The following is a 261,339-nucleotide window of genomic DNA, read 5'->3' as shown; positions in this document are numbered from 1 at the left end:
CCACTCATTACAAATAAGTTATGTGAAGTACCATCTCTGAATGCAAAACAAATAAAAATTTGAAGCTGGTATGCCATAGTAGAAGACCACACCAGACGCCACTTCTATCAGCGCATGTAATTGAGGCTACGACTTGCACAGGCTTATCAAATCTGGACAATACCCGGTAAAAAAATGTTGCTTGGTTCATAGAGTTTTGGTTTCAGCTGCCACATTCATGTGGTGGAGTCAGGATTTTGAGTGAACAGCTTGAAAGAATGGATCCATCCTGCCTTTTAGCCACAGTTCAGACTAGTAGCGATGTGGTGTGAGGGATATTTCCTTGGCCCACCACAACCTACCTAAGTATTGTTGCTATATCCATCTCTAATGACTAGTGTTCCTTTCTTGACATGGCTACTTCTAGCAGGATAAAGCACCATCTCATTAAGCTCAAATAACCAGAAACTGATTTTGTGAACATGGCAGTGAGTTCACTGTACTCCAACATCTTTCACAATCATCAGATGGGGAGAACTGCATCATGGAGCAGCCGTTAATTCTGCACCAACTTTGTGATGTTATCTTATCAATATTGACCAAAACTGTTGACACTTGTTAAATCTATTATAAGGAGTGTTCTGTCTCTTATTTTTTCTGAAAAAAACAACAACACTGTGTCCACAAACTCTGATATGATAATGTCTTACGCACTATTAAGGCACAGCTTTACGTTTATGTTATACATTGATTCCCAGTCAAATAAAAATATATTATTAAAGATGTTGTCATGCCAAAATTTTTTTCAACAAGGTTTTTCACTACAAAATTGATAAAAATGAACAATACATTTGACAAACAAATAAATGAACACATTTCATAAATATTAAGCAATTTAAAAAAATGTTCTGCTGCATTTAAACAGCTTCGAGGACTGAATGTCAAAAACAAAGGGTTGACGACCCTGCAATAACAGCCAATAAAAGTGATAGGTATGCATAGGTGAGTAAATCTTCATCACTGCAGACAGAGGGTCTGCGTAGTGTAGTGCGAGGTTGAATAATGTTAGTATCATTGCCCCAACATTTCATTGTATTTATGTAAATTCCGCCGCAGTATATATTGTGTCAAAAAGTCCCAGCCCTCATGCTTCAATTTTTTTTTAATAGCTGGATATTATATTGCAGATGGTACAGTATCAGAATCAAAGAAATGAAAAACTCCACCTAGAAAATCCTCAACAAAAATTTGTTGTGTGAAATCTGTACTGTAAAGCAGCAATGGTAACCCCTGCTCCTTCAAACAGCTCCATAATGTAACATTAAAAAATAATACATTAAACATTGAAAGGGGCATCAGTGTTGTTTAGTGGGAATTTTCCCATTCTAGGAATATGAAATTTTTCTGACAAAGCTGACATAAATCCAGACAGGTTTCTAAAATGTGTTAGATAAGAACACATTAGATACAAGGGTTTAAAAATGTTTTAGATATAACTAGCCTCACAGAAAAACTACTGTCCATGATGCTATCTTTGGATATGATGAGCTGCATCTCAGTTACTGGTGGTGATTCTCCAAAGCTAGAATAAATCCCCTTTCTTGTGTGCAAACACATTTACGATAACAATTCATCCAACTCTTGCAAACAGAAGCAAAGCCAGAAATAAACAAGCAGAGCTTTGACAAAATGAGCAAGCATTATTCAGAGCTGATATTATTTGCCAGCATCCTGCTGCTTGCTCCAGATTGCTTGAAAAGATGCAGTTCTAATCACACACTGGCACAGAATCCTTTGGGATGTGTGTGTGTTCATATTCACATTCACATTTTCCTATGTATAAGAATGTCTGGGATTAAAATCAGTTCTGTTATCTTCTGCTTAACAGTTTCAATTGCTTGCTGATGTCAAACTGACATTGACAATGTTAGCACAGACCTGGGAAAGTCACCGATGGTAGATCATAGGAAAGCTCAGGGAATTTTTTGCCTGCTGAAACACACTGTGAGTGCGCTGGTGCATATTTGTTCAGTGGCTGTGTTTGTCCTGCTTTAATGGGCAGCTTTGTGAAGACATTACAGTTCCAAAAATCCTCAATTTGACTTGTGTTTTCAGTTTCCAGCTCATAGATGACCTCAGATGGAAGAGATGATTCGATTTGTATTTGCATTCTTAAAGCTTTGTTCAGAAACAACTCGACGTGTTGCTTGGTTTCTGCAGGTCTGAGATGGACACATGCATAAAGGCTGTGACAGCAGAGAAAACATTTCAGTCTGGTGGGATACTCAGACACACAGCTTCCCACTGAACTAGTGGAACTTTCATACTTGCTTCTCTAGTTTGTTGCCACCACGCCTTGCCCACCTTGACAGAGGGTACATTGCTATGTAAAATTCCAGCATTTGTCAGACTTAATGTGACATTTGCCAGCTGTTACTCCATGTATTCTTAGTTTGCCTATTACGTCAGAATGTTAATACAGAAATCAACTGTGTAATAATAGTTACCATGGTAGCTCACAGGAAGAAACTGCCCCCAATTAACAGTAACCTATATGTTAATGCAACATAGAGTGTAGCAATTTATCATCCGATAAAAGGTAATTAAAGTTCCTATAATTTTTCCTTTGTGGACTTGATAGTTTGATAAAATAGGTGTAAAACATGTCAGCTTAATAAACCAAAATAAAAACATCAAATAGGCCTTTTTAATAGATCAATTACATAAAAAATACCCAAACAGTTATTGGCACCCCTGGTAAGATGTATAACAGGCCTTGGGTTAAGCTCATTTTAATTATAGTAACTTACTATCACACTGAAAAATGTAGAGACATCCAACTTTGAATTTCAGTATATTAACAAATATATATATATTTTAGATTGAACTGTCTGTTCTACAATTATTGGCAGCCGTGCTGGTAATAATTTGCACATTCCCTTTTTGCCAATAAAACAGTGCTTTGTCTTCTCCTAGTCTTCTCCCAATATTTTATTAAGATGGAGCATACAGAGAGGGGGTATCTTGACCATTCACCTTCGTCTAGATAACCTTCTGTTCATCTCACTCACAGGTTTTCTGTTGATTTAGTTTAGTGAACTAAACATTTTCATTTTAAAAAGGTTTATTTTGGCTGAGGTGGACCATTTCTGTATTTTTTAGCCATGTGTTTTGGATAATTATTCCACTAAAAGACCTAATAACTCTTTTTGTTTGTTTATAATGCCATACACTTTATCAAGGCTCCCAGGGAGCTTTGGAGAAACTGGCCCAGAGTGTAACAGATCCTTCACCATGTGAAACAGTGGGCATATGGGGCTTTTCAGATTTTCCTGCTTTTCACGCAAGACCTATCCAGAGGGTTTATTTCTTGAAAATTCTTGGTCTTATCTTACCAAACCACAGTGTCCCAGCTAAAACTTCCAGTAGAGTTTTGAAGAGTCCTTGTTTACATTCATGATATTGGTACTGAAAAGGCTCTCTTTGCAGCCTCAAAAACATCCAGATTGTTCGTGACTGGTGGAAAGATAAACTTGTTTGCCACAGTTCTAGTTTATTTCAACTTTATATTTATTGCTCTGGCTCTTTTCCTGCTCTTTTAATGAGAAGCTAATATCAGGAGCCATTTCAACACACATCTTACTTGCCTGAATAGGATGTTCTCTTGTCTGTTCCTTGTTGTGGCTAAGAGAAATGGTTTCACATTATATTTATAACTTAGGGGACAGAATGTTTTGAATTACTAATTAAAGTTCACAGACACACTGGTATACTTAAAAAGAAGCATAAATACAGAAAAATTATTTAGTTGCATTTATTTTATACATGAATTGTTATGAGCTAGTTTAAATGATAAATACAACTTATGGCCCAACGTGTTACACAAAACGAGACGAGATTTTAGCAGTGTTTTAGGAAAACATAAAAGTTTTTTTTTTATTCACAAAAACAGCATAAACGGTTTAGAAATCACACACTGTCTGGTAAAGAATCTGTAATATGTGTATAATAATTCACTGTAAGTCTGACTTGTCCAAATAATGGAGTTATTATGTCACATCCACTGACAGAGCTGTGTGCAGGTTGTGCATTTCTTCTCACCTTTTCTGACCACAGAATGTGACTGGCAGGTACGCTTCCATAGCCCAATCAGGAGGAGCATAAAGAGGAGCAGACTCCCTAAGGCAGATACCCAATTATTTGGTCTCATGGGTGGTAATCTGGCCTACCTTCTTTGCACTACTGCTCTCCTTGAAGTCCTGGCTATTACCCTTGCTGTTTTTGCCTTATAGAAATCAGTTCCCTTATTCATGCTCCGTTCCTGGCTTCCTGTGCTCTGCTTCGTCATTCCTTGTGGTTCTTGGAGAAATCCTTTCAAGACTCACCCCGCGAAGCTCCTCATTGCTCCTCTGGTTGACCTTGTGACAAAGTGGTTCAGTTTGTGTTTACCACTTTTCCCTTATTCTTATTTCTGATTTATTTACTTTCAGTAGCTGGTCATAAAGCTTAAATTTAAACATTAGTTTGCAACTTTGCTTCACTTACTATCCCGGGTTTGTTTGTGTTAGCATTATGTTGCAGTTTCCATCTATTTATATGTTTGGGTTAAAGCTATTACTTCTGGACTATTGGTTGAATTTGTTTATTTTGTTTCAAAGTATATTCATGGTATTTGTTTTCCTTTTTATTCCCCACTGTTTGTCATAGTGTTTCCTGCTTGATTGGCTGGATGATGTCATTGATTACCTTGCTGGGTTCTACCAATTAGAGGGTTTTCTTTGGAGTATTGCTTTGTTTGTTTTTCTTTAAAGTAACTTTTGAGTTAACTTCTATTACATGGTATATTTTGCAGATCTCATTATGAAAATGAGTTTGTGAATTAGATTAGTAATTTTGTTTTTCTAGTTTCTCTGTTTAGATTTTGTTTTTGTTTTTCCTGTCTAATTGTGGCTTGGTCCACTCAAGCACAGGTGTGTTGCCAACTGGCTATACAAACCAGTGAGTGCTTGGAAGCTGGAGAAGAGAGTGGTCTGAGTCAAAAGGGACTAATTAAAAGTCAACAGAAGAATCTGAAACCGGTGGCGTATGCTGTTTTCTTGTTCACCTTGCTGCTCCTTGACAACACTACTTCACAGACCTCCTGTTACAAAATGTTTGATTCCTTCGATGCCAGCGCTCACTCACCTGCCAGTCCACTTTCCAACGTTCATCCGTTCCTCGATCTCCTACTCTGGATAGAAACAACAAACAAAAACAATAACCTGCTGCTATTTCCAATTTTCCTAATGAGTGCCAAAACTACTGCCACACTGACAATTTAAAACAGATGAATGCTTTTTAAGTGCTTTAGTAAAAAATTATTTCAGGCAGCTCAACAAGCCACAAACAAACTATGTGAATACAGGGCAATAAAGCAGGAAGTTATTCGCTTAGCTTAAAAATATTAACCTCAACTATAGAGTTACAAGCTAAAATAAATCATATTCAGGGCTCACAATTAAACACACTCACCAGGCAATTTATTAGGTACACCTGTCCAACTACTCGCTAACGCAAATTTCTAATCAGCCAATCACATGGCAGCAACTCAATGCATTTAGGGATGTAGACATGGTTAAGATGATCTGCTGCAGTTCAAAGAAAGCATCAAAATGGGGAAGAAATGTGATTTAAGTGACTTTGAACGTAGCGTGGTTGTTGGTGCCAGAGGGGCTGGTCTGAGTATTTCAGAAACTGCTGATCTACTGGGATTTTCACGCATTACCATCTCTAGGGTTTACAGAGAATGGTCCGAAAAAGAGAAAATATTCAGTGAGTGGCAGTTCTGTGGGTGCAAATGCCTTGTTGATGCCAGAGGTCAGAGGAGAATGGCCAGACTGGTTCGAGCTGATAGAAAGGCAACAGTAACTCAAATTACCACTCGTTGCAACCAAGGCATGTTGAAGAGCATCTCTGAACGCACAACATGTAGAACCTTGAGGCAGATGGGCTACAGCAGCAGAAGACCACACCGGGTGCCAGTCCTGTCAGCTAAGAACAGGAAACTGAGGCTACAATTCACACAGGCTCACCAAAATTGGACAATAGAAGTTTGGAAAAACGTTGCCTGGTCCGATGAGTCTCAATTTCTCCTGCGACATTCGGATGGTTGGGTCAGAATTTGGTGTCAACAACATGAAAGCATGGATCCATCCTGCCTTGTATCAACGGTTCAGGCTGGTGGTGGTGGTGTAATGGTGTGGGGGATATTTTCTTGGCACACTTAGTACCAAATGAACATCGTGTCAACGCCACAGCCTAACTGAGTATTGTTGCTGACCATGTCCATCCCTTTATGACCCCAGTGTACCCATCGTCTGATGGTTACTTCCAGCAGGATAATGCACCATGTCATAAAGCACAAATCATCTCAGACTGGTTTCTTGAACATGACAATGAGTTCACTGTACTCAAATGGACTCCACAGTCACCAGATCTCAATCCAATAGAGCAGCTTTGGGATGTGGAGGAACGGGAGATTCGCATCATGGATGTGCTGCCAACAAATCTGCAGCATCTGTGTGATGCTATCATGTCAATATGGACCAAACTCTCTGAGGAATGTTTCCAGCACCTTGCTGAATCTATGCCACAAAGGATTAAGGCAGTTCTGAAGGCAAAAGGTACTAATCCGGTACTAGCAAGGTGTACATAATAAAGTGGCCAGTGAGTGTACTTTAACACATGAAGTCAAATGGCAAACTGACATTTTCCTTGAGAAATATTTTCAAGTATTCAGTTGGAAATACAGCAAGAATAGCCACTGAAATTAGAAACTTGTGGGGCACATGGGGTCATCAGTACATATTTGTAAACATGTTCCTTTTGTGTTTTAGTGAAATACATTATCGGGTTGTATTGCTGGTAGCAATTAGCATAGGACCAATTGGCAAATACCAAATGTAACTGCTAAACTACAATCCTCCAAACTCGGGTTGGGATCATTGGCTTCAGTGGCATCATTCCCCCGAGAATGTCAAGATTCGATATTTGAGACGACTCAAAGCCACATTAAACTGGTGTTTAAACAATGGTACACAAGATTTCTTCACACCCCTGTTAAGGGGTGTAAATAATAATTTCCTCCATGTTTAAACAATCATAGGATTTTCTTTTCTAAAGTATAAACATATTCAAATTAAAGACTGGATTTCTCTAAATTCTCTAAATTCTCTAAATGAGATTGTTGCACTGCAATAAAGGCTAATTTTATTTTAAGGTTTTTGACACGAGTATGAGTGCAAATAATCAGGAAAAGTCCATCAAGGATGAACAAATTGTTCACCTTAATTACAGCAACAAGCATTGCTCCCACAATCCATACAGAAGTTGTAAAATATTTTGTAATTATTGTCATTGCATTTCCCTGTGTTTGTAGGAGCCTATTTTTTTTGTGTTTTGGAATATTGTCAGGACATGCTGTACAGTGGTTTGACAGAACACCAGCTGTGGTGGCTAGTTTCTAATTATTTGGGTGTTTATACTTGTTTACAAGACAGTCAGAACTGTATACTCTGCAGCATCCTAAGTGAGATGGGAAAGGTCCTTGGGTCTTGGTTCGGAGACGAATTTCAGCTAATGTAAGCAAGACCAAAGAAAAATGCTAGGTTATGACATCTAAACTCTCATCATGGCTGTACATATGCATTCCTTTTCATACTGAAAAACGAATGAAAGAAAATGCTTTGGCGTTACATCTCATTCTGGTTATTCAGTGTGTCTAAATCTGCCATTCAGCAGAAAAATAATAACTTTGCCGCAGCCTTAATTTATCATAATGATCCATAGCACTCTTCACACACACATGCCCGCCCGCACGCACGCACGCACGCACGCACGCACGCACGCACGCACGCACGCACGCACACACACTCACACACACATCACACAGATATTGTATTTTTCGCTGTACAATTTCATGAAATATTTATTTCAGCAAAACATTCATGGTTTCTGACCCACTCCAGAACTGACAGCTTCTATTTGAAGCCTGTGCTGTGAAATGTTGAAGACGGCGATACCGACCCAGCCATGGAAAGCAAAAAAAAGGGCTAAAGAAAACACTATTACTGCAGTTTCTCTCCTCCTAACTTGCAGTTAGGAGGAGGTTGCTGGGGTGTAATTAAACACTTTGACAAGTTTGTTTTTGGTCCATGTGGTTTGAAATTGTTAATTAAACCACATCCTGCTCCAGCTTCCCTCAGTAGTCTAAAAGAATAAATGTATTGTGATAATATTTATAGCTTTGCATGCATGTATGTGTGTAAGAGGGAAAGTACCATCCATGAATGCTGACCTGGCTCCGTTTATAGTAAAAATAAATAAATAAAGCAAGTTTTCTTGAAGTGCACAGTCAAAATTATCATTTGCATCTGAGATCTGAACACTGGAACAACATTATTAATGTTATACACCATCAGTTTCTGCTTCGGTATCACACATTACTTTGACAAGGGAGTCTAATATTTTCACTCATGCATGCAGTGTTTCCTGTCTCCAAGCCATCTGGGCTTTTTGCCACAGCAAACACGCTCCTCCTATTGACTTAACCACAAGTTGAGAATCTCTGTAACACACAAAGATACAGAGATTCTGTTTGAGGAATACAGTGAAAGAGATCTCGTTCCCTGACAACATGACAGGAAATTAAAAATGTGAAACTAAAAGCAAAAATGTTTGAACATGGAAACTTTGGCAGCAAATAAACATAGCCTTTAAATGCCTCCATACTTTTTGGACATTAATGACAAACAATCAACCTCAGTGAGTCAAATTTGTCAGTGAGTTCATGTTTGTAAGCTTCTGCTGCACATCATCTGTCTTTTCCAACCGCATACAGAATTATTTTGTACCTTATCCTTTTGTGTTTTTTTCAATAGTCAGTCCAGAATCTAAGTTGACTTTCATTTTAGTGCCAGCGGATGTCCTCATATCTGATTTCAGTGCTGGCTAGTTCAGTGCTGCATACCAGCAGGGATGGTGGTTCAGAGTGCATGGGAAATCTGTCAGACTCATCGGTATGCATACATCATTGATAGAGACAAAAACTCTAAGATGAAATTAAAGAAGACTGCTTACATTTAACAATTTACCAGGAAGAATTAAAAAAAGAAAAATAATAATTTGAGCAGAACTGACAATACACAGGAACATAAAGTTATGTCCAGGTGTGAAATCTGTTTGTGCATAAATATAATTCAGATACTAGACACAAAAACAGATCTGCTCTTAAATTGGCTTAATCGAGCTATTAGTCTCTCTGCAAGGGCATATTATGCACTGGCATATAGCAATAAACATGCATTTAGGTGAAAGCTCATGTGTTTTGGGAATTACAGCAACCACAAACTACTTGACATTCTTGAAGACCGAAGCTGTGTGCATTATGCAGATTTTGTGGGAGAACAATACCGCCTGCTGAAAGCTGATAGTACATTTTGGCAGAGGAGAAAAAAAAAAAGCTGTAGAGCAAATTTTCAAAAAATAATTGTCAGGAATGTAATAAAAATTGGGAATCATTCTCTCTTCCAGTAAATTATGCTTAGTATTTTTGCAAATTTTTCTAATAAAAGAAATTAAACTTTAGCTAAATTTTGTTCAAAATCATGATGCGGTTTTAAAATACAGAATTCAACCCCTATGATTGTGGAAGATTCCAATGTAATTCCATTTTGAGATGACTCCTTTGCTCATATGTTATTCTAAAACTTTTTGGGAATGCCTCATTATGTCACATCCCCTGGTTGGTCTAGGAGATAAATGGGATAGCTTCACAGACATTAAATAGGGCACTGCTAATTGATGATTGGCTCAAGACCTGTGAAGCAGCGCCCAATTACCAAGGAAAAGGCAGAGCTTAGAACATAACACAAGGCATTACTTCATTTACAAAAGACAAAACAAATATTCACCCTCTTGTGGATGTAACATGGAACCTATACTTATTTTACTTACTTTACAGATAAAAACAAACATCTCTGATCTCTTCATTGCATCTGTTGTGGTTGTGGCTGAAAAACTGCGACCTGACACAGAAATAGGTGCAAATCATTCCCAGCCGTTAGACCCCCCACCCCCACAGTCTATTTGCAGATAAAAGAGAGAATTGATCTGTGTTTCAGGTGGTTGGTATCTAGGTTTTTGATTAACAATCAGATTGAATTAAGATGTATAAAAATTGTCATGAAGTTCACTGACTCATGGGCTTGAGAACGATGTTTATTAAAGTCCACAGAACATTCCCTGCACATACACCGAGCTTTCAATCTATATCTTCCTATATCGATCTTCTTCTTGAGTATTCCCATACATACATACACCGCCTAGTCAACACCGAACCCTTGTAACTACAACAGAACTGGAAGTAAACCATATCATCGCATCTCCATTCTTTAGCTATACACCCCCCTTCCCCCAGAGGCTCTCTACTGACTACTAGAAACATGCCAACACTACTACAACTTGTGTTCCACAAAACAAGATATTAACCATTATACGGTAAACATCAAAACAATATATTGCTCAATTAGTTAAGAACACACTTGAGATATAACTCTACATGTATCATCCCCTTTCTTTTCTTTACATTTTCTCATCTAAACACTCATTATTGTGGAACATAGTCTCTGAATCTGACAGGAAGTTTAATTTCTCTGCCTGCCTGAGTCCTCAATGGAGCAGGTCTCAGGCTGTGAAGTGAAATAGCCATCGGACTACCCGGAGCCTCTGCTGGGAGGTGAGAGACACCTGTGTCGCTAAGTGGATCGGTGTTTGAATCACAGGTCCCTCCAGGCATGTCCCTAGATGCACTGGAACGACCCAGATGTGTCTCCTATTTCTTCATGTAATCGTCCCCTGTGCTGTTTACACATAGTAAGATGCAGGCTCTGGTGCTTTAGCAACAACTTTAGCAGGAATAGTCCAACCCGTTTCTCCATCCAGCTTTATCTTAACACTCTGACCTGACTGAAGAACTGGCAAATGTCTTGCAGAATAACGTTTGTTGTAAAATAAATGGTAAGAGTCCTTAGCTTGAATGTCCTTTATCCTGACAATCTCGTAATTCACTGGTCCAGGGCACAACTGTTTTGGCAAAACCGGAACATTTGATTTGACAACCTGTCATAAGCTGTGCTGGGTTCACCCCCGTGGCAGTATGTGGAGTGGCTCGGTAGCTCAGAAGAGCCTGCTGAGGGTCTGGTTGAAGCAGAATGTGCTTAGCTATAGCAACACTCCTTTCTCCTTCACCACTAGCTTGCAGATAGTGGGGACTAGTTGTTGTATGTCTGAATTCAGCTGAGGTGAACTGGGTACCATTATCAGTTACTAACTCTAACGGGATCCCCCACCTGACCAATAGCCCTTTCAAACATGAGATTACTCTTTGACTGGTTGTGGTAGATATTTGTGCAATCTCAATGTCACGTAATAATAATCCACCACCACTAGGTATTGTTTACCACTTTGTTCACAAATATCAGCTGCATTTTCTGCCCATTTGGCAAAGGAGTAGACATCAGTGGTTCTCTCCTCTGGGCTGGCTTATTCCTCAGGCAGAAGTCACATGATTTGGCCATTTCTGGGAGGTCTCACCCAATCCCAGGCCACCATACTGTCATGTTGGCCCTGCTACGGCTTTTAATGAGGCACTGGTGACCTTCGTGTATCTGTAGGAGTACGTGTTTCCGTAACTCAGGTGGGACAACAATCCTGTCATAAAGAAGTAACCCATCAGCCACTGTTAGATGCGCTCTGGCAGCATGAAAATCATGCTGTGAGGAATCTGTGACAATTCTGCAGGCCAGCCTAAACTGACATAATTAACAACTCTCTGAAAATCCTCATCCTGACCAGTAGCCTGTCTGATGGAGTTTAACCTCTCCCGATATAGGCATCGTGTATAGGCCTCTAACACTGCCTGTACACCGCTTTCACACAGTTTTCAGTGTTTGACTCCCCGCTGTCCTGGAGGGGGTTCAGTGACAGGGCGTCTACCACAATGAGCTGTTTCCCTGGCACATGGACTGCTACCGCGTTGAACCGCATCAGTCGCAAGACATCTCAAGGGTGCTTTGTCCAGGTCATAAGACTTTATCAATAGGACCAGAGATTTATGATCTGTTTGTAAACAGAACTTATCTATGCCTTGTAAGTACCTTGCAAACCTCTCACAAGCCCCTACACTGGCAAGGCATTCCTTTTCAATTTGGGAATACCTCTGCTCTGTCTTAGTCAGTGTTCGTGAACAGAAGGCCATAGGACAAAGCCTGCTCCCTGCTCTTGGTACACTACAGCCCCCAACCCATAGCTACCTGCATTTGCGCTAACTACAGTTGGCTTAGTCACATCATAATATGCCAGGACTGGTGCAGTGGTCAGCATAGCTTTCACTTGCTGAAAGGCTTGCTCCTGAGTGTCACACCAAGTCCACATGCATCGTTTTTAAGCAGGCTGTTAATGGGGTGCATGACAGAAGTATGATCGGGAGGAAACTTTCCCAGATAATTAATCATTCCGATCACCTGTCGCAGCTCCGTAATGTTGGAGGGGCTGGGCATATCAGTGATGGCTCTGATTTTTTCTGGGTTCGGCTTAATACCATCTTTCTCAGTTATGTGTCCCTAGTACCAAAGCTCAGTTTTCCCGAACTGACAATTGTCCTTGTTTAGCTTCAAACCTGAAGCTCTTATAATCTGCCTTACTGCAGATTTTCATTGTGATCCTCCTTGGTTTTGCCAAAAACAAAGAGATCCTCCTTAACTACCACTACACTAGCATGATCTTTTAACAAGGTTCTCATTTTTTCCTGAAATATTTCTGGGGCTGAAGTGATGCCAAAGGGCAACCTTCTAAAACAGAACTGACCAATGGTGTTATAAAGGTTGTAAGCTTCCTGCTGCTGGCTTCAAGTGGTATCTGCCAGAAACCATTTGAGGCATCCATAGTGGAAAACACTGCCGCCCCCGACAATTGTGGTGCTATGTCTTCCAATATGGGCAATATAAATCTCTCACATTTCACAGCTTTGTTGTGTTAAGTTCACACAGATCCTAGCCTTCTTATTCTTTTTCAACATAGGCAGCATAGGAGCACACCAGTCTGTTGCTTCTTTGACCTGCTCGATGATGCCCAAACATTCTATCCACTTCAATTCCTTTTCCACTTGTGGCAAAATAGGAAAAGGGATTCTGCGTGGAGTAGCAACGCTGTATGCCTCAACACCTGGCTGGAGTTCTATTTTAACTGGGGTCAGTTCAACAGTCCTTTGTCCCCAAAACATCCTCAAATGACTCCAGTCTATCAACCCTGCGACCACTTGTCTTCGCCAGGATATATGTCAGCGGCTATGGATCCTAGAAACTATACATCATTTTTGTTGGCATCCACATCTGTAGTTTTAACAGCTCTGACGACCTTGGTTTTGCATGCCACTGCAAAATGTCCAGCTTTATTGCACTTACGGCAATGTTTTCCTCTTGTGGGGGACATCCCCTGCTCGTGTGTCCTCCCACATCTTGAACAGTTTTTGTCATGTGTAGATGTTGCTGTCCCACTAAAATGATGTGGTCCGTTACATTTAGCTTGCCTCCTTTCAAATGGCCTACACTGTTTAAACTTGTTGACTATAGCACCTACTTCGCTGTGTGTTGCTCTGGCATCAGGGTTTTGCAGTTTAATGAGTTCAGACTGACACGCAATGGTGATAGCTTTTTCCAATGTTAACTCTGACTCTAGCTGTAGCTTCTGGGAAACATTATTATCCAGTATTCCAATGACAATGTGATCCCAAATATGCTCATCGTTAGCAGCTCTAAAGTCAGTGTTCAGCTAACTCAAAAAGATGTCTGACGAAAGCCTTAATGCTCTCCCCGTGTTGCTGGGTGCGTCGGTGGAAACATGCCCGCTCGTGTATTATGTTCCGTTTGGGCACAAAATGTTCGTCGAACTGTTTTATTACAGCTCCATAGTAATCGTCGTCCTCCTCTGCAAATGTGAAGGTACTAAATATAGGTTCAGCCTCTTTGCCCATGGCATACAGAAGAGTGTTAATTTGTACATCACCATGGTCGAGCTTAGTAGCGATACAATAGCGGGAGAAGCGCTGCCTCCAGGCAGGCTACGCTGACGGTTGGGTGAAGTCAAACGATTCCAGTGGGTGAAACTTTGCCATTTCGCCGCATCTGTCTTCCTACTTCCCGTAAGCAAAATGATCGGCCACTTCTGACACCATGTCATGAAGTTCACTGACTCATGCGCTTGAGTACGATGCTTATTAAATCCACAGAACATTCCCTGAACATGCACCAAGCTTTCAATCTATATCTTCCTATATCGCTCTTCTTCTTGAGTATTCCCATACATACATACACCGCTTATTCAACAGCAACCTTCTTGTGACTACAGCAGAACTGGAAGTAAACCATATCATCACAGAGATGAATGAACTAAAGAAGCTACAGCTTGGGGCAAAATACAATCAGAAAAAATGTAGCATTTTCTTTCTTAAAATAGATAAATTATACTGACTAGGAGTGATACCGATCAAGAAGCTGATTTAATGACTCTTCTCCAAATGTCATGCATGAAAACTACCAGATATGTGATGAGTTACATATTTTAAAACAATATGTCTAAGCCGCACTTAAAATATGAAATTGCCATTGAATAGATATTACGGTTTGGAGAATGATGCGCCAGAGGAAATAAAAATAATCCTCCCATAATTTTCAGATCAAGGGAGGATATTAGGAAGATTCCTATGTGGAATCAAGGCTGTTTTTATAAAGGAGGGAAGACAGAGCAGAGGGGAAAAACTGAGAATGTTTTTTGTGCAACTGCCATCTCTAGTGTCCTAAAATGTAGTTAGTAATAAGAAAGGAAGACATTAAAAGTTCTATATTGATTGAGGTGGTGCATGACTCCACTGGGATCTAATGTTATGCAAATTCTATGAATATGAAGTAGAAAATAAGCTGAAATAACAATTTTAAAAATGCTTATTTTAGCTGGGCCCATCATTATTTGTTTCATGGCCAAAGATTAGCTATGGTCAAGACACATATCTTGTCCTCAGATTAAAATGCCCCCAACAGTACTGGATTCCCATTAAGTGTGCTTTCCAGTTTTTTTTTTTGCCATCTTACAGTATAGTAGAAATATTCTACCTCTATATTGTGGTGACAACTGTGGTCCCTCAGTATGACTGCTGCCAGAGGGAGGGGGATGAGAGAAATGAGGTGAGCCAAGGGATTCCTGCTTGTATCTCTCATACACACTCTGCTACACTACCATATAAAGACACATTGAGATTGGCTCATAAGGAAAGACAGAGAGAAGCAGTCCTTTCCTGAAGAAAAACACTGTCACAGCGTTAACACAAATGTCTTAACACATAGTTCCTCTGTACTTGTGACTGCCCTGCTTTAATCAGGAGCTTTGTTTAGAAGATCCTAAATCCCCCTCAGACTGTTTTGTCTTTTCAATTTCCAGTTAAATAATTACTTGAGACTTCAGAGGCAATTCCTTTTACACAGTTTTCACACAGCTAGTCATGTCTCTTTGTTTCCAGAGGTTTGAAATGGACATGTGGAGAAGTTTTCTGCTGCAGAGAAAACATCTCAGTCTGCTGAGACACACATAAATTTCTACTAGTGGGACTCTCGGACGTATGTGTCATTTGTTGCCATGGTTTCCCTCACCTTAGTGCCTGCTAGAAGTCCCTAAAATAAAACTTAAAGAGGATCGAGGGTATCTTTCTTTTTAAGAATGCCGAATATAGATATTTATGAATAATCAATCCGCACACAGTTCGTGTATAACACAGAGGAGAGGTTCAAAACAGGGTTAGTTTATAAAACAATACGGTAAGCTTTGAACATCTCACAGAGCACAGTTCAATCACAAGTTCACAATTTTGCATTACTTTGTTTTCATTTATAACACACTTGCTGCAGTGTGACAAAAGTTCAAGACGTCTGGATACTCTTGGCAGACACTGTAAAACGAAGGTTTTACTTCTGTAAAGATACCAATAACTGAATAGGCTTTCTATTTATGGAGATGGGTACTATGAGGAGGTTGTTGTATCAAGATCAGTCAGTTTAGTTTTAAAATTTGAAAATTCTTCCTTGGTCAAATAACCAGAATTATAAATAGGTGCATTCAAAATACAGAATAAAAGGGAGACGACCTCTTAAGTGTAGGTTTAGTGGATCAAACCGTCTCACTCAGCTCAGAAACATAACAAGAGTGCATCACTTTCATCTTCTCAACCATGGTATATGGTGTGTCCTGGTCCTCTCCAGCAGCCCTTTTAAGATGTGCTTTATACATTAAATATATAAGCTTCTCCCTTCATGGGATAACAACCCGAACATACAGTCACAACTACAATGGGATGTCATGTTGGTTTGATCTGAGAACCAGGAATCAATTACAGACACCAAACAGAAGTTTGAAAAGTTTAACACAAAAAATTAATAAATGGTTTGTCCAGGTTTGTTGGGGAAATTCAGGAAAGCACTGAGGAGGAGAGGCAAATTCTTGTTATAAGAAGTTCAATATGATTTAGATATATACATAAATTGTTGATGAGATGGTTTGCTTACTGTTGCAGGGATGGTGGATTCTAAGTGGGAAGGTGAATATATTCACAGAAGCTGAGATCGACCGGTGGTGGTGAATTGTACCTGCTGGTAATAATTTATTCTGTCTTCCAGGAGGAAATCTCGTGAAGCCATGGAGCTTTGAAAGGTGGACAGGCAGGTGAGTAACGACGAGTTGTTGTTGGGAGGTCCTGACAGCATAAACCTGAGGATTTAGATGGCCTCCGTACACACAACAACTTTCAGACTTTTATTTGTAAAATGTTTTGAAGACCATGTGTCTTTTCATTCCACTCACAATCACACACTGCTTTGTGTTGTTCTGTCACATAAAATCTTATTAAAATACATTAATGTTTGTGGATATAATGTGACAAAATGTGAAAACATTTAAGCAATAATGCACTGGACAGAATGTCTAAGCTTTTATTAATACAGGCAGCAACAACATGAAAGCTGTTGGACTCAGCCCTTGAGAGAGCTCTTTGTAACATATCAAAATGTAATACCACCACCAACAGTCTTGCCACTGAGGCAGAGAAACAAGCCTCTCAGCTGAAGAAAAAAAAAAAGACATGAAAAAATCCTTCCCTCAAAATTGTGATGTGAAGTTTTGGCTGTCTGTTTTACAGCCAAGAGTCTGCACAGATTAAAAACCACTCATTCCATAAATGCGCAGGAGAGCAACTTGCAATCTATTGGGCTACTGTTCGTTCACAAGGTGCATGGATTTAAGGAATGATAAGAGCAGAGCTGTGCCGATACACTGATGCTGTTGCGTGCATACAAGAAACACCAGGTAGGCTTTGCTGTTGCAATATGGTTTTTTAAATGTCCTCAAATTAGTCAGAATTAATCAGATTCCCCTCTAACAGAGAAATGCTCTTGTCCTAAATTTAGCCCAGCTGAAACATTATTTCCAGTCTTGACTCTAATCAGAAATGAAAGGGAGGTTTTAGGCTTTATGCCAAGCAAGCCCTGTTGTTGCCTACAGTGAGAGCAGAATTTCAGGCTGTTGGAAGCTTATTCCATGCTGCGGCTGAAGCACAAAACAGACTGGTGGAGTCCACAGCAGAAGGTAAGATGAATAAGCCTCTTTCCTGCCTTCAGATGACAGAGCAGATGGCAGGATCCCGAGGGCCAGTACTACAGTACATTCCGTTAATCAACTGTATTGGCTGCCGTATCTTCATTAAAGCTGAACGTTGTCACTGCACGTTTACAAAGAGACACAAACTTTTCTGACTTGAAGTTTAATAAAACTTCACACGAAAATGAACATAGGCAGTTATGAGGTCCATTTTTGTTCCAAATTGGGGTCACAGGCTGGGTTAGCAATGGGACAGCTCACTCCACTGTCCACTGCCCCCTCTAGTGGACAAAAACTCAGAAATGAGGGGCAGAGATGACACTATGTTAGACAAAGGTGACAAGATAAAATGTCTATTGGTTTGTCCAAAGTCAATGTATGTTCATTGTTTGAGAATATTTAAATAAATAATCTTAAATAGAGATTACATAATATTTAACATATGTGAAAATTTAAAAACAAATGTGAAAAACCAAAAGACTTGGAGAAAGACTTGGGGGCAGAAAAATAGATAAAGGAATCATATATATTCAGTAAGTTTCTTTTGACTTGTTTTTAACAACACCACCTGCTCCACCACCAACATTAACATTTTATTTTATTAATGTGAGTCTAAAAGATAGATCACCTTCCTCTGAAATTAATTTTAGATGATGTCCGATCATTCTGACTGTTGTTTTGTTGCACATCTGTGTGGAGATCCAATACCCAGTCTTTAGGAGATGCTTCACCTTAAAATGCATTGTGCTATATTTCCTCCCCATTCCTACATCTTCGTCCAGTCCTTTCTCCTTCAAAGTTTCATTCTATGTTATGCCTCTCCTCTATCTCCCTGGTCATCTTGCTGTCTTTGGTGATCTTCAGGGAGCTATCCTGTTCTGTGTCCATGCACTGAATGAAAAAGGACTAACACAGATATGCTGCTAATTACATCTAAGTGCATACAGTATGTCTATCTGTGTGAGAAGTTGTAGGGGTGAATCATTATTATCTTTCATATACTTGCCTTTTTCTATTTCCATCCACTGCACTTTGGTTTTTCTTGGCATAATCTGACAATCAAGCTGTGCAGTAGCCTGTAAGCTTCTTGGCTCAGATAAGTTTAATCAACCCGTCATTTTTCAAACAGTATGAGTGGGCGCAAGTCATATAGGCACTTGAGGGTTTTAGATTCCGGAAATTACACCTTCTCCAGTTTTCTAACCTAAAGGTACATGAGCTTTATCTATCAACCAAATGCCTGAGATGGAGATACAGTATACAAGTGAAATGACATCTATAAAAAGTTAAATGGAAAGACCTACTCCAAAGAGTCAGTTTTAGACATTATTTTGAAGGGGGACTCATGAAATAGTCGGATAATTTGACTGTGTGTTTAAACATTGAGGTTATTTGATTTGGAAGCATATAGACACATACGAAGACTTGAATAGATTTGTTTTGGATTTTCCAGTGCAGAGACAAGGTTACTGAATGCTGTTATGTTGCTAACGATATGCGTTAACTGAAAGTATGTTTGAAAGTATGCATCTCTCTTTAACTTGCAAGGCCAAATTTCTGTGTAGTTTATTGCAATTTTGTGTGACTCTCCATAGGACAACTATTAGTCGTGCACTTCCCAATCAGCGTTTATGGATGAGTGAAGAACTCCTGTTTGTAGTTTGTCAAAAGCCAACTAAATGACATGGCAAACATGTGGAAGAAGGGGCTTTGGTTGATTGAGACCAAGCGTGAACTGTTTACTGTTCATGCCATATATATTTATCTCTCATCAGATCCTAATCATACAACTAGAACCTCAATGGAGAAGTTTAGATTAAACCATCTTTATGTATTATTATGGCCCAGTCAAAGTATAGACCTAAATCCAATTGAGAATCTGTGAATATTAAAAAGTGTTGTTCATAGATGCACTTTGTCAACTACAATTCAATTTGAGCTACTTTGCAAAGAGATAATAAGAGGAATAATTTTTTGCCTCTACCCGAAAATTCAGAGAAAGGTAATTCTACACATTATTAGCTATAGAGAGCTAAATATAAATGCAATCCACACATTTCAGATTCTTTTTATTTTTTGTGAAAAATCCTAACTACAATGTATTATTTTCCATCCACTTCACAATTATGCACTACTGTGTGTTGGTCAGTCAGATTTAAAAGTGGTTGTGGCATACTTTCTGTAAATACTTTCTTCATGAAATATTGTTCCAGTCTGTTTTCTAAATCAAAACAAGTTTTACAACTGAAAATTAAACAAAATCTGCAGAGAACCCACATTGAATGTTATGACTGGTACAGTTGCACTCAGTAATCCCCCCGTTCAGTTTCTAAGACTGGCCAAAATCACTGCTACATTAAAGTGTGATGTACTACATCTTATGGAAACAACTGGTGCCATGAAGAAAAGGATGCTTACAAGATGACACCAGGGTAATGGAGACAACAAGGATGAATTACACCTGTCTCCACAAACTATGACCAGACAATTATAACCAGAATAACACATGCCAATGAGCATAAACATCGAGTTCATCACGGAAGGATGGGGCCACTGACGAGAGTGAGGAAGATCTGGACTGCTCTTCATCCAAAAGAAACAAGAGCAGTTGTCCTGTGGTTTGAATATTGAAAGAGGAGATGGCTTGTTCTCATATGGGAGCATTTTTATTAGTTACAAAATTTAGCCTATGGAATAACTTAATGCTGAAAGAATAAAAGAGAAAAATCACATTTTCAGAAGTTTGTCTCTCACAAGCCAAAAGTGCCATAATAAAACTGTAACTCTTTTCCAGCCACTTAAGATTGCTTTACATGCTTTCTTATGTCTGCTAATTCAGTTAAGGAAACAAAAACTGCTCAAGATGTTTTCTTGTCTCAATCAGACATCTCTGTCTGTTTAGGATTTCTGGTGCCTGCAGATCCTTTTCTACTTTCAAACACTTTATATAGATTTACTGCAGTGAGTGTCTTTACACACAGTGACAAAGTAGTGTACAGTCACCATCACATTAGACCACCTATCATCCAAATACAGTCCAAGTATGTAGAAACATTCATAAATATAAACATGAACAAAATCATGTGAAGCTAAACAATTTCCATCATTTTAAGTGCTTCATGGTGTGGTTTATACTAAAAAGCATGGAGGAATAAAAAATGATAGGTGTTGATTATTTATAGTAAATAAATGAACCTACTAATGAAAGGAGGCAATCTGAGTCAAAGGACACTACTTGTTTTTTTTCTATAATACTTGAAATAACCCTCAACAGTGTTTGCTATATTTAATGATAGTGATGTTTTTTTGCAGCTTTTTGCAAGATGGTTTTTTGCTGATCCCATCTATTCAAAATGAGAGATATTTAACTTGTCTCAAATCAAGTGATCATTTTGGTTAACATCATAATCTTTACTTTTTATTATTTTGAAACTTTAGTGTGAATTCAGAAAATGTTCTTTGAATAATATTCATACTGAAATTCTGATTTTGAGGTTTTGAGGACTAGCAATTAACCTAAGGAAGTGTTTTATACATATCAATGATTTTTCACAAGGTAGAATAATTCATATAACTTTCTCAAGACCTGCAAACACTAAGCTGACCAATAGGTTAATAGAGCTAATTTTCTTCCTCTTCAACAAAGTTTTAAAAGTAAGCTGACAATATTTGATTTTCACTCTGCTCTATTTATTACACGAAAAAACATAATTTGCCCCACAACCCAAAGGTGCAGGTGCAGTTTAATTAAATTACAGTTTTTTTTTGAAAATGTGAAAACTTTGCACAGCCATGATGCATTACTGCAAGTATTTTTAGTACAGAAAAGAAAGAATCCATCCATTCCTTTTCTATACAGCCAATATCCTTGCAGGATCATGATTGATGCTGGTGCCTTTCTTAAGCTGACAAGTGACCAGGCCATCAATGGACAATACAAGGAGAATCAGAACCAACAATTATACATTTTCACATGTACACACAATTTGGAGATGTTATTAAAGGCCATCACACACTCTAGGATTTCAAAGATGTTTCAGGACTTAAATATTTTACTTTGTGTGAGGACAATATGACAGTAACGCCTGTCATGCTGTATGATGGATTATTTCAGACTATTTTCAGACTACATGACTTGTTGCTGAAGTACAAATGCATCAGAAAGATTCCATACACATATGAGCCCATTAATAAAAGGATATTAAGCTACATTGTTTATGTGTTTATTATAGGAGTGTGATGCTTAAAGGAGGGAGAGGAGGTACCTGGAATGAAGACAGCAATATAACTACTCAAGGCTGAGCAAAAGAGGAAAAAAAATCAGATGTTGATGATTATCCCAGAAAATATCTGACTCTACTTAATATTTGTTGCAGGTTATCTGTTGTCATGGGAGCTGGTGTGTCTGTCACACTGAATCACCTGAGAACAGTATTTCAAGTCCCAAAGAGAGGTTTTCTTTCACGACAAAAAACTTTTGGCCAAGATTGCAAATAATTACACAGTGTAATCCTGGCTTAACACTACATCCAGGTTTTGTCTGGAGAATGAAGTAAGAGCACCCTGAAAGAACACATGCATGCCAGCTACACAAAAATAGTCCCAGCTAGAATATTTTTGCTGCAACGCACCAGTGCAAAGAACTGCATCACAATGAGGCCTTACATGGAAGTGAATCTGAACATTTTGAAAACAATAATTCTGACAAAATCCAAATTAATGGTTTTACCAAGCACATTAGATCTCTGTTGTGTTTTAAAATATCATCTGTTCGTTTGTTTTAATCTTATATCAGTGCACATTACACTAAGAACACACAGTCTGAAAACTGAAAACTGAGATGCACACATTCAGTTGACATATGCTGTCCTTATAAGAGTTTTCTTGTAGAACAACTGTATTCATGGTTTTCCTGTTGGTTTTCATGCTCCCCCAGAGGTTTACAGGTCATGTTCACCCTACAGTTAGATTGAGTAGAAATAACATGCCCTGTATATTGTTTTAGTGCCTACATGTGTCAGCTAATTTAAGTGAATAATTAGAAATTTAAGTAAAAGCAAACAAGGCTGCACTTGTGTTGGAAGCAATATATAAATATGGTGCTCATTCATAAATCCTGTTTCATACTTGATACAACAGCTTTTAGGCTTGAAAATTGATTTTCTTTAACTGCTCATTTCACACATGGATCATCTGAGCTGTGCAATAATGTTTCAAGTTCTCCTCGTTCCACATTTTTGCACCTGCAAAATTAGTTGGTCTGGGGTAGATTGCCTTGAATGAGACTTTAGACAGTACAGCAGCGGGCCTTGCCCTGCCCTGGAACTGGCCCAGTACATGCCTGTCTAATGGCAGTGATATGTGAGTGGGACAGAGCACGCTCTGCACACTGCACCCTATTGATGAAGACAGGATGATTTTCCTCTAACCAGCCAGGTGGTCTGCCCTTGAGATTTTTCATCTGTGCATATTGGTATGTGTGGGGTAATTCTTATGGCAGACATACGCACACTAAACCAGTGAGCAAGAAAAAGGGGAAAATTATGCACTCCTTGTTGCAAAATCTATGTTGTCCAAAACTAGCATAGGTGTATGGTTAGAAGACTGCAAATGGACAGATGAAGTGGTTTGGAACAGCAGCTCCAATCCCTGCCAAAGAGAAACTGCTGTTCTTCCATTAACACAGTTCAGCAGCATGTCTGCCTTCCAGATCGCTGAAAAGCCCCATTGTGCTTAACAATTAACTAGTTTGTTCTTGCCTTCATTTATCTGGGCAGGAGTTGTTCTGGACACATGTTCTTATGCAATGTGTTACATTCTTTAGCTATGCACACTTCTCTAGTTCCTCCCATTTGTCTAAGCTTCTGACAATTCTGAACTTCAATTATGTGCTTAACCCAATGCCAGTTTAAGCTACAATGGTTGCTATGAATAAACATTAACAATAGATAAACGTCAGTCTAGATTGCCCTTAGAGTACAAATATGTGAATTTTTCTTATTTTTCTTTTAAACTGTTGAATTTCAGCAAAACTACAAAAAGACTTGTGGTGCTTATGATGACTAATATATTACCTTGTTTCTGTTTTTTCCAACATATGATGTCATTTTAACATAATACATTATAACTGTGTAAAAATCCACTACACTACTTTAGCATTTTGATTTCCCATCTATACATTCTGAGTAGGTAAAGCTATACTTGTTCACATTTGTAGATGTTTTTTTTTATCTAACAACCACACTTTCAGCTCATGTTTTGTCAGTTCTTATGAACTTACCAAAAGCTGACTAAAGCAAAAGGTACTATTTTATACATGCACAATTAATGGATAGATGAGAAGGCTATGAGCTATAGAAGCAGCTAAGTGTATGTCAAAAGGTGAAAAACTAAAAATGTTAATCAGAAATCATGACAATTCACACATTGTCAGACGAAGGGAAAATTATTAAAGTAATTGGAAAGAAAGGAGCTTAAAGCCAAACAAATTAAAAAGGCAGACACAAAAAATATGTAACAAATCCAACAAATATTGCATGATGTTGATGATACATGTGATTGATGTTGCACACAATAAAAGACAGTAGAAAGGACCAAAGCTCGTTCGTTCGTTTGTTCGTCGTCTTCCGCTTATCCGGGACCGGGTCGCGGGGGCAGCAGACTCAGCAGAGACGTCCCTCTCCCCAGACACCTCCTCCAGCTCCTCCGGGTGGAGCCCAAGGCGTTCCCAGGCCAGCCGAGTGACATAGTCCCTCCAGCGTGTCCTGGGCCGTCCCCTGGGCCTCCTCCCGGTGGGGCGTGCCTGGAACACCTCCCGAGGTGCTCTACTCCGAGCTCCTCCCGGATGGCCGAGCTCCTCACCCTATCTCTAAGGGAGTGCCCGGCCACCCTACGGATGAAGCTCATTTCAGCCGCTTGTATCCGGGATCTCGTTCTTTTGGTCATGACCCAAAGTTCATGGCCATTGGTGAGGGTAGGAACGTAGACCGACCAGTAAATTGAGAGCTTTGCTTTTTGGCTCAGCTCTCTCTTCACCACAACGGACCGGCACGGTGCCTCCATTACTGCGGCAGCCGCACCGATCCGTCTGTCGATCTCCCGCTCCATTTTTCCCTCACTTGTGAACAAGACCCCGAGATAGTTAAACTCCTCCACTTGAGGCAGGAACTCCCCTCCAACCTGAAGAGGACAAGCCACCCTTTGCGGTCGAGTACCATGGCCTCTGACTTGGAGGAGCTGATCTTCATCCCAGCCGCTTCACACTCGGCTACGAACCGCCACAGCGCATGCTGTAGGTCTTGGCTAGAGGGGGCCAGCAGGACCACGTCATCTGCAAAAAGAAGAGACGAAATCCACTGGTCCCCAAACCAGACCCCCTCTGGCCCTTGGCTGCGTCTAGAAATCCTGTCCCCGACAGGGCATCACGAGGGACACAGTCGAATGCTTTCTCCAGGTCCACAAAACACATGTGAACCGGTTGGGCAAATTCCCATGAACCCTCGAGCACCCAGTAGAGGGTATAGAGCTGGTCCAGTGTTCCACGGCCGGGATGAAAACCACACTGCTCCTCCTGAAGCCGAGGTTCGACTATCGGCCGGACTCTCCTCTCCAATACCCTGGCGTAGGCCTTACCAGGGAGGCTGAGGAGTGTGATCCCCCTGTAGTTGGAACACCCCAGTTTGCCAGTCCAGAGGCACTGTCCCCGACCGCCACGCAATGTTGAAGAGGCGTATCAACCATGACAGCCCAACAACATCCAGAGATTTGAGGTACTCAGGGCAGATCTCATCCACCCCCGAAGCCTTGCCACCGCGGAGCTTTTTAATCACCTCGGTGACTTCAGCCTGGGTGATGAAAGAGTCCAACCCCGAGTCCCCAGCCTCTGTTTCTACGGGCAGCAGCATCGACAATAGATGCGGAGAACATGGTCCAATATGTTTTGGACTTCAGTATTTTATATGTTTTTAAATTCTGCCCCCTAGTTCCCTGTTTATTCTATGAGCCATTTCTCCCAATACCTCAGTTCAACTTCAATTGATTACTGTCGCTCACAGCTGCACCCTGTTTCTAACCAACCACCTGCTCCTGGTTCAGTAATGAACTCTCTAGCTTAAATATCTGTCTTTGTTTTTATTTTTCTTGGCATCTGTGTTCTGAGATTGCGTGGGTGGCCAAGTTCCCATTGTTTCCAACAAAGATCAGCTGCTAGCTCTGTGTAGCTCTGCCGTGCAGCCTCCCACCGAGTGACCCAATATTCTCCGCAAGCTAAGGAGGAAAAGATGCAAGACCCGCGTCGACATAGGGCGTCGCAGCAGGAGGAGAAGGTACAGACCCGTCATCCTGTCCATCTTCATGGGAAATCTGAGATCCCTTCCTAACAAAGTGGATGAATTGGCAGCACCAACCTGCCTTTAGAGAGGCTACAGAGAGAGAAGTTTAATCATGCTGTGATGTGGCTATCTGTGCTTACTCTGGACACATAAACAGTATTAATTTAATCCAGGCCAACAGAAGCAAGGAAAGCTATAATAAAAGAGGAGGGAATCTGGCAATGTTTGTGAATGATAGATGGTGCAACTCTGGGCATATAACTATCAAAGAGACGCTCTGCAGTAAGGACATTGAGCTGCTAGCTGTTAGCATAAGGCCATATTATATGCTACGGGAGTTTGCAAATGCTATTGCAATAATGGCCTATGCTCATCTTCTTGCCAATGCTTCACCAGCCTGTGATGTCATCCACACTGTTACCAGCGGACTGCAAACACAGCTTCCCCAGGCCCTTTTCCTGATATCCAGGGATTTTAATCCTGTCTCCTTGTCCTCCAGTCTGCCTACCTTCAACCAGTATGTAACCTGCTGCACCAGAGAGAATAAAATACTGGACTTGTTGTATGCCAACACCAAGGAGGCATACAGCTCACAACCTCTCCCTCCCATGGAGACTCAGTTCACAACCTGGTTCATCTCCAGCCTGTGTATTAAACTCCCTTGTATTCTGAGAACTAGCTATGACACACACAGTAAAGAGATGATCTGAGGAAACTGATGAAGCTCTGAGAGACTGTTTCAGCTCCACTGCGTGGATAGATCTCACTGCTGCTCATGGGAAGGACACTGAAAGCAGCACAAACTGCACCACGAAAAACATTAACTCCTGCGTGGACAACACTGTGCCCCACATGAAGGTACGGTGGTTCTCGCATAACAAGGAACGGATCAACCCTAAAATAAAGGCTGTCCTCAAGGAGAAGAAAATAGCCTTTAGACCAGAAAACAAAGAAGAGCTGAGAACAGTGCAGAAGGAACTGAGAAATAAGATCAAGGAGGAAAAAAACATCTACAAGAAGATGGAGGACCAGCTGCAGCAGAACAACATTAGTGGGGTTTGGAAGAGCCTGAAAACAATTTCAAGGCAAGGGAAGGCAAGTTTATTTATATAGCACATTTCAGTAGCAATACAATTCAAAGTGCTGCACACGAAAAAAAGAGAAAGAGACAAAGAAAAAGTACATTACAGTAGCAGAAAGGTAATTAAATAATTAATAAACGCAAATTATAAAAGATAATAAAAATTAATAATTACACAAAAAGATGATAATAAAAAAGATAAAAATTTATGATGAAATAATTGATAAGAAAATGAAAGAAAACCTGGACTGAAAACTTAACTAATAATGTTTAGATAGCACAGTCAAAGGTCACTCTAAACAAATAACTTCTTAATCTTGATTTAAAGCAACTTAAGGGTTTTAGCACTTTTACAGTTTTCTGGTAGTTTATTCCAGATTAGTGGAGCATAAGAACTAAAAGCTGCTTCTCCATGTTTAGTTCTGGTTCTGGGTATGCAGAGCAGACCAGAAGACCTGAGAGGTCTGGGTGCTTTATACACTGACAACAAGTCTGTAATGTATTTTGGTGCTAAGCCATTCAGTTATTTATAGACTAAGCATTTTAAAGTCTATTCTTTGAAATACGGTGAACCATTGTAAGTTTTAGTGAGGATGCGGGCAGCAGTGTTGTCAATCAACTGCAGCTGTCTGATCAACTTTTTAGGCAGACCTGTGAAGACAATGTTACAGTAATCAATTCTACTAAAGATGAACGCATGAATTAGTTTTTAAAGTCCTGCTGAGAGATTAGTCCTTTAATCCTGGAGATGTTTTTTGGGTGATAGAAGGTCGGGCTTGTTACTGTCAGTATGTGCCTCTAAAGGTTCAAGTCTGAGTCCATCACTACACCCAGATTTTGAGCCTGATTGGTCGTTTCTAACTGTATTAACTAAAGCTGTGTGCTAACTTTTAAACGCTTTTCCTTTGGTCCAAAAACAAATTACTTCAGTTTTGTTTTGATTCAGCTAAAGAAAATTTTGGCACAATCATGCATTGATTCCTTCTAAGCATTTACCAATTACTTCAATGGGTTTACAGTCACCTGGTGACATCGTGATGTATAGCTGTGTGCCGTCTGCATAGTTATGATAACTTATATTGTTGTTTGTCCTTCAAGTAGGATTTAAACCAATTGAGTGCTGTTTCAGAAAAGCTGGCCCAGTTTTCCAGGCACTCTAATAAAATGGAGTGATCAACAGTGTCGAATGCTGCACTAAGGTTGTTGGAGGTTGTTGGAACATTACCTTATCTACAGCTGAGAGAAAGCGGTTAGATAAGCTCATCAGGATGGTCAGATCTGTCCTAGGATGACCTCTGCACACAGTGCAGGTGGTGGGAGTCAGAAGGACTAGCAAAAATAACATCACTGTTGTTGGACAATGTCTCCCATCCTATGCATGTAGCTGTTGTAGAACTAGAGAGCACCTTCAGTCTAAGACTGCTGCACGCTACGTGCACAAAGGAGGGTTATCACATCCTTCTTCATAGCATCTGTTAGACTTTAAAACAATCACTGCTCCCAACAGGATCAAAAAGTATTTGCATCCCTGCTGTTATTTGAACAGTTTTGTTTTTCCATTTTTTGTAAATAGTTTTTATGCTCAATGTACATTTTCAAAATCATACTATTCAGTTGCACATTTCTTTTAATCTGAGTATGTTATTTTTAATAACTATACAGTATATTTATTATGTTGTAACCTTTCCCCTTACTGCACAGTCAAGTCTTATTTTTTTGTTTTTTACCTTTGTGTGTACCTGTATGCTTCAGTGTGCCTTTTACTGTGCTGCTGATATACTTGAATTTCCACACTGGAACAATATAGGATATTTCTATTCTGTTCTTATTTTTACCTGCCTGCCTACTCCTGCATTTAAGTATCTCTCTTGACTGTTTCATTACACTGACAACTCTTTTTCAGTTCATATACACTTTTTTTCCATTTAATTTTTGGTTTTTGCTTCACTATAGCTTCTTTGCTGATGTAATGAATAAAATGAGGATTATGTGAGATACCTTTTAATCTTTTACACACTATAAAACTGCTATTAGGCAAATATTTATCTTGCCATATATGTATATGTGTGGAACAAAACACAATTTACATGGATCTGAAGGTAACAAAATGAAATAGTCATTCTTTTCGTCTCTGAGGTTTGTGTATTGCATATTATTCTCACTGAATTTTTATATTATGTGTTTACTAGACTGAAGGGCTATTGCATAAGAATTGAGTCACTTAATTTTCAATGGGGTGTCACTTTTTTCTTTTTTCATACTTATTGATGGCCTTTCACTATTCAGGGCATAAAATTCTGTGCTCTGTACACAATTTATGAGTGGCCTCAAAAAAAGATAGAGTCAAGTCCCTCCAAGTCATGCATACCAGGTGAGGGAATTTTCATTAGTGTAGACAGAGCATCAACATAGACTAGCATAACACTAATGTTATTGGCTCATTGTGACAACACTTGCTCAGCATTTATGCTAATTCCTAAGCAGAGGAAGATATCTGCATTATATGTATAACATCCCTGACTTGTAGCTCACATGTCACATTGTGCATGGTACAGTTTAAGTGGCATAGAAAGTCATTGCTGGAAACTTATAAAAGTTGTATGTTCTATATTTGCACAATATTAAAATTCAAGGGAAATATACAATAATGGAGTAAAGTGAGGTGTAAAGCCCACATCAATCTGCAAAAGCAATAGTTGTAAAATAAGGTGTGATGCTCATTACTGTTTTCTCCACACGGAAACAAAAAGACAAACTGAACTGAACCTGAGACCTTCTTATTGAAAAATTAACTGGTTAAATTCTGAGTGTAGTGTGGTCAAAAAAATAAGATCTACTACTTTTGAAATACAATAGCAATGGTAATATAACAATTTTTCCCAACTATGAAAAAGAAGGGTCCAAGAAATGATTTTCCTATCATCATACTTCACTGGAATAACTGCGATCTGTCAAAGTCTCCATTAAATTGATAACTGGAGGACATCCAGAATTTCCATCATCCTGGAACTAATAAAACAGCCCTATACTCTCTCGCTTTGACTTTGTGTCAGAAATGTTTAGCTTGATAAATCTTGAAGGCTGAGAAAATAAAGGCTTGTGAGAGCTGCTAAGAATAAGGTTCAAACTTCCAATAACAAACTGCTCATAAAGCAGTGAAAGGAAAAGCAGAAACATGGCTGTTCAGCATCTCTGGCCTGGGTAATGTTCCAGACAATTCCCAAGAAAGATATGTTTCACAGACCTCTACAACAATAAGTGCAAGTTAAAATGACACTGATGTCTTATTTGAGCCAATGTTGATGAATGAAATGAAACACATTTCAAATAGCAGCTTTGCGAAGTATTTGCATGATGTCTATCATTTGTTTAAGCTCATTAAAGAAAGCGACAGTCATAAACATTCTTCTTGTTGTAAAGCAGTCTCTATCAGAACAAAGAAAATAAATCTCCACATAACCAGCATATCTATTTGTATTAAACTGTAATAGAGGGTTTCAGAGGGGCTGCCAATGGGAAATCTTCTTAAAGATTAAAATAGACTGCTGAAGGCTGACATAAATGACAAGACTTTTCCCTAATCAACTAAAATGTTATTGTGCGATCTTTACAGAGATATGGGAAATGCTTTTCCTGGTTGATAAAATTCCAAATTCTCTGTTTCTCAATACAAATGTGTTTTCAGCCTTAACTGATGACTCCTACTATACAAATAAGAGAGGGCAAGTGGACACAAACACACATACATACACACACACGTGCACACACACACCAACATGCACACACATGAAAAACTACAAAGATGAAAAGATAAAGTAAAGAGGAAAATCAGTTCTTGTTCTTGTTAACATGTTTGGGATGCATGTTGAAAGACAAGTAGACAGACAATCACATATATCGGCAAACAGCTCTAGTGATGGGAAAGTTTGGAACTATAGAGTCTACAGCTCATACATCACTGCAGGTCATGCAGTCACTGACTATACATGCAACTCTGAGCTAAATTAACATCACCAATGGTAAAACTAATGTTCAAGCTATACAGTAGCTCACATATGGACGGGGTTAAAGAGAAATCTGGTCATGTTTAGAACATCATTAGTTTGAATTAACTCTCTTCTTTGTCATTCCCAACATTATATATTCTCTGTAATTTTGGATGTTTCTGATAGTGCAGAACTTTGACCTGTGGTTTCTTAAGGTTAAGTTTACTCACTGCCTTAAGAAAACTCCATTACAGGAGGGTCCGGTTTCAGTACCTGGACGCTTCTGTTAATTTTTCAATGCAAATTAGATCTCTGTGTTGAACTCTAGTCTTATTTCTTTGAAACACAATAAATCAAGAGGCAAAAAAGGCGGAGGTGATGTTCAGGGAAGGAAGAGGATGAGTTGCTGTTTAATTTGTCCAACATATAATGAAGGTAGTTATACCAGTCTAAATAAATTTCCAAGTTAAGTCAAACAAATGTGTTTTTAATTTGACTTGTAAAGAGCTCTGTGATGAGATGTCTTGAGGACATTTTTTCTTACTTTTTCACCTTCTTTTTTGCTCTTTACTCTTATTTAATTTACAGTGACTTCAAAAAGTATTCAAAGCACTGAACCTTTCCACATTCTGCCATAAAGTTTATTGGCATTTTCTGGAGCAAAGTAGTTCTTAATTGTGAAAAGAAAGACACATTATGCATGATTGAAAAACCTTTTTTACAAAAATAAATCTGATAAGAGTGGCTTGAATTTGTATTTAGGCCCACAAAGTAAATACTTGGTGGAACCCCATGTTGAAACGGTAGTCCCGGTGGTGGTCCTCCCAGGTTTCCGTGCTCTGGGGGGCCTTTGGATGTCTATGGCTCAGATCTTCTCCGTGTCTGTCTCGGGTCCAGGGGGGCAAGTCTTTGGCTCCTGACACTATTGCATATTTTTACCGAGAAACCTTATATACACACCCACAGGTGTTTAGGTTCAGGTGTTAATAGATACACATATGTTATATATTGAGCCACAGTTACAACTAAATACATCCTGCATTCATTAGTACTGTGCAGTTTTTGATAATAACGCTGTTATATATGTTATATATGTTTCCTTAAAGTAGCCGCACTTTCCTGTGATGACTGAAATATTTACCTTTGGCTGTCTCTCAATGCTCCTCTGGGAAGTTCTTTCAAGACTCTTTGGAAAACCATTTCAGGTGACCACCTTATGAAGCTCATGGAGAGAATGCCAAGAGAGCAAAGCAGTAATCAGAGCAAAGGGTGGCTATTTTGAAGAATCTAAAATGTAAAAATGTTTATAGTTATTTCACAGTTTTTGTCATTCACGGTTTTGTTGCATTGGTGAGAATCTAGAATGTAGTCACAAAATTAAAGAGACCCATTAAGTGAAAAAGTGTATCTAAAACTTCCGACCAGCACTGCAGATAGATAGATAGATAGATAGATAGATAGATAGATAGATAGATAGATAGATAGATAGATAGATAGATAGATAGATAGATAGATAGATAGATAGATAGATAGATAGATAGATAGATAGATAGATAGATAGATAGATAGATAGATAGATAGATAGATAGATAGATAGATAGATAGATAGATAGATAGATAGATAGATAGATAGATAGATAGATAGATAGATAGATAGATAGATAGATATAGATAAAAAAAGTATGATTTTTCTTTCATTTCACAATTATGCACTACCCTGTGTTGATCACATAAGGAAATACATTGAAGTTTGTGGTTGCAATGTAACAAAATGTGAAAAGGTTCAAGTGGTATAAATATTTTTGTAAAGCACTGTAAAATTGCATAAGGTGTTAATTTATCCAAGACTGTCACAATCCAGAGGGGTTTGAGTTTTGATTTTTTCGCGTTTGTATTTTGATTGTCTACTTATGTTTATATTCTGTTCTTTTATCTGTATTCTTTATTGTTGGTAGGTGTCTCTATATTAATTATTCTTTTTATTTCGCTTCCTAGTTTATTACTGTGTTCTTTTTACTTTGAGTTATTCTTTTGTTATATCTCTGTTAAATATTTTCCCCGGGTTTCTATCTATGTTCAGCTTTATCTATATTTGTCTCTCTTCCTCAGCCTTCCTGCTTACCCTCTACCATAGCTACTCCTCATTTCATCAGATCAGCTCTTCTGGATTGCTTGTCATTGCTCCAACCCCGCCTCAGTATAAAAGCTCTGTGATTTCCATTGTTCCCCACTGGATTCTTCTTATATGTTGCTCATTTCTTCTACACGGGTCCAGTGTCCCTTCATGTCAACTCTGTAAGTTTTGACATTTTTTTTTATTTTTTAAGACACTTTATTTAAATTCCCTGCCTCTGCTTCTACCTGCATTTGAGTCTATCTAAAAACTAAAAATCATGGGAGATTGTGGACAAAGCTCCTATGATCAAAATAAAACAATCAAGTTTATGTATGTATTTCCCAGCTGAGGAAGCACCATGTTTCCATGTACAAATGCAAAGTAAAAATGACAGCAAATTTGTGGTAACACACATGTAACAATTATGTGAATTTTAGCACACTGATAACAAATCTCACCCAGAACACTGAGGACAGCCATCTGTTACATTCAAATCCTGTCAAAGAAATGCTGCTGCTGGTGTTTTTTCTTCATGTATATGTGTCTCAACATTCAGAGGATGTCTCCTGTCACTCCAAGATTTTACTGGAAGTTGATATGCAGACAAAAAAAAAATACCTTGGCCCTAGTTTAGATCAGCCTTTCTTCAGTCTGTCTCTTTACATCGGATTCCATGACAGAAAGCTAGTCAAAGCTGCCTCACAAAGAATAAGACAAAGGGAGGCTGAAAGCTCTTAAGCTGACCATTGAGGGAAGTGTGTATATTTTTTAGACTGATAGTGTACCTGAATGTTATCCTGACCATACTGTCATATCTTACGTTGAAAGGGGAACCTGTAACTTGTATAGAGATAGAATGTAGATACATAACAGAAACAAAATGGACCAACATATGAATTTATGCACAAGATGGTCAAAAGGAAGAGCTACAGCCGCATTTCCTCCCTCACTGCCCAGATTGACTGACATCTGCATGTTTTAGCACTATGTGACCGAGTAGTGTTACAATCTTTCAGCATAATTTCATCACATTTTAGCAGCTATGTGCCATAGCCCCTTGTTCCTGGACTGAGGCAGTGCAAGTGAAAGGTGAAATGAGGCAGAAGTAATTTCACATAAGCCTGATGTTTCCTGGTGACACTGACACTGCCAGATTTCAGCAAATGTCTGACAGTTATGGGGAAATATATCTCTGTGCTCATGTCTTATTTTCTTCTCTCTGCGCTCCTAAATATTTATTTATCTTGCAGTCATGCGATTGACACTATTAATGTTATGTATTTACATTAAAGAGAGATGTAATAATAATGTGGAAATCATTAAATGTGTGGAGATGTCATTTTTTCTTGTTCCAGTCAGAACTGGTTAATGCCCAAATATAGAGTATGACAATTGTCTAAACTTGAGGTGATCAAAGCAGAGATAACTGGCTTCAAAGTCATAAAGATTATGGCAGGCTTACTGAAATAAATTACTGTCTGCTTACTATCATTTGACTGTAGCATTTCACCAATACCACTAAGATCTATTCTCTAGAATAGCCATATTTTCAACATATGACTTAGAGGCAATTCTGCAGCCGTATAGAATACAAATAAATCCCTCTGAAGAACAAACGTGTATTAAAAACGCTGACAAAAGGTTTAGTAAACGTACTTTGAGCATATTAGCCATAGTTTGAAATACTCTTCTGTGGAGACTCGCACCTACTATTATTTCTGCAAGTCATGTGCATGGAATGTGAAAATTGTTTGTTGTAAGAACCATACATGTTACCACATGGTATTGGCACAAATATTTCATTGCAATGTTATGCTTTTAACTGGCTAGAGAAATTATCTACATCTAAGAAGTCATCTTTATACTTATTATTTGTATGGAACTTCAGTCAGAAAAAAGACATGCAACATGTTCATGCATCCTTTGTTGTTTACATCCTGTCTACCATCGTCTTGTGTGGTTTTGAATTCAAACTCTTCATAGAGGGCATATCTGTGTAGCTGGCCACCTCGGCTGTCCTCTTCACAATCACCCTGACACACACAGAACCGCTATCTCCAAACGCACCCACACTTGCTCGTACAATTGCTGAGACACTCTTTTTAAACCATGCTAAACCTTTAGGCACAACAATACAGGCTGAACCTAATCTTATAACTCCCTGTCCAATCAGAGGACTGGAAACTTAAGAGTGGAGTTGATTGGCTGGTGGCCAGAGGGGCCAGTAATGGGGAAGGAGAACAAGAGGAGACAACCATTGTTGATTGATTACCATGAAAGACACTTTTGTTGCTGACTTGAAGGCAGGACACTGGGCTTGTATCTGTAGGAAATGCTGGCTGTCTTAAAATGGGTCACTGCTGCACTAACTTGCATACAAGTTACACCACAAAGATAGCGATGTGTGCACAGATAAACCAGCCCTCCAAGCAGGAATAAGGTTCACAAATTATTAGCTGTGAGTAATATCGATTGACTGCAGTTCAAAGGTTAACAGAGTAATGCCTTCTTTGAACAACACTCATTGATGAACAAAGGCAGGAGAAAAATAATGAAAGAGAAGATGTCAAGAAAAACAGCCAACAAGGCTCAAAAGCAAACCAAAACGTTTTTAAGATCTACTCAATGGGTCATGATGTCTGTATTTCTGATGGGAAACCAGTAGAAGACTGATCTCCTCTTTCCACTACAGTGTATGAAACACAAGTAAAGGGGGGTAAGTGCTCGTTTGCTCTGTTGACAGCTTTTTGATCCTGTAGAAAATCAATCAGCAGTGTTGGTGCACACACCAATAAGTCAACAGCTGCTTTAGCTGTACCCCGAGAAGATAAAATTGTAAGATGTCCAACTTCAACTAAAGAAAGGTATGAATAGACGTCGCAGGAATCTTTCTTACCATCCCCATTATTTGAATAGTGAAATGAAATGAAAGTGTGGTCATGTTACAGTAAAACATAGGCACTCAGATTTGATCTGTTTAATTTGATCTTATTGAATTAGACTTTAAAGACTGTCTCCTTTTTCTGGAATTTTATCTTGCACATGACAGGAAAAGAAAAAATACAATCCTTGATTTTTATCTGAGTACACCTCCATCTGTGAAACACTTATGTGCCTGTTTTCTAATTTCTCTCATTTATCTGTGAACTGAACTGTATGGCCGTTTGATAAAACTTCCATCTCTTCTTCAAGGACTATGGCACCTTTGTCAGTGTTGACAGTCTAATTCTTTGCACACATGATCATACTTAAATATTGGCACCCTCACGAGTCCACCATGCCCCTGCAAAATCTTTGCTTATGTGTGTTGCTTTCCCATGCTCCTTATTTCTACCTAAATGTGGATTTCATTTCTTCATTTCTTCTCCTTTTCATAGATTTTTAGATTTACCAGTGAAAGGAAAATAATATTACTCTCTTAAAAATTTGAACAAAAGCTGTTTTTACACCAGTGACTCAGCTTCCTTAGTTAGAACTCAGTGATTGCTTAGTTAAATTTCAATGAATGCAAATGACTGTTATTAATGTTTAGATTTCTCAGAAGGATTCATAGATTTTTAGATTTCTTAGAAGGATTGTAGTATCATTTGATTTGTTTTTCTGTATCTGTATCTGTGTTTATTTTCTTTGTGATTGTATTCTAATTGTATGTACAGCGCTTTGAGTGTCTCATTACTGAAAAGCGCTATATAAATAAACTTACCTTACCTTGCCTACCTATACTGCCACTAGCTCATAACAACAATCCAAAAATCACATGTCTCTTTTCTTCAAATTAAAGTCAGCAGTGTCCAGCTATAAGGTGAGCAATTGTGGGATTTGACAATCCTTGTATGTTTTTAGTAAAATGTCAGCCTGCAAAACCCTTCATTTACAATTCATTCAGAAGAGAAAAAGCTTGAATTGTGTGACACATTAAATGCAGGATGCAAGAACACACTGAGATCCCACATCCTGTTCACAATGCTCCAACATTTGCTACAAAGATGAAGGTCCTCACTGTATCAGCAGCATGAACAGAATGAGACAGGGGCAGCATGCCTGAGTTTACAGCAAACATACACATTAGCATTAACTCTCATAGTGCCACCTAGCCACCTGTAACTGCACAACCATCTCTCTGTAAGCTCTCCTATGCTGCAGCTCCTTCCCTCCCACCTCAATCATGCATTCCCCTGAAGCCTTTGCACGAGAGCTGTGCCTGAGAATTTATGTTTCTCTGTGCCAGCAAAAGCTTGCTGAAAAACTGTTAAGCTAATGAAGAGAACAGATTTAAATGCCAAGCAGACAACCTTTGTTGTGTGTGAAGTAAGCGTCTTTGGTATGCAATGAGTTAATCAAAGTTGGGTGCCCTCTGCAACATCATTCACAGAGTATTCAGCTAACAAAAACAGACATCTGTGTATTTTTGAACAAACAACTGCAGCAGGAAATATTTGCAAAATATTTCTCTCTTATTCTTTTTTTTATCTTGCTCCAGAGGAGGGATTTTGTTGAGAATAAGTAGCAGAGGGAGTGTCCTTGAAGGCCAGTGGCAGCCTCCCTGCATTGCTACGATTGGCTGAGGCTGTTCTGAGTGAGTCCAGGGGAGGCCAGTAGGAAGATGAATGGTCTGGGAGCCTGTTGGGGGGGCAGGCAGCTGAGGAGAGCAGCTACCACCGGCTCTTAAAATCTAGGTACTCCTCTTCACAGCCACACACTGATAGAAAGCAGGGGTGGGCTTTATACAGCACGAAGAGGGAAGGCAGGAGAGTAACAAACTGGGAAAATAAGAAGTCCTACCTGCATGCCCACCTACCTCTGGCTGCTGCGCCCCCTTCAACTAGATGAGGCTCTCACACAAAGACAAGCTTTAAGGGCCGACTCTCCTGGGAAGAAGAGATTTTAAAGTTGGGTTTTTTTCAGTTTGCAGCATCCATACTCAGAAGAACAAAAAAGGAATACAGTTTATACGTCTGCCCACTTGTTGCAATCTTCTCTGAGCATTGTGTCATCACTCAGTTACTTTGGAGACTTCTGGATACATCCTTCTTGAATACTAAGTCTAAACTCAGAAAGGGATGGCATATGGACAAAAGATCCCGAGGTCGGCAATAACCCAGGGTTTATTCAGCCTGGCACTGGGCCTGTTGCTCTTTTCTCTCCTCCCCAACATCGTAACGGCAGATGAGTATGACTACTACAGCTGGCAGTCAGACAACTTTCACAACGGCCGCTTCTACACCAAGCAACCTCAGTGTGTGGACATACCCGCCGACCTGCGCCTCTGCCACAACGTGGGCTACAAGAAGATGAGGTTGCCCAACCTCCTGGACCACGAGACCATGCCAGAAGTCAAGCAGCAGGCAGGCAGCTGGGTGCCCCTCCTGGCCAAAAGATGCCACCCTAACACCCAGGTCTTTCTGTGCTCGTTGTTCGCGCCGGTATGTCTGGACAGACCTATCTACCCCTGCCGCTCGTTGTGCGAGGCTGTCAGGGACAGCTGCGCTCCGGTGATGGAGACCTATGGCTTCCCCTGGCCAGAGATGTTGTCCTGCGACAAATTCCCCATTGATAATGACCTCTGCATCCCCATGCAGTTTACCGAGAACCCCGCCACTCAGCCACCAGGTAGGACCAGTCTGTGCATCCTTACACATAAGATAAAATGTTATTACAGTATGACAAAGTTACTGGTCAGATTCATGGCCTAAATAGTTGGTAAACCTGTCGAGTCCGATTTTGACGGAATACAATTTTCTATTCTAAGGACTCTTACACTTAAAGAGACAAAAATGTGGTGCAAGTTATTTGACAGAGGAATTTGTAACAAAATCCAACAGGGATTACAAGATGATTCCCATTAATGCATGAAAAAAATGTCCCAAACCTTTGCCTGATTTTTATTAAAATAAATGTGCAATAAAGTACATGAAGTTGGATGAAATGTTTATTAGCCAAAAATTGTGTTTTTAGCCTTAATGCATTTAATGAATAGGAAAAATAAAAATTCCAATCATTGTAGTATTTGACCAACTGAAGACTGATCATAGTGTATTACACTTCAGGATGATTCCAATCTCTGGATGGTTGATTGGTGCATCTCTAAGAGCAAACTTGATAACAGTTCCTAGGATATGGTCATTAAGCCTATTGTAGTTGAAAGTTTTGGTAAAACATATTTAACTGGTTTAAAAATTCTAAATTCAACAAACACTAAAAATTAAACACATCTTTACCAAAATGACGTAAATGCAAAGTATGCAGGCACCACTGTTGAAATTTCACTTTAAAAAAGATTTAAAAAACAAAAAAAGTTGCTTGTTCAAAATCTATTTGCCACCAGTGTCACTGCTCTAAAAATGGTTTAGACCTGTACCAGTTTTAAAACTGTCACAACATATGGCTACATCATTATATCCTGCACTGCAGTAATGACATGAAAGTTTAAGGAAGAGACTATCCAGAGGAGGTCAGGGAGGAGAGACAGGAGCAGGGTTGGTGTGTGTGTGTGCCTTTTTATCTGTTTGTGTGTGTGCGTGCGTGTGTGTGTATGTGTGTGTGATTTTGTGTGTGTGCATGTGTGTGTGAGTTGGTGGTGGCTGAAGGGGAAATTTCCCGAGTGGACAGTTCATAGCTCATATGCCTTTAGGGGAGGCAAGGATGGGAGACTCAGAGTCTCCAGTTACTAGATTCTTTACCGAGTTAAGATAAATGTCCTGCGATGACGTTTCCATCTCCATGAAAAAAGGGACAGCACACACTTACGTATGAGCACACTCATTTTTATCAGCAGACATCCAGCTGCACCTAATCAATCAGTCTAACAAATGAGTTGATGGGGAATGTTTAATGTCAATGTGAGTGACTCAGAAGCTGGTCTACTATGAGTTACTGAATGAGCAGATGTACAATAAAATAAATTTCCAACATTTAAAAATAATAGATAGAAGCCCACAACGGCTCTGACACAGGGTCCTGAGAAACTGAAATGTGTAGGTCTATCAGAGTGTGTGTGTGTGTGTCTGTGCTAAGACTACCCATGCAGCGTCTTCACAAAGCAGTGAGAGCTAAGAGAGACTCAAATAGAAGAGACCAGTCCCCACTATGTCCTGGTCTGCTCGACCTTTTGTTGGTTCTGGCAGACAGTGTGCCAATTAACTAGAAGGCCAATTACTGAGCTCTGATAATTAGTTGATGTGACAGAAAAAGTAGGGTGGGCAGAAACTGGTAATCACCAAGTATAATTGTTCCTGAGAGAGCCAAATGGAGAGGAGTGAAAGGAGGGGGGAAGGAGAAGAGTGAAGAGAGGCAGATGGAGCATAAAGGAGAGAAAAGCTGCGTCCTGCTGCAGAAGAATTGTCCAGCACTCTGCTTTCTTTAAAGAGTTTGAAGAAGGTTCTTTATTCATTACTCAGTCCTCCTGTCACTGCTTATTGATTTTTCAGTCCATAAACATTCACTTTATTTCCTTTAGTGTTTTCTTTTTTTTCAAACAATCCTTCTAATTTCCTAGACCACTAAAGAAAATGTGTAAAGTATTTTAGTCCGGCAGCTTTAGGACACAAATGTGCTTTTATCACAAATGTTCACAACACTCTGTAACTGCCAGCACTTTCTTTATTAAAAAGTGAGAAAATATGACTGGATGACCCTCGAGTGAATAAATGCACCACTGAGTTGTTCCATTTGGGGAAAAAAATGGCTGTTCTGGTTTTATAGGATTGGTATCAACTATGTGACTTTTTGGGTGTAGAGAGTCATAATTCATTTTTAGGCATAGTCTCCAGAAAAAGGGAGGCTGCGTAAACCTCTGCCATCTTTTTAAAAAGAGACAACCATTTGTTTATTTTATCTAATCAAATAATGATTAGAAGATCAGTGCAAATATACAGATAGATTATTTCTGTTTTTAATAATAGAAATAAAATAATAAACCAGATAAAAAATAACCAGATACTCAATTAAATTAAAGTGGAGCAACATTTAACTATTCTGTTTGTGTGTGCATTTTTGTGGCCATGCATGTCTGCATCTGTCTTTGAAATTGAGAATGAACCCATATCACTTCTAGCCTTAAGGCTCAGTGACATTTTGTTAAGATCCAAAGTTTCTCAGATGTGCCAATGAGGCCATCCCGAGGACAAGATTGTGGTTCCAAAACACACACATATACAAACACACACTTGCCCACACACACAAAGCCGGCCAGCAATAATAAAACAGGAATTTCAGAACTCTGAGAAGAGGGTTTTCTGAGAACCGGCAGACACTGACGATTCAATTCAGTCAGAGAGAGAACCTCGAGGGAACCAGCCAAATGTCAGGAACTTGGGTAAATCAGGGGAATTATGCACTGCACTAGCTAGTGCTCTCCCCAGCTGGGAGGCCTAGATACTGTCTGAGCTATTATGCAATTACTCGATACAGCACGGTTGGAGGGTTCCTGTGCAAACTCACAGCAGAGTCAGATTCACTTTCCACCTCAGTGCCACAGAAAAAAAGAAAAATAGTTAGAAGAACTCCAGGACCACCTGAGCTCAGGTTCTCTGTGAGTATGATTTGGTTTTGGCACGTCTGTGCATCATGTTTGTGTGTCTGTTTAAGGAGCCCATGAGTTGTGATTATGTGAAATACAAGTACACATTGTATCAAGGACAAACAGCAGACTGCTAACAAAAAAGGGCCCACAGTAGAAAACCCCATCTCAGTCTTTCAGGCAGAAAACAGCTAATGCTGGCCCATCAACTACACTTGAGTAGCGTAGTTCATTTAAAAAAAAAAATCAGCTTCTGTTCAAATATTATAAGCATTTAATAACTCTCTTGACGTCTTCGTTTGGAGTAAATCTAAATTAGATGGACCTGGAGAGTACCACCTGGTTCATATTTGACGTTTCTGTTGTGAGACATCAAAAACAGCAGAGCGCACCTTATCGGGAGAGTGTTTTCTGTAGTTTCAGAAAGTTGTGCACATTCACGTTTTGTAACTTTTCAAAAACAACACAAGCGGCACTTGTTAGACAGGGATAGCAGAGTCGGAGACTGCATGATATCAAAAAAACATGTAATAGCGACGCTATTGCTTAATATTGCAATATCAGTTATAATTAACCCAAATTTTTCATCCCCTTAATATAAACCAGAAGAGAATATTTATTGCAAAAGATTACATACACTAAAAAAACGCCTAAAAGTAACAGCTCGCAGATCAAACTGTGTAGTTAGCCAGTCCAAGACGTGGCAAGACTGAAAACAGAATTTTACAAATCGTTAGCCTCATAGCACATTTGCCTAAGTCATATTTGCCCAAATGGTTATATAGCATAATGCCCCCTGTGTTTTTTGAGAACATCGCACCAATGTCAGTGTCAAGTATAAATAGCTACAGCACTTGTTCAGGCTCACAGTGCCGTTAGCGGAATCCTGCACGACACCCTGAAGTGCGACTATAACATAGCTTTAACTATGGGGTAAGAACACCGTCAAAAACAATGTGTATGTAAAGACGGAAATGTGTGCATATTAGTCAATAGTTGTGCTTAAGTAAAATCCAAAAGAGATATTGTATATTTTCTCTGTAAATATACAAAATAAAATGTTACAGCTTCAAGAAATTACAAACACAAAGTTCAAGATTACAGTTGTGGTTTATTCTTTATGAATACAATATGCTATAACAGTTTGTAAATACGATTTCTTTTCTATGAGAATACGAATTTACATCAGCGACTTGATGTCACGTGATCTCAGGCTGGTTAGTGGAGTACAGAGGTAGTCGATTCGCTGCACATGCGCTGTCACACTCCTCACCGCCAGTAAACGTAGTGCCGGAATGGGAGATAATTCAGTCTAAAAGGAATATTAGGAACAGAGGGGAGATAGGGGGGGAAATCAAGAGTATTATAAATAAAACGTTGTTCTTATTTTCATGAACTACAAAACTAAAACATAGAATATAGTGGGTGGAGTTATACAATGATGTACAGTAGGTGGCGGTATGCACCTCTGAATTTGTTGCGAACCGCCAGCAGAAGAAGAAGAAGAAGAAGCAGCAGCACTAGGGCCAAGATGACGGACCAAGAGCATATATTAACGACATTAAGACATGTACAAACTTTTTAAAATTACCTGGCTTTGTACCGTATTTTTTTGGTCCGTCATCTTGGCGCTAGTGCTGCTTCTTCTTCTAATTTCCCCTCGGGGATCAATAAAGTATCTTTGAATTGAATATTGTATTCATAAAGAATAAACCACAACTGTAAACTTGAACTTTGTGTTTGTAATTTCTTGAAGCTGTAACATTTTATTTTGTATTCTTATAGAGAAAATATACAATACCTCTTTTGGATTTTACTTATGCACAACTATTGACTAATATGCACACATTTCCGTCTTTACATACACATTGTTTTTGACAGCGTTCTTACCCCATATTTAATTCACCCAATCCCTCCTGATTGGTCAAGATAAAATAGTACACTGTATCTGCTCCTGTCCGGTCCGCTGCGAAGCCCTGAGGATCTCCAAGAACCATACGCAGATTGCGCAATAAAAGCCAGTGATAAATGCGGTAGCAAGTCCTAAACAACTCAGGAAGTTAAACTAGTTAAACTGCTTCAGTTTTTGTTCTATGCATCCAGATATTTTCATGTGTTTTGTTCTACAATGGGTGAGTACACTGAGTGCAGCGTAGCTACATTTGTTGCTTAATTTGGTGCATTTGATGTTTAATTACTCGGTTTATAATGCCCAGTAAATGATTTAACTGATCTAATGTTAACAACTGCTAATACGTACACGTGTTTATAGAAATATATGTGTGTATTTATTAATATAACGAGATCTAGTCCATCTTTAGTGAATTATTGTGAAAATCCGGATGTTGTGCTCGTTCTGTTTCCAATTGGTGCGGTATGATTCATGCATACTGACTCCGGCTGTGCTCCGGCAATAATAGACTCTGATCGAATTAGTTGGCCGTCAGCACGTCGCAGCCATTATGCTCTGCCATCTGATGAAAGCTGACTTTGTTCTCCTGACTCTGCTGTGTCTCTCTGTGATAGTGACTGAAATATGTCTTAAGAAATATCAGATTGTTTGCTGCTGTCTGTGTTGCTGGCCATTGTAGCAGCAATCAGTTTATAATCATATATCTCAACAACTGTTCATTTCAGTGGCATGAATTTACTTTTTAAAATATTTTATCAATGTTTCCTTTCCATAAATGTAATTGGATTTATCACAAAAATTCGATGTCACAGGCACTTTAAGCCTCCCAAAACCAACTACCCTGGATCTTTTATAAATAAGGATGCAAAGAGATTTATCTACTGCAGGTAAGATGTGAAGTTATTCAAACGTTCTAACAGAACTTCACTTCAAAAATTTTGAACCATTCCTTTAAAAATGCTACCCTTAGCTATTGTCTGTGTCCGAATATTAATCGGCAGATAAAAGAAGAAAAGATTCCTCAATAATAATAATAATAATAATAATAACAATCTAGTGCCTCATGTGGTCTCCTTAGCCATAGTTTACAGAATTTTGTTTTGGGCTGTCACTTAAATATGCCAGCTAAAGTTAATGAATAGTATGAAAGTTATTATCTGTACTCGGTGTTCTCTCTTTGATGTGGCCAGTTTAGGTTGCAGCGATATTAAAGGAGATAGACAAAACTGTCAGGTCTCCAGCAGCACAATGGGCTCTACTCATGTGGCCCTGGCTGCTATATAAAAAGGAAAATGTGATCCAATGATCTGTGCATGGAAGACCGCTGAGGCCATTGAGAACATATTTTCTGTTTTGTATAGGATTTCTTCAGATGCAAGGAGTGTGCTTTGTTTTAGGGCCCTCAGGGGAGTTGCCTCTGGGCCATGCTTAAGCTCTTTTCTGTCTGTCTGCATGCCATATTTAAACAGATGTGAGGCCCTTGGACGTAAATCACATCTTGCAATTCATCTCCTGCACACTACCATTTTATGTCATAAGTGTTGCTGTTCATAACTTAAAGGGCCAAACTGAGTCATAAGACAGTGACCTGAGCATACTTTAAATGGAACAGTCTTCTATAAAAGAAGTCACTGTGGAGCTCAAGGCTGCAAGAGAAAAGGTTTAAGACCTGTGAGAGAATAAGACCACCATATTGTCAGATCAGGTTGCCCTTTTTTTGAGATGACATGTGCGTGTTTGCGCCTAGAGGAGAGACAGAGAACAGAAGCATGCAACTTTGCACACACTCCATCTAAAATGCATTCAGCTGCAAAACTGACTGTGAAGGAAGCCTGTCAAGAGTTACAAACAGAAACTGTGGTTTAGAGTGTTTTTGCTAAATGTCACGCAAAGACAAAAAGGAGAAGGGATTTATTTTTTGTTTTTTGGAGACTTTATGATGTTCAGGATTTATGGTGTTTTTTTAATAAAAAAAACTGAGGTCGTTCTCTTAAGTTATTTTTATTGCATCATATATTGACCTGAAAGTGACTTCAGTGTGTTTTTTTAGAGTGAATACAATTATTTTCACGCTGATACACAGAAGCACTTTGTTTGCAGGATTCTGCCCAAAAAAAACCAGAAATTTGAATGTGATCTTTCAACATTTTTGCACTTAGCACTTAACAAATTCATTGTCTTTGCTGGAGATTTCTTTGAAGATATGACAGACAGCAGGAATGAGAGACTGTATCGGAGAAAGTGATATTAACCTTGGAGCTCTGACTAAGTGCAGTTAAATTCTTGGACTCTTGCCTCTCACCATTTCCACTCTGGCTTTCTGTTTGAAGATTAACAGCAGTGCTTTCAAACAGACCACCTCCTTTCTCATACAGCTCCCATGAACCTTTTCCTCTTATGCTTAATCATTGACCTGGAGTCCTCTCATCCTCCACAACAGCAATTCTATGAGGGGTAAAGCAGATTTGTCAGAACCCCTGATAACCTTAAATGATTGCACAGCAAAAGCTGTCAACTCCAAAGCCAAATTTTATTATTTACTTTTTTTGTACTTACAAATATTCATAGCCGTTTTCTAACTTTGCCAATTGTATTAATACAGAAAAACAAGCAATACACACAAAACCACTCACACACACACACACACACACACACACACACACACACAGACTAACCAATGAGGCATCGATTTCCCACAGAACATCCCTGTAATTCCTCTGATATAAGGTGGTATCCAAATGGTTTTCAGTCCAAACTCAGTGAGTTTCTCGGAGGTGGTTCTTTCTCCTGACACATGCCCTTGCATCACCAAAGCTGGGCGTTCGGCCAGCATACCACCCCAGTAAAATGATTAGCCAGAAGCTAAATAAGATGCAATTTCAAGGGATTTGTAAAAAAATTACATTGCTTTGCAAAAGTCTTAACATCCCTTTAACTTTTTCACATTTTGTCACATTTCAACCAGAAATTTCAATGTATTTTGATGAGGTTTCATGTGTTAGAAGCTCAAGAGTGAAAACCACAACACTGAAAAGTGGAAGGGAAAGGATGCATAATTTTAATATATATATTTTTTACAAACAGAAATGTTAAGTGTGTCATACATTTGTAATCAAACCCCATTTACTCGAGTACTAATACACAAAATCCAGTGATACCAATTGCCTTCAGAAGACACGTAATTAGTAAGTAGTGACAGTGTAAATAGAGCTGTTTTGTAAAGGCAACAGAGATATATTAGTGAACATAAGTAAACAAACAAAGCATAATGAAAACCAAGGAACTCAAAAGAAAGGTTAGAAAAAGTTATAGAGAAGATTAGAGCAACGCTGGGTTATAACACAAATGTTCCAGGCTTCATGGGAAAGTGGCAGGAAAAAAGTCATTGTTGAAAGAAAGGCATAAGATGTCCCATTCGTAGTGTGCCACAAGTCATGTTGGGGACACAGCAAACGTGGAAGGAAATTATCTGGTGAGATGACACCAAAATGTAACTTTTCACCTAAATGCAGGTTTGGAAAAATAAATAGCAGATTAACCTGAAGATACCATATTCACCAAGAAGGTGGGAGCATCATGCTTTCTTTGAGCAAGAAAAACGAAGCAGATCCAAATTCAAGGAAAGAGGGATGGCGAAAAATACTGGGGGATACTTAAAAAAAAACCTTTTAAAGTGTGGAAAAGACTTTAAAATGGAATGGAGGTTCACCTTCCAGCAAGACAAAACAATACAGTAAGAATATAACAAGAACTAAACTGAAAGGTTCATATTAAAGTATTTTTAAGATTTGTATTATCCAAAAATAAAAAAAAAGTAAGGTATATTCTTTTTCCTCTTCTTCACTATTACATATTACTTTGTGGCAAAATTCCGAGAAACTTGAAAACATTTAAGAGAAACCGTACAAATACAGAAAAAGTTTGTTTTTGTCTCGATCTGTGCATGTTGGTGTGTGGGGAGTTTTCACGCCACTGTCCCGGTCCTCAAGTAAGCAGCAGACAATTAGAAGCTGAACCTGAAGGGACTCACAGGTCTCCTGTCAAAGAAAACATGGGAACACTAAAGAAAAAAAACTGTCAATTACTCTACAAGAACATGGTTCAGCTTCCCTGGACATACACTCAAAGATGATTAGGGGGTTCACCTCCCCATGACCCAACCAGCAAAGCATGCAAAACTTTGACCTTTCTCATTATCTGTCCAGACACTGAGGTCTGGATCGGGGTGATAACCTCTGAACTCTGACTTCTAACCCAGAGCCTGAACTGCGCAGCAACTCTCCCATGTGCAATTTGAATGAATGTGTTTGTAGGCAGCAGTCATGGTAGAACAGAGAGAAAACAGTGAGATCTTAAAGGAAAGCATATTTTAGATATCGTGGTCTGCAACAGAAAAATGTAGCTCTTGTTTAAGCAGCCCTGTTAAAAAAAGGCTTCCCACTCAGGGAAAGGTCAGTCCTGTTTTCCCTTTAGACAAGCTGACTCAGATCAGATCTGTCTAGCCTGTAGCTGCATACTGTAAATGTGGTGAGGGAAACATTTCTATAACACATCCTTCACTCCCTTTCTAAAATTAGAACTTGGCTCAAGTGTTTGTTTTTTGGGTTTCGTGGCTGATATTAGCTGCAACCAACAACTTTGGGCTCATAAGTAAAAATGGCTACAAAACATTTTAGACCCTTTGGGAAAAGGGTAATCATAATTATGGATGTGTGTGCAGAAAGGTCAAATTAAAGATTACAGCACCAGTGAGAATCTCTGTTTTTTTTTTTTTACTCTAATCTGCCAATACTAATTTTAACTGACTCTAATTTCTCTACAGGAACTATAATATGCAAAGATGCAGGAATGTTTACATGTTTATTTTCACACATTTCTCATGTGAGCATTGGTCATTTATAATAGTTGCAGGGAGGACGTCACATCATGTGTGTAAGAGAGCAGACACTGTAAAACAAAGACAACAGAATTGAAATATTTAACTGTGTTCAGCATTTTATTTTAGCTGTTAGCATTGTTACCGCGGCTAGGATTCCTGAAACAGCAGTCTATGAAGTATCATCAGTTTTAGACCGTGGCTGTATCTCAAAAGCTTAAAAAAATTATTTTGCTGTATACAGTTTAATTCTTCCTGTTATCTGTTATCTCTCTTACTCTCTTGCAACCTTAATGAAGTGCAGACATGTCTTTATGTGTCAAAGGGTGTTTTCACGCATGAGGTCTTTAGTCTGTTTAAAACAAACTTTGGTTCATTTCCCTCCTTGGTGTAGTTAGCTTGTGTAGATATGAACACAGCAATCACTCTAGGGTGTGGACCAAAACAACCACACTGACATTGTTTGTAGGAGGTGTGATTCCAAACAAACTCTAGAGCGCTTCATTTATGGATTGAATGTGATCCCACCTTGATCCGAAACAGCTATCGGGGGATAATGCCACCGGATAGCCAAACGCCTTCCAGTAGCCACATTTGGTTTGCAATATGGGATGCAGTACACCAAATACACTAATAAACAATGGCATGTTGTTTTTGTAAAGCATAAATGCAGATTCAACTTTCAAGGCATCTTCTCAAAATTATTAACTGTCTCGCTACCACGTTTCCCCGCACGTTGTGTAACATCCACTGTTGATGACTCATGCTTGGTTCCCAAAAGTGTCGAAAACACACGTTGGTGCTCAACAAAACACCGAAGTTTGTGATAAGGAACCAAACTACTGAAAAAGTTACAGGTTAACAAATCCATTAACTGATTTGGGGCAAAGTAAACAAACTATGGGTGTGTTTAAAAAACAGACGTTTCCTTTAAATAGCTTCTTAAACAGGGCTTATGGGCCTTGGGGTCTTAAGCACAATTTTATTTGGGGCCCCTCTTCGTGTTAAGAACATCACCACCTCTAACAGTTTTCAACACAGATTTCATGGAATACCGGAGAGGGGTGGTGAGTTTAATTGGATGAGCTTAAAGCAATCATGGATAATTGGTTATTATTTGCTGAGATGTATTTGTGAACAAACTGAGCTCAAAAACAAATAAATGATTAATATGGTGGCATCAGATTGCATCTATGTTAAACAACAAACGATGAAGATCGATCTTTGCACGTTTTCAAAGAAAACTTGACAAAACTAAATTTGAAAAAACAAATCTTCTAATTTATCTATGCTAAGCCATTAAATAAAATTTAACAGTCTTGTCATTGTTCATAGACAGTTATAACGGTTTTAGGGTGTATTCACACTTGCCACTTTTGGTCCGCTTTAAACGGACCAGAGTATGTTTCCCCCCTTGGTCCGGACCTTTTGTGCAGGTGTGAATACACTCAAGGGAACCCTGATCCGGACCAAACAACTGGACCGAGACCCACTTTTTGAGGTGGTCTCGGTCCGCTTCCAAACCGACTCTGGTGCGGTTCGTTTATGGTCTAAATACAAACCTGCCCCGATCCGAACCAAGTACAAAAAGCGGACGTCTCTTTGGACCTACAAAGCCACCGTAGCCGGTAGCAAAGGTGTGTGTGTGTAAAGTAATCATACCTGATAAACTGTGTGTTGCTTAGCAACGCTACTGGCTTGTTGCACGTAGAGAACGTCTGCGTTCAGCACGTATTCTCCGACGGGGTTCCAAAATTATAAATGGAGCGTCTCAAAATTTGTGTTGAATGAGCTGCTCTTGACTCTCACAATAATATTGCTGCTTTAATAACGCCACAAATATGCAGAACAGAGGAGCTGCACGCAGCACGTCTACAGTTGTTTTCCTACATTTCCGGGTCTGCGCTTTGTCCCGCCCCCGTCATTTCTGTCCACTGGGAACAATGATCGTCACCCGCGTGGCTTTGTTTACAAGTAATAGTTCACTTGCAAAAAGTACAATGTGAAAACAAACCACACCAAATGGAAAAAATAAAGTTCGGTTTTGGTCCGGAACAAAGGACTTTTCTGGTGTGAATACACCCTTAGATCTATATTCTGTGTTAAAATTCAAGCATTTATGGGAGGCCCCTAATGGTTTAGTTGACCTAAACAGCAGTTTAGTTTGCTCATGTCTTTGTTCTTATGTCTCTGACCTTCTATGGCTTCATTTTTGAACAGCTCACTGATAATAAAGTAGCTAGCTTTAAGTCTTCATTCCTCAGTAACACCATCAATACAGAAAAGTGTTGTGGTTAATGAGAGCTAGTTAAGTGGCCCTCATGCAAAGTATTCTATCATTTATTTGTACGGATAATAAAATAGGATTTTGATAGTGATAGAACCTATTTGAGAAAACCAAAAAAAGCATGAAAAAAAAGGAATTCTTATTTTCTCAGAAATGTAGTTAAAATTAAACTACTTGATAATCCAATATTGTGTAAATTGATTTCATGAGTCTAGTTTACTAAGTTGAATTCAGATAATGGATGCAGACAACAAAATCACAATCACGCAAGAACTGTCACGGTTTAGAAGTGTTGAAACAAGTGAGCAGTTGTACTCCACTTTTGAGGTTTCCTTTATGTCCTTTGCTTCTTCTACGTTGTGTTGTGTCTTCACTGTAATAATAGTCACAAAGCTCTAAATCAAAATAAGCAAGGCCAAACATGTTCTTGAGCATAATGTGCGTGACCATACATTTTGAGTTCCAGATAAACAGCACTCATTGGTTTTGGTCTGCTTGCTGTTTCACAATGTGTGGCTGCTGTGTGGCTTAAGTGCTGCCTGTGGACTGAATCACTTTTCGCCATGTTCAGCAGCTCTTTGCACACGTTTACCTTACTGCACAGCCAGACCACGCCTGTACCATCAAAATATACAAGTGGGCAGAATAAAAACATTTTCTCCAGTGTAATTACAAGGCAAACATCAGTCAGTCTGCTGGACTAAGTATTTGCTGCACAGCAAATATCCTCTGACAAGATTACCCAGTGGGGTCTGCAAAATTTGTGACTCAAAAGTTCTCAAGGTTTCATCCTGCTGCTTTGGTTTTGCTGACTGCACTTGATTAACAATGTTCAGATGTTTGATATTAGCTAATCTGGTCTTAAAAACATCAAATGAAACTGAATCTGTTGCAGCTAATGAAAAATTATTTTCTTGTCCTCTTAGTGTCGAAGGTGTGCCCTCCGTGTGACAACGAGCTGAAAGCAGACAACATCATGGAGCATTACTGTGCGAGTGACTTTGGTAAGTAGAAGATTTTAAAATAGACAAACAAATTAATACATACAGAGGGATGTGAAAACAGATTTCTTCTGTTTTGCTTTATCAAATGTTTCAGGTCATCAAGATAATTTTATTACCAACCAGATGTAACCTAAGTAAAGAGAAAAAGCTATCCAAACCATCCTTGGCTTGTGTGAAATAGAGACTAAAGCTATTTTAGAAGGTGTGAATCTGGTAACATCTGGGGTAAACCAACAAAGGATTTTAGAAAAAGAACATCACACCCACAGTGGTTGTGGTAATATAATTGTCAGGGACTGCTTTTCTGCTTTAGAACCTTAACAGCCTACTGTAATTTATTGAACCATGATTTATGCTCTCTACCAGAAAAACGTGGAAGAGAAGGTCCATCCATTGATTTGTGACCTTAAGCCCAAGTGCACCTGGGTTATTCAGCATGACTGACCCGAAGCACTCAAGCAAGTCCACCTGAGTGGCTCAAAAACACAAAATGAAGGTTTTGAAATGTGCTAGGAAAAGCCTGGATTTAAATTTGATAAAGATGCTGTGGCATAACTTTAAACAGTTGTCCATGCTCAAAAACACTGAGGCTCAAATTTAAACAATTCTTAAAAAAAAAAACTGGACAAAAATTATTCACAACGTAAAATACTCATTGCAAGTCATTGCTTTTTGGCAGACGCAGCCGCCAAGTCTGGCACAAGTCGTTAGGGTTAGGTTCTTTTTTAATATAGGGCCTGTTGGTTGCTAATAAATGAACAAATCTTTTTTTTACTAAGGTTTTCTTTGTCTGATTTTATATATTTCATACATTATATTTCACAGGTGACTCATGTAAAAACAAATGAGAAAAAACAGTTAAGCCAAATGTTTGAAGAAACATTCCAAACACTTCTTTCAAAATTATTCAATAGCTATTTTCCGTGGTGTAATTTTCCAACACGTCCTTTTAAAGAATACTTTTTTCATTGTGTTGCAGCATTCCTGTTTCTCTTCTTTTGTGACAGAGCATGAAGCCTACATATTATTATTCCATCTTGTTTGTCTTAACTGTTGACGCATTTAGCACATCAAAGTCCACAGCAATTTAATTTCTGTTTTCATAGACTGTTGTACGCATCATTTTGATTTAAAGGTTTAGTTTTCATGCAACAAACCCGAATGTCGGAAAAAGAACAAATCTTAGGAGGCTTCATGAGCCTAAAAGAAACAACGTCTGGGACATAATTAACCACACCTAAAAAATGGCCTGAATAAAATGATCATGACCCATTATAAATATTTGATCAAGCAAATCCAGTAACAACGTTGATGTCTTTACACTGCGCTGAGGCCAAAATACAGGCTCATCTTTAACAATCAATCATATAATTAATCATGCCATTTATTAATGGCTGAACTAAGGGATTGCACGTACTGGTATTTTATGCAGTTTCAGGGATCATAGAAATATTTTTTAGATTATTAGAATAAAGAATGGTTGCATTTAAATGTGTATAGACAACCATACAGTACAGACCAAAAGTTTGGACACACCTTCTAATTCAAAGAGTGTTCTTTATTTTCATGACTATGAATATTGTAGCTTCACACTGAAGGCATCAAAACTATGAATTAACACATGTGGAATTATATACTGAACAAAAAAGTGTGAAACATCTGAAAATATGTCTTATATTCTAGGTTCTTTAAAGTAGCCACCTTTTGCTTTAATTACTGCTCCACACACTCTTGGCATTCTGTTGATGAGCTTCAAGAGGTAGTCACCTGAAATGGTTTTCCAACAGTCTTGAAGGAGTTCCCAGAGATGCTTAGCACTTGTTGGCCCTTTTGCGTTCACTCTGCGGTCCAGTTCACCCCAAACCATCTCAATTGGGTTCAGGTCCGGTGACGGTGGAGGTCAGGTCATCTGGCGCAGCACCCCATCACTCTCCTTCTTGGTCAAATAGCCCTTGAACAGCCTGGAGGTGTGTTTGGAGTCATTGTCCTGTTGAAAAATAAATGATGATCCAACTAAACGCAAACCGGATGGAATAGCATGCTGCTGCAAGATGCTGTGGTAGCCATGCTGGTTCAGTATGCCTTCAATTTTGAATAAATCCCCAACAGTGTCACCAGCAAAGCACCCCACACCATCACACCTCCTCCTCCATGCTTCACAGTGGGAACCAGGCATGTAGAGTCCATCCGTTCACCTCTTCTGCGCCACACAAAGACACGGTGGTTGGAACCAAAGATCTCAAACTTGGACTCATCAGACCAAAGCACAGATTTCCACTGGTCTAATGTTCATTCCTTGTGTTCTTTAGCCTAAACAAGTCTCTTCTGCTTGTTGCCTGTCCTCAGCAGTGGTTTCCTAGCAGCTATTTTACCATGAAGGCCTGATTCACACAGTCTCTTCTTAACAGTTGTTCTAGAGATGTGTCTGCTGCTAGAACTCTGTGTGGCATTGACCTGTTCTCTAATCTGAGCTGCTGTTAACCTGCGATTTCTGAGGCTGGTGACTCGGATGAACTTATCGTCCGCAGCAGAGGTGACTCTTGGTCTTCCTTTCCTGGGGCGGTCCTCATGTGTGCCAGTTTCTTTGTAGATGTTTTTTGCGACTGCACTTGGGGACACTTTTTCAAAGTTCAAAGTTTTCCCAATTGTGCGGGCTGACTGACCTTAATTTCTTAAAGTAATGATGGCCACTCGTTTTTCTTTACTGAGCTGCTTTTTTCTTGCCATAATACAAATTCTAACAGTCTATTCAGTAGGACTATAAGCTGTGTACTGTATCCACCTCCTGCACCTCACAACTGATGGTCCCAACCCCATTTTTAAGGCTTGAAATCCCACTTATTAAACCTGACAGGGCACAACTGTGAAGTGAAAACCATTTCAGGTGACTACCTCTTGAAGCTCATCAACAGAATGCCAAGAGTGTGCAGAGCAGAAATCAAAGCAAAAGGTGGCTACTTTGAAGAACCTAGAATATAAGACATATTTTCAGTTGTTTCACACTTTTTTGTTCAGTATATAATTCCACATGTGTTAATTCATAGTTTTGATGCCTTCAGTGTGAAGCTACAATATTCATAGTCATGAAAATTAAGAAGACTCTTTGAATGAGGTGTGTCCAAACTTTTGGTCTGTACTGTATGGACATATTTTTATTAGTTGAGGCTTTGTGTGACTGATGACAGGTCATAACAAGATAAGAAGATAAAATAACAGTGATACACATTTGAGATCAAGGGAAGAATAGCTACAATGTTGTTCAAGTGGGCCACAGTTGATTGCAGCTTGATCTCATGACCCCAAAATCTTTTCAAAGTTTATTAGAGTTTGCTTTTGATGCTTAATCCTTAAACTTTCTTCTCTTTAAGATCCAGAAAGAGGGTATACATTACATAAAACCAGGGTTGGCATCTTACCCTGGGCAAGGAGTTTTTTATTTGTTTTTGCTTTAAAAATCTGCTTCTCCTCACAACGACAGCACACTTCTCTATGCTCACAGTAAAGAGACCGAGTTTGTATAAAGAGGCAGGCATGGCTTGTCACATAGATGCTGGCCAGGTTGTGGAGTGGGGCCCACTGCATTACTTAGTACTAAGTATGACTGAACACGGGTGGGCATTTACAATGAAATGAAGAAGGAAAGGTGGCAGTTTAATGCTTCAGGCCTTTACTGAATACATGCATGCACATGAATGCAGCCATTCATAAAAAGACACATATGCTCAGGCATGGAGTCACGTACACTGAGCACCATGAAAACATGAGGAGCTGGATACGAGTCACAATGAGTATGGGGAGCAATTTAGTGCACATTCCTTTTGGAGTATTACTTCACATGCTCAGTACACGTATTAGAGTGTGCTCAGGGTTGTTTATGCAACCATAGACAAGCAGACGAAAAGCGACATGGCGATCTTCCAGCAGGCTTAGACGAATGGAGATGTCTCACTTCAGCACTGTGCTTTTGCCCAACTTATGATTAATTTCCCCTGTCAAAGGAGGTTACCCTGCAAATTCTCCTTGGAAATAGTTGCCACTTTAATTTTAATCTTCTACATGAGAAAATATGAACATATAAACACAAACACTCAGTGAAACCTAAAACTCAGCATTTTATCACACTGACAAACTTGGCTTTGTCACATGTAATCAAAACTATGTGCAGAATTTTTCAACTCTATTTTTGTACAGAGGATTTGCTTCAAAACATAACTCATAACATGACTCGAATGAGAGACAAAACTTAAATCTAATTACATTTCTGAAAAGAGTGACGGCAAATTATGTAAATAGTGTCACAACAAATGTCGACAGATAGCAATTTGGTTTTGCAGCAATATTCCACATGTTCTTCACTTTTATCTAAGTAATCAAACAATTTCCAGCATTTAGTAACTTGACACACCTATCAGTTTGACTTGCATGCGCCCAAATTTGGGATATTGACTAAGAATCACGTGAATTTGTAGGAAAGAGAGGCACAGGTCATAGCTTTTGTGGCCCATTTCCCTGAAATTGCCCTTATCTGCCAATACCAATTTGATCCAATAATAACAAAATAAGTTTTTCATACTTTGTGCGTAAATTGAAAGTTTAACTGTTTTAAAATACCAGGCACCTTTCATTTTAGTGGAGTAGAACAACATGATGTCAAAAGAAAATAAGGTTCCTGCTTCATCTTACAACACATCTAAAACAATTGCTACATTGCTGTTTTCTGAGATGTTGAAAAATACCACCACACAGCTTTCACCTACCATGAAAATGGTAATTTGTATTGTATTGCACCGACTACGCCAAAACAAATTCCTTGTTTGTCCAAAAACGTACTTGGCAATAAAGCTTTTCTGATTCTGATTCTGAAAGCTACACATGTGAGCCACTACTACACACCCTAAACTGCTCAGTAAAGACCCAGTAATAACATAGCCTAATGTCATGCTATGCAGAAGTTTCACTCTCCTCAGTATGGTGGAGGCTTGAAATTGAAAGTGAAAGCACAGTGAAAGCATTACTTACTGTCATAATTACCACAGCTCTTACACCGTTGAAGTTTCATTACCAAGTGGTCATTTAAACATTTAATATAAAAAAAAATTATTTAACACAACACATTGTTGTCTCAGGAAAGTAAAGTACCCAGTCATGGTAAGAAGAATTCTGAATTACACAATGCATCAAAAATGACACACATACTTCAAAGGTTAAACAGGAATTGATGTCCCACAAAATCGTTTTTACAGTGAAAAAAACAATAACATTTTTATTTCAAACTCCTGTCAATTGATTTTGTCAGTCAGCCTAACCAATCAGAGGCAGTCGGGTGGGCTAACAGGGTTGTTGACTAGGCTATTGATTTGCAGTTAAACGGCTTTAGTTGTATATTGATATATTAAGAATAAATTCAAACAAGTACAGATAGAGTACATTTTTTTATTCAAAGTATTGAAATATAAAAAATATTTTTTGCACTGGATATTTATTTGTTGTGTTGTGAAACTTTTAGCACTTGATATGTTACAAGATATTTCTTATCTACATGATTCTTTCAAAATAAAAAAACAGCTGCTTACAGTTTACTATTTGAGAAAATAAAGTTAGATTGCGAAACAATTTATCCATTTGTTCTAACTATAAAGGAACTTCGAAAAAGCACAAAATAATCACAGTTTATATTTGCAACAGTTTTTTACAATCCACATTTAGCATTTAGCATTTAGCATTATTAGCACAATTAGCATAGTTAGCATTATTAACAGTGAATATCAGTCTCTGTGTTTATTCCTTGTAGAGCTAGTACACCCCTACCTTAACTGTGAGATTTGCAAAAGACTTACATGTTCTAATCCAGCATGTTTCAAGGCATAAAATTGTCTCTCACATGGATTTGGAGGAGCTAAATGCATTGCTGCAATACATTTGGGTTCCTGTTTTTTCACTCCCTGTATAGATGTTGCAGCTTGAATGAATGGCTGAAGCACCAGAGTGAATGCACATAGTTGCCTCTCTAGAAGCTGCTAACAGCTTTTGCATTTTCTCTGATTTTATTTTAAACACCTCACTTATATTGAAAAAAGCTAACACAGTAACAACTTACACACTGAAGAATGTTATTATCAGCTCAACATGTAAATGCTTATGTACAGTGCGTTCACTGTTCAGAATAATGGTCAGATTTTTAGTTTCCAAGCTAGAATGACAGTAAATTTAGATTTTATTTTTTTTTAAATCTAATACGAGTTTTAATGTCTCCTTTTCTTTTCCTTCAGTCCTGAAGATGAAAATCAAGGAGGTGAAAAAGGAAAAGAGTGACCGAAAGCTAATTGCAGCTCAGAAGAAAAAGAAGGTTTTGAAACAAGGTATGCTGAAGAAGAAGGACCTGAAGAAGCTGACCCTCTACATAAAGAACGGCGCAAACTGCCCATGCTCCCAACTGGAGAACCTGGGTTCCAACTTCCTCATCATGGGCCGCAAAGTGGACCAGCAGCTGCTGCTCATGTCCATTCACAAGTGGGACAAGAAGAGCAAGGAGCTCAAGTTTGCCATCAAGTACATGAAATCCCATCAGTGCCCTTCCTACCACACCGTCTTCCAGTAACACTGCTCACCCCAGTTTTTACAGAATTTACAGTTTTGCCTCTATTTCACCTTGTTTAACAATAAATTGAATCCTGTTTCTGTTACTTAAGAAAAATACAGTCCTTATTACTGCTAGCTGTATATGCAGAGATGAGTATGGTCCTCAAACATTAATCAGTTCAAAGACAAATCAGGTTGTTAGGGGCTTAATTTTTTTGATTTAGCTGCAGCTCCTTCACACAACCTTGACTAATCTTAAAGTAGCAAAATATTTTCAACTTAAAAACATAAATTGCTCAAAACTCTGGCATCTCTTACTGTTGCTAAACTAGTAAACTGCATCATGTAGCAGCACTATACATTAAACAATTAATACATAAAATCAAGATGAAAAGTGAAAAATTTAGTTGTGAATGTTGAATGAAATTTGAGGTGAAGGGAAGGTTTGTTTGTGTGTAAAAAAAAAAAAAAAGGACCAGATAAAAATGTTAATGTATACATGGGCTGTGCAATGTGAGAATACACACAGCTCCTGGGGAAAAACTTCAAAGCAGAGAAAAAATATGATTCACATAACTGTATGTAATAATCGTGTAAAAAGTAGGTTATCATGAAAAATAGAGAATTAGAAAACTGTTGTTATTTTCTATTGGTTTTTTATCTCTAATAGGAAAGATAGCCGATGGAACAAGAAAGGCATATGGACTGGATGATGTTTCTGCTGACCTTTTGCTGCATCGTTTTGGTGCTAAAACATGGAAACATTATGAGCTTTGTTTTCTGGCTTCTGAACTGTTCAAAGAAGAAAAAGAAGTAAGGTTCCAGCAAACAAGTGGAGAGTACAACAGAAAGAAACAGAGAGACAGAGACTCTTCACAGAAAAAACATTGGATGTTGGGTACAGAAGCTTCTGGCATTCGCTATTTTTCATTTTCAACATTTTAATATTTCTCTCTTTTGTACTTCAATATTAAAAATTCACATCAGTTTTACTGCTAAGGTATGAAAGAAGAAATCATAAATACAGACATAGCATTTAAGTACACTTGCTGTAGCAATGAAAGAGAAAACTTGTATGTCACCAATAATGTCTAAGCTATTGATCTGTATGTAGTTCTTTTACTGAAATAAATACTGGTTTTCAAAAAAGTGAACAAATCAAATATATTTGACATTTTTAGAAAGGGTACTCCCTGTGATAGATTTCTTTGACATTTTTGATGCACCACAAAGTACATGCTTGATTAAAAATAAATCTCACATTAAAATTTAGCTTTTCCTTTGATTCCACAAGGCACAAAATACTATTTTGTTTTAACTGTGACAAGGGGAAAACTCAGTGGTGTATACATACTATTTTTCATAATTGCACAGCTAGCCTTTCTTGCCTGGGTGGACTTGCGGGACCTTCTCAACACTTGTATAGCAGCAATCATACGTCAATCCTTACTCTTTCTATCAAAGGTTTTTAATGGAGTTTGGTCAAGTCACTTGACTGGCTAGTCAAGCCCAGTGATACTATGGTCACTTAAGCAGGTATTAGTGCTGACTTTAGACTTTTTAAAACACAATGAACCAACACCAGTGACTGACATGGCTCCCTAAATCATCTCTAACTTTGGCAAACTCACACTTGACCTCAACCACTTTGGATTTTGTGTCTCCCCACCATTTCACCAGACTTTGATGGCCAAAAATGTACTTTAATCTCAAAGGAAACATGTGGACCATGCAATAATTCAGTCCTTTATCTCCTTGGCACAGGTAAGTGTCTTACCTGTGCCAAGGAGGTGTTGTTGTCTCTGGTTTAGAAGTGGCTTACACCACAAATGCAACAGTTGTTGTGCATGTTCTTGAAACGTTTGTGTGCAGTGGCTCTTGAAGCATAGACTCCAGCTGCATTCCATACCTTGTGAATCTCTCCCAAGCTCTTGAATGAGATTAGCTTTACAGGCATGCCAAGGCCATGGTTATCCCTGTTGATTGTGCGCCTTTTCTTACAGCACTTTTGTTTTTTCTGCCACTTCACTTTACATTATTAATATGCTTGGATGCAGCACTATGTGTCTTTAGGCAGGACCTTTTGTGGATTACTGTTCTTGTGAAGGGTGTAACTGCCCGTCAAGTCAGCAGTTTTCCAGATGATTGTGTAAGGCATAACATAACAGTAACATAACATTGCTGTATTTCTGTATTTCATGTTTATTGGTCTTATGTAATATTTTAAATTACTGGGAAACTGACGTTTGCGTTTTTATTAGCTGTAAACCCCTGACAACAAAATCAATAGAAATAAATGCTTGAAACACATAACCTTGTGTAATAATCTATGTAACACATAGGTTATCTTTTTTTCATTTGAATTGCTAAAAATTACTTCATGATATTCTAAACTTTACTGAGATGCATCTATTATCGGTAGCTGATAAATGAAAGCAGCTTTTGTAAACCCATGTATTGGAGCAGAAACTCTTCTCAGAACAGAATACCATTCGCTGACCTAAAAAATAGGAAGAGTCTTAGTGACGTCTGAACATCATTGGTAAATAAGTGTAGAGCACAGCAAGCTCAACGAAGCTCATTGACAAAGCTATATCATCAAAATACCAATAGAAAAATACAAGGATTTATATCATTCTCACTGGTTATTGAGAATCTGCCAGGGGTGTGAATAAATTTGGTCATAACAGTATTTGTGGGCCCAAACAGGCTTCCAAACATGCAGCAACAGATCTAAACCCTTGCAGCTACAAACTACAGTTGGATCCATCATCCTACACTTATTAATTGCTCACTGTAAAACAAAACAGTGGATTAAAACTTGAAAACACAAGCTGTATGCAAACACTTACTATGTAGGTCGACTTTAGATTACAAGAAAACACAAAGGCCTACTGCCTGGAGCAGAACTACCTGAAGAAATAATCAGATGTAAACTCAGCTTAACACCAGGATACATAAAAGTAACTACAGTAATCTACAACATTATTTGAAACTTGTTGAATGTAGAAATCTACTATTATAACATTCTAGTAATTACATAAAATGATTAAAGGCTTAATAGGCCATGTTTCATGAAACAAGTAGGACATGAGGAGAGACAGCAGGCTACAACGTAGCTAATCAACTTAAAAACCATTGACAACCTGACCGAACAAGACACATTTACATAACATATCCGCAGAAAACAGAAAGACTTGGCATCTTAGTTTCAAAAATTAATAAACTGTAAAGCTTTAAAATGTTTACTGTCCTCCACTCACATTTCCTTCAATAGTGCAGGCGTTCGGAAGCTGCTTGAAGTGTGAATGCCAGTGCAGCAGTGATGTGTTTCCAAGTGATTGTAAAGATAAAGCCTTGAGCACCAGACGGAGGCTTGACAGAAACACAAGGGAACAGGCGTACTGCTTTTACACATGTTAGACAGAGCCGCTTTTACTGGAAACTTAAAATTCTGTATTAAATACAAGAGGGCAAGAGAGCACTGTGCAAAAGTTTTCTTCCCACCTTTATAAGGAGATCAACACACATGAAAAAAACTCCTTTTTAGACTCAAATTTCAAGATTTCTAGTCTTCATAACTTTCTGCATATTTTGAGTAGGACATAAACTATTTAAATAGGGGTCTTATTTGTATGTGTAAAAAAATCTCAAACAACACAATGCTGTAACCTGGCTTCCAATTCTCTTATAGCCCCATTTTACTGGTTTCTTGTTACCTGGACTAAAATAGTTCTTATTTAAAAATTTGTAACTCTTGTAATTGCCAAATAAGTTATGGGACATCATATAATAAAACACAATTCTTTACAACTAACAGCTTTACAAAAAACTTTGATATCTCTATTTTGTCGGTAAAATTTCCAAAATATTGCAGCTTTAGTGTATGATTTGGCATTTTATCAATGTTGACCATAGTTTGAAGTTGTCTAAACTCCAAAAAGTAGTGTAATGTCCTTTTGTGATTTTTTAATTAGTGTGCAATCAGTCAGTAAATCAAAAAACATAATACTGATTGGTACAATCAACATGTTATGGGGCAAATCAATGCTAAACAATTCAAGTTAAATACAAATCAAAGCAAAAAAAACATTGCATTTAATAAGCATTATGAAATTGTTGTCCTTCAGAAACCTGAGAATGAAAAAAAGTCTGTAAAATAAAACATTTTTTCATGCTTGATATTATTTATCCCATACTTTTCCACACCTGAAAAATGGTCAAAGAAACTTCCAAACATTCCCATACTCTTCAAAACTATGTAGGAACCCTAAATATGGAGAAAAACGAAAGGTGAAAATAAAAGAGTTGAGGAAGTTTGGCACAGTCCCAAAAACACCAATCAACACTTCCTCAAAGGTCACTTGTGTAGTTAAGTAGTTAATAAGGGCCCGATGATCGATCTGCAAAACTCATGAAAACACACACACACACACACACACACACACACACACCAAGACACTCAAAAGCATCACCATCTCCTGTTTATTCACTATCTTCCAGAGAAATCTTAACCGAACATCGGCTGCATCAAAAATACCACATGCTTTATAACACTGTGGAACTGTATTAAAGGATTTAGATAAAAAATAAATACAAAAACATCCCCTTCACACACATACACAAAGGATCTCGAATAAAGGCCACATTGTCTGTTTTCATTGCAGTGTGCTGATAAGCAGTACGTTTTTCACAGCTGAATAGTGGCCCCCTGTCACCTGCCTGCAGACACACACACACCTTTCACACGGTTAGACACACACCTTATTACAGTGGACATTCCAGGACTTGCTTGAAAGTTTGAAAAAAACAGAGAGATGGGTGTGATCTGCCTAAAAGTGCTTTCTTCAATATTTGGGAAAATATTTTGCGTGTATGATAAAGTTCTTTTGGGAATTGATCTAATAAAGCTTAAAAGTATGTCCAGTAAATTAGATTTATGGTGTGGTTTCAGTACTCTCACCAACCCTGAAAGCAATGGCAATAAAATGTTGATCTTTTCAAAGTAATCTGTAGTCTTTTTATCACTTTAATGTAATTATCTTTATTAACGTATAGCATATGAAAGCACAAATATTAAATATTCAAAAATTGGACTTTGTAACTCTGCTTAGGATGAAAGTAGTACATTTCAGGACCTATTTTAGGTCCCTGACAAAATACTAAATTAAACATGTCTAGTATTTCTTATGGAGAAATTGCATTACTCTGACAAAAGATATGTTTAGCTGACATTGCTCAGAGTTTACATAAACAAGTCACATATAATTAAGCTAAACGCAGAACCTATTAGGATTTGGAATCATATCTTAAACAATGCTGCAATTTAATGCAATTTAATGCAAATGAGCGCTTTTGCACACACACACATTTTAACATGTCATAATAAGGTGTGGTAAAGGACCCAAGGGTAGGCAGGAGCATAGGATGAACAGAGTAGTGGTTTCTAAAAAAAACGAAAAGGCAAAAGGACAAAAGGCAAAAACTCAGAGCACGGCATGAGGAGAGCAAGACATGGAGGATGTACAAAGGAACAGGCATTAATACGGTGAAGTAACGAACATGGAAAAGGAACAGAAACAACAGAATCCAGCGCAGATCAATGACCAACTTATATGGATGATGGAATAGGTGCAGGCTATGGAGTAAACGAGGCAGCACAGGTGAGAATAATCTACTTGATTGCACAGTGGTTGTGGCTGAGGGTGGGAGACTAATTTACACGAATGGAGCTGAGCAGAGATTTAAAGATACCAGGACGCTACAAAACACGAGGAAAAGACAAACAGAGAAATAAACTAAATCACACAAGACCATAAGAACTTAATAAACAACAAGAAAAAGATCAAAACAAAAACAGCAGAAAACCCAAACCCAAGTGGGTTGTAACATAACATCCAAAAAAACATTCATGTATGACAATTAGGTTTGCCCAGTCTAACTCACCGGCAAAAGACCGTTATATAACCCTCTGGGGTGGCATAAGAATTTCAACAAAGTTGGAACTGGACAAAAATAAATAAATCCAAATATACCATTTATACAGGCAAAAAACCAAATAATCTGATCATGACATTTACATTCACCACGCTAATTACTGAATAGGAGCAGTTTCAGATGCGAAGAATTGTCAAAGGTCCCTAAAACTACTGCAGAAAAAGAAGTTGTAATGTACTCATATGTGCAGAAAATAATTAAATAAACTATTTCGTTTTGCATACTGAAAAACTTACAAAGCTATAGTCAGCTGCAAGTGGGTAATATAATATCTTGGAAGAAATTGTTCTGAATTAATCTTTTGGCTACAATGAACAGCAAAAAAATTGTGTTTTGTTTTCTTTAAATACATGTCTGTAAAATTTAAATAAAATGTTAGATTTATTTTTTTTTACAAAAAAAAAAAAGCAAGACAGGCAGTTTTTAACTGTCAAAGCCTATTTTCATGTGTAAGGCTTGCAGAAACTGTTTTATAGTTAGTACGCATAATTTTTTTTTTGTTAGAACTGTGTTTTCTGCTTGGCCTTTTTTTATCCTATGACCTTAAAGTAAGCAGCAGGATGAGCAAGACATGAGGTTATTGTATGTATCTTTGCAAGCAATTGATCAACATATGCACATTTTAGGTGGCACATTGCCAAAACATTACAGCAGTTTTATTAACCAAGTCAACTTATGTTGGAACAGCATATGAGATGGTTGCAAACATACTCCGTGTCAATTTTAAAGGTCATTCATTCATCATAAAAAATGGCAACACATGCAGGAATAATGAAGAAAGCAAGTATCGAAAACACTTAATAAAGCCTTTTGGCTTAGGCTACTGAACCTTCCATACCCTAATATGGAGAACTACTTGGTGTTGTTGTTGACAACCTGTTTATGTAGAGTTGAGTTAAAAATGTGCAAATGTCTTACACAAGGAAAACCAGGGCTGGTATCACTAGCAAAAGAAGTTTTCTTTTGCTTTATTAAACTATTGGCAAGGATTTACGGCCTTGACACTTTATTTGGAAATCGTATAAACTGTCTGTAAGCTACACAGCAGTACGCCTGAATTCAACATGTACCCAGCCTACAATTATACAGTTGTTAGTTACTGTCCAGATGTTTTTTTAATTAATGTGCATGGACTAAGACAATATTTTCAAGAAGTTTATCCATCTTTTGAAAAAAGACCAACAGCTCACAAGCGTAACATATAAAAAAAACATGTCTATCATTTTTTTCCAGTTGCAGTTTCTGTCCTTTCTATCCTCAAGATGGGTGGACATAAAAACTAATACTACCACCTATTAAGGTTGACCTGCAGAAACTCCAGCTGATAGAAATACATGTTGCTGTGAAGAAAAACAAAACAGGCTTCAGTGTCTGAATTGTCACTGGTTTAAGGTAGAAAATTGATTAAATGTAGTATGTTATTTTACTGCACTATCTATGCATATCCATGACATTGATTTTATTCCTTTTAGTGCAGTATCGCACTTTGACTTGGTATCAGTCAAATGACTGAGTGAATTTGATATTGGGACAGAAAATCCTAATTGTGACAACAGTTTTTCTATATGAACACTCAAGTGTTCATTTTCTGTTGCAACCCAAAAAATTGATCACACTTTAAAAACCAAATTTAAGGCTCTTGTAAATCAAGTATTTCTTGTTTTTGCTAGTTTTTGTTTTAAATACAGGTGCATCTCAAAAAATCTGAATATTGTAAAAAAAAAGCTCAATATTTTTGTCTCATTTTAGAAAGTTAAACTCATATATTATTTATATTCATTACACCTAGAGTGAAATATTTCAAGCCTTTATTTCCTATAATTTTCATCATTATAGCTTACAGATAATGAAAACCCAAAATTCAATGTCTTAGAAAATTTGAATATTACATAAGATGAATAAAAAATTTATAAATGTTATGTAATGACCATATTATGGCATACACAATCATGGGGTAGACTGCTGACTTGACAAATGTCCAGAAGACAGTTTTTGACAGCCTCCACAAGGGGGTACGCCACAAAAGGTAATTGCTAAAAAAGCTAGTTGTTCTGTGTGCTGCATTCAAACATATTCACAAAACGTTGAGTGGAAAGAAAAAGCGCAGTAGGAAAAGGTGCTCAAGCAACAGGTATAACTGCAGCCTTGAGAGGATTGTCAAGCAACATCCATCCAAGAATTGGGTGAAGCCTTACAAGGAGTGGAATGAGACTGTAGTAAAACACATCAAAAGCCACTACACACAAACAAATGTTACAAACTGGATACAAATGTTGTATTCCTTGTGTCAAGCCACTCCTGAACCAGAGAGAACTTCAGAAATGTCTTCTGAGCAAAGGAGATAAAGAACCAGACTGTTGCTCAGTGGTCCTCTTCTCAAATGAAAGTAAAGTTTGGATTTCATCTGGAAATCAAGGTCCCAGTGTTTGGAGGAAGAGTGAAGGAATACAGAATCCACATTGCTTGAAGTCTAGTGTGACGTTTCCAGAGTCGGTGATGATTTGAGGAGTCATGTCATCTGCTGGTGTTGGTCCACTGTGTTTTCTGAAGTCCACAATCAATGCAGCCATCTACCTGAACATGTTAGAGCACATCATGCTTCCTTCTGCTGACAAACTTTATGGAGATGCTGATTTCCAGCTTGATTTGGCACCTGTCCACACTGCTAGAAGTACCAAAAGCTGACCATGGTGTTACTGTGCTTGATTGGTCAGCAGACTGGCCTGATGTGAACCCCATAGAGAATTTATGAAGTATTGTGAAGAAGATGAGACACCAGACCCAACAATGTAGATGACCCGAAGACCGCTATCAAACCAACCTGTGCTTCAATTACACCTCAGCAGAATCACAGGCTGATCACCCCCATGTCATGCCACATTAATGCAGTAATTCATGCAAAAGGAGGTCCAACCAAGTATTGAATGGATAGAAATTAACATCATCAAGCGTGATATTTCTGCTTAAAATATCCTTTTTTATTTATCTTTTGTAATAATCTAATTTTCTTAGACACTGAATTTTGGGTTTTCATTATCAGTAAGCCATAATGATCAAGATTACAAGAAAAAAATGTCTTGAAATATTTCATGTTACATTTAACAGGATATATCATAATACAGTGCCTCAGTTCTTTCTTGTGCTTTTACAGAAACTATTGAACGCTCACTTAACTAAAATTATAATTCAAATTATATTAAACTTCTGTGCCTCAGGATAACTATTCTCTCTTCTTGTAGAAGCAGACATCACAGCTCATTTTTAAAAATGTGTCAAGTATATGTGTTAAGTACTTTGAAAAATTTAATTAAAATAAATAATTATAGCAATTTCAAAAGCTATTCCCATCCTTTAAGGATTTCATGGTGTTTATTCAACTATATTTACAACAAAGGTGAAAATGATCCCAAAGGTTAGGACAATTGTGCTTAAGCCATGATAAGACAAGACAGAAGACATGTTTTACTGTATTTAAAGAACCCTAAGAATCCTGCTGCTCATTTTTCTTCTTCTTCATATAGAGAAATACTCCTGTGTGACAACCAAAACTACAAAAATACAACAGAAATACAAACTATCCATTCACATAAAGTCAAGGTGGTCTCTCACTTCCAGACAAATGATTAAGCAGCGGCATAAATCACAGATTCAGGTAGGATCCACAGGACAAAGAAATGTACAACAACATAAACCTGGTGAAAAGAGGGCAGGTCACAGGGGTGTCTGGGAAAGTATGAGGCAGCAGAATGTACTGGAGAAGCAAATAACCGAGTATCTCTCAACGGCAATTAGGGTTAGGAAACAATCACAATTGGCCACAGTGTCTCTTCTGCATTGGAAAATTAATAATTTAATAGGTGGAGTAAAAGGCCTTGTTTGGGCAGCGTTCTTCAGCCATCTGTGAAGGATATCAGGGTGTCCCAAACCTGCTATCTCTCTACTGAACCAACAAGTCAGTCTGGAGATTTACAGCTACTTCTTGGAAAGCAAACCAACACACACAAACACATGTCCATACACATTAAAACTTTCACTCTAGGTGCAGCCAAATCAGCATCCACACGTGTTAAGACAGAACAGAGTCTGGATATAATAGCAAAGACAAAAACAAAAACTTGAAAAAACACATTACACACACTGAAACTTAATACTCTTAACACATTCGCTTTCATGCTCAATCACTTTGATGGAAAGGAGATTTACACTTGTTGGGAAAGACAAGCATCGGCCGATAAATAATTCCTCCTGTCCTGGAGACCTGTTGCCCTTCCCCTCTCTTCTTTATTTTCACACACACAACAGCAGGAGGTCAAGGGCAGGCAGGGATGAGCGGAAGGTCAGAGGGAGGTGAAAGTGTGTTGGTGTGTGCTTGTGTGTAGCGGCTCACAAGTTGATAAAACTGGGCATAAAGTCACTGTGGCAAAACATTTACAACCTCAGTGTTTGGCAGTGAGGTCGCAAACTCTGACCCTTCAGGCCCTGAGAGATGAGGCAGTCTAGTCAGATGGGACCACGGCCACTAATTGGCATAATCTCCCATGTTCAACTTGTCAGTCTCCTTTCAATTAAACATAATAAGTTTGTCTCGAAAAAAAGAGTGTGTGGGTGGCATTCTGCTATTGTTAAATGGAAATATTCCTGGTGCTGTTGTTAGCTAAGCCTTCGAGAGTTCCTCTTTTTCCACCCTAAAGAAGGGAACACACTGGGTTTGGAACAATAACGGACTCCTTGGCACAGGGTTTTGAAATGTCCACACTTTAAGTATGAAGTGCCAAGACACAAAAAATAACCACAAAGCAACTTATTGGTTAATCTTATAGCTTACCGGTAGATACTTTTAGTTTTAACTCTCATTTTGAACAAGGAAATATCTGAAATAACCGTAATCGTAAACCTTTTACTTTGATTGTAAGTAGGTTGGTGATACTTTTTTGATGTGTTTGCTACGGTCTTGCCAATTGAGTCATTACTTGTTGTAGTGAAAATATTTATCAAGATTCAAATGAAGCTTGACAAAATGAGTGTTCTGCTGAAAGCCAAAGTTGCTTTTACAGCAAAACTTAAGGAAATATTTATGGGAAGAAAAGACACTAAATCTGATTGTTTTTTTTGGATTGAGATGCAGTGTTTCAGTAATTATCGCAGCTTTGTTATAGTGCTTCACTTAAAATAACAGAGAGGTATTGGGAAAATGTGTACTAAAGACTGTCTTCAGGTAGAATGAATGTCCCTTTAAGCTCAGCAGAGAAGCCTTAGTTGGTGTGTACAGTAGGTTTCGGGAATACCACTTAGATATAGTTCAATTCAATTCAATTGAATTCAAATTCAAAAATACTTTATTAATCCCAAAGGGAAATTAAATGTTGTTGTAGCTCATTATGAAGGTTTCCTCAAAGAGCCGTTGTAGATGCTGATGGCTGTGGGCAGGAAGGATCTCCTGTAGCGCTCCGTCTTACAGCAGATCTGAAGAAGCCTCTGACTGAAGACACTCTGTTGTTGTAGAACAGTCTCATGAAGAGGATGCTCAGGGTTCTCCATAATGTTCTTCATTTTATGAAGAATCTGTCTTTCCACAATGATCTCCAGAGGTTCCAGGGGAGTCCCCAGAACAGAGGCGGCCTTTTTTATCAGCTTGTTGAGCTTTTTTAAGTCCCTGGCTCTGATGCTGGTTCCCCAGCAGATGATGGTAGAAGAGATCACACTCTCCACAACAGACTTATAGAAGATATGTAGCACCTTGCTGTAAACACCAAAGGACCTAAGCTTCCTCAAGAAGTACAGTCTGCTCTGTCCCTTCTTGTAGATGGCTTCACAGTTGCATCTCCACTCTAGTCTGTTGTCCAGGTGAACACCGAGGTATTTATACTCCTCCACCACCTCCACTTCTTCTCCCATGATAGAAGGTTTTTGACTTATTCCTGTTTCTCTTAAAATCTACAATCATCTCTTTTGTTTTAGTCACGTTCAAAATGAGATGATTGTTTCCACACCATGCCACAAAGCGGTCCACCACCTTCCTTTACTCAGCTTCTTGTCCATCTCTGATCCACCCCACAACTGCAGAATCATCCGAGTATTTCTGCAGATGACAGAAGTCTGTCTTGTACTGGAAGTCTGAGGTGTACAGAGTGAAAAGGAATGGTGAGAGTACAGTCCCCTGTGGTGCTCCTGTGCTGCTGACTACCTGGTTAGACTCACAACCCTTCAGTCTCACAAACTGTGGTCTGTTTGTCAGGTAGTCTTTGATCCAGGAGATTGTTGAGGCCTCCACCTGAGTCTTCTGGAGTTTCTGACAAAGCAAATCAGGTTGGATTGTGTTAAATGCACTGGAGAAATCAAAGAACATGATCATCTGCATCCTGCCCACACACTAGTGGGCTACACAGTGGTGCAGATATTACTGTTACTTTTGCAGCAAGAGGTTTCCGGGTATGAATCCTGGTCTGGTTCTTTTTTTGCATTGAGTTTTCATGTTCTCCTCATGCATGTGTGGGTTCTCACTGGGTATAATGGCTTTCTCTCACTATCCAACATGTATGTTAGGCAGAGTGATCACTCTAAATTACCTGCCATATAACTTTATTAACAGTCATATTATATTACCGCCTACATGCACGTCAAAGTGTCTGTTGTATGACGTACACTTGTTGGTCTAATTGGGGTGTTACATCCAGTATATATTCAGCACTCAATATTCCTCCAGATTGCAGGAGCGAAGAAGATATAGGAACAGATACATGAGCAACAACCAAGCATCATTTAAGACCTATTTTTGGAGTCTAAAATCTGATTACCACTGTCCTCAAATGCAGAAGGATTGTTTCAATGCATTGAGCTGTTAAGAATTTTGTGATTATTTTAAATTTTTGATGGAGGTTGTACAATTAAAATGTATTCAAAGGTTTACCTACTGCAGGTAATGCATTAATTATATTAGATATGAGATGCCAACTTGTATAAAAAAATACTGAACTCTTTTTGACCGCAGTATAAAATTTATAATTGTAATTTTGTAACTTTGTCATTTTTAGTCTGTTTGTGTCCCCTTGTGTCTTTCTGTGCAGGAACCTCAGAATTGTAGCCAGGAGAAATAGCTGTAATCAAGCTATTGTGAAAGGAAATGAAAATAGTTTTTATAACAGCTGGCATGTGGTGCTTTCAAAAATGTTTTATTTGACAAGATGAGCACCATGACAAGTTCAACTTCCCAGTTTTTTTTATGTTGTGTATGAACATGTTCCCATGTTGATTTTTCTTTAATTTATGTCAATGAAACGTTTAGCTTCAATAATTTTTTTTTTGTTGCTTTAGTTATTTTATTATTGCTATACTTTTTCCACCTTTAAATACAACATAAAACGTAAACATTTCCAAAGACTGGAAATAGTTTATCAAAGCAACAGAACTTTCAACTAAGTGCAGACAAAATACCGTCTATATTTGTGCAGTAAATTTCTCTAAGGGAGAAAAGAGCCTTGCTCTCAGCTGGACCACAATGCTTATTTGTGCCTTTCCAAAGGATTTAAAGGATATTATTAGCCAATGGCATTAATGGATCAACACAACCAAAAGACATAAAAAAAAAAAAAACAGTGTCACAAACTATTAAATCACTCCACTTGCATAACATGTATGTAGAGTGTGCAGCTTCTGATTGCTCTTTACAGTGGGTTGCTTAATCAACCTTTTAGGAACAGTTTAAAATTAAACTTTTAAAAGAAAAGTCATGAAAAATCTCAGAAGCCAAATTTCAAACAATGACTGTTTTTCTCAACTAAAGCAGCTTATAAACCTTAATGGACATGCAAATATTGCAGGGTCAAATTATTTTCAACTTTGTAAGTCTTAAGCAACAGCAGCATAGGCAATACTGGGCTTGTTTCACTGTGGATAATGACACTCATGCTCTCAAAGTCTTTTGTTTTGTTTTTGTTTTTTTCTGTGGTTGAAACTCACATTTCGCACCAAAACATGTTATTCCCTGAGAGACATAACCTGTTTCCTTCCAGAGCTGTATGACAGCTGGATATTTCCATGGTGTTTATTCTTGCATATAATTGAAACATATAAACATGACATCTTCAGCCATATGGAAATTGTGCCCAAAAATGAACCAGACTTGTAGAGGTCCACAGTTTTCTTTCAAATTTTGATTTACTGTTCCATGATGTGTTTGAGATCTTGCCTTAAAATACAACCACAGATGGGCCTCCAACCCAAAAGCTTAGAAAGCAACTGCATTATTCTCCAGATTTCCCCACCTGAATTATTTGATAGTAATCTCACTGTATGCAAACATCTGATTTTGGAGAAAGACATACAATTATTTGAACTTTTCTGTATCTCATTACTCTGACATTTAGCAAATAGGAAACATTCTAGCAATCCTAACATATCTAAAACTCAAAACATTTAATTTGATTTACGTAGGACAGTGAAAAAAGTTTTATTTTTTTACACAGTGTATATAAATAGATGCTTTCAGTTGAATATATAAAAAGACTAAGGGCCATAACTGTTATGTAAATGCATGCCTAATGGCAAAAAAGAATAACGATGAGTCAATTTAACTTGTGTAAATGATGAACCACTTGGTTGTTTTGACCTTCACCCATGCGAAGAGCTTTCTCTGCTCCTTCATCACACTGACTATACAGAACCTCTATCTCTGTCTGTCAGCACCAGCTTATAAAGAAAAAGGGAGCCATCACAGGAAGACAGCGCTCACAAGCGAGCACTCATTTACAGAAGCAGACAGTAACAGCTAGTAGACAAGGGCCGTTAACTCGGCAGTCACGCAGAAAGTAGTTTAGATGCACAGGAATTCTCCTATTTATATAAGTGGCACGTTTCCTGATATGCAATGATGGTAAGAAACAAAGGCAAGATTTTTAGTCTGTGTGTCATTAATGTAAGAGTGAGAGAGTACTTATCTTCATTGCACTTCTAAAACTGCCACATCACCTACTCGCTCCTTCCCTTTTTTTATTGTCTCTTTAATAATCTTTACTGTAAGTAGGCCTCTTTACTAAGTATTCATCTGTGCCTTCCATCGATTTCACGTGACCCACTCTGGTGACAGGGCACTGATCGGGAAGGCATGGTTTACTCACTGCCCATGGCACCGGATGAGCTGTCCTTTTGGTTGTGTCTTTGGTGCAACCCAGTGAACAAAGACTTTGCCTGAAAGGGACAGTGCAAGATTTTGATCGAACTGAACACCCAAATATTTATGTGGTTTACAACATCTTTTACCACAAAATATTCTTTCTTACACTATCAAAATATCTAATTATTAAGTTGATCAAAATTGTTAAATCCTTCTAAAAATTAGTAACAAAGAACACAGCACACAACATTTACATCATACAGATGCAAATGCTGTGAATTTGGTGCTTTATCCCCATTTAATGTGACATAACATTATACAAGTCAAGTGAGTCTTATCAATGTCAAACTACTTGTTCCTGTCAGAAACCATGTGTTGTTTTTCAATAGATGTTTAATTCTTCAATTACTTGCATTCATGTACATCATTTTCTGGCTCTATCATCAAGTTTTGATTTTTAGATATATGTTTCAAACCTTGCAATTTTCAGTCGAGATCTTGGAAGCTCCAGCACACCCCAATGAATGATAAATGTGTATGTTGACAGTATAACTGCTGTCCTGTGGGAGTCCGTTTGTGTAAGTTGCTCTGTTGATCTAGAGGGAGACGTCAGCAAATCAACAGCTTCTTTTGCCAAACCAATCACACAACGCTCAAACTGTGCTGCCAAGTCTCTTCTACATAAATACAGATTTGCACGGGGGCTCTTGAATGTGCATGATCTACACAAACCTGCACCATTACAGCTACATGTGAAAAGCACTGCTGTGTTTACAAGCTGATAAGATTACATAAATATCCATGTCATTAACAATTGCATGGATAATGCCTAAACGTATTCTTTAAAGGCTAAAAATAGACTTTTACAGCTATCATCAATGCCAAGGAAAATATTCCAAAAAGGGGCAACAAGGGGTTATGTGACAGAAACTGGCCCAGGAAAGGTAGGAGCTAGATGAGTTTGGCCATAATTAGAATATCCTATAAAGTAACTAATTACGTTTGTAGTATGTATGTTTAACAGCTATACAGTTGACTGATGCACTAACTCAGTGAGCAGCACATGTTAGTGCTCACTCTCAATTAAGTTCATCTCAGTTTTTTTCCTGGATTATAAGTAAGGTTGTGCTGAGCTGGTGACTATCCTTGCCATCAACTGGTGAGAAATGGGATACAATGGGTTTACCATAGTAGGGTTGTCAAAATAATTTATATAATCAATACAAGAAAAAATTGTTAATCAAAGATACTCATTTGCATCAAAATCGATACAAATTGACCAAAACATATACAGGTCCTTCTCAAAATATTAGCATATTGTGATAAAGTTAATTATTTTCCATAATGTCATGATGAAAATTTAACATTCATATATTTTAGATTCATTGCCCACTAATTGAAATATTTCAGGTCTTTTATTGTCTTAATACAGATGATTTTGGCATACAGCTCATGAAAACCCAAAATTCCTATCTCACAAAATTAGCATATTTCATCCGACCAATAAAAGAAAAGTGTTTTTAATACAAAAAACGTCAACCTTCAAATAATCATGTACAGTTATGCACTCAATACTTGGTCGGGAATCCTTTTGCAGAAATGACTGCTTCAATGCGGCGTGGCATGGAGGCAATCAGCCTGTGGCACTGCTGAGGTCTTATGGAGGCCCAGGATGCTTCGATAGCGGCCTTTAGCTCATCCAGAGTGTTGGGTCTTGAGTCTCTCAACGTTCTCTTCACAATATCCCACAGATTCTCTATGGGGTTCAGGTCAGGAGAGTTGGCAGGCCAATTGAGCACAGTGATACCATGGTCAGTAAACCATTTACCAGTGGTTTTGGCACTGTGAGCAGGTGCCAGGTCGTGCTGAAAAATGAAATCTTCATCTCCATAAAGCTTTTCAGCAGATGGAAGAATGAAGTGCTCCAAAATCTCCTGATAGCTAGCTGCATTGACCCTGCCCTTGATAAAACACAGTGGACCAACACCAGCAGCTGACACGGCACCCCAGACCATCACTGACTGTGGGTACTTGATACTGGACTTCTGGCATTTTGGCATTTCCTTCTCCCCAGTCTTCCTCCAGACTCTGGCACCTTGATTTCCGAATGACATGCAGAATTTGCTTTCATCCGAAAAAAGTACTTTGGACCACTGAGCAACAGTCCAGTGCTGCTTCTCTGTAGCCCAGGTCAGGCGCTTCGGCCGCTGTTTCTGGTTCAAAAGTGGCTTGACCTGGGGAATGCGGCACCTGTAGCCCATTTCCTGCACATGCCTGTGCACGGTGGCTCTGGATGTTTCTACTCCAGACTCAGTCCACTGCTTCCGCAGGTCCCCAAAGGTCTGGAATCGGCCCTTCTCCACAATCTTCCTCAGGGTCCGGTCACCTCTTCTCGTTGTGCACCGTTTTCTGCCACACTTTTTCCTTCCCACAGACTTCCCACTGAGGTGCCTTGATACAGCACTCTGGGAACAGCCTATTCGTTCAGAAATTTCTTTCTGTGTCTTACCCTCTTGCTTGAGGGTGTCAATAGTGGCCTTCTGGACAGCAGTCAGGTCGGCAGTCTTACCCATGATTGGGGTTTTGAGTGATGAACCAGGCTGGGAGTTTTAAAGGCCTCAGGAATCTTTTGCAGGTGTTTAGAGTTAACTCGTTGATTCAGATGATTAGATTCATAGCTCGTTTAGAGACCCTTTTAATGATATGCTAATTTTGTGAGATAGGAATTTTGGGTTTTCATGAGCTGTATGCCACAATCAGCCGTATTAAGACAATAAAAGACCTGAAATATTTCAGTTAGTGTGCAATGAATCTAAAATATATGAATGTTAAATTTTCATCATGACATTATGGAAAATAATTAACTTTATCACAATATGCTAATATTTTGAGAAGGACCTGTATGTCCAAATTGTCTCATTTCTTGCATCAGCAGAAATGGTGGAATAGACACACTCAGCCCCTCGCCTTCCTGCAGCCTCTCACATGACCAGAGCAATAAGCTGCTGCTGGGAGTTTAAAACTTTGCTAACATGTCAACTACAGCCAGAAAAACATATGCCAACAAGGCAAACACAAAAGCCGTATTCAAAGGAGCGTTCCCAATAAGGCAAAATGGCAGGGGAAAAAAAAGTCAAATGATGCCACATGCTAGCTACGCTAATGCTACAACACTGATGTTTAAGAGCAACTTCAAAAGGTCAGTAAAGCTCTAATACCTGCAATGATAAAGTATTAAACCTCCCGGACAACATAAGCTTTTGCTATTTGTTTAAATATTACCTAAATGGACATGGACAGTCCAATCGCGGTGTTCTGTCGGTCTGAGCCCGCCTATTTGCCCCATTCTACTGCGGTATGAATTAACACAGGAAAATGTTAATAAGCTGCCGGCTAAGTTGGTTACTAAATAATGAAGCAATGAAACAGTGAGCCTCCCTCCATTACTCCTTCAGTTAGTTGTAAAGCTAAAGAAAAGTAGGAACCCATAACAAACTACCCTCCTGCTGTAGTTAATTGCTTAAGAAAATATTTCACAAAATTACAAGTATTTAAGTATATATATTAATATTATATATAAAATTTTATATTCAACAACAAGCAAGTAGGAGCACGCAGTGGCACATTAAAGATAAGCAGTTATTATAAAATAAAATAATTGCACAACTGTATCAAAGGTACAGACTTCCATAAAGCATATTTTAGTAAGTTTTATCTTCTGTACTGTTTTGCCAAACAGGGGAGTGACATGAGGCCTGAATTGTCATGTTTGGGTTGTAAATGACTCAAATGCAGCGCAATTAAAGTTTAAAATTTTGTTTATAGAAAAAAAAACACAAATGAAAATAACTTACAGAACTAGCATGAAAAACTGGAAACATTTAGAAACAGGCATGGAGCAAAGAAATGGGAGGAACCAGTGCGGAACAACGAGAACTGGTAAGTGTATATTACTGTGGCAGGGGTAGAGAAATGAAAGGCAAACCAGAAGAGCTAATCAGATGGAATGAATGGAGCTGAGGCAGAGAAGGCAGAGCAATCAGAGAAAATGTGGAGCAGCTGAAGGAAAGAGCAGAGCAGATAAGGTGAGAAAGGGTAAATAAATATGAATGGAACTAAACAAGAAGCCCTAGGGAAAATGACAAACAGGAAACAATCTAAATGTAAAAGCATCACAAGAAAAACACAAAGAATGAACTGAATAAATACACTCAAGAATACTGGGCACAAGGAAATGAACCATATGGCAAAACCTAAGTGTCAAAAATAATAGAATTTGGCAAGGCCTACAGTACATAGCAAGGAACATGCTGAAAAATATGAATACAAATTAAAACCATGACCGAACACCTCAGGATCTTGACATGAATTGTTCCCTACTTATTGCTTTTGCCCCAATTACGAAAGTTAAAATATTGTTATACTATAATTTTTTTTTTCATTTACCTAGTAGGAACCCTGCGCCTTCACAAGACTTTGCTGTATTGAGAATCGAGTAATTTTCTTAGTTTCAGTATTAAGTTTAAGAACTTAGTATCATGGCAGCCCAACTACAGATACAAACATCCATGCACATACAGCCAAGTTGCCAGTTTACCTCAAGTGCTTGTTTTTACACTGTGGTGGAAAGTTGGAGTGCCCACACATCCACAGGATGAACAGGAACTCCACAAGGAAAGATCCCAGACAAGATCTGATTTGGTGACATACTAGATGTGAAGCAGCAGTGCTAACCACAAGAGCCACCCTGCAACCACAAATAAATTCAATTCACTTAAATTTATTTTAGGTTAAACATTTTACTTCATATTAATTTGTGCCACTTTCTAAAGTATATCTAATGCAACTTATTTTTTGTCTAAAGTGTATAGATTCCATTAAATCTGTATTTTTCAGTTCCCTGCCCTAAGCATGTATGGGCTAATGGCAGAGAGTAAAATAATTAACTTTTATCAGAATCAGAATTTATTTTAGTGAATTGCTACAAAACTGAAAATCTATTTGGTAATCATTGCAAAACAAAAAAAAAACAAAAAAAGAGAAAACACACAGAGATGATGGACATAACATATGGATAAATACAAACATAAAGAGATACACAAGGAATATAAAAACGGATTACGTATGACACCTGAGTGTATAGGGTCCAAAGTATTGTGCAAAAGATTACAGTGAAGAAACCTCAAGTGAAACATGACACATATAGTTTTAATCGAGCAAAATGTCAATGACTAAAAATGCTTGCATACAATTATGTCCCAAGCTGAAAAGAAACGTAAGAAGCCCTTCAGAAAAGGTGATAAAAGACTTTCTCGGACTAAAGACGGCAGAGTGGGACATGTCTTTGTCAAAAAAACTAAAAAACGTACAGTGTCTTGCGAAAGTACTCGGCCCCCTTGAACTGGTCAACCTCTTGTCACATTTGAGACTTCAAACATAAAGATATAAAATTCAAATTTTTTGTGAAGAATCAACAACTTGTTGTTGATAGGACACAATCGTGAAGTGGAATGAAATTTATAGGATGTGTCAACATTTTTTAACAAATAAAAAACTGAAAAGTGGGGTGTGCAATATTATTCGGCCTCCTTGCGTTAATACTTTGTAGCGCCACCTTTTGCTGCAATTACAGCTGCAAGTCGCTTGGGGTATGTCTCTATCAGTTTTGCACATTGAGAGACTGAAATTCTTGCCCATTCTTCCTTGCAAAACAGCTCGAGCTCAGTGAGGTTGGATGGAGAGCATTCGTGAACAGCAGTCTTCAGCTCTTTCCACAGATTCTTGATTGTATTCAGGTCTGGACTTTGACTCGGCCATTCCAACACCTTGGATCATTGTCTTGTTGGAAGATAAATCTCCGTCCCAGTCTCAGGTCTCTTGCAGACTCCAACAGGTTTTCTTCCAGAATGGTCCTGTATTTGGCCCCATCCATCTTCCCATCAATTTTGACCATCTTCCCTGTCCCTGCTGATGAAAAGCAGGCCCAAACCATGATGCTGCCACCACCATGTTTGACAGTGGGGAGGGTGTGTTCAGGGTGATAGAGCTGTGTTGCTTTTACACCAAACATATCGTTTTGCATTGTGGCCAAACAGTTCGATTTTGTTTTCATCTAACCAGAGCACCTTCTTCCACATGTTTGGTGTGTCTCCCAGGTGGCTTGTGGCAAACTTTAAACGAGACTTTTTATGGATATCTTTGAGAAATAGCTTTCTTCTTGCCAATCTTCCATAAAGGCCAGATTTGTGCAGTGTACGACTGATTGTTGTCCTATGGACAGACTCTCCCACCTCAGCTGTAGATCTCTGCAGTTCATCCAGAGTGATCATGGGCCTCTTGGCTGCATCTCTGATCAGTCTTCTCCTTGTTCGAGATGAAAGTTTAGAGGGATGACCGGGTCTTGGTAGATTTGCAGTGGTCTGATACTCCTTCCATTTCAATATGATTGCTTGCACAGTACACCTTGGGATGTTTAAAGCTTGGGAAATCTTTTTGTATCCAAATCTGGCTTTAAACTTCTCCACAACAGTATCTCGGACCTGCCTGGTGTGTTCCTTGGTCTTCATGATGCTCTCTGCGCTTTGAACAGAACCCTGAGACTATCACAGAGCAGGTGCATTTATACAGAGACTTGATTACACACAGGTGGATTCTATTTATCATCATCAGTCATTTTGGACAACATTGGATCATTCAGAGATCCTCACTGAACTTCTGGAGCGAGTTTGCTGCACTGAAAGTAATATTGAACGCCCCACTTTTCAGTTTTTTATTTGTTAAAAACATTTGACACATCCAATAAATTTCATTCCACTTCACGATTGTGTCCCACTTGTTGTTGATTCTTCACAAAAAAATTGAATTTTATATCTTTATGTTTGAAGCCTGAAATGTGGCAAGAGGTTGACCAGTTCAAGGGGGGAGAGTACTTTCGCAAGGCACTGTACAGATTGATTTAAACAGGGAGGCCAAGTTGTAGCTATAATTTACCTTGACCCTTCTAAAAACGAGGGTGTTATCGACAAACAGTCATCAACTATTGACTTTGGAGAGGTTACTCCATAAGAAAGGGACCTTTGTTCTTGTGTGCCCACCTTCCTGTGTGTTTGTGTGTTGCGAAGGCTTAAAGTTGATGATAAATGGCAATCAATTAAGGTGTGTGCTGACTTTTTCAGATAAGTTCTAGACAAGATAATATCTCAGGACAAACATGAGACAGGTGTCAAAAAGCTGCAGAGAATAAAGTAAATGTCCATTAAATAGTGGCAAAAAACATTATGTTGCCTAAGATTTGTTGTTAGTTCTCATCAAAGATAATCATTTATTAAAGGAATAAGTCCCAACCCTTGAAGAATAGTGAGTAAATTGTCACCTGTCTGTGTACATGTGAGTGACAATACCAAATGGACCTCTCAGGGTCCTAATGACGGCTTATGCTGATATTAGGCTGAGAAGAAAAGCTTTGTCAAGCACAAAGAAGAGGACAGAGCTTATAGGGTAAACCAAAAAAAACAAAAAACAAACTAAAAACATAACTAATTACATATTTTTCAACATTTAGCACTTTCTTTGTAAAAAGAATTTGTGGAAATGGATCAGTTAAATATTTCCTTAACATAATAAGTAACAGATTAAAGAGATTTCTGCATTTGTGCCTATTACAATTTTGTTCACAGATAAAGTAACAGTTGCTAACAGTTAAGTAAAAATACTAAAGTGTATTGTAGTACTAGCCAATCGCCTTTGAGTACAGTTGGTTGTTTATATGTTACATTTTAAGTCTTTAAGCAAATCAGTCCTTTAACCAAATAAATTATGGTTTAACCTAACAAAATACAAAAGTAGAAATTGGAAAATCATTAAAGTTCTTAGTTCATGGTAATGTTTTTACTGTTGTGGTAGTGTTATAGGAATGTGTGATTTGTGGAAAGAAAATCAAAAAGCAAAACACAGAGAAAAAGAAAATTGTGAAAAGAAAGTTGTTTTTCTATTTTAATTAAAGTGTCAGGGAGATTTAAAGACAGCCAAACCCAATGTGTTTAGGAGGCCAAAATACACTTATTTCGGCTAACAATGAGGAGTGATGGTTTTAGATGAAGAGGACTACCACATTAAATAAAAAGCTGACAGTGAAGCATGATGTTGGCATCATGATGATATGGAATAGAGTGATAACAGATGTCCTTACACTGATGGTACACCAGAAAAAGGTAACAAAATAGTTTTTTAATGATAAAAACTATATATAAAGTTAAACGTAGGGCAGAGGAACACAACTACTCCAGCAAAGACCCTACATCTTAAGAGCCCCTTAGGAATAACAAGATACCTCCCCAGATATTTGGGCAGCAATGCTGAAAAGGATTGAGGCAAAAGACATAATAACTAAGAAGTACTGCGGCTATTGTCAAATTCTTCTTTTGAGTTTACATTTAAATAGTTCACATCAATGTATTTCTGTTTGATGCTAAATTATTATTTAACGTTTGTTAATGTGGCTGTTTTAATGTTTGTTCATGAAGTGGGAAAAAAATACAATAAGGTACAGATTTCCAAACTTTGCTCCAGTAAAACCATCAAAGAGGAGTTGTCAGGGTCTTTGTGGACACTTTCAATAATGTGTAATCTCAGTGGTAGTAAAGATCTCATGGAAAAATGCTGTCTTAATCTTCCAGATTTATAGCATCAGACGTCAGAGTTTAAACTGTTTTGAGGGCTCTGAACAGGTACCTGCAGTAATATAACATAATATTTGATCTAATGTTTTTTCTAGGTGCAGAATTGTAGCTTTAGAAAACCTAGATTACAGCCAGATTTGTTTAATCTACAATGTAAACTAAAAAAAAAAAATACTCAAAATCTCAAAGTGTTTTGCAGGAAAGAGGAAATAAGGCTGTAAGTGATGACGCATTACTTCATCAACAAATAACTTCAAAGATAAGCTGAGTCTCTAATGCATGGCCTAAGGGAGATTACTTAACAATCCGGAGACAGTGCAGAGGCAGCGCTGTACATTCAGTAGATAATATTGTACATCAAACAAACTGTGGAAATACTATGCTGCTTTTTGTCAACAGAAGAAAGTGATCTGGGTTTAGACCACATAAGGCTTATATGGAACTGTAGTTACATGTGGAATGCCTTAATACAATCGGTTTTCTGTGTATTTTTAAGATATGCATAGTGAATATTGGTTTGAAGTTGATATTACAAGGATACATCACAGAGAAAGATCTGATTGCTGATCACCTACATTCAAGGGTCAAATGTGCAAGACTGTGGGTAATCTGTAAAAAATCCAATGCTCCACTGAATCCATGCATATTTATCCTCTCTTTTTTCAGAGGGTGTATATTTGTAATCACTTTTACAACTTTGCTATTTCAACTTTGTTTTGGCTTGTAGCTCCTAAAGATTATATACATTGTCATACACCTAATCAATAAATATGTCAGAAAGCCTTAAAAAAGCTAGCATAAGGCAGTTAGAAAGACAGCCAAACGTTGCTAGGAAAGATTTCACGTCCATAATATGATTGCGGGCATCACACGTTTTTATTGTGGTAATGCCACAATGAAAAATGTTTCTGTTTCTATTTTCAGAAACCAGAAATAGTCTTAAATTTTGACAGAAAAGTGTTGCATTTAAATCACAGGCACTTTCAAAACAAAACTACATTATTCTTTGATTTTAGTAAAATCCAGATTTACAACGTATGACAGATCTTCTGTCAGGTTCTGTGTTCGGATCAGACCAAAGCGCAGACAAGAGGTTGGGAGCAGCATGTTTGTAAGAGTCTTCAGATTTTATTTCCAGAGGTATTTACAAACACGTAGCGAGTAACTGCAGGTACTACAAAGAATCCAGACAAAAACTTACATGAGAGTACTCTGCAGGAAATTGTAGAGAAAACAGAACCAGAGATAGTGACGGAGGAACCAGCAGGAAACAAAGAACACAGACCAACTAATATACTGAGAGACATGAGAGGGAAACAAAGGGCAGACAATCAAAGAAACAGGGAACAGGTGTGACATGGACACAGGGAGACAGAGGGAGCAGGTGAACCTAATAAGACTGAATACACAAACCAAAATAAAAACATCTAGACAAAATAAACCACAAGAGACCATAAAATAAAAACCAACATATCACACTGTGACATCTTCTAGTTGCCCATTACAGTGTAAATTTAAATGCGTGAGAATGAGAGAGGAAAACAATAAATACAACAAAGTCTCAAAGTTTGTGTTCAGGCTGCAACAGTTTTTTTCTCTCATTTCCACCTCCCTGCATGCTTAGATATGTCTATAGGTTTTCATATAGACATTTTTTTTAAAGATGTTGTGCCACTGGTGGCCTTTTCTCACAGTGTTTTAGACAGGAAAAGGGCATCTAGCTCAGTATGAAGACCCTCGAGAGGTTGGTCCTCAACCCCTCGTAAGGTCTTTATTGGATACGCTGCAGTTCGCCTACCAGCCTGGCATTGGATGATGCCATCATCTGCCTACTGCACTCATCCACCTGGGAAAGCCTAAAGCACTGTGAGGATCATGTTCTTTGATTTCTCCAGGTCTTTTAATACCATCCAGCTGGGACTTCTGGGAGACAAGCTGGAGCTGTCAGGAGTGGACCGCCACATGTCTCAGTGGATAGTGGACTACATCACTGGCCGCCTGCAATATGTCAAGATGCAGGGCAATGTCTCTGACAGGGAACTACAACTCAGATTACAGGGGACACATGACTTTGTGGACTGGTGCCAGCAGGACAACCTCCTGATCAATGCGGGGAAATCCAAAGAGATGGTGGTGGATTTCCGCAGGTGCAGACCCACCACACCGAAACCGGTGAACATCCATCCAGGGAACTGATGTTGAAATAGTGGACTCCTATAAGTACCTGTATGTTCACTTGAACAATAAAAATATTGTATTCTTTTGAATTCAATTCAATTCTATTCTATTCTATTCTATTCTTTGTTTCATGCAGCAAATGCCCCGAGGTCAGTATTCAACTCAGATGGCTGTGTCAAGGCCGAACAATCTCCAAATATGGGGCACACAGTCGAGCACTACACCTTGTGCCGCACCTTTCATGCAGAAATGTATATTATGTATAATCTAAGTATTTAGTTTTCTTAGCTTAACAGTTTAAGTGTGAGCCTTTAGTTTTTTGGGCAATAAGGAGAGACAAGTAAAGAAAAACCAGGTTCTCACAAAGTTTACTTAAATTCAGTTCAATTCGATTCAATTCAAAAATATGCTATTAATCCCAAAATGTGTGCTATGTTCCACATTTTGGCTTCACAGCACACACATTGACTTTTCTGCAAGAAAATGCATAGGTTAACCAAAAATATATATATATTAGCAGCAGCAGACTACTATTAGATAATGATAAACATTTCTCAACTCATGTTAAACAGCACATTTGATTACCTAGAAACTTTACACTTCCATGGGTTCTGACAAGTGCGGTTCTCTTGATGGCCCAACTGTTAATCTTCTGCTCAAAAATTCTGTGCGGCCTGTGTATGAACTGTGAAGTATGTTGTGTTTTGAGAGTATGCTTCTTTAGTCCGTCTTATGTTGCTGCTTTGAAGTTGTTGCTTCCATTGTGATTTCAAGAATTTCATCCATTGTCATTGGACAGCTAGGTCCTTTGCAAAAGCTCCCTCCTTCCCTTGAAATCTGGGTGCAATTAGCAATCTATTTGGCATATTCTTGTTAAAAAAAGTATTTTTTATTCATGAAAACAGTCTGTTACTTTGGTATAACAATACAGATACTGTATATTGATATACCATCATATTTACTAATTAAAATATGTGTTCTGAAGAGTCTTGTCTGTCAAATTAAAACCAAAACAACCTGTCAAAACAACCTTTAAGCATACACATAGTATTTGTTAAGCCCACACTTCTGTATAAAAAAGGTTTTTATTGGTCTGATGTAATATTCTAATCCTAAATGTGGTGTTATTTTATTATCTGCAAATGGAAAACAGTCATAATTAACAGAAAGAAAGGCTTTAAAAACAGTCAGTGTGTGATGAATTTATGTTAAGTGTTCCACTTTGTCAATTGAGTTACTGCAATAAATAAACTTTTCAATAATATTCTAATTTTCAACAATGTAATTTATTGAATCTGTCTGTATGTGCTCATACTTATAATATTTACATATTGTTGGAATTATGATTATCAATTAATTAATATTTATCAAGAATTATAATTAACAATCATAATTTGACAAAATTAATTTCTTAACCAAAATCCTCATTTATGGATCGAAGACCAGGGATGTCTTCTGGTGTTGTAACTGTGGCTCAACGCCTTTGATAATTACAACCGTTAAATACTCGGTAATAATTGATAACTATTACCAGAGATGTCACTGTTTAATCAACCGTTTCTATCGAAACGTGGGGAACTTTTAACCTTATTTTGACTGACGAATCACTCTTGCACAAAATAAATACAAAACGCCTTCTCTTTATCTATGTGACTATTTATTAAATCACAGCCTGATACAATCCGCTCTTCCGATTTAATAATCTTCACCTAGCCAAACATGCAAAGTTCTACACAAAAAGGGGGTAAAATATCTAACTAAACAAAATAAAGCAAAACAGCAGTGAGTGTGTATGGAATCAACCAGCAGTTATGGCCAAAGTGAGAATATGACAAGGGAATATGGTGTTGAACGAAGCTTTGGGAGCGCAGCCCGCCAGAAAGTGTAGCTCAGTGAAATGCACAGTCATAAAACATCCCCCAACTCTGGGTGGGGGTGAGCACACAAAGAGTTATAAAACTTTTGGCGGCAAGCTAGTAAGCAGTAAAGTTGAAGACAAAGAAAATGGTGAATTTCCCCATGAGGTTATTATAACAGTTCAGTTTCACAACGCACCTGCGCGCAGGTGTTTGCACGGTAAAGACACACTTGCGAGACACGGCGGTCTCCGAAAGTACCAGCAAGTTTCAAAACAATGGCATGCACATACAATTCAGAACACATTAGACTCTAAATGGCAACTCTAATCACACTAAAAATCTTCTCTACCCGGCCCAGACTATTTCTAAGAAATAAAAATAAAAGGGTGGATTTTACTTGTACATGTCTTCCTTCTGGGGCGGCGAGTGAGAGAAAAAAAAAGGGGGGGTTTGAAGAGATCCACGCGTCCGTGGGTAACTCAGCAAAACAGTCCATTTTCTTCCTTGGTGGCCTCCGTGGCAAGAAGGTAGAAAAATAATGACCAACCGTCACTAGTCGACTGGTACAAAACAAGAAGGGAAAGTTGCGTCTCCTTGAAACTCCGTCTTATCAGCCGCAGGGGCCGCTGGGTTTTGTAGGACAGACTATCCTGCGGTACAAAATGGCCGATGACGTTGGAAAGGCATAGTCGTTCTAAAAACATATGCTAAGATAAAAAAGGTTCATCAATATAAAGACAAAAACAGTAGAATCTTTCCCAACAACATGCAAATGGTCCAATATTCAGCAAACAAGTGGTCCAACATTCCCCCCTAGGTTCAAAGGGTGAGATGAATCGCAGTCTTTGAAGCTACTGGGACCATTCTGTCCTTTGCTGACCAATCAGTCATCCGTGGCGAAGCAGAAAAAAACAAAACTGTCTCTGTGTTCCTCAAAACCTATGACTGGGCAGGATAGAGGTTAGCCTGGGCAGGACTAAACTCTGACTAACTCATACCTTTCTAGGTTGTTCAATGAGAAAATACAGGACAATACATTCATATCATCATTACATTCCTTTGGTCATCAGCTTTTGGTAACCCTGAGACAAATGAAACAACAACAAAAAATACAGTACACATATGTAAATATATAAAAGCCAAAAACAAAATCATGGTTCATGGCTTATTCGTCCAACTTCCATTAGGCACTGGAACCTGGCTGTGTCATTGGCAATGAACCGTGCTATGAACCGTGGGGGAATGAATGTGAGGGAATCAATCTTGGCCTGTAATGTGCACATATAGATGGGGTGCACCAGAGTCATGTCTCTGAGTGTGATGTCCAGTTCCACCCAATTAGTGATGCATGATCGGTTTTGGTGCGGCTGGTGATGCTTACATCACAAGCTCTGGCCTGGAATGGTTCATTGAAGGGGAGCATGGCTCTACTCACCTCCCCAAACATGACTGAGCACATCAGGTTGATCTCTGATCCTATTTTAAAATAGAAACTCAGTTGGAAACGTCCTCCTATCATGATCAGACAGTATAGATGACATGCATATCCATTTTGGTTCAGTTTACCTGAGAACCTTGGAAAGATGGTTTGTGGTGTTTGTCCTGGAGAGGTCCCAAAGGGTACTTGGAGTTTCCCAGGTTTGTCTCCCCATCCGATCAGGTAGACTCTGATGGCTGTGGAGACTGGGTCCACGCCTAGTCATGCTGATGGGAAGTTTGGGTCCGGTTTAACTGGAGGGTCGGCTTCCTGTTTCAAGGGTTGTGGTGGTGTGGTTGCCTGAGGCACCGCTTCTGTCACCATCTTACGTAAGGCATCCTCCATCTCTTTCCCCATAATCCCTTCTGTGAATTGGTTCCACCCTTTTCCATCAGTTTTACCTGTAGGCCTCAAGTGATGGTCAGGTCGTCTGTTCGACCGGAAATGGTCCGGCAACTTTGACTGTGGTTGGTATTCAGTACCACGCCCCCGGTCCAGCTGACCAAACCTACGTTGTTCCCTGAACCTGTTCTTAGCATGGGTTCCTGCTGAAGGCATTTCCTGACCTTCTATCGCAAGGCTGGTTCTTTCAATCTGGACCTGTAAAATCCTAGCCGCGCTCTCTGATCCCTTGGTCGGGCGAGCACGTGTTTCCCACGCCATCTGAGCATATTTGCGGATCTCTTGCATGCTCATGGTCTTTGTTCTGCAATACATGGTAACATCGTATCGCACACTTTCATGAAGGTTGTGGAGGAACAGGGATTTAAAAGCATGTTCCTCCTCAATGCTGGGAGCATTGCGTCCTTGGAAGTAAACAGCTCTCAAGCGCCGGTAATACTCCCTGGGTGCTTCGCTTTTCTTTTGCTGGATAGTGAAAGCACCAAGTGTGGCGGAAGCCCGGTCCATGTACACAGAATATTCTTCCCTCAAAGCTTCGCAAAGGGTGGAATAACGGTCTCGGACTGCAGGGGTCAGGCTCTCCATGAAAACATGGACGCTCCTGGATGTTGTCTTCCAGGTGAGCTTCAATTTTTCCCTTGCTGATGGGCAATACAAATCTAGAAGACAGTGTTCAACTTCCCTAAGATAATCATCAATGTTTGATTCTGCATTATTAGGGTCGAAACGCTCTATGTCTTTGGCCAGAGACTCAAGCTGGCGGGTGCGCAATCCACTCTCAGGGATTGGTGCCGGCCCATCTGAGTCATCATCGGAGAGTTCACTCCGGCTGCACTCAGGGTGTGTCAGTGCATCACGGCTCATCCTAGGAGGAGGCAGTGGAGGCTGCTCATGGTACTACGGTGGGCCCTGTGCTTCCCGGACCCGGGTCCTGGGCAACGGTTGAGGGCGGTAGGAACCACCTGAATCCCAGGGGCGGGATCCTATCGCCTTGGCGGAGGTGAGGGATTGTAGAGGACCGTACTGCGAGTCATGTTTGAAGGCTGCTCGCCTCTAAGCCTTGAACTATTTACTCCTGCTGGATCCCCAGCCAGGTACCGTTCATGGCTGCTGATTACAGTGGGGTGGGGCACTGCGCCACTGTACCTATTCTGACTACTTACACTTGTTCTTGCCTCGGTGGATGTATGGGGAACCCCATGAGCCTGGAAAGGTAATCTCTGGAGAGCAGCTTCTACATCCTCCAGATCTGACCTGCAGGTTCTCTCAGGGTATCGCAGGTGTGGCTCACCTTCAAAGGTTTCAACCTGTGAGGTAGGTTTCTGTTCGCCCCCCCCCATTCTTCCAGGGATGGGGGAGTGGCCTGGCTACCCTCAATTGTCTCCAACCTATTTCCAACTTCTGTTAGTTCACCTCTAAGGACATCCACCGTCTGCAAAGTATCAGTCAGCTCGAACTGCAGTTTAACACGCTGGTCAATTTCCAACATTAACCTTCACTGATACGACAGAGTGAGCTGTCCTAACACATCTGCGACCCGTCTGTCTTTTGGTGGGTTTTTAATGACTTGGAGCAACTCCTGAATCCTGGCTTCACAATGCTCAATGCCATAATCATTGAGACCTTTACGCTCCTCTGGGGATAACAGAATCAATGACCCAATCGCCTCTTGTGCCTGCATTCCTATGGGATCCTCTAACCTACACGCATCTCCAGCTGCAGTCTGGGATGTTCCCTCCATCTTTGGCCCAAAATGCACAATGCAAACACACAAAACTGTTTAGGTATGAACCACCACTAAAGAAATTAGCAGCAACGCAAACAGACTAAGTTGTTCAGTGACCAATGATTGCTGAATTAATTAGCAGCAACGCAGACAAGCTATGCTGTTCTGTGATTAAATGATTGCTAAATTAATTACCAGCAACCCAAACCGTCTAAGCTGTTCAGCTAGCTGTCTGATTCATATATATATATCTTCCAGGTGTATGGGTTTGCTTAAAATAGGCACACAGGTTTGACCGTTCAAACTGTGGCTTACCCAAGTCTATGCTTTAATGGGAGTAATCAGGCTAACACACACACAAAAAGGGAACGAGGGAAAAAGAGAAACAATTTTGAAATAACCCAAAACCAAATTCAAAATAAAATTTTTAAAATGGGAAAACAAAGCTAAAACATTCAATGCTGTTCTTCACACAATAAAACCCAGCAAAAACGCTTAAATTTTATCCAAAAGTGGTAATGAATGATCTGTAACTTCAACTTTCAACTTTAAGTTATGCCCTTTTGATCATAGGTGATGGAATTATCTGCCTGTGTTAATGAATTGAGTGATTCAAATCAAAGTAGGAAATGCAATTCTCACTAGTGACCAACAGATGGTACCGAGTGCAGGTCTGCGGTTTGGGAAATCCAGCTGCAACTGCAATTTTATTAAATGGCCCAGATGTAGGTGTTGTTCTCTACCTGACTGGGAGAATGTTGGTCACAACTGTAATTACGCCCAGCGGACACTGGAGGCAGGTCTGCTGCTTATCAGCGCTGGTTTTCTGCAGCTGATGCAGCAGGCTGGCCGGCTGGAAATTAACTTTAAATTTTCCACAAGTTAAACCAACTTTCACCTTGCATCCACAACAAAGACCTCTGAAAGATTATTTTATACTCTGCAGCAGAACTTAGCAAACTCTAGTCAAGATATCCCCTACTCACGAACGCTTTCTGCAAAACTCAAAAATCTCACAATAAAACGTCTAGTTAACGGAGATCACAATTGTTTATTCTGTGCAACAGTGATGTGATGTCTGTCTTTTTAAGGCCCATCAAGGAACGCCACAAAAAGGGGGTAAAATACCTAACTAAACAAAATAAAGCAAAACAGCAGTGAGTGCATATGGAATCAACCAGCAGTTATGGCCAAAGTGAGAATATGACAAGGGAATATGGTGTTGAACGAAGCTTTGGGAGCGCAGCCCGCCAGAAAGTGTAGCTCAGTGAAATGCACAGTCATAAAACATCCCCCAACTCTGGGCGGGGGTGAGCACACAAAGAGTTATAAAACTTTTGGCGGCAAGCTAGTAAGCAGTAAAGTTGAAGACAAAGAAAATGGTGAATTTTTTTGGTTACGTGTTAACTCACGTCTTCGATCGGCAAAGTGAAATCTCTGGCCTTCTTATTCCAGAAACCTCTCTCATGAATTTTCCGTTGGCCAACGAAAGAGAATAAATGAAATCCACTTGGGACTCTTCTCCAGAAGTGATGCGCTTGAGTTGCTGGTCCGGTCTCCAGCTGAAAAGCAAATGGTGGGTCGTCTCATCCTCTGTTATATAGTTGACAGTGGCCTCAGGGCTGCGACGTCCCCGTCTTATCAGCCGCAGGGGCCGCTGGGTTTTGTAGGACAGACTATCCTGCAGTACAAAATGGCCGATGACGTTGGAAAAGCATACAATATGCAAATGGTCCAATATTCAGCAAACAAGTGGTCCAACAATATTTTTAATTAACTATTAATATAGGTTAAATGGCTCTAAAATGTTATATATTTGCTCATTACTTGAAGTATATAAAATTTTGTTAATAGGGAGTAGAAGATAAAAGTGAGGCCCATGGTAGAAATCTTCTTGCACAACGATGATGATAAGAGTTGCATCTGATGTTCTACAAAGAGCCATCAGTGGTTTGTGGTAGCAGAAAACGGATAAACAACACTTGAAAACATTTAGAAAGATGAGACATGGATGTGTAAACCCAACCAAATTTATCTCTCTTCAGGACCATTACTTTGTGAAATACAGCCTAACTATTAATATCCATAAAGAAGGCACTGTATCCACTAGAGTGTCAACATACAGATGATATGTAGTATACACAGACTGCAGACCATTCCTGTTTGTATTAGAGGGGACGTGGCAACAGCAAGCCCACATGCCACACACAGTGTTCATAATTCACATTTAGAGTAAGAGAAGCCTCTCTGGTGAAATACTGTAATTGTTGCTTGATGGTCTCACTTAAACATGTGCAATTTGGTTTAAATTCTGCACAGCTAAACACAAATAATCCAAGAAGATGCAAATAGAACAAAATAAACATAAAATATCTGTCATTGTTATAACTATTGCTCTCATTTGATAGAAATTTGCTAGGGCCTATTAGGCCTATCGGGCCACTTATAAAAAGAGCAGGTAAGAAAAGTGACATGCAAAGGAACGAGAGAGGGCAAAATACATGTGGAGAAATACAGAAGAACGAGAGAGAGAGAGAGAGAGGAGAAGAGAGAGTGTTAAAGACCAAATTGGGGGTTGGGGGGTAGGTAGAAGGGCAAGGTCTGAGTGTAGGAGACCTAGGAATGTTAATCCTCTTTGTATGTCTCCCAGCAATGATTAAACTTTTCTAATATCAGGCATGACAAGTAAAAACGGGTCAGAAATGGGTCAACTGTGGAATAAAAGAAAGAAAATTGAGCCAAAGCCAGTGGTTATGATCACAGCAGTAGAGCTTTAAAAATCACACAGTACAAAGCCGCAAGAAGTAAAGGCTACTGCCAGCAGGCATTCTTGTACAGCAAAACATCCAGGCTCTGTTGCTAGTTACAGTGTCTCAGCCACCCTGAGTTCCTTAGTGGGGAAGTGAATGAAAGATGTCATTAATAAAGCCAAGGTTCATTACATGTAAACTATATTGGTCTAGCAAACAGTTCACCACAAAAGTGGGCACCATGTGTCAAATCAAATGTGTCATGTCCACCGCTACGGTGTGAGAAACTTGAAAGCTGAGTGGAGGAGTCACAGAAAACCACTTAGCAGCTACGCTAGGCTAATCAGAAGTGAGAGGTCAGCACCAAACTGTGTGTGCTTAACCCCTGCGCTTCCTGGAACACCACACTCTCTGGAGGAGGATAAGGACAAGGCAAGTACACTTTTTCCATAGTTTGGGAATTCCTAAATCCCTGGGCTCTCTTTCTTTTCCCCTCTCAGTCATTCTTTCTCTTCCTCTCTCCAGTTTGAATGGGCCGCATCATTAGTAGCAGATTTAATGGCAGGGCAGACAAAAAGCGAAAGCGATGGACGCGAGCAGGGTCAAGGAGGTCACGTATGTGTTAGTTCTGCAGAGGGTGTCGGCGAGGAGACACTGAAGAACTATTTTCTTGCTTCTCAGAGGAAAGGAGCTCTCACCACAGAGCTCAGACATCATAAATCCTCTGTGATTCTTTCCATGCTCCTCCTGCTTGGTCCTTCTCCCGCTGAGCCCAAATTCTAGTCAAAGTGTCGAAAATGACCTGATTCATAATTTCCCCCAGGTGGCTCTGTGAATCAGCCCCTCACACATCAGGCCTTGCTTTCACACCGTCTCTATTCATCACTGTCTGCTGTAAAACAATCCAAACCTGCATTAACATTCTCCCAAGCTTGATCAGAACAGACTATAACCACCACCGCTGGACTTTAACAGTACCATTTATCTTTGTTATTCTGTCATGTCTCACCTTATTTTTTATTATGCACAAATTCTATTTCATGCTGCCTTTACTGTGAAATACAACAGACACCCACTTGGACACTTTCACACGCTCTCACTTGACTCTCTATATATATTCTTACATCTAAACTAACATAGCCCTAATCATTAACATTCTTATGCTGACTGGCAGTTTTATCACTCCAGCTGCATAAAGTGGACACTCCCTTTGAAGTTGAGTTATAGTCAGCATCAGATGAGCAGAAATAGTTGAATTTGGTTGCCTAAAAAGAGAGGCAGGCTCTGTCTATCCTCTTCAATATGTGACAGAGGGATTTACACCATCACCTCTGGACCAGTTCTATCATCAGTCCATTTACGTTCCTCAGATTCCGCGCAGAACAGACATGACAGGCTTAGCCTGCAGAACAAAAATAAAATACTAGTTCCTTACATTAAAAAGATACTAAATATAGAAGAATTCTTTGGAGAGATTCATGAGCGGGCATGTATCAGAATCAGAATCAGAATCAGCTTTATTGCCAAGATCGTACATACAAACAAGGACTTTGACTCCGGTACACTTTGCTCTTTGGTTTTGTTTTTGTATTACAGAATATACATATTTACAATGTACAATATTCACATGTATAATAAAAAGGTGCATTTGCAACATCTGTATGCTGTTGTTTTGTACTCTATTGAATGTTCTGTACTGCACACATCTGACCTCTTCTGGTAAAGGTTTAAGTGCTTGGTTACATTTGTTAGAGAAAGTTTGAATTGCTGCAGTTTTTTAGAGTTTTGTAGTATTTATGATAATCCAAACCCTCATGATTACAGGTTAGGAAAATATAATGATAAATATAGCAGCAACATTATTCAAATAGGATCTAGATATGGTGGACATGAGAGCTGAAGACCACTACATTTACAATGCCTTGAACCTCCTTTTTATATTTTTTCTCCATCCTTTTTTAAAGAGCTTGAGCTTTTTAAAAAAGAAGAATGAAGAACAAATTTCAGCCTCTACATATTTACAGCTAATAGGAATATACCCCCCCAAAAAAACAAAAATCCCAGCAAACAAAAGCATTTGTAACAACGCTGGTTTTACAAAAAACTGATAACGCTGTGAGAACAGATGACATTTTTTTTTACAAGTACTAAAACTATTTGAAGATATTTATCCTTTAATTATTACCTTAAAAGATCCACAAATATAATAACAAACACTAACCGGAAGAAGCTACAAAGCCCATTTTAAAAAAATTATTAACTGATATGTTTTTATTACATAGCTTAGTTAAAGACCCTCATCCAATCTATCTTGTATAGATTATTACATAGGCCTTTGGCTACCAGGGTTACAAATTGTTTATATTGCATAATTGTTTAACAGAAATGCAATGCATACACATCAGGAATCAGAGTGAATAAACAAGATGGAAAACTGATATTAAATGAGAAGACCCTAAGAAAGATGTCAGTTAAAATGGGACTTGAATTGACACCCATAAGCAGAAACACAATTGACACAGACAGAGCTTGTCAAATGGCTCCAGTGGCTCAAATGACAGCAGAAGACATGAAAGAGTCCTGCAAAACCCAAAAAAGTTTTAATAGAACTGCACAATGCATGGATGCATTAAGCGATGGTATTTGAGTTCATCAGACATAACTGAATTTGCAGGTATACACAAAGGAAAACATGATGCAACAAATGTCTGGTCTTAGGATTGCTGACTTACTGTCCAGTTGCTTCCCCCTTAGCCTCTGCAATTAACTTCTTTCTCCCTCAGGTCCCGACAGAAGCAAAGAGAGCGCTCTCTAAACTATGCCGTTACACATATTACCTAAACAAGCACTCTCCAAAACCTTGCCGGTTACCATGACAGTGCTACTAGCCTGAGAAAATAACAAAGATGAAGAAACCTGCCTTCATACAAGTGGAGTCAGACAAACAGTAAAGCAAAAAAAGTTGCCTTCTAAGAGATTTCTTTGATTTTGTTTTTTGTTATGTTACATGTGTAACAGTAGTTAAGTTGTACAATTCCACTTGCTTTATGTATAAGTGCAATGGGGAAATAGTGTCCCCCTCTCGGTGTGGTTGGTTATATGCTGCTGGCTACGGTATTCGGTGCCAGTCTGTGAAAGTTGCACCAGAGGTGAGTTGCGTTTTTCAGCACAGAGCATAGAAAAACATTAGCAATCCATAAAACATGTCTTTATGAATTTATACACATTGAGAGTGGTGGGTGCAAACTGGATGTGTACTAGACACCAGTTTTTGCACTTTCAGTTTGTTTAATATAGAAAGACACTCGGCATGCTAAAGCTAAATGCTAACATGAAGCTCTGTTGTAGTGTGCTGTACGAAGCTGAAGCCGATTGCACTGATACGAACCCGTTATGTTCTCACGCAGGTAAACAATTTGGTATTATATTCTTTATTGTACATTGTAATTTTTGTTTTAATAATCTGGCCAGTCTGTGAAAGTTGCACCAGAGTGTGCTGTACGAAGCTGAAGCCGATTGCACTGATGCGAACCCGTTATGTTCTCACGCAGGAAATAAAATGTCTGATCGACCAGAAACTCCTTGTCTTCCTTCATAAAAAAAATCACACAACGCAGAGTCGAGGGGTTATTTGGTCTGCTCTGAGACTTTGGAGTGCAGCAAGAATCGGTTACATTGGTGCCGTGACCCGAGCTTCTGTGATCCTGTTCAGCGGTGGGGCCGTCTATTTCCTGGACAGTGGTGGGAGTCGCCACGTGGACTGTGTGGGAAACCTTGGGGGGGGACTTCCCTCCTTCCCGCCATTTGCTGTTTCCCTTGGGACATTGAGGTGGGATTCTGTACTAAAAAAAAAAAAGGGAAGAATGGAAAAGAAACCCTACCTTGTTTAACAGAGGCAGTAGCAGCACTCCAAAGGAGAATGAAATAGAAGAGCTGCTCAATCATGGCAGATTTTCCCAGTTTTGGCAAAGGGAGGGGGAAGGTTAGTTTTTCCCCGCTGCATTCAGCTGGCAGGGGTAGGGCAGGTGGGCTGATAGCTCCAATTTCATCCACGCCCGGGGCCATCTTTGTTGAGTCACATGAGGAATCTGCTGATGGAGCCTGTGATAATTTACATCATCCCAAATCAGACACCGAACCCACTACAACGAGCCTTTATGCAGAGATAGCAACACAAATTGGGTTTTCTATTGGGGATAGCATTGCATCTTGTATTGAGTCTCGTTTAGGCTGTGGAATGGGAAACAGTGGGATTGGGTCTGCCAGTAATGTGCTCTCAGAACCTTCACTATTGAATGTGATTGTGACATCTGATGTTAAAGAGCCTGTTTGTTTTAGAGGGGATGGGAGTGAAGCATGCAATGTTCAAGAATGGGAAGAAATGATGATTACCTATTTGAAAAGAAAGGGGGTACCAGTAGCTGAGCAAGTTGACGAAGTGCTTAGTAAATTGTCGGGGAGGGCACGAGAGATAGTCAGGGTAGGCATACGTAGTAAGCCATCCTTAAACCTTAAGGTGGGCCCAGAGCCCATTTTTGAGATCCTAAAACAACACTTTAGTGACACTGTTTGTTCAAACATGCCTTTAGCTGACTTTTACGCAACATTACCTAACTTAGGTGAGACCCCTTTCGATTACTGGCTGCGGTTGAACAGAGCCATGGACCTAACAGAAGACTGCCTCAAAAGACAGAATAAGTCCTTTGCATACCTGACGAAAGAACTGACTGCAATGTTCATTCGTCACTGTCCAGATTCGGAACTGTCTCTTATTTTCAAGTGCAAGCCTCTGCAGCAGTGGACAGCTGCTGACGTGCATGAGAAGTTGCTGGAACATAGCAAAGATCAGAAGTACGGCCCTCAGCTTAGTGCATCCAGTGCCTTAAGTTCTCAGCAACAAGAGGTGAGTCCTCATATGCAACAAGTGACATCCAGTAGTAAATATACAGCACCATCACCAGCCTCTACCTCAGTACCCTCTGTTGGACTTAATGCACAAGCGCCTGCTGATCGTCTTGATCATGTGATAGCCCTGTTAGAGAAAGTTCTGGAGGGGCAGCTTCGACAAGCAAAGCTACCTGCTAAAGATGATGTCAGAGGTCATCGGAACCAAACACAAAAAGTAATGCCTTGTGCAATCTGCAGTGACACTGAACACTATCTATTACCACTGTAGAGTCAATCAGCTGTGCTTCCTCTGCTATGCTGCTGACCACACACGGGCTCGGTGCCCCAGGGCCCTACCTACCAAAGTGAGGGGTTGTGAATCAGCTGCTCAGCAGCTGGGAAACTAGTTGGCCTACATGTGGAGGGGGCAAGTGTTAGGCCTGAAGTTGCCCCTGAACAGACTGATTTAGCTGATTTGGAGTCTATATACCACACCGTTTGTGAGGAACAACAGCTAGGACATCGACCAGTACTTCAGAATACCCAAAGATTAAAACAGCATGACGAACTGTTCTATGAAAATGTGACTCTGGGTGGCAAAGTCTCTGTTAAAGCAATGTTTGATAGTGGTTCCATGGCCTGCACCCTCAGCAGCGATCTGATGTCACAGCTGTTACATCATGCAGTATTGCAGACCTCCACCTTGCAATCCACTGATGTTCTGATTGGTTGTGGCGGTTCAAGAACAGTTCCAACAGGTGTGTGTGATGTTGCAGTGGAGATGTATGGCTGCAAAGTTGTGGTGCCTATGCTGGTGGTTGCAGGACAAAGTGAGGACCTTATTGTAGGCAGCAACCTTATGAGGTATTTGGTTAATCACCTGAAGGGAAAAGGAGATTTAGGGGAGACATGCAGCAAGACTTTGAATGTTGAGGATACGTCTGCTAAAAATGTGTTGAGCTTAATGTCGGAAGTGGTGGTTCCAGAGAGTGTTGGTGATAAGATTGGAACTGTCAAGATAAAGAGAGCCATCACCTTGGAGCCTTTGACTGAGCACCTGGTTTGGGGCCGGCTGCAGCTAATAAATAGTGAGGAGGTGGGCAGTATTGTAGTGATAGAACCCACAGCAGCAAGGTCAAGGCCAAGATCAGTTATGGTTGGGAGAACAGTGGCATATCTGACCAGTGATGGGTGGCTCCCGGTAAAAGTGTTAAACCCCTTTGATAAGCCAATGACTCTAAAACAAAACCTGAAGTTGGCTGATGTGTTTACCTGTGCTTGAGTGGAGAACTTCAACCTCACTGGCTGCTACTTACAGCAGAATATACAACTGCCGACTGACTCGGCACAATGCAATGATGAGCAGAGTCTAGTCACTGATGTCTCTACCCTGCCAGATCATCCGTCTTCACAGCAAGTGACAGGTGGTAGTAGTCCTTTGCATGCTGTGCTGCAAAATCTGGGGCTGTCTGATATTGATATCGACTCATGTGAAGTGTCAACAGCTAGCAAAGAGCATCTGGTCAACCTCATAGCCCAGTTTGAGTCCATCTTCTCACGAGACAAGCTAGATTGCGGCAAAGCTAAAGGCTGTCTCCATCGGATTCGAGTGGTGGATGACGAACCGTTCCGGTTGCCATGCCGACGTGTGCCACCAACTCATTATGAAAAACTAAGACAGGCTCTGAATGAAATGGAAGAACGTGAAATAATTCGGAAGTCTTGCAGTGAGTTTGCATCACCATTGGTCTTAGTTTGGAAAAAGACTGGTGATTTATGAATTTGTAATGACTTTCGCTGGCTTAATGCTAGAACTATCAAAGATGCCCACCCACTTCCGCATGCAGCTGATGCGCTGGCTGCTTTAGGAGGGAACGGATTTTTCTCTACAATGGATCTGACTTCAGGTTATTATAATGTGGAGATGCATGAGCAAGATCGTAAGTACACAGCATTTACGTCGCCATTTGGGTTATACGAATATAATCGTATGCCACAAGGATTATGCAACAGTCCGGCAACCTTTATGAGGATGATGTTGGGCAATTTCGGAGATCAGAACTTCCTCAGTGTGCTGTGTTATCTTGACGATGTCCTGGTTTTTGCCCCCACAGAAGAAGTGGCACTGCAGCGCTTACATATGGTTTTCCAGAGGCTGCAGGCTCACAATCTCAAGTTGGCACCAAAGAAGTGCCATTTCCTGAGGCAGTCCGTGAAATTCCTGGGACACATTGTTAATGCTGAAGGGATAAGGTCAGACCCTGACAAAATAGCATCCATTACATCCCTTACGGAATCAGACCTCATGGAAGAAGGTTCAAGTGTTCCATCCCAACAGAAGGTTCGCTCGTTCCTGGGAATGGTAATGTTCTATCAACAATTCATTCAGAACTGCTCATCTATTGCCAAACCTTTGTTCCGGCTGACATCTGGGGATAAAGGTCCTCGGGGTCCGAGAAAAAGGCGCCGGCTGGCACGTGCAAAGCTTCGTGAGGAGGATTGGACGGATGAATGCAGGACAGCTTTCTGTGAGTTGAAGCAGGCATTGTTGGATCGAGTACTCCTGTCCCATCCAAACTTTGAGGTGCCCTTCCTTCTATCTGTTGATGCTTCCAGCAGTGGTCTTGGTGCAGTGCTGTCTCAGGTTCCTGCTGGGGCTTCTACATCCAGGCCCTTTGCCAGTAAGACACTCAGTCACGCACAGTCCAAGTATCCTGCACATAGGCTGGAGTTCTTTGCGTTGAAGTGGGCGGTGTGTGATAAGTTTCATCATTGGTTGAGGGGTCATCCGTTTACAGTATGGACAGATAATAACCCTCTGACTTACATACTGTCTAAGCCAAGATTGGATGCATGTGAGCAGAGGTGGATTGCAAAACTAGCACCCTTCCAGTTTGACATAAAATACATTCCTGGTCCTAAAAATGTGGTTGCTGATGCACTGAGTAGGGAACCCTTTGTGCAGCCCAGTACCTCCCATCGCTTAATAACAGTGCCATATCATAATCTTCTGGCTGAGGCAGAAGCAGTTGTCACGGGTGGAGTACAGGAGGCCTTCAGATGGACTGTTCACTCAGCCGAAAAGACCCCAGGCGATGGCCAGCCTATTTTTTCTCAGTGCACAGCTGTTGTGCAGGCTGGGGGAATGACATCTTCTGAGGTGGGAGCTGTTTTCCAAGTTTTTAGAGACCATGACTCCAAGGTGTGGAAGCATGCTCTTCTCCTGCCTCAGTTCTCCCAGACTGTGGTCACACCAGATCTATCTGATTCTGCAATCTTATCACAAGAAGAATTAGGGAGGCGACAGCGGTCTAACGATGCATTGTGTAGGGTGATCTTCTATGTGGAAAGGAGCCTGGCATGATGAAGGGGTCTGGCCATCTTCTTCTTGTGCTGATTCTTTTGAGAATAGTCCTCTGACTGGAATTGTTTTTGTAACCGTACTGTCTGGGATTGCTGAGCTGATTTATCACATTTTAATAGCTGTGTATGAGCTATTAGGAACTGTCTGTGTTTGTGTTTTTGTTCTCTGTTCTTTTCTGGGTTGCTGTGATGTACCTGGTTTTGTTTTTGTTTTTGTGGGTGCAAGTGGAATTCAGCAGGGGGGAATGTAACAGTAGTTAAGTTGTACAATTCCACTTGCTTTATGTATAAGTGCAATGGGGACTGTCAAGGAGGGAACGAGCTAATGAAACGGTTGATACAAAAAGACTTCTGAAAACATGGACCAAGTTGACTGTGAAAAATGGTGTACTGTATAGAGTCTCTAGGAATCCTGTAACAAAGGCTAAAACCTACCTGTATGTTGTTCCACCGTCCCTGCGCTCTACTGTTCTGAAGGGGGTCCATGATGAAGCGGGTCACCAAGGTCAACGAAGAACCCTTTATCTTGCCCGGCAAAGATTTCACTGGCCATCTTCTTCTTGTGCTGATTCTTTTGAGAATAGTCCTCTGACTGGATTTTTTTTTTTGTAACCGTACTGTCTGGGATTGCTGAGCTGATTTATCACATTTTAATAGCTGTGTATGAGCTATTAGGAACTGTCTGTGTTTGTGTTTTTGTTCTCTGTTCTTTTCTGGGTTGCTGTGATGTACCTGGTTTTGTTTTTGTTTTTGTGGGTGCAAGTGGAATTCAGCAGGGGTGAATGTAACAGTAGTTAAGTTGTACAATTCCACTTGCTTTATGTATAAGTGCAATGGGGACCGTCAAGGAGGGAACGAGCTAATGAAACGGTTGATACAAAAAGACTTCTGAAAACATGGACCAAGTTGACTGTGAAAAATGGTGTACTGTATAGAGTCTCTAGGAATCCTGTAACAAAGGCTAAAACCTACCTGTATGTTGTTCCACCGTCCCTGCGCTCTACTGTTCTGAAGGGGGTCCATGATGAAGCGGGTCACCAAGGTCAACGAAGAACCCTTTATCTTGCCCGGCAAAGATTTCACTGGCCATCTTCTTCTTGTGCTGATTCTTTTAAGAATAGTCCTCTGACTGGATTTTTGTTTTTGTAACAGTACTGTCTGGGATTGCTGAGCTGATTTATCACATTTTAATAGCTGTGTATGAGCTATTAGGAACTGTCTGTGTTTGTGTTTTTGTTCTCTGTTCTTTTCTGGGTTGCTGTGGTGTACCTGGTTTTGTTTTTGTTTTTGTGGTGCAAGTGGAATTCAGCAGGGGGGAATGTAACAGTAGTTAAGTTGTACAATTCCACTTGCTTTATGTATAAGTGCAATGGGGACCGTCAAGGAGGGAACGAGCTAATGAAACGGTTGATACAAAAAGACTTCTGAAAACATGGACCAAGTTGACTGTGAAAAATGGTGTACTGTATAGAGTCTCTAGGAATCCTGTAACAAAGGCTAAAACCTACTTGTATGTTGTTCCACCATCCCTGCGCTCTACTGTTCTGAAGGGGGTCCATGATGAAGCGGGTCACCAAGGTCGACGAAGAACCCTTTATCTTGCCCGGCAAAGATTTCACTGGCCTGGCATGGCTAAACAGGTGGCAGAGTATGTGCAGTGCTGCAAACGATGCGTTATTAGCAAGTCACCTGAGCCGGAGTCTAGAGCACCATTGGAGAACATCAGGACATCAGAGCCACTTGAACTGGTTTGCATAGACTTTTGGTCAGCAGAGGACTCTGCAAACAAATCAGTGGATGTGCTTGTGGTCACTGACCACTTCACAAAGATGGCGCATGCCTTTTTATGCCCCAACCAGTCTGCTAAAGCAGTGGCGCACCAACTGTGGCATAACTACTTTTGCATCTACGGCTTTCCTAAACGATTGCACTCTGATCAGGGAGCGAATTTTGAGAGTGCGCTAATCTCAGAATTGTTAAGTGTTGCTGGTGTCCAGAAGTCCCACACAACTCCATATCACCCAATGGGGAATGGTTCCTGTGAGCGGATGAACCGCACTTTGGGCAATATGATTCGTGCTTTACCCCCAAGAGCTAAGCAGAGGTGGCCTGATGCGCTGAAAGCCCTCACGTTTGCATACAACTGCACCGTCCACGAGATGACTGGCTATGCGCCATTTCTGTTAATGTTTGGCAGGGTGCCGAGACTCCTAATTGATGTAATCTTTGGTTCGGTCATTGACCATCATGACATCGCGGATTATGATCGATATGTTCTGACATTAAGGAAAGACCTCAAGGAGGCTGTGGACATTGCACAAGAGGTGGCATGTAGACAGTTGCAGCGCCACACAGATCTCTACAACCGGAAAGTTAGGGGATCCCCTCGGAGGTTGGCGACCGCGTCCTTTTGGCCAACAAAAAGGGGCGTGGCAAAAGAAAATTTGCAGATCGCTGGGAGAGTGTTGTCTATACAGTTGTTGACAAGAATGACACCAGTCACACATTTAAGCTGCAGAATGATGCCACAGGGCAGTGGAAGGTTGTGCACCGCAACCTGATTATGCCAGTGAACTTTCTCCCTCATGGGGATGACTCTTTTCAGGATGAAGGGGGTGTGTCTTCTGACTCTGGCTCGCTGATGGTTGATGGTGATGGAGAAGCTGTCTGCGACGTGTCTGTGGCATCTGTTGGGTACAGGACAAAAGCTTGGGTTTCTGATTTACCATCTGAGGTGTCTGACGAGTTGCTGATGAATGAGGATGCTCAACTGGAAAGCGCTGTTATGGAGGTGCCATCCACTGCTGAATGTGACACAGAATGTTTGCCTTTGGTTCAGGTCTATGGCTCACCTGAAACCGTCACTCCCACTAGAGACCAAACTGTTGTTGACGGGGTGGGACGGACTCATGCTAGGTCAAGGGTGGGAAGGTTACTTAAACCTGTTTCTAGATTGATTGAGATGATGCATCAGAAGACTGAAAAGGTTTCTGTTCTGTAGGGTGCTAGTTCCTGTTGTTGTGTCTGAAATGGGAATTGGGGTTTCATAACTGTGGGGATGTTTTTACGTTGATTTATCTGTGTCAGGATGACATGGTTGCAATACAGTAAAATATGTAATGGGCATATTATTATTTTTTGCTTCCCTCATGCATGATGAAGGGGTCTGGCCATCTTCTTGTGCTGATTCTTTTGAGAATAGTCCTGACTGGATTTTGTTTTGTAACCGTACTGTCTGGGATTGCTGAGCTGATTTATCACATTTTAATAGCTGTGTATGAGCTATTAGGAACTGTCTGTGTTTTTGTTCTCTGTTCTCTGTTCTTTTCTGGGTTGCTGTGGTGTACCTGGTTTTGTTTTTGTTTTTGTGGGTGCAAGTGGAATTCAGCAGGGGGGAATGTAACAGTAGTTAAGTTGTACAATTCCACTTGCTTTATGTATAAGTGCAATGGGGAAATAGCGCTCCCCTCTCGGTGTGGCTGGTTATATGCTGCTGGCTACGGTATTCGGTGCCAGTCTGTGAAAGTTGCACCAGAGGCGAGTTGCGTTTTTCAGCACAGAGCATAGAAAAACATTAGCAATCCATAAAACATGTCTTTATGAATTTATACACATTGAGAGTGGTGGGTGCAAACTGGATGTGTACTTGACACCAGTTTTTGCACTTTCAGTTTGTTTAATATAGAAAGACACTCTGCATGCTAAAGCTAAATGCTAACATGAAGCTCTGTTGTAGTGTGCTGTACGAAGCTGAAGCCGATTGCACTGATACGAACCCGTTATGTTCTCACGCAGGTACACAATTTTGTATTATATTCTTTATTATACATTGTAATTTTTGTTTTAATAATCTGGCCAGTCTGTGAAAGTTGCACCAGAGTGTGCTGTACGAAGCTGAAGCCGATTGCACTGATACGAACCCATTATGTTCTCACGCAGGTACACAATTTTGTATTATATTCTTTATTGTATATTGTAATTTTTGTTTTAATAATCTGGCCAGTCTGTGAAAGTTGCACCAGAGTGTGCTGTACGAAGCTGAAGCCGATTGCACTGATACGAACCCGTTATGTTCTCACGCAGGAAATAAAATGTCTGATCGACCAGAATCTCCTTGTCTTCCTTCATAAAAAACATCACACAACGCAGAATCGAGGGGTTATTTGGTCTGCTCTGAGACTTTGGAGTGCAGCAGGAATCGGTTACACATGTTTCAAATTACAAAATAAATTTTAATTACAAAGATAACCTGAGAAAATCTTTAAAGCTGTTTTGAAATTCTGATTTCATTTATTAGGAGAAAAAATGATGCAATCCTTTGTTGTCATTAATAACTGTGAGTAATATGAAATATTAAGGATAACAGCAGTCTTCGACACAGCGATCTGGCATTTGATTCATGACCATGGTACCCCAGCCTCCCCAATTTCAAAAAGCAATAAATAATTCCTTTATCTAAATAACTTAAAGAAAAGAAGTCACTAAAATTCTGAAAAGGATTACATTGCAATTTAAAAGGCTTTTGGACTAAAGGTTTTGAAATTACATTGTCAAAATTCAGCCGTAAATCTCCTAAAAAATCTAGGTGCTGTGTCCACATTGGAGGCATTATACAGGCCTAAAAATTTGCTGAATTAAAACAATTCTGTGATAAATAGTGTACCAAAACAGCAGCAAAATCTATTTACCAGTTATTGCAAATGTTGTGTGGTCATTGTTTCAAGGGTAAAATCAGTTATTAGGTTAAGGGGCATTTAAGTACTTTTTCACATTGGACAAGGTAGCTTTGACAGATTTTTTTCCCTTAATAAATTAAATCTTCCTTAGGTTTTCTTTGTCTGATATTAAATTTTGTTTGATGATTGGGAGGCGGCAAATACTCTTTCACAACAGTGAACATAAAACAAATATAGGTACATAGATAGTAATCCATCCATCTGCCCAAATGTTCAGTGAGTGTCGATGTTCAGATGTTCCACACTCTAAACCATATGTGCTCAAAATTGTTATTGCACATTTCCTCATGTTTGGTGCGACTTGTAGACATGACCTAAACCACCATCTACTGTCTTTGACTCCTAATCGTGTTCAGTCTTACACATACAAACTCATGATGTCTAGTTTAGAATTTTCCCTTCAATTACATCTAAATGCTGCAGTACCTAAAGTTTTAAAAGACGTTTGGAGCATCCAATTGTCCTAAAAATGTGTTGGGTCAGCATCAACTAATGAGTCATTGTATAGACAAAAATATAATAAGCAGGACACACAAGCACACATGTCTATTATGACTGACAGATCATTATTGCCTGAGGCAATGATGCTGAAATATCAGACCATGAGCACATTTAGAGTCCTAAACATAATGCACTAGTTTGGAAACACAGACACATCTATGCATTTTGCACTCACATTTCTGCTCCTGTCCCTCATTAATAACACTGTACAATGCAATCATTATAGCTGGAGCTGGCAAGAATTTACTCACTAAAGGTCCTTATAAAGATAATCATCAAAAGTCAGTCACTTGCATTCTCTCTTTCAGAGACACACACAAACTGAGCTCTACAGACACTAGCAGATTCCAATTGGACGCTGATGAAAGACATGAATACACTCAGAGTTCACTTTTCTCCTGTTTCCATCTTAAAACTCAGACTTTAGGAAAACTGTGGAAGCTCCTGCAATGATTCCCTCTCCATTGTTGTGTGACCTGTTATTTTTCTGTTTTTGTAAGCTCCAGACTTTGTCTATATGTACAGGCACATTTCACTTCAGTTTTAGTCATGTACGCATGCTGAAATGGAAGGTACAGTGTGTACTACCTTTTATTGAATACAATGTGTGGGTATCAATGGCACATTACCAAGCCTTTTTCATTGAATTTACACAATCCAGTAACTAACGAAATGTCCGTTGAGTGCCAAAATGCAATAAATAATTGAATCGTTACATACTTTTATACATAGTTTTTATACACATTGGCCAGGACACCCTTGTAAATAAGATTCTAAATTTCAGTAGTTAAAGTGTAAACATAACAAAAAAATAAAATTTTATAAATTAAAATAAATCTGCAAACAAATAAGTCCAATTTGTCAGTGACTAGTTAAGATGTGAATAATTTTATTATTATTATTATTATTATTTAAATATTAGGTAATTTTATGGTATATGTAATCATACACTGCCTGTCTAAAAAAAAAGTTGACACCAAAAAATAGGTCACACACTAATATTTCGTTGCACCGCCTTTAGCTTTGATTACAGCACGCATTCACTGTGGCATTGTTTCAACAAGCTTCTGCAATGTCACAAGATTTATTTTCCCGCAGTGTTGCATTAATTTTTCACCAAGATCTTGCATTGATTATGGTAGAGTCTGACCTCTGCGTAAAGCCGTCTCCAGCACATCCCAAAGATTCTCAATGGGGTTAAAGTCTGGACTCTGTGGTGACCAATCCATGTGTGAGAATGATGTCTCATGCTCCCTGAACCACTCTTTCGCAATTCGAGCCCAATGAATCCTGGCATTGTCATCTTGGAATATGCCCGTTCCATCAGGGAAGAAAAACTCCCACAGGCTTGTACAGTAGGCACTGAGCATGATGAGTGCATCACTTCACCCGCCTCTCTTCTTACCCTGATGCGCCGATCACTCTGGAACTGGGTAAATCTGGACTCATCAGACCATATGACCTTCTTCCATTTCTCCAGAGTCCAATCTTTATTCTCCATAGCAAATTGAAGCCTTTTTTTCCCGGTTAGCCTCACTGATTAGTGGTTTTCTGAAGGCTACACAGCTGTTCAATCCCAATCCCTTCAGTTCCCTTCGCACTATGCGTGTGGAAATGCTCTTACTTTCACTATTAAACATAACCCGGAGTTCTACTATTGTTTGATTTCACCAAACGTTTAAGTGATCGCTGATCACAATCATTCAGGATTTATTTCCGGCCACATGTCTTCCTCGAAGACAATGGGTCCCCACTATCCTTCCAATTGTTAATAATGCGTTGGACAGTTCTTAACTCAATTTTGGTGTTTCTGCAATCTCCTTAGATGTTTTCTCTGCTTGATGCATGGCAATGATTTGAAACAGACTGACATCTTTCCCACGACCATGTGTCATGTCTGTCAAAATGGTTGTTTAAGAAATGAGAAGCAACTCATTGCACTAGTTGGGGTTAAATATCTTGTTGACAGCTGAAACATACTTGCCCATGCAGTAATCATCCAATGGGAGGCTTGTACCTATTTGCTTAGTTAAATCCAGATGGTGACTTTTTTTTGGCCAGGCAGTGTATATGGTAAATGGTAAATGGCCTGAACTTGTGTAGTGCTTTATCAAGTCCCTAGAGACCCCAAAGTGCTTTACACTACAATCAGTCATTCACCCATTCATACACACATTCACACGCTGATAGTAGTGAGCTACAATGTAGCCACAGCTGGCCTGGCACACTGATAGAAGTGAGGCTGCCAACGAACCCTCTGACCACCATTAGCAGGCAAGTCGGGTGAAGTGTCTTGCCTAAGGACACAACGACTGAGACAGACAGAGCAGGGGTTCGAACCGGCAACCCACAGATTATAGGACTCCTACGACCTGAGCCACAGCTGCCCTCATATAGAATGATTTAAGTGTACATTAATATTATGGGTGCAATATTGGGGTGCACCATATAATATTATATATATTTAAAATGTCATTGTGGACAATTAAATAGATCAGAATCAGAATTCTGATCTGAGCTTCTGATTGGTTAACCTGAACAGAAAGTCCATATCAGACCAGTTATCATCATTAGACTTTTTAGCCTCGACTACTGCATTTATAGCAAAGTCTGACAAAAAATTAATAAAAATGTGTTGCAGCACATGATACCTTTATTCAAGTTATGTTTATTAAGATATAGATTTTTAAGCCGGCACCGGTTTGCCCAACGGCACATCTTCCACTGAGGAAGCAGAGCCCGGGGACTTTGGGGCGGGCTCTCCAATCTCTGGTGCTGAGGTCACTGAGGTGATTAAAAAGCTCCTCGGTGGTAAAGCCCCGGGGGTGGATGAAATTCGCTCGAAGTTCCTTAAGGCTCCGGATGTTGTAGGGTTACGTTGGCTAACGCGACTCTGCAGCATCACGTGGACATCAGGGGCAGTTCCACAGGATTGGCAGAACGGGGTGGTAGTCCCCCTATTCAAAAACGGGGACCCTAGAGTGTGTTCCAACTATAGGGGAGTCACACTCTTAAATCTCACTGGTAAGGTCTATTCAGGGGTTCTGGAGAGGAGGGTCCGTCAGATAGTCGAACCTCGGATCCAGGAAAAGCAGTGTGGTTTTCGTCCTGGCCTTGGAATACTGGAGCAGCTTTACACCCTCAGCAGGGTCCTGGAGGGTGCTTGGGAGTTCACCCAACCAGTCTACATGTGCTTTGTGGACTTGGAGAAGGCGTTCGACCGTGTCCCTCAGGGAATCCTGTGGGGGATACTCCGGGAGTATGGGGTACCAGGCCCTTTGACATGGGCTGTTAGGTCCCTGATTGACTGGTGTCAGAGCTTGGTCTGCATTGCCAGCAGTAAGTTGGACTCGTTTCTGGTGAGGGTTGTACTCCGCCAAGGTTGCCCTTTGTCATCAAGTCTCTTTATAACTTTTACGGACAGAATTTCTAGGCGCAGCCAAGGTGTTGAGGGCATCCGTTTTGGTGGCCTTAGGATTGCATCTCTGCTTTTTGTGGGTGATGTGGTCCTATTGGCTTCATCAGCTCATAATCTACATCTCTCAGTTTGCAGCTGAGTGTGAAGCGGGTGGGATGAGAATCAGTGCCTCCAAGTCCGAGGCCATGGTCTTGAGCCGGAAAAGGGTAGAGTGCCTTCTCTGGGTCAGGGGGGGGTCCTGCGTTAAATGGAGGAGTTAAAGTATCTTGGGGTCTTGTTCACAAATGAGGGAAAAATTGAGCGGGAGATCGATAGACGGATTGGTGCTGCGTCAGCAGCGATGCAGCCACTGTACCGGTCTGTCGTGGTGAAGAGAGAGCTGAGTCAAAAAGCAAAGCTCTCAATCTACTGGACAATCTACGCTCCTGTCCTCAGCTATGGTCAAGAGCTTTGGATCGTGACCGAAAGAGCGAGATCACGTATACAAGCAGCCGAAATGAATTTTCTCTGCATGGTGTCTGGGCGCTCTCCCTTAGAAATAGGGTGAGAAGCTTGGTCATCCGGGAGGAACTCTCCACGTTGAGAGGAGTCAGTTAAGATGGCTCGGGTATCTGGTTAGGAGGCCTCCTGGATGAGGTGTTCCAGACAATTGCCACCGGGAGGAGGCCCAGAGGAAGACCCAGGACATGCTGCAGGGACTATGTTTCTCGGCTGGCCTGGGAATGCATTGGGATTCCCCCAGACGAGCTGGTCCAGGTGGCTGGCGAGAGGGAAGTCTGGGTCTCTCTGCTCAGGCTGCTGCCCCCGTGACCCGACCCCGGATAGGCAGAAGACAATGGATGGATGGATGGATAATATAAAAACATATTAACACATTTAAGTAGTCAAGATTTGGTTTTATAGGTTTGTGGCAGTTTTGGACCTCTATAAAAGTTTTGCCATTGGAACTATTGAGTAAGATTTTGAAGTTTCAGCTCAAATATCCTTTGATTCCATGGGGTCTTTTTATAAAATGTGTGACTTGTCTCTTTATTGCATCAGATTTCTAAAATCCAATTTCCTAACTTGTCCATCTACATAATTATCATGCAATCTAAAATGTCAGCTTCATCAAAAATGCAATAAAGACACGATTTACTACTTTTATAGCTCATGTCAACCCCCAGTATGTTTCTTTCCAAGTTGGACATACAAGGTCAACAAAGAAAAGTTCCAGAATGAAGTTAACTAGTTTTATGGTTACAGCTAGGTGCACTGAAAATAATCCATAAAACACACCTCACTGCACTTTACAGACATAAAACATGGTTTAAACCCCCCTTGGGCCAGTGATTTGCATGGTAGAATTTCCCATTGCATCATCAAAAAGAAATTGCAACCCTGTCTGTCCAAGTCATACACATATTTTTTGAGATATGACCCAGTAAAGCCCTCTCCTTCGGCCCGTTGAGGGCTCCTGGGTAAGCACTAGCCAAGTTCAATTGGCCCTCCACCATGTGGTGAAAAATATACAATACACAGAGCACATCTGGAGTTAAACAAGCTCCAAGCTCTCACAGCCTGAGGGGAGCCAGGGTGTAGCCCACTATGGCCAGTGCATGCTGATAAGAAACAAGTTTGGGATACATGACCCCCTGCAAAAGTATTCCTTTTTAAAAGGACATGCATGGTTTTCAAAAAATGTGGCATGTATTTGTAAGTTTCTTCCTTGAGTTAATTTGTAAAATCAGCTTTACTGCAAGTAAAGATGGTAGTCTTTTAGTTATGTCTACCTGTTTAGCTCATCTAGTGACTGCTCTACAGGTCCTTCTCAAAATATTAGCATATTGTGATGACGTTCATTATTTTCCATAATGTAATGATGAAAATTTAACATTCATATATTTTAGATTCATTGCACACTAACTGAAATATTTCAGGTCTTTTATTGTCTTAATACGGATGATTTTGGCATACAGATCATGAAAACCCAAAATTCCTATCTCACAAAATTAGCATATTTCATCCGACCAAAAATAGAAAAGTGTTTTTAATAAAAAAAAATGTCAACCTTCAAATAATCATGTACAATTATGCACTCAATACTTGGTCGGGAATCCTTTTGCAGAAATGACTGCTTCAATGCGGCGTGGCATGGAGGCAATCAGCCTGTGGCACTGCTGAGGTCTTATGGAGGCCCAGGATGCTTCGATAGCGGCCTTTAGCTCATCCAGATTGTTGGGTCTTGAGTCTCTCAACGTTCTCTTCACAATATCCCACAGATTCTCTATGGGGTTCAGGTCAGGAGAGTTGGCAGGCCAATTGAGCACAGTGATACCATGGTCAGTAAACCATTTACCAGTGGTTTTGGTACTGTGAGCAGGTGCCAGGTCGTACTGAAAAATGAAATCTTCATCTCCATAAAGCTTTTCAGCAGATGGAAGCATGAAGTGCTCCAAAATGTCCTGATAGCTAGCTGCATTGACCCTGCCCTTGATAAAACACAGTGGACCAACACCAGCAGCTGACACGGCACCCCAGACCATCACTGACTGTGGGTACTTGACACTGGACTTCTGGTATTTTGGCATTTCCTTCTCCCCAGTCTTCCTCCAGACTCTGGCACCTTGATTTCCGAATGACATGCAGAATTTGCTTTCATCCGAAAAAAGTACTTTGGACCACTGAGCAACAGTCTAGTGCTGCTTCTCTGTAGCCCAGGTCAGGCGCTTCTGCCGCTGTTTCTGGTTCAAAGGTGGCTTGACCTGGGGAATGCGGCACCTGTAGCCCATTTCCTGCACACGCCTGTGCACAGTGGCTCTGGATGCTTCTACTCCAGACTCAGTCCACTGCTTCCGCAGGTCCCCCAAGGTCTGGAATCGGCCCTTCTCCACAATCTTCCTCAGGGTCCGGTCACCTCTTCTCGTTGTGCAGCGTTTTCTGCCACACTTTTTCCTTCCCACAGACTTCCCACTGAGGTGCCTTGATACAGCACTCTGGGAACAGCCTATTCGTACAGAAATTTCTTTCTGTGTCTTACCCTCTTGCTTGAGGGTGTCAATAGTGGCCTTCTGGACAGCAGTCAGGTCTGCAGTCTTACCCATGATTGGGGTTTTGAGTGATGAACCAGGCTGAGAGTTTTAAAGGCCTCAGGAATCTTTTGCAGGTGTTTAGAGTTAACTCGTTGATTCAGATGATTAGGTTCATAGCTCGTTTAGAGACCCTTTTAAGGATATGCTAATTTTGTGAGATAGGAATTTTGGGTTTTCATGAGCTGTATGCCAAAATCATCTGTATTAAGACAATAAAAGACCTGAAATATTTCAGTTAGTGTGCAATGAATCTAAAATATATGAATGTTAAATTTTCATCATTACATTATGGAAAATAATGAACTTCATCACAATATGCTAATATTTTGAGAAGGACCTGTATACCACTAAGGGCAACACTCTGGCAGAGTTGCTGGCAGCCTCCTTCTTAAATACTCCTCTGGTGGTGATCAAGGAGATAGAGAACACCTGTCACCTCTCCACCAGGTTCCAACGCCATCTAAAGGCTAAACACAGTAAACAGCACCAAACACACAGACATAGCACAGATCCTGACATACAATCCCAATAAAATACATTGAGCTTGTAGCAAGGCAAAATGTGAAAAGATTTAATAGATGGGAATACTTTATATCATTGAAGCTTGTGGTAACTTCAACATCTAATAAATCTCATCCCCACCCTGTCCATGTCTTTGTCTTGCAAGATATCTTGATCCAAAAGTTGTTCCAAAAACTGCATTAAGAAAAAAGCACTTTTGCAAAAAAAAAAAGAAGACACAGAACTATAAGTGTCATATTCCCATTTGTATGAACCAAGCCTCTTCTTTCTTAGAGTGACCTGAGGGCAGACAGACAGAAGCTGAGCCAAATGTGAAAAAAAAAACTAAATAGACAGTAGCTGCCAAGGAAGTCTGCTGGTGTGGTTAGAAGTCTGTTGCATAATGGATCTCTGTGTGTGATTAAACAAACATCATGTTATCAACAGCTGTGATGGATGTACAGTGCAGCACTGTGGGAACAAAGACCTTTCCCCAGGACACTCTACATCCACGTTAATTTATAAAGCAACACTGAAGCATTACACATGCACAAAAAGTGGCATTGCACATCTCTGTATCAGCTGATATGTTTTTCCTCAAGAACTGCATCCACCTGAGAGGCATAAATCCCTAACCAAGAGAGGTTGTACAGAGGGGGCAAAACACAAAAGAACACACACTGATCCAGGAAAACCATGTTGGCAAAGGTTGTCAGTCATGTCTTGGCAGAAAGTAGCTTTTGTATTTTGTTTGATAACTTTTACAAGTCACATCTTACATTTCTCTTAGGCTGCCAGTTTAAACACTTGCGGTGTTTTATTACATTTTCTGTAATAAAACCCTGTTTTATGTAAAGCTAGAGGAGCTAGTGGACCACAGGAGATTTCAGTGTGTATGACGGGTGAATATTTAAGGTAAAAATAGGAAAATGGTGGACAAGAATTTTTCATCATGTATGTTCTTCAAGATACATCCTCACTAAATATGTTACATTCTGTTTTTAAAAGCAAAGTTAAAAATAACGTGAAAAAGTACACTCAGGTAAAAACAAAATTTCATCTGAAATTCAGTGTAAGAAGTTGAAGGATTTTATGTTCATTCATGGTGTTGTTCAGGTTTTTCATGTGTTAAGATTCTGACTTGATTTGCAATCGTCAGTTACTTCTAATGTTCCAGGAAGAGCGGCAGAACACCATGAAAGCAGTCAATGCTGCAGAATCATAATTCCATGTTTTACCAGTTTTATCATAAGATTTTAGATACTTTTTGTTTTCATACTGTTCATTTAGATTAAACAGTTTATCTTCTAACACAAAGGAGTGATCCTTGAGTGACTGCCAGAAAGTTTAATATATAATCACACAGTCTACCAAAATATTCTACCAACGGCGAGAAAAATGGTAAAGAAAGGAAGTCAAATAATACATATTTGAGTAAATATTACCTAAAAAGAACACAAACATAACATTCAGTTCTCAGAAGAGGAGAAACTGTGGTTACACAAAGATCCTGCATCACAAAGTGTCCCCGATTGTTTTTGTTCTGTTACAACCACAAGAATACAAGTTCAGCCTTGTTAGCTGGAAAGCTAAATCTCTTTTGTTTTGAAGTGAATAATAGCTTGTTGGACAGGGTTACGTTCATGCCAGTGGTTGTAAAGGATTTCTGGGGATTTAGCATAAAGCCATTTGTGGATCACGAATACGCGGAATAAACGTTCTCATGAACTTAGTGCTGCTTGAAGTTTAAATTGTTACCAAATTTATAATGGAGATTATTGCATAAAGTCAAAATCAACATGAAAACATGTACTTTAACTGCTATGGAAACTGTTCATGTTTCTGTGTGTGTGCTCATGATTTATGCTTTTTTAATTGGAACCTCATTGGAAAATGTGTTCCTCCAGTCCAGAGTTCCTGCTGATAGACACCACAGAACTCCTGATAATATCTGCTGGAGAATTTACTTCCTTAAAGACGTTTAAAGGATCAAGATGACCCCCACTACTACAGTAAAAATCCAGATAACTTAAATCTGGATTTAAATCTCACATGTTTTTTTTTTTTGTTTTTTTTTTTTACCAGGTATGGCTAAGAACAGAACTGACCAAGTGGAAAGGATGGAGTAAAAAGGTTGAAAGTGATCTCAGTAAAGAAAACTCAGTTTGAATGTGTAAACTCAATTTGCCATAAATTTAATTAATGCTGGTTTAAATGAAAGCATTCAGACATAAAAACCACTGAAGTTTTCAAGAGACTTCTGTCATCCCCCACTCTGGGTTCCCCAATTTATACTTTTTTTCTCAGACTGTGTGCAGAAAAGAAAACAGTACTTTAGCGCCATCTGTTGTCTCTGAATTTATCCTACAACAAATGAGAGGGATTTACGGTGGCTCTCACGTCCTTGTTGAAATGCTGGGGTTTTGTGGTGTACAAGTGAGATAAATCATGAGCTAAATCGTTTTGAAGCATTTCCCAAATTGACCGTACCATATGAAATGACACATTATTATATAACAAAAATAGTAAAATAAAAAGCTGCAACAAGTTGGCTACATAACTGCACACCATTCAATTTAGTTTCAGTATTCAGTCTTCTTGTGTTCACCTGTCTTGGAGGGTCCTAAAAAATCTGATTAACCTGAAATAAATTACAATGTAAATAAATTTCAAATGCATCCCTGAGCAAAAGCTATAATTTGCAAATAAATTATAACGGAACTGATTTAATTGGACAAAGGTATCAATAAGGAGAAGAGTACAAAATTGTTCATAGCTTTATACATTCAAAAGGACACAGTTAACACAGTCACCAACAACTGGAGAAAATATGGGAGAAGAGGGACTTTACAAAACTCAACATTTGTACAAACGTGATAAAAACCATGACTATGCAGTGGTCAGGGAGGCTACCGGTGGAGGTCAGGAATCTGTAGGAATATCCTAATAGAACTAGTTGTGTTTTACATGTGACAACAATTGTGTGTATCATCCATTTGAAGTATTTTAACACAGAATTATTTCTTCCAAAGAAACAATTCCAGCCTCGCTAAAATCTCCCAATATATTGTGTTACAGGCTGACGAAAATTGACTTGAATTTTTTGCCACAATCCCAAAAGGCAAGTTTGGCACAAAAACAACACTGCATACCACTGAAGGAACACTATACTCTCATTGAAAGATGGTAGTGGCAGTACTCTGGGACTGCCTTTCTCCTAACAAAACTGAGGTGTGTGTAAAGTAGTATGAAGTTAAATAGTAATAACAATTATCTGTTAGTTTTGGGCCAAAACCTTTAGATGGTTGCTTTAAAGTAGAAGATGAAGATGGATTTAATTTTTCAGCATGAAACCAAGAATACATCCAAATCAACAAATGAATGGTTTCATGGGAGGATTGTTCATGTCTTTGGGTTGCAAAGCTAGCAAATATTGCCAAGTCAGGGATGTGGGATCCTGATCCAACCAAAGAAAACTAAACGCTGAAAATAAATCCAAATGAGACTGTTTCCATAATTTACTGAAATCTTGTCTTTGTTTATCCAAAGTGAATTTCAAATTTTTCTAAATTTTAGACTTACAACCAAACTGATGTTTCTCTCAGATGTTCTTGAAAAAGTGTACTAACTCAACTCTATTATCTTCTGTACAAAACATTTGTAGAACGTTCCAGTCTGGTTTCAGAGATCATTGTAACACAGTAGCAGCACTAGTGAATGGTACTAATCATATGACCTCAGTTTACAGACCTGTATCTATTTGATATAAAATGATATGTCTCTATATCATTTTAGATATATTTACGGCATTTGATCCAATCAGTCACAATATGCTTTAAAAGAGGTTTAAAATTGCATGCACTAAATAAACAGCACTAGTCTAATTTTGATCATAAATAGAATAGAATAGAATAGAATAGAATAGAATAGAATAGAATAGAATCATTACTGTCTCTCAATTGGGACATTCAGATGTACTAGTAGCAAAATGACAGTTAATGGAAGCATGCAGATTGACACAGAGGTAAAAATGTAAAAACAGGAAGTAAGAATAAAAGTTTTGTACTTGCACTATTTTCTTTACTTAGTAAATTGTTTTCTTTACTCTGCTCCAGAATCATGCAGGAAAAATAGCCCATGCATTGTTACTTCTGGACTGGATTATTTTAACTCTTTTTCGATCAGATGCCTTCAAATGCTGCAACAAAAGTTCTGATAAAAGTTCTGAATACAAATTTTGCTTTTTTTATGGGTTGCCTTTTAAATAAAGAATGTAGTGCTTCATTTTTTTTTGTTACATAAAAGGCTCTTAATAATCAGACTCCGTCTTATATTTACATACTTGTAGTTCTTTATATTCCAAATATAACACTTTGCTTTCAGACTGTTGGTTTTGTTTGGATCTATCTAAAGAAAAGGCCTAAAAGTAGTAGGGAGGCATACTTTCATGTAGTCAGGTTTGCCGCTTATGGAACCCGTTCACAATTTTTATTAGGGAGGCAGACACTACATCTACTAGACTTTGCCTAAAACTTACATTTTTACTATCCATTGAGGACAAATGGATGCATTACTATTAACAATTTCACCAGTTACCTATGACCTTAAACTACCCACCACCCTTGCAACAGTGAACAACAATAACATGTACAGATAATTAGTGGCGGACCGACTAAAGTTTTCTGGCCGATCATGGATCCTTAAAAAGCCTGACTTGCCATTTGCAATTTTGGCTGATACAGATTTTTTTTTTATAAGTGACATTGTCAGATGTTATATGGTTACAACACACCTTCAATGTTCCACTCTTATGTTGCCAACAGTGGGGTGACTATGTTAACCGCGCATGAGAGACGTGACCTGGTGGGCTGGTCCGTCTGTCAGCGCTCTCTCACAGCAGAGCAAAAGAGGAGAGTGGCTGATTTTCAGACCTTTGTGGAGGTAGATAAAATCGGTGGATAAGATCGGTTTTACATGTATTGGCTGATCGGCAATCAACCAAATTTAAGGAAATCGGGTGCGCCCCTATAGATAATGAATGTCTGGATATAGTTAGTACTAACTTGAATAAGCCATGCATTTAGTTATGCTGCTATAGGTCTAGACTGCTGGAAAACCTAAAGCACTGAGCATCTTTTCTTGACTATTTCATTTTACTTGTGATGTTAATGTGCAACATTATTATCATCAACTTTGTACCTCTTTGTTATCTAAGACACAAATTTCCAACAGCAATTGTGTTTGTCTGTGTTTCCTTACGTCCTCCTAACCCTCAGCTGCTTGAGGCAGATATTTGCTCATCCTAAACTTGGTTCTACTGGAAGTTTCTTACAGTTAACAGGAAGTTTTTCCTATCCACTGTCGCTCTGTGACTGTTCACAGAATACAAGTCTCCATTGAAGTAAAGATTTTTTTATTAACTGGTCTATTTTTGTTTACAGTACCCATTCAATCTGATCTAGTTTGATTATTTGTTGTTGGATTGATTGTGTCTATGAATTATATGACAGAAACAAATGCAGTGGGCTTAAATTGGACTTGCTTGATGATTTAAACTAGGATACCTTAAGTAATGATTTGCTATATGAATAAACTGAATTTGATTTAGTTAATCACCAAATGACATTATTTAATTTATTTTTTTATTACTTTTTTTTCGTTTTCTAAAAGAAATGCAGTGTAACCTGTAACATTACCTTTTTGAGTTGATATTTTACCAACTGCATAGCATATTCTTTCCGCTAGATGGCAGTAGATACCTAGGGCAGGCAACAAGGTCAAAAGTAAGGCTGCTCAAATTGCTTTGTGGTTGGATTCATTTAAAACACATAGCGGTCAACCACAGGAGTCACTCTAAAAGCAGCATGCATTGCATTTTAAACTAACCAAAGAATTTCAGTATTTTGTTAAGCAGCCTTATATATGCTGTTTTGTGAAGAAAAAAAAAATTTTTCAGAAAAACAAAAATGTCAGTTACAGCTCAGTGTTGTGAGATGTTAATTTAGCTTTTTTTCTTGAATTTAAAGTTTAAAACCTATATGTAGAAACTGAATCACAGCTGCCATAGGGGTTTGTTTAAAACATAATCACATCTTATGTCTCTTCTTGTGAAAGAAAAAGTGTTCTCATATTTTTATGTTTTTTTTATAATTTCTTTTTTATTATCATTATTTTCTTTCAATGTAGAACAATGTTTAAAGTAAGTTGCATATAAAACCAAGGGGCTAGGGTTAAACAAGGTTATACTTCTACCTACCTCCTTTTCAAATGATCATCTAAATATGTATTATGTGTATGAATGTGAATGTCTTTGAAATAAACAAACATGATATAATTGAATTTGATCCATGTCCTGCAGATATTGTTAGATTAAAAATACTGTCATCTGATGACAAGGATCAGGTTTGTACTTTGGGGCTGACATAGATCCGTCTGTCACCTCACTATAAACTAATTTCACACTAGTTGAGATCACACAAGGCCAGTAAGTGGATTATTTATGTGCCATGACAAATACCAGAATAATATACAAGAGTTTAATAAAGAACTGTTTCTTCTTTTTTCCCCTTTTCAAATTTAAATCTATAGGTTTATGATTATAGTTCCTTAATAATGTAAGGAGAATAGAGGAAGAGACCATTAATCACACAATAAAGAATCTGCATTGGAACGGACGCTAAGCAGATCATTTATACATTTCTTCTAGCTCATTTTTTCTTGACTGGTGTCCAGACAGGGTAACAAGTTCACATTAATTTTGATTTAGCTCCCTCTGTGCAGTCTCAATGTCAGATGGCCTCTATATATGGCTGTTTGTAAGTGATCTGAGCTGTAATGGTAAGAGTTGCTGATGCTCCTGGAATTAAATCTCTCACTGGATTTCCTCTGACCTGTTACCAATAAATACTTTATTGTTATGAACTTTAGGGCCATTTTCATCAGTAAGCCTGTGGGCTTTCATTTCTTTAACGCTTTCCTTACAAATACACTCCACTCTTTAGGCCACTGACATGACCTGTTAGTGTTTTTCAGACATCTGAGGGTTAAAAAAAGATATGTCTATTTTCTAATTACTTAGGGGAATTCGGATTCTCTGAGGTAGCACTACTTCATTTCAAACTATAACTTGCAATTCACCTCACTTGGCTTGCCACAACAGCTAGTGCCAGCAGACAGCCCTAGACCATGGTGTAGTAGCTGACCCATCCAGTATCCTAGCAGCCCTGACCCAACAGCAGAGCAAAGATTGGAGGCAAAGATGACTTCACAAAATCAATAAACTATTGAAATGCTTTCTTTAACACAAATGAAAACACTCATGAATTGCTTACAGTTACCTCTCCGTGAGTAATTTCTACATAGACATTTCCAGAAGTCGTGTTAGGACATAAATCTTGTGATTTAAACATTTTGCAGCTTCCATTTGGGGCACCAAGAGATTTATTAGGCTAGAGGCTTACTTTCAAATAAAACAAATTTGTTACTTTATTTTTTGCCCTGTCATGATCTGAGTTTTGAGTTCCTTGTTTTTTTTTTTTCTCTTCTCACATTCTTCAGTTGCTGTTATTTCAGTTTATGTTTAGATTCATCATTCATTCTTGTGTTTAGATAATTGTTTGGATTCCAGTGTTAGAAGTGTCAGTTTGTTTGTCCTTGTAGATCTGGTTCTTCCCTGTTTATGTTCTTTAGTTAGTTCATTGTTTACTTATTTCTGTTCACTTTGATGTTTTCTTATTCCCCTGATTCCCTGCTCCCCCCCTCCTTCAGTTGCCTGCTTTCTCTCTCTCGGCAGCTGCTCTTGATTTCCCCGCGATCAGCTCCCAGTGTTCATTGGTCCATTCTCCACCCTACCATAGTATTTATACTCTCCGGTTTTCATTGTTCTCTACTGGTTTCTCCTGTTTGCTACCTGTTCGTTACCCTGATGTATCCCCGCTCAAGTCTCGGCTACCTGCCTATGTTCCATGACCTGAGATCATTGTAAGTTCTTGATTCTAACCATGTTAAAACTTTACAACTCACCATGTGGCTCCTTGGCTCTGCTCTGCATGTGGGTCTACCCCAAATTCAGCAAACTGACATACCCAGGAAAATAATCATCAACTAATAGTCATATATTCAGCAAATATGACAATGAAGTTGTGAAAGAGTCTACTTGAAATCATTATACCAATCTCATTATAGGACTAACTGCTACACAAGGGGGTGATATGCTTATACCCTTGCCATGCTGTATTAGCAATGGTTACCTCCAAACCAAAGTGTGTCGCCTCCTTTGCTGAGAAACAAAATGGCTTCATAGGCAAGGAGATTCATGCTGAGAATATTGCACATGAAAGTACTGTTTTCCAGATAATGACAGACTTTTTAATAAAGAACTGGACTTCAGAATGTGCAAGACTGGCCAGTCAGTACATCTGCACACACACTTTTCTTGTCACAAGAAAAGCGTAAAGAAGTCACTTGAAGCCATTGAAGAAAGAAAAAGGATGGACAGAGGCTGTTTTCCCTGATTAGTTCTCCTAACGTTTTTTACATGTGGAAAATCATTTAATGGGAACTCAACCATCAGAAGGTGTTGTGCCAACAGTGAAGCACCCTAACACAATCAATGTTTAGGGTCGCTTCTTGTCCAACAGAAAGAACTTACTCAGAGTTGTCAAATAGCACTACAACAAATCGAGTGAACTCAAAGTTCATTACAAGAGGTTCTAATAATTCACGGCAAATTTTATGATATGTGTATCATACACCAAGATACAGGACCATGTTACCAGACAAAGTGATAAAAGGGTAGCTCAAACATCATAGCCTTGAAATTTTAGACCAAATGCTGGGAAACCCCTGATAATATTATGAACTTATAATCAGTTCTTAAAAAGCAGGTGAACAAGCAGAAACCAGATCTGACCAGGAAAGAGTCCAGAAATGCTATCTATATTTGTGTTGCATTATTAATTTTTAGTTTGAAAATGGCTGTGTGCATGTTCGCACTGGCATCTCTTGCAAAACAAAGTTAATTCTATGTGCTACAATGAAGTATCTCAGTTTTCAATGCAAAACTACCACCACACATTGATGGTATAACAATTGATTACCTTTGAAATTGAAGGGAGACTGGTGGACATACATTATTGCTGGCAAAGGTCTAACACTGTCTTCTTACACAACTCCTCCTACTGCTTTGGTGTGATGACAAGCCGCACATGGTTACATGCTTGTAATGTGCCAGCCATTTTGTCTCCCTCCTGTGTGACATATGGTTTGGCTAAACCAGTATTTACGTTTGTGTATATGTCTGTTCAGAAGGTCAGTTTGTTTCTTATGTTCCATAATTCCTTATGCCGTATGCGTTTCCATAGTTGTCAGTAGTCAATTCGTCTTGGGAATGACATATACAAGTCCTGCACAGTGGTCAGAGGGATTTTAAGCCATTCTTCTTGCAGGATAGTGGCCAGGTCACTACGTGATACTGGTGGAGGAAAACGTTTCCTGACTCGCTCCTCCAAAACACCCCAAAGTGCCTCAATAATATTTAGATCTGGTGACTGTGCAGGCCATGGGAGATGTTCAACTTCACTTTCATGTTCATCAAACCAATCTTTCACCAGTCTTGCTGTGTGTATTGGTGCATTGTCATCCTGATACACGGCACCGCCTTCAGGATACAATGTTTGAACCATTGGATGCACATGGTCCTTAAGAATGGTTCGGTAGTCCTTGGCAGTGACGTCCCCATCTAGCACAAGTATTGGGCCAAGGGAATGCCATGATATGGCAGCCCAAACCATCACTGATCCACCCCCCTGCTTCACTCTGGGCATGCAACAGTCTGGGTGGTACGCTTCTTTGGGGCTTCTCCACACCGTAACTCTCCCGGATGTGGGGAAAACAGTAAAGGTGGACTCATCATAGAACAATACATGTTTCACATTGTCCACAGCCCAAGATTTGCGCTCCTTGCACCATTGAAACCAATGTTTGGCATTGGCATGAGTGACCAAAGGTTTGGCTATAGCAGCCATAGTGTATATTGACCCTGTGGAGCTCCCGACGGACAGTTCTGGTGGAAACAGGAGAGTTGAGGTGCACATTTAATTCTGCCGTGATTTGGGCAGCCGTGGTTTTATGTTTTTTGGATACAATCCGGGTTAGCACCCAAACATCCCTTTCAGACAGCTTCCTCTTGCATCCACAGTTAATTAATCCTGTTGGATGTGGTTCGTCCTTCTTGGTGGTATGCTGACATTACCCTGGATACCGTGGCTCTTGATACATCACAAAGACTTGCTGTCTTGGTCACAGATGCGCCAGCAAGACGTGCACCAACAATTTGTCCTCTTTAGAACTCTGGTATGTCACCCATAATGTTGTGTGCATTTCAATATTTTGAGCAAAGCTGTGCTCTTACCCTGCTAATTGAACCTTCACACTCTGCTCTTACTGGTGCAATGTGCAATCAATGAAGACTGGCTACCAGGCTGGTCCAATTTAGCCATGAAACCTCCCACACTAAAATGACAGGTGTTTCAGTTTCAATGTCCAACCCCTGTATGTATATATCAGAATCAGAATCAGCTTTATTGCCAAGTTCGTACATACAAACAAGGAGTTTGACTCCGGTACTCTTTGCTCTTTGGTTTTGTTTTTGCATTACAGAATATACATATTTACAATGTATAATATACACATATATAATAAAAAGGTGCATTTGCAACATCTGTATGCTGTTGTTTTGTACTCTATTGAATGTTCAACAGAGAAACAGCCTGGGGGAAGAAACTGTCTCTGTGGCGGCTGTCTTGGTTTTGCCAAGATATATATATATATATAAATATATATATATATATATATATAAATATATATATATATATATATATAAATATATATATATATATATATATATATATATATATATATATATATATATATATATATGACAATAAATTATCTATTAATTGTTAATTAATTTACGTGTGGACACATGTAAGAGCACTGCTCTCTTATATTGGACGTATTTATCCCAACTTTGGAAAATATTTTTAGATTACCTAATACGGTTTATTGGTCTACTCGTACTGCATTTAACAGCCCTATCTACCTAGCATTTCATTGATTTAGGAAGATCACTGCCTTAGGTAAATGATGTTGCAGCATTGTCTTCCTATGCATTTAACAAAGTAGCATACACAATTTGATGGTGACTGCCACAGATTTGAATTTTGAAAGATTTTACAGAGAGTGCCCCTTAGCTCTCACATGCAATGTATAATACGCATTGTACTACTGCAACAGCATTTACACAACCGCTTCTCAAATATTACAGCAATGACCCAATATTGACTTTAATCAAACTCAGACCAGCTGGCAGCCTTGCCCGGGCCTGGGAAAAGAACATCTATTAGCAAACATGGGCCAACACCTTTGACATTCTGTAACTAGAAGAAGATTAAGTAATATTTACCTTTTCAAAACATAGCTGATATTGTATTGTATTGCCTTTTCTCCTCCCATGTTCTCCCTTCCCTCCACTCTCCACTTTCCTTCTTCCCCCTCGTATCTTCTCCATACTTTGTATTTTTTAGTTTCCCTGTTTAGAACAAGTTTTAGATTATATTCCTGCAATTAAAGGCTAATCACTCATTACTGTGATCCATGCAGCCCATTGTTAGTCCCTCTTAGTGATTATGATTTGTAAGGCAGAAAGATAAAATAAATTCATGACCATGAAGTAAAAATATTTATGAAATAGTTTTAAAAAGTTATTTATTTATTTATTTAGTTAGTTAGTTAGTTAGTTAATATAAAGATAGATTGATTTATTTGACACATGCATCTGAAGTTTTATTAAAATTTTCATATGTAAAAATATTAATTTGAATCTTGTTGCACGTTTGGCTTTCCATACTTCTGGGTGGACCAAATCGTTCGTATTTTAGTCTTCTTGCTTATGTGACCTGTTTAGATTTGAGCTCCAAAAGCCATTGGCTGAACCTTCCTTTAGCAGTTGAGGTTGTAGAGCAGTGTTTTCACTTTGTTCACCAACGTCAGATATTGTGTCAGCGGCCAAACCATTCCAATTCCACCACTGCACGGACAATTAAGAAGAAAAAAATGAGTAAATAAGGTTTTATACAGTGGAACCTAAATTTAGGCCTTAATTGTTCCCCCTTCTCTCTACCAATGGCATGGGCCGCGGGGGACAACCGGGTTATGAGACTAATATGCTTGGTCTTATGAAACACCATGGAAACTGACAACATTTTTGATTTATTCAACAGCTAATTTTCTGACTACATGATGACACTCATAGAGCATTGTAATTTAATTCTCAGGCAGTCAGTAGATCCTAATTATGGAAACAAAGATTACAAGACTGTGTGTTCAAGGCTAAAGTAATGTACTCCACCCTGACACAGTTGAACACTGTGAATTTCATACCTTTGATCCCAATATGTGTACACTATACAAACCAGGAGCAAAAGCAACACACATACCACAAAGACTTAACAGGACTTAATGATATGCAGTATCCCCTTAATTTCCTCCCTGTGTAACAGTCCACTAGCAAAGATGTCAAGATATAAAATGCCTTGACAGCAGTTAGGTAGGCAAAGTAGGTAATCAAAATCCTTATTTACCACAATTTATATAAAATGTAAAAATAAAAAACTAATTTATTTAAATACACATTCACTTTAAATAAGAAAGAGACTAATGAATATCATACAGAATGAAATACATCCTGAATATTTAATTTTGTTTCCAAAAAATCCACTCAAATCCTACATTTGCTAAATGTTGCCTAATAAGAATTACATAATCAGCATATCTGCTTTCAGCAGCTCTTTTGAGAAAGAACAGCATTTAATTCAGCACAATAGCTCATATTTGCTCAATAAAGAGAGACTGTTTCCATGCAAGGTCAAGATTTTAGTGCTCATGTGTGCAGTGAGATTTAGCAGATGTATGGAGAGCTCAATCCTTACTAAGATAAACTAGCAACTCTATGAGAAAAAGAGGTCCATGCCTACATGCAGAAAAACTGTTTTTCAAAATGTTGAAAATGAAACTATATGGCCTGTGTGTCATTTCTTTCAGGATAAATGCTGCATTTACAGAAAAATCACACACACAGTTCTTAAAACATCATTGACTGAGGTAGCTTTTCCTTAGCCTTAATAATGAAGCTGGATGGATCTTCACCTAAGTAAATCCAGACAGAGAGAGCAGCTGAAATCTGACTTCTCACTTGCAGCTTTGGGAAAAATGTCACGCTTTCAGTTCTTGGGTCAAATGGCTCAAGAGAGATTGTCGACAGATGATGAAATTTAAATCACGTCCCTGAAAATATGTAGAGAAGGCATGATTTTTTTCATGATCCATGCTGTGCCAACCATGTGAAACATTAAGAATACATATTGATCTCCTTTATAGCACTTTTTTTTCTGCAGTGCAGCTTTCTAGCCGTAGAATAGCTTGGGAATTTGCAATTGTTCTAAAAGTAATTGTCGATCCTGAAATGTAATTACACCCAGTATCATTGCTGCCTCCCACTGTTTAGCTATCTACCTCTAACAAACTCATGCAGATAATTTCTCTTCTTTGCACCAAAGCACCTGAAAGCCAAAACAGTAACAGATTAATTCCATGCACTCACAATCAGCAGGTGATGCTTTTGAAATGTTGCCAAAGGCAAAAGAACATACTACATTTGCTTCACCACTTTGCCAAATGTCACACACAAACACACACATTAGCCCACACCGCCCTCTTACTCCAGACCAATGCTGGCACTACCCATCCTCAGGCCTGGCTTGGCTGGTGGTTTGATAAATTGGCCCTTTCATCGTGTCAGTGTGAATTGTGTCACTGGATTTGTGTGTGTTTGAATTTGGAAGTGCATACATGTGCATGTGTGTGTCTGCCTGGGTACATTGTCTAAGCTGCAAAGTGTTTGGCTTCCTCACTGAGCGCTGCTGTCACAGCCTCTGAAAGCGTATAATAGCCGCCCATTCTCTCGGCATGAATGCACATCCATACACAAGCAAAAAAAATGTGACATTTCAAAAGGACCGGGATAATCAAACTGAAAGAAATTATGAAAAAGGGCATGGCAATATTATTCTCTTCAGCTAAGCTCTATATTTGCTGAACATGACTGCTTTACAAACAGGATGCAAGTCATAATAAATTTTTGCCATTGTTTAACATACAGTGGCTCTCAAAAGTCTACACATCCAAGTTAAAGTGCCAGCTTTTGTAATGTAAAAACTAAGATAAGAATGAATCTTTTCAAAACCTTTCCACATATAATATAACATTAATTCTACACAATTCAACAAAAAAACAAATGGGAAAATGTAAAAATGAAAAGAAATGGTGTATAAGTGTATACTGTCTTAAAATAATACTGTACCTAAACACCTTCTGATTCATTTTCAGCATTCAGTCTTCTGTAGTTCACACCTACCATCTATTAAACCTGATGAACCTGAAATAAAGTTCAGCTGTCCTCGTATTATGGTCCTGACTTTTCCTCATATGCATCCTTTAGCTAAAGCCATAGTTTGCTAAGAGGGGGCATAGTATAGAAATTATCATTTTCTACAAAGCTATCATTCAAGAGATGGGTACAAAACAGTGGTGTTCCGATCGATCGGCGACCGATCATTATCTGCCGATTTCCGTTAAAAAGTATGTAATCGACGTGTGCCGATCAGTGTCTTTCATTGCCGATTACAGAACCCGATCACATGTACCTCATACTTTGCAGTGTAGTGTAGCTCCCAATGTCCTACAAACTGCGCAAGCGCGCGGCGGCAAATCCTGAACAAACATGTCTGCTGTTTGGAGCTTTTATACGGTCTGTGAGAGTGATGTAAAGTTTGTGTCCTGCAACACATGCAATGGTAAAATACCTCGAGGGGGAAGCACGTCAAAATGCTTCAACACAACAAATTTAATACGACATTTAAAGAACAAGCACTAGGTGGAATAGCACTTATTATATGCTCCACAGTCTCCTTGAGCAAAAACGAGTATTGGGCGTTTACGCTGCTGACTTTGAGCTACCTGCAACCTTTACATCTTCTCAGTGGGAATTGATTGAAAACATGACAACACTGCTGGAACCTTTTGAAGAGCTGACTAAGGAAATATGCTCATCAACTGCATCTGCTGCTGATGTCATATCCTCTGTGATGGTTTTAAAGCGTATTCGGACCAAAGAGACTGCAGCAGATCATGGTGTGAAGATAACTAAGGACACATTGCTGGAAGCTGTCACCAAAAGATTTGCTGACATTGAAGAAGAGCCCCTCTACAGTTTGGCAACAGTCATAGACCCAAGGTGAGCTAATCATCATCAAAATAATGACGGATTAAAAAAAGCATTATAGAAATTATAAAAGCAACATAGTTACATTTTTTATTCTCAACTGGCCTGAAAATTAATGTGACCCCCTCCCCTAAAGGTACAAAGACAGATTTTATTCTGAAGGACTTAAGACCAAAACACACAGACTGCTTCTTGGTCTGATGACAGAAGCCGCTCAGAGGGATCCAAACCAAGAACATGAAACTAACAGCACAGGGGAGCCAGCAGAGAAAGTGCCACGACCAGGATCTTTGTCTTCAATATTCGGTGAGATCCTGGCAGAAGAAACCCCGCAGCAGGCTCACACCGACAGTCCAACGCCATCAGAGATGATAATCTACCTCTCAGAGCCACCCATCTCTCAGAGTGCATCATCATTGGAATACTGGAAAACTAATAAGGAACGTTTTCCAGACCTTGCTAAAGTAGCAAGAGCTTACCTGTCTGCACCATGCACAAGTGTGGAGAGTGAGCGCTTATTCAGTGCTGCATCCAACATTGTGGACGAACACAGGAATAGACTCATGACTGAAAAAGCTGAGATGCTTCTCTTTATTAAAAAGAACCTTCCCACAATGCTTACCAATAAGTAATAGGCATTTAGCATGTGAAAATGCTGTTCAACATTTTGCCTGTTCAAAGCAAATGCACTTTAATTTCACTTGTGCTGTTTTTCTGTTTCAAGATCTTTAAGACCATGTTAATGTTGTTTGAGTAGCAAATGGGCTATTTTATTTATATATGAAGCAACAGACCCATAGTATTGATTTGTTTAGTAAATTATAAGAAAGGTAAACATGTAGTTTTTTTTCTGACAATCCACAACAGTTTGCTCATGTACTTATGACAGTTTATTTGAATGCAACCTGCACTTGCCTTTGAACAATTCCTTTTTTATTTGACATAATTTGATTAAGGCAATGTGAGATTTATTTTTACTGCATTATTCGCCAAGAGGCTTAATGACTTAACTCTGTTAAAGATTGCATTACTGATAGCAGGTTTTCAGTTGTCCTTTTCGCTAAATATTTGCTGCATTGTGCCTACAAGTTTTTTGCATTTTTTATTTTGAAAAAGTAAGTGAAAACACATTTTTCATCTAAATTAAGGTGATTCTATGGTTCCTTTTTTCCACATCATGTAGCCAGTAGCCCTTATAGCTAAATTGAAAAATTTACTGCCAATCCATGTGATCGGTGATCGGCAATGATCGGAACTCATGGGTGATCGGTATCGGAATCGGCAGCAAAAAGCCTGATCGGAGCATCCCTAGTACAAAATGTTCCACAGTAATATTTCTATGTTATGGCACAATGAAGATAGTCATCAATAACTGGAGAAAATGTAGGACAACAGGGACATTACTCCAAAAATGATTGAAAAGACCAAATAAAAACTGGTTACGGATGCTGCTAAGAGGCCAAAGGCAGTGCTAAAGGACCTGCAGGAGCTCCCAAAAAAAACTACTTTTTGTGTTCTTTGAACTGTATTTTCCATATCTCTAGGTTCATGCGTAGTATTCCAAGACAGAAGCATTGTCTTCCAAAAAAAAAAAACAAACCTTGCTAAAATCTTCTAAGAATGTGTTAAGTAATGATAAACATAAGCTTGAAATTTTGGTCAACAATTTCAAAAGGGATTTTTGGCACAGAAACAACTTGAGCATCGCCAAAATAAATCCATGCCCACAGTAAAACATGGTGGTAGCAGCATCATGTTCTGGGGTTACCTTCCTTGAAGTGAAACTGGGATTTTTATCAAGGTGGATAAAATAGTAAATAGTTCCAACTTTTTAACCTGAAACCTCCAGTTGTTTGGTTTAAAGCTGAAGATGAAGAGGAATAAAAATTTTCAGCATCACTGAATCAAGGCATTCATCCAAAACAACAAGAGAATGGCTCCACGGAAGTTCAAGGTTTGCAATGGCCGAGTTCAGAACTAAATCTAACCAATAATCTTTGGTTCACCTAAAGAATACAATGAACAAGAGATGCCTTCCCAGTCTGATAGATTTGGAAAACTCTTAGGAGGTGAGGTGGGCAAATATTAATGGGGATGCGGGATGCTGCAGACTCCTACCAACAACTGAATACCAAAATTGAATCAATTCAATTCAATTCAAAAATACTTTATTAATCCCAAAGGGAAATTAAATGTTGTTGTAGCTCATTATGAAGGTTTCCTCAAAGAGCCGTTGTAGATGCTGATGGCTGTGGGCAGGAAGGATCTCCTGTAGCGCTCCGTCTTACAGCAGATCGGAAGAAGCCTCTGACTGAAGACACTCTGTTGTTGTAGGACAGTCTCATGAAGAGGATGCTCAGGGTTCTCCATAATGTTCTTCATTTTATGAAGAATCCGTCTTTCCACAATGATCTCCAGAGGTTCCAGAGGAGTCCCCAGAACAGAGCCAGCCTTCTTTATCAGCTTGTTGAGCTTTTTTAAGTCCCTGGCTCTGATGCTGCTTCCCCAGCAGATGATGGTAGAAGAGATCACACTTTCCACAACAGACTTATAGAAGATATGCAGCATCTTGCTGCAAACACCAAAGGACCTAAGCTTCCTCAAGAAGTACAGTCTGCTCTGTCCCTTCTTGTAGATGGCTTCACAGTTGCATCTCCACTCTAGTCTGTTGTCCAGGTGAACACCGAGGTATTTATACTCCTCCACCACCTCCACTTCTTCTCCCATGATAGAAATAGTTTTTGACTTATTCCTGTTTCTCTTAAAATCTACAATCATCTCCTTTGTTTTAGTCACGTTCAAGATGAGATGATTGTTTCCACACCATGCCACAAAGCGGTCCACCACCTTCCTGTACTCAGCTTCTTGTCCATCTCTGATCCACCCCACGACTGCAGAATCATCCGAGTATTTCTGCAGATGACAGGAGTCTGTCTTGTACTGGAAGTCTGAGGTGTACAGAGTGAAAAGGAATGGTGAGAGTACAGTCCCCTGTGGTGCTCCTGTGCTGCTGACTACCTGGTTAGACTCACAACCCTTCAGTCTCAAACTGTGGTCTGTTTGTCAGGTAGTCTTTGATCCAGGAGATTGTTGAGGCCTCCACCTGAGTCTTCTGGAGTTTCTGACAAAGCAAATCAGGTTGGATTGTGTTAAATGCACTAGAGAAATGAAAGAACATGATCCTCACAGTGCTGCTGGCTTTGTCCAGATGACAGTGGGTTTGTTGAAGCAGGTGTATGATGGCATCTTCAACTCCAACTCCACAGCGATAAGCAAACTGAAGGGGGTCTTGATGGTTTACTGTTTGCTTACTCAGGTGGGCCAACAGGAGTCTCTCTAGGACCTTCATGATGTGGGATGTCAGGGCAACAGGTCTATAGTCATTGAGGACTGATGGGTGAGTTTTCTTTGGTACCGGAACAAGACAGCAGGTCTTCCACAACACTGGAACCTTCTTCTGGGCCAGGCTAAGGTTGAAGAGGTGATTTGATTTCACAAATTGATTTCAATCAAGCAGTGTTTTAACAAAGCATTAGTTTAAGGGTGTGCACACTTAGGCAACTATGTTTTTCTTTTTTATTAATATTGTAACAAATTAATTTGTGCGTCCCTGTTATTGTAAAAATGGATGTCACAACATGGGAAAGTTTTAAAATTATTTATCAAGGCCTGATTTTTCATTTCAGACAATTCTGTAATATTAAACCTGTTTTAACAGCTTCTAGACTTTGACATATAGTACTGCAATGTTATCTTTAAAGAAAAGGATTTGTTTATTACAATCCCTGAAAAATGTGTGTTTGATCATAAGGCTATTATTTAATAATATCAATAAAACAAGCACATTCTGTTTTAAAAGATGTGTTTAAAATTAGCTCCATCAAAATCAAGTGATGGCGATCATTCTACATTGTTTTTAGATAATTTCTGTACCCTAACTGAATGGCATCAGCAGAAATGCCATGCCAACATAACATGAGGTTTTCTATTTTTGCTGCCCTTTCTTCTGACAAATTGAGCATATATAGTAAATATGAGCTATGCTGTGTAACACTGTGGGATGGGAGAGCCATCTTCTGAGAAATTTCTTGAGCAGATAACCAACACTATTTAAGTTAGGCAAGCTAGTTCTTAAATGTGCTCAGACAGTTAGACAAACAATTATACATATGCAGACTAAAAAAAACAACATTACACACAAATATACCAAACATATACAAATTCATGGAAACAATGCACATCAGCATGGGCTAATTTATCAGACCATCAGCCAAGGCAGGCTTGAGAATATTCAATGCCTGCATTGTTTTCAAAGAACAGGACAGATTATCAACATGCAGAACTTTATTACTGACCCTCATGTAAAACATCTATTTGGGTTGTTTCACATTGTAAGCTGTACATTTTAACTAAGTAGATGTACTTTGCATGAGTTTAAAAGTGACTCTGCAGATTGCCTATCTCCAGCAGGGTGAAGGGCAGGGTACACCCTGGAGAGCTTGCCACTCCATCGCAGGGCAACACAGACACACACAAGACAAACAACCACGCATACAATCATTCACATCTAAGGGCAATTTTGAGATACCAATTTACCTAATAGTCATGTTTTTGGACTGTGGTAGGAAGCAGGAGTACCCGGAGAGAACCCACGCATGCAATTCACCCAGGTGAACATGCAAACTCCATGAAGAAAGATCGAGTCGAACCCGGGACCATCTTGCTGCAAGGCAACAGTGCTACCAACTGCGCCACCATGAAGCCATGATACTAGAAACTAAGCAACGCATTATCATGTAGACTTGTTTTAAGAATGTTTATATGCAGGAACACTGCACTAAAAGACTGATGTAATATTTCAATATTGCATTCTCTATTTGCATTAATATCATTGGTTAAACTGCATGAGCTAAACACAACAACATTAAATCAGGTGCTGGTCATTTGCCACATTTTGGTCATTTCAGACCCAACTTTTTCAGGTACAAAAAGGAGCCTTCTTCCACAGGAAGTACTTGGTAGGAGATTTTTTTTTATTCGCTTTGACAAAAAACAACCTAAAGTAATTTTCAATAACCTGTAAGGAAATGTGGTTACATTGAAATGCATCTGACAGCATGAGGTTGCTCAGACATTGGGAAGAGGGTGTAATATGAGTTCTTCTGGAAATATTATGCCGTCACATTAAATTATTCATGAGGTTTGAGCATTTCTATAGATCATTTATAAAAATACTTAAATATGGGCACAATACTGAAATAGAAAATGATGACATTGACTGGTAAGGGTAGAAAAGGATGACATTGACTGGTAAGGGTTTAAAATTGAGGTACGAATTGCAAACTGATGAAGAGCCATTACATCATGAACAAATTTGTGACAAAGAAGAGGCTGATAATACATGGGCTATCTGGTAGCATTGCTGTTTCCCCTTTCTTTCTTCACTCATGTTCAGAGTCAAAAACCCATGACAAGCTTTGACGACCCAAAGATATTTTTGAGCAGGTACATTCAATACCAATTAATGTTTTTGTTGGAATTAGTTATGCCACTGACGTTATGGTTGATTTCAAAGAGCAACGCCTTAAAAGCTCTGTTGAATAATTTTTGAACTTACAGATGTGTTGCAAAGATTGGTTGGATAGTCAGGTATTGTGATCAATTGGTCCAGATCTTTTTTGTTAAACAGGGATGACTTTGTGTTATTTGACAAAATAATATGAGGAGAAGAAAGATTATGTGAAATTTCTACATGCTCCCTCTAGCGCAGATTGTAAGCATTACAAGATATTGAACCATATGCATGCTGGAGACAACTTTTTATTTTTATTTCAGCACATTATCAGAGTCCCTTACTGTCACTCAGTAAATTCGTCCATAAAACCAGGTAGTGGATGAGCGTTGGCCAACATCCGCAACATTTGGAAAAATAGATTTTATTCCTTCTGCCTTGAATCACCGTGCTGTTTTGTTTTTTTAAACCTTGCCGGTGCTCTATAAAGCTCAGGATGGTCTTTGACCAAAATATATTTCAGAGTTGAAGTATGGACCATCTAGACTCTTCAAGTCATCAGAGATCTGTTTACCCAATGTTCCAGGGACCGGAATTAAACAACAAAGCCTAAAATCGGAGAAAATATGAAAAATTCAAAATCAGAACCATACTGTTCATTTTTATCATGTTGTAGCTATTTAATTGTTTTAATTTGTCATGTTAATGTTTCTTTCTTGCTTACGTTATTTCTCTATTAGTTTTTAATGAATCTCTTGTTATGCATGTTTTTTTCTTTTTTTTTTTACATTTGTCCTTTATTGTCCTGAACATGTTTTGCATTACCTTGTGTGTGATTTTTGCACTTCCCTTGCTTTATCTAAAACCTGGGAAAGTGTCACCAAGATGTGCTGCGGTACACCTGCTGCACCTTTGCGTCTGGCTGAAAGCAACAGCAGGAGTTCGTGATCAATCAGAGGAACACAGCGAAATTCCATGTCAATGTAAGGTTAACGCTAGTGCTCCTCATCTCTTTATATGAGCTGGTATTGACGTGGGTGAACCAAGCGGAGACCCGCTCCGTGGACCGAAGCATACATTTACTCACTGAACAAATCGAGCATTCAGCGTGGACTGTGTCGCACACACCGTGTAAGCCGAGTGCGCTTTGTGTCTTTCATTCATTCCTGTGAAGGCTGCCGCTTCCTCTCACACTTTCAGCTCTTCCTCCTCCCCCCACGCCGGGCGAGCTCGTCTGATCCCCGCTGTCGCTTTTTGGTCCGAGTTAAGTGGATGATATCAACAGAGCTCGGTGTTCTTCCTACCTGCGGCGCGGTACCGCGGACCTGAGAAGTCCCCAGAGGACAGGCGCATCACGACGTAAAGCAGCGAGAAGGAGTTTATTATTGTTACTGTTATTTTAATTTTTCTCAGAGGGAGCGACGCGGTTTGAAAGAAGATATGCGAGTCAAATTAATCTGGATGGAGCAGAGTCCCGCTGAGTTCTGACGGATTTTAAGGAACAGGTGCCATAAAGGAATACAGACAGGACAGCTGGCGGATGGTTGTCGGTTTCGAAGAAAGAAGTCTGCCTCTGCGCAAGGTGAGTGATGGACTCCGCTGGCCACTACTGGGCAATACTGACTGGAATTCTACCTACAGATGAAGCTTTGACCTTTATTATTGACTTTTCACATATTTCCTGTACGCGGCATAAAAAGTTTTGTCACATCATTTTACAGAAAAATCCTGGAAACTTTGAGTTACCATTATATTTCGTCAATCTGAAATTGATCATTCTCGCATGCTGCAGCAACATACAATGATGAAGGATCATTAAAATGGTACGATATCTCTGTATAATTATAAAATGAACAAATAGCACTTTGGTGGATGAATTAGTCTCACGTTATTATAGGCTGCAACTAGATTTATTTGACCAGCTAGTCTGGACTGATCCTAATATAAATAGCTGTTTTGTTGTTAGGTTGCAGTGCCTATGAAAGAGTTTAGTTTAAGCTCTTAAATGTGTTGATCTCTCACCAAAGATCTATATTGGCACAACGAGAGTTAATGGGATACACGCTGTACTAGAAAGAATAAACTAGGAAAATGAATGAAGGACACATACTAATAGATGGTCAACATGCATGGTGGGGAAGTGGTATCCTAAACCCCACTTTAGCTGACATTCACTTTTAATGAACTCAAGGGACAAAGAAAAAAAAAAACTTTACATGTCAGAGACGTCAGAGATGACTTCCTATTATACATGTATAACATTATGACCAGCATGGGCACCCAAACTAGTCTGCAGCTATGCAGTCCTATATGTAGGAAACTGCAATGCACTGCATTCTGACAACTTCTTCAGGAATTCGAGATATTATCAAATTTAATGGATCCGACCATACGGGCCAGCCTTTGCTCCCCTTGTGCTCCAATGACACTTTCCCCTGTTCACACTTCTGTTATTTCCTCGGACCATTTTTGTTAAGTGCAGACCACTGCAGACTGGGAACAGCCCACATGAGCTGCAGTTTTGGAGATGCTCTTACCCAGTTGTCTAGGCATCTCAATTTGGTCCAATTTGCTCAAATCCTTACACTTGCCCAACTGTTCCTGCTGCTAACACACCAACTTTGAGAACATATTGTTCACTTAATGCCTAATACATTCCACCTAGTAGCTGTTATGATGAAATCATTTGTGTTATTTACTACTCCTGTCAGTGTTATTGCTGATAAAAGTATATCATGTTTAATGTCACAATGTAAGTAAAAGGGATTAATCCCCTACTAAAAAGTCTAACATTAGTAAATGAATGACATTTTAGAGTAAGTAAAGAACATGATTAATAGCTTTTCAGACTGTGGTAGTCAGGTTATTTTCCTAACCCTGTTTTAGCTTTTGTTCATTTATAAATTATTTTCTATTATTTGGTATAATATGGATTCATTTTGATACTGATGACAACTTTCAAACCCTGAAATTGCTGACATCTGTCACTGAGGACTAATATCCTTTTAACTTCATACTGGATGTCTGCAAAAGCCGATACAATATTGTGGACATTTGAAAGCACTTTCTTATCTGTCAGCAGGACTGCCTTTCCTGCTTCTTAACTTTGTTTGTTTCTGAAGTAGGAATCTAATTAACTAGCAGGAATCAATAACTCGGTCCTCAGATATTAGCACCTTTGAAAGACATGAAAACTGGGATGAAAAAAAAATCTGAGAGTCTGTAAGAAATAACTAATGGAGCAGCACTCTTAAAAAGTTATTAAAGCATCTTTACTTCCTTAACAGGACGACGATTGATTGAGCACGTGTGTTTATATTCATGGACATGTGTTTGTTTCTTTAAGATTGACCATGGATCGTGAGTGGGTGTGTCTTTGTGTGTTCTTGTCGAGTAGTGCTCCATAGCAACAGGCAGCATGTCGTCTCATCTTCAGATATATTTTTTCTCACTCATGGTGTGCTGTGACCTTTCTGCCGACACTGTTGTCTTTGCATGGGTGCATCTGCATTTGTGTTCCCTTGTGTGTGTGTGTGTGTGTGTGTGAGAGAGAGAGAGGGAGAGAGAGAGAGAGAGAGAGAGAGAGAGTATCATATGTATGGGCCATTTGATCTTTCATAGTGTACTATCATTAATAGCTACATGATAACTACTATGCAGCCAGTGACTGTAAATGTCTACAGGTGCAAAATAATAATAAAAATGACCAATAATCATTCTTTTAGCAGCATTAGAGAACCTTATTTAAAGAGCTTTTTGGGCAAAAGTTTTCACTCAAATCTCACACGTTTCTAATAATTTATTTAAATAGGTTTTTAAATAAGTTTATTTTATTTAAGTAAGTTCATTTTGTTGATTTTAGTCAATATCAATTATTTCTTGAGAAAGAATACAGAAGCAACACAGTCGTTTTTAATATATGTCATGCCATGGTTTTCCTGTCAAGTCAGTGTTAGACTAATGACCAGTTGCATATTTCATATCCAGGCAAAGGAGACAGCAGTCTTTAGAAATTAATTTTACTTTGCTCCATCCCTGACTTCTGAAACTACCATGTTACTAGAGGGAAGGCAATAAGGGAAGGAAAGTGTGATATTTCAGCTGCATTACTCAGTTAGAGAAAACAAACATGCATGTCCAATTATTATTGATTTTAATATTCTTAAATAGGTGTCTCAAAATCCACCTGACATATCCATTAACGATATAGCTGACGAAGTATAAATAGAAACTTTACACAGACTATTTGTGTAGGCTATGTGTTGCAAGGTCTTACACTATTTAGATCACGGCTATGAAGATCTGTGTTTGTACCAATGATTGCGTGTTGAAAAAACTCTTACACATCTATTCTGTGTATTCTGTGAGTAAGCCAAGGCAAGTTTATTAATAAAGTGCCATTAGTGCACAAGAAAATCAAAAGTACTTTACCGAAATCCACAAGAGGACCATCAAAATAAAAAAAACATCTTAAAGAAAAATGCAGAAAAAGAAAAAAAATTTTGAAATCAATTGCTCATCAATGATTGGTTAAACAGTTCATTAGTGAGACTCATTGATCAAAAGTTGCATTAAACAATAATTTTTTAACCCTTCTGCTGTGCTGAAGGGGTCGCTATTCGAGTTTTTCCAACAACAAAAAATGTCAATGTCTCAATAACGTGTCTTGCCTTTGAGCATCAATTACAGCTTCAACGTATCATGCTGTTCACAAATCGACTTTTTGTCTGCTGAGGCTTGGCATCCCACTCTTCTTGAAGGGTGGCCCTCAGGTCATTGAGGTTCTGGGGTATAGAGTTAGGGCCTCTAGACAGCAACTTAGCTGATCCTACAGGCTTTCTATGGGATTCAGGTCTGGAGAAAGTGCAGGCCACTCCATTCTAGGTACCCCAGTCTCCAGCAGCCATTCCCTAAAGATACAACCTCGATGAGCTGGAGCATTGCTGTCCATGAAGATGAAATTAGGCTTGAGTTGTTTAAGCAGGGGCTCAGTGACTGGATTAATGATGCTATTAAGGTAGTTTGGACTTGTCATTGTACCATTCACAAAGTAAAGGGCAGTTCTGTGTTGACTAGATACACCTGCCAACACTGTAACACAACCACCACCAAAGGCTCATCTGATGACAACAGTAGCTGTTGCACAGCGCTCTCTCTTGATGTCTCCAACATCGTTGGCTGTGTTGGGACCCACAGCCATGGTTACAACAGGATATGCGGTACAAACCTTTCTGGAACCTTTAAAATAAATTGCATTAACCTACTTCCAGCACAACTTAGGAATTGGGGGTAAGAGCAAACTTCCCATGAAGCCACTAACCGTATAAAACCCCAACTTTTCAACGAATCGATCTCTTCTACGCGGGTCACCCAGGGGCCTGGACAGAGAGACACAGCGCGCTAATGTCTCTTTGCTGACAAACAGACATAACTCTTCAACTGGATCCAAGGGTGTCATACGATCATCGATCATATGCACTAAATTAAGTATAAATGAATTACTGTTCATGTATCCGGTAGATTCATTCATGAACGGGATAATTAAGGTACAAGCGTTGTTTGACTTTCTCTCTGAAGCCTACAGATCAAACTTTGTTTCCAGACAGTTTCCCAGCAGAGAGGCTATCTCTACGACGCTGAGTGAAGCAGTTTCCTGGTCTGAAAGGAGGACAACAGGGACCGAATCACTGTGGTTACCGTAGCAACTGTGCAGTTGGCCGGCTGACAGAAAGAGCCGCCCAGCCACAGCTACGGAAGTTAGCAGTAGCTAACCTTTTGTTCACAGAGCTTATTCAAACTTCGTCGTCGCCCACACAACTTTTCCTCAGCACGGTTCAAACGAGGTTAGGTTTGGGCAGAGAGAAGTGATTTAGGATGAAATGATCTAAACGTTTTTCATTTTATGAAGTTTTGTTTTGTTTGTGAAACTCTACTATCTTGGTGCTAGCAGGCTATCTGCTCAGCACCACGTGCTCAGTTATGTGTTCTGTGTTTGTGTGTATTTAAAGTTTAGACAAACTTTATTTAAAGGGTGATTTTAAACAGAAAAAGATTGATCATTGTGCGCCGTCCGCACTTTTGCATGTTAACCCTTTTAGTAACCGTATTTTATAGGTGTGTGTTTGATTCTGGTGCTCAGCTATCAGCTTCTTCTGTTAGCTTTAACTGGTAACAGCTAAGAACACGTGCTTGCCTGCTAAAGAATATTTACCCAGAAAGGTTGTTAGTTTTCAGTCCAGTAAATAATCGTTCCCTAAACATTATTTTACTAAACTTGATAACTATGTAAACACCATTAAGCCCCATTTCTCCAGGAAGATTTGGCTCTTTTCCCAAAATATCTCCTTAAATATTTTACTATTTCCTTAATAATATTTCTTTAAATATTATTTTAATAAATGAAGGCAGCTAATGAGACACCGTTGAGAATTAGTCATCCAGAAGGTTGGTTTTATTCAGCAGATTATTCTTTAAAACATTATTTTATTAAAATAATATTTTATCTGATCTTGCTTTGTGAATGATTGTCTAAAGGTGTACTGATTATTGCCTAAGTTGGTTCCAAGACTAACTTAAGTTCATTTCCAGATTCTTTAATATAATCAATTCAATTCAATTCAAAGATACTTTATTGATCCCCGAGGGGAAATTGGAATTCCAGTACAACCCATCCAAACATACATTATGACACAAGACAAGGGGGGGGGGGCGGGTCACCGAGGCTTTGCTGCCCTACTCACAGGCGCTGCCTTTGCTATATGAGAAAAGAGGTCACATTGGGTAAGTAGAGGGAAAAACATCATATTTCACACTTTATCCTTAGCAGGATACAGTTTGAGATTGCAAAAAACCTCAGCACAAAGAAGCAACAAGTTTACAAAACAACATCATGCCGGGAACGGTGAAGGTGGTGTGAGGGGTGCATGTGTTTATCTTGAGCATGTGTGTGTGTGTAAGTGAGTGTGTGCAAGTAAGTCCATGAAGCACTGTCACAGAGGCCATTGCCCTTGATGGTACGTTGAAATGTTCATCAAACGGCCACAAAGTTCTGAGCAGGTCCACAGATGTCCTCAGGGAAGGGAGGGGGCAGAGGGAGCAGAGCGTCATGTTTGCATAACTTCCAGGAGAGGTTGAAGATAGCCAGCCATCAAGGGCATACAGGGGAGCCAGATTCAGAAAAACAATAATTATTTGGGTTAGGCTGACTCTTAATTTTCCATCAGCCTTGAGAGTCTCGCTGGTGCTTCTCAAAGGCGAATCCAAACAGCCAAATTCCTGGTCTTTCGCCAGATCCGAGCGAACAACTTTCTCCAAGATTTATCCCATTTCACCCCTGAGTCCAGAAACCGCAACCTGCCTGGGATCCTGTGTAAGGATCACATCCAGTCTGCGATTCAGCTCACGTAACATCTCAGTCTGTATATCAAACATCCAATTATATACACATCTTCCACATCCTCGACTGACATTATCGACAAACACATAATCCTCCACTTCTGCCAGGAGTCCATCGTGTATCCAGAGAAAAACATCCCGTCCGGACAAGTTGGGCTGTCCTTCACACTGTCTTTTCGTCGAGGAAATGTGATCAATTGCATTGAGAGACCAGCTGACCAAATCCATAACTAAGAATTTGGAAGATATGCAAAAAGAGGCTCCAAAAAGAAGATAAGACACAGAGCTGAAGCAGGGCAGATATGGGAGGGGTGCGGGAGATAGAGAAAAAGTGTCCTCCTCCACCGAGACCAGAAAGAAAAGGTTATCCTTGGTTCTCAAACATAAACATTGCATGGTAATGTTGCATCACTCTTTTGGTCATGGTTTCAACCATCTTTAATCAACTTGTTTATACTGTACATAGCCCATTAGTCTTCCCTATTCTTTAATTCTGCTTGGTAGTTTAGTTGGATCATTTTAGCATGGTAAAGAGTTTGTTGATTGAAATATGTTTGACTTTGAGTTGAGTTATTTTTGTTAATAAATTCTTGTATTTTAAGAAATTGTGTGAATTCATTCCATGTGTGTGCAGAATTTTGCTGTTCAATAATGTCAGAGCTTGGCTCACCCTATTCGATGTTGTCCTAATACCACCGCCTTACTGGGCTGGACAATCCTTAACAGACCTAAATATTATTTGATAAAATATTAAAGTATTAATATTAAATAATAAATAATATATTCATAGTCACAACAGCTGCCATCATTTCTGCTCGACATGAATCGACTTTCATCAGAGAACAGCACTAAGGTCCACTGGTCCCTTGTCCAGCGTAAATACTCCCTGATCCATGCAAGACAATTATGCATATGCCTGGTGGTGTGATCAGGTACCCCTACAGGTCGTCTAGCACCCAGAGCATGATGATTTTTGAATCAGACGATTTCGAATGGTCTGATGTAACACTTGGGTACCTCACACCTTCCATATACAGGGGTTGGACAATGAAACTGAAACACCTGGTTTTAGACCACAATAATTTATTAGTATGGTGTAGGGCCTCCTTTTGCAGCCAATACAGCATCAATTCGTCTTGGGAATGACATATACAAGTCCTGCACAGTGGTCAGAGGGATTTTAAGCCATTCTTCTTGCAGGATAGTGGCCAGTGTCACTACGTGATACTGGTGGAGGAAAACGTTTCCTGACTGGCTCCTCCAAAACACCCCAAAGTGGCTCAATAATATTTAGATCTGGTGACTGTGCAGGCCATGGGAGATGTTCAACTTCACTTTCATGTCCATTTTATCTTAACAGGACAGACCAATCAATGGCATACCCCCGGCTATTTCTTCTATGGCCGCCGACAGGCGCCAAGAGAATGTTTACGATATACAGGGGTTTGACAATGAAACTGAAACACCTGGTTTTAGATCACAATAATTTATTAATATGTTGTAGGGCCTCCTTTTGCGGCCAATACAGCATCAATTCATCTTGGGAATGACATATACAAGTCCTGCACAGTGGTCAGAGGGATTTTAAGCCATTCTTCTTGCAGGATAGTGGCCAGGTCACTACGTGATACTGGTGGAGGAAAACGATTCCTGACTCGCTCCTCCAAAACACCCCAAAGTGGCTCAATAATATTTAGATCTGGTGACTGTGCAGGCCATGGGAGATGTTCAACTTCCCTTTCATGTTCATCAAACCAATCTTTCACCAGTCTTGCTGTGTGTATTGGTGCACCGCCTTCAGGATACAATGTTTGAACCATGGTCCTCAAGAATGGTTCGGTATTCCTTGGCAGTGACGCGGCCATCTAGCACAAGTATCGGGCCAAGGGAATGCCATGATATGGCAGCCCAAACCATCGCTGATCCACCCCCCTGCTTCACTCTGGGCATGCAACAGTCTGGGTGGTACGCTTCTTTGGGGCTTCTCCACACCGTAACTCTCCAGGATGTGGGGAAAACAGTAAAGGTGGACTCATCAGAGAACAATACATGTTTCACATTGTCCACAGCCCAAGATTTGCGCTCCTTGCACCATTGAAACCTACGTTTGGCATTGGCATGAGTGACCAAAGGTTTGGCTATAGCAGCCCGGCCGTGTATATTGACCCTGTGGAGCTCCCAACGGACAGTTCTGGTGGAAACAGGAGAGTTGAGGTGCACATTTAATTCTGCCGTGATTTGGGCAGCCGTGGTTTTATGTTTTTTGGATACAATCCGGGTTAACACCCGAACATCCCTTTCAGACAGCTTCCTCTTGCGTCCACAGTTAATCCTGTTGGATGTGGTTCGTCCTTCTTGGTGGTATGCTGACATTACCCTGATACCATGGCTCTTGATACATCACAAAGACTTGCTGTCTTGGTCACAGATGCGCCAGCAAGACGTGTACTAACAATTTGTCCTCTTTAGAACTCTAGTATCCCACCCATAATGTTGTGTGCATTTCAATATTTTGAGAAAAACTGTGCTCTTACCCTGCTAATTGAACCTTCTCATTCTGCTCTTACTGGTGCAATGTGCAATCAATGAAGACTGGCTACCAGGCTGGTCCAATTTAGCCATGAAACCTCCCACATTAAAATAACAGGTGTTTCAGTTTCATTGTCCAACCCCTGTATGTCATTCCCAAGACGAATTGACGCTGTATTAGCAGCAAAAGGAGGCCCTACACCATACTAATAAATTATTGTGGTCTAAAACCAGGTGTTTCAGTTTCAGTGTCCAACCCCTGTATATAATGTATGTACACTACTGGTCAAACGTTTTAGGACGCCTTTCTCATTTAATGGTTTTCTTTATATTTATGACTATTTACATTGTACGTAGATTCTCAATGAAGACATCAAAACAGTGAATGAACACATATGCAAATGTAGTAAACAAATAATTTTAAAATATTATATTTTAGAATATTTTATTTTAGAATCCTTAAAGTACTTTGCTGTAATGACTGAAATATTAACCTTCAGCCGTTTCTCAATGAAATGAGACTCTTTGGAAAACCATTTTATGTGACCACCTCATGAAGCCCATGGAGAGAATGCTAAGAGATCAAAGCGGTCAAGTGTGGCTATTTTGTAAAAATCTAAAATATAAAAATGTTTAGAGTTATTTTACACTTTTTGTTTACCAGATAATTCCATGTGTGTTCATTCACAGGTTTTGGTGTCTCTGGTGAGAATCTACAATTTAAATAGTCATGAAAATAAAGAGACCCATTAAGAGAGAAAGGCATTCTAAAACGTTTGACCGGTAGTGTATATATACACATATTCTATCATCAATAGAATAGAGGATTCTCATGTCTTTAGACTGAGGAAGGACACCTACTGTTTTACTTTCATTTGCAAAAATGCAGTGGTTTGCCTGATAACAATAACAATAATAATAATATAAATAATTATTATTATTTCAGCATTTCTGTTCTTCTTTTGCTCAATTATAACGATTGTCCAATGAGAATATTGCAAAAAAGGAGTTCACACTATAAAAAAATTTCAATGTGAAAAATACAAGAATATTGTTAATGTTGTTTTTGTTCTCTTTTTTTTTTCTTTAGTAAAAATAAATTTGACCCATATTTTCTTTAATCTTGCTGAGGCAGGAAGCCTAATGCGTTTAAGGGCAAACATTACACACATATACCTGAAAAAACAAAACAATAAATGACACTGAAACCATTATAGTTATGCACATATCCCGTGAGAAACAAAATATATAATTGACTGTGAGCTGTATTGTACTGTAGCTATTTATATTACTGCTTTTTAGTCAAACTACCAGACTCGAGTATGTTGGGTTTGACGGCTGGGTCTTTTGTAGTGAAGAACAAGTAGCTTACAGCTTGTTTTGTAATTAGTAAGAGAAGACAATGTCATATTGGTCTTTAGCTGGTAGCAGTCATGTCAGTTAAGTACTACAAACAAAGAGAGTGAGGTATGACTGAGAGATATGAAGGAGGAATGTTATTAAAATAGCATAATTTGTGTCACCTCAGTGGCTCTGTTATTGTAATATATGCCTGATTCATTGTATTGTGTAATTTCTGTTTTCAACATGGATTCTTAAGCTCAAACTGATTCTCTGCTGTTGGTCAGGTTGAGTACCTCATGGAAAGTCTGTTTGCAATTTTATCAATATTAGTTTAATCTTGTAGAGTGATACATACTGCACTTTGCAACCCAGTATGATATTGATTATAGATGAGTTTTGTTTGGGGGTTATGAGAATGCATGAACAACAATATTGACTTTAAAACTCATTGCTTACCGTAAGCCCTTTGTTTTTGTTGTTGCAACATTGAGTGCTGAATACCGAGACAATGCGTCTATATTGCTCAATGATGTTAGTAGGTTCACAACTTCAAATGGTTGTAGGTAAATATTTCCATGTTCATAAACAGAGATTCTTCAATGTAGAGCTTGTTTAGAATGCACTGAGATCAAATGACAAAACTGTCCTGTGTTCTGATGTTTAATTTGAAAATTCTTGTTAGAAATCATGAACAAAATGTTTAACATGTTTAACATAATGTTCCATTTCTGAATAATCAAAGTATTTTTTTGTTTTTGTAATGATTAAGTTAACACCTGTTTATCCCTGCCTTCATATTATCTACTCCATTATATATTGCACTAAATAGGGTTTGGAGGGTTTTGGTTTCTCACTCTGAGCTGGAAAATGTTTTCATAGTAATAGGAAACCTTGCTGTACAGTGGAGCAGTTGGTAGCACTGTTGCCTTGCAGCAAGAAGGTCCTGGGTTCAACTCCCAGCTAGAAGTCTCTCTGTATGGAGGTTGTATGTTCTCCCCATACATGTGTGGGTTCTCTCTGGGCACTCTGGCTTCCTCACACAATCCAAAACCATGACTGTTAGGTAAATTGGTCACTCTAAATTGCCCTTAGGTGTGAATGAGTGTGTGCATGGTTGTTTATCCTGTGTGTCTCTGTGTTGCCCTGTGATGGGCTGGTGACCTGTCCAGGGTGTACCCTGCCTCTCACCCATAGACTGCTGGAGATAGGCATCAGCTCCCCTGTGACCCTGTACGGAAGAAGCGGGTATAGAAAATGGATGGATGGATATTTGGAAACCAGTTTTCTAAATCCACATTTAAAATATTTGTTCTCAATTCTAGTAAATATGTTAAAATTTAAGGTATAAATACATTAGTTAGCTTAGCAGCAAAAGAAGGTCGAAAGTAAGTTATGTTTTTTTTTGTTTCCTAAATGATCCAAAGTCATTTAATACAGTATTCATGATGTCATTAGTATAAAGCTACAGCTAACATGAGGAGATTGTTATTGGCAGCTAACAGCTCACAATCCTCAACCATCACTGACTAATAAGTTCATCCTTTCAAAGTAAAACATGCACAGCAGCTGCAGTCTGTAGCTCACTTAAAGGCTTCTTTTCACTCTTCATTACATGAAATAAAAACAGTTACTACTATTTGAATCTCAGACCAGGAGTCCAAGTCAAGCATCAAGTCTTTAGAGCACAAGTCTAAGTCATTGCTTTTGGCATCTAATTTCAACTCGGGTCAAAGTCTCAAACTCGAGTCGCAAGCTATGTCTGAAGTTCAGTTTAGTTAGTCACCCTGAATTTGGACCCCGATACCTTGGATCATATTGGAGCATTCCTACTGTTATGAGCAGGGACGTGCATAGATAGACACTAGGTGGTGATAGAGCACCTGCCCTTTTATCCTATGGACAAAACAGTGCCCTCCTGAAATTTTTATAAACTATACACTGGTAACAAGTGTCGAAGCCGTCTCTGCTTCCCCGGGTCTGTTGATTTGGGCACAGGTTTCAAAAGAGTGAAATAAACACAAAGTACAATCAGCTTATGTTCGCCTCTGCGCAGAGTGAGAGATAGGCCCCAGCCAAACACCTGTGAGCCCAACTCTGGTCTCTCTCCGCTTCCAGCTTGTTTTATTAAGTCTCAGGGGTGTGTTCAACATATACATATATCATGTCACTCATGTATAGCATAATAGTTCCTTATGTCCAAATAAGGAGTGCTTCTTGTTATTTCTTCCAACAAGCTTATCTTGTCTTGTCTCCGGCCTTCCCTGTCCTTCACCAATTTACGACCTTGCACTCTCTATCCTCTACTCCCTTGTCCTTCACCAATTTATGACCTTGCACTCTCTATCCTCTACTCCCTGTCATCTATCTGCACATTCCAGTTACACACATAGATAGTTTATATTCTACAACACCCCCTTTTGAACTCTCAAAAAGAGTTCATAATCTAAAATGTCCTTCTAAGAATAAGTAGAAATAAGTAAAAATATTACTGTACCACCTGTAAAACGAGAAAATCATTAAGAAAACATGCATCCATCTTATTATGCGTCCATTAATTCACACTCTGAGTCCTCATCCTGGTTATGGTCAATTTGCAACAGTGGCATCGTTATATTTGGATCCCTCTGCTCAATTGCGGAGGTGATGAGGCGCACCATCAGAGAACGAATGCATGGCACACAACAACATCCACAGGTCACCATTATAGCTACAAATACTGCAATAGAAATCATCAAAGACATTATCAAACCCTTCCAGTGTCCAAATATGCCTGTCATCCACTCCTCCAGGGGATTATCAATTCCAGAATGTTCATGCATGGTGGCGGAGAGGGTCTTAAGTCCCTCTGAAGCCTTTGACACTGAACCATTCGGTGCATATCCAATGCCATCCTATTTTGAACTGCCATGAGGGAAGTTGGGGCCAATTGTTCAGATAAACCTTCTACAGCGTCTCGAGTTAGATTGGCCAGAGGCAAAACATTATAATGAATATAATTAATGCGGTCTACATTTTTGTTAGGCGTTACTGGGAACAAGGCAGCTATAATAGGGATGTTTTCAAATCCAGCTGATATTTGGTCTGCAAGTTTATACTCAATTGGGACTCCTCGCGGAACTCCAATTGCATCTATATAGGTGGGGAAACCCTGACTCAAGTCAAAATTGGTTGAAGCGCTTCTTTTCATAATATGTCTTCTCCTCCTTCGAGTGAGTGCCGGTGCCTTATTTTGTTGATATGTCACAGAGGTAATATTAGGGCCAATTAAAATCAACGGGGCCTGCAATCTGACCATTGCACATACTCCTATGGTGTTATTTGGTATATTAGTGAGAAGTCTATATCCTCCGCAGTTGTAATATAATCCTGATTGTGCCCAAAGTCCTATCACATTTCCAGATGTGGTGGTATTACACCAGTCCGAGGGAATTTGTCCTACATTCACCTTTGGGGTGTTTGAGGTGAACTTGAAACAAGAATATGTCCCATTCAGCCTCTGGGGAGTGAATGGTCTTGTCTTAGTATTGTTTGGAATGGGTGGAAAGATGCTAGCTAGCGTGGTACAGTTGGCTGGGGTGGCTTCTTTAGTTAGTTGTAACATGCAACTGTACCCCCAAACATCTTCCGGATATAAAGGGGCTGGATCAGTGGTTAAGTGTGGTCTTGCAGATGCACATGCAATGCAGTCAGACCTACTTTGTTCCTTCGCAGTTTGGGCCATCCACTGTAACCAAAGATTATCCTCGGCATAACCTGTGGCCATCTGTATTATGTCTAAAGGTTGCAAGGTGGAGTAGTCTATTTTTATGACCCCTCCTTGTGGGACCAGTGGTTCAGGGACAGCAGGAGCCCTGGTGGCCTGCACCTGATTAGTTTCTTTATTCAAATCAACATTTATTATTGCCTTAGGGTCTGTTCCTGATACCTCTACTCCCAAAATAAAATAAATTACCGTACCCCCAGAATGCGATTGTGTAAGCCGCGCGACAATGACTTCATGAACAAAAGTAAAGGATTCACCCCCCCGTGTGTGTTATGGGTCAACGCATTTCTTACCAGACTAATTTGTTTGGCTGTATCCTGATATCCATATGTGTAAGGGGGAGTCCACCTGCCAGTATAGGCCAACACATGTTCCCAACCTTTACACAAACTATGACAATGCATGAAAGAGCACACAGGTCGCCCCTTAGCGCAATCAGCCTGTATTATGGGGCTACCACATAAATACACATCATATCCTCTCCAGGCCGTCGGATTTTGTCCGCAATCTATGACTTCACACAGGTCAAACTGAAAAGTGGTAGTTGCCCCTAACATGTAATTTAGTTCTAATCCCCCATAATATTGAACGCATACGTCCTCGGATGAAGTTACCCTAGACCTTTTGGACACCTTTCCGGAGTCTGGAATGGAAGTTCACAAAAATACCATAGAATAAACGTAACCATGAATACTGAGAGAAACACTCCACCTATGATGAAACTCCTAGAGAGTCTAGTTCCCTTGCTTTGGGTACTCATTTTTTCTAAAACTTATGAAACGTAAAACATAAACATATAAAGTTAAATCATAACCTGAAAAAAGATACAAAAATCAAAATGTAGTATAAAATATAAAATGTTCGCCGAACATTGTCTTCTGGGGTGGGAGGGAAGCTCTACCACTCCTAGTGAGAGGGAAACTCAATCACTTCCACCTCTTCTTCTGCTGTTCTTCTTCTGTTTTCAGCTCTCAGGGCAGACTGACCCTGGGCTAATTTCTCTCACCCGGGGATTATTCTGCCTCTTCTTGGGTGGGAGAAGTGAGATTGTCTTTTCCTGTGTTTTCGCTCAGATCCTCCTGAACCTGAGAAAGGGATCGTTGAGGTGGTTCTGCTCCTGCACACTGGCTCCAGTGATACCAAGTAGCGCCTTTGCCCTTCAGCTTGACTGCATGGGTTGTCCTCTCCGTGACCTGAAATGGACCGGTCCATCTTGGCTCTGACCACTTTCTTTTGATGACTTTCAGGAGGACCCACTCGGCTTCTGAGCTGGTAGTTTCGACCCTGGTCTCTGGTTCTGCTGGGATCTGTTTGGAGAAAGCTGTAACAAGACTGTGGAGAGATCTGTAATAATCACAATGAGACATAGATTGTTCACACTCAGTGAGAAATGGTAACCTTGTCTGGGGGCCTGGAAATGGCCTCCCTGTTTGCAGCTCATGTGGGGTCAAACCATGTTTCTGATTTACAGAGCTCCGTACAGACATCAAAGCTAATGGTAAGCTTTGGTTTTAAGGGTTTGATTCATTCTTTCAACCTTCCCCTGTGACTGTGGATGGTACACAGTACCAAATGAGTGTTTCAGTCCCAGGAATTTTTCCACTTCCTTGAGTTCCTCATTTTTGAAATGTGTTCTGTTGTCAGACCTTATTTTAGCTGGAAAACCATGTCTAGGGATATAATGATTTATCAAACACTTCACCACAGATTTGCTGTCTTCCTTTTTTGTAGGCCATGCCTCCGGCCATCCAGTAAATGCATCCACACACACCAACAGATATCTGAACCCATTTACTCTCTCAATCATGTTTGTATAATCAATGATAACCTCTTTTCCTGCTATTGGGTCTACTGGGAACTTTCCAGGTGCTGGCTTCAAGGTTGGTCTAACATTGAACTGCCTGCACATCTCACATGAATTAATCCAATGGACTGCCATTGGTTTAAAAAAAAGGTGCCACCAGTGTTTGAGATTTTTCAACATTTGCGTGGTTCCCACATGTCCTACTCCGTGTGCTTCTTCTAGGGCTACTTTAGTAAGACCTGGTGGCAAGATGGGACGTCCGTCTGTGCTTCTCCAGAGACCACTCTGATCCTCTGAGCCCCCTCGGGCCTTCCAAACTGATTTTTCCTGAGGAGAGGCCCCTTTTTGTAATTTCATCACTTCTTCCAGGGTGGGTTCTGGTGTCCACCCTGCTTCTGAACACAGCATTATGTGCCTGGGCTGATATCCTGCACACTGTTTAGCTGCCTGGTCAGCTGCCTGGTTCCCTTGTGCTACTCTAGTGTCACTGCTGTCATGTCCTTTGCATTTAATGATGGCTACTTCTTGAGGGAGCAACAAAGCTTCAGCCAACTTTCTCATTTCCTGTTCATGTTTAATGGGTTTCTGTCCTGCAGTTCTGAATCCTGTCCTCAGCCACTGTTTGAGTTCTACATGTATGGCTCCTGCAGCGTATGCGGAATTTGTGTAAATGTTAACCTTCTGTCCTGCTCCTAGTTCCAGAGCAGCTATTACTGCCAAAACGTCTGCTCTCTGATTGTGCGTCTGTTAGTTTCTCTGCCTGCACTGTGACAAAATCTGTCCCTGTGTCTTCCACCACCGCGTATGCTGCCTTAGGTCCTTCTGTGTCATGTCTGAAGCAGCACCCGTCTGTGTACAGGTTTCGGGCGTCTGTTAGGGATGTACTTTGTAGATCTGGTCTGATTTTTTTCATTGAACTCCACTTTTTCTGCGCAGACATGTGGTGTACCGGTAGTTATTGTATCTGCCATGTTTATTCCTTCATGTGTTTATGTGATGTTTGAGGCCTCCAGCACCTTACTCAGCCTCTGTAGTCTCAATGGTGAGAGTGTGAAAGCCTGAGAGTTCACAAAGGCCACCACACCATGTGATGTCAATATGTTAAGAGGGTGTCCCATCACTACGTGAGCTGTTTTTTGGATTATTTTAGCCATCCCTGCTGCGTGTCGGGTGCACTCATGATGTCTTTGTTCCATGTTGTCCAGCATTACACTTATGTACATGAGGATTGTCCTAACCCCCCCTTTTTCACTCTGTTTTTTCCCTACCATGGTGTCTGTCTAACTGAACATGCTCCAGTGTGCCCACATCTGTGGATTGGTTGAATATGCGATAAGTGTTACCTGAGGGCGAGTAAAAAAAGTTGGGGGTTGCCAAAGGCTGCCAATCCTGTAGGCTCAGGGAGCGTTTTAACACACCTCCTAGTTCACGTGCTTCATGACCTGGGTGCAGAGCCAAAGAGACATGAGGCACGCCATCAGACCACATCCTAAACCACACTTCCTGCTCTTCAGTCAAGTGAACCTCGGCCACCACTCCTTCTGGTGCTACATAAATGTCTGTGGTGACAATGTCCCAGTGTGTACCCTCTAACTCGTCAGCAAAGCTTTCCTGGTAACATTCACAATTATTTCTATCATAAAACTGCGGGGGGTCAGGAGAAGGTACATAGGGCGCCAGAGTGGAGACCCAGGATTTCCACCGCAGTGGTTTCAGGTTGCAGCAAAACCCAGTATATGTCAGCCATTGAGTCCTGCAGTGGCTGGAGGAGGTATTGTCCATGTGAAAAAGAAGTGTTATTACCACAAAATAACTGGCTGCCATTGGGTAGGTGAACCTGCAGTCCATCAGTCCCGCATAAAATGGTTGCTCCCAGTTTTATTAACATGCCTCTACCCAGTAAATTTACTGGTGTGTCAGTGGAAACTAGATAACTGTGATTCGGTGTCTGTCCACCAATTTCAGTCTTTAAAGGCTTGTTATATGGCAGGACCTGTTTTGCCCCCGAGAACCCCATGACAGTTGTAGTCCTGGTGGAGAGTGTGTTTGGAGGAGCCTATTTGATGGTTGAATATGTGGCACCAGTGTCCACCAGAAAATGAAGGCTATTTCCAGACACAGTCACAGACAGCAGGGGTCCGCAGTCCCACTGTCTTCTGGGGTCGGTGGGGACCTTCAGTGGTGCTCAGGCCAGAGACTAGGCTCGTCCCAGGCCGGTAATTGGAGTTGTAGTCCGTGTGCGCCGCGTGCTGGGCCACCTCTGCCTCTGTATGGACGGTCCGGAGGAGCCATGGTGGGACCATAACACCCATACCCTCCGGGTGGACCATTCTTATGGGGGCAATCTCAAGCCCAATGTCCGGGCTCATTGCATTAGTAACACACAACAGCACCACCCAGTCTCCTCTGTGGTCCTCTCTGGAATCCCCTTGCTCTCGGCCCTCCACGTCCCCCAAAACGACCAGCATGTCCCTGATATGGGACCGGGGCCTGATGCCACTGTCCTGGTGTTTCTCGATTTCCAGGAAATGGAGGAGCCTGAGGGGGCTGAGACACTGCACCTTCATACATAATTTTAGATGTTTTACCCTCCTTCTTCTTTTCCCTGACCTTCTGTTTAGCTTCTGCTAATTGCATTTTCAGGAGCTGAGTTTGTAACGTTTTTAATTTACTCTCCTCATTTTGTTTTGCCTCATTGAGTTTAGATAAATGATGCATCAGATGGCGATCCCATACTTCAGTCTCTGATCCAGGGAGGTCGGGATTATCCTCCATATTAGTTTTAACCTGCAACGGTAACCCTCTTAAGACAGCATCCCGGAACCAGTCCCTTTGGGGACCAGCTCTGTCTGGATTAGTTCCTGTCTGTGTTTGCCACATGGATTTGCACTGATCTAAATATTCTCTAGGATTTGTGTTTGCGTTCCACTCAAATTTTGGAATGGTACGTCCTCTGGTTACTGGATACATTTGTCTAAGAGCTATGCCTATGAGAGTGGAATAGAAAGTAAATGGGTCCCCATCTGGTGCTGTTGTTATACCTGCAACAAGCTCTATGTCCCTACAGCTGTGTGGCTTCATGCATCGTCCAGCAATGGCCCTGTAATCACCTAGAGCTAACAGGGTGCCTGCTGTCAGGGAGTCCATTGTCTGTAACCATATAGAGGCACCTTCTGTGATCGGAGGAAGTTTGAGATCTCCCAGTGTGAATGGCTTGTATCTGTTTCCTCCAAATTGTTGTTGGAACAGTGTATCCATATAAGAAGGTTTGGGCTGGGTTCGGGGTCTCATGTTATAGCCTTGTCCAGTAGGGGGAGGAGTAGCCTCAGGTACTGGTGGCATTGGGGTTGAAGGAGATGACATAACTTCCTCATTTTCAATTGGTACCTGATTCTGTACTGTAATAGGTGGTGCCTGCATAGCAGCGTCATAATAAGTTACCGCAGTCAGTGGTTCTTGTTTTACCCATTTCCCTGACACTGACATATTAACTGAGCCCTCAGTTACATCTGGTTTCAGAGGTGTGACCAATTCCATATTGCTAGGTGAATGGGAAGTATACGGAGTGGAACACTATTGGGCCAGAGGCTGCCTGCAATTTGTCCCGTAGTAACCGGTCAGCAAATGGGTCAGTTAGTGGAGCCTGTGAAATGTATGAACCTCCAGAGGACAGCTCAGACTCAGCACTGGAATGTGAGTTGAGAGAGGCAGGGGCTGAGGGGGAGGGAGCAGGCAGTGATGGGCCAGGAGAAGGCTGGGCATTTACTGGCGGGAGATCACACACGCTCACGTGTCCCCCAGTAACTTGCAACGTGGGGTATAATCCGGTGAGGGGAGAAGTGGGGGGAGTGGGATGTGTATAAGGTGGCGGCATTTCAACTGTACTGCTATCTTTAATCTGTCTGCTTTTCCTGTCTCTGTTCTCAGTCATAGCATGATCACTACTTTGTCACAGCAAACCCATCTGTGACCAAAATTTCTTATCTTTTTCTGCTTTGTCTGCAAGTTCCTTCCACTTTCCTCTTCCCAACTACCTGCTGTTTCTACACTGTCAGCCAAGTCTTTCTCCTGTTTTGATTTTTTCATCTTCAGCCAGAACCACTTGCCAACATTATCTCTATCTGTCTTACTCTTTTCATTTTTTGACAATTCTTCATTTATTTTAGAATCCATCCGTTTAACCAACCTCTGCTCCTTTCTATTTTCATGTGATTTTTTAATAGCAGCTTTCATTACTAGCAGCTGGTTCTCTATGCTCTTCCATGGACCATTCTGTTTCTCTGGACTAATATCTATTTCTCTATCAAATTCACCTTCCATTCTTATGACAACTACTATCCTTTTTTCTAAAAGATATATTTAATGCGTTATCTCAGTCACTCACTCATTCAGTTCTGGCTGACCGGGACGTATGGCACACTATGTCCCGAGTTCCCGGCCCAATTGAAGGTTCTCTAATTGACCCTCAAGACACCAGACCACATCCACCCCCCAGGAGCCTGTTTTCAGTGGCCAGTCCTTGTTATCACCGTCAGGTTACCAGACCGAACACTTATCCAGTCCCCCGGGCCTTTCACACTGTTTTTTTTTTTAACCCGCAATGGGAGCCGCTCGCTGCTTTGGCGTTCTTCCCCACGCACACACTCGTGTTCACCTAATTAGTCTGTTCTTGCTGGTGTGTGTGTGTCCAGCTCACAGCTCATTCACTTAAACTATAAATCTTGTCTGATCTTGCTGGAGTGTGTATCCAGCTCACAGCTCATTCACTTTTTAATCCTAACAACGTCTGATGTTGTTGGTTATGTGTCCAACTCACAGCTCATTCATTTAACTTTTATTTCTGTCTGATCTTGTTGTTTGTGCCCAACTCACAGCTCATGGCCGGTCTTACAGTTGTAATAACTTCTGTTCACGGCTCTTAAGAAAAACGTCTCGAACTCATAGGACTACCTATTCTTACGGTGTTATTTTCCACCGCTTATATTGTTCCTTCTGTGTTTATGCAGACGTCTGTAATCTGAGTTTTCACAGAGAAATATCTCCGTTACTCATCAGCATTCACACACAGTGTATTTTGCCTGATCTTGTTCTCAGTTATATGTAGAATTCGAGGTTTCTCATGTCCTCGGGCCTCAAACCCAGCTAATAGTACCCCACCGTCGAGGGCGTACTCTGAACTGCCACGTTCAAGAAACTACTATATTTTTCCACACAACACCACCATTAAGTCTTGTAATTCTCTTAAAACAACATCCTATTCAGCAGTTTAAATCCTAGTCAACCTTTATGACACTCTTTTTTCTTAAGTTTTGGCAGACTCAGATTTACTAAGACATCGGACACAATATTAATTTAGCTTATCGAAAATCCAAAAGCAGAGTTTGATAAAACAGGTTCTGCTTACCTTTTCTGTAGTTTTGGCTAGCCTGTGTCCGGTGTCTGTTGGTCCTTGTCAGTGATCCCAATTTTCACCTGTTTTCCCAATCCCGGACAACGCCCAAATTGTGGAAGCCGTCTCTGCTTCCCCGGGTCCGTTGATTTGGGCACAGGTTTCAAAAGAGTGAAATAAACACAAAGTACAATTAGCTTATGTTCGCCTCTGCGCAGAGTGAGAGATAGGCCCCAGCCAAACACCTGCGAGCCCAACTCTGGTCTCTCTCCGCTTCCAGCTCGTTTTATTAAGTCTCAGGGGTGTGTTCAACATATACATATATCATGTCACTCATGTATAGCATAACAGTTCCTTATGTCCAAATAAGGAGTGCTTCTTGTTATTTCTTCCAGCAAGCTTATCTTGACTTGTCTCCGGCCTTCCCTGTCCTTCACCAATTTACGACCTTGCACTCTCTCTATCCTCTACTCCCTTGTCCTTCACCAATTTATGACCTTGCACTCTCTATCCTCTACTCCCTATCATCTATCTGCACATTCCAGTTACACACATAGATAGACTGCTACCTGTATGACCCCTTCTCTTTTCCAATGGTTATAATCAGTCTGACAGAGGGAGGTACAACATTGTTGTAAATAAGCGCCGTTTAACTAAATAATCTGAACTGAAACTATCTGTGTAGTTATGTTGCTATAGGCTTAGGCTGCTGGAGGACATAATGACCACTTTCACCCTCTTCGCTACATTCTCACACTACTCTCCAATTCTGCATTATTTGCTGTTATTTCAGCTTCTAACCTTGTTCTCTCTTTTCTCTTCCTAGAAGCTACATCTGTCCTGGCTCTGTGTCTGCCTGTGACACCTTTCTGGAGAGGGGAATCGTCCGAGCTTCTGCTGGCAACAACTTAATGCTCACCCTCTACCGATGATCCACATAGCCTTGTCTTTTAGTGTTTAACCCTTTCTCTCTCCTAGACATGGAAATTGACTGAGCTTTTACTGTAACTAATTATATGTGCTCTCTTTCAGACTCCAACCTTGAAAACTGGCTCAGAGTTTATCTGTTCTTTCTTTCTAGGTGAAACGACTAAAGGAGCTACATCCATTAACATTTACTTTTCCTTCCCATAGAAAGTACTTCTGGATCAGTGCTTCTGTGTTCTTTTTGTGTCTCCGCTCTGTTCTCTCAAATCCCCAGTCGGTCGTGGCAAATGGGCGCTCACACTGAGCCTGGTTCTGCTGGAGGTTTCTTCCTGTTAAAAGGGAGTTTTTCCTCTCCGCTGTCGCTACATGCATGCTCAGTATGAGGGATTGCTGCAAAGTCAACGCCAGTGACTGTCCACTGTCTCTACATGCTCATCCGGGAGGAGGGAATGCTGCAAGTCACTGACTGGATGCAATCTGCTGGGTTTCCTTAGATAGAAAAACTTTTTATCCAATTTGAATAAAAAGCTAACTCCGACTGCACTGTTCAATTGTTAGGATTAATTGGAATGTATGTACCTGACTGTTGTGAAGTGCCTTGAGACAACATGTGTTGTGAATTGGCGCTATATAAATAAAACTGAATTGAATTGAATTGAATAGTTTATATTCTACACAAGGTAAAATGTCTGAATTTAAAGTCCTATAATACCAGTGCCCCACGTTTTTGAAACTACCACCCCACCTCACCCACACACATACGTGTCCCACCTTGTATGTCTCTCATCGGGGACGGGCTGCGTGCAGAGCGGACAGGTGGACACACCCTGGTGCAGCTTACCTCTTCTCTACTCCGCTTCAGATAGAGCCCTGCCCAGCTGACAGGCCGGCTAACCATTCAGGTAACAAACAAAACGAATGTACTCGCTTCCTAAACTTCAGATGAAAAGGTTAAAACTTCACTTGCCTCCATTTTATCTTAACAGGACAGACCAATCAATGGCATACCACCGGCTATGTCTTCTATGGCCGCCACCAGGCGCCAAGAGAATGTTTACGATATACAGGGGTTTGACAATGAAACTGAAACAACTGGTTTTAGATCACAATAATTTATTAATATGTTGTAGGGCCTCCTTTTGCGGCCGATACAGCGTCAATTCGTCTTGGGAATGACATATACAAGTCCTGCACTGTGGTCAGAGGGATTTTAAGCCATTCTTCTTGCAGGATAGTGGCCAGGTCACTACGTGATACTGGTGGAGGAAAACGTTTCCTGACTCGCTCCTCCAAAACACCCCAAAGTGGCTCAATAATATTTAGATCTGGTGACTGTGCAGGCCATGGGAGATGTTCAACTTCACTTTCATGTTCATCAAACCAATCTTTCACCAGTCTTGCTGTGTGTATTGGTGCACCGCCTTCAGGATACAATGTTTGAACCATTGGGTGCACATGGTCCTCAAGAATGGTTCGGTAGTCCTTGGCAGTGACGCGGCCATCTAGCACAAGTATTGGGCCAAGGGAATGCCATGATATGGCAGCCCAAACCATCGCTGATCCACCCCCATGCTTCATTCTGGGCATGCAACAGTCTGGGTGGTACGCTTCTTCGGGGCTTCTCCACACCGTAACTCTCCCGGATGTGGGGAAAACAGTAAAGGTGGACTCATCAGAGAACAATACATGTTTCACATTGTCTACAGCCCAAGATTTGAGCTCCTTGCACCATTGAAACCTACGTTTGGCATTGGCATGAGTGACCAAAGGTTTGGCTATAGCAGCCTGGCCGTGTATATTGACCCTGTAGAGCTCCCGACGGACAGTTCTGGTGGAAACAGGAGAGTTGAGGTGCACATTTAATTCTGCCGTGATTTGGGCAACCGTGGTTTTATGTTTTTTGGATACAATCCGGGTTAGCACCCGAACATCCCTTTCAGACAGCTTCCTCTTGCGTCCACAGTTAATCCTGTTGGATGTGGTTCGTCCTTGGTGGTATGCTGACATTACCCTGGATACCGTGGTTCTTGATACATCACAAAGACTTGGTGCACGTCTTGCTGGCTCATCTGTGACCAAGACAGCAACAATTTGTCCTCTTTAGAACTCTGGTATGTCACCCATAATGTTGTGCATTTCAATATTTTGAGCAAAACTGTGCTCTTACCCTGCTAATTCAACCTTCACACTCTGCTTTTACTGGTGCAATGTGCAATCATTGAAAACTGGCTACCCGGCTGGTCCAATTTAGCCATGAAACCTCCCACACTAAAATGACAGGTGTTTCAGTTTCATTTTCCAATCCCTGTACTTCTTAGATTAAATTAGAAGAGATAAATAAATTAAAATCTCATAGATGTCTGTATTACATTTGCTACAATGGTGCCTGATGACTTCTGTTTGTCTCATGTTTTTTTATTTTGTTTTATTGCAAATACATCCAAATGAGCTGGTTACCATTACAATTCATACGCTACTAAAAATACCTTTAATAAAGTTCAGTAAATGTGGGCATGTAGACTAGGTTGTATTTTCTACTTCTGTGTGTGTAGAAATTATGATGTGATCAGAGTATTTTAATTTCTAAATAGCAGACATCAGTTCTCAGGACTTGTCATTAATTTTAATTCTCTAAGAATAATTTTTGTCATATATCCCACTGGCTACATGCAGAAGTATAGATGATTCTTATGATCATTCTCAGTCTTCAGTTTGACTATAAAGATTTTATAACTCATTTTCTGGGTACAGTTGTTTTACACTGTAGAATGGTCACTGGTTACTCACATTTCTGAAGATAACTCGTTTAGTGTGACCTACCTGGTAAATTTGGCAGTGTAAACTGCTTTGCTACAACATAAGGTTATTTGGTGCCGAAGACATTTTGTGATAAAAGTACAGAATGATATAGTCAAGACAAACACGTTGTGCTCAGTGTGTAAAAAGAAAAAAAAAGAAAGATAATGTAAGTTTCCAATTTGACTCAGGAAGTTCAAGTTAAAGGCTGATTGTGAGTCAGTAATCTTAACTTTTAATCAATCTATGATTATTTTGTTGCCTTATTAATCTTAAGAATTTTGTAAAATGCATTCTTGTTTTGAGTTTCTTTTTCCTAGGTGGTCATTTCCCTAGATCCCACAGGACAGCTAGTTTTGTGGGTGCTTAGTTATACATATAAATTATGTTCATGCTGTGCGTGTAATAAATCTCACACTACAAAGGCCGCCGACAGCTCCATGTGCCGCACAAGTGCCCTTTTTTTTCACTTGAGCACCTGCCCCCCAAAATGTCTGTGCACGCCACTAGTTATGAGCATAGTTGAAAAGCTGGCATCTTGATTAATATGAGGGTTCTTTAGTGCACGTTTTATAGGATTCTGTTTTTTTTTAATTTAATTTTCACCAGCACTCATAATGCTGATTTTCCCTGTGACGGACTGTCGACCTATCCAGGGTCAACTACTTCATCGGGTTGATGCTAAACAATACTTGCTAAAAAAAACTCTAAGCCATCCCAATGGAAATTTGACCATCTGAAACTCAATGAAAATATTTCAAGCATTGGAAATCAGAATAAGAAAATATCCAGTATCAAGAAAGAACCATTGTTACCAATAAATATATGTAAAACGTAGGGTAAGACCTTTTGCTTTTTCACTAATAATTTCTTAATATTTGTGAATCATCAAACTACAGTTTCACATCTGGGTGATACTGGGTCTTGAGTGCAAAAACCAAATCATTTTGTGTTTTACAACTTTCAATGAATTAAAGAAACAATGAAACTCCTCTTGTAAAGTCACAGAAAACAGGATAGAAACATCTGGCAAAAATAGCTTGTATAAAAAAAATGCAATTAGTGGCTAATGGAACTGACAGACCCCCATAGTTCTGTTGCTATCCAGCATAGCATTCTCCATATGTTACAGTAACATAACCCCCCGTCTCATTAAAACTTTGGGTTGCCTTGTGTCTCCCACCATTAACTCTCTTTGCCTCGAAGTCTCTTACTGATAGACACACTGAGTTGGAGATGGGCTCAGTGAAACTTAGAGAAGCAGCTTTATTCTTGGAGTTATAGTCTTTAACCATTTAAGTAAATATTGTTGCCTGAAACCATAGATCTTTTATTGATGACATTAACAGCCAACGGTCTGCAGAGAGAGATTTTCTGACATAAAACTACCAGAGTGCCCTCATGACTTCAGTTGGCCCATACAAGAAGGGAGTTTATTAAATTTCAATAAATAATATGTTGTTAAGGGGCTATATGACGGTTTGTTTTACTGTCAGGTTTTTAACACGTCAACTAGTTTATACAGATAGTTCCAAAAGAATTTTAAACAAAGTCTTTAAGTTACTAAGCTTTATTTATTTACCTTTTTGGTAAGGATAATGACTTTTTCAGCAAGAGAAAATAAAAAATTTTTTGTAAAGTTTAAAACACTGTTATCTAACATTTTGTATAAGTGAGTAGTACTAGTTGTAACGTGCATAACAAAGCAGTGAGAAGTGAGCCGTCCCCCCCCCAAGCGTAGGTAAATCTAGCCTACATAATTCCTACTGAAATATATCTGACTGAGATATTTGACATAGTTTAACCAATGAAAGAGAAAGGGAGTCGATGAGGAGGGAAAGGTATGGAGGCTGATGAAAAGCATAGTGTGACCATGGATTGTCAGTATCAGGATATCCAAACTCTAAAAGGAAAGAAAAATAAATGTCTGGAGACTGAACAAGAGCAGTAAAGCACAGATGTTTACAAACTGGCGAGATCTTAGTAAGACACATGATGTGAAGTAGATTTTGACCAGTTTCGTAGTCGTGTTGTTGGACTGGCAAGCACCAACCAATAAACTCGCTTTTTCTGTTGTGGTGAACTTGCTCTGGCAGGTTCTGTTGGTAAAGTTGCTGATTTGGGTCTTGCAATCATGAAAACATTATGATTATTTTAACAGCATTTGAGTTATTTGAAAGCAAGATGTACTGTTGCTTGTTTTAGGTGCAACAAATTGTCAACACGATTCTTTTAGTTGGTTGTCACTGTGATGTCACTGTCAAAGTTTCATCATCATGATTTACACATTTCCTTATCCAGTTTAAATTCAATGATTAGGAAATTAATTTATCTCCATTAATTACCAGGAGGGCATTTGTTTGTTGTTTTATTTTTCTGTTTTTTGTTACAACCTATCACAGCTCTTTAACAACAGCGTCACACCTAGCAACAGGGTCAACCACACCTCCTCACTAAGATAGGAATTTATGTTGTCTCCTCGCTCAGAGTCGCTCTCAGCAGCTAGCTGTTTAACTCTTAGACTGAAACTCCCTAAGATTGGAGCTCTCTGAGAGAATTCTTGGAATCTTCATAAATCTGGGCCCTGGTTTTAAATAAAAATCTTGTAACCTTTAAAAGAAAACTGAAACTATTTAAGAGATCTAAAGTCAGCTGTCTGCTATGGGAAGATCTAAATGTCCAGATATAAATCTGTGACTAGCTGAAGAGAAGAGTGCATAAGAGAGGACCCAAGACTCTAGGACGTTTGTGTGGTATTGTAGAAAAAGACTTAGTGCTGTCCTATAAGCAAAAAGGGGCTTGTACAAAGTATTAACAGCTGGGTTTCATATAATGGTCCCATCAGTGATTTTGCTAAAATGTGTTCTAAATGTAAGATTTTTTTCTCCCAAACTGAATATAAAATCTAGTCAAATTTAAGGTTGAAAAGTTTCCTACTATTTCAACTGCAATATAAGCTTAATTTATATTAAGGTATATTTTACACTTCTTTTCCGGGGCAGCCAATAAGTGTGGAGGATGCTGTAAATCTTAAGTAAGATGATGAAGGGAAGGTAGCATTCAGAAGGACTACATTACCAAGAGAAAAACAAGGAAAATGTAACGATGAACATCGAAGTGACACCGCACAGTGCCCTTGCTAGATAGGGTTCCATATTATTAACCCTGCCTCTTGTTATTCCTGCTTGTGACTCATTAGACAGGTCATTGGCTCAAAGGCTGGTGTCAGTATTCCATCATCTTTATGAATAATTTGAACATCAAATCAGAATAGTGATTTACTTCAAGTCAGATAGATGGAAGTTCAGAAAGTGAAAGAGAAAACCACAAAGCCTAGTTGATAGGAGTTTCCTACCTGATGGAGCAGAAATAAAATGAAGACCAGGAGGGAATTCAAGTGAAGTCCTGCTATCGCAACCAACTGTTGTTCACTTGTCTCTTCCCATTATTATATCTGCATCTCACCCTGTAAAAAGTGGGGCAAAATTTCTTCTAATATTTTTCAACAAACAGACAAGTTTATTTTCTGTATTATAAAAAAGTTCTTCTTGGGGGTCATAAAAGAACTAACAGCATTTTAGCAGTAGATATGTTGCCTCTGAAGTTCCCAGCTGAGATAAAACATCCCACGTTATTACGTTATATACCATAGGACTTTTATTTAGCAGAACGGCATCCAGTTTTATGTAAATTCTAAGCCCGGGTGACATAAAACAGGCTCACTGGTTGAGTTTATTAGAAAACAACAAAAAGCTTCTTTGAGTTCAGCAGAAGATATTTAATGAACGGTAGGCCCAAGGCTGTGATTTCATGGAGAATGTAGAGTTCACATCAATGTTAAACACTTGATGCTGTCTTAAAAGAGAATCTATATTTAATCCTGTCTTTAGATGCTTTAGGCTTCCATGTGCTTGTTAAGACACAGTCCTTCTTTCTGGTTTAATTTGAGCTATACTGTTCCCATATATTAGAAAATATGTCCTTACGTGAACTTATACCGTAAATACTGTATTTGTATGTGATTAAATCCCTTGTGCATATTGTTACAGTCTTTCTCAGACACCTATTGTGTTCTGCTCATCAGTTTGGCATCCTGTATCTCATCACCAAACCACCAGATGCCCATATTGTATCTTCTTACTCTTAGTCCACTGTCACACCCACATCCAATCCTGTCCACACATTTGACAAATTATTTGGTTCTCGTGTTGTTGTTTTTTACCACATCTCTTCCTTATTACCTGTACTGTCTGATTGCCTTGTAAATTTTGGTCTTGGATCTATTGCCCTCTCCTGCCACATGTTTGAGGCTGATGAGGATTATTGTGTAGCTGTCTAGCAATGGAGGCTGTAGGATATACTGCTTTCCATGCATTAAGGAAAACCAATATTGACATAATTCTGGTTTTAGATCCAAAACAGAGGGCACTTTGAGGAGTTCAAACACAGCATAGATAATGTTATTGCAAGCAATGATAACTACTAATGTCTTTAGTGGTACTTCAGTGGGTATCATTAAAATCAGTGTTGAACTAACAGGCAGCGAAAACCAAAACGATCAGTTTTTAAGCATGTTGCTTATGAAATGCTGTCCCGAATATTTTGAGAACTACTAACCCAAATGGAAGCAGCCAAGACTGTAAACCAGGAACAAGCGTAGTTGGCTGCTTATTTTGTGGTCCATTTACGTCTTCAGTTGGAATTTTGATTTGGTAATGACCAAACCAGCTTATCTACGTTTTAAAAACTGCTGTGATTTTTTTAACCTCTGAGTAGGCTAATTATTTTATTTATTTTTGCATTTTGTACTTTCAAGCTCAGCAGAAACATGTTTACTACCAGAGGTTGTATATTAATCTGTTTTTGAAAGATTTAGGACGATACAAATGATCCGAATCAAAGAGACATTTTTACTACAACTGTCACCAAGTTTAATATGCAAGGCAGTCATATTGGATCTGGAGGACTGGGTCATTGATAAACCTCTTATGTGAAACTACATGGGGCCTCATGTGAATGTCTGTTAGTTTTTATAACTAAAAACATAGATGGAAAAATGTCTGGTTGTACCACTATTTCAATATCTTTCAGTAGGTGTTATTTGGAATGAGTTGCACCTAATGAGATGATACTTACCTATCTCAAATATCAACCTATGCAAGAGCTTCAACAAAGTGCTTTAAAATCCCATTGAATGGTACACTGCTAATAGAAGCACAGAACAAAGAAATACAGAGTAGATCGCTGAAAGAATATTTGGTTTTGTGTGAATTTTGTGTGAATGGTCTTACAGTTGTTAAGATGGGGACAGGATCAATTCCCCCATTTATGTAGTTTGTGGAATATTACTTAAGTTAATGGTAGAAAAAGTATAAATGAATTGTCCTTAAGTTTTACTATAAGCTTTGAGTGATGGTTAACTTATTTTAAATGGTATTATTTTTTGTTTGCTGATTAAGAATGTAGTAACGAAAGATATTGTCATTAGATGGAATGAATATGTTTATGTTGTTTTGTGTTCCCAACCTTACCTTTAAAGAAATTTAAACAACCCTCAATCTTAGAAAAGAAATGTTTAAAAAAGGTAGAACAACTGGCTGTTAAAATGTTGTGAATAATCTGTCTTTAATGACACCTGCATAAAAACCATTTAGACACTGTTCAAGTTTTGAATCATGTTTCTGTTTATTTTCCTGGTCATGCTTTTGTTTTGTCATCTTGTTCATGTTTTGTCAAGTTTGGTTTTCGGATCTGGTTATGCTTTTGCTTCATGTTTTTCTAGTTTGTGTTCAAGAGTCTTTGTTTTGCTCCAGTCACGTTTTGTTCTGTTAATTAAGTTTATTCAGTTCACCTGCTTCAAGTTAATCTGTCTCCTTACTCCACCTGGTTTTCACGCCATATATTCACACCTGTTCAGTTAGTCTTCGCGGAAACATCTTTCACTCTCATGCTCATGTCTAGCTCTCATGTCTTGTTCTCTAACCAAGTCTTGTTTTTTTTTATCATGCCATGTCTGTCTTGCCTGCCCGTTTGTTTTGTTCCTGCCTCCTGCTGAGTATGACTTTTTGTTATTAAACCTTTTTTGTTTTCACTTACCATCACGCTGCCTGCTCGTCTGCATTCTGGGGTCCAATTCCAAGTAAACCGTGACAGAACCGTGACAAAAATGATGAACCAGCTATCCTTTACTATAGATATTTCATATGTTCTTCCTGGAAACATTGTAAGTGCTCTGCTGTGCTGTTCTGTCCTTTCAGTGTAAAGCAAGGGTCTGCAACCTGTGGCTCTTTGGACTGTCCACAATGGCTCTTAATAACTGCCTAAAACTGATGAAGAACCAACAAAGGTTTTTAAACATAGATTTAATAACAAATACAAGTTTAAGCAGTTGTTCATGGGATAATTGCATTGAATTACCACACCAGAATGACACAAAAAATACCAGTAATATTTATTTAGATCTATTTTACTTGTCATTAGGTTGGAAACTGTGGTTTTTTTTACATCATTTTCCATAAATATCAACATCCCAAAGAGGAAATTTATCCGTCATCTTTTTGCAAAGGTTTGATGTTTTTCTTTACTTTAAAACCTTAAAATAGATATACAATTGTGGTTCTTTAAACATTACAACACATTTTCCATAGCAGATATTTATCAAACATTATATGTTATCCTTTTTTAAAAGGTCATGTGACATTTGTGGCTCTAAACGAGCTTTATTTAGCAGGACTGAGGGCAAAAATGGCTCTTTGGATTATAAAGCTTGCAAACCCAGGTGCAAAGTAAGTCTCTTTCTTTCCCAGCACTAGATTATCAGTTTGGAATTGTTTTTTTTACAGCATTGAGAGGATATGTGGCATGAGCGTGAAAACTCTGACTCCTGCTTGAGTGCCTGAGTCTTGCCTCTTACTGCATTAGAGTTGAAAGCTCTGAGCACAGACGTTTTTCTATGTAGTAAATTGTTTCAGAAGAGCATGAGAAAACCAACAACTCTCCCAGAAGAGAAAAGCTACTTCATGTTACTTCAGCTGCATCACCTTTAGGAGATATTGGCCTCAGGCAAGCACTACAGGCTGTCTAAAATGTACGTTCACATTCAGAAACTTTCTCATTTAAAGCCATTTGCACCATAAACAGAAACAAAAACAGATCTTGTTATTTTTAATAGTACTGGTAACTACCACATTTTTACCATATTAATTGTAGGTTCTCATAGGTTAGATTATTTCACATGTAAATACTTGTGTGTGTTTTCTTTTCTCTTATGGTGTGTTTTAGTTTTATATGTTTCATTAACAGTTGACGTAATTCAGATTTCATTGTAGTCAGAACAAATTAGTGTGTGATCTTTTGGGTAGGTTTTGCTGTATGATATTCCCACACTACAGAGTTGTAGTGTTATAATGTGTTTGAAACTAAGTTGTTTCTTTATCACAAATAAATCATTTGCAGTTACCCAGTTGTGTCCAGTCTGCTAAATTCATAGGGAAAAAACTACGTTTTTACTAAAGGCAATTGGTTTTCCCCTGCCGATTCAGTGTTGCTTATATAGGTTTAAAACTTGCTATTTTATATAACATTCATTTTTCTTCATATCTCAGCCTTTGCAGAAAATAAATGACTGTGACTACAGCCGAAATTTCAACATTTGACTGTGTAAATTTATTTTGTGATTAAAGAAAGTCATTTAGTCCTTCATATCAAAAAGGCTGAGGAGAATCATTTAAAATTCCCCTTGCAAGTGGAAGATTTAGAGAGTTATGCTACACCTATGATAAAATACTTGTCAACAAAGGGCCATCATCATTGTTCCTTAGGGTTGTAACAATACATTTATCTCGTGAAATGAAGCAATATGTTAGAATATAATTTGTATGTGTGTAAAACAATGATACTCAAACTTACTCTGGGTTGAATTTAGGCCAAATGGAACACAACCTAAACAGTCATAGACTGGAAAGTCTACTGTTGCCAGCTGGTGTTTGAACTGGGACTTTATAAAAAAGAATTCCTCTGTACTTTTATTTTGAGACGTTTCTAATTGAGAAAATTTTATTGTGCTTAAACAATGTATCTTAATGGCTATTGGTTCTTATTAGCTCTACATCACTTTGGAAATTCATATTCCAAAATGTCTTAAGAATACCAATGATGGTAGCATGAGCAGGGTGTGGTGCAAGTTTTGCTTGTAAAACAATATCTGATCCACTGGTTTTGAATATTCCACTCCAGGTTTGAATGGCCCATATATTGTGGTGTTTATGCTTGTTTAAAGCTCCTTTCAGATCATAATGTTGTTCCTTCCATGTGTTCTATGCAACTTGTGATTTACTAAAAGATCCTGATATGGAATGGGAAGTTTGAAGCCGACCTAACAATATGACACCCTTGATCCACCTTGGGAGGTAGTGGTAAGGGTAATATAAGGTTGCACAACGAGTGTGACATTGTTGTATGATAAAGAGCAAAAAAAAAAAAAAAGACAGCAGCAGCTACACAGTCTGTGGGTGCTCACAGAGTGAAGCCGCTGGATTATCCTCCTGATCTAAGAAATAAATTGGCAGAATAAATCAGCAGAATCTGATGCAGATAATAGCATGCTAACGATGGCGCACAACACTTTTGCTCGTATTCAAAGCACTGAGGGACTTTGGACAAAATGCATCAGGATTGCAACATTAAGTTCAGCCAGACTCAAGGGAAATCCCCTACTTATTATTATATATATTGCTTCTGTGAATGCAGCAAGCTGGTGGCCACACACATTTGGTTCTGCAATTCCAACCAAAGTAAATGAAAACACACATGGCCCATGATCTAACATTTCATTTCCCTTCGGGATTAGTAAAGTATTTTGAATTGAATTGAATTGAATTGAATCTCAGCACATAGACTTGAATAATCCATAATGAGACACTCCTAAGGTTTCGAATGACAAAATTATAAAAAGCAGTGCAGTTCTGCCTTTTTCTGTTTTCATAAATAAAATAAATAAAATCTTCTAACTGTGTTTTAGGAATCTGTGTTCAGTATAGAATATTTGATTGTATGTAGATTGTAGTTTATTTTTTTATATTTTGAACATTATATGATCAAATGCAGCTCAGACAAAAAAAAACAACTGTGAAATAGCCCATTAAGTTAGCACCAATAGAATGTTCCCGAAGCAGGCTCCAAGTTTAGCATCATAAGTGCCTGCCTAACAGCAAGCCTGTCTCTCACTTCTTACAAAAGATTTGTAAGCGTAAGTTTGTTTTTTCAACTGAGCTTTGAAAATGCTGCAAAACAAATAATTTAAAAGTTTTAAATGTTTTTTATCCAACTCCATTAATACACTATGTCAATATGCCTGCTCAGTATGTCATCAAGTTCTGCAGAGGCCTGATAAGGAACCACTCATTTTACTGAGGTGTGTAGAACAAAGGGAACATGTAAAACATCCTCAACACCGGCACTTTAGGACTGGCATTGGTAACCCCTTGTGCAAAATATTATACTTCAGGTTTAACTGGTCCATATACAGGTCCTTCTCAAAATATTAGCATATTGTGATGAAGTTCCTTATTTTCCATAATGTAATGATGAAAATTTAACATTCATATATTTTAGATTCATTGGACACTAACTGAAATATTTCAGGTCTTTTATTGTCTTAATACGGATGATTTTGGCATACAGCTCATGAAAACCCAAAATTCCTATCTCACAGAATTAGCATATCATTAAAAGGGTCTCTAAACGAGCTATGAACCTAATCATCTGAATCAACGAGTTAACTCTAAACACCTGCAAAAGATTCCTGAGGCCTTTAAAACTCCCAGGCTGGTTCATCACTCAAAACCCCAATCATGGGTAAGACTGCCGACCTGACTGCTGTCCAGAAGGCCACTATTGACACCCTCAAGCAAGAGGGTAAGACACAGAAAGAAATTTCTGAACGAATAGGCTGTTCCCAGAGTGCTGTATCAAGGCACCTCAGTGGGAAGTCTGTGGGAAGGAAAAAGTGTGGCAGAAAGCGCTGCACAACGAGAAGAGGTGACCGGACCCTGAGGAAGATTGTGGAGAAGGGCCGATTCCAGACCTTGGGGGACCTGCGGAAGCAGTGGACTGAGTCTGGAGTAGAAACATCCAGAGCCACCGTGCACAGGCGTGTGCAGGAAATGGGCTACAGGTGCCGCGTTCCCCAGACCTGGACTACAGAGAAGCAGCACTGGACTGTTGCTCAGTGGTCCAAAGTACTTTTTTCGGATGAAAGCAAATTCTGCATGTCATTCGGAAATCTAGGTGCCAGAGTCTGGAGGAAGACTGGGGAGAAGGAAATGCCAAAATGCCAGAAGTCCAGTGTCAAGTACCCACAGTCAGTGATGGTCTGGGGTGCCGTGTCAGCTGCTGGTGTTGGTCCACTGTGTTTTATCAAGGGCAGGGTCAATGCAGCTAGCTATCAGGAGATTTTGGAGCACTTCATGCTTCCATCTGCTGAAAAGCTTTATGGAGATGAAGATTTCATTTTTCAGCACGACCTGGCACCTGCTCACAGTGCCAAAACCACTGGTAAATGGTTTACTGACCATGGTATCACTGTGCTCAATTGGCCTGCCAACTCTCCTGACCTGAACCCCATAGAGAATCTGTGGGATATTGTGAAGAGAACGTTGAGAGACTCAAGACCCAACACTCTGGATGAGCTAAAGGCCGCTATTGAAGCATCCTGGGCCTCCATAAGACCTCAGCAGTGCCACAGGCTGATTGCCTCCATGCCACGCCGCATTGAAGCAGTCATTTCTGCCAAAGGATTCCCGACCAAGTATTGAGTGCATAACTGTACATGATTATTTGAAGGTTGACGTTTTTTGTATTAAAAACGCTTTTCTTTTATTGGTCGGATGAAATATGCTAATTTTGTGAGATAGGAATTTTGGGTTTTCATGAGCTGTATGCCAAAATCATCCGTATTAAGACAATAAAAGACCTGAAATATTTCAGTTAGTGTGCAATGAATCTAAAATATATGAATGTTAAATTTTCATCATGACATTATGGAAAATAATGAACTTTATCACAATATGCTAATATTTTGAGAAGGGCCTGTACAGTACAGACCAAAAGTTTGGACGCACCTTCTCATTCAAAGAGTTTTCTTTATTTTCATGACTATGAATATTGTAGCTTCACACTGAAGGCATCAAAACTATAAATTAACACATGTGGAATTATATACTGAACAGAAAAGTGTGAAAACTGAAAATATGTCTTATATTCTAGGTTCTTCATAGCGCTTTTTGTAGCGCTTGATGGTTTTTGCGACTGCACTCTGGGACACTTTCAAAGTTTTCCCAATTGTTCAGGGACTGACTGACCTTCATTTTTTAAGTAATGATGGCCACTCGTTTTTCTTTACTTAGTTGCTTTTTTCTTGCCATAATACAAATTCTAACAGTCTATTCAGTAGGACTATCAGCTGTGTCCTGTATCCACCTCTTGCACAACACAACTGATGGTCTCAACCCCATTTATAAGGCTTGAAATCCCACTTATTAAATCTGACAGGGCACACCTGTGAAGTGAAAACCATTTCAGGTGACTACCTCTTGAAGCTCATCAACAGAATGCCAAGAGTGTGCGGAGCAGTAATCAAAGCAAAAGACATATTTTCCGTTTTCACACTTTTGTTCAGTATATAATTCCACATGTGTTAATTCATAGTTTTGATGCCTTCAGTGTGAAGCTACAATATTCATAGTCATGAAAATAAAGAAAACTCTTTGAATGAGAAGGTGTGTCCAAACTTTTGGTCTGTATTGTACGGTCATCAGAATCAGAATCAGAATCAGAAAAGCTTTATTGCCAAGTACGTTTTTGGACATACAAGGAATTTGTTTTGGCGTAGTCGGTGCAATACAGTACATGGTCATGTTTACCTATAGCCGCTTTCAGCCCTTCTTCAATGCACTTTTCACTGAGTCCATTTACACAGCAGGGCAACATCTCAAGAACTCCTTCCTAAAAAATGACAGCATACAGTAAATATGCAGCTCACAGCTTAGATTGTTTACTTTTATTTCTGGGGAATAGCTTAGACCAGTGGTTTTCAATCCTGATTCTCAGGGTCCACTGTCCTTTATCCTTTAGCTGTCTCTCTGCTCCAGCACACCTAATTCAAATCAGTGCATGACCTTGTCAGATTCCCATTAAATGCTTCAGAATCCTGTTAATCAACCATTTATTTGAGTCAGGTGTGTGGCAACAGGAAAACACCTAAAACATGCAAGACAATGGGTCCTGAGGACCAGGTTTGAGAACCACTGGCTTAGATTTCTTTCATTAGACAAGGTCACATGCTTACAGCAACTAAAGATGGTCTGTGTTATTACAGTAAATATTGTCACATTTTAGTACTGTACGATCTGGTGCCGCAAGATATTTTAACCCCCCGATGTCAATAAATACTATTGCAACAACAGTTGTGTATGAGCATGGTCAATGCCCCAGTGTGTGAATTTGTTTGATTTATTTGTCTTCTTTAGTCAGGAGTTATTTGTTCCTCAAAGTACAAAGCAGAGGGTAACTTATAGTGTCTTAATCCAAACATGGTATTTTAAAAACTTTTTTATGTGACATAAATGCTTCTAATAGAATAAGAGCAAAATAATACATACTTGTATCAAACTTTTTCTTTAAAGTATATTTCCTGGTATATTGAATTCTTAAATTTTTCTTACTGTTTTCAATAGGAACTGCTGATGCCAACTAGAAACCTTTTTATAACACAGATGTTGTATGGACCTTCTCTTTAAACTATGACTAAACAAAAGCTTTAACACACACATATGATAAATGTCTTTATTTTTTTAGACACTGCCTCAGAAATGATTACATTGTTACCAAAGATCTCTGGATACATTTGGAGAAAAAAAGCTAGAAAATTAACTGAACTCCTGATGTTTTTTGAGATGACTTTAATTATTTATTATCCTAAAATTATTGCTACATATATTTTAAATTAGGTTAAAATAAATCCATGTAACAAAAATATGCACTGAATTTACCCTCCCCCATTCCTCTCCATTCTCTTTCCTTTTATCTTCTTCATTATGTTCCCCACACTATCTTTCTATCTTTTTGCTTCGTTGGGTATGCCATTGCATTAATCTCCCCAACAGATTGGCTCTATTAATTAGTCTACATCTCCCATCCTATGTCTAATAATCAAAGGTAATAGAGATATTAGAAAGATATAGATATGTCTTGCGTCACACTCACTTTTAATTAGCCTGAAGATAAAAAGACAAAGTCACCTCAGTCTGGCTGACATCCACGGGTATTGCAAGGTCTGCAACATTTGCTGCAACATTTAGGCACATGGCATATTCCAAGGCAAATTTAGTTAGATAGTTCTGAAAATAATCTCTTCTACCATGTCTCATAGGGCCCCTCATCGTGGAGGCAATAATGTGACAGTTTCTCAAGACAAAACGTGCCTCCAGCTTATCATCTTGGCCTTTTCAGATATGAAACTATACCTCGCAGGCATCTATAATTTACAAAAAAACGTGCAGAGGTGATAGTCTCCTGCTCTAGATCAAATGCATTTTTTATTATGTTGTATAAACATGACACTGTATGGTTCAATCAGATAATGAAGGATGTATTTGTACACCATGTCTGTTAGTAATTGAAAGGTCCAAGGTGGACTAAAGAGACAAGATCAGCAGACACGGCTAATTACAGATGTGGCATTAAGCAGTGAGTGTGCTCATATGTGCATATGAACGAGCTAGGCATATTCATCAGTTCACTGTAATTACATACCAGAACTGAGATACAGAAGATGACTTCCTGTCACAACTCTGAGATCATCACTAAAATTGTGATTCTTCACATAGACCTCTTCAGCACCTGTGTGTTTTGGTCTTCTAAACACTATGCCCTTGTAAACCCCATGTGCTGTGACTTCAATGTCGAAATTACCTCACGCTGTTTAATAGCTGATGTTTCTGAACCATTCCCTGAAGACCGTTACTCACCCCTGTCCAGTCAGATCAGTATTTTAAGGGACACATTATGAAAAAATGGAAATGGCATCATAAACCCCTTTTCTATACCATCACCCAGGATAAAACCCAAAGAAAAATGCCCACTTGTTAATGCCCCAGAGTAATGGTTTCCGGCAGAAAGCTCAGGTCTTTATTGTTTTAGACGTTCAGTGTTCCGATCACAGATGAGGCTGTAAGACACTTTAAATACTTTTTACCAAAGAATTTTGCTGACTTTAGTTCAGTTTACTTTAGAGGCTGTAATTCCTAACATTTAAACCATAACTGTGAGGGGAAAGCTGACAGTTGAAGGTTTCTACTTCAGGTCTTTTATTTAGTTGACCTATTTGATAAAGGTGCCAAAAGCACACTATATTGCCAAAAGTAGTGGATTACTTGCCTTTATACATGAACTAGAAGGGCATTTTAGCCTTATGAGAAAGGCTTTAATATAATATTGGCCCACCCGCAGCTACAACAGCTTCAACGCTTCTGGGAAGGCTGTCTAAAATCTTTTTAAGGTTATATTTGATCATTGTTTTAAAAGCCCATTTGTTAGATCAAACATTAATGTTGGACAAAATGGCCTGGCTCACAATCTTATTCATCCCAAACATACTCTATTTAAAATTCGGGGCTTTGTGTAGGCCAGTAAATTTCCTCCACCCCAAAATGTGCTCATCCATGTCTTTATACATGTGCTTTGCGCACTGATGCACAATCATGTTAGAAAAGGAAAGGACCAACATGAAACTGTTCGTACCAACTTGGGAACAAAAAAAGTGTCCATAAATGTCTTTATATTTTATATATTTTATATTGTGCAGTATTGAGAGTTGCTTTAACTGGAACAAAGGGGTTGAGTCCAACTCCTGTAAGACAACCAAAAACCACAATCATACTGAGAAAATTTAGAAGATTAGAAGTGTAGTCTGAACATCAATATCAATCCCAGTATCAATGTTGTGTCTAATCAACACACAAAATGACACAAAACCTAGAAGAAATTATATGACAACTCAGTTCCTCCTCCTGCTGTCTTGATATTTTACCCACAGCTTTCTAACCCTTAGGCCTTAAAAAGAGCAATTATCAAACCACTTTTGAAAAAGAACAATCTGGACAACATCCTAATACAAAAATACAGTCCCATTTCAATTACATAGTCCATCCAGCGTGTCCTGGTCCGTCCCCTGGGCCTCCTCCCAGTGGGACATGCCTGGAACACTTCTCGAGAAAGGTGTCCAGGAGGCATCCGGTATGGATGCCCGAGCCACCTCAACAGGCTCCTCTCAATGTGGAAGAGCAGCGGCTCTACTCCGAGCTCCTCCCGGATGGCCGAGCTCATCACCCTATCTCTAAAGGAGTGCCCTGCCACCCTACAGAGGAAGCTAATTTCAGCCGCTTGTATCTGGAATCTTGTTCTTTCGGTCATGACCCAAAGTTCATGGCCATAGGTGAGGGGAGGAACGTAGACCGACCGGTAAATCGAGAGCTTTGCTTTTTGGCTCAGCTCTCTCTTCACCACAACGAACCGGTACAGCAACCCCATTACTGCAGAAGCCGCACCAATCTGTCAGTCGATCTCCCACTCCATTCTCCCCTCACTCGTGAACAAGACCCCAAGATAACTCCTCCACTTGAGGCAGGAATTGCCCTCCAACCTGAAGAGGACAAGCCACCCTTTTCCGGTTGAGAACCATGGCCTCAGACTTAGAGGAGCTGATCTTCATCCCAGCTGCTTCACACTCGGCTGCGAACCGCCCCAGCGGATGCTGTAGGTCTTGGCTAGAGGGGGCCAGCAGGACCATGTCATCTGCAAAAAGAAGAGACGAAATCCTCTGGTCCCCAAACCAGACACCCTTCGGCCCTTGGCTGCGCCTAGAAATCCTGTCCATAAAAGTTATGAACAGGACCAGTGACAAAGGGCAGCCCTGCCGGAGTCCAACTTAGTGCCGGCAATGCGAACCAAACTCCTGCTCCACTTGTACAGAGACCGGATGGCCCCTAATAAAGGGCCCCCGATTCCATACTCCTGGAGCACCCCCCACAGGGCATCACAAGGGACACAGTCGAATGGTTTCTCCAGGTCCACAAAACACATGTGGACCGGTTGGGCAAACTCCCATTAATCCTCAAGTACCCTGCAGAGGGTGTAGAGCTGGTCCAGTGCTCCACTAACAGGACGAAAACCACACTGCTCCTTCTGAAGCCAAGGTTCGACTATTGGCCAGACTCTCCTCTCCAATACCCTGGCATAGGCCTTACCAGGGAGACTGAAGAGTGTGATCCCCCTATATTTGGAACACACCCTCCTGTCACTCTTCTTATGAAGGGGGACCACCACCCCAGTCTGCCAGTCCAGAGGAACACCCTTATGCTTGAACATGGTGTTCATTATGGACAATCCGTGACTTGCACAGAAGTCCAATAACAAAACACCACTCGGATTCAGATTGGGGAGGCCAGTCCTCCCGATCACGCCTCTCCAGGTGTCACTGTCCATGGGTTTATGTTTTGTCGAATTGATTACTGCAACAGTGTCTAAACAAGCAGCTGCAACTGATCCAGAACGCTGCTGCCCACATCCTCACTGAAGCTAAGAAAGTAGAGCACATCACCACAGTTCTAAAATACTTCTCTTAGTTTATAAATCACTAATTGGCAAAATGCAGTCGGACGTTTTGTTCTCCTGGCTTCGGCCAAAACCAAAGGTGTCCATTAGATTACCAGACAGGAAGCAGGATTTGTTATTCCCGAGAAAAACTCTGTGATTTTTCAATTGCATTCCCTTGCTGTAATTTCCAATCACTACTGCTTTGTTATAGCACCACAAATAGTTTAATGTGGGATATTTAGTATCAAGTATCAGTAGGAAACATAACAGTCAAGTGGCATCCTATCACAATACCACGTTGGAATTCACTGAAGTACTCAAAGTTAACCTGCCTTTCACAAAACCTGTGCAAGTAGTCTGCATAACTAGTTGTTGAATTTTATACACTTGTGTTGATGAAAGTGATTGAAACATTCGAATTTAATTATTTCGATGGCCGACCCAATACTTTTGGTAATATAGTTTATATCCTAATGACAGCATACTATCATTAAAACACACAAAATATGGATTAGGTTATGACTCTTAACTGAGGAGCACTCTTCCCCCATCCTCCGATCATGAGGCCTTTCATTCAATCTCATTAAGCTGTAACAGATAGCCCTGTTTCTGACTCACCTCGTTAAAGAATCCTTGTTGGAAAATGTGGAGAACTGAACCTAATTTTTTTAAAATTTATAATCAATTTTGTATTAAACTGTCTTATAGGTGATTAGTACTCTAGCGATGAGCTCATGTAAAGTTATTTACTTTTGTAGATGTCAATATAATTTGAAATTATTATGTACAGCTTAAATGTTTCTTCTCCTTTTTACTTATTAATTGGTGAAATCCAATACACATCACCAATCATTACTTTAGGCAGTTGCTGGAGGTATCTGGAGTAAAACACAATCATTTGCCTTCCAAGGATCCTTGTAAGATAATACAAGTAAAGATGTGTAAATAGAAAAACAGCACACTGTCCATCCAACCCATTGCAACACTTTTCACATTGGTTACTAAGGTTTGATGTTTTTACAGGGATTAAAAATGTGTGTTAGGTTTCTGATGTATGTTTACAGTATAACATCAGTTAACAACCCTGATGCAAACAATACTGCTCCATTAGTCTGACATTCAGTGTATATATAAATAAAACCAATATCAATGTGTTTACATGAATGAAAGTTTGCATTCTAACCTTTTTTGGAAAAATAGAACCAAGAAATCTGCATAAACATTTCAAGAGACACCAAAGCAAACCACTGCACCATAATGCATTTGTCTTATTGTTAATTATATCTAAAGTCAGAAATTAATTATTACATTAATCAAAATGTTGAAGTTTATTTCATTAAGCATGTAAATGTAATACATATGAATAGCCTTGTTGAAATTATTTGGAAGTTAAGTATTAAGTAAGAACTTAGCTAAACCATCATGCAACCTTGTTTTATCCCATTATTTTGTAAACTATAAAAATTTTTTAAATAAGTGTAAATAGATTAAAGTGAGGCAAGTGATGAGACGAGGTCAGTAAAGCAAGGTTGAGGTTTCTTTTTGGGATGGGGGATATCTGTCACTGGACTGCTATCTGTGATATGCAATATGCTTAAATAGAATTTTTAGTTGGAATCAATAGATTTTCCACATAACTTAAAAGCTTCTTAATTGTCAAAAGGTTTGAGCAAGTGCAACATGAATCATGCTACTACAAATGACACTGGTGTTTTGTGATATAATTAACTCCCAGTAGCGCAGTATGGGGGTGAGATTCAAACCATGTTGACAGATTATAAAATAAGCTTGCTTACCATTATAAATGCTTGGAGCAAAACTCATTTTGGGCTTGTTGTTATACTGTCTGCAATGAAACTGGACTCAGACAAACTAAATATTTTATAGTAAAACAAAAGATTAAGAAAAAGTGACAGAAACAATTAAACAAAATCCTAAATACATGAAAAAGAAAAAGATATTTTTCAGTCATGAATTGTATGTAATATATCTAAATAATTTTAATTGAAACCCAAACTTAAAAATATATTACACTGAATTGGCAGCAGCTTACAGGGGTGTTAAGATTTTTTTCAGCTATTCAGTAATCTGATAGCTTGTTGACAGAAGCTTGCCTCAAAGTTGACAAAAGTAAAAACAATTTATTGATAAGCAAAATGCTAAACTTAAGCCTGAGCCTCTGGCCATTGTTTGTAAGGCTGCCGCCAAAACAGCCAATGAAAAGACATTCTGATGGGGAGGATCAACACATTTGGGGTTGAACCCTTGTGATTAATTAGTGAAAGAAAACAGTTTTTTAAATTGAGATGTCTGCATGCTTAGTTTGCACACGTTGTCAGGTTCCCTGACTTTTGATTTTATGCATCTTAATTTGTTTAGTCAGATTTGTATTAGTTGGCGGTGTGTGTGTGTGTGTGTGTGTGTGTGTGTGTGTGTGTGTGTGTGTGTTTTTGTGCAGGTTCAGATGAAGATGAAGTCCCCGGGTGTTGTGGATGGAGGTTTATTCACAGAGAGCTATTGCAACATCTGCAATGCTCAGCTCATCTCCGAGTCCCAGCGCACCGCTCACTATGAGGTGGGTTTGTCTCTTCAGTTTCAGAGGTATTTTTCTTAGGAACTTAAACTCAGGATGCACTAAAGCAAAAAGTGTTGCTACGATGATTGCTTTTACTTCTGATTCCTGCAATGCGCTGTGCACTTTGCAACTGCTTCATTTTTACCAATTTGTGCTTGTGCCGTTCAACACTGTGCTCATCCATTTTACATTGGTTTAAAGAAGCATGATAATGCTGGTTACTTGCACCCAAACAAACACGCTCACTTTGTATTACTGTGGTCTACTTTTCAGCAGATTTTCTATTAGTATTATAATGAAAGGCCATTAAATAATCAGTCTTTAAAATAGGTAACCTGAATCTATATGCAAGTGCATCTGTTGGTGTATCGTGTGTTCTTGATTCGGTGCAGTGTATTGAGGTCATCGTTGATTATATGGCAGGATTAGAATTAACAAGCAGGCTAATGAGAACAAGGGCCCTTTTTGAGAGACTTAAGCAAGGACAATGACAGTGTGTGTGTCTCCACGCGTGTGGACGGCAATCTATTTCTGTCCCTGATTCTTAAAGTCTGACAAAAACATGCATTCTTCAGATAGAGCAGACAACGAGACAAGATGAGTCACACCATGTTGTCAGAATCGGCCTTTACCAAAGATCCCTGCAGAGGTCAGTGGATCAAAAAGACAAGACAAGAAATTGCTTGAAGGTAGGCAATTTTGGTATGTTACTGTACAGTGAAAAAATCTTTACCAGCACAGATTTTGTCTGTGTTATGCTTTTTTTTTTGTCACACTAACAAGTTTTTAATTAACAAACATATCTTAATGTCAAATAGATAACCTAAATAAATTCCAAAATTGCTTTTTAGATTATGTTTCATGTTTTGGAAGAAAAAAGCCATCTAAACCAGCCAGGCCCTATATGAAAACATAATTGCTCTCTAAATCTTATGAGTGGGTGTTCCACCCGTGTGCCATAACTTGTCATCAAGCATTTGCTTGATGCATCATTGGCGGTATGTCTTTTATATCATGGTCTATTCTTCTTTGCAGAATTGATTAATTTTGCCACATTGGAGGCTTTTCAGGCATGAAAACTTTTAAAGGTCACACCAAAGCATACCACAGCATTCAATGGGATGTAAGTTCATATTTTGACTGTGCCACTCCAAAACATTTATTGTTAGTTATTTTTAGCAATTTAGAGGTAGACTGCTGATGTCCTGATGGCTTCACCAATGACGGCATGTTGTCCAGCGAGGGAATTACACCATATTCACATTTCTACTGTTGCCTTGTAAAAGGAGATTGTAATTAAAATATTGTTGTGTAGACAGGTTAAAAGAAACTGAAAAAAATGGATCATTGTTCTGTAAGCAGGACGTGAGTTTTAAATAATCTCTGTTCAGGGTAGAACTAACCAGATCAACTTTAACCAAAGTATGTTAGGAAGCTATGAGGCAGTGACATCTTTATTAGCTGACTTCATCAACTTAATGGATTACTTCCTTCCTTATTTCAAAATAAGAGTCTTAAACATGGATATAGGGTCCTAAGCTGAAAGCATTCACCGTCACATTTCTCTGCCAGACAGTCACAACCTAACAGCAACTAAACAGCACTTTGCAGACAGACTTCACGTTGATGAGAGGTATGGTGGTGTTTTTATTTAGCAAAAACCCATGACAAGAGTGTTATTTCAAGGTAAGTGTATGGTACATGTAACCTGACTTTGGTTTGATTATCTTTAAAAAGAAGTTCTCTGAAGAACATCTTGAAAGATATTTCTGTTTTCGTATGAGGTATTGGCATCTGACGTCTAAGTGCAAGCAGAACGTTTTACACATGCATTCTAGTACAAGGCATCTTTTCCTTCTTCCTGCCAAACAACTTAGTAAATTACTGCCCTGTTGCAGCAGAAGCAGTGAGTTGCTGTTAAACAGATGACACACATAGATCAAACGAACCTCATTTGTGATTTTGAATTAATATAAGATAACAGATATTCAGATATGTGAAGGTCAGTCCATCCCTACTATCTGGTGCCCAGTAAAAAGACTTGTATGGATTTTCGGTTAAAACTTGGCATAATTGAGCATAATTCAGATGACTCAAACTGTGCATATGCATGGATTTAAACATATTTCCTCTGTACAACCTAATCAATAAAGAATTGAGTGGCACGCCATATGCAAATATATGTAAATAATCCCTGCATGGGGGTTTCTGCACTTTCTGCTCAAATATCATGTCCGATGTGGAAAGAAGAAGAGATATGCAGGAAGCCAGATGCTTCTAAATTAGGTATGTAAAAACACAGACTTAGCAACTACTTATATTTTATGTGCAAAATCAGACATTTGTCATTCTGTGCATGAATCACACACATTGCTATTGTAAATGAATGCATGCTTGCACTGAGAAAAGAGTGAGATTCTGGTATTCCAAACTTTAAGCATGTTTTCATTCAGTCCTTTCAGTCAGTTTATCCATTAACAAGACATCATGCAAGAGGCTATGCTGAAAAGCTTTTGCATCATCAATAGTTTTGCAGCAAAGCCTCAAGGGGCCAATTTCCACGGTCAGCTCCTATTACATCTAAACCGTCGCGTGGAAAAGGGTTTACGCTGTAGTTGTGAGAAGGTTCCTGTTGTACAAAAGACTCCTGGTGATTAGAAATTTCCTCATGGACCTGCAAGTCAGCTACTTTACTCCTTTCATGCTAACAGCAAGCTCAGTGACACAAATTACCACAAACCTCATGACTGTAAGTGGGCCACAAATTAAAATCTAATTTGATTTAATTAGCAGTGAATTTGCTGCTTCTAGCAGAGTAAAACACTAAGTAAAAAGAAAATGCTTTCCTGTTTTGTGAGGTGCTGCAAATAAAGCTTGACTTAAAGTTAGTTAGTTGACAATAAAATCAGGAGTGCTGCTTTTACTTGGAGCAAGTCCTGATGGAACAGCACCATGCAAATCTACTGTACTAATCAAGTTATTTAAGTGACATTTAAAATAAACTAAATGATACAGCTGTTCTCTTTTATGCACAGATACAAATATTTTTATATTTGTATAAATGACTATTAATTTCAAGCTTGATATTTTTTTGTCTAATGTAGCTAGTCTAAATTGTTGTATCATAAAACACTTGTGCTCAACAGACATTCTCGCTTTTTAAAGGAATTACACTTTCAACACTTAAGAGCAGTGATTCTTTACCTAGTACAACCATTTAAAAAAAAAAAATTCTAGTGTCCCCAACCTAGAATATAAAACATATTTTCAGTTGTTTCACACTTTTTTGTTCAGTATATAATTCCACATGTGTTAATTTATTGTTTTGATGCCTTCAGTGTGAAGCTACAATATGAGAAGATGTGTTCAAACTTTTGGTCTGTACTAGAGGGTGACACGGGCGTGGATTTTCTCTCCTGTCCCATCCCGCTCCCACAGAAAAATGTCTTGTCCCATCCCAATTCCAGGCCAGCATAACGAAAAAAATCCTGTCCCGTCCCACTCCTGGTAAATTGACTCCCACTCCCATCCCGCTCCCATTCAGAACGACTCCCACTCCTGTGCCACTCCCATTTTTGTTTTCTTCATTTAGTCTTTTGGCAATTTCTTTGTTTGAAGGACCAGTTGGGTCCTTGTTTTTAGTTGTAGTAAAGGCCAGTTAAAGTAAAAAGAATAATAATGAAGAAATAATAAAATATCAAACAAGGAAACAGACCATGCCTATCTTAGTTGAATAAACAAAATGTACCTAGTTGTATTTTACTTATTTATTAAGGGATCGTTTCCTTTGAACAATGACATCACTTTTATGTTTCAAGTTGCTGAAAAGAAAGAAAAATGCACCTAGTAAGAGAACTGTACCTGGTGAACAAAAGGACAAAAAGGCATTACCTTCATAATTTAGAAACTGTACCTCAATGGTTCACAGCCCTGGTCCTCAGGGACCCCTTCCCTGCAAGTTTTAGATGTGTGTCTGCTCCAGAACACCTGATTCAAATTCTGACATGATCTCCTATACAGGCATCAAGAATGGAGGGTCAAACTGGACAAAATTAATACAATAAAATCATCATTAAATAAATAAATGTTGTGAATGTCCCATAAGTGAAGTAAATGTAACATGAAAGAAATGTAACATTAAATGTGCCATTAAATTAAAGGTACCATTTATTTATTTAATACATCATTAGAAACAATAAATATACCATTATATCATGAAATGGACTATTATGCAATTAAATGTGCCACTGAATAATTACGTATAATTTAAAAGAAGACATGGAGTAATTAGTGGTACACTTAATATTTAATGATGTATTAAATAAATTGTACATTTAATGGTACATACATTTTTTTCTATTTCACAACATATTTATTTAATATCTTCCCTTGATGAAGCCTTTCTATACGGAGCCCACGAGGGGACAAGGGGGGATTTTTTTCTTTTTTGTTTCCCCATGTAATAGTCTTTGCGTTATTTTGCAATACTTTGTGGGATAGTTTCCAAACCAGATAACTGCAAAAATTAAACAAACACTACACCCGTTTTGAGATTTATTGAGTTTTATTTTGAAATCAGCCTTAAATAAGATTATCTTCAAATCAGACTAAAATACAGTTTTTATCCACAAGCTTTCCAACAAACTGCTGAATAATAATACTGCACGAAACCACATCTGTGACACTTTGTTTGTTTATTACTGCTGCATGATGTGTACTTTTTTTTCTACGCCGTGTTTTTGTTTTTATCGTGATTTGAACGGTTCTTCTTAACCTAAGCATTTAATCGCAGTGTTTACTGCGTGTTAACCTGCATATGACAAATAAACCCTATCAATCACATATCAGTGTTTGTTTTATGAGCAGTTTGTCATCTGTGCTGCTGTTCCAAAATGCCGAACGCAAAAGTATTTCCTGGGGACGCAGAAGAAATAAATTTCCCCATATCCCCTCGTGGGCTTCCGTACCTTACCTCTTAAATCTTTAGTGCATATGCAGCAATTTTGTTGGTCAGATGAGACTTGACACATGGTGGTTTGATGAATGAAGAGATGCAGGGCTGATTTAATCCAGAATTGCCTTACAAGTGTCCCTTAATCACTGGTGAACTTGATTACAACTAAACACGTTTTACAAGCAGCAGACTGCGTGTTAAAACCGCTACATTCAACTCTCCTGAAGTTTGGTAATATTTGCGACTTTCCTGTCAGCTCTATGAGTTTAATAGATAAGTCCTTACTTCTGACTTTACGTTACAAATCCAATTTTACCACGTCCAGTTCTCCACCTGCGTTTGCTCCCTCCATCCTGAACGCAGGTGGAAAACATCGAGCAGAAGCACTGTTGGCTTGTGGGTCGTGTAGTTCGTTTGACTTGCATTATATTATATGCTTCTTGGAAAAAAACTACACAATGGTGGCGTCGATTCAAGGTTTTTTTCTTAAATTTTATAACAAAGTCTCAGTTTTACATTTCCAAAGACAATTGATCCTAGTTTATTTTCCCTCCTATTGGTTAGCTCCCGCTCCCGTCTGCTCCCGTTCATTTTTTATCCTGTACCGTCCCAATCACGTGATCTTTACTAATACTGTCTCCCGTCCCGCGGGATTCCCGTGGGAATCCCGAAAAAATGTCAGCCTCTAGTCTGTACTGTATATATATTTATAGATATATTTATAAATATATATCGATAGATAGATAGATAGATAGATAGATAGATAGATAGATAGATAGATAGATAGATAGATAGATAGATAGATAGATAGATAGATAGATAGATAGATAGATAGATAGATAGATAGATAGATAGATAGATAGATAGATAGATAGATAGATAGATAGATAGATAGATAGATAGATAGATAGATAGATAGATAGATAGATAGATAGATAGATAGATAGATAGATAGATAGATAGATAGATAGATAGATAGATAGATACAGGGGTTGGACAATGAAACTGAAACACCTGGTTTTAGACCACAATAATTTATTAGTATGGTGTAGGGCCTCCTTTTGCGGCCGATACAGCGTCAATTCGTCTTGGGAATGACATATACAAGTCCTGCACTGTGGTCAGAGGGATTTTAAGCCATTCTTCTTGCAGGATAGTGGCCAGGTCACTACGTGATACTGGTGGAGGAAAATGTTTCCTGACTCGCTCCTCCAAAACACCCCAAAGTGGCTCAATAATATTTAGATCTGGTGACTGTGCAGGCCAAGGGAAATGTTCAACTTCACTTTCATGTTCATCAAATCAATCTTTCACCAGTCTTGCTGTGTGTATTGGTGCATTGTCATCCTGATACACGGCACTGCCTTCAGGATACAATGTTTGAACCATTGGATGCACATGGTCCTCAAGAATGGTTCGGTAGTCCTGGCAGTGACGCGACCATCTAGCACAAGTAATGGGCCAAGGAAATGCCATGATATGGCAGCACCAAACCATCACTGATCCACCCCCATGCTTCACTCTGGGCATGCAACAGTCTGGGTGGTACGCTTCTTTGGGGCTTCTCCACACCGTAACTCTCCCGGATGTGGGGAAAACAGTAAAGGTGGACTCATCAGAGAACAATACATGTTTCACATTGTCCACAGCCCAAGATTTGCGCTCCTTGCACCATTGAAACCGACATTTGGCATTGGCATGAGTGACCAAAGGTTTGGCTATAGCAGCCCAGCCGTGTCTATTGACTCTGTGGAGCTCCTGACGGACAGTTCTGGTGGAAACAGGAGAGTTGAGGTGCTCATTTAATTCTGCCATGATTTGGGCAGCCGTGGTTTTATGTTTTTTGGATACAATCCGGGTTAGCACCTGAACATCCCTTTCAGACAGCTTCCTCTTGCGTCCACAGTTAATCCTGTTGGATGTGGTTGGTCCTTCTTGGTGGTATGCTGACATTACCCTGGATACCGTGGCTCTTGATACATCACAGAGACTTGCTGTCTTGGTCACATATGCGCCAGCAAGACGTGTACTAACAATTTGTCCTCTTTTGAACTCTGGTATGTCACCCATAATGTTGTGTGCATTTCAATATTTTGAGCAAAACTGTGCTCTTACCCTGCTAATTGAACCTTCACACTCTGCTCTTACTGGTGCAATGTGCAATCAATGAAGACTGGCTACCAGGCTGGTCCAATTTAGCCATGAAACCTCCCACACTAAAATGACAGGTGTTTTAGTTTCATTGTCCAACCCCTGTATATAGTCATACTCATTGTCTTATTCGAACTGGGTCGCAATGGGCGCTGTCTCAGTAGAGACGCCCAGAGTTCCCTCTCCCCAGACACCTCCTCCAGCTCCTCCTCCAACCCATTTCAGCTGGTTGTATCCGGGATCTCATTCTTTCGCTCATGACCCAAAGTTCATGGCCTTAGCCTTTCGGCTCACTTCCCTCTTCACCACAATGGACCTGTGCAGAGCCCACATTACTGCCACCAATCCCGCCTGTCAATCTCCTGTTCAATTCTCCCCCCGCCAGTAAACAAAACCCCTAGAAACTCAAACCCATCCATATATATTTATAAATATAGTAAAGAGAATTGGCCCAGGCACTGAACCCTGTTGTACTCCACAAGCAGTCATGGACTGTAAAGAAAATGTATTATTAAGATTAATAAACTTAAATCTGTCAGACAAATGTGATCTAGGAGAATTATGTGATCAATTGTATCAATAAAGAGCCCTATACTAGAAGGCATTAATGGAATCTTACTCATAGCAATACAAGACCTTCAACTGGCAAAGAGTGCATGGGGGTTTCATTTTTGTTTTTGTGAAATGATACGTCTTTCGACACGCCTGATTTATGTGATAAATAAGCGAAGTAAACCATATTATTTGCAAAACAAATATTGAATAGCTGAATGCTGTTCTTATATCTAAGTGTTAAATTATGTAGTTAAATAGCCTTTATTCATCTCATTTCAAGACAAAAGATCTTCAATTTCTTTAGAAGTGCAAAGTAACCAATTTTCTTCTTTACAAACAAACATTAGACCTAAGTAAATGGGTGTCCTGTTGATGTAAAAACGTTTTAAAATCATAAGAAAAACATTGCATACCTGTTCTAAAGCTTTGAAATGACACTCATTTCTTGACATACAGAATGTGTTCTTGATGATCAGATCGGATCTCGATCTCTGTCGATGCTGTATGCTACGTGTGTACAAAACACACTAAACAAAATGCCTCTTTTCCTTTTAGTTGTCTTCTCCTCTTTCTCCTTCGACTTGATTTGACACAACACAGGAAAAGGAGAGAAAAAGAGACATGCACAGTCCATTAGAGTAGTGTGAGCACTGAGGGTCATTGCAGGGTAGCCCTGCTGACTCAAGGTCCAGCTTTTACTGTCCATACCCCAGAGCCATCAAATACACTGCCGTTTATATACCTATAAACACAGAGCACACTCTCAGACGCTCAAAAACACACACATACCCACTTACAAAATGCATTAACAGCCATGTGACAAGTGGCATGTGAGGCTGAGGAGGAATTCTTCTCCTGGGGCGGCAAGTGCAGTGTCTTGTCAGTTTCCTGCTTGCATTCTTTGTATGTGTTTCAGCTGTGATAAATGTTTTACCTCACTAGGACATCTATACAACATATCGCATCAGCTCCAAACCGCTATACATTTGTCATTTAGATGCCTTCCATTCTTAAAGGCTTCATATCTGCGCATTTTATTCATTGTTTCTCTTTGAAGCACTGAAGCACCAATCCATAAAGATTAGAGACAATCACAGGTTTTATGTGGAGATAGAAAATGAAGGCCTGACTTTGCCAAAGATGACTGATCACATTCACATTTACACATCTCTGCCCTGCAGTTTGTCCAGTTATTTCCATTGCTTTTAATCAAAGTGACAGTTAGCAGCTACAAGGATAGCTCACTGTCTTTTCATATAAACATTTCTGCACTCATTATCGTTTACAGTCATTGTATTTTACAGTCATATGACACAGAAAGAGACTGCATTGGGAGAAGTCTAAATTGGTGCAGCAAATAAAAAACCTTTCACAATCTAAAGTATCCCCTAGTTTAGTAGACTAAATATAAACATATCTACCATAATTCCGTTGAAATTTAATCACTTATATTTTTCTTTCCTTTTGTTGGGTTTCATATTTTAAGTAAACATGATATCATTATATTTTCAAATAATTGTATTGCTTGCTGAACTTAAATGTGTTCCTCACTTCTCTCAGAAAGTGCAGAAAGGTCTCAATCTCGTACTTAATATTTTTCACACGTCTCCAGAAAGCTGTTGGTAACTTGTGCCATTTATCACGTAACCAGGGGCTAGAAAATATTGCAAAAAATGTATTCCTCTTTAACTTTTTTACATATTGTCACATTACAACCATTGACTTCAATCTGTTTTGTCATAATTTTGTGTGATCGTTCGACACAAAAAAGTGCATAACTGTGTAATGCATGGTTTACAATATAAACCAAAGTGGCTTAACTCACTCAGTACTTTGTAGAACCACCTTTCTCTGCAATTTCAGCTGTAAGTCTATGCTGTAGATTATATCTCAAACAGCTTTGCAAAATAAGAGACATATAAAGGCACTTATTACCACTGTTCTTTGCAAGAACAGTGCACATTGATTGTTTGTACATACATTTTTAATTCTTGCCAAAGATTCTCTGTTTAGGTCTTGACTTTGACTAGGCCATTCTAGCAACCTGTGCTTTGGCTGTATGTTAGGGTTGTTGAGAATGAGGCAGTGAATCCCTTACCATGTCACAACTGTTGTGCAGCCTCTAACTGGATTTTCTCAAGGATTGCCAACCATCTTTCCTGTCTCTGCTGAAAAAAACATCCCCATAGCATGCTACCACCATTTGTCACTGTAAGGGTGATGTTTTCAGGGTGATGTGCACTTTTAGTTTTTCACCACACATTTTTTGTTGCCTGTTGTCCAAAATGTTTAAAGTTTTAAAGTAAGATAGGAGGGAAGAAAATCATATTTCAGACTCTAGTCTTAGCAGAATACAGTTTTGTAGTACAAAAACCTCAGCAGGGGTAAGCAACACACACATAAGTAAAGATTTAGCAAGGGTACGGTGGAATCTTGAGGATGCGAATGTATAAGTCTGAGTGAGTTTGCAAGAATTAGACTGTCAACACTGATAGAAGCGCCACTGTCCTTGAAGAGAGGTGGAAGTTTTATCCATAGTCCAATCAGCACACAGCTGGTAGGGGGGTGCTGGGGAAGAGCATTGTGTTTATATAACATCCAGGAGATATTTTGTCGACAGCCAGTTAGCAGAAGTTGCCAAGGCCACATTGGGGCGCCAGGTTTAGAAAAAGAGTAAATGTTGTGGTTCAGGCAGTTGTGAATTTCCAACTACCTTAAGAGTTTTACTGGTATGTCTCAATTGAGAAACCAAATAGACAAATTTCTGCTACTTTCCGCAGATCTCGATCGTACAACTTCTCCAAGATTATATCCTTTAACCTCTGAGTCCAACCGCTGCCAGGCAGCGATTCTGTTCAAGAATCGTGTTCAGCTTGCGATTTTGCTCACTTAATATTTCAGTCTGAGTGTTGATCGCTCTACAGACTCCATCCAACATCACAAGCAGCTTTGGAATGCTTTGAACAGCCGCTCACGTTTTGCGAATCACTCGATAAGCCAGGTAACCACCAACTCCAAAAAGCAGAAATCCTGTTATCAAAAATCCAAATATGTACACATAATATACATCCTCGACCGACATCATAGTCAGGCACACAATCTTCCACTGCTGCCAAAAATTCATTGTGTATCCAGAGAAGAACGTTCCGTCTGGACAAGGGGGTTCTCCTTTACCCTGTCATCCCTTCAAAAAATTTTATCAATTGCGTTGAGAGACCAGCTGACCAAATCCATAATTTACAAATTTGGAGGATATGCAAAGCGAGGCTCTGAGAAAAACACAGACAAAAAGAAGAAGCAGGGATCAGCAGGGAGGGAGGGAGAGAGAGAAAACACGTGTGTCTTCCACCGAGAGCAAGAGAATAGCCAATCTGTAGCTTTTCCAAAGTTCCCATGGGCCTCTTGGATGCTTCTCTGATTGATGCCCTCCTATCTCAATGCTTTTGTAATATAACCCTGTTTTAAACCTCTGCACAACTTTATCCCTGACTTGTCTGCTGCATTTTTTGGTCTTTATGGTGATGTTTGTGGCCTAATGTTCAAACCCTTAAAGCCTTCGCAGAACTCAGATTAAATTACAAACAGGTGAACTCTATTTACAAAGTAGGTGACACTGCGTCTTCTTTAGGGGTAGGAGAGAACTGAATACATAAGTACACCACAGTATGCTCTTTCTTCAGTTTCAGTTATGTGCTACTTTGTGCTGGTCAATATCAGAAAAAATCCAAATAAAATGAAGTTTGTATTTGTAGCATGCTAAACTGTAAAAAAAAAGTTAAAGGTTCATGAGTACTTTTGAACTGTAAACCTTTGTTAGCAGCATCACCTTAAACAAATGAAAGTATGGAGGGCCTTGGCATAGTGGAACAGTAGTTGTGGATTGTTCTTTCAATTTTCTCACTTTCCGTCTGTCTCACAGAGTAAGAAGCACGCAAACAAGGTACGTCTGTTCTACATGCTTCACCCTGAAGATGGAGGACCACCTTCCAAAAGACTGAGGCCAGATAACCCAGTAAGCTCATACTTAATGTTAGTGTGATTTTATTTCTGCCTTTGTTTCTGTTTTACCAAACTAACATGAATATTCTTTCAGATGAAAGCAGCGTTTCCTCATTGTTTAGATGACAAAAAACCTAAAATGACCATTCACAGTCTGATTTCTTGTAAAGCTTACCATCTCTCAGACGTGACTATTGTAGGACAGTATTTGCCTGGCATATGAAGTTCTGCATTACATATTTCTGTGTGGCTTGTAAGATTTAGTAGAAGCAGATGCTCCTAAGTAGTTCTATATCTAACAACTGCAGGCCATTGTTAAAGAGGTCACTCTATTTTTTTATTTCAGTCCTCTTGTGTGCATTAGCTCTGAAAATGGCCTGACTTGCATGTTTTGCAACTACAGCAATTGCTGAGTGTGCATTTGCATTTGAAGTGAATTGTTGCACTTCAAACACAAGGCACAAAAGGTATTTTGGTGCTGGTATTTGAATGTGCAATAGTTATTATGCATGCCTACAAGGAATTTACAATGGTCCACAGATGTCCTCAGGGAAGGGAGGGGGCAGAGGGAGCAGAGCGTCATGTTTACATAACTTCCAGGAGAAGTTGAAGATAGCCAGCAATCAAGGCCATGCAGGGGAGCCAGATTCAGAAAATCAATAATTATTTGGGTTAGGCTGACTCTTAATTTTCCATCAGCCTTGAGAGTCTCGCTGGTGCTTCTCAAAGGCGAATCCAAACAGCCAAATTCCTGGTCTTTCGCCAGATCCGAGCAAACAACTTTCTCCAAGATTTATCCCATTTCACCCCTGAGTCCAGGAACCGCAACCTGCCTGCGATCCTGTGTAAGGATCACATCCAGTCTACGATTCAGTTCACGTAACATCTCAGTCTGAGTGCTGATCACCCTGAAGATCCCATCACACATGCCAGGCAGCCTCACAATTACCAGAACAGCTGCTGACATTCTCCGAATTTCTCGATATGCCAGGTAACCGCTGACTCCAAAAAGCAGAAATCCTGATATCAAACATCCAATTATATACATATCTTCCACATCCTCGACTGACATTATCGACAAACACACAATCCTCCACTTCTGCCAGGAGTCCATTGTGTATCCAGAGAAAAACGTCCCATCCGGACAAGTTGGACGGGACGTAAAGGTAAATTATCAAGACAGACTTAGCCCCAAAAAAACAGAGCAACGTACCACAAGTTACTGCTTAAAAACCATTGCCTTTGTTGAGATAGTAATGTTCTCTGGTGATTTCTTGGCCTAGATTTTTATGTCTCCCTTTTACCCCTAAAATGAGATTCTCTGATGTCTTTGTTTGTCTCCCACTGTTTACAATTGTGTAGAGTGTGATTGTTTTACATAATTTATTTCCTCAGTGTGTATCCAAACATTCATTATCACATAAAAGAAAATATTCACCTATAATCCCACAGGGCACCGAGATTTTAACCATGATGAAAATACAGTTATTATAAAATTAAAGATGCACAGACCAGGATTTTACTGGTCAATGCCAGTTTACAGATTTTGAGATGCAGCATGCTGGTTGGGTTTTCTTTCCAAGCACTGTAACACATAGAAGCTCACTAATGTAAACCTTGTTTTAATCAAACAGTTAAGTGGAAAAACATTAACAATAATTGGAGATATGTTCTTAAGGTTCATTGGTAGAGATAGTAATGTTGAATTCAACAGAAAATTCAGGTATTTTAAAATTCTTCATATTTATGCATTAAAGTATACTGTATAGCTATAATCTTTATCTGACTTTTTAATTTTTATAGGATCTAACCTGTATATCAGCGCTTAGAGCCAATCAAGGGAAAACTGACCAATTTTTATCTCAGGCTAATTAACTGGTGCATTATCTTCCCTGGTTGGATATAATTCAATTCAATTCACTTTATTTATATAGCGCCAATTTACAACACATGTCGTCTCAAGGCACTTCACAAACGTCAGGTACATACATTCCAACCAATCCTTATCATTGAACAGTGCAGTCAGATTCAGTTATTTATTGAAATTGGATAAAAAGTTTTTCTGTCTAAGGAAACCCAGCAGATTGCATCCAGTCAGTGACTTGCAGCATTCCCTCCTCCTGGATGATCATGTAGAAACAGTGGACAGTCACTGGCATTGACTTTGCAGCAATCCCTCATACTAAGCATGCATGTAGCGACAGTGGAGAGGAAAAACTCCCTTTTAACAGGAAGAACCCTCCAGCAGAACCAGGCTCAGTGTGAGCGGCCATCTGCCACGACTCACTGGGGGTTTGAGAGAACAGAGCAGAGACACAAAGAAGCACTGATCCAGGAATCCTTTCTATAGGAAAGAAACGTTAATGTTAATGGATGTAGCTCCTTTAGTCGTTTCACCTAGAAAGAAAGAAAAGATCAACTCTGAGCCAGTTTTCAAGGTTAGAGTCTGAAAGAGAGCACATAGAGTTAGTCACAGTAAAAGCTCAGTCAATTGCCATGTCTAGGAGAAAGAAAGGGTTAAACACTGAAAGACAGGGCTATGTGGATTATCGGTAGAGGGTGAGCATTAAGTTGTTGCCGGCAGAAGCTTGGACGATGCCCCTCTCCAGAAAGGTGTCACAGGTAGACACGGAGTCAGGCCAGGTGTAGCTTCTAGGAAGAGAAAAGAGAAAGAACAAAGTTAAAAGCTGAAATAACAGCAAATAATGCAAAATTGGAGAGTAGTGTGAGAATGTAGCGAAGAGGGTGAAAGTGGTCATTATGTCCTCCAGCAGCCTGAGCCTATAGCAGCATAACTACAGAGATAGCTCAGGATAATCTAAGCCACTCTAACTATAAGCTTTATTAAAAAGGAAACTTTTAAGCCTAGCCTTAAAAGTAGACAGTTTGTCCATCTAGAGCCCACTGATGGCCATTGTTATAGTAAAAACCACAACGATTGGGATACCTCTCTCTGTCAGATTGACCATAACCATTGGAAAAGAGAGGGGTTCATACAGGTAGCAGAAATGGAGGGTGTGTTTGCACCTCAACCATAACCCCCTTACTCCATCCAACATGGAGGGGAGAAGACAGAGGTAAAAAATAAGGAAGCTATCTCAGGATAACCTAAGCCACTCTAACTATAAGCTTTATCAAAAAGGAAAGTTTTAAGCCTGTCCTTAAAAGTACACAGGGTGTCTGCCTCACAGACTAGAACTGGTAGCTGGTTCCACAGGAGAGGAGCCTGATAACTAAAGGATCTGCCTCCCATTCTACTTCTAGAGACTCTAGGAACCACCAGTAAACCTGCAGTCTGAGAATGAAGTGCTCTGTTAGGAACGTATGGAACAATCAGATCTCTGATGTATGATAGAGCTAAATCATTAAGGGCTTTATATGTGAGGAGGATAATTTTAAATTCTTTTCTGGATTTAACAGGGAGCCAATGAAGGGAAGCTAAAGTAGGGGAAATATGATCTTTCTTTTTAATTTTCATCAGAACTCTTGCTGCAACATTTTGAATCAGCGGAAGGCTTTTAACTGCATTTTGTGGAAATCCTAATAGTAAATAATTACAATAGTCCAGCCTTGAAGTAACAAATGCATGGACTAGTTTTTCAGCGTCACTCCTGGACAGGATATTTCTAATTTTGGGAATGTTCCAGAGATGAAAGAAGGAAACCCTAGAAACCTATTTAATATGGGATTTAAGTGACATGTCCTGGGCAAAAATAACGCCAAGGTTTTTTACTTTATTACCAGAGGTCAATTTAATGCCATCCAGTTGATTGACTAAGCAGTTTCTTTTTTAAAGACTCCAGAGACGTCCAAAGACAACAACTTCTGTCTTGTCTGAATTTAGAGGCAGAAAATTTAAAGTCATCCAAGTTTTTATGTCTTCAAGACATGCTTGTAGTCTATCTAACTGGTTGGGCTCATCAGGATTCATGGATATGTAAAGCTGAGTGTCATCAGTAACAGTGAAAATTTTATTCTATGCTGCCTGATAATTTTACCTACTGGAAGCATATATATAGTAAAGAGAATTGGCCCAAGTACTGAACCCTGTGGTACTCCACAATTAACCCTTGAGTTTAAATATGATTTATCATTTACATGAACAAACTGGAATCTGTCAGACAAATAAGATTTAAACCAGCCTAGCGCTGTTCCCCTGATCCCTACAGCATATTCCAGCCTTTCTAAGAGAATATTATGATCGACTGTATCAAATGCAGCACTGAGATCTAACAGGACAAGTACAGATGAGGATGGTAATCAGGGGGAACACTTCCTTAAATCATTTGGTTGGAATTGGGTCTAACATACAAGTTGAAGGTTTAGATGAAGCTAATATTTCTGATAACTCAGGGAGCTCCGCAGGATCAAAGCAGTCCAAACACAGATCAGGTTCTACAGTTACTTCCAATGTTGTTTCACTTGCTCAGGATGAAGTAATCATCTTCGGGAGTATGTCAAATTTATTTTCAATACAATCAATTTTATTTTGGAAGAATCCCATAAAGTCATGACTGCTGAGAGCTAAGGGAATGGATGACTCAGCAGAGCTATGACTGTGTAAGTTTAGCAACTGTACTACAGTGAGACCTAGGATTATTCTTGTTCTCTTCTATTAATGATGAGAAATAAGCTGTTCTAGCTTGGTGAAGTGTATTTTTATACAACAGTAGGCTATTTTTCCAGATTAAGTAGGAATCCTCCAGGTGTGTAGAGCGCCATTTTCTCTCCAATTTTCTAACATTGTGCGTTAAAGTACGCAGCTCTGAATTAAACCAGGGAGCTAGCCTCCTATGAATAATCACCTTCTTTTTCAAGGGGGCTGCATTGTCTAATGCACCACGCAATGATGAAGTAACACTATGAATAAGAGAATCAATTTGTGAAGGGGAAGAAACAAAATTATTGCCCTCCACTGTGTTTTTCTGTGAAAATGAGGAAATCAAAAGTGGAACAGATTCTTTAAAGGTTGTTACAGCATTGTCTGATAATGATCTACTATAATGAAATTTTCTTTCAGGTGTGGAGTACTCAGTTAAATTAAACTCAAAGGTTATTAAAAATGGTCAGACAGGACAGGGTTATGAGAAAATATTGTTATGTCTTTACACTCAATGCCATATGTCAGCACAAGGTCCAGAGAATGAAGACAAAGGTGGATAGGTTTGTTAATGTTTTGAGCAAAGCCAATTGAGTCTAAGATAGCATTAAAGGCTATATTTAAGCTATCACTTTCAGTGTCAACATGAATGTTAAAATCCCCCACTATAATAACCTTATCTGTATTTAACACTAAATCAGATAAAAGGTCTGAAAACTGATCTAAAAATTGAGAGTAAGGTGGACAGTACAAAACAACAAACAGAAGTAGTGCTTTGCAATTTGGATGAGGAAAACTGAGGATTAAATATTCAAAAGAGTTGTAGCTATTGATTGGTCTGGGACTTGTCAATTAATCGGACTGAAAGATGGTTGCTACTCCTCCTCCTCACCGAGTATTTCGAGGAATGTGAAAATTTAAATAATTAGTAGGAGTTGACTCATTTATAGTAACATAATCCTCTTGCTGCAGCCAGGTTTCTGTGAGGCAAAATAAATCAATCTGATTGTCACAAATCAGGTCACTAACTAGCAATGTCTTTGAAGAGAGAGATCTTATGTTCAGTGAGCCACATTTAATTGTTTTAATATTCTTTTCAGTCTGAGTTGTGTTTATTTTTATGAGATTTTCATGATATCCTCCTTTTAGATTATTTTTTAACCTATTCAATTTTGGCCATGGGCGATACACTGTCTTAATAGGGTAATGGGTGGGTAGCAGTACAGAAGGTGGAGAGAGGAGTGTTAAACAACAACCCTGCTTCCTGGTTTGAACTCTGGGTTGTCAGAGGTTTGGAGAACTAATACATTAGGCCAGAATCCTAGAAAGAAGAGCTGCTCCATCCAAAGTGGGATGGATGCCGTCTCTCCGGATCAGACCAGGTTTTCCCCAAAATGTTCGCCCAATAATCAATGTAGCCCACATTGTTTTCTGGACACCACCTAGACAGCCAGCGGTTGAATGACAGCATGTGGCTAAACATGTCGTCACTGGTTAGATCGGGGAGGGGACCAGAGAAAATTACGGAGTCCGACATTGATTTGGCAAACTTATACACCGAAGCAACATTAACTTTGGTGACCGCCGATTGACATAACTGGGTGTCATTACCAGCAGCGTGAATAACAATCTCACTGTATTTACGTTTTTCCTTAGCCAGCAGTTTCAGGTAGGATTTGATGTCACCCGTTCTGGCCCCTGGCAGACATTTGACTATGGTCGCTGGTGGCTCTAGTGCCACGTTTCTGACTATGGAGCTGCTGATTACTAGAGTTGGCTTCTCAGGGGGTGTGCCGCTGAGCGGGGAAAATCTGTCCCGATCCTTGTGGTTTTTAGTATAACAATGACCATCAGTGGGACCCTTTGTGGGGTTCCTTGAGACGACATTGTTGTAAATAAGCGCCGTTTAACTAAGTAATCTGAACTGAAACTATCTGTGTAGTTATGCTGCTATAGGCTTTGGCTGCTGGAGGACATAACGACCACTTTCACCCTCTTTGCTACATTCTCACATTACTCTCCAATTTTGCATTATTTGCTGTTATTTCAGCTTTTAACCTTGTTCTCTCTTTTCTCTTCCTAGAAGCTAAACCTGGCCTGGCTCTGTGTCTACCTGTGACACCTTTCTGGAGAGGGGCATCGTCCAAGCTTCTGCTGGCAACAACTTAATGCTCACCCTGTACTGATGATCCACATAGCCCTGTCTTTTAGTGTTTAACCCTTTCTCTCTCCTAAACATGGCGATTGACTGAGCTTAACTGTGACTAACTCTATGTGCTCTCTTTCAGACTCTAACCTTGAAAACTGGCTCAGAGTTTATCTGTTCTTTCTTTCTAGGTGAAACGACTAAAGGAGCTACATTCATTAACATGTACTTTTCCTTCCCATAGAAAGTACTCCTGGATCAGTGCTTCTGTGTTCTTTTTGTGTCTCTGCTCTGTTATCTCAAACCCCCGGTTGGTCGTGGCAGATGGCTGCTCACACTGAGCCTGGTTATGCTGGAGGTTTCTTCCCGTTAAAAGGGAATTCTTCCTCTCCACTGTCGCTACATGCATGCTCAGTATGAGGGATTGCTGCAAAGTCAACACCAGTGACTGTCCACTGTCTCTACATGCTCATCCGGGAGGAGGGATTGCTGCAAGTCACTGACTGGATGCAATCTGCTGGGTTTCCTTAGATAGAACAACTTTTTATCCAATTTGAATAAAAACTAACTCCGACTGCACTGTTCAATGATTAGGATTAATTGGAATGCATGTACCTGACGTTTGTGAAGTGCCTTGAGACAACATGTGTTGTGAATTGGCGCTATATAAATAAAACTGAATTAAATTGAATTGTTAGAAACGCAGACCTGTGGTGACCTGTGGGCTGGGATCTAGGACTATGCTTTCTACGTACCGTCACCCAGCCGGCCTGAGGCCCCTGCTGCGTGGGCTCTGCTGGAGGACTGCTATGGGTAGCTACCCTCGGTGGCTCCGCGCTGGCTAAAGGGCCTTGGCTATCTGCTGGTTTTTCAACAGCGCGGAGCCGGGCATCCAATTCCGACAAAGCTACAAAAAGGCTACATTTATTACACGTACCATTATCATTAAAGAAGGCAGAGGAGTAACTGAACATCTGACAGAGAGAGCAGGAGAGAGGAGGAGACTCAGAGAGAGAAACAGCAGAACGGGTAGCCATGATGGAGCTAACGCTAACTCTAAGCTAGCGACCCCTTACTACTACTAGAAAAAACCGTGTAAAACACGGAGAGTCTCCAAACGTTAAAAGCAGCAACAGAAACTAGGTGTTTTAACGTGCTTATGTATTAGAACAAGTAGGAGGTATCACAGTAGAGAGAAATCAGATCAAACGAGAGAGCCTTCACACACCAAACAATCCACCGAGTGCAACAGCCTGTCCAGCAGAGGCCTATATAAAGAACAGATCTAAGCCTATCAGCTGCACAATCTCTTTGGGCACAGGCTTGTGGATGTCTGGAGGTCCCCTAACTGAATCACAACAAGTCAGGTTACTGATACAAATGGGAAACACTTACAGAAAGGTGTTGCTGAGCACATGTCCAATGTATGTGGGGAAAAACAGTGATCCTGCACAACCTTTCACAAAAATAGACAAATGTAACATAGGATACAATCCGAACAACAGCAAATTTCACGCAACAATATGTGGAAAGCGTGAAAGGGTTATTCCTCTCTGTGACTAAGTTGGGAGAATGTTGTTAATGGAAATTTTTGTTTTGTTATAGTCTCTGAACTCAGCTCCTCGGAATAATGTGCAGAAGGAAAAGTCGTCACAATCAAAAGTGGCGGGCAGAAAAGGCTTTTAAAGTTCGCATACCTATATTTATCTTTTATTATCACTGGGAGCGTCCAAAATTTTAATAAAAATTAATGTTTTACTCAGAAAGCAAAAGGTCAAACCCAACATGTACCGATTTTAAAAGTCACCTTTTTTTGAAAATAATTTTTCTCATGGTGAAAATGGCAACTCCTGTTTACTTTCTCACTTCCAAATACCTGGAGAAATGATGATGTTGAGTAAGCCTGAAGGTCAGTTTAAAAACAGAAAACTGCCACAAGAAGGGATTTTCTGTTAGGATTTGTGGGTGTTTTGGGGTTTTGTTGGTCTGTTTCACAGTTAAGGTTTTGAATCATGTTTCTGTTTATTATTTTCCTAGTTGTGCTTTAGTTTTTGTCTTCTAGTTCATGTGTTGTTAAGTTTTTGGATCTTGTTATGCTTTCGTTTCATGTTTTTCTAGTTATGTTTCTATTAGTTTGTATTATTGAATTCCTGTTTTGCTCCAGTCACGTTTGTTCTCTCCTGTGAATTAAGTTTTTTCGGTTCACCTGCACCTAGTTAATCTGTCTTCTTGCTTCACCTGGTTCACACTCTATATATACACACCTTTCCTGTTTATTCCTTGCGGAAACATTTTTCAGGTCATGCTCATGTCTTGTTGTTTGGATCATGCCATGCCTGTCTTGCCTGCCCGTTTATTGTTTTGTTCCTGCCTCTTCTTGTGAGAGAGTTTTTGTTAATTAAAGCTTTTTCACCTACCGTCGTGCTGCCTGCTCGTCTGCATTCTGGGGTCCTCCATTTTGCAAGTCTTGACATTTCCAAAGCTGTTTTTTCATCTGAGTATGGGAAGAAACTTGTGCCATCAGAAACTGAATTTGAATTGCTCTGACTGAATTTGTATTTTGAAATGAAATGCATTGGTTTGAAAATGAATTTCGCTAAACTGAAACTGAATGTTATAGTTTGAAACTGAATTCATTTGCTTTTAAAATGTATTTTGTTGTATTAAAATTCATTTTGACTACTTTCACTTTCAGGTCTGTAATTCAGTTTCAGTTCCAAAATTCAGTTTTTTGTGTCACACATCCGGGTCCTTGAGGACAGCCACACATTAATCAAACACAGATTCATCGATTTACGTTTCACATCAGGTTAAACTTCCTTTATGGCATGTTGAGCTGGAGCAGTGCAGCATACATGAGCTTGGCAGATGTCAATCACCAAGTCAAATGAGCATCTATAAAAAGCATCATGTAAACAAATAATGGTCAAACAGTAACACTAATGCTACCTCTGGCTATTAGCTAAACATGCCAGATTAGCATAGTGTACCGCCGGTGTTACGTCGGTCTGCGTTTCTCTTGCCCTTACCTCAACGTAACGTTTGTTGCCTAGCAACCGTGTTGTGTAGCTGCACAAATGGAGCCTGAAGGTTCATAACACTGTCTCTACTGTAAATAACTACATGGTTTTTATTTAACCTTTTACATATTGCTGATGGCTTATAATGCTGTTTTGTTTTAAAATGTTATTTTTTTATGATCTTGTTCATTATTCAGCCATTTAAAATGTTGAAAATATTTTTTGTGTTCATAGATATAAAAATCTAACAGTAGTTAAAATACATTGATGACAAATACCATTTGTTTAATTTATTTGTAAAGCTTTCAACAACTTAAACACTAACATATTAACTTTAGGAACAAAGTTTAAATTAGTTTATTTGCAGAGTATAATAATAATAATTATAATTATTATTATAATAAATAAACCAAACATTAATATTAGATTTCATCTGACTGAATTATATCTGTTTAACGTCCACCCATTGGGGAAACCCAGCGGGATTTTGAAAACAACGTGCCGTGAGTCAACTGTTCTCTGGGGGTTTAGCGCATCTCTACCACCCGGTCAGCTGACAGCTGGCGAGACGAGCCGGCTCCTTGGGCAGTGGATGAATACGTCGGCACATTTGTGTAATTAAGCGATATCTTGATAAACTGATCAGATATTTTAGGTTTACAAAACTACATTCTCGTTTAAAAACATTGTAAAATGTCCGTTGTTTCACAGATTGCGCAATATATCCAATTTTATTCACAGGTTTTTTCTGTCCTCCGGCCTTTGTTACTTCCGTTTGAACAATCTACTTCGACCCGCAATGAATCATGGGATAGGGTGGGACACGGAGGATACACCGGACCCATCCTTTAAACCTGGGGATAAGAAGAACGCATTTGTTGGAACCTTGGAGATTGGACAGCATTTGTCGCCTCATCCAGGATGTTATCGGTCTACAAATGCATTCTTCTATGGATGCAGTCCTGAATTTGGGCACTGCAATGCTGAATGACATCCGTGAATCAGTAAATCTGTGTTTGATTAATCTCTGGCTTCAAGAACCCAGATGTGTGACACAAAAAAACTGAATTTTGGAACTGAAAGTGAAAGTAATCAAACTGAATTTTCAATACAAGCCAAGCAATTTTCAAAGCAAACAAATTCGGTTTTAAACCATTATATTCAGTTTCAGTTTAGTGAAATTCATTTTCAAACCAATGCATTTAATTTCAAATCACAGAAATACAGATTCAGCCTGAGCACTTGAAATTCAGTTTCTGATTGCACAAGTTTCTTCCCATATCTGAGATACAGCCCTCATAAAGCAAACTGGAATTCGGTGTCCTTCATATAGAAATGTGAAAATAGCTTTTTTTTGGGAAAAGTTTAACAGCACTTGTGACAAAATACAATTGGGAAAACTAACAGATGATATTTTTAAGGGCTTATTTCTCCATAAGGATGTATTTAAGTTGGAATTGAAATCCATTTGGGCTCAACTCTGTTCAAATGCTTACCACTTACCTTTGGATCAGTTAGATTATGATGTAGATTCTAACAAAAGTAAAATTCTGCAGATTGCACTTGGAAAATAATATGTCAAGAGCTTTTGGGTGTACACACACACTAACACAGTGTAGAAATATAGACACCTGTGTCTCCATCTGTCTCCCAAAGTGAATGAGACATGACTCAGCCCGTCCTGGCCTTCTCCTCATACGGGACAGTGAATGCATATAAACAGGTCATCAAACAAGCACACACACATCATCTGCCATACTGTAATGCAGTGTGAGTGCCGCAGCTAGTGCCTTCTGTTTGTATCAGACAGCGGTGGGAAGCAGATATTAAATGAACAGAGATGAAATACTCAGCAGTCAGTTTGTGAAAAAAAAAAACTTTCTCCTTTCATCTATTTTATCTTTCTCCTCCCATGGGAACTTTCGCACACATTTTCTCAGTGCTGCATCTTAGTGTGTTTTTTTTTCCTCTATCTCTGTTTTTGTTCTGATTGACTTGGCACTGTCCGGTGGGACATTGCCAGAGAAAAGGGTTTTCCTCAGAGTCAATGAACTCCCAGAGTAAAATGCCGTGCCTTGAGGTTTTCCGTGTTTCTGTGTAAGTGAAAGTGTTTGTCACAGAGAAGATGGAGGAAAAGTAGGTCGTAAACGTGCTCGCAGATGTAAGGGATGGTTTTTAACCTCTGATTTCTCTGTCTGTGCAGTTTTCTACCTTTGCACAGGGTGAAAAATATAAATTTTTTCCCTTCAGCTTTTATTTTCCCTTTATTATTATGCTCGTGCTGTTACCCCTTCCAATTTGCTCTTTCTGAGCTTCCTTTAACTCTGCGTCGCTCCATGTGTAAATTTAGCAAGGCTTCCCACAGCAACCCAGTGCTGAATGGTGGAAGAATCAAGGAGAATCTGGGAAAAACAAAACAGAAGGAGAAGAAGATAACACTGCTAATTAGGAGTCTATTGTTAGTTGCATGAGCGGGAAGAAATATATGCAGTGATACAGACATCACTGTCAGACAGCCGATAAGCAGGTATACATGCAAGCGCAAACAACAATTACGCTGCATGCAAATCAGTCTCAATGGATGTTTGAAGTGCGACAGGTAGCAACAGTAAAATAACAGGGACATTTAGAAAGGTAGATGACTTTCAGCGAAGACAGAGAATGGAGGAAAACAGTGAGTCAGACATGTTTATTGTTTAAAGGGGTTGAGCAGAGTGGCAGTAGTAATGAGCTGGCAATTATTCATCTGTCAGTCACCCACACACGCGTGAAATTGTTTAAAAACTTTCCCCCAGTTTTCACTAAATCCCTGGTGTGACGTATTTCATCTTTTCAATCAGATGCTTCTCTGTGGTTTGGCTCCCATTTGTGTCAGTGAAGCTTTTACTTTTCACTGAGTCTTGACAGGTTAGACCCCTGCATGGTTCTGCAGGGTGTCATCTTCAGGGCTTTGCCCTTGACCGAGAAAAATGTAAGAAAATACTAAACGTTATGGGATGACTCCAGTTGCTCCAGTTGATTTCCCTCATCTGAGATTTTGGTTCAACTAAACACAGTAGCTCAGAGAGGTTTGAAGTAAACAATGTAAGCAAGGGGATAGGTGGAAGGAAGGAACAATGAGATAAAAAGAGAAGGAAATGTTGCATAAAGTACACATGAGAGACTTTGGGAGAGGAGAGATGGGAAAAGGGGGATATGAGAAAAACTCTCTTTAAGAACAAGTCAGGATCAAAAACAGGGAGTTATAGTGTCTTCCAATGTCACAGAAATTAATAAATATATAGAAAAGCTGATTTTATTATAAAGAGATCAAAATAAGTTTTCTATTTTATCTGTCATTAATGGGTATTGATGAATCAAAGTCAGTCTTTCCATTAGTTTTCAAAGCACATAATTTTAAAAGCACTGTTCTGATATAGATGAGTCTTTTGAGTCACACCTTTAAAACAGCACTTCCATATATCTATGATGGCACATCATGCCGAACAGCAGTATCAGGAAATCTGTTTTGGTAATCACAGTTTCATTTGACAGAAAAACACCTTTTTCCAGGAATATGATAAATGATTTTGTGGTTACACAGAACAAGGATGGGGTGAGCACCTTTGCCTCAAAAATCAACAATGCAGGAAAACGTGTGTAGGGTTTGTAAAAGTTAACAGTTCTATTGTAACACTGTTAGCCCTAGAATTTTTCAACAACTGCAGTCTTGGCATCATGGGAAGCAATAACCCAAAGCTTAGGTAAGAGGACACAACGCAGTTCATATCATGGATAGGTCTGATAGCTTGAGCAGGGAGTCAGCAGCCAGTCCAACGAGCGGACTGCAACGGCTGCTCGTGAGTGCAACATTTAATAATAATAATAATACATTGTATTTAAGGTTCCTTGCAGGGCACTCAAGGTCACCTTACAAAGTAAAAAGCAATAAAAACAAAAAAATAAATAAATAAGAATAAAAAGAAATTAGTAGACGAAATTAAATGGACTATGGTGCTTGATCAGGGTAAAAATGCTTGTTTGAACAGATGAGTTTTTAGTCAGGATTTGAAAAGAGAGAGAGAGCGCCGGCGTTTCTGATGTCAGGAGGGAGGGCATTCCAGAGGCGGGGTGCAGATCGGCTACAGGCCCTGAATCCCATGGTGGTCTGACCAGCAGGAGGCACCATGAGGTTGGTAGAGGATGCTGACCTAAGAGACCAGGAGGGAGTATTAATGTGGAGCAGGTCAAACAGATATGAAAGAGCGAGGTAATCGATGACCTTAAATGTATAAAGCAAGAGTTTGAATTCCAGGCAGTATCTGATTAGGAGCCAGTGGAGCCGTATGTGAAATATGACTGGTGGGTGATGTTCTGGAGATTACCGGCAGCAGCATTCACCTTTATGCTTACCCATGATAACTGGCTGCATCTGCAACTTATTTTTTATTTATTTATCTGAGCCATATAAAGAAGACATTTGACTGCAGAGGTCTCAGTATTTCAACTTCCCTTCATCTATACCATTAGCTTGATTTGACTTTTTAGATCCAAATGTCCAAATATGCTGTTGTGTGGACTAAGAGCAGAAAGCATAACAGACAGTGTCCTTGAACTAACATCTTGAAAGTTACATAATTGTATTACAGTTAGACTTACAGTTTTTATTAGCAGATTTGGCTCACAACAAAGTGCTTTTCATTTCTGGGTAGGGTGCTAGTGTGCTAGGTCTTCAAGCTACTGCTTTCAGTCAATATTTCCTGTAACTTCCCCCTCCTCAAGGATGAATCACCAAATAGATTTTCATTTTATAATTTAACTTTTGACTGGGAGATTTTGCTCTCATTACATTTATCTTGAACAAACGTTTGGTTACATTCTCAGCTGTTTTGTGCTCAGTTTTTTTACATTTCTTTGAAAATAATATAATATAATGACTTACATTTAATGTGTGACCTAAAAGCCTGAAGAAATACTTTAAAAGGAAAAGTTGTACACATTATTAGAAATCACAGGAAAAGGAATATAAAGGCTTGAGGAAAAATTCAGTTTGTTTTAATAATGCAAGGTAGAGGCGTTTGACAGTTCATGGCACGCATTTACACATCGTTCACAGTAGGGACGGGCATGGAAGAGGTGAAGGGCACGTAGGGGTGGGGGTGGCGAGGGCCTGCCAATACAGATAAATATTTTATTCCACAACACACAGAGTCACTGAGACTGGAGCCCAGAGGGGGACAGAGGATGCGGAAGGAAATGCTAAAAGTAAAGGGAAGGCAGGCAAGACAAAAAGCAAAAGAAAGAGAAGAGGGTACAAAAAAGGAGAGAGAGAGAGAGCGCCTGGAAGGTAAAGGTGTCCTCGACTCTCACATCCTCTGTGTGTGATGCTAACCAAGGGTGACATGAGAGAGAGACACACACACACCTTCTGAAACACACAGAACACAACCCACTCAATCAAATATGATGGTTCAGAGAGTACATTGTTACTGTTTTCAATCATTACAACTGTTTCTTGAAAATCTATTTTTCACTTTGACTGCAGACAGGTAGAAGACAAACAGAAGTAAGAATACAAAATACCAAGAATGCAAAACATAAAGGTGCAAGGACAGAAAAGAAGAAAGAAAGGTCACACTTAAAACAGCCTCATCATAAATTCTTAGATGATAAAGGATGCTATGCAACTTGCTTTATTTTATTATTTATTTACTGTGGCAGTACACTCAAACCCTTTGGAATGGGTTTTATATATTTTATCATATTTACATATTCCGGGAGCACAGCAGTTGGGTAAATTTTAAGTAGCAATCTAAATAAAACATCATCTAAACTGGAGAAGAAAATTATTTATTTGAAGCTGGCTTACATATGTAACTGATCTGATTCGTTCACAAACATTTGTCTCTTACAGATTTCTTCTGTTTTTGCTTTTTGTCACACCTAAATATTTTAGATCATCAAACTAAATTTATACATAAGACAAACAAAAGCTGAGCGAATACAAATCATTGGTTTCATATGATGATTCCATTCATCATTTCATTCAAAGCTGGAAAAGTAATTGAAAAAGTAATTCCCATCCTTAATAAATAATAAATTACCTGTGATAAATCACATTCTCCTGGATCAATTTCCAAACCCAGGCGTGATTACTGCCTGACCTGTTGAATCAAGAAATTCCTTTAAACAGAGCCTGTCTGACAACATGACAAGAGATCGAAAAAGCAACATGGATGAATGGAAATATTTACGTAGGTTATCTTTGTCTAACATTAAAAGTAGTTTGATGTTCAGAAGTGACTAAAAAGGCAAAAACAGAAGAACTCTTTGATGGGGTAAATAGTTTGCTCTGAAAAAAACTGTTTTGCATGAATTTTGATTTACCTGGAGTGCTAAGAAACATAGTTGATACAGACCAAAAATGTAGCTATTTCAATAAGCATGCATTTAATTTAAGTTACTCTTAGCTTACATCTGATATATATAGACTTCAGTCTTCTCTCAGATTGTTGGTCTACGTTTTATTTCTACCAACAAATATGCAATAATTAATAAATAAGAATTGTATAATAATGCACATAACTACTTTTGTTTTCTGAAAATAGTAGATTTTTGGAATACACTCAACCCTATAGTACATTTAGTTTTGACTTGAATGAAATAAAAGCAAAGACAACATATACTATACAACAACTTTCGTAAATTATTGACACCCCTTGTAAAGCCTTAAAATAAATTCAGCTTTTATTTCAGTACAATCTCACACCAAAAATTATGTTAAAGTAATCCTACGGTAAGACATGGACTTGGAAATTATTTTAGGGGTGTTTTAGTCAAGACCACCTAACCTGAAAGTAAGCCAAAACGAAGACTTTGAGAAAGGCAAGACCAATAGCAAACCAATGAGAGACAATGTTCCCCACCATTGCTGTAAAAATGCTAATATAGCTGTTGCTGCAAATGTTTAAAGAAAATCTACCTGTGGCAGCTTGTTAGCATGCTGACCTCAAACAGCACCAAACAAACTCATTGCCCTGGTTTGCCCAACCTTTTCAGTTTAGTGCCCTGCCCCTCCTTTAAATTAACCCAAACTCGCATAATATAGGCAATCCCAGAACTACATAATCCTTAACTACATGAATCTGACAAGCTGGTAACAAGAAAACTTTGAAGAGCACACAGGTCCAGCCAAACATCAACTGACTTAGCATTAGATGCAGGCAGGGTAAGTGAGGGTGGAGGTGGAGGACATACCTCTGTTTTCTGCCTTTCTGAATGATGTCAACTTCTCATCCTCCACATATAGGGGCACAGATGGTAGCATTGAAATTCTTCAAATAAAAATAATGATTTTTTTTATGTGGTTCTCACCCCAGCTATCATGAAATGCCTGGAATAGTTAATTTTGGTCCACATCAAAGAATCAGTTTACATGACTGTGCAGCCATAGTGAGTTCTTTATACTGGAATGCAGTAGAGTTCTGACATTTTCCACTAAAGTCTGGTATAGCAACTACTCTGGAGCTGATAAAAAGGTGCTTTAAATAGTAATTAACCCTCAATAGTAACCAGCTGTACCCTACCTTCTATAAAAGACATTCACACCAGCAGCTGCAGAACCAGCACAAAGAAGAAAGTGATGATCCCAACCTGCTCATGCCTATAAACTATTCACTGTACTTCTCGTAGGCAGGAGGCTGTACACCCTAAGAGCCTGGACAACAAGGACAAAGAGCTTCCTCCCTAAAACTGAGAGGTTCTTGAATGATGTCCCTTTGGCCCTTCTCGGAAATTTGTAACAATATAGTTTTTAACTATAATATGATTCTTTTGTCATTTATGTCATTTCTTATCCAATGGTTAATTTTGTTTTTTTCTTTTAAGGATGAGTAACACATTTAGTTCGCCCATGTTTTTGGTATCTTAAATGACAGTAAATCTATAGTTTTGTCTTCTGTGTATCTATCTGGTGGCGGCATAAATTTGTGTCTGTTCACACATTTGTGTCAGTTAGACAGTTGGTCTTTTGGTTTGCACCAACTCCCACAGGGAGTTACTCTGGCTCATCATTAGTAATGAAACAGCAGCAGTGGAGAGGCCAAGCCACAATCTCAGCCCTGAGAGACAGATGCATATTTGATCGTCCCTCTCTTTGCCTGTGTGTGTCAGCTTGTGTCAGTGTGTGATTGTGAGAGAGAGAAAGCCCGTTGAGTTCAGCGAAAAAGTTATTTCTCTGTTCTCTTTCTTACCTTCTGCTACACTTTTGTTCTTTCACCTCCACTATGTTCTTTGCATGTCAACAATCTTACCATTTTCTTTCTCTGCTATTTAGTTTCCTTTAACAATCTTTCCCTCTTCTGTTCTTCTAGGATTGTGCAGAAACAGAAGTTGACAGAAACAAGTGCTGTACCTTGTGTAACATGTTCTTCACCTCCGCCATTGTGGCCCAGTCCCACTACCAAGGTAAAACCCATGCCAAGAGAGTGCGCCTAGTGCTCGGGGCACCACCAAATCTACCCACAGCCGTAACCAGCCCTGCAAACACAGGTAAATTTTACCTTTCACCTTTAAGCGTCCCCTCCTACGGGATGTCAGGTTTTATCTTTCAGTGCAAAGACTGTTCACAAGAAAAATCACTTTAACAGATTTAGATGTTATATACATGGTCATTTAGTGCATCACAAAGGTGAGATGTATAGTCATGTAAACAAAAAGAATGCTATGAAAGTCTGGGTTTTTAATACATTTGGAAATATGGATTTTTAAAATTGATTTTTAACAATGCTGAAAAATACAAGTATATAAATAATAAAGAAAATCAAAAAGAAAATTATGTAAAATATGATAAAATGTAAGTTGCTAATGAGGAATAAATTGGGACACCTCCAGTTTTATTCCTACTTAAAACAACTAAAATTACACACAGGTGTTTCACATTAGGTGCACATGATTAGAATGTTACCAAGCATTTTAAGAGAGATTTTACCTGTTTAAACCTTAGAAAGTTTGGTGTGCTCCTGACTGTTCAAGTGAGAGTGAATGCATTAGTTCAAAGAGCTTTGAGGCCTTCAGAGAGAAGACTGTAGCAACTTCTGAGGTGACTGTAGCTCAGTGGGAAGAGTCATCATCGTGTAATCCGAAAGTTCAATTCTAGCTTCCTCCTGCCACATGTCGATGTGCCCCTGGGCAATAACCTTAAGTTGCCTACTGATCTGTGTGGTGTATGAATGTGAGTATGTATGTGAATTGGTTTGTAAGTGTAGCGCTTTAAATTCAATCCATATACCATGAATCTGGTAAGGGACAAAAAGAGGTTTCAAAATAAAACAGCTGCTAACAGGCACAGGTCTGGCCATCTAAGCAAACTCTCCCTGAAAATAGGCCACAGGATGCTAAAAGAAGTCTCAAAAACTATAAACAACATCATGGGTTCTACAGCAGCCTCTTGCTACTGTTGATATAAAAGTGCGCCCCTGAACTATTACAAAAAAACCATACAAGTTTAATTTTAATGTGAGGAAATGAGGAAAAATGTTTCCTCTAAGAAAAACATAGAGGTCAGATTGAAGATTGCAGAGACAATCGTAGACAAAAACCAAGACCTCTGGAATAATGTTCTTAGGACAAATGAGTCTGCAACTGAATTTATTTGGACACTGTAACAGAGAACATGTTTGGCTTGAGCCAAATTCAACATTTTAGAAGAACCTCATATCAACTGTGGAGCATTGAGGTGGATGCATCATTTTTTGGGGATGCTTTACTCCAGCAGAACCTGGATGGTGCTTAAGGAAAATAGGAGGCCATCTGTGTAAAACAAAATAAGTTGAAGCAGAACTGGACCCTGCAATGACCCAAAACATATTAGTAAATTCATCAAGTACTGGATGAGAAATAAGAAAAGGAAGATCCTTGGCTGAGTCAAAGCCCACTTCTCTATCCTTTGTAGATGCTGTGGGGAAGCTTGAAATGGACCTTACATGCAAGAAATCCACAATGCATCACTCAGTGGAAAGTAAGGAGCGTGGCAAACCTTTCTCCAACCGACATCAATGACCTGTTTTCCAAAGATAAACAAAAATCAGGTTAGGCGTTATAGGAAGATCTCTCAATAACGAACAGAATATTTAATTAGGTGTCCTATTTTCTTCACGAGTGTATGTATAGTTCAAAGCATGAGGTATGAACACACTTTAGGCACATCGAAGTCAAAACATTCCACCTAAAAAAAGAAAATGTTACACGACACAATAAAAGGAGGATACCCCAAAGACAAAATTTAGAAACCTCAAGACATAAGGTCAAGAACAAGACACAAATTTAATCTCTCCAAAAAAAAACTGCAAGCGCTGCTGAAACAGAAATACCAAACATCTCTGGAGCATTTATGGGATCCTCTGCTAAAAACAGTAAAACAGACTGGAGTAAGCAGTTTTGTGCAACTTCAAACTTAATAAGAAGTAGTGACTGAGCTCAGTTCACACAGGTTAAAACTTAAATATTGTAGTTTATGTTTATGGTTCACCACCTTAAAAATTTTGCCAACTTATTTATCTGATCTCTTTGCTCATTCAAACTGTATTTTCATTTAGCTTAATTCTCATGGAAGCTTCTTTCATTCACACACTCCCTACTTCAAGTGTCAAAAAGCAAAATGAGTTTGACATATTAATAGAAAATGTGCCTATCAAGACTATATTTGTATTTGCTGCCACATTTAAAGCACCCTGGGGTTTGTGTTCCACTTGAATAAAAACTGTATTCCTTTATAACCTATCAGCTGACAAACCCATAACTCAAGTAAATTAAAGAAATAATCAATACTGTCTTTTCAATTAGACTTACCTGTGTGATGGTCAAAGAGCTAAGCTAGAAGTGACTGAATGCATCAAGGTGTGGGTTTATTCTTCTGCTTATCCCAGGTTTAACCTGCAAACCCAAAGCTGGTTTTACTCCCTGCCTGCAGCAGGCTCCAATACATTGAAAAAGGAAAGAGGTGCAGAAACAACTTGCCATAATGTTTTTTGATGGATAGGACATGAGCTTTCGCTTTATATTATGTTGAAATGCCGGGGGATGCAGACATGATAAATAACAAAGTCCCATAGAGACAAATATGTCTTTAATTGCAGGAATTGCACCCACACACAGATGCATAGCAGTCAACAAGCCCTCTCCTTTTAAAGTAAATGTCGCAGAACTTTCCGCATAAACTAGCTGTATCCCCTCCAAGTTTCTTAGTTTTACATTAGTGCTGCACAATATATCACAAATGTATCATCATCATGATATCACTGTACTCAACACGAATATTGCAAAGAACTCACTTCTCCCTCAGTCAACAAGCAATCTCCTTTTAAGGTAAATGTCGCAGAACTTTCCGCATAAACTAGCTGTATCCCCTCCAAGTTTCTTAGTTTTACATTAGTGTTGCACAATATATCACAAATGTGTCATCATCATAATATCACTGTACTCAACACGAATATTGCAAAGAACTCAGTTTGCATAAATATTACGTATTTATTTAAGTTTCAGGCATTCAGGCTCTCTATGCTAGTAATATATTTGGTGACACTTGTTTAATGCATTATAAAATGTTTAAGAAGCTGTCACAATACACTAGTGTTTGGGTTTTGATATTCTTTTTTTTTTCTATTTTGATATTTTCCTTGTGGTTATGTTCTTAAAGTCTTGTCTGATCCAGTTAATTTCCCTGTGCTCATTATTATTAAGGTGTTACCTTGTGAGTTTGTTTCTTAATATTTTGTTTCTTAGTTTTATTCCTGTTTTGTCCCCTGTGTATTCTAGATTATTTTATTTAAATAACTGTTTGTCTATCCCCCGTGGTTTGTAACCCCTTTGTGTCTCTGCTCAGCTCCATTCGTTTTTATTAGTCTCCGTCCCTCAGCTTTTTTGCTGGCCATCTGCCTTAGCTGTTCCACATCTCCTGATTAACACACATCTCCACCTCTCCCTCAGTATATAAGTTCTCTGTTTCTAATTGTTCTCTGCTGGATTCTTCCCTTCGACTTCCAAGTACCCCGTTACCTTACATGTGCCTGACTGTTCTTTTGTGTTCTCAAGTTCTGCTGTATTTTTCCTCTGTGTTATGTCATGTTCTCCTTGTGTTGTCTTTTGTAAGTTTGTTTTTTATTTTTTTTAAATCCATCACTCCGCTCATCCCACGTTTCTGTCTGCACCTCAGTCCTACTCCAAAACTACACTGTATGACAGAAGCTTAAGTGGTGGTAAGTGGCAAAGTCATTAAGAAACTAGATTACTTCTTTCATTCATCCCCAAACAGCATCAAGTTCAATGTTCTCTGAAGAAGTTCATGTTCATGCACAACACTTGCAAGTAAGCAAGGGGAACAAAAAGGAAAAAGGAAATATTACAATAACCTACAACCAACCTGTGTAAAAGGGAAAATACAAGCTGAAGATGTGAGAACATAAACCAAGGACAAAATCAGAATTAGAACACAGTAATTCTCACCATGAACAATAAAGGTTTCTAAAACCACTCATTGTCTCACATTTTATGAAAAAATACAAACTGACACACTTTTATGTAAAAAGGTTACAGTATCAGTAAAATGAAAATCTCCTTGCCATATAAAATCATCTACCAATTATTTACCAGGCTTTGCTCATGAGTGTTGGAATATCTTTTCTTTAAGTGTGTGTTCTGGGGAGTTTTTTCTAAGGATGTTTTACATAATGTGATACAAATTGGACTGAAAGGAACACTTCCCAGAGCTGTAAACACACCATTGCTCCAAAATGGAGTGTTTAATCAACCCCCAAAATGACTTCTGCTAACTTTTGGCCTACTTTGAAAAACTGTCACTTCTGTGATGCTGCTGCTTTGGAATTTCTTTCTTTTTATGACAGTCGGACCTGGAGGAAAAGATACTGGGGAAGTAGCACAGGAAGAGAGAAAGAGTGACCTGGGAGAGAAGGATAGGATTTCAGGAGAGATTAAAGTCAAAGCTAGCCTTTGTGAGCTCGCTGAGATGAGCGCAGCCCAAAAGACGCACAGTCAAGTTGACAGACTAGGGCATACATAGAGACAGTGCGACACCCATACACATACATGATCATCAGAAACACATAAAGCAGAGTGACTGATATATTTACTCAAGAAACCTGGACACTAACATGCACTAAAGTAAGAAAAGGAAAAGTCAATAGATGCCGGAGAGACCTTAGGGAGATAGAAATGGGATACCTGCATCTGTTCCTCTTTTCAAATCAATCGAGCACTTCCTCCTACTGCTACACACACTCTCTCTCTGTGCCCCATTCCATGAAAAAAACACTTACTTCTGCTCCAGTGTACAGAGATCAGAGTCAAAAGGAGAAATGGTGGGAAAACAAGGGATGGAGAAGAGAAATTACATTGGACGATCTCTCTCTCTGTTTCTGCTTAGTAGTTCTTCCACAAAGCTGTCAGAGCTGAGGAACTTCACTCATGCATGAGCACACATAAACACAAACATCATCCAGAGCTTTGAAGACCACCTTGACTTTGGGGAGAGCAAAGGAAAATTAAAAAAGACATGACAGCTACACAGTAACAAGGTTGTGTTTCAGTAACTGAGAAGACGAGGTGGCATGGAAAAGATGAGCAAAGCAAATGTGAGTGGGTGTGGTGGGTGCGATGAACAGAGGCACAGCCATAGATACAGTAACTATGTGAGCAGAGCCAGAAGATACATCAAGGTATCAGCATCCAATCAGATCGAAGGGCTAGGGTTCAGTCAACACAGGCCCACATAGAACAGATACTCTCAGTAGCAGACCTCAGCACTCAGGGGTCAGTGGTCAAGAATTCATGCATGCTCTTCATTTGTTAGTGGTGAGCTGGTAGTTGCTATGAAATAAGTGACTCATTCTGGCTTGAAAGCACGCGTGAGTGGGATTTTGTTTGTGATATAAAATGTCTGAACGTGCGGCAAAAGCAGCTCTATAGTCACAGTCGCTCTGGCTTTAGAATCATTGACACATTGAGGATGGTGAACTGGCACATTTAGAGATACCATCTGGCATCAAAAGCTTTCTCACTCAGTCCCGCTGTGGACCTAGCCCCCCCTCCCAAGTTGATGTCTTTCGTACTCGTATTGTACCTTACACATGCGAGCAGGCTGTTCTGGAACTTGCACACAAACACACACTTTCTCTCAAGGGCTTACGTGTAGTTTGTCGCCCAAACACCCACACGCACACAGGCGCAGGCATGCCGTCTTCTCTGAGAGAGCCACAACCACGTCCTGTGGCCATATCAGTGCCTGTTGGCTATTAATGGACAATCACCATGGTAACCAATGTCGTGTCATTAGTAGCAGGTCACCTGGAAGTCTGCCATTTCCCTTTTTTCATTCCCTCAGAGGAAAGAAGACAAGGGGATGTTGAAAAAAAGATTAAATGGAAAGGCTTAGCACTATGGTTGATGTGAGCAGAGCGTCAGCTCTTGAAAACTGGACCCTGGAGTCCAGATAGCTTCTTTTTACCTTCTGCATAATGTCCACAGAAATGGCCAACAGAGTCCAACTGGATGGGTACAACCTACAGCTAGCTCTTAAATGTAAATGTAAATGAGTGTGTACGTGTGCGTGCATTACCGATTTCATCTGACTGTGCAGGAGATTCTAGTACAGTATTGTACCAGTGCAATATTTAAAAGAAAATATTTTAATTTCATTTCATTTTTGCATTAGAGCTCTATTTGCATTTGAATAAACATTAATATCAAGCCTTTTCCCCCCCTTCTTTTCTTTTTTAATCCTGCAGCACACCCTCCTGAGCTCTAACTTTTGCCCTTTCATTTTCTTCTCCAGATTCCTCACCTTCAACTCCGCAGACCACAGACCCCAACGCCCCCCCTGCCTTACCCTGGCCAACGCCGGAGCTCGGTGGGAATGGTGGCAGAGAAGCTGGAAAGTACTGCTGTCTTTGCGGAGCCTGGTTTAATAACCCTCTGATGGCCCAGCAGCACTATGAGGGGAAGAAACACCGCAGGAACGCCGCCAGGGCACGCCTCCTGGAGCAGCTAGCAGGCAGTCTGGATGCCACAGAGAGCACAGGTCAGCCTCCAAAGTCCCACTCAACTCGGTGACATCCATGGCTTGTGAGGGTGTGACGATTAAGGAAGTGAAATGGGTGATTATATCATGTGGCAGCGTGGTTGGTGAAATGTTCAAACTGTACACTTTAAAATGTGGTGTACATTTCACAGATGTCACATTGGTATGAGAAACACTAGTTATTCAGAGATAAAATTAGCAACATTTGAAACAGTTACTTTAAAAATACCGTACCTACACACAAAATCTACAGTTTCACTAATTACTTTGATGTATAATTGAGACACATTTAATTCCTTTATATTCCTTTCTAAGATTTAAATTCCTTTATAAGATTTCTCCCTTAGATAAACCCCAACATTTATGCATCAAATAACTACTGTAATGACCTCAGAGAAGTTAACAACCAATTTTAGGTGGTGATATATTTTTTACAGTGCCTTAATACAATAGTCTCAATACAGCCACAAGCAAATCAAAGTATTTTAAAGCTAAATCTTTCTCTACATTCACAGAAACAAGTTTTTTTTTATCATGTAACTATGTGATGCAGCCTTTGCACACCGGATACAGACAATAAACAGAGCTCATTGCCCTAAAATAAAAGCACCTGTGATTCATTGTTTTAAGACCACTCAGCAAGACTCACAAGTAACCCAGCCTTGACTGCTGCTGTTTTTCTGTCTTGTTCTAAAAATATATAAGGTTTTAAGATTATTAGATTACCTGTAAACATCATTGATGCATTTTATTTCTCCTACACATAAGTAAAACCAGCCAGGTTGTTAAAAAGCAGTCTAAAGGTGTTAACCTTTTTTATTCCATAGAGTCCATAGTGTAGTAGTTGTTTATTGGGACACTGTAATCTTATGGAGATTTGATCTTACAACCTAAAATACATCCACAGGTGTACCTCTGTATACCTCAGATGTTTAAAGCCTGAAATGCTGTGATGTCATCGTAGATGTCATAGAGAATCATATGCATAACCATTTACTCTGCTTAGTTTAGTAGAATCAAGGTCAAATACTACTAAAACATCAATTCCTATGCTTTAATTTTCACATATTTGCAGTCTGTCTCCTGCTCAAGTACAGCAAGAAGAAACCATGCTGACTTAAACTCTGTCTTAATGGAGAGGTCATCTTAAAAAACACTAAATAATATTTGGCACAGCGATCCCACCTAACATCGTCCTGCTGCACTTACAAGTTTGGCGCACTCATAGCACACATTGCACAGCCTCTGCAAGCAAATACTGATTCTCTGAGAGCCAAAGCTTTGCTGATCGTTCTGTGCTCCAGGTGCTATGACACAAACCATCATCTCAAGAAGCCAATCATATTAAAAGCATGAGTCATGTTGCCGCCTACACTGGCTCAGAGGCTTTAAAAGTGTCGTGTTGGATATCGTCTGCAATCCAAACAATGTGACCCAGATCCCACAAACAGAGCTCTTTTTTAATTGTGATGACTAAAACATTATACTATATGCAATTGTAAATATTTAACAGACACCTTTTTTCAAAAAACACATGTTTCTTGAATTTCATGAAACCCTATTGCTACATTGACAAAGCTGTATGCCTTCTCTATAACCTGAGAAGACATGACATGATCTGTGATTTTATTAAGATCTTATGTGATAATTACAAAGCTTTGTTCAAAGCTTGAGATGTTATGTTACAATCTAACACTGTTTAAAATGTCTCCACACCTTTATCCCTGAGCTGTGGTGTTCCTTGGTCCTCATTATGCTGATAGTTGGCTAAGGTTCTCCAACATCTCTCAAGCCTTCACAGAGCTACAGGCTTATTTATACTGATATTAAATTACACACAGGTGAACTGTATTTACCAAATAGGCTTTTTTGAAGGCAATTTGTCACATAAGATTTTATTCAATGGGTAAAAAGGCTGGATATAAAGGCATGCTGCAATTTTTAACCTTTCAACAGTAAAACGTTTTAAATCTTGTGTATAATTTTCATTCCATTGTGGACATTTGTTTTACTTTGTGTTGTTCTAAATACCCCCAAAATATGTTAAAACTTGTAGTTGTTAAATGATAAAATGTGAAAAAATAAAGGTTATAAGTATTTTATCTGCCATCAGTCAGGTGCCTTTTTCTAGTGCCTTTTAGTCCAAAATACTCTGTCCATAATTGTATGGCTCTTATTGACAGCCCTCTAGTTGACACTGGTTGGGTGGTTCAGACACATTTGCAGCTGTAGCATAATTCTTACTTCTGATTGGCTTTTATCTTCACTTCAGGTGTGAAGTCAGGTATGCTAATAAACTTCAGAGGAAGGGTCAAAGGTGAGGGCAATTAAGGAATTCAGCCTTAATTCATATCTGCATACTTGTCCTACTTTACCTATTCCCAATCTATTTTTCTTCTGCCTTCCTGTTGCTGTACTAGATCTTCTATATTTCTAGTTTATTTCTGTGCTTGTTTTGTGTTTAAATGTGCGTAGTTTAATCACAAGGAACTCAGACTTGTCGTCACATCTCATCTGTCATCCTCATTAGCTCCCTGCACGGTGTGGTGAATTACATACTTAATTTTCTTCCTCTCTAGAAACTTTAATCACAGAATCTGCCTACTGTTTTATGTTTGTGTCACAATGATAATATATACTGGTGCTTTCATTATTGTTTGCTATCCCATCAGCCCAAAAGCTAAACTTATCACAAAACAGCACATTATTTACATGAGCACCATTCGTTTCTCTAAGATTTTTCCAGTGGATGATGAGAGAGTTGCAGTGGGTGTGGCTACTGGCAAGGGATGGAGCCCGCCTGACTCAGCTGGGTCTTAACATAAATCACAGCAGGGTAGAAACCCCTCAAGACAGGCCTTGTGCTTTGTCTTGGCTCTGTGGAGATTCAGCAGGGAATAAGAAACAGTGAGATAAGCATCTAGGATGGAAGTGTGTGTGTGCGTGGACTTCAGAGATGTTTCAGAGATGGAGATGGCCTCCTGTCCCAGGAGATAGCACTCACTGCACATCACTTTCATAGATAGCCACAATCAATTGTGGGCTTTGTATATACATGTGTTCATCATTCAGTGCAGATCAATAAAATGTCTAACCCTTACAACAACTATGGGAAGTAGCTTGTTCAGATATGATTTTATATTGATGTATAAATAAATTGTCTTAACAACTGCCTGACATCACTATAATCAAAAAATATGGCTCTAAATAACCTAAAGAGAATTATTACATAGCTCTGAAGTAAATATTGCATCTTAGCAGTTTTTTATGATTGCCATATTGGAACACATTGATTTTACAGTGAGTTGAAATTCAATGTTTTGTGCAGCTTTAGATTCTATGAAAAACTCCCAGAAATACATAAGTAAAATATAAGTCACTTCTTTTTTAATGTTGTGGAATGTTAGTAGGTAACAATGTGAAATTTTCCCTTATAACCTCAGATAGCTTTATGATAAAACCTGCACCTCTATTTATGAAATGATCAAAGAGATTGCTCTAAACTCATGCTGGTGTTGCATTGCTGTCTGATGGGCGTTTCTTTGAGGAACTGACATGTAAAATGTTTGTTATATAAACTATTGGCTAAAAAGGATTTGCGTTATATGAAGCTTAATTATTGAGGTAAAAAAAATACCGTTGCTGAAAACAAAACTAGAATTAGAGACATACATAAAATGCAGAGAACGTTGCAGGTTCAGAGAAACAAATAATGTTGACTTGAAGTGGAAATAAAACTAAAACTAAAACTGATACATCAATATTATGAAGGTAAAATTTCTGATTCCTTACATGGTTTCTACTACATTTTTTTCTGAAACAGATGGTGTTTCCATTTTCTGCCACACTGGCTGCAAAATTAATTAGACCCTCTTTAAGTCCTTGAAATTTTGCTGGTGAAATTCCACTTGGACTCAAACAGCTTTACACTCAACGTTGAGCAGTTTTCTGCTATGATGTGTATGTTGCAGTCCTTGGAGATAAACTGTCTGGCATGTGCATACTGTTGGGTTTGATTGCATCTCAGTGGATTTCTTTTGAATCTGGTTCATTTTTAGTTCAGAACAGCACATGGCGTATCACAGCATTAAGGCTATGGGATGGGAATAGCTTCATAAACTTGTATCCAAACCAATAGTGCACTAGAAAAGGAATTACAAATGACTTTGTAGTGAGATTTTCAACTTTCAGTTGCAGTTCTGAGTATGTTTTGTCCATTCATTAAACAGAAAAGGAAATTATAGAAAACTATATATAATTATCGATGTGCACCTTTATATTGATTAGCTGCACACTGGTTGAGTATCCCTCTCATGTTGTCTGATTTAGTGCCATTTAACAATCAGTACTCACCATAAACAAGATTTCAAAATTTGTCAGTGTTGAATGGTACCAGAAATCCCTCTAGGACACATAAAAGGTGTTGGAATAAGAGCTTGGCAGAGCATCTAAATGGACTAAGCCACAAATATCATGCCCCTACAGGGAGCAATAAAGTTGTAAGGCCTGAATCAAAAACTGTCACTTGTATATCATATGTAATATTTAAAGGTCTGAAACTGAAGCAAGGGTATGTCAAGATTCTCTGCAACAATGCCCTCATAATGAGCATACAGCATCATACTAAATATTGTGAACATAAAATTGGGGCTCATTTTTAACTAGCATTAACACTTCTGCAAAAAAGGAATGGCTGCAATGCTAGAAGGCTTTAAACATTAAACGGCAGTCACAACTCCACTCCCACTGCCTTTGCTCATCGCACACTCTTTTTTCTTTCTCTCCCTGGCATATCTTCTTGTCCAATTAACAAGGCTTAAAACACCCGCACAAATACTGCTCTTGCTGACAAAATAAAGCTAAATTCCAAAGCCTGAGCTGCATGCTGTCATGCACACTTTCCTTGCATGTAATTAACATGGATTAGGGTAAAGCATGGTCTTTTGCCAGAAACTTATGCCAGAACCAAAATTACAAAGCGTCTGTTCTTGAGTGTACGTTAATTTGTGTGTGTGTGTGTGTGTGTGTGTGTGTGTGTGTGTGTGTGTGTGTGTCGCATCTGTGTGTTTGTGGCTTAACCACTGGCACCGACACAAAGCAGCAGCATATTGCACATCAGTGCTCAGCCAGGCATTGGGGAGGTGACATCAATCAGGCTAAAAGCAGGGAAGCTGACATTATCTAGCCACATACACACAAGCACTTAGGACACACTTAGTCTTATATACAAGAACGGACATCTTTGTTTAATCCTTGCAGTAGTATAGATTTATAGAACTAAGAAGAGCATTGTTCTCAAAATCGTGTATTTCCCAATAAAGAAAAAGGGATGTAACAATATGAGCATTTTGTATTATAATTATCATGTGCAAATGTATCACAGTTGTAATTAATATCATGGTTTTGTTAAAATGTGTATGCAAAAAGTATTAAAACATCCTAAAGTATTGGACTAAGATTTTCTGCAGCATAATATAATTAATGTGAGAATATTGTAGTTAGCATTATAGTGGTGGCAGTAGTAGCAGTAATACCAGTAGTTGTACCATTGAACCCCCAAGGGCTCCTGTATTACAGTGTTTTTAAATAAAGCTTTATCTAAAAATGCGACTGAGAAAATGTCTCAGTGAGATTACCTGTCTGAATAAATGTAAAATTAAATACATCAAAAATGGCACGCCTTTGAAAAAAATATATTCTTTTTTCAGGACAGTTATATTAATTTGAAACACCATATTTTTACTGCCGTAATACCTTATGAGTACAACATGTATATGATCCTGTATATGTGTTGCAGCAGTTTCTGTCAGCCAAGCACCATTTGTGGTGCAGTTAGCATTAATATTGTCTCTAGTGTTTCTACAAATGTTAAATAATGTTAATGAAGTTAATTAACTGTGATTTATTAAGTGATATCACAGATAAAGAAACTACTAGTATGCAGCCTTAACACACAATGCACCTATCATTCAGATGGCTGTTTTTAGAAATGGAGAAGATACTGATTGCTGTGTTAATTAGCTTTAGAGTATGTTATATGAGGTTCAGTGTGCTATAGTTGTCTTAGGGGTTTAAATGTTAGTTTGCAGGAAATTGAGTCAGTTCATTTGCTATTTGAACACATATACAAGTACAGCTCCAAAAAATTAGAATATCATGAAAAAGTTCATTGTTTTTGTTATGCGTTTCAGCATTTGAAACTAGTAAATTGTAGATTCTTTACACATAGAATTAAATATTTAAGCCTCTTAAAGATCATAAAAACCCTAAACTAGGTGTCCCAGAAAATTTGACCATTGTGAAAATGTTACATGTTGGAAACTCATCTCGTCACACCCTTATCAGCTAAATAACTCAAAACACCTGCAAAGGTTTCCTGAGCCTCTAAATGGTCTCTCAGTCTGGGTCAGTAGTAGGGGTGTATGCATTTGAAGACTTTTTTAAAGAACAAAAGACCTAACATCAAACAAACTAATATGTCCACTGCTACTACCACTACTACTGCTACTACTGCCACTACTATTACTACTCCAACTACTATTATAACTAACAATAATAATAATAAGTCACGTTCTGGTTTGATTTCAGTATGCTTCAATCAAGAAAAAAGAAATAATAATAAAATGTAAAAATTTTTTTACTTTGGTCAGGTAAACAAAGAAACTTTGTTCAGTTTAATCAATTAGATTTTATTATGTTCTGAAAATTAAAAAAAATTGAAAGGTATAGAACTGACTGGAGATTTGGATGGATTATTTTCCAATAATAAAGTAGTATAAGCAGGCATACTAAATGTCTGGATAGATAGATTATACAACAATACAGCCACTTGCAAATTGTCAGTTTTAATGCTTAGAAATGTTTAAATGAGACTGTGCCCATATCTAAGATAAAACAATTGCAATTTAGCTGATTTTCTCCAATACCAGTGATGTCTCTGGTGAGTAATTCAGCAAAGTGCGTACATTTTTGCTGTCAAAAATGCAAATGCTGGCATGAAGTTTTGGTTTGGTTCGTCGTTGTTCTCCACTACAGCTGCATGAGAAACATTAAAGTTCCCAAGTAGCAGAGTTCAGTGAGATCTGGGAGTCCTCTCTGTTTTGCTTGGCTATCACTTGCGAACTTAGTTCTGCACATAAATATTTTGCATGTGTCCAGTTGTAAAACAGTGCTGTATTCATTCGGTATACATGCAGCTGGACTGACTGGGCTGTACCAGATATTTTCAGTAAAAAGATGTGTACCATTACACCCCTAGTCAGTAGGTGACACAATCGTAGGAAAGACAGCTGACTTGACAGATGTCCAGAAGACAGTCATTGACAGCCTTCACAAGGAGGATAAGCCTCAAAAGGTATTTGCTAAAGAAGCTGGTTGTTAACAGAGTGCTGTAGCTAAACATATTCATAGAAAGTTGAGTTGAGGGAACAAGTGTGGTAGGAAAAGGTGCACCAGCAACAGGGATAACTGCAGCCTTGAGAGGATTGACAAGCTAAATCTATTCAGGTATTTGGGCGAGCTTCACAAGGCGTGAACTGAGGCTATTCAGCACATCTAGAGCCACTATGCACAGACAAGACCTCCACATGGACTACACATGTCACATTCCTCGTGTCACACCACTCCTGAACCAAAGGCAACATCAGAAGCATCTTAACTGGACTAAGAGGGAAAAAGAACTGGACTGTTGCTCAGTGGTCCAAAGTCCTCTTTTCAGATGAAAGTAAATGTTGCATTTCATTTGCAAATCAAGGTCCCAGAGTCTGGAGGAAGAGTGAAAAGGCACAGAATCTACAGGTCCTTCTCAAAAAATTAGCATATTGTGATAAAGTTCATTATTTTCTATAATGTAATGATGAAAATTTAATATTCATATATTTTAGATTCATTGCACATTAACTGAAATATTTTAGGTCCTTTATTGTCTTAATACGGATGATTTTGGCATACAGCTCATGAAAACCCAAAATTCCTATCTCACAAAATTAGCATATTTCATCCGACCAATAAAAGAAAAGTGTTTTTAATACAAAAAACGTCAACCTTCAAATAATCATGTACAGTTATGCACTCAATACTTGGTCGGGAATCCTTTTGCAGAAATGACTGCTTCAATGCGGCGTGGCATGGAGGCAATCAGCCTGTGGCACTGCTGAGGTCTTATGGAGGCCCAGGATGCTTCGATAGCGGCCTTTAGCTCATCCAGAGTGTTGGGTCTTGAGTCTCTCAACGTTCTCTTCACAATATCCCACATATTCTCTATGGGGTTCAGGTCAGGAGAGTTGGCAGGCCAATTGAGCACAGTGATACCATGGTCAATAAACCATTTACCAGTGGTTTTGGCACTGTGAGCAGGTGCCAGGTCGTGCTGAAAAATGAAATCTTCATCTCCATAAAGCTTTTCACCAGATGGAAGCATGAAGTGCTCCAAAATCTCCTGATAGCTAGCTGCATTGACCCTGCCCTTGATAAAACACAGTGGACCAACACCAGCAGCTGACACGGCACCCCAGACCATCACTGACTGTGGGTACTTGACACTGGACTTCTGGCATTTTGGCATTTCCTTCTCCCCAGTCTTCCTCCAGACTCTGGCACCTTGATTTCCGAATGACATGCAGAATTTGCTTTCATCCGAAAAAAGTACTTTGGACGACTGAGCAACAGTCCAGTGCTGCTTCTCTGTAGCCCAGGTCAGGCGCTTCTGCCGCTGTTTCTGGTTCAAAAGTGGCTTGACCTGGGGAATGCGGCACCTGTAGCCCATTTCCTGCACACGCCTGTGCCCGGTGGCTCTGGATGTTTCTACTCCAGACTCAGTCCACTGCTTCCGCAAGTCCCCCAAGGTCTGGAATCGGCCCTTCTCCACAATCTTCCTCAGGGTCCGGTCACCTCTTCTTGTTGTGCAGCGTTTTCTGCTACACCTTTTCCTTCCCACAGACTTCCCACTGAGGTGCCTTGATAAAGCACTCTGGGAACAGCCTATTCGTTCAGAAATTTCTTTCTGTGTCTTACCCTCTTGCTTGAGGGTGTCAATAGTGGCCTTCTGGACAGCAGTCAGGTCTGCAGTCTTACCCATGATTGGGGTTTTGAGTGATGAACCAGGCTGGGAGTTTTAAAGGCCTCAGGAATCTTTTGCAGGTGTTTAGAGTTAACTCGTTGATTCAGATGATTAGGTTCATAGCTTATTTAGAGACCCTTTTAATGATATGCTAATTTTGTGAGATAGGAATTTTGGGTTTTCATGAGCTGTATGCCAAAATCACCCGTATTAAGACAATAAAAGACCTGAAATATTTCAGTTAGTGTGCAATGAATCTAAAATATATGAATGTTAAATTTTCATCATGACATTATGGAAAATAATTAACTTTATCACAATATGCTAATTTTTTGAGAAGGACCTGTATGTTGCTTGGAATCCAATGAGAGGTTTTCACAAGTGTGAATTGACACATGGTGGATATAAAAATGCATCATTCTGAAGACCATAAACATCTGGCTAAAAGAAAATTTACTTACTTAGCATAAGCTGCTAGATGGTTAGTTGTTGCTGGTAGAGAGAAGGGACTACTTTTGTTTTTTTTATGCATGGGACAAAAAACTACTTTAAAAATGTTTCTGGAGCTGTTATGAAATCAAAAAACAGCTATCCTTAACACTTGGTCTCTTTGGTGTCTGTATCTACTATTTACATTCTCTCCCTTCTGCTGGCATCTTCGACAAAGTGTCTTAAAGGCTAATCACATATCTTTAAATGGTGATTTAAAGTTAAAATAATAATCCTAATCATCAGAAATGTTATCATATGATTATTTTTCACACACCAATTTAGCTATTAGCTTCTAATAGCTCCAAAAATAAACAAGCTAATCTAAGACAGTGCCAACTCCAGGCTACTAACTTCCTCTTGGCTTTTCCTTTTTTTAATGACTACTCGTCCTTAATCACCCCTGTCACAGACGGAGTGACTCTTGAGGCAACACGAAGTGGATATGCTACATTATGCAGCTCTCACCCTGTCTGTATGACCTCAGATTGCTCTCAACTGTGTTACAATTTCATCTCCCAACATAGTTCTTTAGCAATTACTGCCTCAGAAGGTCAGAAGGTGACAGAATACACAGACTAGTCATAAATCTCGAAGACACTAATGACAGCAGAGAAAAGGCACCCACACACAAGGAAACACATCCAAATTCTCTTGCACTACAAGTAATAGAAGCACACACTCAAAATAATAAAAATTATTACCATCAAGCTGAGGGCCATGAATGGAGATTTGACTGTTTAGTTAAAGTGTCAAAGATTATGACCTCTGATCTGCGTAAAGCCCTTCACTGATGTTCCTGATTATACAAAATGTTAGAAAACATTAATAGCACTTTACTGTATCTCTGACTGGGATTACAAAGCCAATTATGTCACGCTGCTGATCGCCCTATCCTTCTTGACACAGAGAGCATTTCCTCCACTCCCTCTTCCCTCACAAAAGGCAGACATTTTTAGAATCATTGCTGCCATGCCAACAACTCATTATCTGTCTCGTCTTCTTTATCTCTATAAGCATCTTACTTTTCTCTGGAAATTTTCTTCGTTTCTGCTAAACACATCCCTCTCTTCCCCTCCTACCTCCAAATGTTGTTTCACCCCGCTCTGTCAGTATCTCCAAACTTATCTATTTTTGGGGTGCTCATCCCGACCACCTGCAAACCCTCTAATTAGTTAACATCTGTGTCTGAGCTGCACCGTTTGAAGCATGCATTCACAGCTACAATGTAAAATGTGCATTTATACACAGCTTTTCGCAGTGGAAGGCAAGCACACAATTAGCTGCTCAGTTCTCTCCCTATTCTGTGTCCTAATTCTTGTGCTGAACCCCACATAAGTTCAAGTTTGGAAAAGGCACCCTTGCACACACCCACCCACACACACCACACACAAACACACACACACCCTCTCATACACACAAACACACATTAAGGCTAGAAAGTCAGAGGCATTGATCTAAGGATCTAAAACTGTAACTGTTTTTCCTAGTAATTATCGTAATCAAATCTCTTTGCAGCAGCACTCTAATTGACGAAATTACTTTCCAATACTAAGAGTAAAGTTACCTTACTTAGTGTCAGTTGAGAATTTTATTGTTGCCCACACTGGCTTTACTCCAGCGTGGTTGTAGTGCAACTCACAATGATGGTGATTTAACAATATTCAGATGAATTCTACATCACCAGACTCCTCTCCCAGTAACCTCTGCTTATGCTTGATTGTGTGTTTGTTTCTCTCCAGGGCTGCGCAGTAGTTACTCTTGCAGTGTGTGTAGTGTGGTCCTCAACTCCATTGAACAGTACCATGCACACCTCCAGGGCTCCAAGCACCAGAACAAGTGAGTAGAAGTGTTGCATGTACATACAAGTGTATCTCAGTAAATCAAAACATTACCAAAAAGTGGATATAATTTGGTAAATTTTTTTTTTTTTTAAACTATCTCAGCCTACTGAAAAGTATGTATTGTGCAGTATATGCAGTCAATCCATAGTTGGGGCCCCACGTGTGTGACATGGAGGTAATCACCTCCATGTCACACGAATGACACCTCTATTGAGGTGTTAAGGAAGCCTCACACAAACACATATCACACACTGCTTCCTCATCAGCAGCCTCAACTCATTTGTACCCGTTTGCAAATAATTTGCCTTTACAAACTGCATATATTTTTTCTTATGTTCTAATCTAGCAGTGCTATTAGAGCTAAAAGAACATGTTAGTTTGTTTGATTTTAGGTCTTGTGCTCTTTAAAAAAGTCTTTAAAGCTGTTTACCTACAAGATGCCATGACGGGTGGCGGTGACATTCTTCTACATATTGCCCCTAAAAATATTATATCATTGTTAAATACAATTTCCTGCATCTGAAAAGAGGAGGTGAACCACTGATCAGCCATCCAGTCTTATGGAATTAGACCAATAAAAATGAATTTGGCATTTTCATTAGTTGTTAACAATAAACCTCAAAAGCTTGCAAGTGTTTTTAAACACATACAGGTATGGGTAATTTTTAAAACTGCATTTATAGACTGTCATGCAAATTGTATTCAGATGTGTTGACCTTTGTTTAAAAATAAATTTTTATCTAAAAGGGTAATATTAGAATATTGGATTGAAAGGGAGGTTAGAAGGAGGTCAACAAGAGTAAGAACCAAAGAGCTGCTTATTATTCAGATGGAGTTTAACATTGTTTATGAGTGTGGAAAGACTACATGAAGGACAAATGAGAGATGAGTCTGCTGAGCTCAAGATCTAAATTGTCATAGTAACTTGCAACATGTAAAGTAATTTATATCCACAGGCAAAAGATAATCTGCAACGGAACAATTGTAGGGTATGCATTTACCATGAGATAGCTGTGAATGTGGTTGCAGGCTGTGTTGTGACGCATAGCTGAGTGCATTGCTGTGTTCAAGGCAGTGGAATTAACATCACTAGTGTTTTGCCAAATAAAAGAAAGCTCGACGATGTAGCTTTCTATTCATTTTGTCTTTTGTTTTACAGTTGAGGAGTCATACATTAAAATTTTAATTGCTCAACCTTCTCCTTGCATCTCCGACATGGGCAATCGCATAAAATGTTTGAGCAGGAAAAAATAAAACTACTTTAAACTAGTCCTGGAAACTGCTTGGGCTGTGAGAAAATCAACAGGAATGACAAGGATGAAAAAAGTTAAGAAAGAGTTTTTAAGTCGGGGTAAAAATTTGACTTATTATTATTAATGGCCACCAAAGAAGACAAGTTTATATATTTACTGTAGAAAACTGTGTTCGTCCTTATGAAAGTGTGACTGATTGTATAATGACAAAAGCTTGAATAAAGGTACAATACTAGCACCAAGAAGACATACATGTAGCAGATGTAAACATAGGGTTGAGTTGCAAATGTAAAGCTGTGATCAGGCAAATTAAACAAAACAAAAGCAAAAATCTGATCCAGCATATGATTGAAAAACAAAATTTTCTATTTGTCACTGTTTTGTTTATTAAGATATCTTCAGCGTTTAATGTCTTTGAATTACAGAGAAACTGCACCATTTACTTTAAGTGGGAGCTGGTCAGACACAATGATTTTTTTTATTTTTGAAATAAATTATTAGAAAAATGTATCAAAGTCCGTGTGTAACAATACATTCAGCTCATGAGAAGGATCTAAACTACGGATGATCCAATGACATCCGGACCAGCAAATAGACTTTTAGTTTGGAGCCAATAGAAACTTCACAGTATTCTCACAGTGCTTGCAAATCATTCATATCTTGTTTTCTACTCAGTCACCATGTCTTTTTTTTGCCTGGTCTGCAAAATGCTGCCACAATTTAAAAGGTAGCTCATTCTGTCAACCTGAAACCGGAAACAACTCAAAAATGTCTTCATTTCATACAGCAAATTAAGAGTCTCAAACATAGATGCAGGGTGTTAAACTTTAATATTGCCTTTATTTGTAATGATAATTTTCCTGACATCACCAGACGAAGTCACATAATAACAGCAGGTAAATACTGGTTTTTGAAAGAGACTTTATTTTAAATAGCAATATGGTGTTGTTTTGAAATCACAAGCTCTCCTGCCACAGGATCTCCCTTAACAATAAGTTTGTGAAACATTTTTAAATTCAATTCAATTCAGTTTTATTTATATAGCGCCAATTCACAACACATGTTGTCTCAAGGCACTTCACAACAGTCAGGTACATACATTCCAGTTAATCCTAATCATTGAACAGTGCAGTCGGAGTTAGCTTTTTATTCAAATTGGTTCAAAAGTTTTTCTATCTAAGGAAACCCAGCAGATTGCATCCAGTCAGTGACTTGCACCATTCCTTCCTCCTGGATGAGCATGTAGAGACAGTGGACAGTCACTGGCGTTGACTTTGCAGCAATCCCTCATACTGAGCATGCATGTAGCGACAGTGGAGAGGAAAATCTCCCTTTTAACAGGAAGAAACCTCCTGCAGAACCAGAACCAGGCTCAGTGTGAGCGGCCATCTGCCACGACCGACTGGGGGTTAGAGAGAACAGAGCAGAGACACAAAGAGAACAAAGAAGCACTGATCCAGGAGTACTTTCTATGGGAAGGAAAAGTAAATGTTAATGGATGTAGCTCCTTTAGTCGTTTCACCTAGAAAGACAGAACAGATAAACTTTGAGCCAGTTTTCAAGGTTAGAGTCTGAAAGAGAGCACATAGAGTTAGTCACAGTAAAAGCTTAGTCAATCGCCATGTCTAGGAGAGAGAAAGGGTTAAACACTAAAAGACAGGGCCATGTGGATCATCGGTAGAGGGTGAGCATTAAGTTGTTGCCAGCAGAAGCTCGGACGATTCCCCTCTCCAGAAAGGTGTCACAATTAGACACAGAGTCAGGCCAGGTGTAGCTTCTTGGAAGAGAATAAATAAATCTATTCCTTTGCCATTACTTAACATTGCTGTGTCTTTGCTCATTCTTCCAATAAGTATAGATAAGTATATTCTGTTGTAGATCAAGATACTTTTTAAAAGACCTGACGTTGCTTTGCCATTGACTTTGGAGAGGAAGCTCAGCCAAAGTACTCACATTTGCACTGGCATCCATCTCCAAATGATGCTTTATGGATTTGTAAAACAGAGTTATTTCGAAGAGATTGTTTTATATAATTTTTTGACATGAGAATAAAGGTTCTAAACACCAACAGACCTCCAAACTGAGGCCTGGATCAAAAGCATGATCTAAATTCCTGGAAAAAGTGATTTTTGTAATATATCAGAGCCACACACGAGAAGTATATCATGGAAAAAGATAGCTGTTCATAACTCTCTTGTGTCAGTGTTACAGTCGCATAGCAGAAAAGACTGCAGAGCAAGCAAAAGCCACAATAAAATTAACAAATGCCCTTTTACAGAGCAGCACGATGTATTGAAGACAGAATAGTGCAAAGATAATAAAACGTGAGTGCAACAAACCTCCACTTAACAATAAATCTTTAAGACTGAGCAGAAAGTTGGAGCCAGAGATACTGAGATTCAGACTGGACAATGAGGTTAACCCAGCATTGCTGACAGCTGCAGAGCTTTAGGATGGAGAGAATGGATAGGTCAAAGACAGATAAGAATAAATGAGGGAGAGGTACCAGGGAGACTTACAGGGGAGGCACAAGGCTTTAGCTTTTACTGCTCACATATCTGTCAGCATAAGAAACAGTTTCAAAAGGTTCAAGACCATACATTTTCTGGCTCCCTGAGTTTTTGATGACATCTTAAAATTGCAGCATTTGAGGACAGGAGAAAGGTTGTAGAGGAAGATGTCTTTAATATATATATCTATATATATACATATAGATATATATATATATAGATATATATATCTGTATGTAGTGTATTAGAATTTCAGTTATTTTAAATGGTTTTCAAAGGTAATTAAATTAAGCTCATCACATGTGAAAATTAATATTCTCAAAGCGCAGATTGTTTTTAGTGCAACTACTCTGAAACAGTGCAGGCTTTTGTTTGTGAGAGTGAACACTGATTCTGAAAATAGGTTTGGCCAGCGATGTTGCACTGCTGTATCGATCCTCTGGGTAACAGAGAACACGGCTAAAGGTTCCACCTCATCAGCCTCACTTCCTCTGTATTCACCTGTCACTGTTAAATTTTAATGCATAGTTCCCTTGTTGCCAGCAGTTTAGACATTACTGGTTGTGTTTTGAGTTATTTTGAAGGGAGAATGAATTTACACTGTTATACAAGCTTTACACTGACTACTTTACATTGCATCAAAGCGCCATACCTTCAGTGTTGTTTCATGAAAAGATATAATAAAATATTTATAAAAATATGAGGGGTGCGCTCACTTTTGTGAGGTACTGTATTTTGTTGTTTATATATATATATATATATATATATATATATATATATATATATATTGATAGATTATTCTTTTTTTTTTTTTTTTTCAAGAATTAGCTGTCAAACAAGTTAATGATATGTTTGTGTTAAAGTGTGTTAATGTGTACACATGAAAGTGACTGCATGGATGGTTCCTTTCATATCTCGTGACTTTTTTATTCGTTGGACAGTATTTCGATAAGGTCACACCCAAACTTTCATCCTAAGCCTTTGGGAGTATATGCAGGTTTGTATTGTTTTTGTGTTCTTTCACACTAAGGATAAGCTTTACTTTGTATAAGGAGCTTTCTGGATGACATAAAAGAATGACTGGCAGTGACAGAGGATTAGCTTTCACCAAAGAAACATCCATGAAAATTGTGGGTCTGAGTATGTGTGTTTTGTGTGATGATTGGCATTAGGAATCCATCATCATAAAACAAAAACAGATTTTTCTATCACTTAAACAGCTGGACTCTGCAGTCTACCAGCTCCCCCGCCTTATCTGAGCCGACCATCTGCTTCACAGGCAGCTCTGAAGTGTGCAGTGCTTGCAGCGGGTCACTGCAAGCACTGCACACTTCAGAGTTGGTCCAAACTGGCTGCTGTAATTAGACTTGTAGAGGACATTAACAGCAGAGATATGACAAGATAAACTGGCAGAACATTTTTACAGTTTACAGTTTGTGGCTGCACTTAGTTAGCGAGCAGACAAGAACAGAACTGAAGCAGACAGATGAACACTACAACACAATGCAAGTATGCAGATCAAGCACTCCTAAAATCTACTAACCTTGTTGATAAAGTGAAAATTAAAGGTAGAATTATCTGTAATACTGCCCTGGAAATACATTATGTTAAAGCAAATGCTACTTTTTTTATTTAATGGAGTTTTGACAATAATTCAAACTGAAAGACTCACCTCCACCTCCCTGCCGTCCTATTACTCCACCGTGCGTCTCTCCTCCATCCAATCAGCATCAGATCTGCATGTGTCTTCAGTCAATTATCCTCTGAGGCTTCGCTTTTAAGGACCTCCAGTCATGGATTGCCCACTCTTCAGCTGAGCTTCGACCCTCCTCCGCCCCACCTCCACCATCTCCCTTCAATACTCCTCCCAGCTCCCTCACCTTCTTAGGCTTTCACTCCACCACCAGTTTTGGATCCCAAGGGGGGTGGGTGGGGGGCCTCATCTAATTCTAAGCCGAAGACGTTCATTCAAGCTCATGTCATTCTCAGCATTTATGTCTTCCTCTGGGGTCCGAGTGCCAAAGATATTAACTTTTATCAATAAACTTCTCTAATCGTCCTCTTTGTGTTTCTTATTGTGAGTCTTTTCAGGTTGAATTCTAGTTTCAGCAAGAATGCAATATATTGGAAATCTGACATATATTGGAAAGGTTTTAAACTATCTTTTACTGTATTTATAAATTTTAAGGAATGTTCGGTTCTGCAGTGTTCTTGTTTAACAACAAGTACGTTGTAAGTAGTAAGTGATTTCAATCTATTTAATCCTCACTCACCAGCCAGTTTTTAAGGCATACCCCCTTCTACCAAGTTGGACCCCCCTTTTATTATTTTTAATGGCACATTCAACACAGTGTCAGAAACATTCCTCTGAAATTTTCATCATGATTTACGACGGCATCCCTCAGTTGCTGCAGATTTGCACAACTATGGTGTGACTTTCCCATTCTACTACATCTCAAATGTGTTCTATTGGATTAAACCAGGTGGATGCCATTAGAGAACAGAGACCCAGTTACCAGTTTGAAATTATTTAAGGTTTTAGACATGATGCATTATCCTGTTGGATACATACAAACTCAGCATTACTCCTTGGTCCGTCTGCCTACCAGTAGTCATCATTCAGTCTACCCTTGTCGCTGCAATTCTGGGCAGCCATTAAAGGAAAACTCCTATTGCACGATATATTTTTTAACTTGCCCTTGTGCGTATCCACCAGTCTGTCAAGCTGCATTTTACAGTCCAGCCCGTGATCTTTCTTAGGTTACAGAATGATTGAAGTTAAGGCAGAATGGTACTGTGTAAAGCAATGAAAAGTTCACTTTTGCCCTTTGAAAATATAATGTCATCATTTCTTTTCCTGTCCGAGTAGACTTATGTGCCTAAGTTGACATTCCCTGAAGGTGGTCCTGAAATGTTATATTCAAAAGAATGGGAGAAATCCAGGTCACAGTAACTCTGACTTTTACATTTCTACCAAGTACTTCAGATGAGTCTTTTTTCTTATTTCGATAGAGCACTTGTTTTAAATTTTAAAAAGATTGCAGAAGGTGTTTTTTTTTGTATCTGAATAGGACTGCTGACCCCCATGGAGAATCATTATGCATGTAGGTAATATTTTAGGTCACAGCAATTACCATGCAAAATGGGTACATTGTAAAGATCAAAAATATAAATATATAAAAAAACTATTAAAAAAACCATATATCCACATATAGACACACAAATGCTGTGCTGAGGGTAGCTGTGATGTTCGGAAGGTTACGTGATAAATAGGACTCAGCCTCTGCCCTTAAGCTACTGCCAAATTCCAACTGTGTTTACCTGGCAAAGAAATCAGAGTCCAAACAAGGTATTCACAGGAACCACAAGGCAGACTGTTTCTAAAAGTAAAATCAAGTCAGCTAAAGTGGGACAAGACTCAACTGGGGGATAGCCACTAAGTTACAAATAATTTGAGTGAGTCTGGTGGCAGCTTGCGTTTCCTAAATAATAAAAAGTGTACTGTGTCTCTTTGCATTAGATATTGACTATTTATGTTTCTGTGCCACAAATGAGCTTTACGTAGAGCCAAGTGATGGAGATATTGATAATTGGAATAAACCTTCGTGGCACTGAGGTTCATATTTATGAATGCCAAGAACAGCCAGATCAAGAATTGATTATTCAGTTTTCTCAAGTTAACAACGATTTTATGTCCGATGGTATTTTGTTTTCTCAGGATATTGACACATTTTCCTAATAATCTGGAATGTTGGTTTTTTTGTATTACTACTAGATGATTATGGTATGAAAATTAGCATCTCTGGTTTAATCTTTGTGAACTATTACTTAGTATTGCTAACATAACACAAATAGATTATCTAACAGTAGGTGAGGTCTTGCATGTATATTTCTTTTTGCTGGATGTTTCTTGCTGTGATAATGTCCTCTTGAGTTAGTTGGCTGTAATAATCACTGATGCAAAACTGAGTTTATTGGGATTTGAAACTAATTTCCAGTTACCATGACGGGAATTTTATTTTCTTTGTAAAATATATAAATATAATGACTTTTTAAACATGTGGCTATAAGGAGTACTTAACATAAATATTCAGACTTGACATAGACTACTGGTCAAAAATTTTACACCTTTCTCATTTAATAGTTTTCTTTATATTTATGACTATTTAGATTGTACGTAGATCCTCAGTGAAGGAATCAAAACTGTAAATGCACACATATGGAATTATGTAGCAAACAAAAAAATTGTACTCGTACTTGTCGTCTTTGGCTTTATCCAGGACCGGGTTGCGGGGGCAGCAGACTCAGCAGAGACCCAGACGTCCCTCTACCCAGACACCTCCTCCAGCTCCCCGGGGGGAGCCCAAGGCGTTCCCAGGCAAGCCAAGAGACATAGTCCCTCCAGCGTGTCCTGGGCCGTCCCCTGGGCCTCCTCCCGGTGGGACGTGCCTGGAACACCTCCAGAGGGAAGCGTCTAGGAGGCATCCGGTATAGATGCCCGAGCCACCTCAACTGGCTCCTCTCGATGTGGAGGAGCAGCGGCTCTACTCCGAGCCCCTCCAGGATGGCCGAGCTCCTCACCCTATCTCTAAGGGAGTGCCCGGCCACCCTACGGATGAAGCTCATTTCAGCCGCTTGTATCCGGGATCTCGTTCTTTCGGTCATGACCCAAAGTTCATGGCCATAGGTGAGGGCAGGAACGTAGACCGACCGGTAAATTGAGAGCTTCGCTTTTCGGCTCAGCTTTCTCTTCACCACAACGGACCGGCGCAGCGCCCCCATTACTGTGGCAGCCGCACCGATCCGTCTGTCGATCTCCCGCTCCATTCTTCCCTCACTCGTGAACAAGACCCCGAGATACTTAAACTCCTCCACTTGAGGCAGGAACTCCCCTCCAACCTGAAGAGGACAGCCACCCTTTTCCGGTCGAGAACCATGGCCTCGGATTTGGAGGAGCCGATTTTCATCCCTGCCGCTTCACACTCGGCTGCGAACCGCCCCAGTGCGTGCTGTAGGTCTTGGCTAGAGGGGGCCAGCAGGACCACGTCATCTGCAAAAAGAAGAGACGAAATCCTCTAGTCCCCAAACCAGACCCCCTCTGGCCCTTGGCTGCGTCTAGAAATCCTGTCCATAAAAGTTATGAACAGGACTGGTGGCAAAGGGCAGCCCTGCCAGAGTCCAACATGCACCGGGAACAGGTCCGACTTTGTGCCTGCAATGCGAACCAAACTCCTGCTCCGCTTGTACAGAGACCGGATGGCCCCTAATAAAGGGCCCCCGATTCCATACTCCTGGAGCACCCCCCACAGGGCATCAGGAGGGACACAATCGAATGCTTTCTCCAGGTCCACAAAACACTTGTGGACACTCGGACAGTATTTCTCCAACATCCCTCGGAATCTGGTCAAAGCTCTCCCGGAGGTGAGAGTTGAATACATCCCTGGCCAAGGGGTCCGCCAGACGTTCCCAGCAGACCCTCACTATGCGCTTGGGCCTGCCAAGTCTGTCCGGCTTTCTCCTCCCCCAGCGGATCCAACTCACCAGCAGGTGGTGATCAGTGGACAGCTCACCCCCTCTCTTCACCCGGGTGTCCAAAACATGCGGCCGAAGGTCTGATGATACGACAACAAAGTAAATCATTGACCTCCTACCTAGGGTGTCCTGGTGCCAAGTGCACTGATGGACAGCGTTATGTTTGAACATGGTGTTCATTATGGACAATCCATGACTAGCACAGAAGTCCAATAACAAAACACCGCTCGGATTCACATCGGGAAGGCCATTCCTTCCGATCACGCCTCTCCAGGTGTCACGTGGGCGTTGAAGTCCCCCAGCAGAATAATGGAGTCCCCGGGAGGGGCACTATCCAGCACCCCCGACAGGGATGCCAAAAAGGCTGCGTATTCCGCACTACCACTCGGCCCGTAGGCTGAAATGATAGTCAGAGACCTCTCCCCAACCCGAAGGTGCAGGGATGCGACCCTCTCATCCACTGGGGTTAACCCCAACACTAGACGGCTGAGCTGGGGGGCGACAAGCAAACCCACCCCAGTCCGCCGCCTCTCCCTGTGGACCACTCCAGAGTAGAACAGAGTCCAGCCCCTCTCGAGGAGATGGGTTCCAGAGCCCATGCTATGCGTGGAGGCGAGCCCGACTATTTCTAGTTGATATCTCTCAACCTCCCGCACAAGCTCAGGCTCCTTCCCCCCCAGCGAGGTGACATTCCACGTCCCTAGAGCCAGCCTATGCATCCGGGGAACAGGCCGCCGAGGTCTCCACCTTCGTCTGGCGCCCAATCCTCTTTGCACCGGTCCCTCACGGTTCCCCCTACAGGTGATGGGTCCACTGTGGGATGGCCTCGTGTCTCTCATTCAAGCTTGGCCCTGCCGGGTCCCGCGAGGAGCAACCCAGCCACCAGGCACTCTCCGACGAGTCCCGACCCCATGCCTGGCTCCAGGGTGGAACCCCGGCTCCGCCGTACCGGGCGACGTCACGTGCCTCCATTTCGTAGTCGTCATGAGGGGTTCTTGAACCGCTCTTTGTCTGACCCGTCACCTAGAGCCTTTTTGCCATGGGAGACCCTACTAGGGGGCATTTAAGCCCCAGACAACATAGCCTCTAGGATCATTCAAGCACTCAAACCCCTCCACCACGTTAAGGTGGCGGTTCAAGGAGGGGACAAAAAAATAGTAAGAACTTTAAATACGTTTTATATTTTGGATTCCTTAAAGTAGTCACCTTTTGCTGTGATAACTGAAATATTAACCTTTGGCCATCTCTCAATGAACCTCTGAGAAGTTATTTCCAGACTATTTGGAAAACTATTTCAGGTGACCACCTCATGAAGCTCATGGAGAGAATACCAAGAGAGCAAAGCAGTAATCAAAGCAAATGGGGGCTATTTTGAAGAATCTAAAATATAAAAATGTTTAGTTATTCCACACTTTTTGTTAACTATATAATTCCGTGTTCATTCATAGTTTTGTTGCATTTGGTGAGAATCTACAATGTAAATAGTCACGAAATTAAAGAGACCCATTGAGTGAGAAAGTGTATCTAAAATGTTTGACCGGTTGCATAAATTGTGTTTTGTACAATATTCAGCCATTACATAGCTTTACTTACATAAGCACATAATTACTGGCATGATTTTCGAATGACATATGCAATATGCAACATACAATGTGTGCATGCGTCATGAAAGGCTAAAGACACACTAAGAAGTCATGCCGCAGTGTAATATTACCTTTACCGAATTGCAGTAAATAGCTGGATATGTACAAATGTTGCAGTTACAGATGTTAAAAGAAACCCACTAAATGTAGATCAGCGACCATTTCTTCCTGTATTTCCATTGCAGGAACCTGTTTCTGGGTACTTCTCCAGGGCCTTGATTTTTTTTTTTACCCCTGCCATTTTCACTACACGAACCATAGCCAAATCAGACTTTAGTGGTGGGAGGGAGCCAAACATTTATTACATGCTGCAGTTTTGCTGCATTTGATTTCAATCATAACCAACTCCAATTTCCATGACTGGTTAAATTTTCTGTTAACTTTCAATGGGTGTAATTGGTATTTTTATTCAAACAACATCAAACTCAGTCACTCATTTTGAATATAATGATGTTTTTGAGTGCCTATATTCAAATCTATTAATGAAATCTGCTAAGGTTAGTGGAAATATTAATGAATGTTTTTTTTCTATAAAATAAAACAGACTTTTACCTTTATGTCAGATTCATGTTGTAATCCTGACAATAGATCTTCTGCTTAGCTTCAAAGGGAGGAATTAATACAGTCTTCTTCTATTACAGTTACATTTACAATAGACTTTGAGTGGTTTGCAATACATTCTGAACTGTAATTACTGTGACAGAAATATTGGACTATGCAACATTAGGGTTGTAAAATTAGGGTTGCATAGTAGAAACGTAACTTTTTGTTGTAATTTTCTTAACTGGGTAAAATAGGTTCACTACCAACCTTGCTGCTGGACCGGAATGAATATAAAAGCTAACTGTATTAGAGCAAAAATGTACTTTGGGGATTTTCCCCCTAAAAAAGCCTAATAAGTTCAGATAACAAGAATGGAGTTACCTTCTAAGATTCACACTTTGCCAATGACAGAGTTGGCCATTTTTCATTTTCCAGATGTTTTATTTTTAGGTTGAACTCTCTTGACTGATATTTTTGGATTCATATATTGTCAGCTCCTGTTCTTGTTAGGATGCATGAATGCATCTTTGAGCTACCCCCAAAAGGCTGAAGTGACATTCAGGTTTATATGACCTACTGATAGAAGATTGTTGGTCCAGTGACATCTGAACATGGATGACCTGTTTAGCTTGTCCCTCTGAAAATTTTCCTGGCGGCTATTATGGAATTAAAAGTGATAAATGTAGAAATTGCTTCTAAGATTTCATAGTTAACATTTCTTGCAAGTTTAAACAAGTGTAGAATCTTGCCTACACACACACACACACACACACACACACACACAAAGCATGCAAACGTGACCTTCAAATCCCAGCAACCACCTCCAGTGGTTATTAAAGCCACATGCACTCTCTTTGAACCTACTGTCACAACCTTATCCTTATATATCTTATATCCCACATTAGTGACCCTGTGAAAGATTATTGGATTAGTCCATTAAGAACCTGTTCATTCACAGACCATGACCTTTTTCTACCTCCACCCTCAGCTTGACTTTGTATGTTTTCCTCCATTATCCCCTTTGCTTCTTTCTTTTCTTGTTTTTCCTTTATGTAATTTCCTTATAACTCAAAGTATTTCTGTTTATTTATGACTGTGTTGTTTAAGGACACATACAATAAACTTCAAATACTGCTTCGCTGTTGTTCTTGTTGAAGGATAGCATTTAGTAGAAAGCCGATTTGCACATCCTTATAAAATGGGTCAAATATTATTATTATTATTATTAGGAACTGGTTCCCCATTGCATTTTCCTTGAAGTTGCCAAGTAAAATTAGTGTTTCCTTGTTTAAAAAATATTTAAAAATTAAAAATAAACACTTTACATCAAGGGCTGCACGGTGGTGCAGTTGGTAGCACTGTTGCCTTGCAGCAAGAAGGTCCTGGGTTCGATTCCCAGCTGGGCATCTTTCTGCATGGAGTTTGCATGTTCTCCCCGTGCATGTGTGGGTTCTCACCAGGTACTCCGGCTTCCTCCCACAGTCCAAAGACATGCCTGTTAGGTTAATTGGTCACTCTAAATTGCCCTTAGGTGTGTGAATGAGTGTGTGCATGGTTGTTTGTGTGTTGCCCTGTGATGGACTGGCAACTTGTCCAGGGTGTACCCTGCCTCTTGCCCATAGACTGTTGGAGATAGGCGCCAGCTCCCCTGCGACCCACTATGGAATAAGCAGTAGAAAATGACTGACTGACTGACTTTAAATCAACTGCACCATAGCATAATTTTAAAAAACATGCACAAAGAAATGTTTGCATGTTTTTAAAAGAAATACCAGATCTAACCTAGTTAGTTGTTTATATAGTCCTGCAGGTAAAGTTTCAGCAAGAGTATTTTGAGCTCTACAGTAATCAGGATTTACCAAGGGCAGAGGAAAGTATAATTTTTATTTCGAGCAAAATGGTAAATAGCCACCAAAAATCTGCTAATAAAAATTTATTGCAGTCAGGAACATGTGTTCTTCTAAAAATCAATCTCAGGAAACATGTTTAAAAGATGGGGGGCATACAAGAGCTGCAAGCATTAAAAATTCTGAATCGTCTGTTAAAATCCGAGTTTCTTAAACAATTAAGACAAAGAGATGAGACTGAAAATTAGGAGAGAGCAGAAGTTAAATCCTAAAATTCTGAAAAAACTAAACATGGAGAGTATGTTTCTTGGTCACCAGGACACATTTCTTCAGCTTAGATGGGGTTTGGTTGGCTTGCTTTGAACATAGCCAGTTTGCACCCTCAACAGTAAAGCAAAGAAGTGTGACAAATGATGGTGCATCAGTGGAAAAGGTGCTAGAGATATGACATTTATAGATGCCATTCTGGTTGTCTGTGGAAATCTAAAAATACTGTAGTGACTGAAAAAAACCCAGTCTCCATTTGCTTCAGTATGACAAAGATTAGAAGTACAATACTAAAACCACACATTTCCAAAGAGAAATATTAATACAGTGACAACCTAATGTAATACTTGATTGTAATTTATAGAAGGTTATAGCAACACAACCTCCACCAGTAATGAGCAGCTAAGGTCCCTTTTTACTAGATTTTACTGCCTTGTGGTCTAAAGGACATCCAACATTATTTGTTACTGGTTCATGGTAAATGTGCCTTTACAACTGTCTGTACGCAAGCACGGCACTACTGTACACTTAGTACTCATCAGCTAGGTTTTCTCTAGCCATAATAAAAAAATCTACCACCTTCAGTAATACATCCTTACCAGTAGGCTTCTAATAACCTAAATCCTTATGATTAAGAGAGGTTTCTGCACCTTCACCATCTTGTTGTAAAGGAGGAAGCTTCATCAGAATTTTCATCGTCTTACAAGCAACATGAGATGTGTGTTAGTGGCCTTTCTGTACAGAGAGCTGCAGATTTGCAAGCATGCCACCAAGTGCAGTCATTTTAATCTAGCCCAGCACAAATATCTGTGAATACAGTCAGCAGGAATCGTACTCACAAAATCCAAAATCTGTGCTTTTCACTGATCACCGTGAGTTAGTCATAGTGAGGCTCTGAATCCTGAAGTTGTTGTTAGGTGTTGTGCTGCGTCTATTTTAAAATTGTATCTTAAAACCTGTTAGTTATTGATTGCATTTTTCCTCCTATTCCTCTCATTTTTTATTATAATGCAAGGGTTTCACTTTGACAGCATCTCAAACACACCTTGTGTTTAAACTTTAGCCTGAAAAAATCACAACTTACCTTAGTGGTATTTGGAGAATTGTGTGCCTCTCCCTAGCTGGGAGTTCTTTTCCAAGGAACCCCGTCGCATACCGAACAAATGGCCTGATTATGGCACTTAATTTGTTGCCGTGGAAAGCCTGGCTTGTTCGTTCTATCTCTTTGCTGAGATCTATCTGGTTGTAGCCAGAGCGGTGGTGAAAGTACATATGAGGCCAGTATGGCTAGCCCTGTTTCAGGTTTTCTAGTGACCAATCTATGCCAATGCACTTGGGTCAAAAATCCTGAAACACTTGCCTTTGCTGCTATCAGGTACCTCCTAACCCTGGAAGCCCGTATGTTCTTGCCACCATGGTAGTGAACCATCATGATCTCTCCATAGAAGCTTTTTATCTGCTCAAGCAGACAACGTTAAATGTAACCAGGCATCATGACGGGTTAAAAAAAAATATGCACCTCTCATCCATCCCAAAACCAGCAGCATCTGGTCAGTAGTCGATGCTCCATGGTAGAGCTTCTTAGAAGACATTAGGAAGACATAGCAATGAGCCCTCAATACTGAGTGAAAAATGTTAAGATTACTAACATACGCAAGAATAAAAATTTCTTCCCCCTTTGGGATATCTAAATAGTTTTTTTAGACAAAAACCAAGAAATAAAGGCCTTAAATCTTCATACATGTGACTTTATTTTAAACCAAATAAAACAAGTCAGTACTGACTTCTATGATGTGAACTTCAGTTATATACTACAGATTTAGTAGTATATAACTACTAACATTTCTTTGTTTAAAGAAATGTTCAGTAAACCTCATAAAAATGCAACATTGTCCCCATAGTAACGGACAAGAGGGAACATTTTCAGGAAAATGTGGAAATAATGGCTGGTAAAATCTATGTGTTCGACTGTACACAGAGCTAAATATAAATGCAACTGCATCTGTACATATGCAGGTTTCTCCACAGCTTCTGTTAATATGGCTATGGGTGGATGTACTGCACCAATAAGAAACTTAGTCAGCAGTGACTATCGATGTACCGATTAGATTTTCACAGGCAAACACAGCAACGATGCTACATATAGATCTTTCAGTGTTACAAATTTCAAATACCAGATACTTTTAACTAAAGACAGTATTTAATTTCTGTTTATAACTGCACAACTATGAACTCACAGCAAAATCATTCAACATATGTTTCATAGTTTTATGGTTAAAGGTATGTAAAATATATTAAAGCTTCGATTTAACTACGGTTTAGTCCTCCTCTGTTCTTTTTTTAGTTTTCCCTTTGCCTCTCTCATCTTGTTGCCCTCCCACCCTTCCTGGCTGCTACCTGTCCCCTGCCGGAAAACAATACAAGCTTCCACACTCAGGCCCTCCCTCTCTTCTGAGTTTCCAACTCGACAGATAAGTCCTGTCAGAGCAGACAGTCTGTAAAAGCCACTGTTTTTACAGCCATTAATGGGATAGGCACTGACAGCCTGCCTGCAAATCCTCCTTTCTTTCTCTAACTCTGTTGCAGTGTGTGCACAAACAGTGATTATGAGGTTTCACTGTGAAAGGGTGGCAATTTACCAAGGACTGTGATAAAAAGAGTGGAATTTGTCATGCTGTCTCTGATTCATGTTTTTATTTTAGACTCAAATTGCCGACCACGTATAGAGGGAAACATCTCACTCTCAACTTGCGTGTCTGTTATTGTTTGTTTCTTTCAACTAAGGTAAGGGGAGAGAAGGATAAGCTCACACTGAGACTAAAGAAATAATCCCAGAGCTGTGTGATAAAAGAAATAATAACACCATAGACTGAACAGAGGATCTATCACACAATAATTCTTTAGAGATGAAGGAGACATTATACATTTGTTATGACTCCGTACAACAAGCAGCTCGGACTCACTATCGTCATCTGAGTGATATGGATCTGTGTCAGGATTTCCCTGGATGTTTGTCCTTTAAAACACTTCCAAAAATAAGGCTTAGTCAATGTGGTGTGAGATGCCTTCTATGATCTTCAAACCAACTTATCGCTTTAGTTTTAATTGAAGGTGGCTTCCTTGCCTCTCCACTTGCTTTATTTCATAGTGATAAAGCTGCAGAATGCAACCGCAGCAGCTGTCATCATGAAAAACAATTAGCGGTTTGCGATAAAGGCCAAATATGCAGCAAATAGTGCACTTTAAACATGAGGGTTTATGCTCCTATCCATTTTCTTTGTTTTAATTTGGAGCACAGCCAGATAGTAGGCATAATAGATGGCTGTAATTATGAAAGATTGTGGAGCAGGTGTATTGGTAATGTTTCGCATATTGCCAAGCTGTACTTTGCAGTAAAGGGGATTTGTTTTAAGTGGAGTAAGTAATAAGAAGTAGCAGCAAATCAGAATTACAGTATTATATCGCTGTACAATTGTCTTGTTAAAATACTAATAATGACTGAGTTTATTGTGTTGCTTGCTCTGGATTTAAAATGTCAAATTGACTTACAGAAAAATAGGATTAGTTCCAAAGGCCCAGGTAAAATCTTTCTCCCCACTGGGTTCCTTGCTCCCTGTGGTTAAAAAGGCCATGTCCTGTCAAATCTGCAGAACAAGACTAACAAATTCTTTCCTGTGTTTTCTTTTTCAGCCTAAAACAACACCAGCAGTAAGTCTGGCCACAGGGGAAGGAAGAAGCAACGAAGACCAAGTGTGATAAACAACTTTGGAAAAGAGAGGACTTAGTGCCAGAAAGTAGTGCAGATTAACTACAGTGTATATGTTTGCGTGTGTGTGTATGTGTGTTGGTGTGTGTGTGTGTGTGTGTGTGTGCGTGTGTATAGGTGTAGGTTGTGGGCATCTATGCACATATCTAAAGTGTGTGGGTAGGGAATAAGTGTGTGTTCATTTCTATAATCGGGGTATATTCAGCCGGTTTTGTTCGAACGTTGAACAGTCTGAACAATCGTCTGAAGACTTGCAGCTGAGGATTACCACGTAGCTCCTCTGTGAACCACAATCATAAATTGAACTGATGTCACTGCATTACCCAGGCTGGTAATAACCATCACGACGATCACCACAGAACAGTAGTACTAATAACTCTGTGACTAGTGGTCCCCCAAGTGCTCTGACAGTGATCCAAATCTGGATACGATGTCTTGATGTTTCCAGTACAGTGCCTTGCTGAAGTCTTCATACCCCTTTTCAGATTTAAAACCACAAACTTCATTGTACAAGTAAGAATCTAAAAATTGTGACATCGACTAGTGCATAATTTTTGTTCATTCTTCTTCACAAAGTTGTCAGTGAACATATACAGTCATATTCTGTAAATTAGAATATGTGTTCTGATGAAGTTTGTTCGTCAGATTAAAGGTACCTTTTGAAAATAACCTTTAAGCAGGTATGAAACATACTTTTCACTTAGCCCACATTTCTGTACTAAAAATGATTTTTTTTGTCTGATGTAATATTCTAATCTTAAATGTCGTGTTTTGATTAGGCTGTAAGTAGAAAATCACCGTACTTAACAGAAATAAATGCTTGAAAACATCAATCTTTGTATAATTATGCTACATAATGTGTTTCACTTACTAGAATAGAATAGAATAGAATAGAATAGAATAGCATATTGTCATTGTACTGGTGGGTACAATGAAATTGTGAAATGAGTTATTAAAATAACTTAATATTTTAATTTATTGACTATGACTGTATTTACGAGTCATGCCACAGATTCTCGGTTGATTTATGGTCTTGTTTGGGCCACAAATGAGCCAAACAGTCATCTGAAGTAGCCCTGGCTGTTTGTTTGGGGTCATTGTTGTCCTGTAAAGTGAACCCTCACCCCACCCTCATGTTATGGTCACTATATAGTCTGTAGCAATCTGAAAAGAGGATTTGTTTCTACTTTCTATCAACAATTTAACAATCTTGCCACTCTTCTATAAAGTCCAGAATCTGCTGACATGACTAATACTTGTAACGTCAGCAGATTCTCCCACCTGAGCTGCAGACCCTTGCTGCTCCTCTACAGTAACTACGGGCCTCTTGGCTACATCTCTGATTAATGCTTTAGTTGCCTAGCCTGTCAGTGTGAGTGGATGGTAATGTCTTGGTAAAAATGAACATTGCTCCGTAAAATGTTCGAAGTTTACGATATTGTTTTATAAACTAACCCTGCTCTAAATGTGTTCACAGCTTTTGCCCTGACATGTCTGACATGTTCCTTGGTCTTTATGATGCTATTTGTTCATTAATGTTTGCCAACAAATCTCTGAGGCTTTCACAGAACAACGTTATTCAAGATGAGGTTAAATTCCACAGGTGGATTGTGTCAGATCTTTCCTTAGAGCAATTGGTCACATTGGATTGTATTTAGGGATGTCATATTAAAGGGCACAGCTTTTTTTATTTGTAAAACAATTTCTAAACAATTTAGTAACCATACATTGTTTTCTTCTACTTTACAAGTATGCAATATTGTGTTTAGGTTTATCACATAAGACCCTCATAAAGTGCACTGAATGTTACAGTTCTCTTATGATGAAATGTTAGGGGTAAGGGGTAATGTAAGGGGTATGTATGCTTTTCAAGGCACTGTATACATGGTTCACTTCCAGACCAATTGAAATCTACTCAGGCCCAGACTTTGAAGTCAAAGAGCAAGAAAACCCCCTGTGACCTCAGCCACTACTGACTGCATGACTTGCCATAAGTTCAAACAAAAATATTTTTTTGTTTTGAATATAGTAATGCCAGTCAGTGTTGTGGAATGGTCTCTTTTCAATACTTGTATCCCTCCTAATCAGAATCTGCAGATAAAAGGGAAAACAAGCAAAGAGACTTCCAAAGCCCTACTGTTAAAGAAAGTATATGAATCATCTACTGTTGAAAACATTCCCACTGCACTAAATATTGATGTCAGATGCAGGTTGGAGGTGACAGAAGCTCTCTCTGTAAAGGGCAACATGTAGATAATATTTCTATATTTTTCTGTTGCTATAGCCAGAGGAAAATAAGCGTCCTTCCCTACTCATGTAGCACCTAATACAACTGGGATTGTTTTCGATGCATGTATTGCATTGATTTTACTTTTTCAAGCCGACTTATTGCGTGTGTTGACAGTAGTGCTGCTTTTTAGGAATAGCTTTGTAATGCATTACAGCACATGCTTGCAACAGAACTAAAAGGTCATGTTTAGATGTGATTTAGTCATCTACCAAAGGAAAATATTTTGATACATATATATATTAGACCTGTCACTGCAGCATCATGGTCTTTTGTTGTTTCTTCTGTCTGTGAGTTTTACTAAAGGTTACTAGCTTCCTACAATGAACAAAATGTGATGTGATAGCAAAGAGAATAGCAGTAACTCTTATTTTCTATTAACTTGAGGAAGAGCTAAAAAAACTAAAAATCCTGAGCTGTCCCGTTATTCACAGTTCCGGTAAAATGCTTACATTGGAAGTAATGTTATTACTTTTTTTTTTTGCCTTTTAATGGTTTATTTAAAGCATTCCAGGATTTTTATGCTAGAATTTGATTTGTTTGATTTTGTTTCATTGATCAAACAAAAGTAACTTAAATTAATTTTACAGTTTTTGGGTGAAAAAATGTATTGATAATTGTGGAGTTTCTTAAATTGAGACGTTGCCAAAATAATACATACAGGCACAAATATATTCAATCCCAGTAATATTTAGGCATGTTTTGGTTGGAAAATTGTACTTCAACAACATGCTCATTCTATGCATCAACCAACTTCTTACATAATTCTGGCCCTCTTAAACCTCTGTTCTTTGCAGAGGCTATGGAGCTAATTTAAGAATAGTCTAAAATTTTCAACAAGGTTTAGGTTATGGCTTTCATGTTGGCATGTTTTATCCATGTCATGGCCAGTTTGATGTATGCTTGGGATCATTGCCCTCTTGGAAAACCCAGTTGTGTCCAAGTTTCAGTCATCTGGCTGTTTTTCTGAGATGAAGGTGACAAATTTGGAGGTAGTCCTCTTCACTACTACCACCATGCCTGACAACCACGACAGTGTGAAGTTTGAGAGCGTAATTTGACTCCTCCAAATGTTCTTATCATGTGGCCTAAACAGCTTACTGTTTGTCTCCTTGGAACAAACTTCAGAAGACATTTAGGTTGGCCCTGAGTGTATTTTAGAACAGGAGCTTCTTTTAGGTCGACATCAATTTAGTGAATGGCAATGTAAAACTCACCTCACTGGAAACAGTCAAACTGGTGTTCCGGCAGTTTTCAGGTCCAGTTCAGTAGATGCAGGCACAATTTTGTCAGTTAATACTGGCTACATCAAGCCAGTCGTTAAGATTAAACTGTGTGCTTAGCTGTGAGCCTATGACTATGATTAAAAGTTGTTCACAAAATCCTTGTTTCTAAAATTCATTGGTTTGTTCATAATCAGTGGTGGTTCTTGCATGGATGTTGCCCTGGGCTAGCCCCATCTTCAGCATCCCCGTTCCCACAAATTATTTTAATGTAATCAATTAGAGAGTCACGACGAAACATGTTAAAAGGCAAATTAAAATTTGTTTTGGATTGTAACTGACATGATTTTTTTTATTTTTAGTACTTATGGTGGCCTTCCAGGTCATACCCATATCGCCCACTATCAAAACACATATAATTAAGGACATCCATGCAATGATAAGTGTATTTAAATTTTTGTGATTCAAAAAGCGTTTTTTTTTTTTTTTCATTTTCTTTTTTATTCCCTTTCACAATGAGCACCATTATTAATTACACTTGACCTTTTTAGAAAGTTTTTTGTCTGAAACAAGAATGAGTTACAATTTTACTATACAATCGTGCTGTAAGATTAACAACAATAGAATGGGGGGTTGAAATGACATAGTTTGTCAATGAAAAATGTAGTGTGTGTTATTTAACAATAGCTCCAGGTGAAATTTGCTTTTTGAAAAGGATAGTTTCGTATTTACAGTGTTTATCTGCACTGATCCAAGAGTGATATAGTTTCTTATAATATTAATGAAAATTATAATATGCAGGCAATGAAATGAAATCAATTCATTTGTCGAGTGTTTTTTTTCTTGTTTATTTTGTTTTGTTATTTTATATGAGTTTGTAGAAATAATAAACCTTAACCTAACAAAAAAGATAAACGCCCAAAATTCAGCAGGGGACATATTTCCTAATAGGATTCATGATGAAGATTCATGAAGAAGTTTTCATCAAGAAATCTGCAGTCCTCGTGATAAACATCAGAAATCTGCCAAAGAAGGATTCAAAATACTGTTGGGTTTTTAAGCTCTAAGGAAAGTGCAAAAACAAGAGTTTTTTTTTTTTATGTGCATCAGACTGTTTGTATGTCTTATTTACTCTGCTTCTGCACTGCACTGGTTTACTTACAATAGATATGTGTCAATATCTCAGCCCGTGCAAAAGGCCAACTGTGCCGTGAGTCACACATTTTAGTAGATGTTACATAATATATGAGAGAGCTTTATCTATGAGTGGAAATTGTGTGATAAGATGCTTTTCAGTGAGTGTCAGTATGTGAAGCTGTTAACTGCACTGACAATGAGAGTCTCTTTGTTAGATGTGTACTGTAAGCACATTTGTAAACACACCTGATGATGAATACAATGAAAATGACATCTATATCTGTCATCTCTTGAAAACCCAAACCTGTGTTTTCTTGTTCCTTTTTTCTTTGTGTCACCATGAAGGCATTTAAAAAAAAATCTTCTCACATGAATGAACAGCCCAAAGCTTTTTGATTTTTTATTTCTTTACATGACATCTCAATAAAAAGCATTTCTACACACAAAAATCCCAATACTGAATAAAAACTACAAAGGCACCGATTAGTATGGTCTATAATATTAGAAAAAGTTATACTCACTGGCTATTTTATTAGGTACACCTTTGTAACATCAAGTTGGATACTTGCTTGCCTTAAGAAATGCTTTGATTCTTTGTGGTATAGATTCAGCAAGGTGTCAACATCATGCAGTTGATTCACATATGTCAGCTCCACATCCTCGATGCAAATCTCCTGTTCTACCACATTTGAAAGGTGATCCCCTTAGATAGAGAGCTGTGACAGATGGAAGCTACTGTCATGTTCATGAAACCGCTTTTAGATGAGTTGGTGTTTTTTGCAACAGTACTCATACTCTGCAGTGTTAGCACGGTGCTCAAGGACCTGAAGTGTGCCAAGAAAATATCACTTGTTTACAAGAAACTGAACAGATTTAACTTGTAAGCAGGCTTGTGAGTTTATAGGAACAGCATTAAAACATTTTACCAGCCTTTCAAGAATTTGAACATAAAATTTGCATCTTTAAATATTTCTAATGATACTTCTTGATGTAATATTTCGCTATACATGTTTTAGAAATAAAACCTGGAAAGTATGGCAAAAAATGACCATCATATTAATAATCTTTTCAAAGTAAATTGTCATTCAAGGATTTCTATCCTGATTAAGAGTTGTGCTTCTCTAGACATCACTTACTATATTTTATTTATATTTCATGTGTGATTTTAAAATTAAAGCCTCATAAAGATGTCTATTTATAATTTTGTTCAAAGAATACAACCTTGGCCCCTGGGAAAGTCATTGTAGTCATCAAGTCCATAAAAGGGTTTGAATTAGACAGTGTGCATGTACAGAGAATCTTTAAGCTATATTTCAAAGTACAACTGAAATTCAAGCTTGGGAATCTGAACACCCTGCAGGTCTTACACCTCTGGATAAAATATTGTATGCATGCTGAGAAATATGAGATTGCCATATTCAGGTGGCTTCTGATTTTGACAGCAGATATCACTACATTTTTAATGACATAGATGGTGTACTCTTAACCTTTGCAGGAATCGCTCTCTGGCAGACATTCGTCTTTTAAGCTAATTATTATAATGTAAGTAGAGGTTATATTGAAATATTCCAGGGATGTAATCTTGAATTTTCACATCAGACATGAATAAAGTGACATGTACTGTAGAGATGATGTAGCTTAATTTTAGAAAGTTTTGTTAATGGCATTATGAATACACTGAAAGGGGCTTTCTTTTCTTTTTTTTGTTTTTCGCACGTTTCCACATCAGATGTAGATGTAACCCATTGAATGGCATCTATATAGACTGAACTGTTCATCAGGATATGTATAAAATAATCCACTGGGATACTTATCTGGACCACAGCACAGCCAGAACTATTGGGAGCGATGGAGAGATGCTGCTGTCTGGACTGGTAGAGCTCCATAGTTTGCCTGAAGAAAATGCAATGTGGGGCTCTATTAGGAAGTTTTTTCTCAGCCATGGCAATAACAAGAACAAGGACTTTAAAGCACAAAACCACAGACCTTTACCGCGGTGAAGTTAGTTTTCGGGTGGATATTCGTGCTCTGCGGATTCAGCAGGGTCGTCCTCTTGTTTGATCCAATGCAGGCAGTCTGATTAAGGGCAGCTGCTCTCTGCCTGCTCCCTCTTCCTGCATACGGTGGTTTGCTTAAGGACCGTTAATATATTTTTGAACCAGAAATTGATGATTTTATGTGAGATCCATTGCCAATCAGTGAACAGCCGCCTGTTCACATCCTATGTAGTCCCTACTATGCCCTGGTCGTACCTGCTCAGGAGCGGGGACAAAAAACCAGGTACCTGAGCGGAAAAACATTAATGAAAACGCGGCCAACTGAAGTGGAGCTGGGCTAAGAGAAGCCATTGGAAAGGGGGCAATAGTACTTGAGCAAATTGAATTATTCTCTCAGAAAGAGTCAACAGGATACATTAAACTGTCCAGACTAACGGAGCTATCAACTACCAAATCCACAACGCTGCAATGACAGAAGTTACCCGCTGATAGCAGCTTCTTTTCATACCAGTCAGGCAGCCATATTGCAAACCAATTTATTCTTAATTGTTTTGCATTCATTTATGGAGCTAGGTAATAAAATTAAAACAGTTTTAAAAAATCTTTTTTCTTCTGTTAACTAAAATAAACAGAAACAGGGCATGTATGCTGAAGATATAAAGAGTAATTGCTTGTGCTTATTTTTTTTTTAGCAAAGTAGAAAATGTAGAAAGAGAATAGTTATAATTTGATCTGAAGTTTGTTTCCTCATTAAGAAGGTTTCTACTTGCATGTATAAAAAGTTTAAAAAGATTTAGGGAGGAACTTACAGGTGCCTGCACCATCACAGCAGCTTCAGAACTCACATTTGGACATTTGTTTTTGCGACAAAACAAGCCCAGTCAGACAGAGCTGCCTAACATTTTTGCAGTGGAGCAAAATTTTGTTGTCTTTCTTGTAATTTCCCTAATTGGAAACCAAACTTGTTCACAAAGGCCAGAGCAGTAATTGCCTGAAAGAAACAAGTGGAAGCTGGAGAGGAAAGAGAGCTGCAAGAGCACAGAAGGAATTGCTGCAAAGAGGGGCACTCTTAATGGCTTATTGTAATGAATAGGAGATGAGCTGAATAAAGCATTAAACAAGGTAGTATTTAATTTACACTGCACCAGCCAAACTCTGTGTTTCAGAACATAGTGGGTGTGAGAATATAAGACCATCACCTCACTTAGCCCATGGCAGGGCATGTCATCTGGGCTCATCCATATTCATGACCAGATCGCTGAAAACCCCTGTGTTCTGCTGGGATGTGTTTTTGAAAAGACAATCTTTTTAGGTGCACATTACGGGTCAGTTTCTTGAACCTTGCCTATTGAAATGTTAGTAGTCTCATGGTAGACTGTGCACTGAACTAGCTTTGGCAAATGCTAATGTGTAATCATTTCCAAACACTTATAGGAGTAGCACTGAGTCACAATGAAGGTTCCCTGACAGTAGATTACATGTTCCAGTTTCCTTTATGTGATGCTGCACTGCTGCATCATTATGAGCAGCATTTTCTGAAAAGGTCACAACTAGGATATCTCTACAGTTAAAGGATAAATCTGGCCCAGATGTCTCAGAAAGCCATGTTTCCTATGAAAAGATTGTTTGTTGTAAATAACCCTTTGTAACAACTTTTGAATTAGCAAAGAAGATTGATGTTTACAGAGTGTTTGTAATTACAGTTTCTAAGCCTTTCTTTTATTCAGCTGCAGTTTCATTTTGAAGAGCAATAAGAACTGGGTTAAGGAAATACAAATGCTAGATATTGCAGGAGAGAAAGAGTTTTATTTTCTAACCTTTGTGCAGTAAACAAATAGCAAGGAAACACAGTGAGCAGAACAGGAATTTTCTGTTTGTCTTGTCAATACAACAATGTACCGCACGTGAATCAGTACACATTCCTGCAAGCCAGCGATAGATTTAAACTTTTGTTCCTCCTCAACATGTCACAGACTGTATCTGCATGATCCATTCGAGCTGTCAACGGAGATGATGTAACCCCACACATATCCCCGAAGCTGATTTCACTTCCACTGCACTGCTCCATGCAGCAAGCTGTTCATTGTTAGAGCCTGTCAGAACTTCACTGTCAAAATTCATTGTTGTGATCACAATATTGACCCCACGGCCTCCGCCGGGATGTGAGATGAAGCATCACAGCGATGTAAGTGGCCACACAAATGCATGCAGCCCAGCTGAATGTATCTACTTTGATACTAAAGCCCAGGGCCGATGCAGAGACACACAAGCGTGCACTGACACTTAGTTCTGAGGTCAATGTTTAGCTTTTGGACAGTGCAAACAGAACATGGAAAAACCTTCTGTATGTAAACATCAACATAACACCTGCACAAGAAATCACTAAGTTAACTTTGAGTGAGTCATTATATAATATGCAATAATAAGGATTCGTTTCAAATAGGAATTGGGTGCATAGGTTTGTGGGTGCACAGGGTAAATATTACACATATAGTGCTGTGAAAAAGTGTCAACCCCTTACAGATCTCTTCTGTTTTTGCTTTTTTGCCACACGTAAATGCTTTAGATCATCCAAAAAAAATTTATTATCAAATAAAGACAACTCAGGTAAACAAGTTTTCAAATAATGATTTATTTCATCAAGGCTAAAAAGCTATTCAAACCAACATGGCCCTCTGGGAAAAGGTTATTGTCCCTCTTTGCTAAATCATGATTTAACTGTGATTGAATTACTGCAGATCTGAGCAGTTTTTTCTGACAAGAACAATGGAGGAGTCATGCAATGTAGGGGGGCTTCAAACCCAAGAATTATGTGCCAACTCGGGCATGGTAGTGGTCCCATCATGCTGTGGAGATGTTTTCCACCAGTTGTACTGATGCATTGCACAAAATATATGAAATGATGAAGGAGAAGGACTACCAGGAAAGTATTCAACTTCAGCATAAATCAATAGCAAATTTTTTGAAACTTGGACTTACTTTACTTTTATAACAGGATCATGATCAAAACTGGTTTTGGAATGGGGAGAGAAAATTATAAATAACAAATTTTGGCACCCATTGCTTGATTTTAGAAGTCATATATAATCATTACACTGTGGAAAGACAACAAAGTGGAGGAAGCGATCTAGTCATGAGTAGGGAGGATCTAAATACAAATAGGCAGACTAAATATAAATATAAAACATTTATAGGAAACTAAATCCAAAACAGTACAAACAAATAACCAGCTGACAGTATAGCATTAAGGGTAAGAAATGCTGATCTAAAAAAAGAAAACCATGCACAAATAGAAATATAAAAAGGAGGATCTGACCTTGAGCAACTGAATGCAGCAGGTCTTGCAGCATACTGGAATGGGTGATTACTGAATGTGAATCAAGGGGTGTGATTACTAATAGGATGTAGCTTTGAGAATCACGAGGCTGAGGCAACTGAGAAAAACTAACTGAGGGAATGGCTAAATGACAGAAACAAAGAGAGCAGGAATCCAATGTTTCATCAATCTGTAAGTGCTGGATCATCAAAATGTGAAGTCATTTTTAAGTTTTTCAACAATGCTTTTGTAGAAAATTTATATTCCATCTCTTTTTGTGACCAAAACTGAGCCAAAGCTGAATGGTAATTACATTAGGGGTTACCCTTAAAAGATCATGGATAAAGCCAGGCAGGCACATTGGTTTCTGTTGCAATTTGTCTCTTGCTGTTTTTTAAATGGGGACACATGACAAGTGCCACACAGAGGGCCAGTAAAAGCTTTTTGTTGTTCCTCCTCTGCAGCTGGCCACAGAAGCTTTAATTAAGCCTCCGATTTGGTACCTCCACTGGTTCAGTCGTGACTCTGCCAGCACTGATTCCAGGGCTTGTCTTTGTGCATGGGCAATACAAGCATGCACATGTGTTTCATGTGTATGTGAGCGATGTATTTGTTACATATTTATGTATATATTTAAATATGCTTGTGTGACAGGTTTATGCACAAAGAGCTATGATGAGCGCAATCGCTTTTAAAAATTCATTACAAGCTTGCTCCTCCTAAAATGTATTTCTGTGTCAGGGACACTTCTGTAACAAATCTGTTTTCCTCTGCAGACTTCACCCAAGCTAAACAAAAGTGAAATAAAATTGATCAAAAACTTCAACCCTAATGCTTGCTCCCTTGTGTGCATTAAAGTAGATTCACAAAGTAATTTAGGCAGCTGCAGGTCTAAAGCTGTCTATATATCTTTCACAAGGGGGGCAGTCATTGCAATAAGGGTGTCTGTCATCTGACAGCTGTGTCTGATGGTTCCCCGCCTGTGACTGTTGTCATCCTGAGATCCTTCTCCAAGCCTGCAGAGATCACCCCAAACAGGGACTGAAATCTGTAACCACCTCACACATGCACACAAATGCACACATACAGATAAGCAGCCTGTCTGCTGCTAAAAATTGTCTGAGCTGACTGGCAGCTAGTCCGATGTTTTGTGTCCCTCTCAAGCAACCATCCACTCAGATACAATTTTATAAAAAAGAATGATCACCTTTGTGCGGTGCCGTTTTTTTACTTGACTGACTGTTGATTGTTTGGCTCCATGTGCCAGTCAACCCTGTGGACAAATAGGACTAACAAACTGACAACTAAACCATGCATTTAATCCACACAACACAAACATTTTTAATGTCTTTGTTTTAATGTGTTGATATGGAAGACATAAACAGAGAAAAGTAATGTATTTGTCATTTAATATAAAATATACAGTCAAATGAAACTGTTCAGTTTTTACTCTTGTCCATGTAATATCAATGAAGTAGCATCTTTCCTCAAATGCTGAAAGATCATACAGCACTTGAGAGAGAGTTAGCACCTTCTACACCTTTTGATAGGTTGGTATTGAGTCTCCATGGTAACTAACCGTTGTTATGACTGATGGGTAGTGGTAGTCTCCTCTATTTCCACTACTGGTTTTGGTTTTAACTCAGATATGCTCCCGAACATAGCAATGTACACCTGCATGCCACTATAGTAGGTAGCTAGTACTGGGTTGGACCTCATTTGCTTTTAGAATTGCATTAATTCTTGCTGTCATGGATTCAACAAGTTATTTGAAACATTTCTATGGAGATTTTGGTCCATTTTGACATGATTGCATCATATACTTAAACATTTGATGGATACATATCCATTTTGTGAATCTCTCATTCCACACCATCCCAAAGGTGCTGTGTTAGAATGAGACCTGGTGAAAGTGGAGCCCATTGGAGCTCCATGAACTAATCGTCATGTTTAGGAAACCAGTTGACATGGTACGAGCTGTGTGACATAGTGCTTTACTCAGCTGGAAGTGGACATCAGAAGAGGGTTACAAAATAGCACTCTTAATAAAAATAAAGAAATCAAGTCCTGAGGAAAGTGCAAAAATTGATTTACATATTTTTCATTTAAGTTAACATGAACTGTGTACATTGCTTTTTACAACAAATTATTTAAAGTGTAAATCAAAGATTTTGCAACAATTGTGTCTATGTTTGATGAAATTCGTTCACCTGTAAAAACCTGCTTAGGAGCTTTCTTAGAACTCCAAACACAAAACAAAACAGTTAAGTTCTGAAAGTTCTGCTAAAATTGGCTCCAGGTCTTCCTCCAAATCTTCCCCACCATCATCCATTGCATCTCTTGCAAAAGCCCCAGTAATGAGGCGCTGGTTGTGGACAAGAACATAGCTTTGGGATTGTTGTTTGTTATGGATCTTCTTTGGCTTGATAACACCAGCTTGTAAATGCTGTTGCTTCATTTAGCATCACCCGAGTTTATGATCACATATTTGTATTGTTTGGCCAAGACACTGACGACAAGAAGCCATCTATCCCAAAACCTCAAGCTCCATCACCCCACATACTCTTCTTAACAGTTTTTACATGGCAGATTTGTCACTTTGAGAAAGGGAAATGTTGAGTGCAGAGCATATTGAAAGCCACTCCTCACAAATCTGAAAAAGGAAAAATATATGTATATATTACGCACTTATAAATACAATAAATGTGTTTGAGTTACCAACAGCTCTGTTGCCCTTATAATAAAATAAGTGACACGTTTTTCTTTTGCATCTTTGTTTTAAACCCATTTATATTTTAACTCGGGTATAGAATTTTTCTCACACTTAAAAGCCGGCACAGTTGGCACAGCACACACAGTTTAAGGTACAGATAAGTACATTTCTCGGACTTTTTTCTTCATACATTTCTTACATTGTCCAAATACGAACATCAAACTCTTGTTGATTCTTTCAGCGCTTGCCCCCGATGTGGTTGCCACAGCCTCAATAAAACTAACTTGCAACGTTTCCTTGCATGTTTTATGGTGGAAAAGTGCATGTCAAGCAACATTTTTATCTATGTTCAACCAAGATGTTACATATGGTGCAGAACAGCTTTCCTTCACGTTACTTCAGGAAACTGACTTCCGCGTATTTAATGTGACCATTTGGCATCACACATGTTTTCATCTTGCACGTTTGGTTTCAAAGACATGAAACGGGAAAGACATGAAACGGGAAAAACAGGAATTGGAAAACAGGCAGGGGCTAAGGAGATTGGTCAAAAGTCAGCTGAGTTGCAATGATTGGTCAGAGATGAAGGAAATTACAACAAATGTTAAAGGAATAGGTCAGACTATTGGAAAGTTGCGGTGACTGGTGAAAATTGCAAGTTTGTGGAAAACTTGCGAATAATGATTGAAATTGAGAAATCAGTTGAAGCAGATGAGATTTTGAAATGACAACTTCCTTGAGGCCAGGTAGATCAGTAGTACTTGAAATACTGGCACCAACAATCATGCAGATTTAAAGTCTCTTAAAACCCCCTTTTTTCCCCTTTCTGATACTAGCTTCACCACATATAAATACCTAAATGCACTGAGATGCTGTCAAGTGATTGTTTGATTTAGTATTTGTTTTAACAAGAAGGTGAACAAGGGTACTTTAAGAGCCAGTGACAGAGATTACAGTAAATTCAGATCTGCGCTGCCTGATGAGAGTGCAAAAACATTCTCTGTTTTCTTCACTGGCTTCTTGTCTCTGCCCGGATTATCTACAAAATGTCTTCGCTCACGTTCCAGTTGCCTGCATGGTAATGCGCCATCTTCTTTTAAAGACCTTCTCCCCCTTCACTGTCCCTCACGCGCTCTCCATCCTTCCAACACTGACCTTCTGCACATACCCAGGACTCGATCCCGCACCACAGATTGGGCCTTTTCCTTCATCGCCCCTCGGCTGTGGAACAGTTTGCCTCCACATCTGAGAGCTTCACATTCCCTGACGCATTTTAAAACAGTCCTAAAAACTTTCCTTTTTACCCAGAGTTTTTCAATGGCCTCCTTTAAATGCTTTGTTCTGTGTTTTGTTTTTTCTTCTTTTACATTTAATTGCGTCAAGACTTTTATACTGTATTTTTATCCGCATTTTAATGTCCCTGTTTTTATTGGCTGTTTTTCTTTTTCTATCAACTGTAACACTTGTGAGATTTTGTTGGAAACGTAAAGTGTATTGCAAATAAAATCTGTCATTATTATTATTATTATTATTTATTTTTGTTCCATATAACATCAAACAATACCCTTATATCGGAAAATATAAAAAAATATATTTATTGTTAGTGCATGAGAGGAAAATGTGGACACAATCAATCTCAAACTTATAAAAAATCCCGACAAAAATATATCTTGGCGCTTTGTTTAAGATTCACACCAATAGATATGAGTCACACTATAACTCAAAATGATGTGTTCCTGAAAACATAACCCCTGAGCCCCCAGACAGATGCCTGGTGCTGTTTGACTAGTTAATGTGGTCCTTTTCTAAGGTTGGTCAGTAGTGACTCCATGCAGTGTGTGTAGTAACTACAAAGCAAATAGCATAGGCCTACTCTATATTAGGAAATCGTTCATAATTGTGTATACTCCTTTCTGCATATACCTCTGAGTGGATTAAAATCTGTCAATTTAGAGAAATACTGAATACTTAGTATAACATAGAAAAGTACAGCCTGCAATGAGAAGCTGGGTGTCACGGTCTGAGGTTGTTTCGGACCAAAATGCAAACAGGGACTAGGGCTCGGCATGTTGCAAAGTAGATCAGTTTTAATAAGGCTTGAAATCAGCACTTACAGGCTCGCTGGGAGGAAATACTCCGTAGCACAAATGCTGGAAAACATGAGGCACTCGAGGAGAGACGGCGGGACATAACACAAGGAACCAACGGGGAGTATAGCAAACAACCCAGTAAATAAACAGAGGGAGGTGGAGTGTGGACCAATGAGAGAGGAAGGCAGGTAATCAGATGGAAGTGGTAAAAGGTGTGCAGACCAGGTGAAGGGAACTGAGGAAATAGGTTGCTGTGGTACTAATGTTAGACAGAAGCATGGGGAAACTAAACTAGACATAACCTACAAATGAAAACACACCTGAGGATAATAAACCAGAAGCTAGAAAGGAAAAATAGAAATAAACTCTAGGAAGAACTAAACCAGAGAACATGGGGGAAAGCTAGACTCAGGGAAATAACCAACCGGGTAACAACAACAAAGGGGTCTAAGGCCAAAGGGGAAAAAGAACTAATGCAGCAAGAGTAAATAAACCTAACAGAAAACAAGCACAGAAACACTAACCCAAGAAGGAAATAAACAAAGAGAACTGTACTAATAATAATAATAACCAGAGGTAACAATTCTAAAGAATAAATGAGTAAAATAATAACCAAAGGGACCTGACAACGAGGGGAGAATGACCCACTAAGTAGGGGAAATAAACATCAGAGTATCAATAACTGAAGGGGATCCAAGGACAAGGGAAGGAACTACTAAGGGGCATGAGTGAAGGAAAGTTAGAACACAGAAGAACATAAGTAAACTAGTGAGTGGGTGGACTAATAAATAAGAAGAAAGAATAAATGACAGAAACTATAACCAAACTAAGAATCACAACATAAGGAAAAAATACTTTACAACAAAACCCAAAACAAAGCCAAAACTGGCAGATCCTGACACTGGGAAGAAAATGCAAGTTGAAAAGAACTTAATAATATGAATTCTGCTTAAGATGCTATAGTAACATTCACCTAAAAATGCAGTTCTGTTATGGCCTGAGGCCACTTGATTTTCATAGGACTGTGCGATTGCAAGTTGAAGATTTGCTGGCACAGCTGTGCAGTTACACATCTGGGATTGGCTGAGTTTTTCCAACACCTTCTGATGAAATTCCTTCTGGAACCTGATTGGTCTGTTCATCTCCTGCTCCTCCAATCACAGAAGATACCCTCCTATTTATACTCAGCTCACCTGTCGCTGATGGCAGGTGTTATTTAATCTGAGCAGCTTGCTTCTTTGTTGGGTGTCTTGTCAAAATGGTTGACTTTGACTCTGGCTTGTTTGAAATGTTTGTAAGCTCTATCTACTTGGTGTTGCCTTGTCCAGTTTGCAGATAAGAGTTTGTAGAGACCTGTCTTGTGTACCGTTACTTTCATTTGTGGGCTTCTGAAGACAGGCTCAGAAGCCTCGCTTTGGGAAGCTAAGTTTGATCTGGCACTGAAAGCCTTTTATTTCAGTCCTTTTTGGGTTAATCATATTTTTGGAAATATAACCTTTTTTGTTTTCCTTTTGTCTAAACCTGAACCTAATGGAACAATAAACTGCTTTTTATTTTTAAAAACCACCTACATCTGGTTTCTTTCCCTTTTCTGTCAGGGCTGGAGTTTCTGTTGTATGTTTTTTTGTCTGTGTTTTCTGACTCCTAGTAGGCGCTAGTGCTCAGCAGTGGTGGAGACAGGTGTTTTCCATCTCGGTGATTGATTCCTGCAGCCAGCATCTCGACTCTCGAGTATTACCCTCTGTGGTAGCTACTCAGCCAGCCTCGTATTAATTAAGTTTGTGTGTACTTTGCCTTCGACAACGTTTAACTTGTTATTTGTTCTACTTAGTGAACTGAACCAGCAACTACCTGGAGGTTACCCAGGCTGGCCCCGGTGGCTTCGTTCAAACACTAACTACGTTTTCAAGGACCTTCCGAGGATTATACCGGCGACTACCTGGAGGTTACCCAGGCTGGCCCCGGTGGCTTCGTTTCGCACTAGCCTCGCTACTAGGATCTCCCCAGGAAGGATCTTCCACACACACCTACCCGACGCCGAACTCTGGAACTTCCCCGGCTGGTTGCTTCCGGACCCGGATTCTCCAGAGACCATTCAACCTAACCTGTCCACCCTCCACCTCTCCGCTGATGCTTCGCCTGCACTCCAAGTTCTAACCCAAGTAACTAAGAAATCATCGGACTTACCATTGTCTCCATATTCACTTCTTCTCCAGTCCGAATCCCTCTCCTCCTGGCGGATTGCCTA

General features: G+C 39.3%; 2 protein-coding genes across 2 annotated transcripts; both read left to right on the top strand.

The window, feature by feature from the left end:
- Positions 1-37,902: 37,902 nt before the first annotated feature.
- On the top strand, positions 37,903-60,711 carry sfrp5 (secreted frizzled-related protein 5). The gene is made up of 3 exons (XM_047352490.1): positions 37,903-38,835; positions 51,745-51,822; positions 58,092-60,711. The coding sequence occupies exons 1-3, from the start codon at positions 38,286-38,288 to the stop codon at positions 58,418-58,420; spliced, it is 957 nt and encodes a 318-aa protein (XP_047208446.1). The 5' UTR covers positions 37,903-38,285; the 3' UTR covers positions 58,421-60,711.
- A 73,799-nt stretch (positions 60,712-134,510) lies between these two features.
- zgc:171482 (zinc finger protein) lies at positions 134,511-249,278 on the top strand. The gene is made up of 7 exons (XM_047352161.1): positions 134,511-135,488; positions 178,965-179,081; positions 190,661-190,753; positions 208,858-209,035; positions 215,331-215,576; positions 226,866-226,962; positions 244,253-249,278. Exons 1-7 carry the CDS (start codon positions 135,447-135,449, stop codon positions 244,272-244,274), a joined length of 795 nt encoding a protein of 264 aa, XP_047208117.1. The 5' UTR covers positions 134,511-135,446; the 3' UTR covers positions 244,275-249,278.
- The last annotated feature ends 12,061 nt before the right edge of the window (positions 249,279-261,339 follow it).

Source organism: Girardinichthys multiradiatus, chromosome 22, assembly GCF_021462225.1.
Source record: "Girardinichthys multiradiatus isolate DD_20200921_A chromosome 22, DD_fGirMul_XY1, whole genome shotgun sequence".
Taxonomy (NCBI): domain Eukaryota; kingdom Metazoa; phylum Chordata; class Actinopteri; order Cyprinodontiformes; family Goodeidae; genus Girardinichthys; species Girardinichthys multiradiatus.
The sequence above is the reverse complement of the archived record's forward strand: the minus strand, read 5'-3'. Positions and strand labels throughout refer to the sequence as shown.

Excerpts from the sequence above, each read along its gene's own strand:
- sfrp5 (XM_047352490.1), top strand. The coding sequence starts at position 38,286 with ATGGCATATGGACAAAAGATCCCGAGGTCGGCAATAACCCAGGGTTTA. Across the intron at positions 38,836-51,744 it reads CCCCGCCACTCAGCCACCAG|TGTCGAAGGTGTGCCCTCCG; the intron begins GTAGGACCAGTC and ends TTGTCCTCTTAG. Across the intron at positions 51,823-58,091 it reads TTACTGTGCGAGTGACTTTG|TCCTGAAGATGAAAATCAAG; the intron begins GTAAGTAGAAGA and ends CTTTTCCTTCAG.
- zgc:171482 (XM_047352161.1), top strand. The coding sequence starts at position 135,447 with ATGGTTGTCGGTTTCGAAGAAAGAAGTCTGCCTCTGCGCAAG. Across the intron at positions 215,577-226,865 it reads GGATGCCACAGAGAGCACAG|GGCTGCGCAGTAGTTACTCT; the intron begins GTCAGCCTCCAA and ends GTTTCTCTCCAG. Across the intron at positions 226,963-244,252 it reads GGCTCCAAGCACCAGAACAA|CCTAAAACAACACCAGCAGT; the intron begins GTGAGTAGAAGT and ends TTTCTTTTTCAG.